Below are 288,358 nucleotides of genomic sequence, written 5' to 3'. Positions count from 1 at the left end.
TCCCGTCCATGAAGTTTGCACCACGCTTCATTGGTCCTTACCCTGTCGAAAGAGTCATCAACCCAGTGGCCTATAAATTAAAGTTACCATCTTCCCTTCGTATACCTAACGCTTTTCATATTTCTCTCCTTAGACCTCTAGTCCTAAACCGCTTTCAGAATACTCTTCCAGTAGGTCCCAAGGTTGGAACTCAGCGGGGCGTGGAATTCGAGATCAACAAAATTCTGGACTCCCGTTGCCGGTATGGACGTCTCCAGTACCTGGTCGATTGGTCCGGTTATGGCCCAGAGGAGAGAAGTTGGGTGAATTCGTCCGATGTCCATGCTCCTAGGTTGGTCCGTGTCTTCCACAGCACTCATCCCTCCAAGCCACGTGGGTGTTCGGTGTCCACCCCTAAAGGAGGGGGTACTGTCAGGAATCGACTTACCAGGCTGACATCCGTCCGCCGCTGCGGACTCCGTCCTGGCTCCCTGCGGTCACCTGTCACCTATGCCCCTGCCATGGGACATCATCAAGGGCCTGGGAACACTCCTGAGACAGCGGGCATGTAGCGCGCCGCGTCCCTGCTAGGCCGCAGCGTGGGCGCCGCCATGACAGTCTGTAACCAGCCAGTATACTGCGGCCAATCCGGTGCTTGGCCGCACCCACTTTCCTTCACTCATCCAATCCCTGTGCACCATGGGGTATATAAGAGACTGCAGGATCAGTCTGCAGGCATCCTGGACTTTGTGTCTCTCCAGCGACCCATGTGAAAGGATCTGTTCCTGTTCCTCCTGTGTTCCTGGTTCTCTGCTTAAGAACTTGTACTCCTGGTTACTCTGCACAGCTCCGTGGAACTTCAAGGCCCAGCAATACCTGCAACCTGCAAATAAGGCTTCACACTCATCACCACCTTGGGTGCTTCAGCCTGCAGTTGAAGACTGACTCCAGGTGTGTTTCATTCCTCCACCTGTGATACAGCTTGCTGCTGCCAGTGCCTCATCACCTGCACTGTGAAGTCAGACTCCTGCCTCTGCTCAGGTTTGCCATTCTACACCTTGCTGCCTAAGTTTCCTGTTTTAAAACCTGCACTGGTTTCCAAACCAGAACCATTTCACAAACACTTGTTCTTCTGTTTATATATTACCGGATATTATTTTCTCAAGTCATCTGTCATCCATTGCCATAGACTTTCAGTTATCATACTGAGTGATTGACTTTATTCATCTGTTATTATTGTTTCTGCTACCATTCTGTGTTATATCATCTGCTAAATAAAATACCATTGCGCTCATGCGCAGGAACGTTATCCAGCCTCCTCGTTTTCTCCCATCTACCTCCACTGACCCACTAGCGCCCCCTCCGGGGACACAGCCCAAACATAATCTGACAAAGGGATTCCACTCAACCAACTTTCGTGGTGTAAACTATCTCTGTAAATATAACTGTTACAATCTGTGGGCTTTCGATAGTTTTTTGAATGTATAACTCCATTTTTTATATATATACATAGGCAGGGCCGGCGCCACCACTAGGCAGCTTTAGGCATCTGCCTATGGGCGGCAGCGCTGGAAGGGCGGCACTGACTGTAACTATAGAAAAAAAAAAAAAAAAAAAAGTGACCGCGTTCCTCCTCACTCCCCCCCAGGCCCGGCGCTACCCGCTCAGCTGACCTGGGGAGGCGCTCTCCCTGCTCTGCTGTGGTACATTACTGCTGCCGCTGCATCTGTGATACTGACAGTGTGATACTGGCAACGGCGCCGGCAGCATAACTAAGACGCAGGTCCTCCTCGGCACTGACTAGGGAGGCGGGAGGGCCGCCCACTGATGTTTCCAGCCAATAGTAGCAGGGGGCAGCGGCTGTAGAAACATTGACACTGTGCAGTTTAAGCAGAGCCTACAGAGGGAACACACTGCCCAGACACCACTCTCACAGAGACCCCGGTCCGTGCTGCAGCTGTGTCATTCAGGCTGTGCTTACAGTCAGTGTCCCGATGTCAGTCACACTGTCTGTTTTACCGAGGCCACGCCCCTTCTCCAGCGAGACTCCGCCCCTTCCCAGCGAGGCTCCACCCCTTCCCTCCGTTAACCTATCGCTAGCCTCCTCTCCTGGAGGCTCCACTCCCTCCATGTCACTATCACTGATCCCTCTCCTCCCCAAGTCCCTTCCTCCTCCTCTCCTCCACCCATGGGCTGCTTCCAAGTTCCATCCTTCTGAGAGTGCAGACTCAGAAACCAAAGAGCCTTCTTCTTCCAGCTGAGCAAGTATATGGTGTGTGTGTGTGTGTGTGTATGGTGTGTGTGTGTGTGTGTGTGTATGGTATGTGTGTGTGTGGGGGGGGGGTTGTCTATTAATACAACTTGTAGTTGGATATGATGTGTACATTAAATTTTGGGTTTTTAGGTTTTAGGGTGTATTTGGAGCCAACACTACCCACTCAGCAGAGTATACAAAGCGCGGAGGCGCATGGCTGGATATGCGCTCTACCCACTCTGCTATGTCAAACTGTATGATTGCAGTGGCACCGGCAGTGTGAAACAGCTCTTCTAGCGTCAGCTCCCTCCTCTCTCCTCCCCCCTCCTTCCCACTACCTGCACCTGAATAATGGCAGCCACGCCGGCAGCATGTAGCGTCAGCTATTCCCTCCCTCCTCTCTCCTCCAACCCCTCCCTGCACCTGTATGATGGCAGCCGCACCGGAAGCGTGTAGCGTCGGCTCCCTTCCTCCCTCCTCTCTCCTCCCACTCCTCCCCGCTGCCTGCACCTGTATGATGGCAGCCGCACCGGAAGCGTGTAGCGTCGGCTCCCTTCCTCCCTCCTCTCTCCTCCCACTCCTCCCCGCTGCCTGCACCTGTATGATGGCAGCCGCACCGGAAGCGTGTAGCGTCGGCTCCCTTCCTCCCTCCTCTCTCCTCCCACTCCTCCCCGCTGCCTGCACCTGTATGATGGCAGCCGCACCGGAAGCGTGAAGCAGCAGCTACCTCACTCCCTCCTCTCTCCTCCCACTCCTCCCCGCTGCCTGCACCTGTATGATGGCAGCCGCACCGGAAGCGTGTAGCGTCGGCTCCCTTCCTCCCTCCTCTCTCCTCCCACTCCTCCCCGCTGCCTGCACCTGTATGATGGCAGCCGCACCGGAAGCGTGTAGCGTCGGCTCCCTTCCTCTCTCCTCCCACTCCTCCCCACTCCCTGCACCTGTATGATGGCAGCCGCACCGGAAGCGTGTAGCGTCGGCTCCCTTCCTCCCTCCTCTCTCCTCCCACTCCTCCCCACTCCCTGCACCTGTATGATGGCAGCCGCACCGGAAGCGTGAAGCAGCAGCTACCTCACTCCCTCCTCTCTCCTCCCACTCCTCCCCGCTGCCTGCACCTGTATGATGGCAGCCGCACCGGAAGCGTGTAGCGTCGGCTCCCTTCCTCCCTCCTCTCTCCTCCCACTCCTCCCCGCTGCCTGTACCTGTATGATGGCAGCCGCATTGGCAGCGTGAAGCAGCTCTTCAGTCACCAGACTACCCGACACTGCTCTCCCGTGTAATGCTGGGCATACACGCTAGAATTATTAGATAATTGCAACCAAAAATATTGATCGGTCAAGCATGCTGGATCATCCAGCATGTCCCTCTGATGCAATATTTTCTAAGTGTCTGATCGGCCGAATTGGCAGTGTATGCCCTACTGTGGCCGACCGATGGATATTTCCCCTGTTCATTCACATGGGAAATGTATCCTTGCTGGGGGATAGATCACAGATATCACATGACATCCACTGTGAGAGATCTCACAGTGTATGTGCCAGATATCAGCAGGGTCAGATAAAATGCCTGACAATCATTTTATCTGCCCGTGTATGCCCAGCATAAGGACCACACTCCCCCCTCTCTCTCCTCCCCTCCCCTCCTGTGGACATATATGTAAGGGGCACTACTGCTGTGGACATTATGTGGGGCAATACTACTGTGAGCGTTATGTGTAAGGGACACTACTACTATGGGCATTATGTATGACACTACTACTGTGTGACTTATGTGTAAGGGGCACTACTTTTGTGGGCATTGTGTATAAGGGGCACTACTGTGTTGCGTGACATGTACAAGGGGTACTGCTAAAGGACATTACTGTGACATAACGTGAATATGGGGCACTACTGTGCGTCGTAACATGAATAAGGGACATTACTATGTGGTGTAATATGAATCAGGAGCACTATGTGCAGTGTAATGTGAATAAGATTGTCTAAATGTGTGGCGTAATTTGACTTGGGGGTTCTGTTGTGTGGCCACGTCTCCCTTCCTTGTGAGTTCACACTCCTTTTCTGTGGCGCGAGCCTTTGGCGTGCACGGTCCCTTTATTATGTATGGGTGGGAGGGCGCAAATTTATTGCTTGCAGTGGGGTACCGAACACCCTTACACCGGCCCTGCCCCCCCTCCGTCCTATCCCGATGACCACGTAAAAGACCTGCTTTCTCCAAAGGGTCCTGAAACCGTTCAAAGAGGCCACGGAGCTGCTGCAGCCAGAGGAGGAGAACGGACCTTCACCCGGGGGCCGGGGCGAAGATATATGTCACCAACTACACGCGGATCCATTGCTTGAGCTGCTTCCCGCACCGGCACACCCCCTTCCATGCGCATGTCCCCGCCTCGGATGTCAGCCCGGCGGAGAACGGTGAGTAGCAGCGCAATGCAGCCAGGGAGCTGCGGGCAGTGGCGGCGGGTTACATGCTGGTATCACCGCACAATCATTCCCTGGCAAAGTCCGGCGTCTGCTCTCCCTGTCCCTGTGCAGCCAGGAGTGTGAGCAGCGACCGGCGTGTGGACCTGCCTTAATGTCACACAGCATCACTCTACCCTGTGTTTTATATATATATATATATATATATATATACACACACATATACAGTGGTCGAAGTGGGGTGGTATACGGCGGTATAGTATACCGCCACTTCTTCCACTGACCCGGAAATGAGGAACTGAAAGTGCAGCAGGAGGCAAGGGAAGTGCTCCCCGTCCCTGCGTGTCGGCCAGCGGCTGTGTAGAGCGCTGTACTAGCTCGCAGCCGGCCACCGCTCACCGCTGCCAGCCGCCCGCCGCCGCCAGCAGCTCACCGCTGACGGCCACCAGCAACAAATGAGGTAATGCTCCCCTGCTGTCACCTCTCTCCCTGTCGTTACCGTCCCTGTCCCTACTGTCACTCTCTCTCTCCCTGCTGTCACTGTCGTTACACTCTCCCTGTCGTCTCTCCCTGTCGTCTCTGGCTGTCCCTGTCGTCACTCTGGCTGTCCCTGCTGTCACAATTTCATCTCACTCAGAGGGGTCGATTCTATTCGGCAACTAAAGAATAGCGCCGGGAATTAGCTCCCGACGCTATTCAATTCTGCTACTAGTTGCCCGCAATTGTCGGGAATTCTTCTCTCATCCCCGGGGGATGAGAGAAGAAACCCGACAAAAGTGCTGCCTCGCGGCCGGCGCGAGGCTGATTCTGTCGGGAATCAGCCTCGCGCCGGGTAGTTAAGTCGGAGAATGCCCGTTCTCCCGACAAAACTACCTGTTAAGTCGGCGAGAACGGGACATCGCCGACTTAACTTTAGCTGATTTGAATAGCGTCGGGAGCTAATTCCCGGCGCTATTCATAAGTTGCCGAATTGAATCGACCCCAATGTGCTATAATGTGAATTTCGGCTCATTCCTTTTGCTACAATGTGAGTTTTGGCTCATTCAGTGTGCTATAATATGAATTTCGGCTCATTTAGTGTGCTATAATGTGAATTTCGGATCATTCAGTGTGCTATAATGTGAATTTCGGCTCATTCAGTGTGCTACAATGTGAATTTCGGCTCACTCAGTGTGCTACAATGTGAATTTCGGCTCATCCAGTGTGCTACAATGTGAATTTCGGTTCATTCAGTGGGCTATAATGTGAATTTCGGCTCATTCAGTGTGCTATAATGTGAATTTTGGCTCGTACCGTGTGCATTAATGTGAATTTCGGCTCATTTAGTGTCCTATAATGTGAATTTTGGCTCATCCAGTGTGCTATAATGTGAATTTCGGCTCATTCAGTGTGCTATAATGTGAATGTCTGCTCATTCAGTGTGCTACAATGTGAATTTTGGCTCATCCAGTGTGCTATAATGTGAATTTCGGGTCATTCAGTGTGCTATAATGTGAATGTCGGCTCATTCAGTGTGCTACAATGTGAATTTCGGCTCATTCAGTGTGCTATAATGTGAATTTCGGCTCATTGAGTGTGCTACAATGTGAATTTCCCACTGGGGAGGGTTAAGATTAGGAAGGGGAGGGGGGGGGGGGGGAGTGGTGGAAGATTAGGGATCAGGGTTAGATTACATAATTAGCAAGTGTTGGAATTTTAATCTTCGGGATGCCACTGACCGTATTCTGACAGCCGGCATCCCGAGCGCCAGGATGTAATATATTTTATATAGTTATATATATATATATATATATATATATATATATATATATGCACCTCTCCCTAATAAAAACACCTAACCTTAACCCACACTGATAAATCAACCCTTATTTCCTATTCCTAATACCGTAACCCCAATATCCAAACCAAAACCAATAGATTATGAGGTGGTTACCTGGGGGGGGGGCTGCTGACTGTTTGCCTAGGGTGCAGAGAAACCTTGCACCGGCCCTGTACATAGGTCAAGAAAAATGATATTACTTTTACTCTTTTGGAAAGTAAGGGATATATTAAAGTCATTTATATTCAATGACTCACAAAAAGTAGTCAATTCCTCATCTGAACCCCTCCAAATAAATAGAATATCATCTATAAACCTTTGCCAGGATACCAGGCCTGCCCCCAGCTGCCCATCGGGCCATATAAAATGCTCCTCCCAATATGACATAAAAAGGTTGGCATAACTGGGGGCAAACCTGGTACCCATGGCAGTTCCTACAGATTGGACATAATAGACCCCGTCAAAGAAAAAATAATTATTTTTTAAAATAAAGTCTATTCCTCTCAAGATAAAATCTCTACTGTTCATATCAAGATTACTTTTATTTAAAAAGAAAGAAACAGCTTCTAAACCCTTGTCAGCATCAATAATTGTATAAAGTGTACTGACATCAGCACTACAAAGGGTATAATTTACTCCCCACTCCATATCATCAATTCTATTTAAAACATCCTTAGTGTCCCTCAAGTAGGCCCTTGTTTGTTTTACCAAAGGTTGTAAAAACCCATCAATTACAGCTGATAAATTGCTAGTGATACTATTTGTACCGGAGATTATCGGTCTCCCGGGGGGGTGTATAGGGTCTTTATGAAGTTTCGGCAGGACATAAATAGTTGGTATCGATGGGGTTTTTATATTTATGAAGTCCGACTCGCTTTGAGTGATAACTCCTTTTTCCACAGCCTCTGCAGTGAATTCTAAGAGGGCTTTCATAATTTTATCTGTAGGGTCCCCCTTCAGTTTTTTATATGTGTTCCCAGTTTTTAGTTGTTTAAAGATCTCTGCCATATAGACCTCTCTATCTAAAAGAACTATACTCCCCCCTTTATCCGCCGGTTTTATCACCAGGTTTTTATCTTCACGAAGGCTCTTTAATGCAGCATATTCACTTCTTGTTAAATTGCATTTTGACAATTTCTTTGGATTTGCTAAAACCTCCTCTATTTCCTCTCCGACAATTTTGCCGAAGCAATCTATAAAACTCCCCTTACAATAAGTGGGGTAAAAAGAAGATTTATTCTTATATTGGGGTCTAGGTTGGGATTCAACCTCTTTTATAACGCCTCCACTATCCTGATTTTTATTCAGAAAGAACCTTTTCACTGTTAATTTTCGAATGAACTTTTGTAGATCTATATAAGTATCGAAGGGATCTGCTTTAGTACTTGGGGCATATTTAAGCCCCTTCATTAGTACCTTTTCTTCCTCGGTGGATAATGATCTTGTACTTAAATTGAAGATTTTCATCTTATCCTGTTTATCATTATCCAACACTACTTTAGATATTCCTTTCTTTTTAATTTTAACACAGCCCCCTCTTTTTCCTCTACGTGTTTTAGGTTTGGTTATTCTTTCCTTCAAAACCTCCGTCTGAACCTGTTGTCCTGCTCTAAAAAAGGAGATGTATTCCCTGAGCCATTCCAATCCTCCCTTAATGGTGAGAATCTGTTTGTATTGGACCTGAAATTCCTTTTGAATGAACTATAAATTGGTCTATTATCACTGTACTGTTTCCTTGGCCATCTTGCTTTTGGATAGTCAGAATAGCCCTCCTCATCTCGTACTACATCTTGACTAAAATTACGTTGATTTCTAAAATTAAATCTACGTCTAGGTCCCTGATTTACCTTATAGTTTACTTCACTATTTAAACCATTGTTCCTATTTGAAGGGAGACTCTTCTCCTCTCCCCTATAGTGCTTTTTTATAGGTGGATTAGGTCATAGAGACATGGTTTTTTTTTCTCACAAACAGCAGAAATGAATCCCAGAAGAAAAAGTCCTGGAAGTCCACACCGATGTTAAGAGTCCCAAGTGAACCCCTCCGAGATGTCCACAGTCATAGGCACCTTGCTTAACGCGTTTCGGACCTCCAACGATTCGGGTCCTTCCTCAGAAGCATGGTGCACCTTATGTCCCACTGGATATTTATACCCAACATACAAACAGATAACTCCTCCCGGTTCCTGTGTTTCTGAGCGCCTTAACATCGGTGTGGACTTCCAGGACTTTTTCTTCTGGGATTCATTTCTGCTGTTTGTGAGAAAAAAAACCCTTGTCTCTATATGCTGATATTTTTTATGTGCAATGTGAGTGTGTTTTTTAAAGATTAAAACTGTTTTTAAGAAATATCTCACAGTGTTGCACTAATGATATTTCTCCCGAGGTATTGACCTAAAGGAATACGGGAAAGACGCACGATCTTGGCTGCACTGTGGAATTCTATTACATGCGATGATAAAAGTCCCTTCATGTGAGTGGGACTTAATAAAAAATTGGGATTCCTTTTGTTATTAAACGGTGTTGCACTATCAATTATTTTCTCTTTTGAGGTCAATATCGAGAATGGATATATTCACTAACAAAACAACATTGGCATTCCCAAATGAGCTAATCAGGTTGTGATTGTTGATATTATTTTGCATGTTCCTTCTGTCTGCGCCACTGGTTTTATTCAGTCTATATCTTTGCACTTGTTTCTTTGGGTTTTGGTGAAATCCCTTTTGTGTAAAACTGGGCTGCACTCAGAGTGTTTATTGCGCAAAAAATTGGTTATTTCTATTCTACAGTATTTGTTTTTCACCATTTAACCTTATTTTGCTGCAAACATGTTTTCGTTCAGAGATAATAGAAATGAGAATGTGAAAGATGTTTTTCTCACCACCCCCAGAGAGGATAATTTTGGTGATGAGGATCTGTTTAGCATCTGTAAAAAATTAGAAACCGTGATGCTACGAGAGAATAGAATCTGGTGGGAGATAATCACGCTAGATAAATACCAATCAGAGAATTTAATACCCAAAGGGTTACAGATCCAAAAACCACCATCTTTTAATACTGATGATGGGATTTTCTGTGATGAATGGCAAGGGATTTTAGATCATTGTTCACATAAACTTATTGATCTCATTCTGAAAGAGAGGAAAAAAGCATTAAAAACCCTGAATGATGAGATCAATAATTTATTAACTATGATCAACCCTTTTAAAGAGTTAGAGGATTTTAAATCAGCGGAAGAAGAGATTATGAGAAAAATAAATAAAGAAACAAGGGAGTTAAGGGAAAGAAAAACTAGAAAGTTTTATAGGGATCTTAAAAATGTTAAAGAGGATAGCAATAAGAATATATCTCAGGAAAGACCTAATCCACCTATAAAAAAGCACTATAGGGGAGAGGAGAAGAGTCTCCCTTCAAATAGGAACAATGGTTTAAATAGTGAAGTAAACTATAAGGTAAATCAGGGACCTAGACGTAGATTTAATTTTAGAAATCAACGTAATTTTAGTCAAGATGTAGTACGAGATGAGGAGGGCTATTCTGACTATCCAAAAGCAAGATGGCCAAGGAAACAGTACAGTGATAATAGACCAATTTATAGTTCATTCAAAAGGAATTTCAGGTCCAATACAAATAGATTCTCACCATTAAGGGAGGATTGGAATGGCTCAGGGAATACATCTCCTTTTTTAGAGCAGGACAACAGGTTCAGACGGAGGTTTTGAAGGAAAGAATAACCAAACCTAAAACACGTAGAGGAAAAAGAGGGGGCTGTGTTAAAATTAAAAAGAAAGGAATATCTAAAGTAGTGTTGGATAATGATAAACAGGATAAGATGAAAATCTTCAATTTAAGTACAAGATCATTATCCACCGAGGAAGAAAAGGTACTAATGAAGGGGCTTAAATATGCCCCAAGTACTAAAGCAGATCCCTTCGATACTTATATAGATCTACAAAAGTTCATTCGAAAATTAACAGTGAAAAGGTTCTTTCTGAATAAAAATCAGGATAGTGGAGGCGTTATAAAAGAGGTTGAATCCCAACCTAGACCCCAATATAAGAATAAATCTTCTTTTTACCCCACTTATTGTAAGGGGAGTTTTATAGATTGCTTCGGCAAAATTGTCGGAGAGGAAATAGAGGAGGTTTTAGCAAATCCAAAGAAATTGTCAAAATGCAATTTAACAAGAAGTGAATATGCTGCATTAAAGAGCCTTCGTGAAGATAAAAACCTGGTGATAAAACCGGCGGATAAAGGGGGGAGTATAGTTCTTTTAGATAGAGAGGTCTATATGGCAGAGATCTTTAAACAACTAAAAACTGGGAACACATATAAAAAACTGAAGGGGGACCCTACAGATAAAATTATGAAAGCCCTCTTAGAATTCACTGCAGAGGCTGTGGAAAAAGGAGTTATCACTCAAAGCGAGTCGGACTTCATAAATATAAAAACCCCATCGATACCAACTATTTATGTCCTGCCGAAACTTCATAAAGACCCTATACACCCCCCCGGGAGACCGATAATCTCCGGTACAAATAGTATCACTAGCAATTTATCAGCTGTAATTGATGGGTTTTTACAACCTTTGGTAAAACAAACAAGGGCCTACTTGAGGGACACTAAGGATGTTTTAAATAGAATTGATGATATGGAGTGGGGAGTAAATTATACCCTTTGTAGTGCTGATGTCAGTACACTTTATACAATTATTGATGCTGACAAGGGTTTAGAAGCTGTTTCTTTCTTTTTAAATAAAAGTAATCTTGATATGAACAGTAGAGATTTTATCTTGAGAGGAATAGACTTTATTTTAAAAAATAATTATTTTTTCTTTGACGGGGTCTATTATGTCCAATCTGTAGGAACTGCCATGGGTACCAGGTTTGCCCCCAGTTATGCCAACCTTTTTATGTCATATTGGGAGGAGCATTTTATATGGCCCGATGGGCAGCTGGGGGCAGGCCTGGTATCCTGGCAAAGGTTTATAGATGATATTCTATTTATTTGGAGGGGTTCAGATGAGGAATTGACTACTTTTTGTGAGTCATTGAATATAAATGACTTTAATATATCCCTTACTTTCCAAAAGAGTAAAAGTAATATCATTTTTCTTGACCTATGTATATATATAAAAAATGGAGTTATACATTCAAAAAACTATCGAAAGCCCACAGATTGTAACAGTTATATTTACAGAGATAGTTTACACCACGAAAGTTGGTTGAGTGGAATCCCTTTTGGACAATATAGTAGAATAAAAAGAAATTGTTCAGAACCGGAAATATGTCAAGAACAAATAGAAGAAACACGATTGAGATTTCTGGAAAAAGGATATAAGAAAGATTCCTTAGAAAGGGCAGAGAAGAGATTAGAGGAAGTAGATAGGTTGTCTCTTTTACAGAAAAATACTGATAAAGGGACAAATAAGGATGAGAAATATAATTGGTCCTTTATTAGTAGATTTAGCTCCAATTCTAGGGAGATTGAAAACTGTATAAGAAGGAATTGGCCATTACTTAAAAGGGATCCGTTGATCGGTAAAGAGTTACCTGAAAAACCCTCCTTTATATATCGCAGGGCACAGAATATTAAGAATAAAGTAGTACGTAGTTCGGTGGAAGATGAAAAACGTACAAGTCTGAGGATCCAAGGTTTCCATCGTTGTGGCCTATGTGCGATGTGTAGACTAACAACAGAAAATAATCCATCTAAAATTAAAGAGTTCACTGCCAATGGGAAAATATATCCAATCAGGGATTTTATCACCTGCAATTCTAAGTATGTGATATATGCAGTAAAATGTTCCTGTGATCTATTATATATTGGTAAAACGACCAGGACCCTGAAAACCAGGATGGCTGAACACATCTATAATGTAAAAAAAGGCCTTGAGTCACACACTTTTTCTGCTCACTTTAAGGAGAAACACAAATCAAAGGAATGCTTCATTAAATCTTTTTGGGGAATACAACAAGTAAAAGCCACCTGGAGGAGTAGAGATATAGATCTGAGACTCTCTAAAGCTGAAATGCGGTGGATATTTCAATTAAAAACACTAGTTCCCCAAGGTCTCAATGGAGACTTTGAGTTGAAGCATTTCTTATGATTATGGTTTCTTCTAATAAATTCACCCCGTTTTAGCTTTATTTATCTATTTGTATTGAATCTTTTTCTCCCTTGTTTCTTTTAATTATAATCACTTAATTATGATGTTTTAATATTTTTTTGAGGACCACCGGTTCCTGTGAGGCTGTTTGGTGCCTAATTAATTAGGACGAGCAATGTGTAATGAACCCTCAGTACCCAATATCCAGAAAGGAGCAATTCTCGGGTAAACTACGGGATTTGCACACTGGTGGAACGCATGCGGAGGAAACAGATGACTTTAGCCGCGACCGGAAGTAGGTCGGTGGAACGCATGTGGATCTAATACGTCACTTCCGTCGCCGCCGGAAGTAAGGAGCGGAACATCCGGGAGTGACGTAGGAGAGGGACCACGTCTCGTTTTCGGTTTTTGGCGCTCAGAAACACAGGAACCGGGAGGAGTTATCTGTTTGTATGTTGGGTATAAATATCCAGTGGGACATAAGGTGCACCATGCTTCTGAGGAAGGACCCGAATCGTTGGAGGTCCAAAACGCGTTAAGCAAGGTGCCTGTGACTGTGGACATCTCGGAGGGGTTCACTTGGGACTCTTAACATCGGTGTGGACTTCCAGGACTTTTACTTCTGGGATTCATTTCTGCTGTTTGTGAGAAAAAAAACCCATGTCTCTATATGCTGATATTTTTTATGTGCAATGTGAGTGTGTTTTTTAAAGATTAAAACTGTTTTTAAGAAATATCTCACAGTGTTGCACTAATGATATTTCTCCCGAGGTATTGACCTAAAGGAATACGGGAAAGACGCACGATCTTGGCTGCACTGTGGAATTCTATTACATGCGATGATAAAAGTCCCTTCATGTGAGTGGGACTTAATAAAAAATTGGGATTCCTTTTGTTATTAAACGGTGTTGCACTATCAATTATTTTCTCTTTTGAGGTCAATATCGAGAATGGATATATTCACTAACAAAACAACATTGGCATTCCCAAATGAGCTAATCAGGTTGTGATTGTTGATATTATTTTGCATGTTCCTTCTGTCTGCGCCACTGGTTTTATTCAGTCTATATCTTTGCACTTGTTTCTTTGGGTTTTGGTGAAATCCCTTTTGTGTAAAACTGGGCTGCACTCAGAGTGTTTATTGCGCAAAAAATTGGTTATTTCTATTCTACAGCTTTACCATCTGAGAAAATAAAGAGCCTAATCCACAACTACCACAAAAGACTTCAAGCTGTCATTGATGTTAAAGGGGGGCAATACACGGTATTAAGAACTGGGGTATGTAAAACTTTTGATCATGGTCATTTGGGTAGTTTCTGTTATCATTATGATTTAAAAAGAGTAAACACAGTTGTTTGACAATAAATGGCTTCACCCAACCACTAACCATGAGTGAAAGAAAAGTTTGTGAGTTATCATTCATATTCTCTGACAAATGTCCAGAAAATAAATTCTGCTAGGGTATGTAAACTTATGAGCACAACTGTAAGTGAGGTGGAGCCAAGGACAGTTCTATATAGAGCAGAGAGTAAAGCAAGGACTGATATCTGAGTTGTGCACATAGGGTAAAGCGAGACCCAGATTTCAGACAGTTCTATAGAAGCTAAAGCAAGGTCTGAGAGACAGACAATTCAGGGTGTACATTGGGGCTGATTCAGAGGTGGACGCTAATGGCACCGCCGCTGCATAACATTGTACACATCAGCTGTGCATCTTTATGTGGCTGTGCGAAAATACGCAAAAGCCGCAGGTGTATATCAGAGTAATCTTCAAACAAAATGATCCTGCCGAGGCCACTTTCTTTGGCTCACCTATGCGCCCCTGTTTTTCTGCCACCGCCAATCATACTATGGCTTTCTGGGCACTGCATCAGACAGGACCAGATCTGAACATGCAGATATAAAACAATTGGATAATTGCGAGATAACTGAAATAGCTACCACCTCTGAATCAGCTCCATTGATACTAAATAAATAAATGGAATTAGAAAATTCCCTAACCCTGCAACCACACAACCAGTCAGCTATAACAATATCATCATTTTCAGGCTTACCTTGTGCAGTGCTAGAGAGATTGCAGCAGCCATTTTGCCTCCATAAGATTCAGAGAATATGTAAAATGGGATTCTCTGGGGGAGAAATCACACAAATGTCCTCATCAGGTTATAATAACAATCTCCTCATGCGTCTGATACGCAGTTATACAACAGAAAAATATTCTCCCACAATCAAACCAACCCAAAAATATACCATGCAGAAACACTGTGCAATGGATTTAGCCTTTCTTCCTGTCTGCATGAAAAGTTGTAACGTTAATGAGAACCCCACTCCTAACGAGAATGATTAATGGCTGCCGATAGTACAATGGTAGCCACAATATGTTGATGTTCCAGGTGGTACGCTTCTAAATTAAATGCATTATATTGAACAGATGTCTACTTCTGCTAAAAGACACACTATTCTTAATCACACTTGCAGCTATCTGCACACCGTACACACATTTACACTTTCATTTGATTTCTCTGCATCAGAATTATTAATATTGACAACATTTTTTTCTTCTGTCTTTATTCATCACACCAAAACTCTATTTAAATTAATTACGATCACACACACATCAGACATTCTACATGACAGTCACCTATTCCTTGTTTTTTTGTGCCACATTTTGCATTCAACAGTTTCTAGTGAAGGTGGTATTGGAAACCCCACTACTGATCTGGCTACAAAGGGAACACATTGCAGCAACAAAATCTTTCTCTAATGGGCAAAACCATGTGCACTGCAGGGGGGGCAGATATAACATATGCAGAGAGAGTTAGATTTGGGTGGGTTATATTGTTTCTGTGCAGGGTAAATACTGGCTGCTTCATTTTTACACTGCGAATTGGATCTCAGTTTGAACACACCCCATCCAAATCTAACTCTCTCTGCACATGTTATATCTTCACCACCTGCACTGCACATGGGTCCTAATTCAGACTGGATCGCTGCAGCGGCAGCGATCGCAGTCTGAATCCCTATGTGGAGTGTGCTCGCGCACCCCGGGAGCCCAGTGAAATGCTAACAGCATCTCTGGGCTGCGACCGCCTCTGCCTGTCAAACCTGTCGCGGGGCGGGAGGGGTCATGCCAACGGCGTTAGAATGCCACTGGCGGAGCATGGACTGGACAACGCAGGTAGCTCCCTGCCAGCGTGCAGAACCTGCGCTGGCAGGGAGCTACTCACCAGGTGCAAAAGCATTGCCACCGTGCGATGCTTTTGGACCCTTGCGGGTGGTAGGGTCTGGCATGCGGGGCGGACTAGGCGTCCCCCCGCATGTCAGCGATCAGATCAGAATTACCTCCATGGTTTTGCCCATTATAGAAAAAGTTTGCTGCTGTGATCAGGTCTGCATTAGGCCCTAAGTGCACATTACCCCACCCCTTCTGTAGTGATTCCTAATGAGCAGGAAAAAAAAGTGAAACTACACAATGATTAAAAATAAGATTTTACTCACCGGTAAATCTATTTCTCGTAGTCCGTAGTGGATGCTGGGGACTCCGTAAGGACCATGGGGAATAGACGGGCTCCGCAGGACACTGGGCACTCTAAGAAAGATTTAGTACTACTGGTGTGCACTGGCTCCTCCCTCTATGCCCCTCCTCCAGACCTCAGTTAAGGAAACTGTGCCCGGAAGAGCTGACATTACAAGGAAAGGATTTTGGAACCCAGGGTAAGACTCATACCAGCCACACCAATCACACCGTATAACTTGTGATAAACTTACCCAGTTAACAGTATGAACAACAAACAAGCATCACTTAACTGATGCCACATAACATAACCCTTTAGTAAGCAATAACTATATACACGTATTGCAGAAAGTCCGCACTTGGGACGGCCGCCCAGCATCCACTATGGACTACGAGAAACAGATTTACCGGTGAGTAAAATCTTATTTTCTCTAACATCCTAGTGGATGCTGGGGACTCCGTAAGGACCATGGGGATTATACCAAAGCTCCCAAACGGGCGGGAGAGAGTGCGGATGACTCTGCAGCACCGAATGGGCAAACTCAAGGTCCTCCTCAGCCAGGGTATCAAACTTGTAGAACTTTGCAAATGTGTTTGAACCCGACCAAGTAGCAGCTCGGCAAAGCTGTAATGCCGAGACCCCTCGGGCAGCCGCCCAAGAAGAGCCCACCTTCCTTGTGGAATGGGCTTTCACTGATTTTGGATGCGGCAATCCAGCCGCAGAATGAGCCTGCTGAATCGTGTTACAGATCCAGCGAGCAATAGTGTGCTTTGAAGCAGGCGCACCCAGCTTGTTGGATGCATACAGGATAAACAGCGAGTCAGTCTTCCTGACTCCAGCCGTTCTGGTTACCTAAATCTTCAAAGCCTGGACTACGTCAAACAGCTTGGAATCCTCCAAGTCACAAGAAGCCGCAGGCACCACAATAGGTTGGTTCAAATGAAAAGATGACACCACCTTTGGCAGAAATTGCGGACGAGTCCGCAATTCTGCCCTGTTCATATGGAAAACCAGATAGGGGCTTTTACATGACAAAGCCGCCAATTCTGACACACGCCTAGCCGAAGCTAAGGCCAACAGCATGACCACTTTCAACGTGAGATACTTTAGCTCCACAGTCTTAAGTGGCTCAAACCAGTGGGATTTCAGGAAACCCAACACCACGTTAAGATCCCAAGGTGCCACCGGTGGCACAAAAGGGGGCTGAATATGCAGCACTCCCTTAACAAACGTCTGAACCTCAGGCAGTGAAGCCAGTTCTTTTTGAAAGAAAATGGATAGGGCCGAAATCTGGACCTTTATGGACCCTAATTTTAGGCCCATAGTCACTCCTGACTGTAGGAAGTGCAGGAATCGACCCAGCTGGACTTCCTCTGTAGGGGCCTTCCTGGCCTCACACCAAGCAACATATTTTCGCCATATACGGTGGTAATGCTTTGCTGTCACGTCCTTCCTAGCCTTTATCAGCGTAGGAATAACTTCATCCGGAATGCCTTTTTCCGCTAGGATCCGGCGTTCAACCGCCATGCCGTCAAACGCAGCCGCGGTAAGTCTTGAAACAGACAGGGCCCTTGTTGCAACAGGTCCTGTCTGAGAGGCAGAGGCCATGGGTCCTCTGTGAGCAGTTCTTGCAGTTCCGGGTACCAAGTCCTTCTGGGCCAATCCGGAACAATGAGTATTGTTCTCACTCCTCTTTTTCTTACAATTCTCAGCACCTTTGGTATGAGAGGAAGAGGAGGAAACACATAGACCGACTGGAACACCCACGGTGTTACTAGTGCGTCCACAGCTATCGCCTGAGGGTCCCTTGACCTGGCGCAATACCTTTTTAGCTTTTTGTTGAGGCGGGACGCCATCATGTCCACCTGTGGCAGTTCCCATCGATTTGCAATCTGCGTGAAGACTTCCTGATGAAGTCCCCACTCTCCCGGGTGGAGGTCGTGCCTGCTGAGGAAGTCTGCTTCCCAGTTGTCCACTCCCGGAATGAACACTGCTGACAGTGCGCTTACGTGATTCTCCGCCCAGCTAAGAATTCTGGTGGCTTCTACCATCGCCACCCTGCTCCTTGTGCCGCCTTGGCGGTTTACATGAGCCACTGCGGTCTGACTGGATCAGAACCGGTTGGTCGCGAAGCAGGGTCTCCTCTTGACTTAGGGCGTTGTATATGGCCCTTAGTTCCAGGATATTGATGTGAAGGCAAGTCTCCTGCCTTGACCACAGCCCTTGGAAATTTCTTACCTGTGTGACTGCCCCCCACCCTCGGAGGCTTGCATCCGTGGTCACCAGGACCCAGTCCTGAATGCCGAATCTGCGACCTTCGAGAAGGTGAGCACTCTGCAGTCACCACAGGAGAGACACCCTGGCTCTGGGGGATAGGGTGATTAACCGATGCATCCGAAGATGTGATCCGGACCACTTGTCCAGTAAGTCCCTATGGACCCTGCCGAAGGGAATAGCCTCGAATGATGCCACCATCCTTCCCAGGACTCGAGTGCAGTGATGCACTGACACCTGTTTTGGTTTTAATAGATTCCTGACCAGTGTCACGAGCTTCTGAGCTCTCTCTACCGGGAGATAAACCCTTTTCTGGTCTGTGTCTAGGATCATGCCTAGGAGAGGCAGATGAGCTGTAAGAACCAACTGCGACTTTGGAATATATAGAATCCAGCCGTGTTGCCGTTTCACTTCCAGAATAAGTGATACGCTGTTCAGCAACTGCTCTCTTGATCTCGCTTTTATGAGGAGATCGTCCAAGTACGTGATAATAGTGACACCTTGCTTCCGCAGGAGCACCATCATTTCCGCCATTACCTTGGTGAATATTCTCAAGGCCGTGGAGAGACCAAACGGCAACGTCTGAAATTGGTAATGACCATCCCGTATCGCAATTCTGAGGTACGCCTGATGAGGTGGATAAATGGGGACATGAAGGTATGCATCCTTTATGTCCCGAGTCACCATAAAATCTCCCCCTTTCAGGCTTGCAATAACCGCTCTTAGCGATTCCATCTTGAACTTGAACCCTTTCAGGTATATGTTCAGGGATTTTAAATTCAATATGGGTCCGACCAAACCGTCTGGTTTCGGGACTACAACAAGGTCGAATAATAACCCCCTCCTTGTTGAAGGAGGGGAACCTTGACCACCACCTGTTGAAGATACAATTTATGAATTGCAGTTAACACTGTTTCCCTCTCGTGGGGGGAAGCCGGCAGGGCCGTCGGTGAGGGGGCATCTTCTCAAAGTCCAGCTTGTATCCCTGAGACATAATATCTATTTCCCAGGGATCTAACAGGGAGTGAACCCACTTGTGGCTGAACTGACGAAGGCGTGCCCCCACCGGGCCTAGCTCCGCCTTGCGGTGGATTTTTGTAGAGGCCGGGGAGGACTTCTGTTCCTGGGAACTAGCTGTGTTGTGCAGCTTCTTTCCTGTGCCCCCGCCTCTGGCAAGAAAGGACGCACCTCGGACTTTCTTGTTTCTTTATTCGAAAGGCTGCATTTGATAATGTCGTGCTTTCCTAGGCTGTGCAGGAATATAAGGCAAAATATCAGAATTACCAGCTATAGCTGTGTAGACCAGGTCCGAGAACCCTTCTCCACACAATCCTCAGCCTTCCACATGCCTCTTAAGTCGGCATCATCTGTCCATTGCATATTCTACAGGACACGTCAAGCAGAAATCGACATAGCTTTGACTCTAGGCCCCAGTATACTCATGTCTCTTTGGGCATGTTATATATATATATATATATATATATATATATATATATATATATATACACAGACTTGGAGATGCGGCACTCTGGTTCACTTAAGTGGCAATAACGGGTGTGGAGTCCCTTGTTTTAAATCAACGTTTCAATATTTTATTTATATTGTCATCAGGATACAGTATATATATATATATATATATATATATATATATATATATATATATATATATATATATAATAAGAATTTACTTACCGATAATTCTATTTCTCGGAGTCCGTAGTGGATGCTGGGGTTCCTGAAAGGACCATGGGGAATAGCGGCTCCGCAGGAGACAGGGCACAAAAAGTAAAGCTTTAGGATCAGGTGGTGTGCACTGGCTCCTCCCCCTATGACCCTCCTCCAAGCCTCAGTTAGGATACTGTGCCCGGACGAGCGTACACAATAAGGAAGGATTTTGAATCCCGGGTAAGACTCATACCAGCCACACCAATCACACTGTACAACCTGTGATCTGAACCCAGTTAACAGTATGATAACAGCGGAGCCTCTGAAAAGATGGCTCACAACAATAATAACCCGATTTTTGTAACTATGTACAAGTATTGCAGATAATCCGCACTTGGGATGGGCGCCCAGCATCCACTACGGACTCCGAGAAATAGAATTATCGGTAAGTAAATTCTTATTTTCTCTATCGTCCTAGTGGATGCTGGGGTTCCTGAAAGGACCATGGGGATAATACCAAAGCTCCCAAACGGGCGGGAGAGTGCGGATGACTCTGCAGCACCGAATGAGAGAACTCCAGGTCCTCCTTAGCCAGGGTATCAAATTTGTAGGATTTTACCAACGTGTTTGCCCCTGACTAAATAGCCGCTCGGCAAAGTTGTAAAGCCGAGACCCCTCGGGCAGCCGCCCAAGATAAGCCCACCTTCCTTGTGGAATGGGCATTTACATATTTTGGCTGTGGCAGGCCTGCGTCAGAATGTGCAAGCTGAATTGTATTACACATCCAACTAGCAATAGTCTGCTTAGAAGCAAGAGCACCCAGTTTGTTGGGTGCATACAGGATAACAGCAAGTCAGTTTTCCTGACTCCAGCCGTCCTGGAACCTATATTTACAGGGCCCTGACAACATCTAGCAACCTGGAGTCCTCCAAGTCCCTAGTAGGCGCAAGGCACCAAAATAAGCTGGTTCAGGTGAAACACTGACACCACCTTAGGGAGAGAACTGGGGACGAGTCCGCAGCTCTGCCCTGTCCAAATGGACAACCAGATATGGGCTTTTTTGAGAAAAAAACCACCAATCTGACACTCGCCTGGTCCAGGCCAGGGCCAAGAGCATGGTCACTTTTCATGTGAGATGCTTCAAATCCACAGATTTGACTGGTTTTAAACCAATGTGATTTGAGGAATCCCAGAACTACGTTGAGATCCCACAGTGCCACTGGAGGCACAAAAGGGGGTTGTATATGCAATACTCCCTTGACAAACTTCTGGACTTCAGGAACTGAAGCCACTTCTTTCTGGAAGAAAATCGACAGGGCCGAAATTTGAACCTTAATGGACCCCAATTTGAGGCCCATAGACACTCCTGTTTGCAGGAAATGCAGGAATCGACCGAGTTGAAATTTCTTCGTGGGGCCTTTCTGGCCTCACACCACGCAACATATTTTTGCCACATGTGATGATAATGTTGTGCGGTCACCTCCTTTCTGGCTTTGACCAGGGTAGGAATGACCTCTTCCGGAATGCCTTTTTCCCTTAGGATCCGGCGTTCCACCGCCATGCCGTCAAACGCAGCTGCGGTAAGTCTTGGAACAGACATGGTACTTGCTGAAACAAGTCCCTTCTTAGCGGCAGAGGCCATAAGTCCTCTGTGAGCATCTCTTGAAGTTCCGGGTACCAAGTCCTTCTTGGCCAATCCGGAGCCATGAGTATAGTTCTTACTCCTCTACGTCTTATAAGTCTCAGTACCTTAGGTATGAGAAGCAGAGGATGGAACACATACACCGACTGGTACATCCATGGTGTTACCAGAACGTCCACAGCTATTGCCTGAGGGTCTCTTAACCTGGCGCAATACCTGTCCCGTTTTTTGTTCAGACGGGACGCCATCATGTCCACCTTTGGTATTTCCCAACGGTTTACAATCATGTGGAAAACTTCCCGATGAAGTTTCCACTCTGCCGGGTGGAGGTCGTGCCTGCTGAGGAAGTCTGCTTCCCAGTTTCCATTCCCGGAATGAAACACTGCTGACAGTGCTATCACATGATTTTCCGCCCAGCGAAAAGTCCTTGCAGTTTTTGCCATTGCCCTCCTGCTTCTTGTGCCGCCCTGTCTATTTACGTGGGCGACTGCCGTGATGTTTTTCCCACTGGATCAATACCGGCTGACCTTGAAGCAGAGGTCTTGCTAAGCTTAGAGTATTATAAATTTACCCTTAGCTCCAGTATATTTATGTGGAGAAAAGTCTCCAGACTTGATCACACTCCCTGGAAATTTTTTCCTTGTGTGACTGCTCCCCAGCCTCTCGGGCTGGCCTCCGTGGTCACCAGCATCCAATCCTGAATGCCGAATCTGCGGCCCTCTAGAAGATGAGCACTCTGTAACCACCACAGGAGAGACACCCTTGTCCTTGGATATAGGGTTATCCGCTGATGCATCTGAAGATGCGATCCGGACCATTTGTCCAGCAGATCCCACTGAAAAATTCTTGCGTGAAATCTGCCGAATGGAATTGCTTCGTAGGAAGTCACCATCTTTACCAGGACCCTTGTGCAATGATGCACTGATTTTAGGAGGTTCCTGACTAGCTCGGATAACTCCCTGGCTTTCTCTTCCGGGAGAAACACCTTTTTCTGGACTGTGTCCAGAATCATCCCTAGGCACAGCAGACTTGTCGTCGGGATCAGCTGCGATTTTGGAATATTTAGAATCCACCCGTGCTGTTGTAGCAGTATCCGAGATAGTGCTACTCCGACCTCCAACTGTTCCCTGGACTTTGCCCTTATCAGGAGATCGTCCAAGTAAGGGATAATTAAGACGCCTTTTCTTCGAAGAAGAGTCATCATTTCGGCCATTACCTTGGTAAAGACCCGGGGTGCCGTGGACAATCCAAACGGCAGCGTCTGAAACTGATAGTGACAGTTCTGTACCACGAACCTGAGGTACCCTTAGTGAGAAGGGCAAATTTTGGACATGGAGGTAAGCATCCCTGATGTCTCGGGACACTATATAGTCCCCTTCTTCCTGGTTCGTTATCACTGCTCTGAGTGACTCCATCTTGATTTGAACCTTTGTAAGTGTTCAAATTTTTTTAGATTTAGAATAGGTCTCACCTAGCCTTCTGGCTTCAGTACCACAATATAATGTGGAATAATACCCCTTTTCTTGTTGTAGGAGGGGTAATTTGATTATCACCTGCTGGGAGTACAGCTTGTGAATTGTTTCCCATACTGCCTCCTTGTCGGAGGGAGACCTTGGTAAACCAGACTTCAGGAGCCTGCGAAGGGGAAACGTCTCGACATTCCAATCTGTACCCCTGGGATACTACATGTAGGATCCAGGGGTCCTGTATGGTCCCAGCGTCATGCTGAGAGCTTGGCAGAAGCGGTGGAACGCTTCTGTTCCTGGGAATGGGCTGCCTGCTGCAGTCTTCTTCCCTTTCCTCTATCCCTGGGCAGATATGACTCTTATAGGGACGAAAGGACTGAGGCTGAAAAGACGGTGTCTTTTTCTGCAGAGATGTGACTTAGGGTAAAAACGGTGGATTTTCCAGCAGTTGCCGTGGCCACCAGGTCCGATGGACCGACCCCAAATAACTCCTCTTCCTTTATACGGCAATACACCTTTGTGCCGTTTGGAATCTGCATCACCTGACCACTGTCGTGTCCATAAACATCTTCTGGCAGATATGGACATCGCACTTACTCTTGATGCCAGAGTGCAAATATCCCTCTGTGCATCTCGCATATATAGAAAATGCATCCTTTAAATGCTCTATAGTCAATAAAATACTGTCCCTGTCAAGGGTATCAATATTTTTAGTCAGGGAATCCGACCAAGCCACCCCAGCTCTGCACATCCAGGCTGAGGCGATCGCTGGTCGCAGTATAACACTAGTATGTGTGTATATACTTTTTATGATATTTTCCAGCCTCCTGTCAGCTGGCTCCTTGAGGACGGCCCTATCTATAGACGGTACCGCCACTTGTTTTGATAAGCGTGTGAGCGCCTTATCCACCCTAAGGGGTGTTTCCCAACGCGCCCTAACTTCTGGCGGGAAAGGGTATACCGCCCATAATTTTCTATCGGGGGGAACCCACGCATCATCACACACTTCATTTAATTTATCTGATTCAGGAAAAACTACGGTAGTTTTTTCACATCCCACATAATACCCTCTTTTGTGGTACTTGTAGTATCAGAAATATGTAACACCTCCTTCATTGCCCTTAACGTGTGGCCCTAATAAAGGAATACGTTTGTTTATTCACCGTCGACACTGGATTCAGTGTCCGTGTCTGTGTCGACCGACTAAAGTAAACGGGCGTTTTAAAACCCCTGACGGTGTTTCTGAGCCGTCTGGACCGGTACTAATTGTTTGTCGGCCGTCTCATGTCGTCAACCGACCTTGCAGCGTGTTGACATTATCACGTAATTCCCTAAATAAGCCATCCATTCCGGTGTCGACTCCCTAGAGAGTGACATCACCATTACAGGCAATTGCTCCGCCTCCTCACCAACATCGTCCTCATACATGTCGACACACACGTACCGACACACAGCACACACACAGGGAATGCTCTGATAGAGGACAGGACCCACTAGCCCTTTGGAGAGACAGAGGGAGAGTTTGCCAGCACACACCAAAAACGCTATAATTATATAGGGACAACCTTATATAAGTGTTTTCCCTTATAGCATCTTTTATATATTTCTAACGCCAAAATAGTGCCCCCCCTCTCTGTTTTAACCCTGTTTCTGTAGTGCAGTGCAGGGGAGAGCCTGGGAGCCTTCCCTCCAGCCTTTCTGTGAGGGAAAATGGCGCTGTGTGCTGAGGAGATAGGCCCCGCCCCTTTTTCGGCGGGCTCGTCTCCCGCTCTTTAATGGATTCTGGCAGGGGTTAAATATCTCCATATAGCCCCCGGAGGCTATATGTGAGGTATTTTTAGCCAAAAAAGGTTTTCATTTGCCTCCCAGGGCGCCCCCCTCCCAGCGCCCTGCACCCTCAGTGACTGCCGTGTGAAGTGTGCTGAGAGGAAATGGCGCACAGCTGCAGTGCTGTGCGCTACCTTAAGAAGACTGAGGAGTCTTCTGCCGCCGATTCTGGACCTCTTCTCGTTTCAGCATCTGCAAGGGGGCCGGCGGCGAGGCTCCGGTGACCATCCAGGCTGTACCTGTGATCGTCCCTCTGGAGCTAATGTCCAGTAGCCAAAGAAGCCAATCCATCCTGCACGCAGGTGAGTTCACTTCTTCTCCCCTAAGTCCCTCGTTGCAGTGATCCTGTTGCCAGCAGGACTCACTGTAAAATAAAAAACCTAAGCTAAACTTTTCTAAGCAGCTCTTTAGGAGAGCCACCTAGATTGCACCCTTCTCGGCCGGGCACAAAAATCTAACTGAGGCTTGGAGGAGGGTCATAGGGGGAGGAGCCAGTGCACACCACCTGATCCTAAAGCTTTACTTTTTGTGCCCTGTCTCCTGCGGAGCCGCTATTCCCCATGGTCCTTTCAGGAACCCCAGCATCCACTAGGACGATAGAGAAATATATATATATATATCTATCTATCACTGAAGACAGCATCTTTAATATATATATATATATATATATATCTCTCTCTATATATACATATATATATATATATATATATATCTATATGCATACTAGGGTCTCAATCTCTGCTGATAAGGTACCTGTCCACGCTGCCACAGCGCTATAAACCCATGCCGACACAATCGCCGGTCTGAGTCGTATACTAGAATGTGCACGCTATCTGCAGGATCCCTGAGAATAGCTAGTGCTACCTTCTGTGCAAACAGGACACCCTAGGGGAAGATTCCCAACACATCCTGGCCCTAGTGGGGAAAGGATACTGCCTGAGAATTTTTTGTGGGGAGCTGCAGTCTCTTGTCTGGAGATTCCCACTCTTTTTCCTCATGAGAGGAGGGAAATTTACCTCAGCTTTCTTCCCCTTAACATGTGTACCCTTGTGTCAGGGACAAATGAGTCATCAGTGATATGAAAATCATCTTTTATTACAATAATCATATATTGAATACCTTTCAGCCATCTTGGCTGTAACTTTGCATTATCGTAGTCGACACTGGAGTCAAACTCCGTGTCGATATCAGTGTTTATTATTTTGGATAGTGAGCATTGTGAGACTCTGAAGGTCTCTGTGACACAGGGACAGACATGGGTAGATTTCCTGTCTGTTCTCTAATCTTTTGTGCAATAAATTCACCTCAGCACTTACACATATCCAAACAGGTGTCGGCGCTGTCGACGGAGACACCCTCTCACACACATATTTGCTCTATCTCCTCCTTAGGGGAGCCTTTTACCTCAGACATGTCGACACACACGTACAGACACACCACACACACAGGGGATGCTCTATTTGAAGACAGTTCCCCCACAAGGCCCTTTGGAGAGACAGAGAGAGAGTATGCCAGCACACACCCCAGCGCTATATGACCCAGGAATCACACAGTAACTTAGTGTTTACCCAGTAGCTGCTGTATTATGATTAATGCGCCTAAATTTATGTGCCCCCCCTCTCTTTTTTACCCTTCTACCGTGATTCTGCAAGGGAGAGCCTGGGGAGCTTCCTCTCAGCGGAGCTGTGGAAGGAAAATGGTGCTGGTGAGTGCTGAGGAAGAAGGCCCCGCCCCCTCAGCGCGGGCTTCTCCCACGATTTTGTGTAAAATTAATGGCGGGGGCTCATGCATATAACAGTGTCCAACTGTATATATGCTGCTTTTGCCAGGAGGTACTTAATTGCTGCCCAGGGCGCCCCCCCCCTGCACCCTGCACCCTACAGTGACCGGAGTGTGTGGGTTAGTGTGGGAGCAATGGCGCACAGCTGCAGTGCTGTGCGCTACCTTATGTGAAGACAGGAGTCTTCTGCCGCCGATTTCGATGTCTTCTTGCTTCTGCCGGCTTCTGTCTTCTGGCTCTGCGAGGGGGACGGCGGCACGGCTCCGGGAACGGACGACCAAGGTTAAGATCCTGTGTTCGAACCCTCTGGAGCTAATGGTGTCCAGTAGCCTAAGAAGTGCAACCTAGCCGCAGTTAGTAGGTTTGCTTCTCTCCCCTCAGTCCCTCGTAGCAGAGAGTCTGTTGCCAGCAGAAGCTCTCTGAAAATAAAAAACCTAACTTAAATACTTTCTTATTAGCAAGCTCAGGAGAGCCTACTAAAAGCACCCAGCTCTGGCCGGGCACAGATTCTAACTGAGGTCTGGAGGAGGGGCATAGAGGGAGGAGCCAGTACACACCAGTAGTACTAAATCTTTCTTAGAGTGCCCAGTCTCCTGCGGAGCCCGTCTATTCCCCATGGTCCTTACGGAGTCCCCAGCATCCACTAGGACGTTAGAGAAATGAATTTTACAGTGACATAATGTCACTGCTGGAGAATAATTTCTTTTCATATGTAAATCTAATAGTTAAACCTCATATATAAACAGTGTCGGACTCGGGCATGAAGGGCCCACCGAGGGAATGCAGTGGTAGGGGCCCATATTTAACGGTGTAGCCAGTCTCCAGAGGGGGTGTGGCCAGCTGCTATAGAGGTTTGGCTAACCATTAGGGAGTGCATTGCCTGGGACGCTTGATAAATATATACAGTAAATACTGCTAGTGCATGCATAATAATGTACACTATAGTCTTCTGCAGTATAAGTAAATATATGTATAATTCAAGTGCACAGTCTGGAACCTGATCCCTAGAGGAGGAGGAGGTGGGGCCCACCGGGGCTTTCCCATGTACTCCTGTGGACCAGTCTGACCCTGGATATAGATATTATATATAGATGTACTTAACATAGGTTTGCATTATGTATGGGAAGATTATGCGTAAACCACGCTGGTTGCTCACCTGGAATTCTGATTTGGCTTCAAAGAATTCTTTGAGAAGAACCAACATATCAGCAGCAACAGTATTAACATCCTTGGCAAACGCTCCAGGAGCTGTGGTGTAGCTGTATCCAGTCCCCACAGGATTGTCCACAAAAAGCAGACTAGCGGCTTGGATCTGTAGGACACAATAGGAGATAAGAGAACTCAGGAACAACACTGAGGCAGACCACGCACAAAGTAGGTTTCTCAAAGCTTGGGGTTGTAGAACAGAATTATAATTCCCGTGTTGAGCTGGAACATTCACAACATAAAGTATCCTATTAATAAGAGGTGCCAAAAAAGAAATGTTTACACATTAATATTCTAAATCAATGAACAGTTTAAATAAAAAAATAATAAAAAGAATTCTAAATCAATGAAAATTTAAAAATTGGTATCCCAGTTATCAGTTACCTTTACATCACTGTTCTAGAACAAGGCCTACAGCACCTCCCTTTATGTATTACCACACGGCCACGGTCATATGGAGCAGTGGCCCTAATGTCTTCTAGGAGGCTGCCTGACATTTTATCTTGCAGATGAACTGTAGTACTGAAGTATTAATAAGCTACATACCCAGCTGGATTCTCTATGAGTCAGTTTAGTGGTGAGGGGACCAATTTCTTCAAAGTTACCAAACCCACAACTAGAACCTCCAGGTCCACCCTGGAAAAACAAATTAGACAATTAAAAAATTACAGGTGGCTAAAAAGAGGATTTTGGCAATTACCGATAAATTCATTTTTCTGAATCCTCTAGGGGACACTGGAGCATTCTTAGACAGTAGGGGTGTGAAGCCTGCAACTAGAGGTGTGGCACAATCTAAAATTAGCATTGTCTGCACAGCCGGCTCCTCCCCCTTCACATCCCTCCTCCCCATACTTGCCTACCTGACCCTCTCCATGAGGGAGAAAATGCTCTGTTCCTGGACTTTCCTGGTAATGTATGATTGCCATCACCTGTGGTGAAACACCTTTCTTATCAATTAACTAGCTCACCACAGGTGACGGCAATCATACATTACCAGGAAAGTCCAGGAACAGAGCATTTTCTCCCTCATGGAGAGGGTCAGGTAGGCAAGTATGCTCCTCCCTCAGTTTGGAAAATTTGACTGAGAGAATAGGACAAGATACTATAGCACATGGCGAGGAACCGAACCGTACAACATATCAAACAGCATCCAAGAACCTCTTAACCGAAAAACGAACACCGTTTGTACGAACTGTTAGAACAAGAACTCAGAACACAGCAGGTTGACAGCACCGAGGCGGGCGTCCAGTGTCCCCTAGAGGATTCAGAGAAATGGATTTTTCGGTAAGTACCAAAATCCTCTTTTCTCTTTCATCCACTAGGGGACAGTGGAGCATTCTTAGACAGTAGGGGACGTCCCAAAGTTATGCCCCAGGGAGGGAGTGCTGTAGGTGGCCTGCAAAACGGAACGACCGAACTTAAAATCTTCGGACGCAAAGGTATCAAACTTGTAAAATTTCGCGAACATGTGGGCTGAGGACCACATCGCCGCTCTGCAAAGCTGAGTAGTGGAGACACCTCTGGCAGCCGCCCAGGAGGCACCCACCGATCGGGTTGTATGAGCACCCGTATGAACCGGAATCTGTCTGCCACAGGAAACATAAACCTGCTGAATGGCAAGTCTAATCCATCGAGACAGAGACTGCTTAGAAGCCGGTCAACCCTTCTTTGGCCCATCATAAAGAACAAACAAATGGTCCGACTTCCTGAAGGATGACGTAACTTGTACGTACACCCGTAAAGCTCGGACAACATCCAAGGATACGTCTACATCTGCGAGACCCTGGAAAGATGGGACCACAATTGGCTGGTTTACGTGAAACCCCGAAACAACCTTAGGAAGGAAATCCGCTCTTATACGGAGTTCTGCCCGATCCTCATGAAAAATCAAAAAAGGACTCTTACACGATAAGGCTCCCAACTCAGAAACCCGCCTAGCCGAAGCCAAGGCCAGCAATAACGTTACCTTCCAAGAGAGATATTTCAGGTCTGTTCTCGCTAACGGCTCAAAGAGTGGCGATTTTAAAAATTTCAACACCAAATTTAAATCCCAAGACGCAGTGGGAGGACGAAAAGGGGGCTGTATCCTCAGAACCCCCTGTAAAAAGGTTTGAACCTCTGGCAAGGATGCCAACCGTTGTTGAAACAGGATGGAGAGAGCCGAAACCCGAACCTTCAGAGAGCCCAGCTGCAGACCTAACTCTAGGCCGGCCTGAAGAAAAAGTAAAAGTCTGGATAAGTGGAAGGTCGTCGAATTCTACCCACGTTCCTGACACCAATCCATGTACTTCTTCCAAATTCTGTAGTAATGCATGGCTGTGACCAGCTTCCTAGCGGCAATCATCGTAGGAATGGCCGTACTAGGTATCCCTCTGCTTCTTAAGATCCGTGTCTCAATAGCCACGCCGTTAAACGCAGCCTGTTCAGGTCTGGGTGGTGAAACGGTCCCTGAGATAGCAGGTCCTCTCTCTGAGGTAACCACCAAGGATTGTCCGCTAATAACCCTCGTTGGTTCTGAGTACCAACTCCTGCGGGGCCAATCTGGTGTGATTAGAATCGCCCACACTCGTTCTCGTTTCAACCTCTTCAGAACCCTGGGTATGAGTGGGAACGGTGGAAAAATGTAAACCTTCTTGTAACACCAAGGAAGTGTTAATGCGTCCACTCCTTTTGGTGCTGGATCCCTTGTCCTGGACACATATCTGAGCAGCTGGTGGTTTTGCCGAGACGCCATTAGGTCGACTTGAGGTAGACCCCCATCTCCTCACCACCATGTTGAAAATCCGTGGATGCAGGCACCACTCTCCTGGATGCATGTCCTGGCGACTGAGATAATCTGCTTCCCAGTTCTCCACACAGGGAATGAACACTGCCGAGAGGATGATGTGTCGCCTTTCCGCCCACAACCAGATCTTTGTGGCTTCTTTTAATGCCATCCTGCTCTTTGTACCTCCTTGACGGTTTATGTAAGCAGTCGTTGTGACATTGTCCGACTGTATCCTTACGTATTGACCCATGACCAGGTCTTCGGCTAGGAGAAGCGCATTGTAAACTGCTCTTAGTTCGAGAATCTTTATGGGTAATCTGCTCTCCTGTAACGTCCATCATCCCAGAAACTGACGGTCCTCTAAAACCGCACCCCAACCTCTGAGACTGGCGTCCATTGTCAAGATCCTCCAATCCCAAATGCTGAATCTCTTTCCTGCTGCAAGATTTTTGTGTAACGACCACCAAATCAAGGAGACTCGCACCTGCGGTTGAAGTCAGATTCTCCGATGAAGAAGCCAGTGCGAGCCTGCTCCCTGAGCAATGAGGTTCATCTGGAATGGTCGGGAATGAAGTCTGCCGTACTGGAGAGCTTCGAATGACGCCACCATTTTCCCGAGAAGTTGCACACAGAGGTGCAGAGACACCGTCAGTGTCCTTAGTACCTGAGCCACTAACTGCTGTATGACCTGGATCTTGGATTCCGGCAGGAAAATTCTCAATTACACCGTGTCCAGGATGAGACCGAGGAACTGAATCCGTTAAGTTGGAATGAGGTTGGATTTCTGGAAGTTCACAATCCACCCATGTTGAATGAGAAATCGGTGAGATGTCTGAGCATCCTTTATCAGCTTCTCTGGAGAGGATCGTCTAGATAAGGTATTATCGTGACTCCTAATAGCCTCAAGCCTGCAACCATGATTGCCATGATCTTCGTGAAGATCCTCGGAGCTGATGATAGACCGAATGGTAGGGCTCTGAATTGGTAATGATCCTTCACCAGTCCAAACCTTAGGTAAGCTTGGTGGGGAGACCAAACAGGGATATGCAGGTATGCATCCTTTATGTCCATGGACACCATGAACTCGCCCTGTTCCAATCCTGCAATGACCGACTGGATTGATTCCATTTTTAATTTGTAGATCTTTAGAAACTGGTTTAAAACTTTTAAATTGAGTATTGGCCTGACCGTCCCGTCTGGCTTTGGCACGACAAAAAGACTGGAATAGAAACCCGTACCTCCCTGAGAGGCGGGAACTGGAGTAATGACCTCTGACCGTAGTAATTTTTGAATTGCTGTCAGTAGTGCTTTTGCCTTCTGAGGGCACCGAGGCAAACCCGTTGTAAAAAACTGACTGTGAGAGGTCTGTTGAAAATCCAGTTTGTACCCCTGGGAGATTTTGTCGTTTATCCAAAGATCTGGTGAGGTGTTGGTCCAGATGTCCCGAAAACCTTCCAGACGTGCGCCCACCAAGGGGGATTCCAGGTGGGCCGGGAGATCGTCATGCCACGGTCTTGTCAGCAGGTTTATCCTGCTTTCTGGTTGCTGCCTGTGAGCGGCCTCTACCTCTGCCTCCACGTACTTGTGTACCAAAACCTCTTCCTCTGGCTCGAAAGCACTGCGATCTAAATGAATTAAACACCGGTCCCGAATAATCTCTCCTAACCTGCGGAGCGGCTCTCGTACAAGGAGTAGGCAGAAAGGTGGATTTCCCTGCTGTAGCCTGCGAAATCCACTTGTCCAACTCTGAACCGAAAAGCATCTCACCCCCGAAAGGGGATGGCTTCTACCGCCTTCTTGGTGTCAGAGTCGCCTTGCCATTCTCTGAGCCATAAAATCCGTCTAGCCGAAATGGCCGATGCAGAGATACGCGATGCTATTCTGGTAAGATCCTTAGAGGCTTGACACGTATGAAGCCGATTCCCGAATGTGTTCTGCCAATTGGGTAATTTATTCCAAGCTATTTTCCTCCTCAATAGCCTGTACAATACGTCCAAACCATGCTCCCATGGCCTTGTTGACCCAAGCACATACGATCGCAGGTCTCTGTGCTGCACCTGCTGCTACGAAAATTGACTTTAAAGCTCTGTCAACCTTACGATCGGAAGCATCCTTTAAAGTCGTTACATTAGGTATTGGTAAGATTGTCTTCTTCGACAACCTCCCTAGGGAAGCATCCACTACTGGTGGAGTCTCCCACTTATCAATTACACCCTTAGGTAGGGGATAAGTCGCTTGAAACCTCTTCGGAAATTGAAAGCGTTTGTCCGGCTGTTTCCAAGCCTCCTCCGAGATTGGAGGGATTTAGGAATGGGAAACACTGCTGAACGCGGCTTTTGGGATTCGAATAAATAGAATTCTTCTGGCTCCTTTACGTCTTCTGCCTTAAAGTTTAGGATCTCCTTTACCGCTTCAATTAAAGACTCAATACCCGAGATTGCCGTGTCCTTCTTCTGGAAAATAGGCGTCTAGGGTAGATTCAATTAACTCACCTTCCTCTGTATCAATGAGAAGACCCTCTTCCTCCTCTGATTCCGGTATAATAGGAAGAGGTCTTTTAACTGCCTTGCGCACATTCGTGTCTGCATGTGCGGGTGGCGTTAACTTGATGAGAAATTCCTCCATTGTCTTAGAGAATCCCGCAGCCCATTCCGATTGCTGCTTGCGTGATTCTGCCATCTCCTTGGAGAGTCTATTTGCAAGATTGTCTTCCCATGACCTTGTCGGAGCACTGCTCCCAGGTGGGGCGTCCTTGTCAAAGCAGGAGTCGCACAACCCGGAGCTGCCAACCCGCGTGCTTTTCTTGTTACATTTCGTACAAACATAACACGTCTTGGAAGTCTTGGTTGGTGCTTTAGATATGTTATTTAAACCCCTTACCAGGGTATGACGCAGCTCTTTCACCCTTTAAACTAGGAAGAGAAAGACTGAGAGATGACGGAAGTGAAGGTATCTGATCCGGCTGGACAAACTTTTCCTTTCTATATGTAGAAAGGGCAGAGGGCAAAAATAAATAATTAAATAAATAAAATAAAAAATTAACACCAGCCGGTTTGCAACCCTCACAGACCCAATTGTAAATCAGTTACGATGGTAGGGTTGTCCACGTGCTTCCCAGTATTTTCTTCAGGATCTTTGTATAGAATTCCCTTGAAAATATAAATAATAATGGTAGAATTATTGGGGGTAATTCCAAGTTGATCGCAGCAGGAATTTTTTTAGCAGTTGGTCATAACCATGGGGGTAATTCCAAGTTGATCGCAGCAGGACATTTTTTAGCAGTTGGGCAAAACCATGTGCAGTGCAGGGGTGGGGGGGGGGGGGGCAGATATAACATTTGCAGAGAGAATTAAATTTGGGTGGGTTACTTTCTTTCTGCGCAGGGTAAATACTGGCTGCTTTATTTTTACACTGCAATTTAGATTGCAGATTGAACTCACCACACCCAAATCTATCTCTCTCTGCACATGTTATATCTGCCCCCCCTGCAGTGCACATGTTTTTGCCCAACTGCTAAAAAATTATGTTCAGGAGATCCTCATCATCTTTCAAAATATATGTTTTTACCAGCAGAGGGAGCTATTGCTACACTAAACATGCCTTTTGTGTCTATACGAGGGGGAGGGCTTATACCTTCCCCTTAGAATGGCGCCAGTCATAGAAAATTAAAATGGCAGACATTAAAACTTTTCTGCCACTGCATGTACGTAATTTACTAGCCAGTGCTTTCTACTGCTACTTATGTACATATTACGGGGAGGCGCGCTGATAAGCCTACCTTCTGAGCATCCCTTTCCCCTCACGCGGCTGAAAGTTCACCTCAGCCCGCGGTAACAAATCCAGTACTAGCCAGCGCTTTCTCTGGCGCGCGCTCCGGGACTGCTGCTCAGTGAGTCCCATAGCAGCGCCAAACCGAGTCTCTCTCCTGCGGCTGAAAAATCATTCCTGTCACCCGGTGTGCGCGCTACGGGACCGCTCTCACTAAGTCCCGTAGCGGCGCTTGTCAGCAGTGTGTGTGGACTGTTCCCCCCGGCGCGCCCTTCAGCCCCGCGCTAAATCCTAGTGACCGCTAGTTGTGGCGACCTCATGTTAAAAGACATTAAGCTAACGGGGTAAATAATGAAAATAAACAAACCTAACATGTCTCTCGTTGTAAAAACCAGTACTCACTCTGCCCTTGGTCAGTAGAGGATCTCTCTGTTGAGAGATACAGGTCCCTTTATAAAAGGGATCTTTGTCTCTCCAATATAATTTAGCCTTGTCTCCCTTTACAGTAGGTTGACGCGGCTACAGTATCGATTCAGTTTAGTCAGGAGCTCAGAGCACCATGTGCTGTACCTCCAGCACAATTTGGGATGTGACGGGGGAGGAGCCGGCTGTGCAGACAATGCTAATTTTAGATTGGGCCACACCTCCGGTTGCAAGCTTCACACCCCTACTGTCTAAGATTGCTCCAGTGTCCCCTAGTGGATGAAAGAGAAACAATGTCAAAATAAATTAGGGTAGAAAACAAAAAGCATAAGGAAAAAGACAGTAAGAAGACAGGTAGGCGTGCCATCAGAGTGTCAAGTGGTGTCTGTAGAGCAATAAGGAGGAGTGGATGCCAGCAGAGAGAAAATAAGGAGGAGTCAGCAGCAGGATAAGGAGGATGAGGACTGGCAGAAGAGATGACAAAGTGAAGAAAAACAGGAGGCTTAGTACTGGTGTTAACTATGACAAGTAAAAGGACAACTGATAGAGCTGTTTGTAGGCAATAACTGAAAGAGTATGTAATGGATAGAACAAGGTGAATTTGTAGAAATGTCTGTAAGCAATAAGTAGGAGGAGGAAGATTGGTAGTGGTATCTGTAGCAGATGAAGAGGATGATTGGTAGTGGCATCTGTTGAAGATAAGAAGGACGTGCATTGATAGTGGTGTCTGTCGGTGATAAGGAGGTGGATTGGTAGTGGTTTATGTTGGCGATAAAGAAGAGGTGGACTGGTAGTGGTGTAGTGTTCATTCTAGCACCCTGCATCTAATCAGTGAGGAGGGCATATTTTAATTTTGAAGGGCAAAAAATTGAACGGCTGCTGTAGCAAAGCGATACATCATGTATAATATTTTGCCCATTAAAATAAGAATTTACTTACCGATAATTCTATTTCTCGGAGTCCGTAGTGGATGCTGGGGTTCCTGAAAGGACCATGGGGAATAGCGGCTCCGCAGGAGACAGGGCACAAAAAAGTAAAGCTTTACTAGGTCAGGTGGTGTGCACTGGCTCCTCCCCCTATGACCCTCCTCCAGACTCCAGTTAGGTACTGTGCCCGGACGAGCATACACAATAAGGGAGGCATTTTGAATCCCGGGTAAGACTCATACCAGCCACACCAATCACACCGTACAACTTGTGATCTAAACCCAGTTAACAGTATGACAACAGAAAGGGCCTCTTAAAGATGGCTCCTTAACAATAACCCGAATTAGTTAACAATAACTATGTACAAGTATTGCAGATAATCCGCACTTGGGATGGGCGCCCAGCATCCACTACGGACTCCGAGAAATAGAATTATCGGTAAGTAAATTCTTATTTTCTCTATCGTCCTAAGTGGATGCTGGGGTTCCTGAAAGGACCATGGGGATTATACCAAAGCTCCCAAACGGGCGGGAGAGTGCGGATGACTCTGCAGCACCGAATGAGAGAACTCCAGGTCCTCCTTTGCCAGGGTATCAAATTTGTAAAATTTTACAAACGTGTTCTCCCCCGACCACGTAGCTGCTCGGCAGAGTTGTAATGCCGAGACCCCTCGGGCAGCCGCCCAAGATGAGCCCACCTTCCTTGTGGAGTGGGCTTTTACAGTTTTAGGCTGTGGCAGGCCTGCCACAGAATGTGCAAGTTGAATTGTGTTACAAATCCAACGAGCAATCGACTGCTTAGAAGCAGGTGCGCCCAACTTGTTGGGTGCATACAATATAAACAGCGAGTCAGATTTTCTGACTCCAGCCGTCCTTGCAATGTATATTTTTAAGGCTCTGACAACGTCCAACAACTTGGAGTCCTCCAAGTCGCTAGTGGCCGCAGGCACCACAATAGGTTGGTTCAGATGAAATGCTGATACCACTTTAGGGAGAAAATGCGGACGAGTCCGCAGTTCTGCCCTATCCGAATGGAAGATTAGATAAGGACTTTTATAAGATAAAGCCGCCAATTCAGATACTCTCCTGGCAGAGGCCAGGGCTAGTAACATAGTCACTTTCAATGTGAGATATTTCAAATCCACCTTTTTCAATGGTTCAAACCAATGGGATTTGAGGAAATCTAAAACTACATTTAGATCCCACGGTGCCACCGGAGGCACCACAGGAGGCTGTATATGCAGTACTCCCTTGACAAAAGTCTGGACCTCAGGGACAGAGGCCAATTCTTTTTGGAAGAATATTGACAGGGCCGAAATTTGAACCTTAATGGATCCCAATTTGAGACCCATAGATAATCCTGATTGCAGGAAATGTAGGAAACGACCCAGTTGGAATTCCTCCGTCGGAACCCTCCGATCCTCGCACCACGCTACATATTTTCGCCAAATGCGGTGATAATGTTTCACGGTGACTTCCTTCCGTGCCTTAATCAAGGTAGGAATGACTTCTTCTGGAATGCCTTTCCCTTTTAGGATCTGGCGTTCAACCGCCATGCCGTCAAACGCAGCCGCGGTAAGTCTTGAAAAAGACAGGGACCCTGCTGTAGCAGGTCCCTTCTCAGAGGTAGAGGCCACGGTTCGTCCGTGAGCATCTCTTGAAGTTCCGGATACCAAGTCCTTCTCGGCCAATCCGGAACCACTAGTATTGTTCTTACTCTTCTTTGCCGTATGATCTTCAATACCTTTGGTATGAGCGGCAGAGGAGGAAACACATACACTGACTGGTACACCCAAGGAGTTACCAGTGCGTCCACAGCTATTGCCTGTGGATCTCTTGACCTGGCGCAATATTTGTCCAGTTTCTTGTTGAGGCGAGACGCCATCATGTCTACAATTGGTCTTTCCCAACGGTCTATTAACATGTTGAAGACTTCTGGATGTAGACCCCACTCTCCCGGATGAAGATCGTGTCTGCTGAGGAAGTCTGCTTCCCAGTTGTCCACGCCCGGGATGAACACTGCTGACAGTGCTATCACGTGATTCTCCGCCCAGCGAAGAATCTTGGCAGCTTCTGCCATTGCACTCCTGCTTCTTGTGCCGCCCTGCCTGTTTACATGGGCGACCGCCGTGATGTTGTCCGACTGAATCAACACCGGCTTTCCTTGCAGGAGAAGTTCCGCCTGGCTTAGAGCATTGTAGATTGCTCTTAGTTCCAGAATGTTTATGTGAAGAGACTTTTCCAGACTCGTCCATACTCCCTGGAAGTTTCTTCCTTGTGTGACTGCTCCCCAGCCTCTCAGGCTGGCGTCCGTGGTCACCAGGATCCAATCCTGAATGCCGAATCTGCGGCCTTCTAATAGGTGAGCCTTCTGCAACCACCACCGAAGTGACACCCTTGTCTTTGGTGACAGGGTTATTCGCAGGTGCATCTGCAGATGCGACCCTGACCATTTGTCCAACAGATCCCTTTGGAATATTCTTGCATGGAATCTGCCGAATGGAATTGCTTCGTAAGAAGCCACCATTTTTCCCAGGACTCTTGTGCATTGATGTACTGACACTTTTCCTGGTTTTAGGAGGTTCCTGACCAGATCGGATAACTCCTTGGCTTTTTCCTCTGGAAGGAAAACCTTTTTCTGAACCGTGTCCAGAATCATTCCTAGGAACAGCAGACGAGTTGTCGGGATTAAATGGGATTTTGGAATATTCAGAATCCACCCGTGTTGTCTTAGCACCTCTTGAGATAGTGCTAAAGCTGTCTCCAGCTGTTCTCTGGACCTTGCCCTTATTAGGAGATCGTCCAAGTATGGGATAACTAATACGCCTTTTCTTCGAAGAAGAATCATCATCTCGGCCATTACCTTGGTAAAGACCCGAGGCGCCGTGGACAATCCGAACGGCAGCGTCTGAAACTGATAGTGACAGTTTTGAACAATGAACCTGAGGTACCCCTGGTGTGCGGGGTAAATCGGAACGTGTAGATACGCATCCTTGATGTCCAAGGATACCATAAAGTCCCCTTCTTCCAGGTTCGCTATCACTGCTCTGAGTGACTCCATCTTGAACTTGAACTTTTTTATGTAGAGGTTCAAGGACTTCAGATTTAGAATAGGCCTTACCGAGCCATCCGGCTTCGGTACCACAAATAGAGTGGAATAATACCCCTTTCCTTGTTGTAATAGGGGTACTTTGACTATCACCTGCTGAGCGTACAGCTTGTGAATGGCTTCCAACACCCTCTCCCTTTCGGAAGAGACGGTTGGTAAGGCAGACTTCAGGAAACGATGAGGAGGATCCGTCTCTAATTCCAACCTGTACCCCTGAGATATTATCTGCAGGATCCAGGGGTCTACCTGCGAGTGAGCCCACTGCGCGCTGTAATTTTTGAGACGGCCCCCCACTGTCCCCGAGTCCGCTTGAGAGGCCCCAGCGTCATGCTGAGGTTTTTGCAGGAGCCGGGGAGGGCTTCTGTTCCTGGGAAGGAGCTGCCTGTTGGTGTCTCTTCCCTCTTCCTCTGCCTCGTGGCAGGTACGACAAGCCCTTTGCTCTCTTATTTTTGTAGGAGCGAAAAGGCTGCGGTTGAAAGGTCGGTGCCTTTCTCTGTTGGGGAGTGACTTGAGGTAAAAAAGTGGATTTCCCGGCAGTAGCCGTGGCCACCAAGTCTGATAGACCAACTCCAAATAACTCCTTCCCTTTATACGGCAAAACCTCCATGTGACGTTTTGAATCCGCATCGCCTGTCCACTGTCGTGTCCATAAGGCTCTTCTGGCTGAAATGGACATAGCACTCATCCGAGATGCCAGTGTGCAAATATCCCTCTGTGCATCACGCATATAGATAAATGCATCCTTTATTTGTTCTAACGACAGTAAAACATTGTCCCTATCTAGGGTATCAATATTTTCAATCAGGGATTCTGACCAAACTACTCCAGCACTGCACATCCAGGCAGTTGCTATAGCTGGTCGTAGTATAACACCTGCATGTGTGTATATATTCTTTTGAATAACTTCCATCTTTCTATCTGATGGATCCTTAAGTGCGGCCGTCTCAGGAGAGGGTAACGCCACTTGTTTGGATAAGCGTGTGAGCGCCTTGTCCACCTTAGGGGGTGTTTTCCAGCGCGCCCTAACCTCTGGCGGGAAAGGGTATAATGCCAATAACTTTTTTGAAATTATCAACTTTTTATCAGGAGCAACCCACGCTTCATCACACACGTCATTTAATTCTTCTGATTCAGGAAAAACTGTTTGTAGTTTTTTCACACCATACATAATACCCTGTTTTACGGTATCTGTAGTATCAGCTAAATGTAACGTCTCCTTCATTGCCAAAATCATATAACGTGTGGGCCTACTGGAAAATACGTTTGAATTTCTACCGTCGTCACTGGAATCAGTGCCCGTGTCTGGGTCTGTGTCGACCGACTGAGGCAAAGGGCGTTTTACAGCCCCTGACGGTGTTTGAGGCGCCTGGACAGGCATTAATTGATTGTCCGGCCGCCTCATGTCCTCAACTGACTGTTTAAGGGAAGATAAACCATCACGTAATTCCACAAATAAAGGCATCCATTCTGGTGTCGACCCCCTGGGGGGTGACATCTGCATATTTGGCAATTGCTCCGCCTCCACACCAATATCGTCCTCATACATGTCGACACCACGTACCGACACACACCGCAAACTCACAGGGAATGCTCTAATGAAGACAGGACCCACTAGCCCTTTTGGGGAGACAGAGGGAGAGTCTGCCAGCACACACCACAAAGCGCTATATATACAAGGGATATCCTTATATTAAGTGCTCCCTTATAGCTGCTTTAATATATATATATATATAGCCATTAATGTGCCCCCCCTCTCTGTTTTACCCTGTTTCTGTAGTGCAGTGCAGGGGAGAGACCTGGGAGCCGTTCTGACCAGCGGAGCTGTGACAGAAAATGGCGCCGTGTGCTGAGGAGATAGGCCCCGCCCCTTTTTCGGCGGGTTCTTCTCCCGCTATTTTTCCAGTCAGGCAGGGGTTAAATATCTCCATATAGCCCCTATGGGCTATATGTGAGGTATTTTTAGCCTTGTATAAGGTTTATATTTGCCTCTCAGAGCGCCCCCCCCCAGCGCTCTGCACCCTCAGTGACTGCCCAGTGAAGTGTGCTGAGAGGAAAATGGCGCACAGCTGCAGTGCTGTGCGCTACCTTATGAAGACTGAGGAGTCTTCAGCCGCCGGTTTCCGGACCTCTTCACGCTTCAGCATCTGCAAGGGGGTCGGCGGCGCGGCTCCGGGACCGGACTCCACGGCTGGGCCTGTGTTCGATCCCTCTGGAGCTAATGGTGTCCAGTAGCCAAGCAGCAAATCCACTCTGCATGCAGGTGAGTTTACTACTTTCCCCCTAAGTCCCACGTTGCAGTGATCCTGTTGCCAGCAGGACTCACTGTAAAGAAAAAAACCTAAACTAAACTTTCTCTAAGCAGCTCTTTAGGAGAGCCACCTAGATTGCACCCTTCTCGTTCGGGCACAAAATCTAACTGGAGTCTGGAGGAGGGTCATAGGGGGAGGAGCCAGTGCACACCACCTGACCTAGTAAAGCTTTACTTTTTTGTGCCCTGTCTCCTGCGGAGCCGCTATTCCCCATGGTCCTTTCAGGAACCCCAGCATCCACTTAGGACGATAGAGAAATTTAAAATATGCCCTCTTCACTGATTAGATGCAGGTGCTAGAATGAACACTAGTGGTGTCTGTTGGCAATAGATGGATTGGTAGTGGTATCTGTTGGAGAAAAGGAGGATGGATTGGTAGTTGTGTCTGTTGGTGATATGAAGGAAGTGAATTGGTAGTGGTGTCTGTTGCCAATGAATAAGAGGTGGATTGGTAGCGGTGTTTGTTGTAGATATGAAGGAGATGGATTGGTAGTGGTGTCTGTTGGCAATAAAGAGGTGGACTGGTAGTGGCGTCTGTTGGCGATATGAAGGAAGTGGCTTGGTAGTGATGGATCTTGACTATATGAAGGAGGTATGTGGATAGTGATGTCTCTTAGCGATAAGAAGAAGGAGGTGGACTGGTAGTGGTGTCTGTTGGTGATTAAGAAGAGGTAGATTGGTAGTGGTGTTTGTTGGTGATAAGTAGGTGTACTGGTAGTGGTGTATTTGGGCAGTATGAAGGAGGTGGATTGGTAGTAGTGGCTGCTGGCAATAACGAAGAGGTGGATTGGTAGTGGTATCTGGTGGCGATAAGAATAGGGTGGACTGGTAGTGGTGTCTGTTGGCAATATGAAGGAGGTGTATTGGTACTGGTAGCTCGTGGCAATATGGAAGTGGATTGGTAGCTCTTGGCAATACGAAAGAGGTGGATTGGTAATGGTGTCTGCTGGCATTATGAAGGCGGTGGATTGGTAGTGGTGGCTCTTGGCAATATAAAAGAGGTGAATTGGAAATGGTGTCTGCTGGCAATATGAAAGAGGTGGATTGGTAATGGTGTCTTCTGGCATTATGAAGGAGGTGGATTGGTAGTGGGAGCTCTTGGCAATATAAAAGAGGTGGATTGGTAATGGTGTCTGCTGGCAATATGAAAGAGGTGGATTGGTAGCGGTGGCTCCTTGTGACATGAAGGCGGTGGATTGGTAGCAGTGTCTATTAGTGATAATGAGGTGGATTGGTTGTGGTGTCTCTTGGCGACATGAAGGAGATGGATTAGTATTGGTTGTCTATAGGAGAGGAGGATGATTAGTAGAGGTGAGAGGCAACAAGAAGGAAGATGGACAGATGTGAACAGAGTGATAAGAATTAAGACTGATCAAGTATTTGTGAGAAGAACAGATACAGGTATAAACTTAAATAGGTGTAGCATCAATCAGATCAAGAGGTATTAATCTGTATTCAGTAGTGCACCAAACCATTATAAGCCTGCGATGCCTTCATACCTGAAGCCACAAAACCAGCGGCACCTCTGTATAGTTTTTGGTGGGATGATCGGCATAGTAGAGCCACCAGAACATAAAAGCATCGCTCCTTACTTTCACATAGTTCCAGTCTTCCTTTGCCTCTGGCTTATTTATTACCCAACCTAATACATAAAAGCAGACCATTGATAGAATTATTAAGAAGTAGCATTTAAGCAATACTAATAATGGGCCAGTACCAACAAGCAAAATAAATTCTTACATTTACACGAAACTGTAAAACAGACTTCCTCATCCTGTACCTGTAATAATTACCGGAAAGAAGCAGTCATGTTACCTGCTAATCATACTAATTTCTTGCATGTAAATTAGAGGATAGTAGAGAGGAAAAACAAGGGGTCTATTTACCAAGCCTTGGATGGAGATAAAGTGGACAGCTCCTAACTACCATGTCATAGGCTGAGTTTGAAAAATGACAGGGGCTGGTTGGTTGGGACTTTGGGGGTAATTCAGACCTGATCGCTGCTGTGCGTTTGCGCACAGCAGGTGATCAGACACAAACTGCGCGTACATGCACCGCAATGCGCAGGCGCGTCACACGGGTACAAAGCGGATCGCCACTCAGCGATGGGTGTGCGAAGGATCCATTGATAGGAAGAGGGTGTTTATGGGTGTCAACTGGGCGTCAGAGAGTGTTTGGAAAAACGCAGGCGTGTCCATGCGTTTGCAGGGAGGGATCCTGACGTCAATTCCAGTCCCGAACAGGCTGATGTGATCGCAGCAGCTGAGTAAGTCCTGGGCTGTGCAGAGACTGCACAAAATCTGTTTGTACAGCTCTGCTACACATGCGTTCGCACACTTGCACAGCTAAAATACACTCCCCCTGTAGGCGGTGACTATCTGATCGCAGCAGTGCAAAAATTGCCTGCTAGCGATCAGGTCTGAATTACCCCCTTTATCTCCATCCAAGGCTTAGTAAATAGACCCCGGAATTCTAATACATTCAAGTGGACTGTGCACTACAAGGCACTGGATCAGTGACACTGAGTGGAGTAATATTACCCCGACCTGGGAACAAAATGGAAACAGGTGATCATTTACAGAATATAACGAAGTGCTTATTTGGTGAGGAACATTGTGCCATCCTCCTAGTTAATAAAAAAAAAAATACCACATAGATCGAGGACAGGAATAGAATGAAGGGAGCCATAAGGGTGTGTACACACGGTGAGATTTTTTCTTCAGATTCTGACTATATAGTCAAAATCGGAAGAAAAGTTAGTGCAGATCGCAAGGTGACAGCGGTCCCGCGCGGTCGGCATTGAAAGAAAAGATAGACTGTGCAGGCAAGTCAATTTTGACTATCTCTATAGAAGAGATAGTCAAAATTGACACTTAGCCAAAATCGCACATAGCTAGTATCGCAAGCACACTCATTATGTGCTTGCGATATTGACTATGTGCCGACCCGGCCCCTGTCGCATAGTGAGAATCGGGAATAGCCCGAATCTCACCATATGTACACACCCTAACACCCTATGGGCTGAAACACACACGCCGGCTTTTGGTGGCCGGGAAAAAGCCGGATGGCTTTTTCCCGTACCGGTATTGTAGTAAACAGTGTGAGGGGTAGGAGCCTTTCACACTGCAGGGCCCCGGCCCGGCCGCCGGGTTGCAGCCGGAAATATCCACTGGAAGGTCCGGCTGCCGTGCCGGGGCCGTGCTGACTTTGTAGGCAGTGACCGTGTGTGAAGGGGAGCTTTCACAAACAATGTTTTTTTCCCAAGCCGTGTCTAATGCTGCGCATGCGCACAGCATTACACAAAGCTCAAAGGCGTTGTGTGTGAAAGACCCTCCCGGATGGAAATAGCCGGACAAAGTTTGTCCGGCTTTTTGCCATCTGGGAGAAACCGGCGCGTTTGTTACAGCCCTATGGGTACGAGGACAGGATGAGACTATCACTGAAGCATACCTCCCAACATGACCCTTTCCATGATGGACAAAATGCTCTGTTCCTGGATTTACCTCTTAATTTATGTTTGCCATCACCTGTGTAGAACTAGTTAATTGAGGCGAAAGGTGAGGGCAATCTTAAATTAAGAGGGAAGTCCAGGAGCAGATAATTCTGTCCCTCCTGCAGAGGGTCATGTTGGGAGGTATGCTGGAGGGAATAGTGACACCCCCGGGGGCCAAGGGCAGGAGATAGAAGGAAGTAGCAGTGCGCACAACCTGGGATGGGAACGGAAGCTAGGTGGATGGTGCAGTAACATTCACCCTGGGCCAGGGACAGGAGGGAAGTAGAGGGGGCTAGACGGAGTTAGTAATGACATTCACCCCGGGTCAGGGACCGGTGGAGGGGGCATTAGCACTCACCCTGTGCCGGGGACAGGAGAAGGCTGCAGGGAGTAATAATACTCAGAAGCACCAAACTCAGGGTCTCCATCTCTTCTCATAGATCATATGACTCAGTCACATGACACACCAGGGCCGCTGGTCAGCTGACACAGAAGCATTTGCGACCTGCCGTCGGTGTGGTTGTTTTTCAGCCCATGACGTAATCACAACGCGCCCTCGTCTTTGGGTAACATGGCAGCGGGCAGCCGCGGAGATGTACGGGTCCGGCTGATGTTTGAGTACCCACCGCCCGCTATCCCTGAGAGCTGCATGTTCTGGATCCTACTGGACACTCAACGCTGCCGGGTGGTGACTGATCTGACCAGCATCATCCGCCAGCGCTTCTTCTACAGCCAGCGTGGGGCGCTCTCTCTCTATGTGGATGATTGCCTACTGCCCCCCGGGGAGAACATCCGGGTCATCCGGGACAACGACTCCATCAGGTATCTTGTTGGGGAAGGGGGAGATGTATCAAAACTTGGAGAGAGACGAAGTGCCAGCCAATCAGCTCCTAAATTCGCCTACACATCAGAACCATGTGGAGAGGAACTTTCCCATAATGCACTGGATCAACGCCACAAACTATTTGGAATAGTATCCTGTGGCGAGCGAAGCAGAGCGAGACACCCGGCCGAAGCGCGGCGATAATAAGAATTTACTTACCGATAATTCTATTTCTCGTAGTCCGTAGTGGATGCTGGGGACTCCGTAAGGACCATGGGGAATAGCGGCTCCGCAGGAGACCGGGCACATCTAAAGAAAGCTTTAGGACTATCTGGTGTGCACTGGCTCCTCCCCCTATGACCCTCCTCCAAGCCTCAGTTAGGATACTGTGCCCGGACGAGCGTACACAATAAGGAAGGATTTTGAATCCCGGGTAAGACTCATACCAGCCACACCAATCACACTGTACAACTTGTGATCTGAACCCAGTTAACAGCATGATAACAGAGGAGCCTCTAGAAAAGATGGCTCACTACAGCAATAACCCGATTTTTTGGTAACAATAACTATGTACCAGTATTGCAGACAATCCGCACTTGGGATGGGCGCCCAGCATCCACTACGGACTACGAGAAATAGAATTATCGGTAAGTAAATTCTTATTTTCTCTAACGTCCTAAGTGGATGCTGGGGACTCCGTAAGGACCATGGGGATTATACCAAAGCTCCCAAACGGGCGGGAGAGTGCGGATGACTCTGCAGCACCAATTGAGAGAACTCCAGGTCCTCCTCAGCCAGGGTATCAAATTTGTAGAATTTTACAAACGTATTTGCTCCTGACCAAGTAGCTGCTCGGCAAAGTTGTAAAGCCGAGACCCCTCGGGCAGCCGCCCAAGATGAGCCCACCTTCCTTGTGGAGTGGGCATTTACAGATTTTTGGCTGTGGCAGGCCTGCCACAGAATGTGCAAGCTGAATTGTACTACAAATCCAACGAACAATAGTCTGCTTAGAAGCAGGAGCACCCAGCTTGTTGGGTGCATACAGGATAAACAGCGAGTCAGATTTTCTGACTCCAGCCGTCCTGGAAACATATATTTTCAGGGCCCTGACAACGTCTAGCAACTTGGAGTCCTCCAAGTCCCTAGTAGCCGCAGGCACCACAATAGGTTGGTTCAGGTGAAACGCTGAAACCACCTTAGGGAGAAACTGAGGACGAGTCCTCAATTCCGCCCTGTCCGAATGGAAAATCAGATAAGGGCTTTTACAGGATAAAGCCGCCAATTCTGACACGCGCCTGGCCCAGGCCAGGGCCAACAGCATGACCACTTTCCATGTGAGATATTTTAACTCCACAGATTTAAGTGGTTCAAACCAATGTGACTTTTGGAACCCAAAAAACTACATTGAGATCCCAAAGTGCCACTGGAGGCACAAAAGGAGGCTGTATATGCAGTACCCCTTTTACAAACGTCTGAACTTCAGGGACTGAAGCTAGTTCTTTTTGGAAGAAAATTGACAGGGCCGAAATTTGAACCTTAATGGACCCCAATTTCAGGCCCATAGACACTCCTGTTTGCAGGAAATGTAGGAATCGACCCAGTTGAATTTCCTCCGTCGGGCCTTACTGGCCTCGCACCACGCAACATATTTTCGCCAAATGCGGTGATAATGCTTTGCGGTTACATCCTTCCTGGCTTTGATCAGGATAGGGATGACTTCATCCGGAATGCCTTTTTTCCTTCAGGATCCGGCGTTCAACCGCCATGCCGTCAAACGCAGCCGCGGTAAGTCTTGGAACAGACAGGGTCCTTGTTGGAGCAGGTCCATTCTTAGAGGTAGAGGCCACGGATCCTCCGTGAGCATCTCTTGAAGTTCCGGTTACCAAGTCCTTCTTGGCCAATCCGGAGCCACGAATATAGTGCTTACTCCTCTCCATCTTATCAATCTCAGTACCTTGGGTATGAGAGGCAGAGGAGGGAACACATACACTGACTGGTACACCCACGGTGTTACCAGAGCGTCTACAGCTATTGCCTGAGGGTCCCTTGACCTGGCGCAATACCTGTCGAGTTTTTCCCAACGGTTTATAATCATGTGGAAGACTTCTGGGTGAAGTCCCCACTCTCCCGGGTGGAGGTCGTGCTGAGGAAGTCTGCTTCCCAGTTGTCCACTCCCGGAATGAATACTGCTGACAGTGCTATCACATGATTTTCCGCCCAGCGAAGAATCCTTGCAGCTTCTGCCATTGCCCTCCTGCTTCTTGTGCCACCCTGTCTGTTTACGTGGGTGACTGCCGTGATGTTGTCCGACTGGATCAACACCGGCTGACCTTGAAGCAGAGGTCTTGCTAAGCTTAGAGCATTGTAAATGGCCCTTAGCTTCAGGATATTTATGTGAAGTGATGTCTCCAGGCTTGACCATAAGCCCTGGATATTCCTTCCCTGTGTGACTGCTCCCCAGCCTCGCAGGCTGGCATCCGTGGTCACCAGGACCCAGTCCTGAATGCCGAATCTGCGGCCCTCTAGAAGATGAGCACTCTGCAACCACCACAGGAGGGACACCCTTGTCCTTGGTGACAGGGTTATCCGCTGATGCATCTGAAGATGCGACCCGGACCATTTGTCCAGCAGGTCCCACTGGAAAGTTCTTGCGTGGAATCTGCCGAATGGGATTGCTTCGTAGGAAGCCACCATTTTACCCAGAACCCTTGTGCATTGATGCACTGAGACTTGGCTCGGTTTTAGGAGGTTCCTGACTAGCTCGGATAACTCCCTGTCTTTCCCCTCCGGGAGAAACACCTTTTTCTGGACTGTGTCCAGGATCATCCCTAGGAACCGAAGACAAGTCGTCGGAACCAGCTGCGATTTTGGAATATTGAGAATCCAATCGTGCTGCCGCAACACTACCTGAGATAGTGCTACACCGACCTCCAACTGTTCCCTGGATCTTACCCTTATCAGGGAATCGTCCAATTAAGGGATAACTAAAATTCCCTTCCTTCGAAGGAATATCATCATTTCGGCCATTACCTTGGTAAAGACCCGGGGTGCCGTGGACCATCCAACCGGCAGCGTCTGAACTGATAGTGACAGATCTGTACCATAAACCTGAGGTACCCTTGGTGAGAAGGGTAAATTTTGACATGAAGGTAAGCATCCTTGATGTCCCGAGACATCATGTAGTCCCCTTCTTCCAGGTTCGCAATCACTGCTCTGAGTGACTCAATCTTGAATTTGAACCTCTGTATGTAAGTGTTCAAAGATTTTAGATTTAGAATCGGTCTCACCGAGCCGTCCGGCTTCGGTACCACAACAGTGTGGAATAATACCCCGTTCCCTGTTGCAGGAGGGGTACCTTGATTATCACCTGCTGGGAATACAGCTTGTGAATGGCTTCCAAAACTGTCTCCCTGTCAGAAGGAGACATCGGTAAAGCCGACTTTAGGAAAACGGCGAGGGGGAGACGTCTCAAATTCTAATTTGTACCCCTGAGATATCACCTGAAGGATCCAGGGGTCTACTTGCGAGTGAGCCCACTGCGCGCTGAAATTCATTGAGACGGGCCCCCCACCGTGCCTGATTCTGCTTGTAAAGCCCCAGCGTCATACTGAGGGCTTGGCAGAGGCGGGAGAGGGTTTCTGTTCCTTGGAACTGGCTGATTTCTGCAGCCTTTTTCCTCTCCCTCTGTCACGGGGCAGAAATGAGGAACATTTTGCCCGCTTGTCCACGAAAAGACTGCGCCTGATAATACGGCGTCTTCTCATGTTGAGAGGCGACCTGGGGTACAAACGTGGATTTCCCAGCTGTTGCCGTGGCCACCAGGTCTGAAAGACCGACCCCAAATAACTCCTCCCCTTATTAAGGCAATACTTCCAAATGCCGTTTGGAATACGCATCACCTGACCACTGACGTGTCCATAACCCTCTACTGGTAGAAATGGACAACGCACTTAGACTTGATGCCAGTCGGCAAATATTCCGCTGTGCATCACGCATATATAGAAATGCATCTTTTAAATGCTCTATAGGCAAAAATATACTGTCCCTATCTAGGGTATCAATATTTTCAGTCAGGGAATCCGACCACGCCAACCCAGCACTGCACATCCAGGCTGAGGCGATTGCTGGTCGCAGTATAACACCAGTATGTGTGTAAATACATTTTAGGATACCCTCCTGCTTTCTATCAGCAGGATCCTTAAGGGCGGCCATCTCAGGAGAGGGTAGAGCCCTTACAAGCGTGTGAGCGCTTTATCCACCCTAGGGGGTGTTTCCCAACGCACCCTAACCTCTGGCGGGAAAGGATATAATGCCAATAACATTTTAGAAATTATCAGTTGTTATCGGGGGAAAACCACGCATCATCACACACCTCATTTAATTTCTCAGATTCAGGAAAACTACAGGTAGTTTTTCCTCACCGAACATAATACCCCTTTTTGGTGGTACTCGTATTATCAGAAATGTGTAAAACATTTTTCATTGCCTCAATCATGTAACGTGTGGCCCTACTGGAAGTCACATTTGTCTCTTCACCGTCGACACTGGAGTCAGTATCCGTGTCGGCGTCTATATCTGCCATCTGAGGTAACGGGCGCTTTAGAGCCCCTGACGGCCTATGAGACGTCTGGACAGGCACAAGCTGAGTAGCCGGCTGTCTCATGTCAACCACTGTCTTTTATACAGAGCTGACACTGTCACGTAATTCCTTCCAACAGTTCATCCACTCAGGTGTCGACCCCCTAGGGGGTGACATCACTATTACAGGCAATCTGCTCCGTCTCCACATCATTTTTCTCCTCATACATGTCGACACAAACGTACCGACATACAGCACACACACAGGGAATGCTCTGATAGAGGACAGGACCCCACTAGCCCTTTGGGGAGACAGAGGGAGAGTTTGCCAGCACACACCAAAGCGCTATATATATATACAGGGATAACCTTATATAAGTGTTTTTCCCCTTATAGCTGCTGTATTGTTAATACTGCGCCTAATTAGTGCCCCCCTCTCTTTTTTAACCCTTTCTGTAGTGTAGTGACTGCAGGGGAGAGCCAGGGGAGCTTCCCTCCAACTGAGCTGTGAGGGAAAATGGCGCCAGTGTGCTGAGGAGATAGGCTCCGCCCCTTTTTCGTGGACTTTTCTCCTGCTTTTTTATGGATTCTGGCAGGGGTTAAAATTCATCCATATAGCCCTGGGGGCTATTTGTGATGTATTTTTGCCAGCCAAGGTGTTTTTATTGCTGCTCAGGGCGCCCCCCCCTAGCGCCCTGCACCCTCAGTGACCGAAGTGTGAAGTGTGCTGAGGAGCAATGGCGCACAGCTGCAGTGCTGTGCGCTACCTTGGTGAAGACAGGATGTCTTCTGCCGCCGATTTTCCGGACCTCTTCTGTCTTCTGGCTCTGTAAGGGGGCCGGCGGCGCGGCTCTGGGACCCATCCATGGCTGGGCCTGTGATCGTCCCTCTGGAGCTAATGTCCAGTAGCCTAATAAGCCCAATCCACTCTGCACGCAGGTGAGTTCGCTTCTTCTCCCCTTAGTCCCTCGATGCAGTGAGCCTGTTGCCAGCAGGTCTCACTGAAAATAAAAAACCTAAACTAAAACTTTCACTAAGAAGCTCAGGAGAGCCCCTAGTGTGCACCCTTCTCGTTCGGGCACAGAGATCTAACTGAGGCTTGGAGGAGGGTCATAGGGGGAGGAGCCAGTGCACACCAGATAGTCCTAAAGCTTTCTTTAGATGTGCCCGGTCTCCTGCGGAGCCGCTATTCCCCATGGTCCTTACGGAGTCCCCAGCATCCACTTAGGACGTTAGAGAAAATACAATGCAGTATAAATAAAACAAAACACAGTACAACAAACATGAACATGCTGTAAGAGCAGAAGAGAATTTCTGCCCTCACTTGATGTCACAACCGAGTCCTGAACACAAAGGGAAAGTAGACTCCACTGAAAGATGTTTAGCTTGTCGATGGACCCTGCATCGGCATGTGTCACACACTTATACGATGCAGGGGCGACGGTACGATCTAACATTCCAGGCAGTATTCAGCATGACATTGTTAGTGATATCTTCTGGTTGACCCTGCAGCATACTTGCCTACCTGACCCTCTCCATGAGGGAGAAAATGCTCTGTTCCTGGACTTTCCTGGTAATATATGATTGCCATCACCTGTGGTGAAACACCTTTCTTATCAATTAACTAGCTTACCACAGGTGATGGCAATCATACATTACCAGTAAAGTCCAGGAACAGAGCATTTTCTCCCTCATGGAGAGGGTCAGGTAGGCAAGTATGCCCTGCAGCAGGGCCGGCCATAAAATGTCACCTGTGACCCCGGGAGCTTGCAATTCGGGCATAGACACAATGATATGCATGATTTGTCATTTCCAGGCATGATATGTTGTATCAATTTGCCCAGAAACCACAAAATCGGGCTGATAACATACTAGTGTGTACCCACTGTCTTTTTCTCAAACAGCCTGTAACATGGCAGTTAGCTGCTTGCCAGGTACGTTGGGGTATATTTACTAAACCTTGGAGAGAGATAAAGCACCAACCAATCAATCGGCTCCTAACTGCCATGTTACAAGCTGTGTTTTAAAAATAACAGGAGCTGCCTTGTACTTTCCACAAATATACCACTCTGTCTCACCTTTGATAAATCCCCCCCCTACAGATGGCAATCACAGGACAAGAGCCCCTCCCCTGAGGGGTGGGATCACACATACACAGAGTGAGGATATTAGGGTAACTTTAGTAGCTCTCCCAGGGCAGCAGCCTCTGTGGCGCACAAGTGGAACCAGGAGACAGCACATACCCCTGTGCTGTGAGCATAAGGATAATGGGGATGTCTCTGGAATCTGGCAATTTTTAAAACCAAATGGTTCTAGCGTAATGTTAATGGAGCACTAAACCAAAGCTCAGTACACAAATACAGTGTAAAGAAATTGAGAGAGCCTGCACATCTCAAAAACAAAGTTTATTAAATAAAATACCAAATGCTCTCATTAACCACTACATTAAACGGACATAGGGGATCATTCCGAGTTGATCGCTCGCTTTAGTTTTTGCAGCGCAGGGAACAGGTTACTATTGCGCATGCGTATGCACCGCAATGCACAGGCGCGTCGTACGGGTACAGAGCGGATCGTTGCTGGGCAATGAATTTAACAAAGAATCCATTTGCACAGCTGATCGCAAGGAGATTGACAGGAAGAGGGCGTTTGTAGGTGTCAACTGACCGTTTTCAGGAAGTGTTTGGAAAAACGCAGGCGTGTCCAAGTGTTTGCAGGGCGGGTGTCTTGACGTCAATTCCGGGACCAAAAAGACTGAAGTGATCGCAAGGGCTGAGTAAGTCCAGACCTACTCAGAAACTGCACGAAAATGTTTTCGTCCCGCTCGGCTGCACACGCGTTCGCACACTTACAAAGTGAAAATACACTCCCCCGTGGGTGGCGACTATGCATTTAAAAGTAGTGCTAAAAGTAGCTAGCTAGCGATCAACTCGGAATGACCCCTATAATCCACTGGGAATTCCTGCAAATGTTCTATCCAGTGGGTAGTATCCTTGAATTTAATTTTACGGGAAAGAAAGAGTAAAGAAATTACACATTTTTCTATGTGGAGCCCTACTACCACAGAATGGGAATACATGTACTGAGACTCCCTTTAGCCAATCACCAGCGGTTTGCCTACTCTCGCTGCAATGTGATTGGATAGCTGTTAGTACCCTGGGACTCTGCTTTGTTTACACATAATTTGAGATTAGTTCCAGTGAAACTGTTGGGCATGGTAGGAAAAATACAGCACAACACTTGATAAAATGCTTAGTTATACGCCTAGTGGGTATGCACGCAATGGGCCTGATTCAGAGGTGGATGCAGAAGCAGCTGCATCTGTTGGCTGACGTCTGTGACTTAATGAAAATGTCAATACAAAGTACTTCCTTTCTGTACATCCGTGCATCCGGTAGTGCAAGGACTGAGATGCCCACTCCCAGCGTCCGTTCACACAGTAATACTGATTAGTGCATCCTTAGACATCATCATCGGTTGCATCATTGAATCTTGCTGTAGCCCTATCGGTGCGGTTTCTCCGTCTGAGTATGGCCTCCTATATGAGCGGTTGAGCAATTGTGTACACAGCAATTTTCACTGATGTTCCTGTGGCACTCCCATAACATGCCCATAAGACAGTCCATCTCCATGCATGTGCTAAGACATCCCTGTCACCGCCCAGGAATGCCCACTGCATTGTCAATACACTTCTAGCTGTGTGCGCCAGAAATCACAACTGTGACTTTGTACAGACACAGTCTGGACGCATGCACAGTGCCACTCGGATGTATGCAACACCCACTACACGTGACATTCACAATGCATAGATCTCTGAACATGAAGCGGTTAAAATACTGCTAGTTGGGATCCCGGCGTTCACACCCGCTGCCAGAATACAGACTAGTGGTGAAATCCCACCGCCGGTATACTGGCGCCACAGTCTATTCTCCCTTTGTTGGTGTCCACGACACCCATAGAGGGAGACTATGGTGGTAATTCTGAGTTGATCGCAGCAGCAAGTTTGTTAGCAGTTGGGCAAAACCATGGCCCTCATTCCGAGTTGATCGGTCGCAAGGCGAATTTAGCAGAGTTACACACGCTAAGCCGCCGCCTACTGGGAGTGAATCTTAGCTTCTTAAAATTGCGACCGATGTATTCGCAATATTGCGATTACTAACTACTTAGCAGTTTCAGAGTAGCTTCAGACTTACTCTGCCTGTGCGATCAGTTCAGTGCTTGTCGTTCCTGTTTGACGTCACAAACACACCCAGCGTTCGCCCAGGCACTCCCACCGTTTCACCGGCCACTCCTGCGTTTTTTCCGGAAACGGTAGCGTTTTCAGCCACACGCCCCTGAAACGCCGTGTTTCCGCCCAGTAACACCCATTTCCTGTCGATCACATTACGATCGCTGGAGCGATGAAAAAGCCGTGAGTAAAATTACTTTCTACATAGCAAAGTTACTTGGCGCAGTCGCAGTGCGAACATTGCGCATGCGTACTAAGCGGATTTTCATTGCGATGCGATGAAAAATACCGAGCGAACAACTCGGAATGAGGGCCCATGTACACTGCAGGGGGAGGAGATATAACATTTGCAGAGAGAGTTAGATTTGGTGGGTTATTTTGTTTCTGTGCAGGGTAAATACTGGCTGCTTTATTTTTACACTGCAACTTAGATTTCAGTTTGAATACACCCCACCCAAATCTAACTCTCTGCACATGTTATATCTGCCCCACCTGCAGTGCACATGGTTTTACCCAACTGCTAACAAATTTGCTGCTGCGATCAACTCAGAATTAGGCCCTATAACTTGTAGTGAGCCCGCAAGGGGATTTCTAGGGTTCGCCCCACTGCTGGCATACCGGTGGCCGGGATGCCGCTGTCTGTATACTGAACCGGCTGCCGGTAATTCATACTGAACCCCTCTGTATTAGGCCCAGTGTTATCCAATAGACTTGGCTGAACTGGAACAACTAGCTCCCAAAAAGCTGCATGCATATGCAAATGAAAATATGTACGGCTGCATTAAATTGAATGGGATCTGTTTCAGCATGTGATAACAAGTCAGACACTGCATTTAAATGGCAATCTGTAACGGGCTTTACCCACTTAACTGGCATGGTCAGATTTCATGCGACTGCGCCGTCCCACCCTGTCACCCCTTTTTTGATGAGGAGATCCATTCTGCAGATGTGCATAATATAATGTTTAAATATTTAGAAAAATACTTTTTAAACTTTATTAAATAAATAAAAAATAATGTTAACAGTTTTGAAGGGAAAAATCGTCCGTTAAGTGGTTTTAATGTGGGTTGGGTTTGTGTCCGCTGGTCACCATACTGATGGCGGGATCCCAGCTGTTAATTGGCCGGTGGGGGGAACGAGTGCATCGAAGCACCTTGCAGGGGCCACATCCTATCCCAGCATATTGACCACACATCAGGCGATGCACCCGCCCAGTGCACATAGCGATTCATGCTGGCAGTTCATCATTCCTGTAGTGGTTGGGTAGGCACTTGTTCTAACACACTGAAGGAAGTGTTGGTGGTAGTATGTTGCAATTTGATGGAATGTTTATGGTGCTTGTACCAACATGTACCAATAGAGCAATTTAAAAAGTATAAAACGGAGGCTAGGGGAAGACTAGTATACAGTTATGTCCTCATACATCTAGCCTCAATATGTCATGCTTGCGGAGATGCCTGGCGCGCATGAGCTGACAGGTCCTGTGTTGAGTGTCTTTTTATTTTTTTTATTTTTTTAGTTAATGCATCTTAGTCGGTATGTGACGCAACTAAGACGCACAAGGAGACTGCTTATTTAATTTGATATATGACACTTGTGTATTGTATGTGACTGAGTCTGTATACGGAGCACAACGGAACTTGGCGTGGAAAAAAGCCATGAACGCTGCCTTGTAGCACTTCATATGTAGATTCAAAGACTCAATCGCACACAGATATACAAGTGTTGCATACCAAATGAATTAGAACAATCTCCTGTTGTGTCCTAGTTGCATGGCGTTGCGACTAAGACATATTTTCAGTGAAAAACACACACAAGAAAAACGCCCAATGTTAGAGACTCACAGGACCTGGTGTGCCAAGAGATGAGGTGTATGACGACACATCTGTAGTTAGGGAGAATGCTATATTAAATTATAGTGAAAGGTTCATGTAGCCTTTAGACTGCAGTCAATGACAGCTGTGAATACGTGAGTGAACTTACGTGTTTTCTCCGCTCTCTCCCAGAGTAAAGTTTGATGAATGTTATCCAGAAGAAGACACTTCTAATAGCCCCAGCAGAGCTCATCCCCCTAAGAAGTTAAAAAAAAGACACAGACAGAAATCTGAAGATGACGGTGAAGAGTATACGGTCTCAAAGCACAAAAAACAAAAATGTTTGCAGAGCCTGATCTTGGACAGCGACAGTGTGGAGAAAGCTAGGAAGGAAAAGAAGAAGAAAAAAAAAACAGTTCTTCCAGATAAGGAAGCTGATCAGTCTGAGCAGCTCTCAGAAAGTCCCAGAAAAAGTTCAGCTAAAAAGAAAACAGAGAAACACAATGAACAATCTCCTGTTACAAAAGCCAAGAAATTTCTTCCACCACCTAAACCAAACTGTGAACCTAAAAACAAGGGATTGCGGCAGAGCTCCAGCAGTGACTCCTCTATGTCATCATCTGATAATCAGCATGAATCAGCCACAGTGCAAAAAAAGCCTCCAAAGAGACCAGGTACATCTTCTGCCAACGTTTCTGTGACAAAGGCGTCGGTCAATTCTTCTGGGAAGGTCAAAAGGAGGGAGAGATCCTCTTCCAGTTCTGATTCAGACTCCAGAGAAAAAGACAATACACAAAGCAGCATAAAGGAGGCAGCTGTGATTGCGCCATCCTTGGATGTTGCATCTGAGAAACCAGAGAAGAAAAAGGTGTCGTCTAGCTCTGACAGCTCTGACTCTGATAGTTTTGTTATCAAAAAGGCAGTGGTGGTGCCACCTGTGTCAGGCTCTGTCTCACCTTGTCTCCCTAATGGACATGTTGCAGATCAACAGGGAGCATTGGGCCGTGGTATAGGAAGGGGACGTGGGACTGATGGCTTTCCTTGGAGAGGACAGAGGGGGCGTGGTTTTAGAGGCAGAGGAGACTCTAGAAACCAGGGAAGAGGCAGAGGGGAAAGCAAACCGTTTTTTTATAACTATGACACAAAACAGCAGCAGCTAAATGAGCCAGCAACCAACACCTCTATTTTAATCCAGGTGAGTTCTGTATAATGCAATTGGTATTCAAATTCTGTTCCTGGTGAGTCTTACAATGACATAAGAGTTCATATGTAGAGAACGTGAGATGTGGGTATAACGAGGCACACAATTACCCGCAATATATTAGAATCCCTCCGGTATGAAATTAGTGACAGACTGACAGGTTGGAGGTGTGGCAGTGGTTCGCCTGCTGAGATTGTCGGTGCAATAGTAAATGTTTACGTTTTATTTTGCCAGTTTGTGTGTCCAGTTCAGGTTTGTTTGTGTGAATAACTTATTGTGGTTTGTGGATTAAATACATCAAAGGCATGGAGTGGGTGATGTATGGGCCTAGGAGGCTGTGTCTAGCTCCACCACTTTCCACTCAATGTGATATCACCTTCAAGAATAGGAAGAATAGGATATTCTGTATGACACCAGCAAACACATAGGAGCAGATAAAATTAGCTCTGGCTAATTGTCAGCCTGGAACTATTCAATTAGGTCTTGCATTCTCGTGGATTAAGCCCCAGTCGGTGCACTTGCATTTTCTGCTGTAAATGCACCCACTGGGGTTCTAGCACTTGGGACCTGATTCGGTGGAGGTGCATTTGTTGCTGATTACACCCACTGGGGTGTAAACAGTAGCAAATGCAACCCACAGTTCACCCACTGGGGTTCACCCAATGCACCCACTGGGGTTCTAGAACTTGGTACCTGATTCGGTGGAGGGTGGAGGTGCATTTGCTGCTGCTTACATGGAAGCTGCAGCAATGTACTAGTATGGTAAAGCAGCAGGTGGCATCTGAAATAAGAAGATGCCTCCTGCTTGCATTAGTGATGTGTGCTGTGTCCTAGGACACAGCATGGATCACCTATGACACCATTAGCCGACTGTGTGACCCATGGGGTTGTGCAAGGAGGCCACTACAATTCCTACAAGGAGGCCAGGAAATCTCTCCATCACTGTTTTGGGAACCGGCGGCGAAATGGCAGCAGTCTGTCAATCACTGACATTCTGCCGCTGTAGTGTGTCCAACGACACAGGACCTGTACTACACATGCGAAGTACCAAACATGGGTATTTTATAGCATGAGCTGCACTACAGCCGGGACCTGAAACAGGCCCTTAATGCGGGATCTCTGGGTTATCACCGGTTTACAGTGTGGTGAAAATGCAGAAAAATTGAATAGCTCCAAGCGTTAACGGCGGAGCTTTACCTGAGCAGAAAACACAGCGGATAGTTGAATGTGCTACATAGACAGATACAGATAAGACACATACACAGAGTGTATTACGACAAGCGTGTTCTTTGTACCTTGTTGGCCCACCTTTTTGCCCTTAATACAGTTTGAATTCTTGTAGGAATGGATTCTTCTAGTGGTTGGTATGTTTTTTAAGTATTATTAGCCCAAATGTGATGAACTGCATCTTCCAGTTCCTGATTTTTTTGATGTCAGCAGATCCATTTGTTGGATCCTACTTTCCATGCTTTCGGGCCACTGTCTTCATTTATCACCTTACTATCTGCATGATGCAATGGAAAATGGGATTTGTCAGACCACGTGACCTTTTTACCAATCATTTACTGTGCAATGCCTGTGTTCCTGAGCAAACAGGAGGTGTTTCACACTGTTTGCTGCAGATAGCAATGGCAAACGTAGAGGCCCATCCAATATAGGGGGTCATTCCGAGTTGATCGCTCGCTATGGAGTTTCTTATCGATTATGGCAGAATGGGGCTAATCTGCGTATGCACCGCAATGTGCAGGCGCGTCGTACAAGTACAAAGAGCTTTGTGGTTTTGCACAGGTTCTAGCGACGCTTCCAGTCGCACTGGTGGACGCAAGGAGATTGACAGGAAGTGGGAGTTTCAACTGACCGTTTTCTGGGAGTGTTTGGAAAAACGCAGGCGTGTCCGAGCGTTTGCTGGGCAGGTATCTGACGTCAATTCCCGGGACTTTCGTCGCAGCAATCATCGCACAGAATAAGTAACTACAGGGCTGGTCTTGTTCTGCACAAAATGTGTTTGCTGTCGCTTGGCTGCACAGGTGTTCGCACTCCTGCAAAGCGAAAATACACTCCCTGTGGGCGGCGACTATGCGTTTGCACGGCTGCTAAAAGTAGCGAGCGATCGACTCGGAATGAGGGCCATAATGTATGGAGGCCATTTCAATTGGTCTCTGATTAAAATTATGTGTAATTTGATGCACTGTTGACTGTCTATGGGACAGAAAATGTGCGCCCATTGTCTATTCCGTAACCACAGGTCTAGCACTCAGTTTTTTGTTTACTGGTTTGCTCTGTGCACGCTTTAACAACTGCTGCCCGTATACAATTCACCAGTGTAGACATTTTGTTAATGCCCGCACCACTGCTTTGAGCACCAACAATCATTCCATGTTCAAAGACCATCAAATTGCTTAGCAGAAATGGCACTCAGGAACCTTGTATGTAGAGTAGTAAAAAATGAACTTCAAAGAGGTTCCAACATTTCGGTTTTAATAACAAATGTCTTCAGGGATACAAATGCTATAAATGTAGTGCTTACCTTATAAACCCTCACCCTAAACACCTCTAGGTGCTCATAGCAATCACTGGCCATGCTTTCCATGCTGTTCCCCTCTCAGTCTGGGCACACAGCGGAGCCTCCCAATTCCGTCGTCGGGGTAGAAACGCCCAGTCACCAGTGCTCAGTGGTACATCATAAAGACACTCCCCTGACAACAGTAACTAAACAGGGTGCAGCAGCACACCTCAAATATGTACTGACAGACCCCAGTGAGAGTGCTCAGCGGTATATCACAATACGGCCAGTGGCTTTAGACATCAACTAAGCCTGTTTGAAATGCTCAGTCCTATAACAGTAAATATATAGATGTAAGTTACTGCAGTTACCCCCCGGCAATAGTAACCATCCAGGGCGGGACAATAAGGTGCTTCACTGAAATGTCCTAAGCACTTTTTTTTTTCTGGCAACTATAAGTAAGTGGTGAGTAGCAGTTCACATCAGAGACCCCTTAGAGAGCAATCAGTGGTGCATCACTGTAAATATAGCAGCAATATACAGCAGGCGGCACATCACTAAACTCTAAAAATACGGGTCACCAGCTAAGTGACTGTATGTATTGGCTGTCTCAGTTTTCCTGCCATGTGTGATACATGTTATATTTATAATATACAAATGCCTATATTGTACTAGTGACTGGCAATCGTCAGATGGTATAACTCTAGTATTCAAAAAAGTGTGTGTGTGTATATACATATATATATATATATATATATATATATATATATATATATATGTATGTGTGTGTATATGTATGTATGTGTATATATGTGTATGTATGTGTGTGTGTGTGTGTATATGTATATATATATATATATATATATATATATATATATATATATATTATACGTCCTAGAGGATGCTGGGGACTCCAAAAGGACCATGGGGTATGGACGGATCCGCAGGAGCTTGGGCACACTATAAAGACTTAAACAGGGTGTGAACTGGCTCCTCCCTCTATGCCCCTCCTCCAGACCTCAGTTAGACTTTGTGCCCCGGAGTGATGGGTCACACACTAGGGGAGCTCTCCTGAGTTTCTCTGGAAGACTTTGTTAGGTTTTTTATTTTCAGGCAGACCTGCTGGCTACAGGCTCCCTGCAGCGTGGGAGTGAGGGGAGAGAAGCAGGACCTACTTCTTCTTAGTTTAAAGGCTCTGCTTCTCGGCTACTGGACACCATTCGCTCCAGAGGGTTCGATCACTTGGTACGCCTAGCTGCTTGTTCCCGGAGCCACGCCGTCACCCCCCTCACAGAAGCCAGAAGAAAGACAGAAGACTTCAGTGACGGCAGAAGACTTCAGTAACGGAGGTAACAGATTGTGCTACACTCCATGCTCCCACACACCAACGCACTCACAGGGTGCAGGGGGCTGGGGGAGAGCCCTGGGCAGCAGGTTACTGTTTTCTTTTAAGGCTGGCATTAAAGCAGATTGGTGCTGGGGCACTGTCTCTCCTACCCCCGCCAGCATATAACAGCGAGCTGCGTGCCATTCCTCCCCGCACCCAACTCCCACGGGTGCAGGGTGCTGGGGGGGGGGGGGGGGAGCGCCCTGGGCAGCATTTTAGAATCTGATGGGTTGTTTATGATCAGTCTCGCAGTGCCGAGACTCCGTGTCCCGGACCCCGGCAGCACATTGTAGCGCACTACGCGCCGTTTCCTCCCCGCCGCCGGCTCTCTCGGGCGCTGGGCGGGGGGGGAGGGGGAGCGCCCTGGGCATCATATTAAGGACAGTGTGTGAGGTTAACTGGCGGTGACGAGGCTCTGTGCCCCGGACCCCGCCAGCGTGTTCCAGCGCGTTACGCACCATTTCTCCCCCGATGCCAGCTCCATGGGTGCAGGGCGCTGGGAGGGAGGGGGGCGCCCTGGGCTGCATTGTTTATTCATATATATTGGTCCCCGGCGCCACACGCGATACCGCCCGGCATAAGGGTGGTCGTGCGCCGCGTCGGTGCTCACACACACCAACGGTTTACTTGTGTCCAGGATGCACGGGGGGCGCCCTGAACGGCAGTGTTTGATATATATATATATATATATATATATATATATATATATATATATATATATTATAGTGGATTTACACTATATAAGGGCCCAGACTATATTTATCTCACTTAAGGGGCGAGAAAGCGCTGGGAGGAGGCGGAGCTTAGTCCTAAGAACGGAGTCAGCGCCATTTTCCTCACATCCCCGCCAGTACTTACTGTATTGTAAGATGGAGGGGGGGGGGGCACAGTGTTTTTACTGCTATATGGTTGTCATATAGCATTATGTTGGATAAGGGATGCATAATCCTTGTTGTAATATATACATTCACTGTTTCCCTGTTAGTTTACCCACTATTGGTTGTCGACATGTGTCGATGGGTGTGGGGGCTTAATTACGAGCGGTTGTGGGGATATCTGGTGGCTGCGCCGACACATGGCGGTACTTGATTCGGAAAAATAAGAATTTACTTACCGATAATTCTATTTCTCGTAGTCCGTAGTGGATGCTGGGGACTCCGTCAGGACCATGGGGAATAGCGGCTCCGCAGGAGACAGGGCACAAAAGCAAGCTTTTAGGATCACATGGTGTGTACTGGCTCCTCCCCCTATGACCCTCCTCCAAGCCTCAGTTAGGTACTGTGCCCGGACGAGCGTACACAATAAGGAAGGATCTTGAATCCCGGGTAAGACTCATACCAGCCACACCAATCACACCGTACAACTTGTGATCTGAACCCAGTTAACAGTATGATAACAAAGAAGTAGCCTCTTAAAAAAGATGGCTCACAACAATAATAACCCGATTTTTGTAACAATAACTATGTACAAGTAATGCAGACAATCCGCACTTGGGATGGGCGCCCAGCATCCACTACGGACTACGAGAAATAGAATTATCGGTAAGTAAATTCTTATTTTCTCTAACGTCCTAAGTGGATGCTGGGGACTCCGTCAGGACCATGGGGATTATACCAAAGCTCCCAAACGGGCGGGAGAGTGCGGATGACTCTGCAGCACCGAATGAGAGAACTCCAAGTCCTCTTTAGCCAGAGTATCAAATTTGTAAAATTTTACAAACGTGTTCTCCCCTGACCACGTAGCTGCTCGGCAAAGTTGTAATGCCAAGACCCCTCGGGCAGCCGCCCAAGATGAGCCCACCTTCCTTGTGGAGTGGGCTTTTACAGTTTTAGGCTGTGGCAGGCCTGCCACAGAATGTGCAAGTTGAATTGTGCTACAGATCCAACGAGCAATCGTCTGCTTAGACGCAGGAGCACCCATCTTGTTGGGTGCATACAAGATAAACAACGAGTCAGATTTTCTGACTCCAGCTGTCCTTGAAATATATATTTTCAATGCTCTGACAACGTCCAGTAACTTGGAGTCCTCCAAGTCGCTAGTAGCCGCAGGCACCACAATAGGCTGGTTCAAGTGAAAAGCCGAAACCACCTTAGGGAGAAAATGGGGACGTGTCCGCAGTTCTGCCCTGTCCGAATGGAAAATCAGATATGGGCTTTTGTACGATAAAGCCGCCAACTCTGAAACTCTCCTGGCTGAAGCCAGGGCCAATAGCATGGTTACTTTCCATGTAAGATACTTCAAATCTACCGATTTGAGAGGCTCAAACCAATGAGATTTGAGAAATTCCAAAACTACGTTTAGATCCCACGGTGCCACTGGAGGCACAATTGGGGGTTGTATATGTAGTACACCCTTAACAAAAGTTTGTACTTCAGGCACTGAAGCCAATTCTTTCTGGAAGAAGATTGATAAGGCCGAAATTTGAACTTTAATAGACCCCAATTTGAGGCCCATAGACAATCCTGCCTGCAGGAAATGTAGGAATCGACCCAATTGAAATTCTTCCGTTGGGGCCTTCTTGGCCTCACACCACGCAACATATTTTCTCCAAATGCGGTGATAATGTTGTGCGGTCACTTCCTTCCTAGCTTTAATCAAGGTAGGAATAACTTCCTCTGGAATGCCCTTTTCTTTTAGAATCCGGCGTTCAACCGCCATGCCGTCAAACGCAGTCGCGGTAAGTCTTGGAACATACAAGGTCCCTGCTGAAGCAGATCCCTTCTTAGAGGTAGAGGCCACGGATCTTCCGTGAGCATCTCTTGAAGTTCCGGATACCAAGTTCTTCTTGGCCAATCCGGAGCCACTAGTATTGTTCTTACTCCCCTTTTCCGTATAATTCTCAGTACCTTTGGTATGAGAGGCAGAGGAGGAAACACATACACTGACTGGTACACCCACGGTGTTACCAGAGCGTCCACAGCTATTGCCTGAGGGTCTCTTGACCTGGCGCAATATCTGTCCAGTTTTTTGTTGAGGCGAGACGCCATCATGTCCACCTTTTGGTTTTTCCCAATGGTTCACAATCATGTGGAAAACTTCCGGATGAAGTCCCCACTCTCCCGGGTGAAGGTCGTGTCTGCTGAGGAAGTCTGCTTCCCAGTTGTCCACTCCCGGGATGAACACTGCTGACAGTGCTATGACATGATTTTCCGCCCAGCGAAGAATCCTTGCAGCTTCTGTCATTGCTCTTCTGCTTCTCGTGCCGCCTTGTCTGTTTACGTGGGCGACTGCCGTGATGTTGTCCGACTGGATCAACACCGGCTGACCCTGAAGCAGCGGTTTCGCCAAGCTTAGAGCATTGTAGATCGCTCTTAGCTCTAGTATATTTATGTGAAGAGACGTCTCCAGGTTTGACCATACACCCTGGAAGTTTCTTCCCTGTGTGACTGCTCCCCAGCCCCGTAGGCTGGCATCAGTAGTCACCAGGACCCAGTCCTGTATGCCGAACCTGCGGCCCTCTAACAGATGGGCACTCTGCAACCACCACAGGAGAGACAACCTTGTCCTTGGTGACAGTGTTATCCGCTGATGCATGTGCAGATGCGATCCGGACCATTTGTCCAGCAGATCCCACTGAAATATTCGTGCATGGAATCTGCCGAATGGAATTGCTTCGTAAGAAGCCACCATCTTTCCCAGGACTCTTGTGCATTGATGTACTGACACATTTCCTGGTTTTAGGAGGTTCCTGACAAGTTCGGATAACTCCCTTGCTTTCTCCTCCGGGAGAAACACCTTTTTCTGAACCGTGTCCAGAATCATTCCCAGGAACAGCAGACGTGTTGTCGGGGACAATTGAGATTTTGGAAGATTCAGAATCCACCCGTGTTGTTGAAGCACTACTTGGGTTAGTGCTACACCGACTTCCAGCTGTTCTCTGGACTTTGCCCTTATCAGGAGATCGTCCAAGTAAGGGATAATTAATACGCCTTTTCTTCGTAGAAGAACCATCATTTCGGTCATTACCTTGGTAAAGACCCGAGGTGCCGTGGACAAACCAAACGGCAGCGTTTGAAACTGATAATGACAGTCTTGTATCACGAACCTGAGATACCCTTGGTGTGAGGGGTAAATTGGGACATGCAGATAAGCATCTTTTATGTCCAGGGACACCATGAAGTCCCCTTCTTCCAGATTCGCTATCACTGCTCTTAGTGACTCCATCTTGAACTTGAATTTCTGTATGTACAGGTTCAAGGATTTCAGATTTAGAATAGGTCTTACCGAACCGTCCGGCTTCGGTACCACAAATAGTGTGGAATAATACCCCTTTCCCTGTTGTAGGAGGGGTACCTTGACTATCACCTGCTGAGAATACAGCTTGTGAATGGCTTCCAATACCGTCGCCCTTTCTGAGGGAGACGTTGGTAAAGCAGACTTTAGGAAACGGCGAGGGGGAGATCTTTCGAATTCCAACATGTAACCCTGAGATACTATCTGCAGGATCCACGGGTTCACCTGTGAGGGAGCCCACTGATTGCTGAAAATCTTTAGTCGACCCCCCACCGCTCCTGAGTCCGCTTGTAAAGCCCCAGCGTCATGCTGATGGCTTTGTAGAACCCGGGGCGGGCTTCTGGTCCTGGGCAGGGGCTGCTTGCTGCCCTCTCTTACCCTTTCCTCTGCCTCGTGGCAGATAAGACTGTCCTTTTGCCCGCTTGTTTTTATAGGAGCGAAAGGACTGCGGCTGAAAAGACGGTGTCTTTTTCTGTTGGGAGGGGGTCTGAGGTAAAAAAGTGGATTTGCCGGCAGTTGCCGTGGCCACCAGATCCGATAGACCAACCCCAAATAATTCCTCTCCTTTATATGGCAATACTTCCATATGCCTTTTGGAATCCGCATCACCTGACCACTGTCGCGTCCATAAACTTCTTCTGGCAGATATGGACATCGCACTTACTCTCGATGCCAGAGTGCAAACATCCCTCTGAGCATCTCGCATATAAAGAAACGCATCCTTTAATTGCTCTAGAGTCAATAAAATACTGTCCCTATCAGGGTATCAATATTTTCAGTCAGGGAATCCAACCACACTACCCCAGCACTGCACATCCAGGCTGAGGCTATTGCTGGTCGGAGTATAACACCAGTATGCGTGTATATACTCTTCAGGGTAGTTTCCAGCCTCCTATCTGCTGGATCCTTGAGGGCGGCCGTATCTGGAGACGGCAACGCCACTTGTTTTGATAAACGTGTGAGCGCTTTATCCACCCTAGGGGGTGTTTCCCAGCGCGCCCTAACCTCTGGTGGGAAAGGGTATAATGCCAATAACTTCTTAGAAATTAGCAGTTTTCTATCTGGGTTAACCCACGCTTCATCACACACGTCATTCAATTCCTCTGATTCTGGAAAAGCTACAGGTAGTTTTTTCACCCCCCACATAATACCCCTTTTTGAGGTACCTGCAGTATCAGAGATCTGCAAAGCCTCCTTCATTGCCGTGATCATATAACGTGTGGCCCTATTGGAAAATACGTTTGTTTCTTCACCGTCGACACTAGATTCATCTGTGTCGGTACCTGTGTCGACTGACTGAGGTAAGGGACGTTTTACAGCCCCTGACGGTGTCTGAGACGCCTGAGCAGGTACTAACTGGTTTTCCGGCCGTCTCATTTCGTCAACTGACTTTTGTAATGTACTAACATTATCACGTAATTCCATAATTAAAGCCATCCATTCCGGTGTCGACTCCCTAGGGGGTGACATCACCATTACCGGCAATTGCTCCGCCTCCACACCAACATCGTCCTCATACATGTCGACACACACGTACCGACACACAGCAGACACACAGGGAATGCTCTTATCGAAGACAGGACCCCACTAGCCCTTTGGGGAGACAGAGGGAGAGTTTGCCAGCACACACCAAAAGCGCTATAAAATGTATATAAACAACCCTAAAAGGTGTTGTTTTTGTTATATGCGCTTTAAATATATAAATATCGCCAAAATATGCCCCCCTTCTCTTTGTTACCCTGTTTCTGTAGTGCAGTGCAGGGGAGAGTCCTGGGAGCCTTCCTCACAGCGGAGCTGAGCAGGAAAATGGCGCTGTGTGCTGAGGAGAATAAGCCCCGCCCCCTTTTCGGCGGGCTTTTCTCCCGGGTTTTGAGATATCTGGCCTGGGTTAAATACATACATATAGCCTCAATGGCTATATGTGATGTATTCTTTGCCATCAAAGGTATTAAATATTGCTGCCCAGGGCGCCCCCAGCAGCGCCCTGCACCCTCCGTGACCGTTCAGTGTGAAGTGTGTAGCAACAATGGCGCACAGCTGCAGTGCTGTGCGCTACCTTCATGAAGGCTGAAGAGCCTTCTGCCGCCTGTTTCCGGACCCTCGATCTTCAGCATCTGTAAGGGGGATCGGCGGCGCGGCTCCGGGACGAACCCCAGGGTGACCTGTGTTCCGACTCCCTCTGAAGCTATGTCCAGTAGCCTAAGACTCCAATCCATCCTGCACGCAGGTGAGTTGAAAATCTCTCCCCTAAGTCCCTCGATGCAGTGAGCCTGTTGCCAGCAGGACTCACTGAAAATAATAAACCTAAAAACTTTTTCTAAGCAGCTCTTTAGGAGAGCCACCTAGATTGCACCCTGCTCGGACGGGCACAAAAACCTAACTGAGGCTTGGAGGAGGGTCATAGGGGGAGGAGCCAGTACACACCATGTGATCCTAAAAGCTTGCTTTTGTGCCCTGTCTCCTGCGGAGCCGCTATTCCCCATGGTCCTGACGGAGTCCCCAGCATCCACTTAGGACGTTAGAGAAATTAAGTATTACCAAGTTGTTTTTGGTGTGCTTAAAACAGTTAACACATTCGGGAAGTCACAATGGTTTGTGAATGCCCTGTCGTCATCAACAGTATTTCCTGGGTAAAAAATTGTCAGGCAGTTATTGCCTTGTACATATATATAATATAATATATATATATATATATATATAATATATATATATATATATATATATATATATATATATATATATATATATATATATATATATATATATATATATATATATATATATATATTCAGGTGTTTGTGGGGGGAGTCTTATCAAAATTGTATTTGTATGCTTCCCTCAGACCTCTCGGGGTTCCCAGTTATTATTTTTTGCCCGATTACTAGCCCTTGCTGTCGACATTTACTAAAGTTTTCTGTCGACCATAACGTTCCAGGTAGATCCACACCGGGAGCATGTCCGTACATGGTCATACACATTCACAACACATTACGGTCTCTAGGGACCTGGCTGGTCGGGACAATCCACTTACATATAGGTTATGTCTATATGTTTATATATGTAGATATGGGTTTATATATGCATGAGTTGGATATATGTGTTTTATTGTGTGTTGCAGGATGTTTATCAATGAATGCTGAAATAATGGTATTCTTAACATGTGCTGGTCGCTCTGTTGATTAAGCTCTAGATTGGCCGTGACGAGTTGGTTTCGATCCTCTCAAGGAGTCCGAATATTATTCTCTTCACAACGTGGAGAGAAAATTATGATAGTCAACTCCTGGTCGACGCAGAGCCCGGTCGCAAAGGATCAGACACAGGCAGCTAAGTGAAAGGTGAAAAGGTAAGTGGTCTGCGGTCTTGTTAGGTTCGCAGAAGTGGATGTCGTTTCTGTTTCCACTACATCCACCACTTGTCGCGGAGTCTATCTGGCGGGTTCCCACTCCGGTGACCACTTGTCTGATAAGTTTCTGTTAGTCCAGGAATAGACTAGGACCTGTGAGTTATTCATAGAATCTAAAGGGGGACATTCTGAGTTCCGGTTGTCTCCCCTTACTGTTTTTCTAATAGTCCTTGCCGTTCCCTTCTGGAAGGGGAGATAGTGTATGCGATACCATACAGAAGTGCGTCAGGTTCGGGACAGTCTCTGGCTGTTCCTGTATTAAGGTACAAATCGTTGTTTCTCTCTGACTGTTTTTAGACACAGGGATTGGCTGCTGTTCCCAACGACGCAGACGTCGAAAGTGGGTTTCAGACTAGATGCGGACCGGTTATTGTTCGGTGTTTTTCCTGTGGAATGAGGTCTGAGGATCCATAGTTGGATCGGGTTTGAGGTGACACCTCATCAATATGTTCCGTTTATAAAACAGATGGCTGCGGCCTAAGGGGCCTTTTTCGGTGAGCAGGTCTATTACCAGAGTGGTTTATGGGACCAGTTGGTAATCTGGTCTGGGTCTCACCTGCGCATGCACCGGAATATAATCCAAACGGCCGGGACATCGCTCCGGTGGTGTCTGTTCGGTTCTCTCCTTCTAGAGGAATGTAGGTTCGGGATCCAGGTTAGATCCTGGTGTACGTGCATACAGATCTCCGATGCTGGGGAGCAGTCTTTTACAAGGGATGTATTTCCAGAGGATATAGTCAAGTTAAAAAACTTGTCTACTGTAAGCTTTCTGGAATTAAGAGCTATTTTCGGCGAACGTATTCTTCGTGTTCTGCCCGTGTTAGTTCTGCCGGACGACTTGTCAGCAGTGGCGTAGGTAGGCCGCTATGGCGGAACATGGAGCAACCGGCATTGGCAGACGTTGCACAGGTTGCAGTTGAAGGGGAGGTCTGGAAAACACTATATTAGCAGTCTTTGTTCCGGAGGTAAACGACGGGGGAATAGATTTCCTCTGCTGACGCGATATCCAGCTGGAGAAAATTCGGTCATCATCGAGAAGCTTTACCAGACGTGACAAGTCTTTGAGGAGTGTCGCAATTGGACATTTTGGCGTCTCGCCTCAATGAGAGGCCTCAAGGAGATTATTCCAGGTCAAGGGACACTCAAGATATAGTAGTGGACTTCCTCGTGACACCGTGGGTGTCTTTAGTCGGTCTATGTGGCCTCTCCGCTTTCACTTTTCTCGCGGTGGGGAGCGGAAGTTGTTAGAACGTTCCGGTGATCCTCTTGAATCTGGGCTAGCCAACGAGGGTTGGCTATCCAGTTTTTCATGATTTACTCGTAGAAGATTACGGCCCTCTTCCTCTACGTGAGATAATGTTACAACAAGATCAGGGCGTGTAGCATGACTTGCTGCGTCTGATGGCGAGGCGGTTGAATGCCATATCCTAAGCCGAACGGGTGTTCCCGGTGAAGTCATTTCCTCAGTTCTTCAGGCTAGGAAAGAACTAACGACAAAGAGTTACCACTGTAGTTGGAGTACTTATATGTCTCGGTGTGTATCCACGAAGACTCCTATGGAAGTCTTTCAGCTAGGTCATGCTTATCCAAACTTTACAAGCCGGTGGGGAGGCAAGCCTAATAAGTTTCTTTACAAAATTTCTCTCTCGGAAGGTGGTCATGCTATTGGCTTTAACATCCGCAAGGCGGGGGTCGGAAGTGGTGTGTTTTGTCTCACAAGACCCTTGCTTGATTTTTCAGGTGGATAGAGAGGAATTGGGTACTAGGTTGGTAGTTCTACCTAGAGTGGTTTCTGGGCTTAACAGAAATCGGCCTATTTTGTTGCTGGTAGTTACTTAGGCATTAACTGTTTCAAATTTCCTCGATCTAGCCGGGGATTTGAGTATGTAATTCGCCAATTTGGCTCAGTGTGGAGTAACAGGAGCTCTATTTGTCTGGCATGTTTCCAGCGTAGTTTGGGAGATTCCGTTATGCAGTCTGTTACACCCTGATTCTGTGATGCGGTTTGGCATGTTCATTCTATGGCTGGATTGCCGTCGCCGAGGTAGGTGGAGGTCCATTCTTCTGGGAAGATGGGCTTATCTTGGGCAGATGCCCGGGGAGTCTCGGCGCGTCAATTTTGCCGAGCGGATTCTTGGTCGGGATCAAACGCTTTTGCTATACTCTACAAGTTTGATATCTGGTTTGTTGGGGACCTTTTTCGTTTGCTCATTCGGCGCTGCAGAGTCGTTCGCACTCTCCCGCCCGTTTTGGAGCTTTGGTATAATCCCCATTGTCCTTTTGGAGTCCCCAGCATCCTCTAGGACGTATGAGAAAATAGGACTTTGGTACCTACCGGTAAATCCTTTTCTCCTAGTCCGTAGAGGATGCTGGGCACCCGTCCCAGTGCGTACTGTGTCTGCAGTTATTGCTTGTGGTTACACCCTGGTGATGTGTTTTCTCTGTCAGGCGGTGGATACCGTTGTTCATGCCATGGCATGCGGGGTCTTATTTTTGCTTATGTGGACACACGGTTAGTGTTACATATTCTCTCAGCATGGGGCTGTAGTTTGTGCATGCCGTTGGCTGGTATTCTACTGAATGCCACGTTCTACGGTGTGTTTGAGGTGTGAGCTGGTTTGACACTCACTGTGTTATAACATTAAATTATTTCCTCGAAATGTCCATCTCTCCTGGGCACAGTTTTCTAACTGAGGTCTGGAGGAGGGGCATAGAGGGAGGAGCCAGTTCACACCCAGTTTAAGTCTTTATAGTGTGCCCAAGCTCCTGCGGATCCGTCTATACCCCATGGTCCTTTTGGAGTCCCCAGCATCCTCTACGGACTAGGAGAAAAGGATTTACCGGTAGGTACCAAAATCCTAATATATATATATATATATATATATATATATATATACACACACACACACACACACACACACACACACACACACACACACACACACACACACACACACACGTTGAGTATCCCATATCCAAATATTCCGAAATACGGAATATTCCGAAATACAGACTTTTTTGAGTGAGTGAGATAGTGAAACCTTTGTTTTTTAATGGCTCAATGTATACAAACTTTGTTTAATACACAAAGTTATTAAAAATATTGTATTAAATGACCTTCAGGCTGTGTGTATAAGGTATATATGAAACATAAATGAATTGTGTGAATGTAGACACACTTTGTTTAATGCACAAAGTTATAAAAAATATTGGCTAAAATTACCTTCAGGCTGTGTATATAAGGTGTATATGAAACATAAATGCATTCTGTGCTTAGATTTAGGTCCCATCACCATGATATCCCATTATGGTATGCAATTATTCCAAAATACGGAAAAATCCGATATCCAAAATACCTCTGGTCCCAAGCATTTTGGATAAGGGATACTCAACCTATGTATGTATGTATGTATTATAAATTTAGACTGACCTCGGTAAATGTAAGTTTGGCATGTGTTTTGCAGAATCCACCTGCAGCTACCAAAAAGGATTACAGCACGCTCCCACTCCTTGCTGCTCCCCCACAAACTGGAAAGATCATCGCCTTCAAAGTAAGAAGTGATATCACAACTGAGTTCTGTTTTTCCATGTGTCAGCGCACACTGTCTATACACCGATCAGCCATAACATTAAAACCTACTGACTTATATTGTGTAGGTCAGTGGTTCCCAAACTTTTTTAAATCGCGGCACCCTGGAATATCAGAAATGTTTTTTTCACGCCACCCCTAGTTCAAAAGTTTCTAATTGAGAAATAGTAAGAAATATTGAATTAAGTAAATTGTGTTTATATGTCATCCATAGGTTCAGTTGTGTGGTGAGAGACAGGATTCGCTTCTGTTTGTCCACATATGTTATGATTGCCAGCCACAAGCACTGTTTTTTCCTATTACATTGACTACAAATAATTTTAATTGGTCCTGGACCACCAATCCAAGGCACCCCTGCAAGTGTCTTGAGGCACTCCAGGGTGCCACAGCACACCGTTTGAGAACCTCTAGGGTAGGTCCTCCTCGTGTTGCCAAACAGCTATGACCCGTCGGTGCATAGACTCCACAAGACATTGCAGTTGTCCTGTGCTATCTGGCACCAAGACGTTAGCAGTAGATACTTTAAGTCCTGTAAGTTGAGTGGTGGCTAGACTTGTTTTTCCATCACATTCCACATGCTCAATTGGATTGAGATCTGGGGAATTTTTTCAGCAACTTGTGCTAAAGTAGCTATTTTGTGGGATAGGACCAGCCTTCACCCCTCACGCGCATCAGTGAGCCTTGGGTGCCCATGACCCTGTCACCGGTTGTCCTTCTATGACCACTTTTTGTAGGTACTAACCATTGTATATCGCGAACAGCATACAACACCTGCTGTTTTGGAGAAGCTCTGACCCAGTTGTCTAGCCATCACAGTTTACACCTTGTCAAAGTTGCTAAGATCCTTATGCTTGCCCCTTTTTTCCTGCTTTTTACACATCAACTTCAAGAACTGTTGAAGTGTTCACTTGCTGCTTAATATATCCCACACCTTGACAGGTGCCAATGTAACAAGATAATCAATGTTATTCAGTTCACTTTTCACTGGTTGTGGTGTTATGGAAGACATGAGGACTAGAATTTATGAAGCCAGATTAATAACCCCCATAATGTTCTCCACTAACTATAGCTAGCTCCAGAAACCTTTTCTTGTAAGAAGGGCACCCATTCCTTTTTTCTCTAACGTCCTAGTGGATGCTGGGGACTCCGAAAGGACCATGGGGAATAGCGGCTCCGCAGGAGACTGGGCACAAAGTAAAAGCTTTAGGACTAGCTGGTGTGCACTGGCTCCTCCCCCTATGACCCTCCTTTAAGCCTCAGTTAAGATTTTGTGCCCGAACGAGAAGGGTGCAATCTAGGTGGCTCTCCTGAGCTGCTTAGAGTAAAAGTTTAAATAGGTTTTTTATTTTCAGTGAGACCTGCTGGCAACAGGCTCACTGCATCGAGGGACTAAGGGGAGAAGAAGCGAACTCACCTGCGTGCAGAGTGGATTGGGCTTCTTAGGCTACTGGACATTAGCTCCAGAGGGACGATCACAGGCCCAGCCATGGATGGGTCCCGGAGCCGCGCCGCCGGCCCCCTTACAGATGCTGAAGCAAGAAGAGGTCCATAAATCGGCGGCAGAAGACTTTCCTGTCTTCATAAGGTAGCGCACAGCACTGCAGCTGTGCCCCATTGCTCTCAGCACACTTCACACTTCGGTCACTGAGGGTGCAGGGCGCTGGGGGGGGGGGCGCCCTGGGAAGCAATGAATTTACCTTATTTGGCAAAAAATACATCACATATAGCTCCTGGGCTATATGGATGTATTTAACCCCTGCCAGTTTTCCAGTAAAAAGCGGGAGAAGAGCCCGCCGTGAAGGGGGCGGGGCCTATCTCCTCAGCACACAGCGCCATTTTTCCCACACAGCTCCGCTGGTAGGAAGGCTCCCAGAATCTCCCCTGCATCCTGCAACTACAGAAACAGGGTAAAAAAGAGAGGGGGGCACTTATTTGGCAAAATAACAGATATAAGCAGCTATAAGGGATCACTTATTGTAAGGTTGTCCCTATACATATATAGCGCTCTGGTGTGTGCTGGCAAACTCTCCCTCTGTCTCCCCAAGGGGCTAAGTGGGTCCTGTCCTCTATCAGAGCATTCCCTGTGTGTGTGCTGGGTGTCGGTACGTGTGTGTCGACATGTATGAGGAGGAAAATGATGTGGAGGCGGAGCAATTGCCTATAATGGTGATGTCACCCCCTAGGGAGTCGACACCTGAATGGATGGCCGTGATTAAGGAATTACGTGACAGTGTCGGCACGTTACAGAAAACTGTTGACGACGTGAGACAGCCGGCAGCTCAGTTAGTGCCTGTCCAGGCGTCTCAAACACCGTCAGGGGCTATTAAACGCCCGTTACCTCAGTGGGTCGACACGGACCCAGACACAGACACTGACTCCAGTGTCGACGGTGAAGAAACAAACGTATTTTCCAGTAGGGCCACACGTTACATGATCACGGCAATGAAGGAGGTTTTGCACATCTCTGATACTGCAAGTACCACAAAAAGGGGTATTATGTGGGGTGTGAAAAAACTACCCGTAGTTTTTCCTGAATCAGATGAATTGAATGAAGTGTGTGATGAAGCGTGGGTTACCCCCGACAAAAAACTGCTAATTTCTAAAAAATTATTGGCACTATATCCCTTCCCACCAGAGGTTAGGGCTCGTTGGGAAACACCCCCTAGGGTGGATAAGGCGCTCACACGCTTATCAAAACAAGTGGCGTTACCGTCTCCAGAAACGGCCGCCCTTAAGGAGCCAGCAGATAGGAGGCTGGAAAATATCCTTAAAAGTATATACACACATACTGGTGTTATACTGCGACCAGCAATCGCCTCAGCCTGGATGTGCAGTGCTGGGGTGGCTTGGTCGGATTCCCTGACTGAAAATATTGATACCCTGGACAGGGACAATATATTATTGACTATAGAGCATTTAAAGGATGCATTCCTATATATGCGAGATGCACAGAGAGACATTTGCAATCTGGCATCAAGAGTAAGTGCGATGTCCATTTCTGCCAGAAGAGGATTATGGACGCGACAGTGGTCAGGGGATGCGGATTCCAAACGGCATGTGGAAGTATTGCCGTATAAAGGGGAGGAGTTATTTGGGGGCGGTCTATCGGACCTGGTGGCCACGGCAACGGCTGGGAAATCCACCTTTCTACCCCAAGTCACCTCGCAGCAGAAAAAGATACCGTCTTTTCAGGCTCAGTCCTTTCGTCCCCATAAGGGCAAGCGGGCAAAAGGCCACTCATATCTGGCCCGGGGCAGAGGAAGGGGAAAAAGACTGCAACAGACAGCTTCTTCCCACGAACAGAAGCCTTCCCCCGCTTCTGCCAAGTCCTCAGCATGACGCTGGGGCCTTACAAGCGGACTCAGGCACGGTGGGGGCCCGTCTCAAGAATTTCAGCGCGCAGTGGGCTCACTCGCAAGTGGACCCCTGGATCCTGCAGGTAGTATCTCAGGGGTACAAATTGGAATTCGAGACGTCTCCCCCTCGCCGGTTCCTGAAGTCTGCTTTACCAACGTCTACCCCCGACAGGGAGGCGGTATTGGAAGCCATTCACAAGCTGTATTCCCAGCAAGTGATAATCAAGGTACCCCTCCTACAACAGGGAAAGGGGTATTACTCCACGCTGTTTGTGGTACCGAAGCCGGACGGCTCGGTGAGACCCATTTTAAATCTGAAAGCCTTGAACACTTACATAAAAAGGTTCAAGTTCAAGATGGAGTCACTCAGAGCAGTGATAGCGAACCTGGAAGAAGGGGACTACATGGTGTCTCTGGACATCAAGGATGCTTACCTCCATGTCCCAATTTGCCCTTCTCACCAAGGGTACCTCAGGTTTGTGGTACAGAACTGTCACTATGAGTTTCAGACGCTGCCGTTTGGATTGTCCACGGCACCCCGGGTCTTTACCAAGGTAATGGCCGAAATGATGATTCTTCTTCGAAGAAAAGGCGTCTTAATTATCCCTTACTTGGACGATCTCCTGATAAGGGCACGGTCCAGAGAACAGTTAGAGGTCGGAGTAGCACTATCTCAAATAGTACTACGACAGCACGGATGGATTCTAAATATTCCAAAATCGCAGCTGATTCCGACGACACGTCTGCTGTTCCTAGGGATGATTCTGGACACAGTACAGAAAAAGGTGTTTCTCCCGGAAGAGAAAGCCAGGGAGTTATCCGACCTAGTCAGGAAACTCCTAAGACCAGGCCAGGTGTCAGTGCATCAGTGCACAAGGGTCCTGGGAAAGATGGTGGCTTCTTACGAAGCGATTCCATTCGGCAGATTCCACGCAAGAACTTTTCAGTTGGATCTGCTAGACAAATGGTCCGGATCGCATCTTCAAATGCATCAGCGGATAACCCTGTCTCCAAGGACAAGGGTGTCTCTCCTGTGGTGGTTACAGAGTGCTCATCTCCTAGAGGGCCGCAGATTCGGCATTCAGGATTGGGTCCTGGTGACCACGGATGCCAGCCTGAGAGGCTGGGGAGCAGTCACACAGGGAAAACATTTCCAGGGCTTGTGGTCAAGCATGGAAACGTCACTTCACATAAATATCCTGGAACTAAGGGCCATTTACAATGCCCTAAGTCAGGCAAGGCCTCTGCTTCAGGGTCAGCCTGTATTGATCCAGTCGGACAACATCACGGCAGTCGCCCACGTAAACAGACAGGGCGGCACAAGAAGCAGGAGGGCAATGACGGAAGTGGCAAGGATTCTTCGCTGGGCGGAAAATCATGTGATAGCACTGTCAGCAGTGTTCATTCCGGGAGTGGACAACTGGGAAGCAGACTTCCTCAGCAGACACGATCTTCACCCGGGGGAGTGGGGACTTCACCCAGAAGTCTTCCACATGATTGTAAACCGTTGGGAAAAACCAAAGGTGGACATGATGGCGTCTCGCCTCAACAAAAAACTGGACAGATATTGCTCCAGGTCAAGGGACCCTCAGGCAATAGCTGTGGACGCTCTGGTAACACCGTGGGTGTACCGGTCAGTGTATGTGTTCCCTCCTCTTCCTCTCATACCAAAAGTACTGAGAATCATAAGAAGGAGAGGAGTAAAGACTAGAAGTCATCCCTACCCTGATCAAAGCCAGGAAGGATGTAACCGTACAACATTATCACCGTATTTGGCGTAAATATGTTGCGTGGTGCGAGGCCAGGAAGGCCCCTACGGAGGAATTTCAACTGGGTCGATTCCTGCATTTCCTGCAAACAGGACTGTCTATGGGCCTCAAATTAGGGTCCATTAAGGTTCAAATTTCGGCCCTGTCGATATTCTTCCAAAAAGAACTAGCTTCTGTTCCTGAAGTTCAGACGTTTGTCAAGGGAGTACTGCATATACAGCCTCCTTTTGTGCCTCCAGTGGCACCTTGGGATCTCAATGTAGTGTTGGGATTCCTAAAATCACATTGGTTTGAACCACTCACCACTGTGGACTTGAAATATCTCACATGGAAAGTGGTAATGCTGTTAGCCCTGGCTTCAGCCAGGCGTGTATCAGAATTGGCGGCTTTATCCTATAAAAGCCCTTACCTAATTTTTCATACGGACAGGGCAGAATTGAGGACTCGTCCTCAATTTCTCCCTAAGGTGGTTTCAGCATTTCACTTAAACCAACCTATTGTGGTGCCTGCGGCTACTAGGGACTTGGAGGATTCCAAGTTGCTGGACGTAGTCAGGGCCCTGAAAATATATGTTTCCAGGACGGCTGGAGTCAGAAAATCTGACTCGCTGTTTATCCTGTATGCACCCAACAAGCTGGGTGCTCCTGCTTCTAAGCAGACGATTGCTCGTTGGATTTGTAGTACAATTCAGCTTGCACATTCTGTGGCAGGCCTGCCACAGCCAAAATCTGTAAAAGCCCATTCCACACGGAAAGTGGGCTCATCTTGGGCGGCTGCCCGAGGGGTCTCGGCTTTACAACTTTGCCGAGCAGCTACTTGGTCAGGGGCAAACACGTTTGCTAAATTCTACAAATTTGATACCCTGGCTGAGGAGGACCTGGAGTTCTCTCATTCGGTGCTGCAGAGTCATCCGCACTCTCCCGCCCGTTTGGGAGCTTTGGTATAATCCCCATGGTCCTTTCGGAGTCCCCAGCATCCACTAGGACGTTAGAGAAAATAAGAATTTACTTACCGATAATTCTATTTCTCGGAGTCCGTAGTGGATGCTGGGGTTCCTGAAAGGACCATGGGGAATAGCGGCTCCGCAGGAGACAGGGCACAAAAGTAAAGCTTTCCGATCAGGTGGTGTGCACTGGCTCCTCCCCCTATGACCCTCCTCCAAGCCAGTTAGGTACTGTGCCCGGACGAGCGTACACAATAAGGGAGGAATTTTGAATCCCGGGTAAGACTCATACCAGCCACACCAATCACACCGTACAACTTGTGATCTAAACCCAGTTAACAGTATGATAACAGCGGAGCCTCTGAAAAGATGGCTCACAACAATAATAACCCGATTTTTGTAACTATGTACAAGTATTGCAGATAATCCGCACTTGTGATGGGCGCCCAGCATCCACTACGGACTCCGAGAAATAGAATTATCGGTAAGTAAATTCTTATTTTCTCTATCGTCCTAGTGGATGCTGGGGTTCCTGAAAGGACCATGGGGATTATACCAAAGCTCCCAAACGGGCGGGAGAGTGCGGATGACTCTGCAGCACCGAATGAGAGAACTCCAGGTCCTCCTTAGCCAGGGTATCAAATTTGTAGGATTTTACAAACGTGTTTGCCCCTGACTAAATAACCGCTCGGCAAAGTTGTAAAGCCGAGACCCCTCGGGCAGCCGCCCAAGATGAGCCCACCTTCCTTGTGGAATGGGCATTTACATATTTTGGCTGTGGCAGGCCTGCCACAGAATGTGCAAGCTGAATTGTACTACACATCCAACTAGCAATAGTCTGCTTAAAAGCAAGAGCACCCAGTTTGTTGGGTGCATACAGGATAACAGCAAGTCAGTTTTCCTGACTCCAGCCGTCCTGGAACCTATATTTTCAGGGCCCTGACAACATCTAGCAACTTGGAGTCCTCCAAGTCCCTAGTAGGTGCAAGGCACCACAATAAGCTGGTTCAGGTGAAACACTGACACCACCTTAGGGAGAGAACTGGGGACGAGTCCGCAGCTCTGCCCTGTCCGAATGGACAAACAAATATGGGCTTTTTTGAGAAAAAAAAAAAACCCACCAATTTGACACTCGCCTGGTCCAGGCCAGGGCCAAGAACATGGTCACTTTTCATGTGAGATGCTTCAAATCCACAGATTTGACTGGTTTTAAACCAATGTGATTTGAAGAATCCCAGAACTACGTTGAGATCCCACAGTGCCACTGGAGGCACAAAAGAGGGTTGTATATGCAATACTCCCTTGACAAAGTTCTGGACTTCAGGAACTGAAGCCAATTCTTTCTGGAAGAAAATTGACAGGGCCGAAATTTGAACCTTAATGGACCCCAATTTGAGGCCCATAGACACTCCTGTTTGCAGGAAATGCAGGAATCGACCGAGTTGAAATTTCTTTGTGGGGCCTTCCTGGCCTCACACCACGCAACATATTTTCGCCACATGTGGTGATAATGTTGTGCGTTCACCTCCTTTCTGGCTTTGACCAGGGTAGGAATGACCTCTTCCGGAATGCCTTTTTCCCTTAGGATCCGGCGTTCCACCGCCATGCCAACAAACGCAGCTGCGGTAAGTCTTGGAACAGACATGGTACTTGCTGAAGCAAGTCCCTTCTTAGCGGCAGAGGCCATAAGACCTCTGTAAACATCTCTTGAAGTTCCGGGTACCAAGTCCTTCTTGGCCAATCCGGAGCCATGAGTATAGTTCTTACTCCTCTACGTCTTATAATTCTCAGCACCTTAGGTATGAGAAGCAGAGGAGGGAACACATACACCGACTGGTACACCCACGGTGTTACCAGAACGTCCACAGCTATTGCCTGAGGGTCTCTTGACCTGGCGCAATACCTGTCCCGTTTTTTGTTCAGACGGGACGCCATCATGTCCACCTTTGGTATTTCCCAACGGTTTACAATCATGTGGAAAAAACTTCCCGATGAAGTTTCCACTCTCCCGGGTGGAGGTCGTGCCTGCTGAGGAAGTCTGCTTCCCAGTTTCCATTCCCGGGATGAAACACTGCTGACAGTGCTATCACATGATTTTCCGCCCAGCGAAAAGTCCTTGCAGTTTTTGCCATTGCCCTCCTGCTTCTTGTGTCGCCCTGTCTGTTTACGTGGGCGACTGCCGTGATGTTTTTCCCACTGGATCAATACCGGCTGACCTTGAAGCAGAGGTCTTGCTAAGCTTAGAGCATTATAAATTTACCCTTAGCTCCAGTATATTTATGTGGAGAAAAGTCTCCAGACTTGATCACACTCCCTGGAAATTTTTTCCTTGTGTGACTGCTCCCCAGCCTCTCGGGCTGGGCTCCGTGGTCACCAGCATCCAATCCTGAATGCCGAATCTGCGGCCCTCTAGAAGATGAGCACTCTATAACCACCACAGGAGAGACACCCTTGTCCTTGGATATAGGGTTATCCGCTGATGCATCTGAAGATGCGATCCGGACCATTTGTCCAGCAGATCCCACTGAAAAGTTCTTGCGTGAAATCTGCCGAATGGAATTGCTTCGTAGGAAGCCACCATTTTCTACCAGGACCCTTGTGCAATGATGCACTGTTTTTAGGAGGTTCCTGACTAGCTCGGATAACTCCCTGGCTTTCTCTTTCGGGAGAAACACCTTTTTCTGGACTGTGTCCAGAATCATGAGAAGGGCAAATTTGGGACATAGAGGTAAGCATCCCTGATGTCCCGGGACACTATATAGTCCCCTTCTTCCTGTTCGTTATCACTGCTCTGAGTGACTCCATCTTGATTTGAACCTTTGTAAGTGTTCAAAAAATGTTTAGATTTAGAATAAGTCTCACCTAGCCTTCTGGCTTCAGTACCACAATATAGTGTGGAATAATACCCCTTTTCTTGTAGTAGGAGGGGTAATTTAATTATCACCTGCTGGGAATACAGCTAGTGAATTTTTTCCCATACTGCCTCCTTGTCGGAGGGAGACCTTGGTAAAGCAGACTTCAGGAGCCTGCGAAGGGGAAACGTCTCGACATTCCAATCTGTACCCCTGGGATACTACTTGTAGGATCCAGGGGTCCTGTACGGTCTCAGCGCCATGCTGAGAACTTGTCAGAAGCGGTGGAACGCTTCTGTTCCTGGGAATGGGCTGCCTGCTGCAGTCTTCTTCCCTTTCCTCTATCCCTGGGCAGATATGATCTTATAGGGACGAAAGGACTGAGGCTGAAAGGACGGTGTCTTTTTCTGCAGAGATGTGACTTAGGGTAAAAACGGTGGATTTTCCAGCAGTTGCCGTGGCCACCAGGTCCGATGGACCGACCCCAAATAACTCCTCTTCCTTTATACGGCAATACACCTTTGTGCCGTTTGGAATCTGCATCACCTGACCCCTGTCGTGTCCATAACATCTTCTGGCAGTTATGGACATCGCATTTACTCTTGATGCCAGAGTGCAAATATCCCTCTGTGCATCTCGCATATATAGAAATGCATCCTTTAAATGCTCTATAGTCAATAAAATACTGTCCCTGTCAAGGGTATCAATATTTTTAGTCAGGGAATCCGACCAAGCCACCCCAGCTCTGCACATCCAGGCTGTAGCGATCGCTGGTCGCAGTATAACACCAGTATGTGTGTATATACTTTTTATGATATTTTCCAGCCTCCTGTCAGGGCCGTCCTCAAGGACCAGCTATCTATAGACGGTACCGCCACTTGTTTTGATAAGCGTGTGAGCGCCTTATCCACCCTAAGGGGTGTTTCCCAACGCGCCCTAACTTCTGGCGGGAAAGGGTATACCGCCCATAATTTTCTATCGGGGGGAACCCACGCATCATCACACACTTTATTTAATTTATCTGATTCAGGAAAAACTATGGTAGTTTTTTCACATCCCACATAATACCCTCTTTTGTGGTACTTGTAGTATCAGAAATATGTAACACCTCCTTCATTGCCTTTAACGTGTGGCCCTAATAAGGAATACGTTTGTTTATTCACCGTCGACACTGGATTCAGTGTCCCTGTCTGTGTCTGTGTCGACCGACTAAAGTAAACGGGCGTTTTAAAACCCCTGACGGTGTTTTTGAGACGTCTGGACCGGTACTAATTGTTTGTCGGCCGTCTCATGTCGTCAACCGACCTTGCAGCGTGTTGACATTATCACGTAATTCCCTAAATAAGCCATCCATTCCGGTGTCGACTCCCTAGAGAGTGACATCAGCATTACAGGCAATTGCTCCGCCTCCTCACCAACATCGTCCTCCTACATGTCGACACACACGTACCGACACACAGCACACACACAGGGAATGCTCTGATAGAGGACAGGACCCACTAGCCCTTTGGAGAGACAGAGGGAGAGTTTGCCAGCACACACCAAAAACGCTATAATTATATAGGGACAACCTTATATAAGTGTTTTCCCTTATAGCATCTTTTTTATATATTTCTAACGCCAAATTAGTGCCCCCCCTCTCTGTTTTAACCCTGTTTCTGTAGTGCAGTGCAGGGGAGAGCCTGGGAGCCTTCCCTCCAGCCTTTCTGTGAGGGAAAATGGCGCTGTGTGCTGAGGAGATAGGCCCCGCCCCTTTTTCGGCGGCCTCGTCTCCCGCTCTTAACGGATTCTGGCAGGGGTTAAATATCTCCATATAGCCTCCGGAGGCTATATGTGAGGTATTTTTAGCCAAAATAGGTTTTCATTTGCCTCCCAGGGCGCCCCCCTCCCAGCGCCCTGCACCCTCAGTGACTGCCGTGTGAAGTGTGCTGAGAGGAAAATGGCGCACAGCTGCAGTGCTGTGCGCTACCTTTAGAAGACTGAGGAGTCTTCTGCCGCCGATTCTGGACCTCTTCTTATTTCAGCATCTGCAAGGGGGCCGGCGGCAAGGCTCCGGTGACCATCCAGGCTGTACCTGTGATCGTCCCTCTGGAGCTGATGTCCAGTAGCCAAGAAGCCAATCCATCCTGCACGCAGGTGAGTTCACTTCTTCTCCCCTAAGTCCCTCGTTGCAGTGATCCTGTTGCCAGCAGGACTCACTGTAAAATAAAAAACCTAAGCTAAACTTTTCTAAGCAGCTCTTTAGGAGAGCCACCTAGATTGCACCCTTCTCGGCCGGGCACAAAAATCTAACTGGCTTGGAGGAGGGTCATAGGGGGAGGAGCCAGTGCACACCACCTGATCGGAAAGCTTTACTTTTGTGCCCTGTCTCCTGCGGAGCCGCTATTCCCCATGGTCCTTTCAGGAACCCCAGCATCCACTAGGACGATAGAGAAAATAAGAATTTACTTACCGATAATTCTATTTCTCATAGTCCGTAGTGGATGCTGGGCGCCCATCCCAAGTGCGGATTGTCTGCATTACTTGTACATAGTTATTGTTACAAAGATCGGGTTATTGTTGTTGTGAGCCATCTTTTCAGAGGCTCCTTCTGTTATCATGCTGTTAACTGGGTTCAGATCACAAGTTGTACGGTGTGATTGGTGTGGCTGGTATGAATCTTACCCGGGATTCAAAATCCTTCCTTATTGTGTACGCTCGTCCGGGCACAGTATCCTAACTGAGGCTTGGAGGAGGGTCATAGGGGGAGGAGCCAGTGCACACCAGCTAGTCCTAAAGCTTTTACTTTGTGCCCAGTCTCCTGCAGAGCCGCTATTCCCCATGGTCCTTTCGGAGTCCCCAGCATCCACTGCGGACTATGAGAAATAGAATTATCGGTAAGTAAATTCTTATTTTCCACATCTGCTGAGTAGTTCCGCAGCATAGTCGAACGGTAAAGAACTCCGTCTTCTGCTCATTGTTGGCAGCATAGTCTATCTAGTGACTTATACAATATAATATTACGTTTGCCCCACATGAATGTATTCCTTTTTATTTCTTCATCCCAGGATTCTGTTCACCTTTGTAGCCACTGCCTGGCACTAAGTACTGTTGCTCTGCGTTCTGTTTGCTAGTACAGGTTGAGTATCCCATATCCAAATATTCCGAAATACGGACTTTTTTGAGTGAGAGTGAGATAGTGAAACCTTTTGTTTTTTGATGGCTCAATGTACACAAACTTTGTTTAATACACAAAGTTATTAAAAATATTGTATTAAATGACCTTCAGGCTGTGTGTGTAAGGTGTATATGAAACATAAATGAATTGTGTGAATGTAGACACACTTTGTTTAACGCACAAAGTTATAAAAAAATATTGGCTAAAATTACCTTCAGGCTGTGTGTATAAGGTGTATATGAAACATAAATGCATTCTGTGCTTAGACTTAAGTCCCATCACCATGATATATCATTATGGTATGCAATTATTCCAAAATACAGAAAAATCCCATATCCAAAATACCTCTGGTCCCAAGCATTTTGGATAAGGGATACTCAACCTGTATTCCCGTTTTCCCCACTTGTAGTTCCTCTAATGTGTAATTAGCACCATTATTACCACAACCTAGTTGCATTCATCTACATCACATTTCTTATGCCATGTTGTGGCCCACTTTACCATTTAGTTTGCTTTTCCCTATAGCAAATTTTGGCCCTGCTGTGTTAGTAGCCCTGCATAGCTTCGTACAGTCTGCAAATATGGATACCTTACTATCTTGGTAATCTTTACGGACATTGCTAAAAAGATAGTACCCTATACTGATCCCTAATTTCACAGTTCTACAATGTATTATATTAATGAGCTTTCATCTTTTATACAGCTGCTTGAATTAGCTGAGAACTACACGCCTGAGGTCTCTGATTACAAGGTAATGATTTCTGTGTACATCTTTTCCCTCCACTCCACCCACCATTGTAATTACTTAGGGGGTCATTCCAAGTTGATCGCACGCTGCAACTTTTTGCAGCCTGTGCGATCAACTAGACGCCGCCTATTGGGAAGTGTATTTATCCATAGGAAGGCTGCAAGACCAGGGTAAGAGTTACTTACCCTGTGCGATTAATCCAGCGTTGCAGGTCTCGGAATTGACGTTAGACATCCGCCCTCCAAACACCTGGACACGCCTGCATTCGCCGCACTACTCCCAGAAAACGGTCAGTTGACGCCACGGGGCGCCTTCCTCCTGTCAGTCTTCTTGCGATCACGGCAGCGATCACTTTCTTCGTTCTTCTGGTCTTTGCCCAGCGACGGCTGTTGCTGAGCAACGACGCGCCTGTGCATTGCGGCCGCCGCGCATTCGCAGAACCGACCCGTTCGCACTGCTGCGAAAAACAGCAGCATGTAAACGGGTCGGAATGACCCCCTCAGTCAGAGACACATTTAGTTAAAGGAACAGTCTGATCATGTATGTTGCACCCTCATCTCGCTGCTCTCTGGTCTGATCACGTATGTTGTACCCCTCTTTCCGTGCTCTTCTGTCTGATCATTGGGTTGACTAGAGATCAGCTGTACATCTGATTGCTGTGTTAATGAGTGATGGTCTGTACCTCTCTCTTCTCTTATCTATGTGACAATAAAGAGACCACAGCTTACATTTCTATATCGCTTGTAAAGTTGGGGAAGATTTGTGAATTTCCCAGTTGAGGGTAAATCATATTGTACATGGGGGAAGAGAGGGTTCTCCGATCTTAAATAGCAAATATTTAGTATTTTTGTTGTGTTCACACAGGAGGGACGGATTCTGAGTTACGATCCTGTGTCTCAGCAGCTGGAGGTAGAAATTCTGTCATCTCTAAAAAGTGGGTACCATAAACACATAACTTGGTACAATGTACTAAACCAAAAACAAAGAGTTGAAACAGAATGTGTTTTTTTGTGTTTGTAACAGAGAAGGAGCCGGGAAAATTTGACCTTGTCTATGAGTGTGCGGACGGGACAGATATTGTAGAGTATGCGGTACCCCAGGAGTGTAAGGTAGAGGACACTTTATACCGTTTATATAAGATACAGATATATATCTATAGATAGATATAGATGCAAGTATAAAAGAAGCACACATTGATTATAAAAACTTATGGGCTTATTTATCAATGATCAAACTCCTTGCGTATGATAAATGGTGCTCTGGCCAATCGTCTCGTGTCATGTTTGAAAAATGACAGTTGGGAGCTGATTGGTTGGAGCACCATTTATCATAACTAGGATCATTCACAACGAGATTTATCACTTGTTGATAAATGGGCCCCTTAATTAGTTGTTAGCACTGGGTGATATTCATGTGACCGGCGATCGGGAGACCAACTGTCACATAACCTCCACCAACATCCCGCCCCCTCACTATCCCGATGGTCGGCATGCCGACCAACAGGGACTATTTCCACTCGTGGGTGTCCACGACACCCAAAGAGTGGGAATAGAGCCCGTGGCGACCACAGGTCGCCACCAAGCCCGCAAGGCGTTTGCTTCACTCGCCCCTCCCCGCCGGGATCCTGGCGTCAGTATGCTGACCGCCGGTCAACCATACTACACCCGCTAGCACCATATGTGAATCATTGACCTGAAATCTAATTTCTGAAATATTGCATTATTACTAAGACATTCTGCTTATGTAGTTATTATTGCATTATGCCATTAGGGTTAGTGCCTATTTGATCATGTCTGTGACAGAAATTGGTATACTAGGACTTTTACAACCCCCATGATCTTAAAAAAGAAAAATAAAGTGGTGAGTCTGGGGACCTCCGTGCATGTTTTACTGAATTTCTATGTTAAGAAAGAAAATAAAAAAGAGAATGTGACATATGCAAGTGTTTTGGGGTAGGCCCTGAAATTCCACAGTTGAATAAATTACACTGCTGATCTACTCACTCCAGGATACTGTACATGTAAGGCCTGAGAGTGGATCGTTGTATAAATGTATATATCCAATGAATAAACTGATACAAGAAAAACAAAATCATTAGAAGACATAACAACAGCTAAACAATCTATGAGAGTATATATCGATGTAGTATATAGTGACAACTGATATTACAATATTTCTATTATCATAATCTGGTTGGCCAGTATTATTAATCTGTAATAATTTTTTGTTTAACAAAATGTTTTAAAGATTATGTTGAGAGTATATTAACCAGCTGGTGAGCAGTGGACACTCCCCTTTGTAGTCGCATTGAAGGGTCTGTAACAGTTTTGAATAAAGTACAGTCTGCGAGGGTGGCAGAACAATCTTCTTTTTCATACTCCGAGTATGGATAAGAACCCAACACTCATTCAGGATTTGACAAACGGGACGGACTATTTTTAATTTAAGTGCGTTAAATCATATTGCTCTTATTATCGGTATTGTTTTATTATGCGAATATTGACAAGAACACAGATCAGAGCTGAGTGAAAATAGTGTTTTGGCATAGACAGTATTGTCCATATAGAAGAAAGTAAGATTTTTTTTTTTCAGCAATACAACGATTCAAAACGGGAATTTACAGGAAGTAAAGATTTTATAATATAATAAAACTCTATGGAGAAACCTCACACATAAGGTGCATACACACTGGGCGTTTTTGACCAGTGTGCATCAATATGCCAAAAGTAAGCTACTTTGAGCTCAAAATCGCCCAGTGTTTACGAGCTTATACAAAAAAATTCTAGCTCCCTCCTAGTTCGGAAAGTGAACAATGAAAGGAAGAAGAGAGAGAGATGCCTAGCTGTCTATCAGAAAGGTTTGGAAACTGTGATTTCTGCCAATTTAAGTCCAAGGCAGCGGTGCTTAGTATGTGGCCCTCCAGCTGTGGTGGAACTACACAACCCAGCATGTCCTGCCATAGTTTTCCTATTAGAGAATTCTAAAACTGTGGCAGGGCATGCTGTGATGTGTAGTTTTACAACAGCCAAAGTGTCACATGTTGCTTTTACACATGCCAAATACACGTTGTGTTTTTGTTTTTTTACTTTTATTAAATCCAGCAAATAAGCAGTGTCAGATTTACGCCTGTGTCCTGCATGGTTAATAGAGATTCAGTGAAACCTCCAATTGGAGCAGGGTCATACAACTGTATATGTAGTGTATGTGTAAAATATAGTATGCTGCGCTCAGGCTATAATAATGGGTGTGTATGTATAACTCTCTATAGATAACTCAAGCCTGGAACTCGCTGATTGAACCTAGATTGGTTATGGAAAATGGATCAGAAGAAAGAACTTTGCCACAACCTGAAACAGTGGCATATCTCTGATTACCACGACTGATGACGGTCACATAACTCTGCCTGTGGGCGTAAAATATTACTAAACATGGGTGACATTTGTTTTAGCCTCTCCCAATGGGAGATCCTTTTTTTTTCTTTTTGATGCATCTTTTCTATGAATTCATAAGACCTGTTGTGTTTTTTACTAGGTATACTCCCAGTATGGGAATTCCTATGTTTTTATGTTACGGAATTTAATAAAAATATGTATTCTGACATTATGTGTAAATAAATGACAATACTAATTTTTTATGTGTGTCTTGTTAGTCACTGGCACATAGTAGTGTAGTGACACCGGGATCACAATACCGACATCGGCATCCCGATGTTGACTATCCCAACAGGGGAGAGGTAAGTATTCTCTCCCCCCACCCCCCTAACCCTCTGGTACATTAGCCTCACCCAAACCTCCAATCTTCCCCTTAGTGCCTAAATCTAACCCTCCCTCCTAAATGCCTAAACCTAACCCCCCCCCCCCCCTCCCCTTCCCCTCCATTCAACTAAACCCTAATCCCCCCAGCTATACTTACCTTCGGGATCCTGGCTGTCTGGATTCTGGGGTTTATTTTCCGGAGGGTATCAGGATGTCGACAGGCAGTATCTTGAACGGATACCATGACGCCTTCACTCCACAGCTAGTGGAGGATTCTGTAAGTTGTAGATTAGTAAGAGCTGCAGTTTATACATTTTATATATTAATGAAGTAATTGAATACAAAATGAGATATAAACATTGTAATATTTATCACTGCTGCCTAGAATTCTACAAAAGGTGCCACATGATCATATAAACAGCAAATCGTAAACCAATGGTAGGCAATGTTCTTTTTGAATGCCAAAAGTTGAACATTATAAGCCAAAACAGTATCTACAGTGCCACCACCATTATAATATACATTATACATTATGACAAAATGAATATATAGATGCTACAAATATTTGTGCTTTCCTTCTTCCTTTTTTTTTTTTTTTTTTTGAAGCTTCTTTGCTAATTTGTAGTCTGGAGATGTAGACATGTTTTGTTGTGTTGTACTGTTATTTGACTCTTGCAAGGCTAATTATTGTGGCAGCATCCCCTTACCCAGAGGTTCAGGTTTCCATGGGTATGTAGTCCATGATTGGTAAAAAAGTCTCCTCTGTGAGGGAATGAGGTGGAGGAGGACTGATCCCAAAGGTGCCACTAAAAACATCCTCCAGTGGCACTAGCCTATGTCGTTTTATAAATAATTATAGCTGATTACTGGGTTTTGGGTTCTCACCACAAACAGAACATACCTGTGCATAACATAACCTTTTTTTTCTTCAAAAACAATCCATAAACTACTTTTGGTGTATTTTCTATATCATTATTTTTTCTTCAGTGTTAATTAAAAAAAACATATATTGGGGTAAATCTATGAAACCAAAATAAATCCAAGCAGGAAGTTATGTATACAGAGACTACAGAAAGAGGATATTGTAGGACAAAGGCATCACAGTTGTCTATATAGGTAGTATGCTTACTTAACTTGATGAAAAGAAATAGCTTCTAAGATCGTGTTTGTTGCTTCATTACTCCATAATATAAATTAATATAGTTTTCGCTTACGTCCTAGAGGATACTAGGGTTCCATTTAGTACTATGGGGTATAGACGGGTCCTCTAGGAGCCATGGGCACTTTAAGAATTTGATAGTTTGGGCTGGCTCCTCCCTCTATGCCCCTCCTACCAGACTCAGTTTAGAAAATGAGCCCGGAGGATGGCGACTTAGGGGGGAAAACGGGCCAACCTCTTGAAGGGTTAATGGTCCCGTTCCCCGCTGACAGAACACTAGCTCCTGAGGGAACTATTCGCAATCCCCACCACGGCGAGCGTACATTCCCGCAGCACACCGCCACCCCTAATAGAGCCAGAAGAATGAAGAGTGGTGAGTATTAAGCTGGCGTTACGGTTAGCACGTCGCCGGCCATTATGGCGGCATGAAGGTACAGAGATGCACGGCTTCTAACCGTGACGGAATGCGTCTCCAGACTCAATACACAACTGCGTCTCAGTACAGTGTACACAGTACCCACACTGGCAAAAACAGCCTTAAAATGGATCTCACTCCATTTTAAGCACTAGATTACCTCAGCCAGTATTAAAAAGCAGGAAGGCCGCATGCCATTGAAGGGGCGGGGCTTCACTATGAGCAGATCCAGCAGCGCACCAGTGCCATTTTCCCTCTACAGTGGACACAGACGCTGACTGACAGGGACGCGCAGCTCCTCTGGAGTAACTCCAGTTTACCTCAGAGGTACCAGGGGGTCATAGCAGGGGGGGAGTGATTACTAGTGTACCAAGTCCCCAATCTGGGTACTTAGTCTGCGACTCGGCTAAGCTTGGCATTAGCGATAAGGGCGCTGTGTGCTGGCTCCACTATACCTCTGTGTCTCCCTAGAAGGGCTCTTTGTGGGTTAATTGTGCTTTTAACCTTTCCTGTGTGTGTGTATACTGTCAAATGTACAAATGTCAGGCAAAGAGTGTGTTTCGTGTACGGCAGGGTGTTCCTCTTCCCAAGGGAGCTCACTACTATGTACTCAGATCAGTGAACCTTCCCAGGTTAGCGGGGCTGAACCAGTATGGCTGGAATACATTAAAGGAATGCTTTCCAATATTTATAATATATTGTCCCGTAATGAGAGAGAGATGCAGAGACAGTCTGTGGATGAGTTTATGACACAGACCCAAACCAGCGTCTCAGTCCCCTACCATTTGTCCACGAAAGCGAACTCTGGCCCATGTCCTGCAGTCTGACTGTGACACTGAAGGTTCAGACATGGAGGAGAAGGAGGTGGATACAGAAGGGGGGGGATGCTGCTCTGTCACAGGGAATACCAACTCTTATAGAAACTATCAGAGACGTCCTGCAAATTCCTGATAAGATGACAGAGGAGTGTGAGGAATCTTATTTTAATGTAAAAAAGAAGACCTCAGTCACTTTTCCTGTGTCAAAGGAATTGAATGCCCTTGAGTTAATCCTGATAGGAAATTTAAAATCCCTAAAAGGTTGCTCTCATCTTTTCCTCCTGAGTATAGGAAAAAATGGGAACATCCACCGATAGTGGATGCATCAGTGTCCAGGCTGTCACGGAAAATAGTATTGCCTGTCCTTGGTGCAGCCTCCATAAAAGTCACGGCTGATCGTAAAATTGAGACTACACTCAAATCTTTGTACACAGCTGCTGGGGTGGCCCAGAGACCCACTATTGCATGTGCATGGATTACAAAAGCCATTGCTAAATGGTCAGGTAACCTAATTGAGGGGTTAGATTCCTTACCTAGGGGGGAGATTGTTTTACTCCTGCAATATATATAGGACTCTGCGAACTTCATGGTGGAAGCCATAAAAGAATTAGGCTTGCTTAATGCACGCACCACTGCTATGGCAGTGTCAGCATGCCGGGGCTTGTGGCTACGCCAGTGGACTGCTGATGCGGACTCCAGGAAAGGCGTGGAAGGTCTACCATTCACAGGAGAGGCCTTAGTTGGAGACGAACTAGACAAATAGATCTCTAAAGCTACTGCGGGTAAGTCTACATATCTTCCTGCCGCAGCTCCCCCAGCCAGGAAAGCTTACTCAGCTTAAAATTTACAGTCCTTTCGGACGGCCAAGATTAAGGGCACATCCAGAGGTGCTTCTACAGCCACCAGAGGCGCAAAGGTAAACCACGCAAACCAGCAACTGCCGGTCTCAGGAACAGAGCTCAGGCTCTGCTTCCTCAAAGCCTTCAGCATGACTGTGGACCGCGATGCCTGGAAGACTAGCAGGTGGGAGCCCGGCTAAAATTCTTAGTTTATGCCAGGATCCCTGGGTCGTAGATCTTATTTCCCAGGGCTACAGACTGGGGTACCAAAAGCTCCCACCTCACAGATTCTTCAAATCAGGCTTACCAGTTTCACATGAGGCAAGTATAACTTTACAGGACGCTATTCAAGAACTGGTACTGACTCAGGTCATTGTCCCAGTTCCACCTCATCAGCAAAACAAGGGGTACTATTCCAACTTGTTTGTAGTACTGAAACCGGACGGTTCGGTAAGGCAGATTCTGAACCTCAAGTCATGGAACCCGTACTTAAGAGTGTTCAAATTCAAGATGGAGTCTCTAAGAGCGATGATCTCTGGTCTGGAGGAGGCGGAATTCCTAGTGTCTCTGGATATCAAGGATGCGTACCTTCACATTCCGATTTGGCCGCCTTATCAGGATTATCTACGGTTTGCACTGCAGGACTGTCACTACCAGTTCCAGGCCCTGCCATTTGGTCTCTCCACGGCACCGAGGGTGTTTACCAAGGTGATGGCAGAGATGATGTTTCTACTCCGCAAACAGGGAGTGAAAATAATTCCGTACCTGGACGATCTTCTGATAAAGGTGCCGTCCAGGGAGAGGTTGCTGGACAGCATTGGTCTTTCAACCAGACTTCTCCAGGATCACTGGTGGATTCTGAACCTTTAGAAATCTCACCTAGAGCCGACACTGAGGCTTCCATTCCTGGGGATGATACTGGACATGGAGTCGCAGAAGGTGTTCCTTCCGTTGGAAAAGGCATTAGTAATCTAGTCAATGGTTCGGGATGTCCTGAAGCCCACCCAGATATCGGTGCATCTATGCATTCACCTTCTGGGGAAAATGGTGGCCTCTTACGAGGCGCTTCAATACGGAAGGTTTCCCGCAAGACCCTTCCAGCTCGATCTGTTGGACAAATGGTCTGGACAGCATCTTCACATGCACCAGAGGATCCGTCTGTCGCCAAAAGCAAGGATCTCCCTTCTGTGGTGGCTACCGACTTCTCACCTCGTTGAGGGTCGGAGGTTCGGTATTCAGATTTGGATTCTGTTAACCACAGACGAAAGCAGAGGTTGGGGAGCAGTCACCCAGGGGGTGCCGTTTCTAGGAAGATGGTCAAGTCAGGAAGTCATCCTTCCAATCAACATTCTGGAACTCAGGGCCATATACAACGCCCTTCTGCAGGCCTCCTATCTTATTCAAGATCAGGCCATTCAGGTCCAGTCGGACAATGTGACGGCAGTAATGTACATAAACCGACAGGGCGGAACGTAAAGCAGAGCAGCAATGTCAGAGGTGTCAATAATTATCCTCTGGGCAGAAAAACACGCTGTTGCGTTGTCGGCGGTCTTCATTCCGGAAGAAGACAACTGGGAAGCAGACTTCCTCAGCAGACATGACCTGCACCCGGGGGAGTGGGGCCTTCACCCGGAGGTGTTCAGATGCTTGACACGTCGATGAGGATATCCACAAATCAACATGATGGCCTCTCGTCTCCACAAGAAGCTCAAGCGGTATTGTTCCAGGTCGAGAGACCCACAGGCAGTGGTGGTAGACGCTCTGACGACTCCATGGGTCTATCATATGGTGTACGTGTTTCCTCCACTTCCTCTGATCCCAAGAATTCTCAAAAGAATAAAAAGGGAGAAGGTTCAAGCAATACTGATTGCTCCGGACTGGCCAAGAATGGCCTGGTATGGGGACCTTCTGGATGTGCTTCTTGAAGATCCTTGGCATCTACCTCTTCGCGAGGATTTTCTGCGACAGGGCCCGTTCGTCTGTCAAGACTTACCGCGGCTACGTTTGACGGCATGGAAGTTGAACGGATGATTCTAGCCAGGAGAGGGGTCCCTGACAAGGTTATTCTGACTATGAGCCAAGCCAGGAAGGAGGTAACGTCTAAACATTACCACCGTATTTGGAAGAAATACGTCTCTTGGTGTGTGAGCAGAAATTATTCTGCGGTGGAATTTCATCCGGGACATTTCCAGCTTTTCTGCAGGCAGGTGTGGATGTGGGCCTCCATAAAAGTCCAGATTTCAGTCTTATCCATTTTCTTTCAGAAACAAATTGCTTCTCTCCCTGAGGTCCAGACATTCTTGAAAGGTGTTCTGCACATCCAACCTCCCTTTGTGCCTCCCACGGCACCTTGGGATCTCAATTTGGTGCTGCAGTTCCTCCAATCGGACTGGTTTGGACCGTTACTGAAGGTAGACCTAAAATATTTTACGTGGAAGACCGTCACACTGTTGGCTTTGGCGAGGCGTGTGTCGGAGCTGGGGGCGTTGTCTCACAAGAGCCCCTATTTAATTTTCCATGAGGATAGAGCTGAACTCGTCAGCAATTTCTTCCTAAAGTGGTGTCGGCGTTTCACATCAACCAACCTATTGTGGTTACCGACACCTCTGCTACTTCAGTCTTTGGATGTGGTGAGGGCTTTGAAGGTGTATGTGAAGAGAACAGCTCGTCACAGAAAATCGGACGCACTGTTTGTTCTTTATGATCCCAATAAGATTGGGTGTCCTGCTTCTAAGCAGTCAATTGCACGCTGGATCAGGCGTGGTCTCAAAAAGAAAGTGGCGTGGTCACACGATAGTAATAATACACACAGTAGTAGCACCCCTAATACACATAATGCACACAGTAGTAGCACCCTGTAATACACAATGCCCACAGCAGTAGCACCCCGTAATACACAATGCCCACAGCAGTAGCGCCCCTTCTACAATGCCCACAGTAGTAGTGCTCCTTATGCAATGTCCACTGTACTGGTAGTGCCCCTTATATAGAGCCCATAGTAGTGGTGCCGTTTATGCAATGCCCCCAGTAGTAGTGCCCCTTATGAACTGCCCCCTTTACATTGCCCTCATTAGTAGTGCCCTGAATGGTAATGCCCCTGTGCAGTATTGCTCCCAGTAGTAATGTCACCTGTAGTAATGCCCCCTGTCATTTAGCCCCCTGTAGTTTAGCCCCAGTAGTAATGCTCCCAGTGGTAATGCCCTTGCAGTTATGATCCCAGTAGTTTACCCCCCTTTCTCTATCGTCCTAGTGGATGCTGGGGTTCCTGAAAGGACCATGGGGAATAGCGGCTCCGCAGGAGACAGGGCACAAAAAGTAAAGCTTTAGGATCAGGTGGTGTGCACTGGCTCCTCCCCCCATGACCCTCCTCCAAGCCCCAGTTAGATTTTTGTGCCCGGCCGAGAAGGGTGCAATCTAGGTGGCTCTCCTAAAGAGCTGCTTAGAAAAGTTTAGCTTAGGTTTTTTATTTTACAGTGAGTCCTGCTGGCAACAGGATCACTGCAACGAGGGACTTAGGGGAGAAGAAGTGAACTCACCTGCGTGCAGGATGGATTGGCTTCTTTGGCTACTGGACATTAGCTCCAGAGGGACGATCACAGGTACAGCCTGGATGGTCACCGGAGCCTCGCCGCCGGCCCCCTTGCAGATGCTGAAACAAGAAGAAGGTCCAGAATCGGCGGCATGAAGACTCCTCAGTCTTCTTAAGGTAGCGCACAGCACTGCAGCTGTGCGCCATTTCCTCTCAGCACACTTCACACGGCAGTCACTGAGGGTGCAGGGCGCTGGAAGGGGGGCGCCCTGGGAGGCAATGAAAACCTATTTTTGGCTAAAAATACCTCACATATAGCCTCCGGGGGCTATATGGAGATATTTAACCCCTGCCAGAATCCGTTAAGAGCGGGAGACGAGGCCGCCGAAAAAGGGGCGGGCCTATCTCCTCAGCACACAGCGCCATTTTTCCTCACAGAAAGGCTGGAGGGAAGGCTCCCAGGCTCTCCCCTGCACTGCACTACAGAAACAGGGTTAAAACAGAGAGGGGGGCACTAATTTGGCGTTAGAAATATATAAAAAAGATGCTATAAGGGAAAACACTTATATAAGGTTGTCCCTATATAATTATAGCGTTTTTGGTGTGTGCTGGCAAACTCTCCCTCTGTCTCTCCAAAGGGCTAGTAGGTCCTGTCCTCTATCAGAGCATTCCCTGTGTGTGTGCTGTGTCGGTACGTGTGTGTCGACATGTATGAGGACGATGTTGGTGAGGAGGCGGAGCAATTGCCTGTAATGGTGATGTCACTCTCTAGGGAGTCGACACCGGAATGGATGGCTTATTTAGGGAATTACGTGATAATGTCAACACGCGGCAAGGTCGGTTGACGACATGAGACGGCCGACAAACAATTAGTACCGGTCCAGACGTCTCAAAAACACCGTCAGGGGTTTTAAAACGCCCGTTTACTTTAGTCGGTCGACACAGACACAGACAGGGACACTGAATCCAGTGTCGACGGTGAATAAACAAACGTATTCCTTATTAGGGCCACACGTTAAGGGCAATGAAGGAGGTGTTACATATTTCTGATACTACAAGTACCACAAAAGAGGGTATTATGTGGGATGTGAAAAAACTACCGTAGTTTTTCCTGAATCAGATAAATTAAATGAAGTGTGTGATGATGCGTGGGTTCCCCCCGATAGAAAATATGGGCGGTATACCCTTTCCCGCCAGAAGTTAGGGCGCGTTGGGAAACACCCCTTAGGGTGGATAAGGCGCTCACACGCTTATCAGAACAAGTGGCGGTACCGTCTATAGATAGGGCCGTCCTCAAGGAGCCAGCTGACAGGAGGCTGGAAAATATCATAAAAAGTATATACACACATACTGGTGTTATACTGCGACCAGCGATCGCTACAGCCTGGATGTGCAGAGCTGGGGTGGCTTGGTCGGATTCCCTGACTAAAAATATTGATACCCTTGACAGGGACAGTATTTTATTGACTATAGAGCATTTAAAGGATGCATTTCTATATATGCGAGATGCACAGAGGGATATTTGCACTCTGGCATCAAGAGTAATTGCGATGTCCATATCTGCCAGAAGATGTTTATGGACACGACAGTGGTCAGGTGATGCAGATTCCAAACGGCACAAAGGTGTATTGCCGTATAAAGGAAGAGGAGTTATTTGGGGTCGGTCCATCGGACCTGGTGGCCATGGCAACTGCTGGAAAATCCACCGTTTTTTACCCTAAGTCACATCTCTGCAGAAAAAGACACCGTCTTTTCAGCTTCAGTCCTTTCGTCCCTATAAGAGTCATATCTGCCCAGGGATAGAGGAAAGGGAAGAAGACTGCAACAGGCAGCCCATTCCCAGGAACAGAAGCGTTCCACCGCTTCTGACAAGCTCTCAGCATGACGCTGAGACCGTACAGGACCCCTGGATCCTACAAGTAGTATCCCAGGGGTACAGATTGGAATGTCGAGACGTTTCCCCTGCGCAGGCTCCTGAAGTCTGCTTTACCAAGGTCTCCCTCCGACAAGGAGGCAGTATGGGAAAAAATTCACGAGCTGTATTCCCAGCAGGTGATAATTAAATTACCCCTCCTACAACAAGAAAAGGGGTATTATTCCACACTATATTGTGGTACTGAAGCCAGAAGGCTAGGTGAGACCTATTCTAAATATAAAAAAATTTGAACACTTACAAAGGTTCAAATCAAGATGGAGTCACTCAGAGCAGTGATAACGAACCGGGAAGAAGGGGACTATATGGTGTCCCGAGACATCAGGGATGCTTACCTCCATGTCCCAAATTTGCCCTTATCACTAAGGGTACCTCAGGTTCGTGGTACAGAACTGTCATTATCAGTTTCAGACGCTGCCGTTTGGATTGTCCACGGCACCCCGGGTCTTTACCAAGGTAATGGCCGAAATGATGGTTCTTCTTCGAAGAAAAGGCGTCTTAATTATCCCTTACTTGGACGATCTCCTGATAAGGGCAAAGTCCAGGGAACAGTTGGAGGTCGGAGTAGCACTATCTCGGATACTGTTACAACAGCAGGGGTGGATTCTAAATATTCCAAAATCGCAGCTGATCCCGACAACAAGTCTCCTGTGCTTAGGGATGATTCTGGACACAGTCCAGAAAAAGGTGTTTCTCCCGGAAGAGAAAGCCAGGGAGTTATCCGAGCTAGTCAGGAACCTCCTAAAATCAGTGCATCATTGCACAAGGGCCATGGTAAAAAAATGGTGACTTCCTTCGAAGCAATTCCAGTCGGCAGATTTCATGCAAGAACTTTTCAGTGGGATCTGCTGGACAAATGGTCCGGATCGCATCTTCAGATGCATCAGCGGATAACCCTATATCCAAGGACAAGGGTGTCTCTCCTGTGGTGGTTACAGAGTGCTCATCTTCTAGAGGGCCGCAGATTCGGCATTCAGTTTTGGATGTTGGTGACCACGGAGGCCAGCCCGAGAGGCTGGGGAGCAGTCACACAAGGAAAAAATTTCCAGGGAGTGTGATCAAGTCTGGAGACTTTTCTCCACATAAATATAGCTAAGGGTAAATTTATAATGCTCTAAGCTTAGCAAGACCTCTGCTTCAAGGTCAGCCGGTATTGATCCAGTGGGATAAAACATCACGGCAGTCGCCCACGTAAATAGACAGGGCGGCACAAGAAGCAGGAGGGCAGTGGCAAAAACTGCAAGGACTTTTCGCTGGGCGGAAAATCATGTGATAGCACTGTCAGCAGTGTTTCATTCCGGGAATGGAAACTGGGAAGCAGACTTCCTCAGTAGGCACGACCTCCACCCGGCAGAGTGGGAACTTCATGGGGAAGTTTTCCACATGATTGTAAACCGTTGGGAATTACCAAAGGTGGACATGATGGCGTCCCGTCTGAACAAAAAACGGGACAGGTATTGCGCCAGGTTAAGAGACCCTCAGGCAATAGCTGTGGACGTTCTGGTAACACCGTGGGTGTACCAGTCGGTGTATGTGTTCCATCCTCTGCTTTTCATACCTAAGGTACTGAGAATTATAAGACGTAGAGGAGTAAGAACTATACTCATGGCTCCGGATTGGCCAAGAAGGACTTGGTACCCGGAACTTCAAGAGATGCTCACAGAGGACTTATGGCCTCTGCCGCTAAGAAGGGACTTGTTTCAGCAAGTACCATGTCTGTTCCAAGACTTACCGCAGCTGCGTTTGACGGCATGGCGGTGGAACGCCGGATCCTAAGGGAAAAGGCATTCAGGAAGAGGTCATTCCTACCCTGGTCAAAGCCAGAAAGGAGGTGACCGCACAACATTATCACCACATGTGGCGAAAATATGTTGCGTGGTGTGAGGCCAGGAAGGCCCCACGAAGAAATTTCAACTCGGTCGATTCCTGCATTTCCTGCAAACAGGAGTGTCTATGGGCCTCAAATTGGGGTCCATTAAGGTTCAAATTTCGGCCCTGTCGATTTTTCTTCCAGAAAGAATTGGCTTCAGTTCCTGAAGTCCAGAAGTTTGTCAAGGGAGTATTGCATATACAACCCCCTTTTGTGCCTCCAGTGGCACTGTGGGATCTCAACGTAGTTCTGGGATTCCTCAAAACACATTGGTTTAAAACCAGTCAAATCTGTGGATTTGAAGCATCTCACATGAAAAGTGAACATGCTCTTGGACCTGGCCTGGACCAGGCGAGTGTCAAATTGGTGGTTTTTTTCTCAAAAAAGCCCATATCTGTTTGTCCATTCGGACAGGGCAGAGCTGCGGACTCGTCCCCAGTTCTCTCCCTAAGGTGGTGTCAGTGTTTCACCTGAACCAGCTTATTGTGGTGTCTTGCGCCTACTAGGGACTTGGAGGACTCCAAGTTGCTAGATGTGGTCAGGGCCCTGAAAATATAGGTTCCAGGACGGCTGGAGTCAGGAAAACTGACTTGCTGTTATCCTGTATGCACCCAACAAACTGGGTGCTCTTGCTTCTAAGCAGACTTTTGCTAGTTGGATGTGTAATACAATTCAGCTTGCACATTCTGTGGCAGGCCTGCCACAGCCAAAATATGTAAATGCCCATTCCACAAGGAAGGTGGGCTCATCTTGGGCGGCTGCCCGAGGGGTCTCGGCTTTACAACTTTGCCGAGCGGCTATTTAGTCAGGGGCAAACACGTTTGTAAAATCCTACAAATTTGATAACCTGGCTAAGGAGGACCTGGAGTTCTCTCATTCGGTGCTGCAGAGTCATCCGCACTCTCCCGCCCGTTTGGGAGCTTTGGTATAATCCCCATGGTCCTTTCAGGAACCCCAGCATCCACTAGGACGATAGAGAAAATAAGAATTTACTTACCGATAATTCTATTTCTCGGAGTCCGTAGTGGATGCTGGGCGCCCATCCCAAGTGCGGATTATCTGCAATACTTGTACATAGTTACAAAAATCGGGTTATTATTGTTGTGAGCCATCTTTCAGAGGCTCCGCTGTTATCATACTGTTAACTGGGTTCAGATCACAGGTTGTACAGTGTGATTGGTGTGGCTGGTATGAGTCTTACCCGGGATTCATAAATCCTTCCTTATTGTGTACGCTCGTCCGGGCACAGTATCCTAACTGAGGCTTGGAGGAGGGTCATGGGGGGAGGAGCCAGTGCACACCACCTGATCCTAAAGCTTTACTTTTTGTGCCCTGTCTCCTGCGGAGCCGCTATTCCCCATGGTCCTTTCAGGAACCCCAGCATCCACTACGGACTCCGAGAAATAGAATTATCGGTAAGTAAATTCTTATTTTTAGTTTAGCCTCCCAGTGGTAATGCCCCCAGTAGTTTATCCCCTGTAGTTTAGTCCTCATGTAGTTTTCTCCATGTAGTTTAGCCCCCAGTGGTAATGCCCCCTGTAGTTTAGCCCCTGCAGTTATGCCCCCAGCAGTTTAGCCCCATGTAGTTTACCCCCAAGTAGTTATGCCCCTGTAGTTATGCTCCCCTGTAGTAATGCCCACAGTAATATTGCCCCCCTGTAGTAATGCCCCCAGCAGTTTAACCCCTGTAGTTATGCCCCCTGTAGGAATGCCCCCAGTAGTAATGTCCCCCTGTAGGAATTCCCCAGTAGTTTAACCCCTGTAGTTATGCCCCCAGTAATAATGCCCCCAGCAGTTTGTCCCCTGTAGTTATGCCCCCAGTAATAATGCCCCCAGCAGTTTAACCCCTGTAGTTATGCTCCCAGCAGTAATGCCCCCAGCAGTAATGTGCCCCATTAGTAATGTGCCCCAGTAGCTTGCCCCCTTGTAGTTAGCCCCCCAGTCGCTTGCCCCCAGTAGATACACACACACAAAAAAAAATGCGTTCCGTCTCCAAGTGGAACTGACGAAACGCAGTTCCATACCGGCTCACTTTAACCCCTGATGGTACTAAATGGAACCCCAGTATCCTCTAGGACGTAAAACAAAAATACGATTTTACTCACCGGTAAATCTATTTCTCGTAGTCCGTAGTGGATGCTGGGGACTCCGTAAGGACCATGGGGAATAGACGGGCTCCGCAGGAGACTGGGCACTCGAAGAAAGAATTAGTACTACTGGTGTACACTGGCTCCTCCCTCTATGCCCCTCCTCCAGACCTCAGTTAAGGAAACTGTGCCCGGAAGAGCTGACATTACAAGGAAAGGATTTTGGAATCCAGGGTAAGACTCATACTCATGGCATCTGATCATGTTTGCCCTAATTTCATTGGAGTAGTTAATCACTATCCGTATATAGCATTTTTGGGGAATAATTGTATAAGTGCTCACTCTCAGGCTATCATGTATACCAATATGCCTGGCTATAGAGATTTCTTTTAAATTATGAAATAAAAGTTAAATTTTATTAATTTATAATCATTTCAAAAGAGTGCGCCACACACTAAGCTCTTTTTTTGGTGCAGTACCCACTAGTGGTCTACACTAATAACCTTTAGAAAAATATACTATAACCTTAGCTTAGTGGCGCACCTCCAACCCATTATAATTTAGTTTTTTTCGAAAAAGAAAGTACCATTAATTTCTCTTATTGGTTGGTTTTCTCTCAATTATATTGATAATTGTGTTGTGACCTGTGCATTGTCCCCTAGACTTATTGTCTTTCCCTTAAGACTCATACCAGCCACACCAATCACACCGTATAACTCGTGATAACATACCCAGTTAACAGCATGAACAAACAACAGAGCATCAACAAACGGATGCCAACATAACATAACCCTTTATGTAAGCAATAACTATATACACGTATTGCAGAAAATCCGTACTTGGGACGGGCGCCCAGCATCCACTACGGACTACGAGAAATAGATTTACCGGTGAGTAAAATCTTATTTTCTCTAACGTCCTAGTGGATGCTGGGGACTCCGTAAGGACCATGGGGATTATACCGAAGATCCCAAACGGGCGGGAGAGTGCGGATGACTCTGCAGCACCGAATGGGCAAACACAAGGTCCTCCTCAGCCAGGGTATCAAACTTGTAGAATTTTGCAAAAGTGTTTGAACCCGACCAAGTAGCTGCTCGGCAAAGCTGTAATGCCGAGACCCCTCGGGCAGCCGCCCAAGAAGAGCCCACTTTCCTTGTGGAATGGGCTTTTACTGATTTCGGATGCGGCAATCCAGCCGCAGAATGAGCTTGCTGAATCGTGTTACAGATTCAGCGAACAATAGTTTACTTTGAAGCAGGAGCACCCAGCTTGTTAGATGCATACAGGATAAACAGCGAGTCAGTTTTCCTGACTCCAGCTGTTCTGGCTACATAAATCTTCAAAGCCCTGACTACATCAAGTAACTTGGAATCCTCCAAGTCACGAGTAGCCACAGGCACCACAATAGGTTGGTTCAAATGAAAAGATGACACCACCTTCGGCAGAAATTGTGGACGAGTCCGTAATTCTGCCCTGTCCATATGGAAAACCAGATAGGGGCTTTTACATGACAAAGCCGCCAATTCTGACACACGCCTAGCCGAAGCTAAGGCCAATAGCATGACCACTTTCCATGTGAGATACTTTAGCTCCACGGTCTTAAGTGGCTCAAACCAGTGAGATTTCAGGAAACTCAACACCACGTTAAGATCCCAAGGTGCCACTGGTGGCACAAAAGGGGGCTGAATATGCAGCACTCCCTTTACAAACGTCTGAACCTCAGGAAGTGAAGCCAGTTCCTTTTGAAAGAAAATGGATAGGGACGAAATCTGGACCTTAATAGATCCTAATTTTAAGCCCATAGTCACTCCTGACTGTAGGAAGTGTAGGAACCGTCCTAGCTGGAATTCCTCTGTAGGGGCCTTCTTGGCCTCACACCAAGCAACATATTTTCGCCATATACGGTGATAATGTTTTGCTGTCACGTCCTTCCTAGCCTTTATCAGCGTAGGAATAACTTTATCCGGAATGCCTTTTTCCGCTAGGATCCGGCGTTCAACCGCCATGCCGTCAAACGCAGCCGCGGTAAGTCTTGGAACAGACAGGGTCCTTGTTGCAACAGGTCTTGTCTGAGAGGCAGAGGCCATGGGTCCTCTGTGAGCATCTCTTGCAGTTCCGGGTACCAAATCCTTCTTGGCCAATCCAGAACAATGAGTATTGTTCTCACTCCTCTTTTTCTTACAATTCTCAGCACCTTGGGTATGAGAGGAAGAGGAGGAAACACATAGACCGACTGGAACACCCACGGTGTCACTAGCGCGTCCACAGCTATCGCCTGAGGGTCCCTTGACCTGGCGCAATACCTTTTTAGCTTTTTGTTGAGGCGGGACACCATCATGTCCACCTGTGGCAGTTCCCATCGATTTGCAATCTGCGTGAAGACTTCTTGATTAAGTCCTCACTCTCCCGGGTGGAGGTCGTGCCTGCTGAGGAAGTCTGCTTCCCAGTTGTCCACTCCCGGAATGAACACTGCTGACAGTGCTTGCACGTGATTCTCCGCCCAACGAAGAATCCTGGCGGCTTCTGCCATCGCCACCCTGCTTCTTGTGCCGCCCTGGCGGTTTACATGATCCACTGCAGTGATGTTGTCTGACTGAATCAGCACCGGTTGGTTGCGAAGCAGAGGCTCCGCTTGACTCAGGGCGTTGTATTGACTCAGGGCCCTTAGTTCCAGGATATTGATGTGCAGACAAGCCTCCTGACTTGTCCACAGCCCTTGGAAGTTTCTTCCCTGAGTGACTGCCCCCCATCCTCGGAGGCTTGCATCCGTGGTCACCAGGACCCAGTCCTGTATGCCGAACCTGCGGCCCTTGAGAAGGTGAGCACTCTGCAGCCACCACAGAAGAGACACCCTGGCCCTGGGGGATAGGGTGATCAGCCGATGCATCTGAAGATGCGATCCGGACCATTTGGCCAACAGATCCCACTGAAAGATCCTCGCATGGAACCTGCCGAAGGGAATGGCTTCGTATGACGCCACCATCTTTCCCAGGACTCGCGTGCAGTGATGCACCGACACCTGTTTTGGTTTTAGGAGGTCTCTGACCAGAGTCACGAGCTCCTGAGCCTTCTCCGCCGGGAGAAACACCTTCTTCTGGTCTGTGTCCAGAATCATGCCCAGGAAGGGCAGACGCGTCGTAGGAATCAGCTGCGACTTTGGAATATTCAGAATCCAGCCGTGCTGTTGCAACACTTCCTGAGAGTGTGCTACGCTGATCAGCAACTGCTCTCTGGACCTCGCCTTTATGAGGAGATCGTCCAAGTATGGGATAATTGTAACTCCTTGCTTTCGAAGGAGCACCATCATTTCCGCCATTACCTTGGTAAATATTCTCGGTGCCGTGGAGAGACCAAACGGCAACGTCTGGAATTGGTAATGACAGTCCTGTACCACAAATCTGAGGTACTCCTGATGAGGTGGATAAATGGGGACATGCAAGTAAGCATCCTTGATGTCCAGAGACACCATAAAATCCCCCTCTTCCAGGCTTGCAATGACCGCTCTGAGCGATTCCATTTTGAACTTGAATCTTTTCAGATAAATGTTCAGGGACTTTAAATTCAATATGGGTCTGACCAAACCGTCCGGTTTCGGTACCACAAACATTGTGGAATAGTAACCCTTTCCCTGTTGAAGGGGGGGAACCTTTACCACCACCTGCTGGAGATATAACTTGTAAATTGCCGCTAACACTATCTCCCTTTCCATGGGGGAAGCTGGCAGGGCCGATTTGAGGTAACGGTGAGGGGGCATCACTTCGAATTCCAGCTTGTATCCCTTAGACACAATCTGTATAGCCCAGGGATCCACCTGTGAGCGAACCCACTGGTGGCTGAAATTTCGGAGACGCGCCCCCACCGCTCCCGGCTCCACCTGTGGAGCCCCAGATCATGCGGTGGATTTAGTGGAAGTCGGGGAGGACTTCTGTTCCTTGGAACTAGCTGTAAGGTGCAGCTTCTTTCCTCTAACCCTGCCTCTGGCAAGAAAGGATGCACCTCTGACTTTCTTGCTTTTTTGTGAACGATAGGACTGCATTTGGTAATACGGTGCTTTCTTAGGCTGTGAGGGAATATATGGCAAAAAATTTGACTTCCCAGCCGTAGCTGTGGAAACTAGGTCCGAGAGACCGTCCCCAAACAATTCCTCACCCTTATAAGGTAAAACCTCCATGTGTTTTTTTAGAGTCGGCATCACCTGTCCATTGCCGAGTCCACAGGACCCTTCTGGCAGAAATTGACATTGCATTTACTCTAGAACCCAGTAGGTAAATGTCCCTCTGGGCATCCCTCATATATAGGACAGAGTCTTTTATATGCCCCAGGGTTAGTAAAATAGTATCCTTGTCCAAGGTATCCAGTTCCTCAGACAGAGTATCTGTCCATGCTGCTACAGCACTACACATCCAGGCCGATGCAATTGCCGGCCTCAGCAGAGTACCTGAATGTGTATAAACAGACTTCAGGATACCTTCCTGCTTCCTATCCGCAGGATCCTTTAGGGAGGCCGTATCCTGTGACGGCAGGGCCACCTTCTTAGATAAGCGTGTCAAAGCTTTGTCTACCCTAGGGGAGGATTCCCAGCGTAACCTGTCCGTTGGCGGGAAAGGGTACGCCATAAGTAACCTTTTGGAAATTAGCACTTTCCTATCAGGAGAATCCCACGCTTTTTCACATAACTCATTTAACTCATGTGAAGGGGGAAAAGTCACCTCTTGCTTTTTCTCCCCAAACATATAAACCCTCTTGTCAGGGACAGGGTTTACCTCAGATATGTGCAATACATCCTTCATTGCTATAAGCATGTAGCGGATCGCTTTAGCCATTTTAGGCTGCAATTTTGCATCATCGTCATCGACACTGGAGTCAGAATCCGTCTCGATATCTGTGTCAACCATTTTTGGATAGTGGGCGCTTCTGAGACCCTGACGGCCTCTGCGCTGTAGGATCAGGCATGGGCTGAGACCCCGACTGTCCCAAGGCATCAGCTTTATCCAACCTTTTATGCAAAGAGTTTACATTATAATTTAACACCTTCCACATATCCATCCAATCAGGTGTCGGCGCCGTCGGCAGAGACACATCATTCATCTGTACTTGCTCTGCCTCCACATAGCCCTCCTCGTCAAACATGTCGACACACGCGTACCGACACACCACACACAGGGGATGCTCTATATGAGGACAGGACCCCCACAAGGCCTTTTGGAGAGACAGAGAGAGAGTATGCCAGCACACACCCCAGCGCTATATGACCCAGGAATCACACAGTAACTTAGTGTTTAACCAGTAGCTGCTGTATATATGATTAATGCGCTAAATTTATGTGTGTCCCCCTCTCTTTTTACCCTCTTTCTACCGTGAGTCTGCAGGGGAGAGCCTGGGGAGCTTCCTCTCAGCGGAGCTGTGGAGAGAAAATGGCGCTGGTGAGTGCTGAGGAAGAAGGCCCCGCCCCCTCAGCGGCGGGCTTCTGTCCCGCGATTTTGTGTAAAATTAATGGCGGGGGCTCATGCATATTACAGTGCCCAGCTGTATATATGCTGCTTTTGCCATGAGGTAATCAATTGCTGCCCAGGGTGCCCCCCCCTGCGCCCTGCACCCTACAGTGACCGGAGTGTGTGGGTTAGTGTGGGCGCAATGGCGCACAGCTGCAGTGCTGTGCGCTACCTCAGTGAAGACAGGAGTCTTCTGCCGCCGATTTTGACGTCTTCTTGCTTCAACCCGCCGGCTTCTGTCTTCTGGCTCTGCGAGGGGGACGGCGGCGCGGCTCCGGGAACGGACGATCAAGGTTAGGTTCCTGTGTTCGATCCCTCTGGAGCTAATGGTGTCCAGTAGCCTAAGAAGCGCAACCTAGCCGCAGTTAGTAGGTTTGCTTCTCTCCCCTCAGTCCCACGTAGCAGAGAGTCTGTTGCCAGCAGAAGCTCTCTGAAAATAAAAAACCTAACTAAAATACTTTCTTATTAGCAAGCTCAGGAGAGCTCACTAAAATGCACCCAGCTCTGTCCGGGCACAGATTCTAACTGAGGTCTGGAGGAGGGGCATAGAGGGAGGAGCCAGTGCACACCAGTAGTACTAAATATTTCTTAGAGTGCCCAGTCTCCTGCGGAGCCCGTCTATTCCCCATGGTCCTTACGGAGTCCCCAGCATCCACTAGGACGTTAGAGAAATAGGATTTTAATTACCTACCGGTAAATCCCTTTCTTGTAGTCCGTAGAGGATACTGGGCGCCCGCCCAGTGCTTTGTTCTTCCTGCACTGTTACTTGGTTAAGTATTGTTGGTTTAGCTGTTGCTGTTCCTGTTTCCAGTTTGGTTAGCGTAGCTGTCCTCTTGTTTGTGTGTGCTGGTTCAGAATCTCACCACTATCCTTTTAAATCCGTCTCCTCGGGCACAGTTTCCTAGATTGAGTCTGGTAGGAGGGGCACAGAAGGAGGAGCCAGCCCACACTACCAAATTTTTAAGGTGCCCATGGCTCCTAGTAGACCCGTCTATACCCCATGGTACTAAATGGAACCCCAGTATCCTCCACAGACTACGAGAAAATAAGATTTTACTTACCGATAAATCTATTTCTCGTAGTCCGTAGTGGATGCTGGGACTCCGTAAGGACCATGGGGAATAGCGGCTCCGCAGGAGACAGGGCACAAAATAAAAGCTTAAGGATCAGGTGGTGTGCACTGGCTCCTCCCCCTATGACCCTCCTCCAAGCCTCAGTTAGGATACTGTGCCCGGACGAGCGTACATAATAAGGAAGGATATTGAATCCCGGGTAAGACTCATACCAGCCACACCAATCACACCGTACAACTTGTGATCTGAACCCAGTTAACAGTATGATAAACGCAAAGGAGCCTCTGAAAAGATGGCTCACAACAATAATAACCCGAATTTTTGTAACAATAATTATATACAAGTATTGCAGACAATCCGCACTAGGGATGGGCGCCCAGCATCCACTACGGACTACGAGAAATAGATTTATCGGTAAGTAAAATCTTATTTTCTCTGACGTCCTAGTGGATGCTGGGACTCCGTAAGGACCATGGGGATTATACCAAAGCTCCCAAACGGGCGGGAGAGTGCGGATGACTCTGCAGCACCGAATGAGAGAACTCCAGGTCCTCCTCAGCCAGGGTATCAAATTTGTAGAATTTAGCAAACGTGTTTGCCCCTGACCAAGTAGCTGCTCGGCAAAGTTGTAAAGCCGAGACCCCTCGGGCAGCCGCCCAAGATGAGCCCACTTTCCTTGTGGAATGGGCTTTTACTGATTTTGGCTGTGGCAATCCTGCCACAGAATGTGCAAGCTGAATTGTACTACAAATCCAACGAGCAATCGTCTGCTTAGAAGCAGGAGCACCCAGCTTGTTGGGTGCATACAGGATAAACAGCGAGTCAGATTTTCTGACTCCAGCCGTCCTGGAAACATATATTTTCAAGGCCCTGACAACGTCAAGCAACTTAGAGTCCTCTAAGTCCCTGGTAGCCGCAGGTACCACAATAGGTTGGTTCATGTGAAATGCAGAAACCACCTTAGGTAGAAATTGAGGACGAGTCCTCAATTCCGCCCTGTCAGAATGAAAAATTAAGTAAGGGCTTTTATATGATAAAGCCGCCAATTCTGACACACGCCTGGCTGAAGCCAAGGCTAACAGCATCGACACCTTCCATGTGAGATATTTTAAGTCCACAGTGGAAAGTGGTTCAAACCAATGTGACTTTAGAAAACTCAACACCACATTGAGATCCCAAGGTGCCACTGGAGGCACAAAAGGAGGCTGTATGTGCAGCACCCCTTTTACAAATGTCTGAACTTCAGGTACTGAAGCCAGTTCTTTCTGGAAGAAAATCGACAGGGCCGAAATTTGAACCTTAATGGACCCTAATTTTAGGCCCATAGACAGTCCTGTTTGCAGGAAATGAAGGAAACGACCCAGTTGAAATTCCTCTGTAGGGGCCTTCTTGGCCTCACACCACGCAACATATTTTCGCCAAATGCGGTGATAATGTTTTGCGGTTACGTCCTTCCTGGCTTTGACCAGAGTAGGGATGACTTCTTCTGGAATGCCTTTTTCCCTCAGGATCCGGCGTTCAACCGCCATGCCGTCAAACGCAGCCGCGGTAAGTCCTGGAACAGACAAGGCCCCTGCAGTAGCAGGTCCTTTCTTAGAGGTAGAGGCCACGGTTCGTCCGTGAGCATCTCTTGAAGTTCCGGGTACCAAGTCCATCTTGGCCAATCCGGAACCACGAGTATAGTTCTTACTCCTCTCCTTCTTATGATTCTCAGTACTTTTGGTATGAGAGGCAGAGGAGGGAACACATACACTGACTGGTACACCCACGGCGTTACCAGAGCGTCCACTGCTATTGCCTGAGGGTCCCTTGACCTGGCGCAATATCTGTCCAGTTTTTTGTTTAGACGTGACGCCATCATGTCCACCTTTGGTTTTTCCCAACGGTTTACAATCAGGTGGAAGACTTCTGGGTGAAGTCCCCACTCTCCCGGGTGAAGGTCGTGTCTGCTGAGGAAGTCTGCTTCCCAGTTGTCCACTCCCGGAATGAATACTGCTGACAGTGCTATCACATGATTTTCCGCCCAGCGAAGAATCCTTGCAGCTTCTGCCATTGCCCTCCTGCTTCTCGTGCCGCCCTGTCTGTTTACGTGGGCGACTGACGTGATGTTGTCCGATTGGATCAACACCGCCTGACCCTGAAGCAGAGGTTTTGCTTGACTTAGGGCATTGTAAATGGCCCTTAGTTCCAGAATGTTTATATGAAGAGACGTTTCCAAGCTTGACCACAGGCCCTGGAAATTCCTTCCCTGTGTGACTGCTCCCCAGCCTCTCAGGCTGGCATCCGTGGTTACCAGGATCCAATCCTGAATGCCAAATCTGCGGCCCTCTAGTAGATGAGCACTCTGCAGCCACCACAGGAGAGACACCCTTGTCCTTGGCGACAGGGTTATCCGCTGATGCATCTGCAGATGCGATCCGGACCATTTGTCCAGTAGATCCCACTGAAATGTTCTTGCATGGAATCTTCCGAATGGAATCGCTTCGTAAGAAGCCACCATTTTCCCCAGGACCCTCGTGCACTGATGCACTGAGACCTGTCCTGGTTTTAGGAGGTTCCTGACTAGCTCGGATAACTCCCTGGCCTTCTCCTCCGGGAGAAACACCTTCTTCTGGACTGTGTCCAGAATCATTCCTAGGAACAGTAGACGTGTCGTTGGAATCAGCTGCGATTTTGGAATATTTAGAATCCACCCGTGCTGACGTAACACTACCTGAGATAGTGCTACTCCGACTTCTAACTGTTCCCTGGATCTTGCCCTTATCAGGAGATCGTCCAAGTAAGGGATAATTAAAATGCCTTTTCTTCGTAGAAGAATCATCATTTCGGCCATTACCTTGGTAAAGACCCGAGGTGCCGTGGACAAACCAAACGGCAGCGTCTGAAACTGATAATGACAGTTTTGTACTACAAACCTGAGGTACCCTTGGTGAGAAGGGTATATCGGGACGTGGAGATATGCATCTTTGATGTCCAGAGACACCATATAGTCCCCTTCTTCCAGGTTTGCTATCACTGCTCTGAGTGACTCCATCTTGAATTTGAACCTTTTTATGTAAGTGTTCAAGGATTTCAGATTTAAAATTGGTCTCACCGAGCCGTCCGGCTTCGGTACCACAAACAGCGTGGAATAATACCCCTTTCCTTGTTGCAGGAGGGGTACCTTGATTATCACCTGCTGGGAATACAGCTTGTGAATGGCTTCCAAAACTGCCTCCCTGTCGGAGGGAGACTTTGGTAAAGCAGACTTCAGGAAACGACGAGGGGGAAACGCCTCGAATTCCAGTTTGTACCCCTGCGATACTACTTGTAGAATCCAGGGATCCACTTGCGAGTGAGCCCACTGCGCGTTGAAATTCTTGAGACGGGCCCCCACCATATCTGAGTCTGCTTGTAAAGCCCCAGCGTCATGCTGAAGACTTGGCAGAAGCAGGGGAGGGCTTCTGCTCCTGTGAAGCGGCTGCATGGTGCAGTCTTTTTCCTCTTCCTCTGCCCCGGGGCAGAAAAGAATGGCCTTTTGCTCGCTTGTACTTATGGGAACGAAAGGACTGAGTTTGAAAAGACGGTGTCTTTTTCTGCTGATGTGGAGTGACCTGGGGTAAAAAGGTGGATTTTCCAGCCGTTGCCGTGGCCACCAGGTCCGATAGACCAGCCCCAAATAACTCCTCCCCTTTATACGGCAATACTTCCATGTGCCGTTTGGAATCCGCATCCCCTGACCACTGTCGCGTCCATAACGCTCTTCTGGCAGAGATGGACATAGCACTTACTCTTGATGCCAGGGTGCAAATATCCCTCTGTGCATCACGCATATATAGTAATGCATCCTTTAAATGTTCTATAGTTAACAAAATATTGTCCCTATCCAGGGTATCAATATTCTCGGTCAGGGAATCCGACCATGCGACTCCAGCACTGCACATCCAGGCTGAGGCGATTGCTGGTTGCAGTATAACACCAGTATGTGTGTATATACTTTTTAGGATATTTTCCAGCCTTCTATCAGCTGGTTCTTTGAGGGTAGCCGTATCAGGAGACGGTAACGCTACTTGTTTTGATAAACGTGTGAGCGCCTTATCTACCCTAGGGGGTGTTTCCCAACGCGCCCTAACCTCTGGCGGGAAAGGATATAATGCTAATAATTTTTTAGAAATTAGCTGTTTTTTATCGGGGGAAACCCACGCTTTTTCACACACCTCATTTATTTCCTCTGACTCAGGAAAAAATATTGGTCCGTGATCATGTAACATGTGGCCCTACTGGACATTACGTTTGTCTCGTCACCGTCGACACTAGACTCAGTATCTGTGTCAGGGTCTGTGTCGACCCACTGAGGTAACGGGCGTTTTAGCGCCCCTGACGGTGGCTGAGACGCCTGGACAGGCACTAATTGATTTGCCGGCTGTCTCATGTCGTCAACAGTTTTTTGCAAATTGCTGACATTATCACTTAATTGTTTAAATACAATCATCCAGTCAGGTGTCGACTCCCTAGGGGGTGACATCACCAACACAGGCAACTGCTCCGCCTCCACATAATTTTCCTCCTCATACATGTCGACACACGCGTACCGACACACAGCACACACACCGGGAATGCTCTGATAGAGGACAGGACCCCACTTAGCCCTTTGGAGAGACAGAGGGAGAGTCTGCCAGCACACACCCAGCGCTATATATATATACAGGGATAACCTTATATAAGTGTTACTCCCTTATAGCTGCTGTTAATATATTTATTTGCTGCCAAACGTGCCCCCCCTTCTCTTTTTTACCCTGATTCTGAAGCAGGACTGCAGGGGAGAGTCAGGGAGCCGTCCTTCCAGCGGAGCTGTGAGGGAAAATGGCGCTTGTGTGCTGAGGAGATAGGCTCCGCCCCTTCACGACGTCCTTATCTCCCGCTTTTGTGTGTAAAATGGCAGGGGATTAAAATACATCCATATAGCCCAGGAGCTATATGTGATGTATTCTGTTTTGCCACCTAAGGTATTCTGTTATATTGCGTCTCAGGGCGCTCCCCCCCCAGCGCCCTGCACCCTCAGTGACCGGAGTGTGAAGTGTGCTGAGAGCAATGGCGCACAGCTGCGGTGCTGTGCGCTACCTTAGTCTGAAGACAGGATGTCTTCTGCCGCCGATTTCACCGGACCTCTTCGTCTCTTCTGGCTCTGTAAGGGGGACGGCGGCGCGGCTCCGGTGACCCATCCAGGCTGAACCTGTGATCGTCCCTCTGGAGCTAGTGTCCAGTAGCCTAAGAAACCCGATCCACTCTGCACTCAGGTGAGTCCGTTTCTTCTCCCCTTAGTCCCACGATGCAGTGAGCCTGTTGCCAGCAGGACTCACTGAAAATAAAAAAACCTAACTAAACTTTTATTCTAAGCAGCTCAGGAGAGCCACCTAGATTGCACCCTTCTCGGCCGGGCACAAAAATCTAACTGAGGCTTGGAGGAGGGTCATAGGGGGAGGAGCCAGTGCACACCACCTGATCCTTAAGCTTTTATTTTGTGCCCTGTCTCCTGCGGAGCCGCTATTCCCCATGGTCCTTACGGAGTCCCAGCATCCACTAGGACGTCAGAGAAAAGGATTTACCGGTAGGTAATTTAAATCCTATTTTAAATACCTGCTTGTGAAACTCCCTAATTAAATGCATGACTGAAAGGAGGAAAAAAAATGAAGATATTGCTAAATACTTTCATTTTCTTTAAAAGTCTTTTATTGAGACTTTGCAAAGTAAAATAACAATTTGCAGTACACAGCGAACATTTTAACACATGCAGACATGAGCGACAAGTATACTATACAGTTTAATAGTTACAAATGTAGTCACCTATAGAGTACTGGGTGCAGACAAAACAAAATGTGTCACATTGGTATAAAGTTGCAGTGTGGACAAACATTGGGGTACAGAGGGAGAGTTTTATTATACCCGCATGTATCATGTATTATACTTGCACGTATCATGCGGGTCTACCGCTTCCTGCTTCGCCTCTTTACCGAGGTGAACCAGGAGGCCCTATCACCGAGATGTATGATCATCTTGGATGCCAAAGTGTGGAAGTGAAAACTCTCCCTTCCGGAGATCCCTGCTGTAGCTGCACAGTGCATCAGCCTAGTAGTGCTGATGCGATGTATCTCACCCCCAGCTGGCTCATTGGGCATGCGTGAGATCTCGCTATTATCAAGAGATCTCACAGATCAGTGCTGTCCCTGCTGTGGTGTATGGGCAATGCCACCTGTAGCTGTCAATATTGATAGCTGCAGGTGTCGGAACGGCCAGTTGCCCTGCATATCGGTGTGCTATCTTTTAGATGGCAGTATCGATATAGACATAGCGCCCCTGTCACTCAGCGTGCGCTGCCGCTGTAATACATGGGGGAGAAGCACATAACGTGTGCTGATACCACTTCTCCCCCATATTGATGGTTCTTACATTTACCCCATAGTGTTTACAGATGGATCTGATAATAGTTCAACTATATAACTGACAGAAGCTAAATACGGTCTAAAATTAACAGAATATATACAAATGAGTTCTCCCTTGCGCGAAGGGGTGCAGCAGTAAATTTATCAAGCCTGTAACTAATACCTAAATCTGTTAAAACAATTAAATACGTGCTCCAAACATTAAGAAACCGTAAAAATGCTTAACTGTGATAGTCCATGAGCTTAAAACTCCAATAACGGCATAGAGGCTCAATTAATCCCCATCCATATATTGGGGAATGGTTTGATTGATAGGTCACCCTGTGTTATTATGATCAATGTAGATGCTCACATGAATGCTTATGTGGGGGGTGGTTGTTACACATATAGTATGAAGGTATCTTTAACTCCTCTCGCAGTGTACAGATATTGACCTAGCGCCTCATGTTAAGGGCTTGATACAATGCTTATATGAATGCTTAAATCTGCTAACGTCTCCTTAAATTGATGCTGTGCCACCCTAAATGTCCTGCATTTTCTGCGCAGATACAGGCGCAGCACTGCGAAACTAGGGGCTACAATCACTCCAGTCCCTAACCTCCCCAGGAGTGCTGGATCCTAGTCCCACAGCCTAACACGAAAGGCCCATAAACACTAGATGAGAAAGTAAAAGATATCGCTCAGAAGGACCATTTTGAGCGAGATCTTTTACAATCTCGTCCAGTGTGTACACTCATTGTCATTAACGATGCGTGCTCCTGCACATCGTTAACGACCCCCTCCCTCGTCTGAACATGTACAGACTAGGGAGGTCCTCGTTAACGACAGTGGGCTCGTTCACCCCGCCGTTGCTCCCTTCACTGCTGGCATCGGCAGTTGTGTATGCACTTGCGCCGGGTCCCCGCCGCTGCCAATATCGGCATTGGTGAGGGCTCGTTTAGTGAGTATGGGCCTTAACTCATACCTCCCAAATTTCTAAAGTTGGAAGGTGGGACGCAGAATTCTTAGGGGGTGTGGCTTCACAGGAAGGGTTGTGCTCTTTGGCCACGCCCCCCATTTCCCCCAATGTGGGGGCATGACCAGCGCTCTGTGAGGTGCTGCCATACCCCTAGACCCTCTCTCACGGTGAATAGACATGCACACAGCGTCTATTCACTGCTGCAGAGCAGCGGGTGAGAGAGGTCTCCCAACTGCCCTCCCCACCACGGGACACTGTTAGCCACTTGTGGGAGAGCGGAACAGTCCCAGAAACCTGAAACTGTCCTGCCAAAATCGGGAGTTAGTAGGTTATGCTAATCTGTCCCCAGTGCCTAACCCTAACCTCCCCGGGAGCGCTAGATCCACCCACTCATAAGGAGGCGGGTCTCATGGAGATCCTTTAGGCCAGAGGTTCTCAAACTCGGTCCTCATTACCCCACACAGTGCATGTTTTGCAGGTAACCCAGCAGGTGCACAGGTGTATTAATTACTCACTGACACATTTTAAAAGGTCCACAGGTGGAGCTAATTATTTCACTTGCGATTCTGTGAGGAGACCTGCAAAACATGCACTGTATGGGCCCCCGAGGACTGAGTTTGAGAACCTCTGCTTTAGGCCACTTGGATTTAGCATCTACCCTCTGACCGTGGTCGTGTCTAGATTGTCTTTGTGGAGAGCACCTGTCCCATAATGCAGAGCTGTAACTAGGTGTGTGCCGATGGTGCCTTGCCCACAGCGCAAATGCACTGAGTGCGCACCATCGGGCATCACACCTGCTAGCTCCGAGCCCAGACTGCTGAAGGCGGCACCGTCTGTGTCCTGCTTATGGTGGCGCCACCCGCCCGTGTCCCTCTAAAGCCGCCGCCCGCCTGGACACAACCATGTCCCGCTGAAGCCGCCGCCACCCGCCCACCTGTGTTCCGCAACTTCCTCTGAACTTGAAGCCACCACCGCCCGCCAGCCTGTGTCCATTTGAAGCCGGTGGCTTCAGCTGGACACAGGCGGGCGGGCGGTGGCGGCTTTAAGTTCAGAGGAAGTTTTCAAGCTGCTGTGGGGTCTGTGTGACAGGCAGGCTTCTCAATGGCCCAGCGGCAGCCCGGCCCCCCTCCCCTGCAATTCGGAAGCCGCTGCCGCCCACAAGACTTCTGCTGCTGAATCCGCCACCAGCCCGCCCGCCCGTGTCCCGGTGAAGCCACCGCCGCCCGTCCGCAACAGAACGTAAGTGACTACACTACACTACACCACAGTACACTTCACTACACTACACTACACCCTAAGGGTAGGAGGGGGGGGGTGTAAGGGGGAAACTGCCTGCCGTACTGTGTTAAAGGGGGACTCTGCCTGCCATAATGTGTAAAAGCGGGACTCTGCTGTAATGTGTAAAAGGGGACGCTGTCTGCCGTATAGTGTAAAAGGTGGATGCTCTCTGCCGTAATGTGTAAAAAAGGGGACGTTCTCTGCCGTAATGTGTTAAAAAGGGGACGCTCTCTGCCGTAATGTGTAAAAAAGGAGACGCTGTCTGCCGTAATGTGTAAAAAGGGGATGCTGTCTGCCGTAATGTGTAAAAAAGGAGGACGCTGTCTGCCGTAATGTGTAAAAAAATGGGACTCTGCCATAATGTGTAAAAAAGGGGACACTGTCTGCCATAATGTGTAAAAAAACGGGGACGCTGTCTGCCGTAATGTGTAAAAAGGGCACGCTGTCTGCCGTAATGTGTAAAAAAGGGGACTCTGTCTGCCGTAATGTGTAAAAAAGGGGACGCTGTCTGACGTAATGTGTAAAAAGAGGACGCTGTCTGCCGTAATGTGTAAGGGGACTCTGTCTGCTGTAAGGTGTAAAAAGGGCTCTATCTGGTGTAGTGGCGCTACTGTGCGGCGTAATTTGAATAATGGAGACTACTGTGCACCATTATATGAATTGGTATTATTTTGTGGCCACACATCCTTCCCGTGAAGCCACACCCCTATATTTTTGGCGCGCACTGCCGCCGGTTTGCGTTAAGGGGGGGCAACGATGCCGTTTCTTGCACACAGCGCTAAAATGTCTAGTTACGGCGGCACTGCCATAATGCACTGGGTAAATGTCACCAACTATTTGGAATAGTAACCTGTGGCAGGCGAAGTGGAGCGAGATTCTGGACCAGCATAAATGAAATAGCCCACAACAAATGGAGATTGGAGAAAACATAAACATGCTGTAAGGGCAGAAGAGAACTTCCACCCTCACCTGATGTCACATCCCGGTCCTTTACATGAAGAGAGAATAGATTCTTGCCACAGCTGCAGGAGCAGGGACTTTGGCCCCCATTTATGAAGGAACAGTTTGTGAAGTGGTAAATACCGTTTTCACTCGCCGTGCTATAGTGGCATCGCGCTCTTCTATTTAAGAAGAGCCTATGCCACGGCGAGAGAATATGGTATTTGCCGCGTCAGCCCTGTTTATCTTACATCAGCGCTGACGAATGAACCGTGTCCCCGGACTGGCTAATTTCCGACACATGCGTGGTAGTGATTTCCGGACGCGGTGGCCATTTTGGTTATCCGGTCTTTATAGCAACCCGGCAGGGCATGCCGGGATTGCTGCGGGAGGAGTGAGCTGGAGCGCAGGACGGACACCCATAACGTCTGCCCGTAGCAGACAAAGGTGGTCATTCCGAGTTGTTCGCTCGTTGCCGTTTTTCGCAACGCAGCGATTAGGTGGAAAATGTGCATGCGCTTAGTAATTTAACACAAAACTTTGGAGATTTGCACAAGCTCGAGCGACGTTTTTTAAACGCTCGAGTGATCGTAGTGTGATTGACAGGAAGTGTGCTAAAAAACGCAGGCGTGCCAGGTAAAAACGCAATAGTGGCTGGAGAAACGGGAGAGTGGCTGGCCGAACGCAGGGCGTGTTTGTGACGTCAAACCAGGAACTAAACGGACTGAGGTGATCGCAATCTAGGAGTAGGTCTGGAGCTACTCAGAAACTGCAAGGAATTATTTAGTAGCAGTTCTGCTAACCTTTCGTTCGCAATTTTGCTAAGCTAAGATACACTCCCAGAGGGCGGCGGCCTAGCATTTGCAATGCTGCTAAAAGCAGCTAGCGAGCGAACGCGGAATGACCACCAAAAGGCATTTTAGGTAAGCGAGTGCTATTTCAGAAATAGCGCTCGTTGTTAAATACATTTCAGTGTGCAGCAGTACAGGGAAAATGAAAGGCTAATAGCGCTGCTAGTTAACAGCGCAATAAGCCTTGTTAAATAGAAATTGGTCCCATTTACCACCTAAAACGAGTTTCTAGCAAGGAAACTCGTTGATAAACGGTGGCCTTTGAGCGCTACGTGGCCGCCATTAATATCACATCCCTCCTGACACGCTCAGTCATCCCAGCCCCACCTCTTCCATCGCTGAGAGGAAACGAAACTACTACAAATAACTCCTGTACACCCAGAGCTCTGAGCGCAGTATCTCGGATAGCCGGACACTGAGCGGCTGCGCAACACTGGCACTAGTGGTTGCCGGACAGTGGTAGTCACAGCAGGCAGACGCTGAGTGTCCCGCCGGCCTCATCATGGCACAGACCCTGGAGGATATGGCGGAGGAGCTGACTTGCTCCATCTGTCTGGGTCTCTTCTCCGTCCCAGTCACCATCCCGTGTGGACACAACTTCTGCTATAACTGCTTGGACCTCACCTGGAAGGACGCTATTGTGTCGGTGTACAGCTGTCCCCAGTGCAGGTGCAGCTTCCTGGACAAGCCGGAGCTGAGGAAGAACACGCTGCTCAGCAATCTGGTCAGCCAGGTAGCGTTGGCCCGGGACAAGGAGGAGAAGGAGGCTGAGCTGGAAGAAGAAAGTGAGCAGCAGGAGCGCCCGGCGCCCGTGATGTGTGACAGCTGCAGGAAGACTGCGGCTTCCAAGACATGTCTCACCTGCATGGCCTCCTTCTGCCAGGAGCACCTTCTTCCTCACCTGGAGAGCCCAGCCTTCCTGGACCACACGCTCAGCCAGCCTCTGGGAGACCTGCGGGAGAGGAAGTGCGGGGAACACAACAAGTTAATAGATCATTACTGCCAGAGCCACAGCAAATGCATCTGCTGCTACTGTGTCCTTTCCCACAAGCAGTGTCAGACTTATACCCTACAGGAGGGCAAAAAGCAGAAGGAGGTGAGGCACTGAGTAGCATAATACATACATCACATAGCCGTGTAATGTATGAAAAATTATCACTTATTTACTTTGTCTTCTGCTTTTTCCTACATTTTGTGTGATGGGTTTCAAAATGAGATCCTATGTGTACATGTATGATGTGTAAATAACCATGGGGGCAGATGTATTAGGCCTGGAGACGGCATAAGGAAGTGATAAACCAGTGATAAGTGCAAGGTGATAAACACACTAGTCAATCAGCTCCTAACTGTATATTTACATATTGGAGCTGATTGGCTGGTGCGTTTATCACCTTGCACTTATCACTGGTTTATCACTTCCTTATGCCTTCTCCAGGTTAATACATGTAACATGTGCCATACACAATATATATAAGAATGAAACAGAAAATAGCGCTTGGTGGGCCTAGAGGCAGCCTGGGTGTATTCTGGTGACTCCCAATCACCCAAACAACTGAAAAACACTAGGTAATGTTGAGTACACCGTTGGCGCTCCCACCCTTTTACACAGAGAAAGAACCAGAGGGTCACGTGATAATGTTAGTGAAATAGTTCCACAAAAATCCAAAATAAGTCCTGTATCACACTTGTAATTTTCTTTCTTCTAAATGAAGGATTCTTCTCCAATTTCAGATCAAATTCAGAATTTTTTCTTGTACGTAAATTATATGAAAAGAAAGAAATGCCATATATAGTGTAGTATTTTAGGCAAAAATGAATTTATTTAATTAAAATTTCATTAAACACTTATATCCAATAAAAAGTGATACATTCACTCTATGGTAAAATTGGAACCGTACCGTGTCTGGCTCCCAGCATGGAGCAATGAAAAGAGTAAATATTGGAAGGTTCCGGAATTCCTCCCTCCTCCTTTCACGCAAAACACTGGACTGCTGGACCTGGCAGGGTTCTCCTGTTGTTGTCACAGAATGCAGGTTGAATGGATCATTAGATGCCGCCAACGCGTTTCGAGTTGTCTGTAACTCTTCCTCAGGGCAGAATGATCCATACCTGCACATGTCCACCTTTTTATGCTACATCTAACCCGGAAGTAGAAACCTACTTCCTGTTAGTTTCTATTTAAATAATTATAAAAATATGCTTTCATTGACATTTCTCATTCCTTTATACCCATAACAATTTAAAATTAATGTTCATATTATATAATATTGTAAAATACACTTGTCAATCACATTAAATTTCAGAACTACTTCCTGTATAATACAATCGATCACATGATTTTTCTAAAAACTCTGTTAAAAATATAGGAGTCATTATATCCATCACTTATTGGCTTGTGTATTCACATACTGAGTGTTATAAGATGGAGTAAAACGTTGGTTTACAAGAAGAACCTGAAAAAACTCTAAGTTACTTTGTCTGGAACGCATTTGCGTTCCATTTACGGCCGCGACCGGAAGTAACGTGCGTTCCACCGCCGGAAACACACGCGCACTTCCGGGAGCGGTGTCGCCTGTTATACTTGTTTGCGTTTCACCTCTATGCGTTCCAGAGGTGTAGGGCAGATATTTTAGACTTCCTGGTACGGCTGACATGTCTGAGACAATGTGAATACATGTACACAAATGTAAAAATACACTAAAAATTAGCGGATATGTGTGTTATTTCTTCTTGTGAATTATAATAACTACCTGGTATATGCACATACTGCAGATTGATAAAAATGACCGTGAAGCAGGATAATTATCCAAAGACAATTTCATAACTTTTTGTAGATTATAGTAATTTCCTGGTTTAGCGGTCATAATTTACAGTCTAAAAGGGATAAATATACAGATAACCATGAAATGTGATATGTGACCAGCAATTTCACAAGATAAAAATCATATTTAATGATTTACCTAAAATCCTAGAGGAACCATTTTATTTCAAATTCCTTATTGAGTCCCTCAGGGGAAATGGTATTTAAATTAAAAATCCATCTCATTTCTGCCTTTGCCAATAGGCTCTCAGAATCTCTTTCTTTCCAATTAATCTTGACATGTTGGATTCCTATAAATTGTTTAATTGAGTCCACTTTACATTGATGTTTAGATTTAAAATGATTAGATAAATTGTGTGTTTCTAACCCCTTTGTGATGTTCCTCACATGCTCTCCCATGCGAGTTTTTAGTGCTCGGGATGTGCGGCCTACATAAAATAATCCACATTCGCACTCAATGAGATAAATAACATTATTTGTGTGACAAGTGATAAAATTCTTGATTTTATATTCTTTGTTATTCACTTTAAAACTTGATATCTTTAATTTATTAGCTTTAACTGCCTTATAAATTAAAGATATCAAGTTTTAAAGTGAATAACAAAGAATATAAAATCAAGAATTTTATCACTTGTCACACAAATAATGTTATTTATCTCATTGAGTGCGAATGTGGATTATTTTATGTAGGCCGCACATCCCGAGCACTAAAAACTCGCATGGGAGAGCATGTGAGGAACATCACAAAGGGGTTAGAAACACACAATTTATCTAATCATTTTAAATCTAAACATCAATGTAAAGTGGACTCAATTAAACAATTTATAGGAATCCAACATGTCAAGATTAATTGGAAAGAAAGAGATTCTGAGAGCCTATTGGCAAAGGCAGAAATGAGATGGATTTTTAATTTAAATACCATTTCCCCTGAGGGACTCAATAAGGAATTTGAAATAAAATGGTTCCTCTAGGATTTTAGGTAAATCATTAAATATGATTTTTATCTTGTGAAATTGCTGGTCACATATCACATTTCATGGTTATCTGTATATTTATCCCTTTTAGACTGTAAATTATGACCGCTAAACCAGGAAATTACTATAATCTACAAAAAGTTATGAAATTGTCTTTGGATAATTATCCTGCTTCACGGTCATTTTTATCAATCTGCAGTATGTGCATATACCAGGTAGTTATTATAATTCACAAGAAGAAATAACACGCATATCCGCTAATTTTTAGTGTATTTTTACATTTGTGTACATGTATTCACATTGTCTCAGACATGTCAGCCGTACCAGGAAGTCTAAAATATCTGCCCTACACCTCTGGAATGCATAGAGGTGAAACGCAAACAAGTATAACAGGCGACACCGTTCCCGGAAGTGCGCGTGTGTTTCCGGCGGTGGAACGCACGTTACTTCCGGTCGCGGCCGTAAATGGAACGCAAATGCGTTCCAGACAAAGTAACTTAGAGTTTTTTCAGGTTCTTCTTGTAAACCAACGTTTTACTCCATCTTATAACACTCAGTATGTGAATACACAAGCCAATAAGTAATGGATATAATGACTCCTATATTTTTAACAGAGTTTTTAGAAAAATCATGTGATCGATTGTATTATACAGGAAGTAGTTCTGAAATTTAATGTGATTGACAAGTGTATTTTACAATATTATATAATATGAACATTAATTTTAAATTGTTATGGGTATAAAGGAATGAGAAATGTCAATGAAAGCATATTTTTATAATTATTTAAATAGAAACTAACAGGAAGTAGGTTTCTACTTCCGGGTTAGATGTAGCATAAAAAGGTGGACATGTGCAGGTATGGATCATTCTGCCCTGAGGAAGAGTTACAGACAACTCGAAACGCGTTGGCGGCATCTAATGATCCATTCAACCTGCATTCTGTGACAACAGGAGAACCCTGCCAGGTCCAGCAGTCCAGTGTTTTGCGTGAAAGGAGGAGGGAGGAATTCCGGAACCTTCCAATATTTACTCTTTTCATTGCTCCATGCTGGGAGCCAGACACGGTACGGTTCCAATTTTACCATAGAGTGAATGTATCACTTTTTATTGGATATAAGTGTTTAATGAAATTTTAATTAAATAAATCCATTTTTGCCTAAAATACTACACTATATATGGCATTTCTTTCTTTTCATATAATTTACGTACAAGAAAAAATTCTGAATTTGATCTGAAATTGGAGAAGAATCCTTCATTTAGAAGAAAGAAAATTACAAGTGTGATACAGGACTTATTTTGGATTTTTGTGGAACTATTTCACTAACATTATCACGTGACCCTCTGGTTCTTTCTCTGTGTAAAAGGGTGGGAGCGCCAACGGTGTACTCAACATTACCTAGTGTTTTTCATGTGCCATACACAGCTTTATAATATACGGACTACACTGTAAAATATCCTGAACCATATATTATGTACATTTTGCTGGGGACATTTCATTTAGTCTGACAGTGGTGGGCATTTAATATTACTTACCCCACCTGCATGGTCCTGCGGTGTTCCCGCCATCCGACGAGTCCTCTGCTATATTGCTGACAACATGTTGCTGCCAGCGAAGGGCCAACGAGCAGTGTGATGGCTCTCTGTTCATGTGCATTGCACTACCTGGAAGGGACTCAGCAAAGTGTGGAATGCTTCGCTGATCCCGAAAAGCTTTTGCTGGGTCCACACTTCCAGCAATGGAGACCGTACCGCTATTGCGGTCTATATAGATGGTGTAAGCAGTGGAATAACAAACAGCGGTAAGTTAAGTTACTTTTGTTTGATAAATACAGGATAGAGTTCATAACTCCATTAGCGAGTGCTAAAGAGGCTATGGGGCCCATTTATCAATGAGTGATAAAACTCGTTGCATATAATGGGGCAGATTCAAATGTTTGAAAAGTTGGTTGGGTGTTTTTTTCCTGTCTATTAGATAGGAAAAATCAGACACCCAACCGACTTTTCAAGCGTTTGAATCTCCCCTAATAAATGATGCTTCAGCCAAATCCGCTCCCAACTGTCATTTTTCAAACACATGACATGGCGCACCATTTATCATATGCAACGAGTTTTATCAGTCATTGATAAATGAGCCCCTATGTGATGTTCTTAAATGGGTCCCAGCAATATAGAGTGCTCACACCACAACTCAAATAATACAGTGTATGCAATACATGGAGCTACTAACATGTCAGTGTCTTATGAACAAAAAAATGCATGTCCTATAATGGCCCAGTCAGTGCCTTTATCTCAATCTAATTGAGAATCCCTGGCACTATGTAAACTTAAGGGAGGTACTCACGGAGCGATCGCTGCTTAAAATCTAAGCAATCTGACTAGATTGCTTAGATTTTAAGCAGCGATCACTCCGTATGTAGCCCCCTCAGCGATAGCGATGCGCAGCCCCGCGCATCGGTATCGCTGGTGCTAGATTGGCCTGCATGCAGGCAATCTAGCAGGTTGCTCACTTCACCCGCTGGGTGAAATGAGCGCGGCCCCCCCCGTCTCCCCCCACACACTCAGCACACATCGCGCTGTGCTGAGCGCCAGGAGAGATGTGTGCTGAGCGGTTCGCTCAGCACACATCTCTCCCTAGATCTGCCCGTGAATACGGGCCTTTAGGGTAACTGAAACAATGTCACAATAAGTGAACCATTTTATTGTGTCAGTTCTTTGAAAAATTTTTTTTTTTAGTATATATACTTTGTTCAGAAAATTGAGATTTCTCTGACGTCCTAGTGGATGCTGGGTACTCCGTAAGGACCATGGGGAATAGACGGGCTCCGCAGGAGACTGGGCACTCTAAAGAAAAGATTAGGTACTATATCTGGTGTGCACTGGCTCCTCCCTCTATGCCCCTCCTCCAGACCTCAGTTAGAATCTGTGCCCGGCCAGAGCTGGATGCACTCTAGGGGCTCTCCTGAGCTTCCTAGAAAGAAAAGTATTTGTTAGGTTTTTTATTTCAGTGAGATCTGCTGGCAACAGACTCACTGCTACGTGGGACTTAGGGGAGAGAAGCAAACCTACCTGCTTGCAGCTAGCTTGTGCTTCTAGGCTACTGGACACCATTAGCTCCAGAGGGATCGAACACAGGGCCCGACCTCGATCGTCCGTTCCCGGAGCCGCGCCGCCGTCCCCCTTGCAGAGCCAGAAGACGGAAGAAACCGGAGGAAATCGGCGGCTGAAGACTCCGGTCTTCAATAAGGTAGCGTACAGCACTGCAGCTGTGCGCCATTGCTCCCTATGCACACCACACACTCCGGTCACTGATGGGTGCAGGGCGCTGGGGGGGGCGCCCTGGGCAGCAATTAGAGTACCTTACATGGCTAATTGACACATAATACAGCTTTTAAGCTGTATATGTGCATAATCCCCCGCCATTATACAGATAAAAAAGCGGGAGAAGCCCGCCGAGAAGGGGGCGGGGCTATCTTCCTCAGCACACCGGCGACATTTTCTCTTCACAGCTCCGCTGGAAGACAGCTCCCCAGGCTCTCCCCTGCAGTTTCCAGACATCAAGGGTAAAAAAGAGAGGGGGGGCACTAAATTTAGGCGCAAAACTATATATATAAAAGCAGCTATAGGGAAAATCGCTTTTGTTAGTGTAAATCCCTGATTATATAGCGCTGTGGTGTGTGCTGGCATACTCTCTCTTTGTCTCCCCAAAGGACTTTGTGGGGTCCTGTCCTCAGTCAGAGCATTCCCTGTGTGTGTGTGTGTGCGGTGTGTCGGTACGGCTGTGTCGACATGTTTGATGAGGACGCTTACGTGGAGGCGGAGCAGGTGCCGATAAGTGTGATGTCGCCCCCTGCGGGGCCGACACCTGAGTCGATGGATATGTGGAAGGTATTAACCGACAGTGTCAACTCCTTACATAAAAGGTTCGATGACGCAGCTTTGGGACAGCCGGCATCTCAGCCCGCGCCTGCCCAGGCATCTCAGAGGCCGTCAGGGGCTCAAAAACGCCCGCTACCTCAGATGGCAGACACAGATGTCGACACGGAGTCTGACTCCAGTGTCGACGAGGATGAGACAAATATACAATCCACTAGGGCCATCCGATGCATGATTACGGCAATGAAAAATGTGTTGCACATTTCTGACATTAACCCGGTTACCATAAAAAAGGGTATTATGTTTGGGGAGAAAAAGCAGCCAGTGACTTTTCCCCCATCTGATGAGTTAAATGAATTGTGTGAAGAAGCGTGGGGTTCCCCAGATAAGAAACTAGTAATTTCTAAGCGGTTACTAATGGCGTACCCTTTCCCGCCAACGGATAGGTTACGCTGGGAGACATCCCCTAAGGTGGACAAGGCGCTCACACGCTTATCAAAAAAGGTGGCACTGCCTTCTCAGGATACGGCCGCCTTAAAGGAGCCTGCAGATAGAAAGCAGGAGGCTATCCTGAAGTCTGTGTATACACACTCAGGTACTATACTGAGACCTGCTATTGCTTCAGCATGGATGTGTAGTGCTGCAGCAGCGTGGTCTGATTCCCTGTCTGATAACATTGATTCCCTGGACAGGGACACTATATTGCCAACCATAGAGCATATTAAAGACGTAGTCTTATACATGAGAGATGCACAGAGGGACATTTGCCAGCTGGCATCTAGAATTAATGCAATGTCTATTTCTGCCAGGAGAGTATTATGGACTCGGCAGTGGACAGGTGATGCTGATTCTAAAAGGCACACGGAAATTTTGCCTTATAAGGGTGAGGAATTGTTTGGGGATGGTCTTTCGGACCTCGTATCCACAGCAACAGCTGGGAAGTCGGCTTTTTTACCTCAGGTTCCCTCACAACCTAAGAAAGCACCGTATTATCAAGTACAGTCCTTTCGGCCTCAGAAAGGCAAGCGGGTTAGAGGCGCGTCCTTTCTGCCCAGAGGCAGGGGTAGAGGGAAAAAGCTGCACCATACAGCCAGTTCCCAAGAACAAAAACCCTCCCCTGCTTCCACTGAGTCCACCGCATGACGCTGGGGCTCCACATGTGGAGCCAGGTGCGGTGGGGGCCCGTCTCCGGAACTTCAGCGACCAGTGGGTTCGCTCACAGGTGGATCTCTGGGTTCTACAAGTGGTATCTCAGGGATACAAGCTGGAGTTCGAGACGTCTCCCCCTCGCCGTTACCTCAAATCAGCCTTGCCAGCTACTCCCCAGGACAGGGAGGTAGTACTGGCGGCAATTCACAAGCTGTACCTCCAGCAGGTGATAATCAAAGTTCCCCTCCTTCAACAGGGACGGGGTTACTATTCCACAATGTTTGTGGTACCGAAACCAGACGGTTCGGTGAGACCCATTCTAAATTTGAAATCCTTGAACACTTATATAAAGAAGTTCAAGTTCAAAATGGAATCGCTCAGGGCGGTTATTGCAAGCCTGGAAGAGGGGGATTACATGGTATCACTGGACATCAAGGATGCTTACCTACATGTCTCCATTTACCCACCTCACCAGGTGTACCTCCGTTTTGTGGTACAGGACTGCCATTACCAATTCCAGACGTTGCCGTTTGGTCTGTCCACGGCACCGAGGGTATTTACCAAAGTAATGGCCGAAATGATGATACTCCTTCGGAAGAAGGGAGTTATAATTATCCCATACTTGGACGATCTCCTTATAAAGGCGAGGTCCAGGGAGCAGTTGTTGGTCGGAGTAGCACTATCTCAGGAAGTGCTACAACAGCACGGCTGGATTCTGAATATCCCAAAGTCGCAGCTGGTTCCTACGACGCGTCTGCTGTTCCTGGGTATGATTCTGGACACAGAACAGAAGAAGGTGTTTCTCCCGGAGGAGAAGGCCAAGGAGTTGTCCTCTCTGGTCAGAGACCTCCTAAAACCACAACAGGTGTCGGTGCATCACTGCACGCGAGTCCTGGGAAAGATGGTAGCTTCTTACGAGGCAATTCCATTCGGCAGGTTCCATTCAAGGATCTTTCAGTGGGATCTGTTAGACAAGTGGTCCGGATCGCATCTTCAGATGCATCGGCTGATCACCCTGTCCCCGAGGGCCAGGGTGTCTCTGCTGTGGTGGCTGCAGAGTGCTCATCTTCTCGAAGGCCGCAGATTCGGCATACAGGACTGGGTCCTGGTGACTACGGATGCAAGCCTCCGAGGTTGGGGGGCAGTCACTCAGGGAAGAAACTTCCAGGGACTATGGTCGAGTCAGGAGGCTTCCCTACACATAAATATTCTGGAACTAAGGGCCATTTACAATGCCCTAAGTCAGGCAAAACCCCTGCTTCAAAACCAGCCGGTGCTGATTCAGTCAGACAACATCACGGCGGTCGCCCATGTAAACCGACAGGGCGGCACAAGAAGCAGGATGGCGATGGCAGAAGCCACAAGGATGGGCGGAAAATCACGTGATAGCACTGCCAGCAGTGTTCATTCCGGGAGTGGACAACTGGGAAGCAGACTTCCTCAGCAGGCACGACCTCCACCCGGGAGAGTGGGGACTTCATCCAGAAGTCTTCCAGCTGATTGTAAATCGTTGGGAAAGGCCACAGGTGGACATGATGGCGTCCCGCCTCAACAAAAAGCTAAAAAGATATTGCGCCAGGTCAAGGGACCCTCAGGCGATAGCTGTGGACGCTCTAGTGACACCGTGGGTGTACCAGTCGGTTTATGTGTTCCCTCCTCTTCCTCTCATACCAAAGTTACTGAGGATAATAAGAAAGAGAGGAGTAAGAACTATACTCCTCGTTCCGGATTGGCCAAGAAGGACTTGGTACCCGGAACTACAAGAAATGATCTCAGAGGACCCTTGGCCTCTGCCTCTCAGACAGGACCTGTTACTGCAGGGGCCCTGTCTGTTCCAAGACTTACCGCGGCTGCGTTTGACGGCATGGCGGTTGAACGCCGAATACTGATGGAAAAGGTCATTCCGGTTGAAGTCATTCCTACGCTGATAAAAGCTAGGAAGGACTATTGGCCTTAGCTTCGGCTAGGCGTGTGTCAGAATTGGCGGTTTTGTCATGTAAAAGCCTCTATCTGATCTTCCATATGGACAGGGCAGAATTGAGGACTTGTCCCCAATTTCTCCCTAAGGTGGTATCAGCGTTTCATTTGAATCAACCTATTGTGGTGCCTGCGGCTACTCAGGACTTGGAGGATTCCAAGTTGCTGGACGTAGTCCGGGCCCTGAAAATCTATGTTTCCAGGACGGCTAGGGTCAGAAAAACTGACTCACTGTTTATCCTGCATGCACCCAACAAGCTGGGTGCTCCTGCTTCTAAGCAGACTATTGCTCGCTGGATCTGTAGCACGATTCAGCAGGCTCATTCTGCGGCTGGACTGCCGCATCCTAAATCAGTAAAAGCCCATTCCACGAGGAAGGTGGGCTCTTCTTGGGCGGCTGCCCGAGGGGTCTCGGCTTTACAACTTTGCCGAGCTGCTACCTGGTCGGGATCAAACACGTTTGCAAAATTCTACAAGTTTGATACCCTGGCTGAGGAGGACCTTGAGTTTGCTCATTCGGTGCTGCAGAGTCATCCGCACTCTCCCGCCCGTTTGGGAGCTTTGGTATAATCCCCATGGTCCTTACGGAGTACCCAGCATCCACTAGGACGTCAGAGAAAATAAGATTTTACTCACCGGTAAATCTATTTCTCGTAGTCCGTAGTGGATGCTGGGAGCCCGTCCCAAGTGCGGAATTCTGCAATACTTGTATATAGTTATTGCTTAACTATAGGGTTTTTTTGTTCTGAGCCATCAGTTTAATGAGGCTCAGTTGTTGTTCATACTGTTAACTGGGTATAGTTATCACAAGTTGTACGGTGTGATTGGTGTGGCTGGTATGAGTCTTACCCTGGATTCCAAATCCTTTCCTAGTAATGTCAGCTCTTCCGGGCACAGTTTCCCTAACTGAGGTCTGGAGGAGGGGCATAGAGGGAGGAGCCAGTGCACACCAGATATAGTACCTAATCTTTTCTTTAGAGTGCCCAGTCTCCTGCGGAGCCCGTCTATTCCCCATGGTCCTTACGGAGTACCCAGCATCCACTACGGACTACGAGAAATAGATTTGCCGGTGAGTAAAATCTTATTTTGATCAAGAGTGGATGCTTCTGCAGATTGCATTATATTATAATGCACAGTGGATTGGGACTTTGATCCATAAACAGTAGAATAATATATTTTATGCGCTGTACACACAGCCACATACTGTGTAACACGCAGTGATGGTACAGACTCGTATGTTATATGTTATATGTTATGTTAGATTCATAATACAAATATAATGAAGATTTACTCAAATTTTTGTGAATACAGTGTTAAAAAGATCAGTTTTTACAATGTAATGAAATAATTAGCAATATTTTTACATTTAGTTTTGAGTTACTAATATGGAATTTGCAACACTTGTGGTGTTTGTAAATTTGGTTAAAACCTAAAGACTATATCATGTTTTTGTTAGTGTAAATGATATTTGAAAACAATTTCCATTTTTTTTATTTTATTTTGTTTCTACCTGTATAAAGCCTCATTAATATGAAGAAAACATGCAGAACAGCAAATTGTGGCCATCTCAGTTACCATGAGTAATTGGTTTTATTTTGGTGCTGAATTTAGAATTGAATGTAAATTCCAGATTCTTAAAGCTAAGAATAAAATGGAGTGGTGCCAGCTAAAAAAACAACGTGTCAGATGGTTGGCTGCACTTTGATACTTGGCTTGCACAGTATATTTTCAGTGAATCCTTTTCATAAGAAGTGTAAACATCAGCAGATGACTACAATTAGTTTCCGATAAAACAAGCTGTGACACATTCCAGAATCTATTATGTTGTGTACATGTTTGGAGAAAATATTTCAACGTAATAATTCAGCATTCCATGTCACCTATGCACAGCTATTTTGTAGCCTTGATTAATATCTTGTCAGTTTACTAGGACGTACTGACATCACTGAGGCAAAAGGGTGGCACATTGACTCACCCCTCCTATAATAGTTTTTTTTAGCTTTATCTTGATGCAAGCTTGGTTTTGAGAAGTCCCTGGGGCAGATGTATTAACCTGGAGAAGTGATAAAGTAGTGATAAGCGCAAGGTGATAACAACACACCAGCCAATCATTATGGATTTGAAAAATGACAGTTAGGAGCTGACTGGCTGGTGCGTTATCACCTTGCGCTTTTCACTGCTTTGTCACTTCTTTATCCCTTCAAGAATATGAGAAGTTGTAATGTACAGTTGGTGAATAGTGATAACCTGAGACTGTTCCTTGATGACCGTTTGTGTTTATGCATTCCGGGACCTATAATTCTATTGTATGTCAAAATATAAGTTTGCTAGTGTCCTCTTCTGGTACAGTATGCATTCTTTATTATAGAGGTTGTGCCTTTTAAATGTTGGTGGGACAGACATATTAAGCCTTGATAAAGTACCAGCCAATCAGCTCCTACTGCCATGTTACAGGCTATGCTTAAGAAAAGAAAAAAAATTACAGCTAGGAGCGGATTGGTTGGTACTTCTCCAATGCTTAGTACATCTGCGACAGTGTCAAATGTACGTAAATAAAAACCTTTATAAAGCTCAATGAAAGTGTAATCTTTTGATACATGTGCTAACCATAAACCTGCACTTTATACTGACTGACATCAGTTCTATTATATCAGGGGTGTAAAACATTTATTTTTCTTAGTGTCATATTAAGAAACTGACTTAGAACGGAGGGCCACAAAAAAATGTTTTACACAGTTTGCCTCCCAATAATTAGGTAAATATATATAGTAAATGGGGAAGGGGGGTTCAGGAAAAATGTGGCGCTTCAATTGAAGACAGAAACTGCATTTTCCCAAACACCTGTGGATCTATCCCCAGATCCAAAAATATAAGTAAAGAAGGTGGATGGTGTGGAAAAATGGCACTACTGTAATGGGACGTAATATTGGATCTTCTACAAGATAAGTTTATCCTAATTGGTCAATTAATGGAGGAGGCGAATATGGGCTCAAGTTTCAGACATCATAATTCCAGTGTTCAAATTATTTTGTAGGTACATGCAAAAAATAAAGTTGATAATACCAATGTGTAGTGTGTCCAAAAAATCCTCCAGCCAATTTCGAAGAACTCTCGTACCTTACTTACACTCTTAAGGTGTTGTATACAGATATAAAGGTATCTTTAACCATAAATATTCATTCTCTCAATGGTTTTCTTTTGAATAATTAAAATGCAGGATTTGTACCTTACTTACACTATCAAATTGTAGAACACACATATATAAAGGTAATTTTGTTAAGAGATGGCAGGGATGCATACCAGTACTCACAGTGGATGCAGTTGGTAGACTCCCATCAAGGTTTCTTTTGGATGCACAATGACATTCCATAGAATCTTCTTATATGTAAAATATTTAATGAAAACACTGGTACATTTTAAAACAAACAATCAAGATAAAATGAATATTGTCAGGCGGGTGGCAGTGCCTCTGCTCAGAGACCAGGCAATGACACCAAATTAGAGCAACAAATGGCCGTAGGACCGGTTCCTAATGGGTCAGATGTAAAAAAATAGCAATGAGGGTCATACCTTCCTTTGTGCAGCAGGCCCAGAATACCAGCTTCCAATATTCCCTCCTGGCAAACTTGTTTCGAAAGCAACCTCTCTTTATCAAGGCATTGGCCCATTAGAAACCGGTCCTACGGCAATTTGTCCACACCACCCACCTTCTTTAATTAGGTAACTATGACTCTCACTAATGCCCCCAACTGGTAATATGCCGCACAGTTAATCCCTTTTATATGCTCAGACTCCCGCCATTCATGCTGCTCTAAAGTTTGTTTCTAGGAAAGGAAAAATGAAAACGACAAATGTGAAAAAAAAACCCCACCTGACTCTGTTGCAGAGTATTGCATAAATGGGTCCGCCTATCTGCGATCACCCAGAGCCTTGCAGGAAATAATGTAGAATGTAGCAGCTGTAGTCCTCTCTTAACTATAGTAAACTGTGCGACTCTTCAACTTCCAAGCAAAGTCCTCAAACACTGACAACATTATTCTCAACTTAAGTGAACATTATTCTCAAACTTTAGTGGACCCTTAAGTTAGGCCAACAGAGGATGGCATATGAAACTTGCAGTGAGCAATTTTTTGTGTATTTTCCTGAGTCACAGGTATCCAAACTTTCTAAGGAACAGGCAGGAAAAGTAGCCTTCACCTTTCTTTGCAGAATTAATTAATTATTTTTTTTTAATAAGATTTTGTTCTTTTAAATAAAAAAAATAAAAAAATTCTGCCCCCATGTTAGGGCTACTGCACAGATGTGTGCCTGTGTTTGAGCTCCACTACATTTGCTCATATCTCATGTAGTAACAACCCTGTAATGGGATTTATTGATCTGTTACACAGCCAGCCTTTACAACCCTTAAGGGGGGTACTCACGGAGCGATCGCTGCTTAAAATCTAAGCAATCTGACTAGATTGCTTAGATTTTAAGCAGTGATCTCTCCATGTGTACCCCTCACAGCGATAGCGATGCGCAGCCCCACGCATCGCTATCGCTGGTGCTAGATTGGCCTGCATGCAGGCCAATCTACCGGGTCGCTCACTTCACCCGCTGGGTGAAATGAGCGGCCCCCCCGGTCTCCTCCCGCACGCTCAGCACACATCGCGCTCAGCACACATCTCTCCCCACATCTGCCAGTGAGTACTGGCCTTTACTGAACGGAAGAAATGGCCAGTCTGGATTCATGCTGCATACTGGATTACGTTTTCCAGTTCTTTCCTGTCCATCAAGAGATCATGACAAGGCCATTTATGAGTAGGAGTTTAGCCAAGCAGCTAAATATATGCAGGCTAAAGGCCAGTACTCACTGGCCGATGTGGGAGAGATGTGTGCTGAGCGAACCGCTCAGCACACATCTCTTCTGCCGCTCAGCACAGCGCGATGTGTGCTGAGCGTGCGGGGGGAGACGGGGGAGGGGCGCTCCATTTCACCCAGCAGGTGAAATGAGCAACCTGCTAGATTGACCTGCACAGCAGGCCAATATAGCGATGCGCATCGCTATCGCTGTGGGGCCTACACACGGAGCGATCCTGCTTAAAATCTAAGCAATCTAGTCAGATTGCTTAGATTTTAAGCAGCCATCGCTCCGTGAGTACCCCCTTATGAGTTATATCAACATTCATACATAAAAAATATTGTTAACTCCTGTACATCTGCAATCTAATATTCTCTTGTATTTACAGATGCACTATGTCAATCTGCTGAGATCTCTGAATCAGAAATTAGAAAAAGCCACAAGCACAATAGAGGAGGTCCGATGTGAACAGAGAAAAGTGTTGGTGAGTTCCCTAATCATAGAAAAGTGTTGCTGAATTTACGGTTTTATTGTTTATGATTTTCATTCTGAAAAGTGTTGGTATGTTTACTTATAACGAATACAGAATTTTTCTCCGGCAGGGTCTACAGGTTATCCACAGCATAACATTGGGATATGATGAAGCGACAGCGGATTTGCACCAATCTGTCAAAGCTTTTCGGCCTCCCAGCATGCAACGGGCCCGTCCATATATCCCCGCCTCCTGGCTCAGGCAAATCAGTTTTTTGTTTGGTGCTGCAGGAGCCGGACCATGGTCAGAGGGCTGCTGGTTTTTAGCAGCCCTAAGCTTTCTTATTTTATTTTTATAGTCTTACTATTTTTTCTTGTGTGATCTTTCTAAAAAGCGTCTTATACGTACCTTAGAAAGTGTCGCTCCAACAACTCTCCGCTGGGTCGCAACAACACTTACCCACGAATACAGTGCTGTTTCGGCGGGCGTCTGTGTCTGATATACTAGCAGGTCCAGCAGACGTTATCAGGCTGTGGCCGGAGCACGGGGAGAAAGTAAGGCACACAGCCGCACTGTTTTGGGAGGAGACTACCAAACAGTCGCTGATGTGGCTGCCACCTCGGGTGCACCAGCGCTAGGCCTTAGGGATCATAGGCTTCAGGAATAGTATGAGGCCTCGATCCCTAGGGTTGATGTCAGCAGAGGGGAGTCAGACTCTCTCCTGGTTGCCCCCCCCCCCCCCCCCCCCCCCCGGTTCATGACCAGTTTCCTCCGAGTCTCCTGCCACGAACAGTTTTCCTGCTTCCGTCTAAGACGCTGTATACTAAGGTGACCCAGTTTCAACATAGGCGGCTGTGTGACTGGTGCGTCTGTGTTCACTGAGCGTCTGTGTACACTATAGGTTCATGGAGCGGCAGTGTACACTAGTAGCGTCTGGATCCACTTGGCGTTCGCAAACGCATTGATCGGTCCGGGAAGCAGGGTGAGTCTCCCTGTATCCCACTCTACTGAGTACGGGTAATACAGCAATAAGTCTCCATTTACCTTTTGAGTATGAATAGTTAGATAAGTGCCTATTGCATATGAGTCTGTATACTATTACTGTTGGTTTCTTATGCTATGCGTCTGAATACGGTATATCTGTTTAAACACGATTCAGTAATATGTTCTCCTACATACTTGAAATGTATTTGTAGTTGACTATGTGTTCATATTGCTTATTGTACTAATGTATAGCATGTGACTGACTGTTAGTGTGATTGCTGACTTTATATAATCTGTCAGGTTTTTTTTCTATTCCGATCCTCAATGCTGGTACATAGGGTAGGGTCGGATTGTATGTCACTTTAACAAGCTTAAAGTGATGACAGTCACTAATTGTGTAGTACACTGTGTGTTGATTATTTATCATGTCTAAGAGCGGCAAAGGTGAGGAAGATACACTCACAGCAACACCAACACTTGTATCATGTTTGTCTTGCAAAGCTGGGTTAACCTCTCAGGATCTGGTTCTGGATGGTTTGTGTGCAAATTGTTTGTTTTAGTTTTTCACTAGCGTCTCTTGAAAAAGCAAGGAAAGGGGCAATGAAAGCCATTCTATCCTTGGAAGAATCAACAGAGCCTGTGTTAAAAACCAAGGCACCTGTGTTTAAACGTCCCAAAACAGTTAAGACTGAGTTTCCATGGTCAGATCAGCTGACGGAAATCATGGAAGAGGCTTGGGCTACACCCAGTGAGAAGTTTAGAATTCCTAGGAAATGGAATTCCAATTATCCTCTTCCAGCTGGGGATTGTTTAAAGCGGGAGGTGGCCCCCAAAGTTAATATGCATGTGATTCGATTACTGCGAAAATCTACATTACCTCTGCCTTCAACATCATTAAATTATGTCACAGATGGGAGAGTGGATGGCTTTTTTAAAAACCATTTTTTCCCTCTCTGGGGCAGTCATAAGACCTGTCATGGCTTCAGCTTGGATGGCAAAGGCAGTGGCTACCTGGGCTGATGCATTGGAAGGGGATCTTTCAATGGCATCTAGAGAGCAAAAATCCCATATATCACCTATAAAACAGGCTGCAATGTTCTCGGAAGAAGCAGCATTGGATATGGGTACTATTGCCTCCAGGGCATCGTCTTCAACAATAGATGCTCGCAGAGCAGTTTGGTTACGTACGTGGAAAGCTGATTCAGAATCTAAGAAGGTTTTGGAATCTTTACCCTTTTCTGGAGACATTCTTTTTGGTAAAGAATTGACAGATATTTTGGAGTCAGAAGCAGCCTCCAAGAAAGTAAAGTTTCCTTCCACATACAAATTCAAACCTAAAGTTCCAACTTTTCGGTCTCAAGGAAAAGCTAAAGAAAAAAGTGATGGCAAACAGCCCCAATACAACAAGTCTGGTAAGACTAAAAAGCATTGGGCTACCAGAGGACCGGTTGGTAAAACAGAAAATAAGCCATGAGCCTGATTGTGCCGGCCTCCACCTGGGGGACCCCAGGGTGGGGGTCCGCCTTCTTTAGTTTGCACAGATCTGGCAGCAGTCTACAACAGATGCCTGGGTGCAGGAGCGATAGCTCTAGGTTATGCTTTTGCCTTCAAGAAGCACCCTACTCAAAAGTGTGTTTTTTTTTTTTTTTTTTTTCTTACCAGCCCGTCTCGGGTAGAGACGAAGGCCAGGGCATTGCAAGAGGCAGTTCAGAAATTGCTTGTCAGGAGTAGTCATTCCAGTTCCTCCTGTACAACGAGGACGGGGGTTTTACTCCAACCTGTTTCTAGTTAAGAAACCAAATGGGTCATTCCGGCCCATTCTCAATCTCAAGGTGCTGAACAAATAAATTTCGGTTTCATATGGAGACTTGCGTTCCATCATTTTGGCCATGGAGCCAGGGGATTATATGGTATCCCTGGATATCCAGGATGCTTACCTACATGTTCCTATAGCTCTGTCCCATCAGTATTATCTCAGGTTCATTATCCTCCAACAGCATTTTCAGTTCCAGGCTCTACCTTTTTGGGTTAGTCACAGCCCCCAGAGTATTTACCAAAATTATGGTGGTAATGGCAGTTTATCTCTGCCAGCAGGGGATAAGAATTTTTCCATACCTCAACGATCTTTTAATCCTGGCACAGTCTGAGGAATTGCTCCTGTGTCATCTACAACAGACAAAGTGTCTGCAGAAGCACGGGTGGCTCATAAATTGGGCGAAATAGTCTCTGGTTCTGTCACAGCGGATAACTCACTTGGGGGCTCTACTGGATTCAAGCCTTCAAAGAGTAATTTTACCTCTGAACAAGATATCCAAAGTAAAGTCAAGAATTCAGGAGCTGCTACACAGTCAAAGGGTATCCATTCACGCAGCAATGCGTGTGATGGGATTGATGGTGTCAACATTCGACATGAAGTATGCTCAGTTCCACTCGAGGCCTCTGCAGCATCTGATCCTTTTCAAATGGAATGGGTTTCATCAGATGATAAAAACGCAGACTTTGGTCCTTACGGTGGAAGTAAGGAGGTCGTTAGCCTGGTGGCTACAGACATCCCATCTGGACAAAGGGAGACCCTTTTGGATATCAGATTGGCAACTGTTGTCAGAATTTCCCAGTCTCCAAGGCTGGCGAGCAGTGTCAGGAAGATGTTTCCAGGGGCAATGGACCAAGGAACAAGGTTGCCTGCCAATAAATATATTGGAGCTTCTGGCCATATACATGGCACTGATTCAGGCAATGGACATCCTTCGGGGAAAACCAGTTCAGATTTTGCTCGGACAATGCGACGGTAGTAGCGTACCTCAACCATCAAAGAGGAACTCTCAGCCAAAAAGCTATGAAGGAGGTAAGTCACACACTAAAGTGGGCAGAACTTCATCATTCAGCCTTGTCCGCAGTGTTCGTTCCGGGAGTCCTAAACTGGAAAGCGTACTTTCTCAGTTGACACGCCATTCAGGCAAGTGAATGGGCTCTACACCCGGAGGTCTTCTAGATCCTAGTCGACAAGTGGGGATTGCCAGAGAGAGATCTCATGGCGTCCCGTCAGAACAACTAAGTTCTCGCATACAAGTCAAGAACAAAGGATCCCAGAGCAATCTTTGTGGATGCCCTGTTGGTGAAATGGGACTTCCATCTGGCCTATGTGTATCCTCCAATCACCCTATTACCCAGGGTGGTGGGAAAGATAAAGCAAGGAAAGGGTGCCGTGATACTAATAGCTCCGGCTTGGCCCAGAAGACATTGGTACACAGATCTGCAGAGAATGTTGATGGATGCTCCATTCCTGCTCCCTCAACGTCCAGATCTACTGACAGGGTCCTTGTTATCACAGACATCTAGATCGTCTGTCATTGACGGCGTGGCTCTTGAGACCTCTATCCTGAAGTCAAGAGGATTCTCAGAACAGGTCATTCAAACAATGCTCAGAGCAAGAAAACTTTCCTCAGCTGATTATGGCAAACCTATATTCATTGGTTTAGTGAACGGAAAATGGACCCTAGGTCTTTCAGAGTTTCCAGGGTCTTAACATTCCTTGAGGCAGGAATAGATAAAGGTTTGAAGGTGGCTTCCTTGAGAGTGCAAGTGTCAGCATTGACTGTACTGTATGTTTCCAAAAGAAAATTGTGAACTTACAGGATGTGCATATTTTTTTTTTTTTTCCAGGGAATGCTGCTCATTCAACCTCCTTGTGTTCCTCCTACAGTGCCTTGGGACTTAAGTTTAGTCCTAAAGGCACTTCAAGTTGCCCCATTTGAACCACTTAATAAAGTGGATCTTAAATGGTTGACAGCTAAAGTTCTGTTTCTACTGGCTAAGGCGTCAGCCAGGAGAGTGTCCGATTTAGGGGCATTGTTATGTTGTCCTCCATTTCTGATCTTTTATCCAGATAGAGCGGTTCTCAGAACTAAATCTGGGTATCTTCCCAAGGTGCTGTCTAAATTTCACCTTTAAAGAAATTGTAGTCCCGGCTTTCCAGGTACATGGCCTTTCTGCGGGAGATGCATTGCTGGACGTGGTCCGTGCCTTAAGGATCTACGTGGATCGTACCAGTGCCATCAGTAAGACAGATTCTCTCTTCATTCTCTACGGATTTCACAAGAGAGGATGACCTGCTGATAAGCAGACACTGGCGAGGTGGCTTCGGATGACTACTTCAGAAGCATATCTTCACGCTGATCTCCCTGTTCCGATTAATGTCTTTGCTCACTCTACTCGTAAGGTAGGTCCATCATAGGCAGCACAACGTGGCGTTTCAGCAGAACTGATATGTAAGGCAGCCACATGGTCTTCCATTAACACATTCATTAGGCATTATGCTGTGGATACCTTTGCCTCTCAAGACACTGAATTTGGACGAAGGATTCTCCTGTCCAATTAGGAGCGTCCCCACCACTAAATTGCTTTGGAAATCCCAATGTTATCCTATGGATAACCCATGGACCCTGCCGGAGAAATATATGTTATGGTAATAACTTACCGTTGATAATGGTATTTCTCCTAAGTCCACAGGGATCCCACCCTGATGCACCTGATTTGAGGATCTTTTTTATTCACTAACCTCTTCCTTCTAAGGAAGGTTGTGCATGTGTGTTCTCGCCTGATTAGGGCTCTACATGATGCTCCTGCCTTGAGCTTTGGAAAACAACTGATTTGCCTGAGCCAGGAGGTGGGGATATATGGACGGTCCCGTTGCATGCTGGGAGTCCGAAAAGCTTTGACCGATTGTTGCAAATCCGCTGTCGCTTCATCATATCCCAATGTTATCCTGTGGACTTAGGAGAAATACCGTTATCAATGGTAAGTTCTTACCATAATGTATATTTTTTGATTGACCCTATCAGTAAAGCTGATTTCTTAGTTTTATTGTTTTTTTTTTTTTTTGTAACTTTTATTTTTCTTTTTACTTGGGTTTCTGTGCATTGCTTCTACAGACTTGGTTAGGGTGCATGGAGACACTGTCATCTAAGTTACTTGATCTGTACGCCAGCACTCATCAGTCTGACTTCCAATCATCCACTGCAGGGACTATCTAGTTGGGTTTGGAGGCCGGATTGCGGCTTTGTTCTTTGAAAGTGCAGATTTCAGCCTGTCCATTTATTTCCAGCAGCGTCTGGCCCTTCTTTAGTGTTTAACCACTGTTTCCTCAGCCGGTAGGTCTATGGGATCTTAATTTGGTTCTCTTGGCTCTCAAATAGACTCCCTTTGAGCCTTTGGATTCAGTGGACTTTAAGTTCATTACTTGATAGCTGGTCTTTCTTATCGCAATTGTCTCAGCTTGGCAAGTTTCCATATTGGGTGCTTTGTGTGGCAGGTCACTGTTTCTCGTATTCCATAACGATAGGGCGGTACTCCATATGGTTCTTTATTCCAGCTGAAGGATGTTTTTATTTTTATTTCTCCTTCATCCACTAGGGGTCACTGGAGGCTCATGACAGTGGGGTATAGATGGGTGGATAAGTAGAGTCTGCACTTTAAATATATAAATGTGACTGGCGGAAGTGAGGTGATCTCCACACAAGTCATCCCTGCCAATCAACATTCTGCAGTGCCGGGGTGGTATACAATGCCCTTTGTCTGTCTTTTTTTATTTCCTCTATTCAGAGGTCAGGCAATTCGAGTCCAGTCAGGCAATGCTACGGTGGTGGCATACATAAACAGACAGGGTAGAACTCGAAGCAGAGAAGCCATGTAAGTAAAGAAGTAAGTCACATTCTCCTCTGGGCCGAAAAGTATGCCACAGCGTTTTCAGCAATCTACATCCCCGGATTAGACATTTGGGAAATGGATTGCCTAAATCATCAGGATCTTCATCCGGGAGAATGGCCGTTACATTCACAGGTCACAAAATCATCAGCTCACTCGGTACTGCTCTAGAACTCGGGACCCAGAAGCCGAGGCGGTGGACGCCTTAATGACTCCTTGGAAGTTTCCGCTCCTCTACCTATACCCGCCGTTTCCTCTGCTACCTTGAATCCTACAGGGCATAAAGCGCAAACATTCCACAATCCTCTTCATAGTTCCAGACTGGCCTCGCAGAGCATGGTACTCAGACTTGCGGTTTCTTCTAATAGATGACCCTTGGCCAGTGCCTCTGTGAGGACCTTCTCCAACAGTGTTTGTCTATCCAGACTTACAGCGTCTGCGATTGACAGCGTAGCTGTTAAAACCGCATTTCTGAGAAAGAGGGGTATTCCCAGGTCTGTGATTCAGACTATGCTTCGGGCTCGAAATCATGTGACTTCAGTGCACTATTTTTTTTTAAATCTTATGTGGTGTGAAAGTGAGCAGTTTCTTACCATGTTCCGGTTGTCCCAACTCCTGCTTTTTCTTCAGGCAGGGTTCTCTGTTGGGGAGGCAGTCAATTGACCTCCTGTCGGAATCCTGACACCAGCTGAAATACTGGCGGTTGGAGTCCTGACCGCCGGCTGGTTACCCCTCTTGGGTGGTGGTCCACGCCACCACCTGGAGGGGAATAGAAACCGGCCCGAAGCGTGGCGAGCGGACACGCTGCGCCTGCCGCAGGGATCCCGTCCGTCTGTCTCCTGACCGCTGGGATCTCGTACTGAATCCCCTCTGTTGGATTACGACTAGGGTATTTGAAAGTGCAGATTTTTGTTCTCTATCCACGCCCTGGAGAAAAGTCTGTGCTTCCTGATTTAAGGCCTAGCCTTAAATCAGGAAGTACAGACTTTTCTCCAGGGCGTGGTTAGACTTCTTCACTTTGGTCCAACCATTGCACTTAGGGACCTAAACCTGGTACTTCCTCCTCCCAGTCATCCCTTTTTTTCGATCCTTTGGACACTGCTGACTTAGTTTCTCTCCTGGTAGACGGTGGTCGTGTCGTGACGGTGGTGCATTGTCGTGTCGCTCTACTTATCTAGTCTTCCATGACGATAGAGAGGAACTTCACACACAACAGGATTTTCTGTCCAAAGTGATTTGTTCTTTCCACATTAACCAGCCTATTGTGGTCCCTGGTTGGTGTGTTGGGGGGTGTGTGTGTGTGTGTGTGTGTGTGTGTGTGTGTGGTTTTTTTGTTTTGTTTGTTTTTTCACAGGATTCTCCATCCTCTCACTTTTTGGATGTGGTAAGAGCCTTGCACATCTATATGAGCAGTACTCCTCAACTGAGGAAATCAGATGCTCTCTTCATCCTCTATGATCCAGCTAAGCCAGGATCACCTGCATCAAAGCAAACGTTTGCTCGCTGGATTCGTCTCACTATTCGACAAGCCTATCTGGCTTCTTTTCGAACTCCACCCGCATCCATTTCTGCGCACTCCACACGTTCAGTGGGACCCCCATGGATGGCTGCCTAAGGGTTTCAGCCACACAACTGTGTTGTGCAGCTACCTCGGCTGGACAAATACTTTTTGTCAGATTTTACAGATTTGATACTTGTGCGAACCCTAAATCTCAATTTGGTCGCTCTGTGTTGCAGGTGTCTCAGCACTCTCCCGCCTGTGTAGGGTGCGCTGGGACGTCCCCACTGTCATGAGCCTCCAGTGTCCCCTTGTGGATGAAGGCAAAAATAGTATTTCTCTGACGTCCTAGTGGATGCTGGGAACTCCGTAAGGACCATGGGGAATAGCGGCTCCGCAGGAGACTGGGCACAAAAGTAAAGCTTTAGGACTACCTGGTGTGCACTGGCTCCTCCCCCTATGACCCTCCTCCAAGCCTCAGTTAGATTTTTGTGCCTGGCCGAGAAGGGTGCACACTAGGGGCTCTCCTGAGCTTCTTAGTGAAAGTTTAGTTTAGGTTTTTTATTTTCAGTGAGACCTGCTGGCAACAGGCTCACTGCATCGAGGGACTAAGGGGAGAAGAAGCGAACCTGCCTGCTTGCAGCCAGCTTGGGCTTCTTAGGCTACTGGACACCATTAGCTCCAGAGGGACCAAACACAGGCCCAGCCTCGGAGCTCGGTCCCAGAGCCGCGCCGCCGGCCCCCTTACAGAGCCAGAAGCAAGAAGAGGTCCGGAAAATCGGCGGCAGAAGACATCAGTCTTCACCAAGGTAGCGCACAGCACTGCAGCTGTGCGCCATTGCTCCTCATACACACCTCACACTGCAGTCACTGAGGGTGCTGGGCGCTGGGGGGGGGCGCCCTGAGCAGCAATAAAAACACCTTGGCTGGCAAACATACATCACATATAACCCCCAGGGCTATATGGATGTATTTTAACCCCTGCCAGAATCCATAAAAATGCAGGAGAAAAGTCTGCGAAAAAGGGGCGGAGCCTATCTCCTCAGCACACTGGCGCCATTTTCTCTCACAGCTCCGTTGGAGGGAAGCTCCCTGGCTCTCCCCTGCAGTTACTACACTACAGAAAGGGGTTAAAAAAGAGAGGGGGCCACTAATTAGGCGCAGTATTAATAAAACAGCAGCTATAAGGGGAAAAACACTTCTATAAGGTTATCCCTGTATATATATAGCGCTCTGGTGTGTGCTGGCATACTCTCCCTCTGTCTCCCCAAAGGGCTAGTGGGGTCCTGTACTCTATCAGAGCATTCCCTGTGTGTGTGCTGTGTGTCGGTACGATTGTGTCGACATGTATGAGGAGGAAAATGGTGTGGAGGCGGAGCAATTGCCTGTAATGGAGATGTCACCCCCTAGGGAGTCGACACCTGAGTGGCTGAGTTTATGGAAGGAATTACGTGACAGTGTCAGCTCTTTACAAAAGATTGATGACATGAGACAGCCGGCTACTCAGCCTGTGCCTGTCAAGGTGTCTCAAAAGCCATCAGGGGCTCTAAAACGCCCGTTACCTCAGATGGCAGATACAGACGCCGACACGGATACTGACTCCAGTGTCGACGATTAAGAGACGAATGTGACTTCCAGTAGGGCCACACGTTACATGATTGAGGCTATGGAAAATGTTTTACATATTTCTCTAACGTCCTAGTGGATGCTGGGACTCCGTCAGGACCATGGGGAATAGCGGGCTCCGCAGGAGACAGGGCACATCTAAAAAAAGCTTTTAGGTCACATGGTGCGTACTGGCTCCTCCCCCTATGACCCTCCTCCAAGCCTCAGTTAGGTTTTTGTGCCCGTCCGAGAGGGTGCAATCTAGGTGGCTCTCCTAAAGAGCTGTTTAGAAAAGTTTTTTTTTAGGTTTCAATCTCAGTGATTCCTGCTGGCAACAGGATCACTGCATCGAGGGACTTAGGGGAGAGATTTCCAACTCACCTGCGTGCAGGATGGATTGGAGTCTTAGGCTACTGGACACTTAGCTCCAGAGGGAGTCGGAACACAGGTCAGCCTGGGGTTCGTCCCGGAGCCGCGCCGCCGATCCCCCTTACAGACGCTGAAGAGACGGCAGAACGGAGGTCCGGAAAGCAGGCGGCAGAAGACTCCTCAGTCTTCTTGAAGGTAGCGCACAGCACGGCAGCTGTGCGCCATTGTTGTCACACGGCTCACTGACTCAGTCACGGAGGGTGCAGGGCGCTGCTGGGGGCGCCCTGGGCAGCAATATAATTACCTTTAGTGGCAAAATAAATACATCACATATAGCCATTAAGGCTATATGTATGTATTTTAACCCAGGCCAGTTTCTTAAAAACCGGGGAAAAGCCAGCCGAAAAAGGGGCGGAGCTTATTCTCCTCAGCGCCATTTTCCTGCTCAGCTCCGCTGGTGAGGAAGGCTCCCAGGTCTCTCCCCTGCACTGCACTACAGAAACAGGGTAACAAAGAGAAGGGGGGCATAAATTGGCGATATTTATATATTAAGAGCGCATATATAGTAAACAACACCTTCTAGGGTTGTTTATATACATTTATAGCGCTTTTGGTGTGTGCTGGCAAACTCTCCCTCTGTCTCCCCAAAGGGCTAGGGGGTCCTGTCTTCGATTAGAGCATTCCCTGTGTGGCTGCTGTGTGTCGGTACGTGTGTGTCGACATGTATGAGGACGATGTTGGTGTGGAGGCAGAGCAATTGCCGATGATGGTAATGTCACCCCCTAGGGAGTAGACACCGGAATGGATGGCTTTAGTTATGGAATTATGTGATAATGTCAGCACATTACAAAAGTCAGTTGACGAAATAAGACGCCCGGCAAACCAGTTAGTACCGGTTCAGGCGTCTCAGACACCGTCAGGGGCTGTAAAACGTCCTTTACCTCAGTCAGTCGACACGGGTACCGACACAGATGAATCTAGTGTCGACGGTGAAGAAACAAACGTATTTTCCAATAGGGCCACACGTTATATGATCACGGCAATGAAGGAGGCTTTGCAGATCTCTGATACTGCTGGTACCTCAAAAAGGGGTATTATGTGGGGGGTGAAAAAACTACCTGTATTTTTTCCAGAATCAGAGGAATTGAATGACGTGTGTGATGAAGCGTGGGTTAACCCCGATAGAAAACTGCTAATTTCCAAGAAGTTATTGGCATTATACCCTTTCCCACCAGAGGTTAGGGCGCGCTGGGAAACACCCCCTAGGGTGGATAAGGCGCTCACACGTTTATCAAAGCAAGTGGCGTTGCCGTCTCCTGATACGGCCGCCCTCAAGGATCCAGCAGATAGGAGGCTGGAAACTACACTGAAGAGTATATACACACATACCGGTGTTATACTGCGACCGGCAATAGCCTCAGCCTGGATGTGCAGTGCTGGGGTAGTGTGGTTGGATTCTCTGACTGAAAATATTGATACCCTGGATAGGGACAGTATTTTATTGACTCTAGAGCAATTAAAGGATGCTTTCCTTTATATGCGAGATGCTCAGAGGGATGTTTGTACTCTAGCATCAAGAGTAAGCGCGATGTCCATATCTGCCAGAAGAAGTTTATGGACGCGACAGTGGTCAGGTGATGCGGATTCCAAGAGGCATATGGAAGTATTGCCATATAAAGGAGAGGAATTGTTTGGGGTCGGTCTTTCGGACCTGGTGGCCACGGCAACTGCCGGCAAATCCACTTTTTTACCTCAGACCCCCTCCCAACAGAAAAAGACACCGTCTTTTCAGCCGCAGTCCTTTCGCTCCTATAAAAAGCGACCAAAAGGACAGTCTTATCTGCCGCGAGGCAGAGGAAAGGGTAAGAAAGGGCAGCAAGCAGCCCCTGCCCAGGAACAGAAGCCCGCCCCGGCTTCTACAAAGCCATCAGCATGACGCTGGGGCTTTACAAGCGGACTCAGGAACGGTGGGGGGTCGACTCAAGATTTTCAGCAATCAATGGGTTCACTCACAAGTGGACCCGTGGGTCCTGCAGATAGTATCTCAGGGTTACATGCTGGAGTTCGAAAGGTCTCCCCCTCGCCGGTTCCTAAAGTCTGCTTTACCAACGTCTCCCTCAGAAAGGACGTCGGTTTTGGAAGCCATTCACAAGCTGTATTCTCAGCAGGTGATAGTCAAGGTACCCCTCCTACAACAGGGAAAGGGGTATTATTCCACACTATTTGTGGTACCGAAACCGGACGGTTCGGTAAGGCCTATTCTAAATCTGAAATCCTTGAACCTGTACATAAAGAAATTCAAGTTCAAGATGGAGTCACTCAGAGCAGTGATAGCGAATCTGGAAGAAGGAGACTTCATGGTGTCCTTGGACATAAAAGATGCTTATCTACATGTCCCGATTTACCCCTCACACCAAGGGTATCTCAGGTTCGTGATACAAGACTGTCATTATCAGTTTCAAACGCTGCCGTTTGGGTTGTCCACGGCCCCTCGGGTCTTTACCAAGGTAATGACCGAAATGATGGTTCTTCTACGAAGAAAAGGCGTATTAATTATCCCTTACTTGGACGATCTCCTGATAAGGGCAAAGTCCAGAGAACAGCTGGAAGTCGGTGTAGCGCTAACACAAGTAGTGCTTCAGCAACACGGGTGGATTCTAAATCTTCCAAAATCTCAATTGACCCCGACAACACATCTGCTGTTCCTGGGCATGATTCTGGACACGGTTCAGAAAAAGGTATTTCTCCCGGAAGAGAAAGCAAGGGAGTTATCCGAACTTGTCAAGAACCTCCTAAAACCAGGAACTGTGTCAGTACATCAATGCACAAGAGTCCTGGGAAAGATGGTGGCTTCGTACGAAGCGATTCCATTCGGCAGATTCCATGCACGAACATTTCAGTGGGATCTGCTGGACAAATGGTCCGGATCGCATCTGCACATGCATCAGCGGATAACACTGTCACCGAGAACAAGGTTGTCTCTCCTGTGGTGGTTGCAGACTGCCCATCTGTTAGTGGGCCGCAGATTCGGCATACAGGACTGGGTCCTGGTGACTACGGATGCCAGCCTACGAGGTTGGGGAGCAGTCACAAAGGGAAGAAACTTCCAGGGCGTGTGGTCAAACCTGGAGACGTCTCTTCACATAAATATACTGGAGCTAAGAGCGATCTACAATGCTCTAAGCCTGGCAAAATCGCTGCTTCAGGGTCAGCCGGTGTTGATCCAGTCCGACAACATCACGGCAGTCGCCCACGTAAACCGACAAGGCGGCACGAGAAGCAGGAGTGCAATGGCAGAAGCTGCAAGGATTCTGCGCTGGGCGGAGAATCATGTCGTAGCACTGTCAGCAGTGTTCATCCCGGGAGTGGACAACTGGGAAGCAGATTTCCTCAGCAGACACGACCTTCACCCGGGAGAGTGGGGACTTCATCCAGAAGTTTTCCACATGATTGTGAACCGTTGGGAAAAACCAAAGGTGGACATGATGGCGTCTCGCCTCAACAAAAAATTGGACAGGTATTGCGCCAGGTCAAGAGACCCTCAGGCAATAGCTGTGGACGCTCTGGTAACACCGTGGGTGTACCAGTCAGTGTATGTGTTCCCTCCTCTGCCTCTCATACCAAAGGTACTGAGAATTATACGGAAAAGAGGAGTAAGAACAATACTGGTAGCTCCGGACTGGCCAAGAAGAACTTGGTATCCGGAACTTCAAGAGATGCTCACGGAGGATCCGTGGCCTCTACCTCTAAGAAGGGATCTGCTTCAGCAGGGACCTTGTATGTTCCAAGACTTACCGCGGCTGCGTTTGACTGCATGGCGGTTGAACGCCGGATTCTAAAAGAGAAGGGCATTCCTGAGGAAGTTATTCCTACTTTAATTAAAGCCAGGAAAGAAGTGACCGCACAACATTATCACCGCATTTGGAGAAAATATGTTGCGTGGTGTGAGGCCAAGAAGGCTCCAACGGAAGAATTTCAATTGGGTCGATTCTTACATTTCCTGCAAGCAGGATTGTCTATGGGCCTCAAATTGGGGTCCATTAAAGTTCAAATTTCGGCCTTATCAATTTTCTTCCAGAAGGAATTGGCGTCAGTGCCTGAAGTACAAACTTTTGTCAAAGGTGTACTACATATACAACCCCCAATAGTGCCTCCAGTGGCACCGTGGGATTTGAACGTGGTTCTAAATTTTCTCAAATCTCATTGGTTTGAGCCTTTAAAATCGGTAGATTTAAAATACCTTACATGGAAGGTAACCATGCTGTTGGCCCTGGCTTCAGCCAGGAGAGTTTCGGAGTTGGCAGCTTTGTCATACAAAAGCCCATATCTGATATTCCATTCGGACAGGGCAGAATTGAGGACACGTCCTCAATTTCTCCCTAAGGTGGTTTCGGCATTTCACTTGAACCAGCCTATTGTGGTGCCTGCGGCTACTAGCGACTTGGAGGACTCCAAGTTACTGGACGTTGTCAGAGCATTAAAAATATATATTTCAAGGACAGCTGGAGTCAGAAAATCTGACTCGTTGTTTACATTGTATGCACCCAACAAGTTGGGTGCTCCTGCGTCTAAACAGACGATTGCACGTTGGATATGTAGTACAATCCAACTTGCACATTCTGTGGCAGGCCTGCCACAGCCTAAATCTGTAAAGGCCCATTCCACAAGGAAAGTGGGCTCATCCTGGGCGGCTGCCCGAGGAGTCTCGGCATTACAACTTTGCCGAGCAGCTACGTGGTCAGGGGAGAACACGTTTGTAAAATTTTACAAATTTGATACTCTGGCTAAAGAGGACCTGGAGTTCTCTCATTCGGTGCTGCAGAGTCATCCGCACTCTCCCGCCCGTTTGGGAGCTTTGGTATAATCCCCATGGTCCTGACGGAGTCCCAGCATCCACTAGGACGTTAGAGAAAATAAGAATTTACTTACCGATAATTCTATTTCTCATAGTCCGTAGTGGATGCTGGGCGCCCATCCCAAGTGCGGATTGTCTGCAATGCTTGTACATAGTTATTGTTACAAAAATCGGGTTATTACTGTTGTTGTGAGCCATCTGTTCAGAGGCTACTTCGTTTGTGTTATCATACTGTTAACTGGGTTCAGATCACAAGTTGTACGGTGTGATTGGTGTGGCTGGTATGAGTCTTACCCGGGATTCAAGATCCTTCCTTATTGTGTACGCTCGTCCGGGCACAGTACCTAACTGAGGCTTGGAGGAGGGTCATAGGGGGAGGAGCCAGTACGCACCATGTGACCTAAAAGCTTTTTTTAGATGTGCCCTGTCTCCTGCGGAGCCCGCTATTCCCCATGGTCCTGACGGAGTCCCAGCATCCACTACGGACTATGAGAAATAGAATTATCGGTAAGTAAATTCTTATTTTCTGATAATACCAGTACCACTAAAAAGGGTATTATGTTGGGTGAGAAAAAACTGGCTGTAGTTTTTCCTGCATCTGAGGAATTAAATGAAGTGTGTGATGATGCGTGGGTTTCCCCCGATAAAAACTGTTAATTCCTAAAAAGTTATTAGCATCATACCCCTTCCCGCCAGAGGATAGGGCACGTTGGGAAACACCCCTTAGGGTGGATAAAGCGCTCGCACGCTTGTCTAAACAGGTGGCACTACTGTCCCCGGATACGGCCGCCCTTAAGGAACCTGCTGACAGAAAGCAGGAAAATATCCTAAAATGTATATACACTCACACGGGTGTGATACTGCGACCAGCAATCGCCTCAGCCTGATTGTGCAGTGCTGGGGTGGCTTGGTCGGATTCCCTGACTGACAATATTGATACCCTAGATAGGGACAGTATATTACTGACTATAGAGCATTTAAAAGATGCATTTCTATATATGCGTGATGCACAGAGGGATATTTGCCGACTGGCATCAAGAGTAAGTGCGCTGTCCATTTCTGCCAGAAAAGGCATATGGAAGTATCGCCTTATAAAAGGGAGGAGTTATTTGAGGTAGGTCTAACAGACCTGGTGGCCACGGCAACGGCTGGGAAATCCACATTTTTACCCCAGGTAGCCTCTCAACATAAGTCCTTTCGGCCCCATAAGGGCAAGCGGGCAAAAGGCTCCTCATTTCTGCCCCGTGGCAGAGGGAAAGGAAAAAGGCTGCAGCAAACAGCCAATTCCCAGGAACAGAAGCCCTCTCCCGTTTCTGCCAAGTCCTTAGCATGACGCTGGGGCTTTACAAGCGGACTCAGGCACGGTGGGGGCCCGTCTCCAAAATTTCAGCGTGCAGTGGGCTCACTCACAGGTGGACCCCTGGATCCTTCAGGTGGTATCTCAGGGGTACAAATTGGAATTCGAGACGTCTCCCCTTCGCCGTTTCCTAAAGTCTGCTTTACCGACGTCTCCCTCCGACAGGGAGGCGGTATTGGAAGCCATTCACAAGCTGTATTCCCAGCAGGTGATAATCAAGGTACCCCTCCTACAACAGGGAAAGGGGTATTATTCCACGCTATTTGTGGTACCGAAGCCGGACGGCTCGGTGAGACCTATTTAAAATCTAAAATCCTTGAACACTTACATACAGAGGTTCAAATTCAAGATGGAGTCACTCAGAGCAGTGATTGCAAACCTGGAAGAAGGGGATTATATGGTGTCTCTGGACATCAAGGATGCTTACCTACATGTCCCAATTTACCCTTCACACCAAGGGTACCTCAGGTTTGTGGTACAGAACTGTCACTATCAGTTTCAGACGCTGCCGTTTGGTTTGTCCACGGCACCCCGGGTCTTTACCAAAGTAATGGCCGAAATGATGATACTCCTTCGAAGGAAGGGAGTTTTAGTTATCCCTTACTTGGACGATCTCCTGATAAGGGCAAGATCCAGGGAACAGTTGGTAGTCGGGGTAGCACTATCTCAAGTAGTGTTGCGGCAGCACGGTTGGATTCTCATTATTCCAAAATTGCAGCTGATCCCGACGACACGTCTTCTATTCCTAGGGATGATCCTGGACACAGTCCAGAAAAAGGGGTTTCTCCCGGAGGAGAAAGCCAGGGAGTTATCCGAACTAGTCAGAAACCTCCTAAAACCAGGCCAAGTGTCAGTGCATCAGTGCACAAGGGTCCTGGGAAAAATGGTGGCTTCCTACGAAGCAATTCCATTTGGCAGATTCCACGCAAGAACTTTCCAGTGGGACCTGCTGGACAAATGGTCCGGATCGCATCTTCAGATGCATCAGCGGATAACCCTGTCACCAAAGACAAGGGTGTCTCTCCTGTGGTGGTTGCAGAGTGCTCATCTTCTAGAGGGCCGCAGATTCGGCATTCAGGACTGGGTCCTGGTGACCACGGATGCCAGCCTGCGAGGCTAAGGAGCAATCACACAGGGAAGAAATTTCCAGGGCTTGTGGTCAAGCCTGGAGACATCACTTCACATAAATGGAGCTAAGGGCCATTTACAATGCCCTAAGCCAAGCAAGACCTCTGCTTCAAGGTCAGCCGGTGCTGATCCAGTCGGACAACATCACGGCAGTCGCCCACGTAAACAGATAGGGCGGCACAAGAAGCAGGAGGGCAATGGCAGAAGCTGCAAGGATTTTTCGCTGGGCGGAAAATCATGTGATAGCATTGTCAGCAGTGTTCATTCCGGGAGTGGACAACTGGGAAGCAGACTTCCTCAGCAGGCACGACCTCCACCCGGGAGAGTGGGGACTTCACCCAGAAGTCTTCCACATGATTGTAAACCGTTGGGAAAAACCAAAGTTGGACATGATGGCGTCCCGCCTAAACAAAAAATTGGACAGGTATTGCGCAAGGTCAAGGGACCTTCAGGCAATAGCTGTGGACGCTCTGGTAACACCGTGGGTGTACCAGTCAGTGTATGTGTTCCCTCCTCTTCCTCTCATACCAAAAGTACTGAGAATTATAAGACGGAGGGGAGTAAGAACTATACTCGTGGCTCCGGATTGGCCAAGAAGGACTTGGTACCCGGAATTTCAAGAGATGCTCACGGAGGACCCGTGGCCTCTACCTCTAAGAAGGGACCTGCTCCAGTAAGGACCCTGTCTATTCCAAGACTTACCGCGGCTGCGTTTGACGGCAGGGCGGTTGAACGCCGGATCCTGAAGGAAAAAGGCATTCCGGATGAAGTTATCCCTACCCTGATCAAAGCCAGGAAGGATGTAACCGCAAAGCATTATCACCGCATTTGGCGAAAATATGTTGCGCGGTGCGAGGCCAGTAAGGCCCCAATGGAGGAAGTTCAACTAGGTCGATTCCTGCATTTCCTGCAAACAGGAGTGTCTATGGGCCTAAAATTGGGGTCCATTAAGGTTCAAATTTCGGCCCTGTCCATTTTCTTCCAGAAAGAACTAGCTTCAGTTCCTGAAGTTCAGACGTTTGTAAAAGGGGTACTGCATATACAGCCTCCTTTTGTGCCTCCAGTGGCACCTTGGGATCTCAATGTAGTTTTGGGGTTCCTAAAGTCACATTGGTTTGAACCACTTGAATCTGTGGAGTTAAAATATCTCACATGGAAAGTGGTCATGCTGTTGGCCCTGGCCTCGGCCAGGCGCGTGTCAGAATTGGCGGCTTTATCCTGTAAAAGCCCTTATCTGATCTTCCATTCAGACAGGGCGGAATTGAGGACTCGTCCTCATTTTCTCCCTAAGGTGGGTTCAGCATTTCATCTGAACCAACCTATTGTGGTACCTGCGGCTACTAGGGACTTGGAGGACTCCAAGTTGTTGGACGTAGTCAGGGCCCTGAAAATATATGTTTCCAGGACGGCTGGAGTCAGAAAATCTGACTCGCTGTTTATCCTGTATGCACCCAACAAGCTGGGTGCTCCTGCTTCTAAGCAGACTATTGCTCGTTGGATTTGTAATATAATTCAGCTTGCACATTCTGTGGCAGGCCTGCCACAGCCAAAATCTGTAAAAGCCCATTCCACAAGGAAGGTGGGCTCATCTTGGGCGGCTGCCCGAGGGGTCTCGGCTTTACAACTTTGCCGAGCAGCTACTTGGTCAGGGGCAAACACGTTTGCTAAATTCTACAAATTTGATACCCTGGCTGAGGAGGACCTGGAGTTCTCTCATTCGGTGCTGCAGAGTCATCCGCACTCTCCCGCCCGTTTGGGAGCTTTGGTATAATCCCCATGGTCCTTACGGAGTTCCCAGCATCCACTAGGACGTCAGAGAAAATAAGAATTTACTTACCGATAATTCTATTTCTCGTAGTCCGTAGTGGATGCTGGGCGCCCATCCCAAGTGCGGATTGTCTGCAATACTTGTACATAGTTATTGTTAACTAAATCGGGTTATTGTTGTTGTGAGACATTTTTCCAGAGGCTCCTCTGTTATCATGCTGTTAACTGGGTTCAGATCACAGGTTGTACGGTGTGATTGGTGTGGCTGGTATGAGTCTTACCCGGGATTCAAAATCCTTCCTTATTGTGTACGCTCGTCCGGGCACAGTATCCTAACTGAGGCTTGGAGGAGGGTCATAGGGGGAGGAGCCAGTGCACACCAGGTAGTCCTAAAGCTTTACTTTTGTGCCCAGTCTCCTGCGGAGCCGCTATTCCCCATGGTCCTTACGGAGTTCCCAGCATCCACTACGGACTACGAGAAATAGAATTATCTGTAAGTAAATTCTTATTTTTGGTACTAACCGGTAAATACATTTCTCAGATTCCACAGGAGACACTGGATTCCAGCCCTGCACTATGTTTTCCTACCGTTTTATGTTTGGTTGTGACTGCATCCATTGTGCAAATCCAACTAGTTTGGAGGGGGGGCGGGGTGCATAGTGGGGGAGAAGCCAGTCACACTTATAAAGTTAAAGTGCTGGCTCAATTTATCCACCGGTCTATACCCCACTGTCATAAACCTCCAGTGTACCCTGTGGAGTGGGAGAAATAGATTTACTGGTAAATACCAAAATCATGTTTTTTGTGTGTGTGTGGGGGGGGGGGTTTTCTTCTTGAACCAGGAATTTATTTTCCAGTTTTATCTCTATCGGCATTGGTAGATGTCGTACGAGCCTTGCTGATCTACTTGGACAAAACTTCATCTGTACGACACACATTGTCTGCTTGTTCTATGTGGCGCGCAGAAATGTAGATGGCTGGCTTCACAGCAGACCATTGTTCACTGGATCCACTCTGTCATATCGCAAATCTATTCTAGTGTGGGGTGACTGGCACCTGACCAGGTGTCGACGCATTTCAGTAGGGCGCATGAGACTTATACTATCTTGTGTACCTCTGTAAGCAATGGGTGAAGGTGCTGTTATACAGATGACATCACTTAATCTGTGAAAATGATGTTATGCTAAATAGATTATCAATGCAGATCTTGAATTTATATAACTGATAAATAATGTGTGGAAATGCCTTTATATACAGGACATCACTAAGAAGAAGAAGGATCTGGTGGAGGAGGAGTTTGAGGAGATAAAAGGTCTAATTGATGAGGAACGTAAAAAAGCTATGGCGAAAGTCCAGGAGGAGGAGAAGAAAGTGACCCAAAAATTTAGTTACACACAGAGTGTCCTGAATAAAAAGAAACAAGAATATCAGGATCTGAAGAGTAAAGTTCAGTCTATTCTGGAAGAGCAGGATGATCTCCAGTTTCTAAAGGCGAGTTTCTGTCACTCTTTCCATTATGCCTGCTGTACACCTGCCTGCCATTCTGTTACACCTACCATATCCCTGCCTGTCCACTTACTTTTCTCCCCTTCCTCCTATAAACTACTTCCACAAACAATCATCCTGTTCTTAACTTGTGTCTTTCCTCACCCATTGTCCGTCACCCTCATTGCCGCTGTCCTGCCCTATATAATAATTCTCCTATCTGATGCTATCCGTTCCTTAAACTTTCCCTGATCATGTCCAAGGGGCAGGCATCCTGTGGTGCTCCAGCTGCTATATAACAAACCTTCCCAGCATGCTCTTCCACAGTTTCAGCATACTATAACGGCAAATCTGAGGCAGTGCTTACTGGAGCAAGGGTCGTTGCCGTACCTCCACAGCAGGGACAGCGCTTTCCGTGGCTGTGGCAGCTGCCGGCTCTTAGCTGCACAGGAGAATCGTGTGTGAGTAGTCGGATCTCGCGCATTCCCAGAGGAGCCAGCCAGGCAGGGAGACGCAGCGTATTGGCAGTAAGCTGTGTCTACTCAGGCGGGGATCGCCGTAGAGGGGAGTTTTCACTTTCCTCTCCAAAATACCTCCATCCATTCTGTAACATTTCTTTGTCAGTGTTCTTGATGTCTAGCACATGTTCCTGCTGTCTTTCTCTTGTGTGGTTTTAATTAAATAAATGTAGTATACTGTAGTCAGATATTCTAAAGAGGAAAGGTACTTTAATTACTGTTATGTAGATGTGCTTAATTGCGCTATATATAGAATATCGTATACACTGTACTTTGTGGTACTAGAATCGGCCCCAGTGACGACATACACAAACTGTAAATGAGGAGCTTTGCAAGCAAAACAACTAGCATATCCTAGGAGGTAGGTCGTATAGCATTTTTGCACGCTGGAATCCAGGACCTCGTTACCAGGTCCACTGTTGTCACTTTGCAGCCCTACAGATCTCCATTGTCCACCTGCGGACTCTCCAAAATCTTTAGGCACTTGTTAGTTATTTTGACTGACGTTCCCCTCCCAGTGGTTCCCGCCGTTCTGAACCATGGGCATTGCCATCTTGGATTGGATCACAGGACCTGCTTTGCCTACCAGAATCCAGCAACTTCAGTCACCATGTTCTGTCCACCCTGTCAGTGCCTGATGCACCCCATTTAAGCCAGAAACTGCTAACAGCACATTGCTGTACAACATCTCTCTCCAGGATCAGTACCCTGGCTCCTGATTCAGTAGCTGTTCCAGTTTTGTCTTCACAGCATTCTGCCTCAGTGTGTTCCAGCAAGCCTGCTTCAGTATTTGCTTCCCAGCATTCTGCCTCGGTGAGTTCCAGCAAGCCTGCTTCAGTATTTGCTTTACAGCATTCGGGTGGAGGTGGGGGTGGGGGGGATAATTCATTTAAGTTGCATTTTTTCGAGTGGTCGAACAAACGGCACTAATATAACACATGGGGGTATATTTACAAAGATTCGTGTTTTGGCCATTTTGAAGGGTGTTTGAACTCGAATGGTATCGGGTGCATTTTACTGCAACTTTTTGAATCCTGATACGGTCATTCACTAAGCTGCCGACTTTTCACAATTCGTATTTTCCGATGTCGATGTGATTCGTAATATCAGGCAGTGTTTTACGGGAGTGATGAGTAAAACACTGCCTGACAAAACACAAGGAATCCCGTCCGGATCTGTGAGATCCGTGCAGGGCTTCATTGTGTACCTTTAAAAAGGTTTTTAAAGTGTTTAAGAATCTGGAAAAAATTGCGTGGGGTCCCCCCTCCTAAGCATAACCAGCCTCGGGCTCTTTGAGCCGGTCCTGGTTGAAAAAATATGGGGGGGAAATTGACAGGGGTTCCCCCATATTTGATCAACCAGCACCGGGCTCTGCGCCTGGTCCTGGTGCAAAAAATACGGGGGACAAAAAGCGTAGGGGTCCCCCGTATTTTTTGAACCAGCACCGGGCTCCACTAGTCAGAGAGATAATGCCACAGCCGGGGGACACTTTTATATAGGTCCCTGCGGCCCTGGCATTAAATCACTAACCAGTCACCCCTGGCCGGGGTACCCTGGAGGAGTGGGGACCCCTTAAATCAAGGGGTCCCCCCCCCCCCCCTCCAGCCACCCAAGGGTGAAGCCCGAGGCTGACCCCCCCCCCCAATCCATGGGCTGCGGATGGGGGGCTGATAGCCAAGTGTAAAATAAAAGAATATTGTTTTTTGCACAAGAACTACAAGTCCCTGCAAGCCTCCCCCGCAAGCTGGTACTTGGAGAACCACAAGTACCAGCATGCGGGGGTTAAAGGGCCCGCTGGTACCTATAGTTCTTCTACAAAAAAAATACCCCAAAAAAACAAATAAAAACAGGACACACACACCTTGAAAGTACTCTCCTGATTGGCTGTGTGCTCCTGTAGTGTCTTTGAGGCAGCACACGGCAGAGATACAATGTAGCGCCTATGGTAGGAACTTTGCGGTCAGCGGTGAGGTTACTTTCGGTCAACCGCTGACCGCAAAGTTCCCACCATTGGCTACAATGGAGCGCATAGGCGCTACATTGTATCTCTGCCGTGTGCTGCCTCACAGACACTACAGGAGCACACAGCCAATCGGGAGAGTGCCACGACGTGGCGCTCCCTGATTGGCTGAAGGGACCCTCTTTGACAGGAGTCAGGGGGGGTCCTGGCAGTCGGGGAAAGGGGTCCCATGTGTAAACATGGGACCCCTTTCAGTGCGTGGTCGGGTTTCCGTTTTTTTGTATTGCCAAGTACGTGGATTATTACAATAGGACACGACACACAGGATTTAGGTGAGTATAATTTTATTTTCAGGTACCCTGGAATCGCCGTCGAGACGTGGGCCGAGTCGGAATGTGAACATAGGTAAGTATGTGTGTCGAAATGTATGTAATAAAGTTTTACTTTCAAGGTGTGTGTGTCCTGTTTTTATTTGGGTATTTTTTTTGCAGAAGAACTATAGGTACCAGCGGGCCCGTTTAACCCCCGCATGCTGGTACTTGTGGTTCTCCAAGTACCAGCTTGCGGGGGAGGCTTGCAGGGACTTGTAGTTCTTGTGCAAAAAACAATATTCTTTTATTTCTCTAACGTCCTAGTGGATGCTGGGAACTCCGTAAGGACCATGGGGAATAGCGGGCTCCGAAGGAGGCTGGGCACTCTAGAAAGATCTTAGACTACCTGGTGTGCACTAGCTCCTCCCACTATGACCCTCCTCCAAGCCTCAGTTAGATTTCGTGCCCGGCCGAGGTTGGATGCACACTAGGGGCTCTCCTGAGCTCTTAGAAAGTTATAGACTTAGAATTTGTTATTTTCAGTGAGACCTGCTGGCAACAGGCTCACTGCAGCGAGGGACTAAGGGGAGAAGAAGCGAACTCGCCTGCTTGCAGCCGGATTGGGCTTCTTAGGCTACTGGACACCATTAGCTCCAGAGGGATCGACCGCAGGCCCAGCCTTGATGTTCGGTCCCGGAGCCGCGCCGCCGTCCCCCTTACAGAGCCAGAAGCAAGAAGATGGTCCGGAAAATCGGCGGCATGAAGACTCAGTCTTCACCAAGGTAGCGCACAGCACTGCAGCTGTGCGCCATTGCTCCTCTCACACACTTCATACTTCGGTCACTGAGGGTGCAGGGCGCTGGGGGGGGGCGCCCTGAGGCAGCAATAAAAACACCTTGGCTGGCAAAAATACCTCAATATATAGCCCCAGGGGCTATATATGAGGTAAATACCCCTGCCAGAAGTCCATAAAAAACGGGAGAATAGGCCGCGAAAAAGGGGCGGAGCCTATCTCCTCAGCACACTGGCGCCATTTTCCCTCACAGCTCCGTTGGAGGGAAGCTCCCTGGCTCTCCCCTGCAGTCTACAAGGGTTAAAAAAAAGAGAGGGGGGGCACTAAATTTAGGCGCAGTATACATTATATATATATATATATATATATATATATATAAAGCTATAGGGGACATAACTCAGTTAGTCCCTGCAGTATATAGCGCTCTGGTGTGTGCTGGCATACTCTCACTCTGTCCCCCCAAAGGGCTTTTGTGGGTCCTGTCCTCGTTTAGAGCATTCCTTGTGTGTCTGCGGTGTGTCGGTACGGCTGTGTCGACATGTTGAATGAGGAGGCTTATATGGTGACGGAACAGAGGCCGATATATGTGATGTCGCCCCCTGTGGGGCCGACATCAGAGTGGATGGATAGGTAAAAGGTATTAACCGACAGTGTCAACTCCTTACATAAAAGGGTGGATGACGTAACAGCTGTGGGACAGCCGGCTTCTCAGCCCGCGCCTGCCCAGGCGTCTCAAAGGCCATCAGGGGCTCAAACACGCCCGCTCTCTCAGATGACAGACACAGATGTCGACATGGAGTTTGACTCCAGTGTCGACAAGGTTGAGACATATACAAAATCCACTAGGAACAGCCGTGACTTGGTCCCGGCAATAAAAAATGTGTTATATATTTTTGACATTAACCCAAGCACCTCTGAAAATGGGTTTTTAGGTTTGGGGAGAAAAAACAGGCAGTGTTTTGTTCCCCCATCAGATGAATAAATGAAGTGTGTGAAAAGCGTGGGTTCCCCCGTTAAGAAACTGGTAATTTATAAAAAGTTACTGATGGCGTACCCTTTCCCGCCAGGAGGATAAATTACGCTGGGAGGTATCCCCTAGGGTGGATAAGGCGCTCACACGGTTGTCAAAAAAAGGGTGGCACTGCCGTTTTAGGAACGGCCACTTTGAAGGTACCTGTTGATAAAAAGCAGGAGGCTATCCTGAAGTCTGTATTTACACACTCAGGTACTAGACTGAAAACTGCAGATTGTGCTGCTGCAGCGTGGTCGGTGACCCTGTTAAGCATACTAGTTTGCTAATATGAGAACATATTAAAGACGTCGTCTTATATATGAGGGATGCACAGAGGGATATTTTGCCGGCTGGCATCCAAAATGAATGTAATGTCCATTCTGTCAGGAGGGTATTAGAGACCTGTCACTGGACAGGTGATGCTGACTTAAAAAGCGCATACAGATTCTGCCTTATAAGGGTGAGGAATTATTTGGGGGTGGTCTCTGGGACCTCGTATCCACAGCAATGTGCTGGGAAGAAATATTTTTACCTCAGGTTTCCTCACAGAAAAAGGTACAGTCCTGTCGGCTTCAGAAAAGCAAGCGGGTCAAATGGCGCTTCCTTTCTGTACAGAGACAAGGGAAGAGGGAAAAAGCTGCACCAGCAGCCTGTTCCCAGAATCAAAATTCTTCCCCCGCTTCCTGTGAGTCCACAGCATGACGCGGGTGCTCCACAGGTGTAGCCAGGTATGGTGGGGGGCCGTCTCAAAAAATTTCAGCAATTAGTGGGCTCGCTCACAGGTGATCCCTGTTTCTTTCAAGTAGTATTTCAGGGGTATAAGCTGGAATTAGAGATGTCTCCCCCCAGCCGTTTCCTTAAATATGCCTTGCTGACAACTCCCTCAGGCAGGGAGGCTGTGCTAGAGGCAATTAATAGGCGGTATTCCCAGCAGGTAATACTCAAGGTGCCCCTACTTCAACAAGGACGGGGTTACTATTCCACACGGTTTGGGGTACCGAAACCGCATAGTTCGGTGTGACCCTTCTTATATTTAAAATCCTTGAACACATACATAAAAAAATTCAAGTTCAAGATGGAATCGCTCAGGGCGGTTATTGCAAGCCTGGACGAGGGGGATTACATGGTATCCCGGGGCATCAAGGATGCTTACCTGCATGTCCCCATTTACTATCCTCGCCAGGAGTACCTCAGATTTGTGGTACAGGATTACCATTACCAAATCCAGACACTGCCGTTTAGACTGTACATGACACCGAGGGTGTTTTTATCAAGGTAATGGCCGAAATGATGATACTCCTTCGAAAAAAGGGAGTTTTAATTATCCCGCACTTGGACAATCTCTTTATAAGGGCGAGGTCCAAGGAGCAGTTGGTAGTAGGGGTAGCACTATTTTGGAAAGTGCTACAACAGCACGGTTGGATTCTAAACAGTCCAAAGTCACAGCTGGTTCCTATGACACGTCTACTGTTCCTGGGGATGGTTCTGGACATAAACCAGAAATAGTTGTCTCCGGGAGGAGAAAGCCAAGGAGTTGTCATCTCGAGTCAGAGACCTCCTGAAGCCATAACAGGTAGCGGTGCATCATGGCACGCGAGTCCTGGGAAAAATGGTAGCTTCCTACGAAGCAATCTCATTAGGCAGGTTCCATACAAGAACTTTTCAGAGGGACCTGTTGGACAAGTGGTCCGGACCGCATCTTCCGATGCATAGGCTGATAACCCTGTCTCCAAGGACCAGGGTATCTCTACTGTGGTGGCTGCAGAGTGCCCATCTTCAAGAGGGCCGCAGGTTCGGCATACAGGACTAGGTCCTAGTGACCATGAATGCCAGCCTTTGAGGCTGGGGGGGCAGTCACACAGGGAAGAAACTTCCAGGGACTTTGGTCAAGTCAGGTGGATTTCCCTACACATAAACATTCTGGACCTGAGGGCCATTTACAATGCCCTGAGGCCGGCAAGGCCTCTGCTTCAAAACCAGCCGGTACTGATCCAATCAGACAACATCACGGCAGTCGCCCATGTAAACCAACAGGGCGGCACAAGAAGCAGGATGGCGATGGCAGAAGCCACAAGGATTCTCCGATAGGCGGAAAATCATGTGTTAGCACTGTCAGCAGTGTTCATTCCCGGAGTGGACAACTGGGAAGCAGATCTTCTCAACAGACACGACCTCCACCCGGGAGAGTGGGGACTTCCTCCAGAAGTCTTCCAAAGGATTGTACACCATTGGGAAAGGCCACAGGTGGACATGATGGCGTCCCGCCTCAACAAAAGCTATAAAAGATATTGCGCCAGGTCAAGGGACCCTCAGGCGATAGCTGTGGACGCTCTGGTAACACCGTGGGTGTACCAGTCGGTTTATGTGTTCTCCCCTCTGCCTCTCATACCAAAGGTACTGAGAATAATAAGAAGGCGAGGAGTAAGAACGATACTCGTGGTTCCGGGCTGGCCAAGAAGAGATTGGTACCCAGAACTTCAAGAAATTATATCAGAGGACCCATGGCCTCTGCCACTCAGACAGGACCTGCGGCAGCAGGGGCCCTGTCTGTTCCAAGACTTACTGCGGCTGCGTTGGACGGCATAGCGGTTGAACGCCGGATCCTGAAGGAAAAGGGCATTCCGGAGGAAGTCATTCCTACGCTTACTAAAGCCAGGAAAGAGGTTACAGCAAATCATTATCACCGCATATGGCGGAAATATGTTGCATGGTGTGAGGCCGAAAGGGCCCCAACAGAGGAATTTCAACTAGGTCGATTTCTGCATTTCCTGCAAGCAGGAGTGACTATGGGCCTTAAATTAGGTTCCATTAAGGTACAGATCTCGGCTCTGTCGATTTTCTTTCAAAAAGAACTAGCTTCAGTACATGAAGTTCAGACATGCATGTATAAAAGGAGTGCTGCATATTCAGCCCCCGTTTGTGCCTCCTGTGGCACCTTGGGACCACTAAAGACCGTGGATCTGTAATATCTCACTTGGAAAGTGGTCATGTTATTGGCCTTGTTTTCGGCCAGGCGAGTATCAGAATTGGCGGCTTTATCATGTAAAAGCCCTTATCTGATTTTCCATATGGATAGGGCAGAATTGAGGACTCGTCCCCAGTTTCTCCCTAAGGTGGTGTCAGCGTTTCACCTGAACCAGCCTATTGTGGTGCCTGCGGCTACTAGGGACTTGGAGGACTCCAAGTTGTTAGACGTGGTCAGGGCCCTGAAAATATATGTTTCCAGAACGGCTGGAGTCAGAAAATCTGACTCGCTGTTTATCATATATGCACCCAACAAGCTGGGTGCTCCTGCTTCTGCGCAGACTATTGCTCGTTGGATTTGTAGTACAATTCAGCTTGCACATTCTGTGGCAGGCCTGCCACAGCCAAAATCTGTCAATGCCCATTCCACAAGGAAGGTGGGCTCATCTTGGGCGGCTGCCCGAGGGGTCTCGGCTTCACAACTTGCCGAGCTGCTACTTGGTCAGGGGCAAACACGTTTGCAAAATTCTATAAATTTGATACCCTGGCTAAGGAGGACCTGGAGTTCTCTCATTCGGTGTTGCAGAGTCATCCGCACTCTCCCGCCCGTTTGGGAGCTTTGGTATAATCCCCATGGTCCTTACGGAGTTCCCAGCATCCACTAGGACGTTAGAGAAAATAAGAATTTACTCACCGGTAATTCTATTTCTCGTAGTCCGTAGTGGATGCTGGGCGCCCATCCCAAGTGCGGTTTATCTGCAATACTTGTACATAGTTATTGTTAACTAAATCGGGTTGTTGTTGAGCCATCTGTTGAGAGGCTCTATTGTTTCATACTGTTAACTGTGTTTCATATCACGAGTTGTACGGTGTGATTGGTGTGGCTGGTATGAGTCTTACCCGGGATTCAAAATCCTTCCTTATTGTGTACGCTCGTCCGGGCACAGTACCTAACTGAGGCTTGGAGGAGGGTCATAGTGGGAGGAGCTAGTGCACACCAGGTAGTCTAAGATCTTTCTAGAGTGCCCAGCCTCCTTCGGAGCCCGCTATTCCCCATGGTCCTTACGGAGTTCCCAGCATCCACTACGGACTACGAGAAATAGAATTACCGGTGAGTAAATTCTTATTTTTACACTTGGCTATCAGCCCCCCATCCGCAGCCCATGGATGGGGGTGGGGACAGCCTCGGGCTTCACCCCTGGCCCTTGGGTGGCTGGAGGGGGGGACCCCTTGATTTAAGGGGTCCCCACTCCTCCAGGGTACCCCGGCCAGGGGTGACTAGTTAGTGATTTAATGCCAGGGCCGCAGGGACCTATATAAAAGTGTCCCCCGGCTGTGGCATTATCTCTCTGACTAGTGGAGCCCGGTGCTGGTTCAAAAAATACGGGGGACCCCTACGCTTTTTGTCCCCCGTATTTTTTGCACCAGGACCAGGCGCAGAGCCCGGTGCTGGTTGATCAAATATGGGGGAACCCCGGTCAATTTCCCCCCCATATTTTTTCAACCAGGACCGGCTCAAAGAGCCCGAGGCTGGTTATGCTTAGGAGGGGGGACCCCACACAATTTTTTTTTCCTGTTTTTACACTAAACAGACCCTTTCCCATAGATAGCCATGCACAGATCTCACTGATCCGTGCATGGTTATCCAAACTCGACTGGAAAAAGCAGGTCTATTTTTTTTGCTGCTTTTTTTTAACGAATCGAAAAAAAATAGACCCGCACTTGAGCACTCAGAGACTAACACCCAAATACGAATGAATAGTGAATGCCCGTATTGTATGAAATAAAAGCCGCGTTTGACCGATGGTCTATTCATTCGTATTTCAGAACTTTGCCAATCAAACCATTACGAATAGACCAGACACTGACGAGTTTTCTGCTTGGTGAATTCCCGGATTGGGACATAGAAAAAAAAACACAAATCGGCCAAACTCGGATTTTTAGTAAATACTGGCCATGGTATTCAATTGACAGCATTTTTTGCCCGTATTTTAATCCACTTTCGCACATGCAGTTTCATTTTTTTTTTTTTTTTTTTTGTCGATTCGGCACGGGTTAAAACTGCACAAAAAATGATGACCACACCAGCGAATTCGCCAAAACACGTGACTTTCGCCAGTGCCAGTCAAAAAAACAGCACGGGCATTGAATAGGTCGAATGTAAATTCTACCTAAAAATGGACTGGTCGAAAAAACTGCACTAATTGAATACCCCCCTCAGTGTGTACCAGCAAACCTGCTTCAGTATTTGCTTCACAGCATTTCACTCATTATAATCAAACAAACCTGAACCAGAGGTTTCTGGTTTCGGCTGCCATTAGGATAGCCACATGTTAGTGGTGTTCCTCCGGGACCACGGCTTACTATTTATGGGTACCTGGTCACCGCTGCCCCGAGCTCGGCCAACTGCAGAGATGGTGCTTCACCCCAAGACCCCCCCCCCCCCCCCCCCTGTACTACTGGCTGGAAATGCGGCGGTGAGAGGGCGGATTGCGGTGCAGACATCACTCGCGGTCTCACATTTGGGGAAAGACCGCAGCCACAATTGCCAGCGGGCATCCAGGAGACCCCGCACACTGACATCCCTCTTAATGCACCATGCAGGTTAGACTCCACAATCTAAGATAAAGGTCTTACGTTCTGCAGCCTGACGCCACTATGTAATAAAGTCTCATACACTTATAGTCCCCAGGACTTGCTTATATTAGCTGGTCAGCCATTGTGTGAGAATACTTGGGATGATTAAAGGAGAAAAAGAAATTCACCTTGATGTACCCAGCTTGACTGCGATAGCTCATTTAAAGACTTTGTCTCCTTAGATGCTACAGCATTTCTAGAGGAAGCGGGATAAGATGACCCAGATAACCAGACGCAGTCTGGTTCGACTTGTTTGAAAGCTCTACCTATCCCTATTTGGATTTTTTGCGTATTTGTAATTTTATGCTGATGTGTTGATTTTTTGGTAGCCTAGCAAAATGGGGGTTGTTTTAGGAACCGCACTGGACCCTATCTGTGCTGTCGCTTATGACTGAAACCAACGTTAGGGCTATCATCACTTTGTGATCACTAATCGCACTTGGTTGGCGGTGCTCCCAGATAATTAGTCAGTAAAGACTATATAGAAGAGGGAGTTTTAAAAAGATGTAAAACAGAAAAAGAAGACTGGTTTTTCTGGGGCACACTTAGTGAATAGATATGTATATATGAAAAGTAACTAATTTTATTGAACAAGTTTAAAAATGCTAGACTTATCACAGAGTATCATAACACATCCGGTTGAGAGAGCCAATAAGTAAGCGAAAAATATATAGTGAATATCAATGTCTAACAGGTCCTTTCCCATCAATTAGTCTATAAATAGAACCTATTGGGAGGTCCGGTCGCTCTGTTCGCCACCACTCGCAAAAACACACAAAAAAAGTGTGTATGTATATATGTGTGTATATATGTGTATGTATGTATGTATGTATATATATATATATATATATATATATATATATATATATATATATACACACACACAAATGTTGGAGGTTATACACTCTCCCTTTTATTGATCTGACATTCAAATTCAATAGGTTAGATAATTTAGGTGACTCCTCACAATTTAACCATGCGAGACAATCTTGGCACATACCACAATGCTGGTTCAATCACGTGTGTTCGTTACACGCTCTATACCTCAATTGAAAATGACAAATAAATATATATATCCACATCAGATGTCTATATCCTGGGTTATATCCTGGATGGTGCGAAGTTCTAACTTTGGGCTAATTGTTGTTTTCTATCGCAGACTATGTTGTATCACTTGATCATCACCATTTGGCATACATAAATGTCTCAAATGTACTGTATCAAATGAAAATCATTAGTTGACATAAATTGGATAGCCACATCAAATGCAAATCACTGGTTTAACAAAAATCAGATGTCTACATCCAGTTATAAGCAAGAGACATCTGCATGGGTAAATTGAATGCTAATGAGATGGTATGGTTTACTTGTCAACAGTTTTCCTCATTGGTATACAACCCTGAGAAGAGGAACATAAAAATATTTTCGTTTCAATCAATTTAACCTGTAATGAACAGGTCCCATACATAAACTTGCCATATATACAAAGTCCATAAATGGCAATCTGTGCATATTTCCAAATGTGAATTCTGTGATTGTGGGGATATCCCCTCTGTTGAGAAATATAATGCAGTTGTCTCAATACTGATTATATATGCATACAGTGTGCAATATGGTGGATAATGCCTGTTATCCCCCTGGGTAATATCAGTTATCACAGCCTATCAGAACAAACGATAATATAATTGCCCAAATGAACATTTACACATTGTATCAATTGCTGGAAACAGTGTATTAGCACCATGTGTGTGGAGACAATAGGGATCAGGGAACTTGGGAGAGAAGGGTCTTCTGCTGTCCTGTATCTGTTGCCACATCGAATACAGGATAAGAGAGACACCTAAACTCCCTCCCTGATCTGAAAATGCAGAGAGAAGCTTGCTTCTGCTGTTTCTTTATGCTGCACAGAGAACCCTGATGCCGTGATGAGAGTTGGCGGCGCAGGGTGTCTCGGCTGCTGAAATGAGAGAGCCTGCTCCTATGGAAGAAAGGTGTGTAGAGTGCAGATAGACTTTACATGTTTCTCGGTGTATCAGCATGCGGTGAGGCCACAATGTCCCCTTTAAATAGGGATACAGCTGCGAAGAGAGCGTCCGCCGGCGTCCGCATTCCTGTTGACCGGAAGTTGGGCCCGGCCCGGGGCGGAAGTGACGTACGTTTCGCTACGGTGACCTTGTTCACGTTAAAAAATTCAACGGTCAACGTTCATGTTCAAGAATGTTATAAAAGATGGGGTCCGTTTATTGCGTATTTACCTTCACAGGAACGGACACATACCTCATATTTTAAGTGTTCGACCAAACAACCTGGTATTTGTATCGTCAACTCACCTAAAGTTTGGGAAGCGATCTAGTTAGTCTGGATGCTCAAGTTTATGTCCTCTGCTCTCTTATGTAATATAATAAATGGGACTTTCCTTGGGATTTTGAACACTGGCCTTTCTCCTTTTTTCTTTTCTTTATCTCTGCTTTTCTTTTCTATATTTTATTTCTCTATCGTCCTAGTGGATGCTGGGGTTCCTGAAAGGACCATGGGGAATAGCGGCTCCGCAGGAGACAGGGCACAAAAGTAAAGCTTTCCGATCAGGTGGTGTGCACTGGCTCCTCCCCCTATGACCCTCCTCCAAGCCAGTTAGATTTTTGTGCCCGGCCGAGAAGGGTGCAATCTAGGTGGCTCTCCTAAAGAGCTGCTTAGAGAAAGTTTAGCTTAGGTTTTTTATTTTACAGTGAGTCCTGCTGGCAACAGGATCACTGCAACGAGGGACTTAGGGGAGAAGAAGTGAACTCACCTGCGTGCAGGATGGATTGGCTTCTTGGCTACTGGACATCAGCTCCAGAGGGACGATCACAGGTACAGCCTGGATGGTCACCGGAGCCTCGCCGCCGGCCCCCTTGCAGATGCTGAAACATGAAGAGGTCCAGAATCGGCGGCAGAAGACTCCTCAGTCTTCTAAAGGTAGCGCACAGCACTGCAGCTGTGCGCCATTTTCCTCTCAGCACACTTCACACGGCAGTCACTGAGGGTGCAGGGCGCTGGGAGGGGAGCGCCCTGGGAGGCAAATGAAAACCTATTTGGCTAAAAAATACCTCACATATAGCCTCCGGGGCTATATGGAGATATTTAACCCCTGCCAGAATACACTAAAGAGCGGGAGACGAGCCCGCCGGAAAAGGGGCGGGGCCTATCTCCTCAGCACACAGCGCCATTTTCCTTACACAGCTCCGCTGGTCAGGACGGCTCCCAGATCTCTCCCCTGCACTGCACTACAGAAACAGGGTAAAACAAGAGAGGGGGGGCAAAATAGTGGCAAAAATTATATTATAAAAGCAGCTATACAGGGAGCACTTATTATAAGGCTATCCCTGTCATATATAGCGCTTTTGGTGTGTGCTGGCAAACTCTCCCTCTGTCTCCCCAAAGGGCTAGTGGGGTCCTGTCTTCGTTAAGAGCATTCCCTGTGTGTCTGCTGTGTGTCGGTACGTGTGTGTCGACATGTATGAGGACGATATTGGTGTGGAGGCGGAGCAATTGCCAAATATGGGGATGTCACCTCCTAGGGGGTCGACACCAGAATGGATGCCTTTATTTATGGAATTACGGGATAGTGTCAACACGCTAAAGCAGTCGTTTGTCGACATGAGACGGCCGGACAATCAGTTAGTGCCTGTCCAGGCGCCTCAAACACCGTCAGGGGCTGTAAAACGCCCTTTGCCTCAGTCGGTCGACACAGACCCAGACACAGGCACTGATTCCAGTGGCGACGGTGACGAATCAACCGTATTTTCCAGTAGGGCCACACGTTATATGATTTTGGCAATGAAGGAGGCGTTACATTTAGCTGATACTACTGGTACCACTAAACAGGGTATTATGTGGGGTGTGAAAAAACTACCTATAGTTTTTCCTGAATCAGAAGAACTAAATGATGTATGTGATGAAGCGTGGGTTGCCCCCGATAAAAAGATGCTAATTTCAAAGAAGTTATTAGCTTTATACCCTTTCCCGTCAGAGGTTAGGGCGCGCTGGGAAACACCTCCTAGGGTGGATAAGGCGCTCACACGCTTATCTAAACAAGTGGCGTTACCCTCTCCTGAGACGGCCGCACTTAAAGATCCAACAGATAGGAGGATGGAAAATATCCAAAAAAGTATATACACACATACAGGTGTTATACTACGACCAGCTATAGCGTCAGCCTGGATGTGCAGTGCTGGAGTAGTTTGGTCAGAGTCCCTGATTGAAAATATTGATACCCTGGATAGGGACAATGTTTTACTGTCTTTAGAGCAAATAAAGGATGCATTTCTTTATATGCGTGATGCACAGAGGGATATCTGCACACTGGCATCACGGGTAAGTGCTATGTCCATTTCGGCCAGAAGAAGTTTATGGACGCGACAGTGGTCAGGCGATGCGGACTCAAAACGGCATATGGAAGTTTTGCCGTATAAAGGGGAGGAGTTATTTGGAGTCGGTCTATCAGATTTGGTGGCCACGGCTACAGCCGGGAAATCCACCTTTTTACCTCAAGCTACTCCCCAACAGAAAAAGACACCGACTTTTCAACCGCAGTCCTTTTGTTCCTTTAAAAACAAGAGAGCAAAGGGATATTCATTTCTGCCACGAGGCAGAGGAAGGGGGAAGAGACACCAACAGGCAGCTCCTTCCCAGGAACAGAAGCCCTCCCCCGCTTCTACAAAAGCCTCAGCATGACGCTGGGGCTTCTCAAGCGGACTCGGGGGCGGTGGGCGGTCGTCTCAAGCATTTCAGCGCGCAGTGGGCTCACTCGCAGGTAGATCCCTGGATCCTGCAGATAATATCTCAGGGGTACAGGTTGGAACTAGAGACAGATCCGCCTCGCCGTTTCCTGAAGTCTGCTTTACCAACGTCCCCCTCCGAAAGGGAGACGGTTTTGGAAGCCATTCACAAGCTGTACTCTCAGCAGGTGATAGTCAAGGTACCTCTTCTACAACTGGGAAAGGGGTATTATTCCACTCTATTTGTGGTACCGAAGCCGGACGGCTCGGTAAGACCTATTCTAAATCTGAAGTCCTTGAACCTGTACATAAAGAAGTTCAAGTTCAAAATGGAGTCACTCAGAGCAGTGATAGCGAACCTGGAAGAAGGGGACTTTATGGTGTCCTTGGACATCAAGGATGCGTACCTCCACGTTCCAATTTACCCCTCACACCAGGGGTACCTCAGGTTCGTTGTACAAAACTGTCACTATCAGTTTCAGACGCTGCCGTTCGGATTGTCCACGGCACCTCGGGTCTTTACAAAGGTAATGGCCGAGATGATGATTCTTCTTCGAAGAAAAGGCGTATTAATTATCCCATACTTGGACGATCTCCTAATAAGGGCAAGGTCCAGAGAACAGCTAGAGAGGGGATTAGCACTGTCTCAAGAAGTGCTAAAACAACACGGCTGGATTCTGAATATTCCAAAATCCCAGTTAATGCCGACAACTCGTCTGCTGTTCCTAGGGATGATTCTGGACACTGTTCAGAAAAAGGTTTTTCTCCCGGAGGAAAAAGCCAAGGAGTTGTCCGAGCTTGTCAGGAACCTCCTAAAACCAGGAAAGGTGTCTGTACATCAATGCACAAGAGTCCTGGGAAAAATGGTGGCTTCTTACGAAGCAATTCCATTCGGCAGATTCCATGCACGAATTTTCCAGAGGGATCTGTTAGACAAATGGTCAGGGTCGCATCTTCAGATGCACCAGCGGATAACCCTGTCTCCAAGGACAAGGGTATCTCTTCTGTGGTGGTTGCAGAGTGCTCATCTATTGGAGGGCCGCAGATTCGGCATACAGGATTGGATCCTGGTGACCACGGACGCCAGCCTGAGAGGCTGGGGAGCAGTCACACAAGGAAGAAACTTCCAGGGAGTGTGGACGAGCCTGGAAACGTCTCTTCACATAAACATTCTGGAACTAAGAGCAATCTACAATGCTCTAAGCCAGGCAGAACCTCTGCTTCAAGGAAAACCGGTGTTGATCCAGTCGGACAACATCACGGCAGTCGCCCATGTGAACAGACAGGGCGGCACAAGAAGCAGGAGTGCAATGGCAGAAGCTGCAAGGATTCTTCGCTGGGCAGAGAATCATGTGATAGCACTGTCAGCAGTGTTCATCCCGGGAGTGGACAACTGGGAAGCAGACTTCCTCAGCAGACACGACCTTCACCCGGGAGAGTGGGGACTTCATCCGGAAGTCTTCCACATGCTGGTAACCCGTTGGAAAAGACCAATGGTGGACATGATGGCGTCTCGCCTCAACAAAAAACTGGACAGGTATTGCGCCAGGTCAAGAGATCCGCAGGCAATAGCTGTGGACGCGCTGGTAACGCCTTGGGTGTACCAGTCGGTGTATGTGTTTCCTCCTCTGCCTCTCATACCAAAAGTATTGAGAATTATACGGCAAAGAGGCGTAAGAACGATACTAGTGGTTCCGGATTGGCCAAGAAGGACTTGGTACCCGGAACTTCAAGAGATGATCACGGAAGATCCGTGGCCTCTACCTCTAAGGAGGGACTTGCTTCAGCAGGGTCCCTGTCTGTTTCAAGACTTACCGCGGCTGCGTTTGACGGCATGGCGGTTGAACGCCGGATCCTAAAGGAAAAAGGCATGCCGGAAGAAGTCATTCCTACTTTGATTAAAGCAAGGAAGGAAGTAACCGTGCAACACTATCACCGCATTTGGCGAAGATATGTTGCGTGGTGCGAGGATCGGAGTGCTCCGACGGAGGAATTTCAACTGGGTCGATTCCTACATTTCCTGCAATCAGGATTGTCTATGGGTCTCAAATTGGGATCTATTAAGGTTCAAATTTCGGCCCTGTCGATTTTCTTTCAAAAAGAATTGGCTTCAGTTCCTGAAGTCCAGACTTTTGTTAAGGGAGTGCTGCATATACAGCCTCCTGTGGTGCCTCCAGTGGCACCGTGGGATCTCAATGTGGTTTTGGAATTTCTAAAATCTCATTGGTTTGAACCACTAAAAAAGGTGGATTTAAAATATCTCACATGGAAAGTGACCATGTTACTAGCCCTGGCTTCGGCCAGGAGAGTGTCAGAACTGACAGCTTTATCTTACAAAAGCCCATATCTGATTTTCCATTCGGACAGGGCAGAACTGCGGACTCGTCCGCATTTTCTCCCTAAGGTGGTGTCACAAGGACAGCTGGAGTCAGAAAATCTGACTCGTTGTTTATATTGTATGCACCCAACAAGATGGGTGCTCCTGCGTCTAAGCAGACGATTGCTCGTTGGATCTGTAGCACAATCCAACTTGCACATTCTGTGGCAGGCCTGCCACAGCCTAAATCTGTAAAGGCCCACTCCACAAGGAAGGTGGGCTCATCTTGGGCGGCTGCCCGAGGGGTCTCGGCATTACAACTTTGCCGAGCAGCTACGTGGTCAGGGGAGAACACGTTTGTAAAATTTTACAAATTTGATACTCTGGCTAAGGAGGACCTGGAGTTCTCTCATTCGGTGCTGCAGAGTCATCCGCACTCTCCCGCCCGTTTGGGAGCTTTGGTATAATCCCCATGGTCCTTTCAGGAACCCCAGCATCCACTAGGACGATAGAGAAAATAAGAATTTACTTACCGATAATTCTATTTCTCGGAGTCCGTAGTGGATGCTGGGCGCCCATCCCAAGTGCGGATTATCTGCAATAATTGTACATAGTTATTGTTAACTAATTCGGGTTATTGTTAAGAAGCCATCTTTCAGAGGCTCCTCTGTTATCATACTGTTAACTGGTTTTGATCACAAGTTGTACGGTGTGATTGGTGTGGCTGGTATGAGTCTTACCCGGGATTCAAAATTCCTCCCTTATTGTGTACGCTCGTCCGGGCACAGTACCTAACTGGCTTGGAGGAGGGTCATAGGGGGAGGAGCCAGTGCACACCACCTGATCGGAAAGCTTTACTTTTGTGCCCTGTCTCCTGCGGAGCCGCTATTCCCCATGGTCCTTTCAGGAACCCCAGCATCCACTACGGACTCCGAGAAATAGAATTATCGGTAAGTAAATTCTTATTTTTCATTTTCTTCCCCTCTCTGTGCCATGTTGGATAGAGTTGAGGGGAGGGGGGTATGGGGTTAGCCATGTTGGTAATCTAGATTTCTCAGACGTCCTAGAGGATGCTGGGGACTCCGTAAGGACCATGGGGTATAGACGGGATCCGCAGGAGGTGGGTATCAGAGTAGATACTGAACGGTTGAGGTTCTGTGTGTTCCTGTGGAAAGAGTCCTGAGGATCCGGAGTCGGATCAGATTTGCAGTGACAATCCATCAATATGTTCCGTTGATGAAGAAGATCGGTGCGGCCTAAGAGGCCTTTTCGGTGAGCAGGTCAAATGCCAGAGTGGTTTTCACGGGGCCAGTTGGAAATGTGGTCCGGGTCTCACCTGCACATGTGCCGGAATATAATCCTAATGGCCAGGATATCGCTCCTGTGGTGTCTGCTCAGTTCTCACCTCCTAGAGGGACGAAGGTTCATAATCCAGGATGAGATCCTGGTGTCCATGCATGCAGATCTCCGAGACTGGGGAGCAGTCCTTGCAAGGGAAGTATTTCCAGAGGAAAAGGTCAAGCTGGGAAGCTTGTCTGCAATAAGTTTTCTTGAATTAAGAGCTATTTTCAATGAACATATGCTTCGTGATCTGCCCGTGTTAATTCTGTCGGACGACTTGACAGCAGTGGTGTAAGTAAGCCGCTAGTGCGGAACAAGGAGCAAAGCGGCAATGGCAGAAGCCGAAAAAGTTTTCCGCTGGGTGGAAAGACTGGTAAACGCTATATTAGCAGTCTTCGTTCCGGATGTGAACGACGGAGAAATAGATTCCTCTGCAGACGCGATCTCCATCTGGGAGAAATACAGTAGTCCTCGAGAGACCTCAGGGATATTGTTCCAGGTCAGGGGACACTCAAGCTATGGCAGTGGACGTACTCGGGGCACCTGGGGTGTTTTCAGTCGGTCTATGTGTCCCCTCCGTTTTCACTCTTCTGAAGGTGATAAACGTAAGAAGAACAAAGGTTCAGGCAATCCCCATTGTTCCGGTCTAACCAAGGAGGGCTTGGTATCCAGTTCTTCAAGATTTACTCATAGAAGATCCCTGGCCTCTTCCTCTACGTGAGGAACTGTTACAGCAAGATCCGGACGTGTATTAAGACTTACCGCGGCTGCGTTTGACGGCGTGGCGGTTGAACGCCATATCCTAGCCAGAAAGGGTATTCCCAGTGAAGTCATTGCCACGCTTCTTCAGGCTAGAAAAGAAGTAACGGCAAAGCCTTACCACCGTGTTGGAGAAAATGTGTCTTGGTGTGAATCCAAGAAGGCTACTACGGAAGACTTTTCAGCTGGGTCGTTCTTCTCCATTCTTTGCAAGCAGGTGTAGGTGCAGGCCTAAAGTTGGGCTCCATTTCAGTGCGGTTTTGGCCTTATAAATTTTCTTTCAAGTAAAGAATTGGCAACCTTTCCGGAAGTTCGGACCTTCGTGGAAGGATTTCTGCACATCCAACCTCCAATTGTGCCCCATTGGCACCCTGGGACCTTGCCTTTTTCTTGTGTCTAAATGTTTGGAACCTTTATGAAAGGTTGTGTTAAAATTTCTCTCTTGGAGAGTGGTCATGCTTTTGGCTTTGGCGTCCGCAAGGCGGGTGTCGGAAGTAGCGGCTGGGTCTTACAAGAGCCCCTGTTTGATCTTCCAGGTGGATAGAGCGGAATTGAGAACTTGGATAATAGTTCTGCCAAAAGTGGTTTCGGTGTTTCGCAGAAACTTGCCTATTTGATGCCTGTGATTGCTTAAGCATTGGCTGATTCAAGGTCTCTCGATGTAGTCAGGGCTTTGAATATTTATGTCGCCAATTTGGATCAGAGTGGGGAAACAGAGGCTCTGTTTGTCCGGTATACCCCAGCGTGATTGGGGCGCCTGTGTCTCTGCAATCTGTTACACGCTAGATCTGTGATACGATTCGGCGTGCTCGTTCTACGGCTGGATTGCCGATACCAAAGTCGGTGGTGACCCATCCTACTAGGTAGATGGGCTCTTCTTGAGCGGATGCCCGAGGAGTTTCGCCGGTTCAACTGTGCCGAGCGGATACTTGGTCGGGTTCAAACACTTTGGCTAAGCCATAAAAGTTTGATACCCTGGCTGATGGGGACCTCATGTTTGCTCAATCGGTGCTGCAGAGTCGTCAGCACTCTCCCGCCCAGTTTGGAGCTTTGATATAAACCCCATGGTCCTTACGGAGTCCCCAGCATCCTCTAGGACGTCTGAGAAAATAGGATTTTAGTACCTACCGGTAAATCCTTTTCTTAGTCCGTAGAGGATGCTGGGCGCCCGTCCCAGTGCGTACTGTATCTGCAGTTATTGGTTATGGTTACGCTCCTGTGTTTCTTTTCTGTCAGGCTGTTGCTGACGTTGTGCATGCCATAGCGGTGTCTTATTATTGGTTGTGTTACATATTCTCTCAGCATGTGGCTGTGTATTGTTCATGTCGTTGGCTGGTATTCTATTGAGCTGGTATGACACTCACCGTGTTTAAACAATAAATTCTTTCCTCGAAATGTCCGTCTCCCTGGGAGGTTTTCTAACTAAGGTCTGGAGGAGGGGCATAGAGGGAGGAGCCAGTTCACACCCATTCAAAGTCTTATAGTGTGCCCATGTCTCCTGCGGATCCCGTCTATACCCCATGGTCCTTACGGAGTCCCCAGCATCCTCTACGGACTAAGAGAAAAGGATTTACCGGTAGGTATTAAAATCCTATTTTATCCTGATTGAGCATATGATCAGCTGGCTTATTTATTATGTCACTATTCTTAAATAGACCAATTATAAGGTTTTTTATTTATTGTATGCCCTCTCTCTAAAGGGGATCAGTACGAGATCCCAGCGGTCAGGAGACGCATCATGTCCCCTTGCAGGCTCGGCACGCTTCGGGCCCGGTAGCGACCTTCAGTTGCCACAGGTTTCTATTCCCCTCCGGGTGGTGGTGTGGACCACCACCCAAGAGGGGTAATCAGCTGGCAGTCAGGACTCCAACCACCGGTATTTCAGCTGGTGTTGGGATTCCGGTGTCTGTATCCTGACCGCCCGGATCCCGACAGGCGGTCAATTGACTGCCCCCCCTCTAAAGTTGTGTATTTTTTTGCATACTGATAGTCCGTTATCTACCTTTTAACATTAGCTATATACTAATACCGTGTAGCCGTAATGGCCGCTAAACCACGTGCTACGCCCTCCGTACGCTATTTGCGTATGAAGGCCTCGCACGTGGTACGCAAATTACGTACACACGCTACGCTGGGATACACACAGCGAGCGTACACACAGACAGTACTTTTATAAACTTTAAACACAGAGCCTGATTATACTGTAAGTATTGAGGTACTGCAATGATATACCACTGGTTAACCTGGATATTTAAGCAAGCTGTTTGAGTGATTGAGATACATTGAAACCCTTTGTACTAGCTAGAGAAACACAGACACCCTGCTGAGGTTCCAAAACCTTTACTAACGAGATTTAGTTATGTAAAAAAGGAAAAATACAGTTAACATCTTATACACTACAGACTAACATCAATACCTAAACATGATAACTACACATATACAATATACAACAGTTTAACAATAACAGAGAGAGAGAGTATGGCAAATACAAACAGAGAACAAGTTGGTTACAGAGAAAAACTTACACACTGGGGAATGATCGCTGCGCAGTCCTGGTCACCAGCTCCATAGTTAGTCAGTGATGAAAACCTTTTGTGGAGAGTAGACAAAGCTGGCCCAAACTGGCTGTTCCTTATATACACTGCATACAGTATACTACAAAGGGACCTATATCTCATTGTTCATTGGACACAGGAATCTGTCTTCACATTACAACAAAAGGTCATAGGTTTGTTTGAACAGGTGGGCTGTGACTATTCCAGACTGCTCAGGTGGGAGGGAATCTCAGGATTCCTACCACATGGACAATGAACCGCAAATACAGTAAATGTCCAGAAACTATTTATAGACATAACTATACGCAGGAGCAATTAATCTCTACCTAACCAGCACCGGATTGTTTCTAATAAAATACTCTTCGGTTAGGTACCAAACACCATCGCTCAGACCCTATGTGACCCTTCGTATCATGCAAAGAGGAATTCCTTTGTTCATGAACCAGTTATACTAAACAAACTTACAGTTATTATTAAGGGGACCATTACCTATAAAACATACTATTCGGATTAACTATGTAACGATCGAGTCGCCCACCAGATGCACACAAACTCTACCGTAAGTGCGCATACCACGCGCTCATGCGCACGGCCGTAGAAGCTCCATTACGCAACTGCGAATATGCGCACGCACGGGAGAGACTGTGCACGTACAGCGGGCAAGCGCATGGGGTTAACATATGGCAACGTGAAGCATGATATTTTTCGACTTTGACAGTCCACCCTTTGGCAGTCATCAATAACTGCCACTTCCTAAAACAGTTCAAACAGAAAAATATATGTCATCATGTAAATACCTTTTTATGATTGGGTAAAGGGAGGAGAGGAGAAGGTGGGAAAAGTATGACCTAGTGAGATAGTAAAAGCATGTGTGTATGAGATCCATGTTTGAGGGGTCATGTATCATCGTGCCGTACGTGTTTTAAATCAAGCTTCGAGGTATTGCGAAGTATACATTTGAATCCTTATCCCGTATCAAGGGTCTGTGGATGGACTGTCAAACTCTACCGAGCTCTTTTCGGCTTTTGGTTGCAACAAATGGGGGAGCACATTTAGTTGATGATACATGAAGGGGGGGAACATGTGAATGCTAATATGTGAGAATCACCTGTCGACTATGTGAGATACTACCTGGAGGTTGTAGAGATGAAGATAAGAAACAATCGTTATAAATGCAGTAGTAAACTATGTGAGTTTAAATAAACAGTCGCCGATTGAGGTCTTGTCTGATGTCTTGTCTTGATGTACATGTTGTCTGATGTCTCTCGGTGCTTTTGTTGTAAATAGCGAGCAAAAGCTGTTCCATTGTCCATAAAATTACAGTCTCTAAAGTATTGGGCTTTCGTAAAAGTTAAAGTCACTAGGGATATTGGGGGTTTGTGGCATAGTTCATCAATGGTCTGTATAAAAGAGGTTGTCAAATTCTTCTTCCAAGCGGATGTCTTTGTACCTTGGAGGAAAACAAAGGAGAAACGGGTGAAAGAAACGGACCGTGGAATCACATTTTCATCACAACATTGTCTCTATCGTTGGGTCATAAATCAGATTTGTTGTTGTTATTACAGTGTCCTCGCTCCTCAGACTCATCACTCTGGTATTACCTTTACACTTCGTTAAAATCCGAACGCATCTAAATATCAGGCCAACCAATATGACGACTCCCAGAATACACAAGAGAAATTTCCCTACATCCATAATAATACCTTGGGCCCATTCTCCTAAACCAGAGAACCAATTTTGTGGGTTCAACCATGACACCCAACCGGTCAGCTCATTACTCACAGCAGCGAGAGTGAGATTATGTCTCCTTCGGAACTCCCACTTTAATTGTAAAATGTCATCCATCTTTTGGTCTATGACCTCGGCTGGGTCCTTCGTGCTGTTTGTAATGTACGTGCAGCACTTTATTCCATATTGAGTTGCTAGGGTAACACAATACCCGCCTGTCACAGCTGTGAGGTAATTGAGAATCATCCTATGCTGAACCAGTTCTGTTTTGTAGGCTTGTAACTCTCTCCCAGTATACCTGAATGTGTCGTCATACATTTCGGTGATATTGTCTAACAAATTTGCTAGCGCAGATATATATCTATAGTTTAACACTCCTCTGGCGGTACGAGTGATATCTAACGCGAGTAGGACTTGAATCCCGGTGGATTCATGGATCAGGTCAGAGGCCGGATGCTCTGTTCTTTCTATCAGGTGCCGTTTAACGACGTGCTCGTAATGAGTGTGAGTATAAGGAGCTTGGGCACTGCGGTGAATGTCTTTCATTTTTATATGGGATACAGTCATTACTTCAGGCAGTACTTTTCCAATGTAACACAATCCCTCTGAGTTTGGGGCAAGCCACTTATACGCCTTCCTCCCGCATATGAAATATGCATCATCGGGGAGAACATATGGGACGGAGTGTGACATTACCATGTTACAAATTTTCCATGTGAAATCTCCCAACCCTAACTCTCCCATCTGTCTAGTACACGTATCAGGTTGTACGATATGTGCACAGTATCCTGGTGATACTTCTCCAACTCGCATGGTCCTACTTTCTAGAGTGTACCTATACCGGAAATATTTTCCACTGTCGGCTATCTGGCGTATAAGCTCTGTGTCTATGGGCATTCTATCGGCTCTATATGAAAATGTCATGGTTTGATTACTCCATGACACTTCCCAATTTCCCGGCTTTCGGGGATTGGAAATGTTAAAGCATACTAAGGACTTATCCACATGATATTGGTGGAGCTTCAAACTAGGAGGACTAGAGATATTAAACCTCTTGTCCACCGGCCTCCCACCACTTAACTCAAGTACCTCTCCTACAGTTAAAGGGAATGGTACTAGTCCTGATTTGCTATGACCTTGAGGTACTTGAGAGCATACCCAACACTCTGTCTGATTTAACACTTTACCCACTAAGGAGTGATAGTCACTCAATGGATGTCGGTCCATGTGGACATTAAAACTGGACTGACATTTCTTGATGCACCCATCCTCAACTATATTGTCACAATGCCTACAGATGCAGTTCTCTTCAGCTAACAATCCTTCACAATTCCTTCTATTGTCAATGCTACCAGATCGTTTACTGATACTCGCCTTTACTCGGTGATTGTGCTGCTCTTGGAAAACTACGCCTCCATCCTGGTCATCAGAACCCATTCCCGATCCTTTCTCGACCTCCATGGTACTCTCACCGAAACAGACTGCTCTGGTCAACAACATGGTCAACAGGAAAATCCGGATCACAGTCTCTTGGGGCAAGTCCATCTTACAGGAGGAGAAGGAGAAATTTGTAATGGGGGTACAAAAAATAATTTGAGGGGAAAGAAAAATGTTACGATGCTTTTGTCTTGTTGTTCTTCTTGCTCTGTCGTCATCTCAAAGGTGCTGTCTCTGTCTTCTAAACGAACATTCTAGTGATACAATATTCCTTCCAAATCTGCGATCTTTCTGTAAGGAGCAAAAATCTTGCATTACCATTTGTCTAACTGATGTGTGACATACCATCTGTAAAGCATGAAAACATGAGAAAAAAAAACAAAAGAGAGAGAACAATTCATATATATGTTACATAAAACAACAACAAACAAAAACATTGTCAGATCTTCCGTTCACCATCAGGCTGTCACACCAACACATCCATTGGTATCTTTGCGCAGTCTCCCCCACCAGTATTTCCACACTCCACCCTTTTGTGCCTGACCAGGACACACCGATGTCGGTAGGTCACACTGGGGTTAGGTAGACTTCTGCAAAGACCAAGTAGTTATGTGATGTTTGAGTTCTGCCGATGAACGTCAGAGATGGGGAAAAAGAAACATTTACAGATAAATTACAAAGTTTACCCGGCCGTCCCTGTATCTTCAAGGAACTGACCTCCCAATATCATTAACTGTAACCTCAGGTTTACTGTCACGACTAATGATTAACTTTACTGATTGCAACTTATGGGTGTAGCTCAAAATTCTTCCTATATGATCCCTGATTACAATTTCGTGTGTCATAACTCTGCTCGTGTTCTTGTCTAGGGGGTCTGACTTTATGTGGGCTGTTACAGTTGCTGGCATAATGCCCTCCTCTTTTACAAAGATAACAAACCCTTGGCTTCCTCCATGTGCCAGGGGCCTGGGGTTTTGGTCGATTTGATGCCTCCTCTAGTGCTTGGATGCTCATCACCATCAACCGCTCTCCCTGTGCTTCCCTGGTTCTTTGGATATTACGGTCATGTTCGATAGCGGATTCTCTTAATGCAGCCACCGAGATACCTCTCCAGTGAGGTAGAGAGGTTTGTACCCTGATTCTTAGTGTGTCTTTTAAGCCGTCCATTAATACGGACACAGCTACCTCCCTATGATGTACATTTGTTTTGATGTCCATGATCCCAGTGTATCTAGATATTTCCTGCAGTGCTCGATGGAAATATTCCGCTGCCATTTCACCTTCTTTTTGTCTAATGGAGAAAACTTGGTTCCACTCGACAATAGTTGGGAAATATACTCCTAATTGCAGATTGATTCTTTTTACATTATCTTGGTTGTACGCATCCGTAAGGGGTACCTCTTCGTCTAATTTACAGTCAGCGATGAATTTCACTGAGTCGACATTGGAGGGTAAACATGCCCTCAGCAATGTCCGCCAATCTTTGTGGGTTCTGCGGCGTTACCTAATTCTTTAATAAACCTCTGACATGCGGCTAGATCTCTCCTGGGATCAGGAAATTCAGACATAATTGTCCTCAATTCCATCCGGGACCAGGGACAATGCATAGCAATGTCTCTGACGGGAGTGACTCCCTGAGCGTCAGTCTGTCCATATGGGACTGTGATCACCCTGACAGGGTTAAGTTCAACTACATCATCTTGTGTTGGCTCTACAATATGAGGTACATTTGTTTGTGCGTGATATATAACACCGTACGTACCTGTGGACACGACCTCACCTGACCCTCCGTTAGGGGGTTCGACTACTGCCTTTACCGATTGGGTTGCGTCCACCTGGATGTCTTGTATGATGGCTGCTGGAAAAGGTGCCGACATCGTACTGGACTCACTTTCTTGCTTGTAATCCTGAGGGAAGTTTAACATGGGGTGCAACTTGCACGGGTTAACAGTTGTACATTTAACAGTTTTACTTTTATCATTGTTACATTTGTTACAATTATTCTTATCAATAATACAGTTGCTAAGTGCATGTTTATCATACCCCAGTGTGCCATTCTCTGTAACCACTCTCTCTCTTGTTGCCATATTTTTCTTACCAAAGTGAGAGTCAGTTGTGTAAGCTAATTCCCTTTGTATCTCAGCTTCCTGTTGCCATATTTGTAAACAATCATAATGTTTAAATCGTTGCTTCCCGGATTTTATGAGACAGATCCTTCGCCTTAAATTATGCAATACCTCTGAGTCAAAACTACCTATCCCAGGAAATGGTGCTTTATCCCCCACAGTCATTCGTGTCCATTCATCACAAAAGGTCTCAGTGTGGGGACCATACTTCCCCCACATTACTAACCGAGCAGACCCTCGGGGTCTGCAAGCCTCTTCAGTCTGAACCCTGACTGCTAAACGTCCCTGTGTTGTGCACTTGGCTTCCATTGTGGACCTTTTTAACACAGAAAAAAACTTCCTAAAATGCACCAAACACAGAAGTCTACGGTGGAAGTTTTCCAAGCTCTTCCACCAGCTTCTTCTGCTCCGAGTACAACGAATCCGCCCCTTTTAGCAGACCCACGTAATCGTTGCAGGTCCTACCAGCGAAAATTTCTTACCTTTATATTTTACACAAATCACGCTTGCATGTGCTACCTACAACACGCATGAGGGCAATTTAAATATACGACCTCATATCACGTTGCGTTATTGGTCACACATACAACCGTGCGGTCCAATCGTACCACTTATAGACACTTGTTGCCTATAAATGGTAGGATCATTGGAGTCTCCCTACTGTGCTCCAAAACAGCCGGAGCGTAATACCACGAAAACTTTATCACACTTCGTCGCACTTGTTCACCAAGACCGTGCACGCACGTTTTTACCTAGACCGTTCTCCTCACGTATTCACCTAGACCGTGATTCACCAAGACTTCACCAAGATTTACTTCACCAAGATTTCACCAAGACTTCACCAAGAGGAGTTCAATACACTCATACCGTTTTCAACCCACTATCATTCTATAGTTTTCTGATCAGAAAAAAAATAATCATTTCCCGTAATCTGATAGCTCTCCCCAGAGGCATTACAGTAAAGTAAGGTATTTAAACTAAATTTTGGAAACTGAAATCAATTTGTGCTATTATCGTGTTGCTTCCGTATCGCCTACTCAAACAATACTATCGTGTGATTTGTATTATGTGGGCGTACCCATACGCTCCGTTGCGTAATATACGCTACGTGTGTAAGCCCTTGCGTCGCGTACGCTTGTCCCGCCCTTTGTTAGGGACACGTGTACACAGGCCAGACACGTCCACAAAAATACAACTAACACGTTTATATCAATGTAAATGATCTTTAACTGTAATCATCTACCGAGCACCACACAGATCTTTCCTTGTATCTTTAGGCAAAGCCGTGTGCGTGTTTTACAAATTACTCCTTTACGTATTATTTTTACTTTTTAACTACCAATAGCAACAAATCTTTCTCAGCACGATATCAATGATAAATGGCAAACAGGAAAGTGAGATATGTGAAAATACACAGGTGAAAATGCAATTCTAAATTAATCTAATGACATACATTAATGTAAGCACGCACATATAGATATTACATCTATGAGACCCTATTCAGTGCTTCTAATTTGCATATGAATGTGCTTTTTAACCATCTGTGAAGGCGATTTCTTTCACTGCTGGGAGAGAAAACAAAACAAAACCCAGTTACACAGGTTCATTTGCATTTCAATGGCCCATCTCACAAGTAGCAGAGTTAAACAGGCTCTTGAAGGGAGGAAAAAAGAAAGAAAAAAAAAACCCACAACTTTGTTTTATTTGTGTATTTCCTAAATCAAATATTCATTTTACTATTAACTTATATTAAACTCTATCTGAACCACTTATGATTGACTATGATATGGATTAAATAAATGCATTAAAAACTCATTAAATGATGATTTCTTTTTGACAATGGATAGCTGATTATTTCCCGAGTCAACTGAAAATCAGCCATTCAGAAAAAAAAAATTTGACCTTCCCAAAATGGCTGCTGCTCCTCCACCTTCCACATCCATGAGGTTTACACAAAATGGAGGACAGACCATGCGGCTTCTTTTGTCACAAAGAAAATCATCATTCCAGCCCCTTAAATTATTCTAGGCCTGAGCTAAAAATAAAACTATCAAGCCATGCAGAGCGACCAAAAATACTTTTAAACCTATTTAAACAGACAAGCAATCCAATCTGCGTGTGCAGTTGGCACCAAATAGAAATAAAGACCAGATTTAAAAAGACAATAGCTTAATGTTCCTACCTTCTTCGGATTCCACCAGCATCCCTACAAACCAAAAGAATCAGACGCAGACTCTCATCTGATCAGCACTACAAGATACTACCTTTCCTCCCTTTGCTGATCGATAAAGTCTGCGCGTTTTCGCCTGACTGTGGATATGAGGTGGACCGGACTTAAGCCCCCAATTGATAGAGTCCGTTATCTACCTTTTAACATTAGCTATATACTAATACCGTGTAGCCGTAATGGCCGCTAAACCACGTGCACGTGCTACGCCCTCCGTACGCTATTTGCGTATGAAGGCCTCGCACGTGGCACGCAAATTACGTACACACGCTACGCTGGGTGTATGGAATACACACAGCGAGCGTACACACAGACAGTACTTTTATAAACTTTAAACACAGAGCCTGATTATACTGTAAGTATTGAGATACTGCAATGATATACCACTGGTTAACCTGGATATTTAAGCAAGCTGTTTGAGTGATTGAGATACATTGAAACCCTTTGTACTAGCTAGAGAAACACAGACACCCTGCTGAGGTTCCAAAACCTTTACTAACGAGATTTAGTTATGTAAAAAAGGAAAAATACAGTTAACATCTTATACACTACAGACTAACATCAATACCTAAACATGATAACTACACATATACAATATACAACAGTTTAACAATAACAGAGAGAGAGAGTATGGCAAATACAAACAGAGAACAAGTTGGTTACAGAGAAAAACTTACACACTGGGGAATGATCGCTGCGCAGTCCTGGTCACCAGCTCCATAGTTAGTCAGTGATGAAAACCTTTTGTGGAGAGTAGACTAAGCTGGCCCAAACTGGCTGTTCCTTATATACACTGCATACAGTATACTACAAAGGGACCTATATCTCATTGTTCATTGGACACAGGAATCTGTCTTCACATTACAACAAAAGGTCATAGGTTTGTTTGAACAGGTGGGCTGTGACTATTCCAGACTGCTCAGGTGGGAGGGAATCTCAGGATTCCTACCACATGGACAATGAACCGCAAATACAGTAAATGTCCAGAAACTATTTATAGACATAACTATACGCAGGAGCAATTAATCTCTACCTAACCAGCACCGGATTGTTTCTAATAAAATACTCTTCGGTTAGGTACCAAACACCATCGCTCAGACCCTATGTGACCCTTCGTATCATGCAAAGAGGAATTCCTTTGTTCATGAACCAGTTATACTAAACAAACTTACAGTTATTATTAAGGGGACCATTACCTATAAAACATACTATTCGGATTAACTATGTAACGATCGAGTCGCCCACCAGACGCACACAAACTCTACCGTAAGTGCGCATACCACGCGCCAATGCGCACGGCCGTAGAAGCTCCATTACGCAACTGCGAATATGCGCACGCACGGGAGAGAATGTGCACGTGCAGCGGGCAAGCGCATGGGGTTAACATATGGCAACGTGAGGCATGATATTTTACGACTTTGACAATACAGTTCTATGAAAAGAGAGTATCCTTTTAGTTTCATATTCCTACCTCTACAATTGTGATTAATGTTAAATGTAATAAAGAATAAAAAAAATAAAAAATAAAACCTGAACCTATATTGCTTAACAGCATATATTACTGCATCCTGCTTCATTAGGGCTCCAGCACCCAATTCCAGTGTTTCCTGCAGTCTACTTCAGTCAGTGAAGGGGTAAATTACCCCAAATGGGGTAAAAATGTAATTCCTGGGGGTAATGGACGGTCGCGCTGCCGAGACACAGCCCCGTCAAGCACTGGCCGGCTTGCGATGTGACGTGCTGACGTCACACCGCACTCCCTCCTGCCCGCCCTATGCTGTGCTCCTGGCTGCCCTGTGCTGTGTTCCTGGCCACGGTGTGACGTGCGGACGTCACACCGTGATCCCTCACGCCCGCCCTGCGCTGTCCTGTTCTCCCGCCAACCCACACATAGAACTTGACGTGTTCTGTGGCTGACTGCTGACGGAGTTCCGCAGGACACAATCTTTCTTACATTCATTCTGGTGTTTTGGAGAGACAGTGTTAATTAACCCATTCATTGCCAAAAAATAATTGCCAGAAATAATAATAATAAAACTTAAGTTGTGCTTCTAGCATGCAGTTCCAGTGTAATTGCAGTCTATTATGCTGATAGCCTGCACCTTTTTCTCAATACCTCTCCTACTCATTCTGCAGCCTCATACTGAGGTAAGAATAAAGCATAAAGGAGCAAATAACTGCACCTTGGCAACACCATGTGTAAATGCAGATGGAGCAAATCTCTATTATATATATTTATTTATATATATATATATATATTTATTTCTCTATCGTCCTAGTGGATGCTGGGGTTCCTGAAAGGACCATGGGGAATAGCGGCTCCGCAGGAGACAGGGCACAAAAGTAAAGCTTTCCGATCAGGTGGTGTGCACTGGCTCCTCCCCCTATGACCCTCCTCCAAGCCAGTTAGATTTTTGTGCCCGGCCGAGAAGGGTGCAATTCTAGGTGGCTCTCCTAAAGAGCTGCTTAGAGAAAGTTTAGCTTAGGTTTTTTACTTTACAGTGAGTCCTGCTGGCAACAGGATCACTGCAACGAGGGACAGAGGGGAGAAGAAGTGAACTCACCTGCGTGCAGGATGGATTGGCTTCTTGGCTACTGGACATCAGCTCCAGAGGGACGATCACAGGTACAGCCTGGATGGTCACCGGAGCCGCGCCGCCGGCCCCCTTGCAGATGCTGAAGTAAGAAGAGGTCCAGAATCGGCGGCAGAAGACTCCTCAGTCTTCTAAAGGTAGCGCACAGCACTGCAGCTGTGCGCCATTTTCCTCTCAGCACACTTCACACGGCAGTCACTGAGGGTGCAGGGCGCTGGGAGGGGGGCGCCCTGGGAGGCAAATGAATACCTATTTTGGCTAAAAATACCTCACATATAGCCTCCAGAGGCTATATGGAGATATTTAACCCCTGCCAGAATCCGTTAAGAGCGGGAGACGAGGCCGCCGAAAAAGGGGCGGGGCCTATCTCCTCAGCACACAGCGCCATTTTCCCTCACAGAAAGGCTGGAGGGAAGGCTCCCAGGCTCTCCCCTGCACTGCACTACAGAAACAGGGTTAAAACAGAGAGGGGGGGCACTAATTTGGCGATATGCTTATATATATTAAGATGCTATATGGGAAAACACTTATATAAGGTTGTCCCTATATAATTATAGCGTTTTTGGTGTGTGCTGGCAAACTCTCCCTCTGTCTCTCCAAAGGGCTAGTGGGTCCTGTCCTCTATCAGAGCATTCCCTGTGTGTGTGCTGTGTGTCGGTACGTGTGTGTCGACATGTAGGAGGACGATGTTGGTGAGGAGGCGGAGCAATTGCCTGTAATGGTGATGTCACTCTCTAGGGAGTCGACACCGGAATGGATGGCTTATTTAGGAAATTACGTGATAATGTCAACACGCTGCAAGGTCGGTTGACGACATGAGACGGCCGACAAACAATTAGTACCGGTCCAGACGTCTCAAAAACACCGTCAGGGGTTTTTAAAACGCCCGTTTACTTTAGTCGGTCGACACAGACAGGGACACTGAATCCAGTGTCGACGGTGAATAAACAAACGTATTCCTTATTAGGGCCACACGTTAAAGGCAATGAAGGAGGTGTTACATATTTCTGATACTACAAGTACCACAAAAGAGGGTATTATGTGGGATGTGAAAAAACTACCATAGTTTTTCCTGAATCAGATAAATTAAATAAAGTGTGTGATGATGCGTGGGTTCCCCCCGATAGAAAATTATGGGCGGTATACCCTTTCCCGCCAGACGCGTTGGGAAACACCCCTTAAGGTGGATAAGGCGCTCACACGCTTATCAAAACAAGTGGCGGTACCGTCTATAGATAGGGCCGTCCTCAAGGACCAGCTGACAGTAGGCTGGAAAAATATCATAAAAAGTATATACACACATACTGGTGTTATACTGCGACCAGCGATCGCCTCAGCCTGGATGTGCAGAGCTGGGGTGGCTTGGTCGGATTCCCTGACTAAAAATATTGATACCCTTGACAGGGACAGTATTTTATTGACTATAGAGCATTTAAAGGATGCATTTCTATATATGCGAGATGCACAGAGGGATATTTGCACTCTGGCATCATGAGTAAATGCGATGTCCATAACTGCCAAAAGATGTTATGGACACGACAGTGGTCAGGTGATGCAGATTCCAAACGGCACAAAGGGTCTCCCTCCGACAAGGAGGCAGTATGGGAAAAAATTCACAAGCTGTATTCCCAGCAGGTGATAACTAAATTACCCCTCCCACTACAAGAAAAGGGGTATTATTCCACACTATATTGTGGTACTGAAGCCAGAAGGCTAGGTGAGACTTATTCTAAAAAATTTTTTTTGAACACTTACAAAGGTTCAAATCAAGATGGAGTCACTCAGAGCAGTGATAACGAACCAGGAAGAAGAGGACTATATAGTGTCCCGGGACATCAGGGATGCTTACCTCTATGTCCCAAATTTGCCCTTCTCACTAAGGGTACCTCAGGTTCGTGGTGCAGAACTGTCACTATCAGTTTCAGACGCTGCCGTTTGGATTGTCCACGGCACCCCGGGTCTTTACCAAGGTAATGGCCGAAATGATGATTCTTCTTCGAAGAAAAGGCGTCTTAAGTATCCCTTACTTGGACGATCTCCTGATAAGGGCATAGTCCAGGGAACAGTTGGAGGTCGGAGTAGCACTATCTCGGATACTGCTACAACAGCACGGGTGGATTCTAAATATTCCAAAATCGCAGCTGATCCGACGACACGTCTGCTGTGCCTAGGGATGATTCTGGACACAGTCCAGAAAAAGGGTTTCTCCCGGAAGAGAAAGCCAGGGAGTTATCCGAGCTAGTCAGGAACCTCCTAAAAACAGTGCATCATTGCACAAGGGTCCTGGTAAAAATGGTGGCTTCCTACGAAGCAATTCCATTCGGCAGATTTCACGCAAGAACTTTTCAGTGGGATCTGCTGGACAAATGGCCCGGATCGCATCTTCAGATGCATCAGCGGATAACCCTATATCCAAGGACAAGGGTGTCTCTCCTGTGGTGGTTATAGAGTGCTCATCTTCTAGAGGGCCGCAGATTCGGCATTCAGGATTGGATGCTGGTGACCACGGAGCCCAGCCCGAGAGGCTGGGGAGCAGTCACACAAGGAATAAAAATTTCCAGGGAGTGTGATCAAGTCTGGAGACTTTTCTCCACATAAATATACTGGAGCTAAGGGTAAATTTATAATGCTCTAAGCTTAGCAAGACCTCTGCTTCAAGGTCAGCCGGTATTGATCCAGTGGGAAAAACATCACGGCAGTCGCCCACGTAAACAGACAGGGCGACACAAGAAGCAGGAGGGCAATGGCAAAAACTGCAAGGACTTTTCGCTGGGCGGAAAATCATGTGATAGCACTGTCAGCAGTGTTTCATCCCGGGAATGGAAACTGGGAAGCAGACTTCCTCAGCAGGCACGACCTCCACCCGGGAGAGTGGAAACTTCATCGGGAAGTTTTTTCCACATGATTGTAAACCGTTGGGAAATACCAAAGGTAGACATGATGGCGTCCCGTCTGAACAAAAAACGGGACAGGTATTGCGCCAGGTCAAGAGACCCTCAGGCAATAGCTGTGGACGTTCTGGTAACACCGTGGGTGTACCAGTCGGTGTATGTGTTCCCTCCTCTGCTTCTCATACCTAAGGTGCTGAGAATTATAAGACGTAGAGGAGTAAGAACTATACTCATGGCTCCGGATTGGCCAAGAAGGACTTGGTACCCGGAACTTCAAGTGATGCTTACAGAGGTCTTATGGCCTCTGCCGCTAAGAAGGGACTTGCTTCAGCAAGTACCATGTCTGTTCCAAGACTTACCGCAGCTGCGTTTGTCGGCATGGCGGTGGAAAGCCGGATCCTAAGGGAAAAAGGCATTCCGGATGAGATCATTCCTACCCTGGTCAAAGCCAGAAAGGAGGTGACCGCACAACATTATCACCACATGTGGCGAAAATATGTTGCGTGGTGTGAGGCCAGGAAGGCCCCACAAAGAAATTTCAACTCGGTCGTTCCTGCATTTCCTGCAAACAGGAGTGTCTATGGGCCTCAAATTGGGGTCCATTAAGGTTCAAATTTCGGCCCTGTCGATTTTCTTCCAGAAAGAATTGGCTTCAGTTCCTGAAGTCCAGAAGTTTGTCAAGGGAGTATTGCATATACAACCCCCTTTTGTGCCTCCAGTGGCACTGTGGGATCTCAACGTAGTTCTGGGATTCCTCAAATCACATTGTTTTAAAACCAGTCAAATCTGTGGATTTGAAGCATCTCACATGAACAGTGACCATGCTCTTGGCCCTGGCCTGGACCAGGCGAGTGTCAAATTGGTGGTTTTTTCTCAAAAAAAGCCCATATCTGTTTGTCCATTCGGACAGGGCAGAGCTGCGGACTCGTCCCCAGTTCTCTCCCTAAGGTGGTGTCAGTGTTTCACCTGAACCAGCTTATTGTGGTGCCTTGCACCTACTAGGGACTTGGAGGACTCCAAGTTGCTAGATGTTGTCAGGGCCCTGAAAATATGTTCCAGGACGGCTGGAGTCGGGAAAACTGACTTGCTGTTATCCTGTATGCACCCAATCAAACTGGGTGCTCTTGCTTCTAAGCAGACTATTGCTAGTTGGATGTGTAATACAATTCAGCTTGCACATTCTGTGGCAGGCCTGCCACAGCCAAAATATGTAAATGCCCATTCCACAAGGAAGGTGGGCTCATCTTGGGCGGCTGCCCGAGGGGTCTCGGCTTTACAACTTTGCCGAGCAGTTACTTGGTCAGGGGCAAACACGTTTGCTAAATTCTACAAATTTGATACCCTGGCTAAGGAGGACCTGGAGTTCTCTCATTCGGTGCTGCAGAGTCATCCGCACTCTCCCGCCCGTTTGGGAGCTTTGGTATAATCCCCATGGTCCTTTCAGGAACCCCAGCATCCACTAGGACGATAGAGAAAATAAGAATTTACTTACCGATAATTCTATTTCTCGGAGTCCGTAGTGGATGCTGGGCGCCCATCCCAAGTGCGGATTATCTGCAATACTTGTACATAGTTACAAAAATCGGGTTATTATTGTTGTGAGCCATCTTTTAAGAGGCTCCGCTGTTATCATACTGTTAACTGGGTTTAGATCACAAGTTGTACGGTGTGATTGGTGTGGCTGGTATGAGTCTTACCCGGGATTCAAAATTCCTCCCTTATTGTGTACGCTCGTCCGGGCACAGTACCTAACTGGCTTGGAGGAGGGTCATAGGGGGAGGAGCCAGTGCACACCACCTGATCGGAAAGCTTTACTTTTGTGCCCTGTCTCCTGCGGAGCCGCTATTCCCCATGGTCCTTTCAGGAACCCCAGCATCCACTACGGACTCCGAGAAATAGAATTATCGGTAAGTAAATTCTTATTATATATATATATATATATATATATATATAGGCAAGAAAAGGAGATTGACTCATCACAACATCTCTAAAACCACAAGGCCTACAATCTTGAAACTTGGCAGGTAGCTTCTCCCAGGTGCTTGCTAAGAACCGGTTTTACAAATGTCACTGTCCTTCCACGAAAAACGCAAAAAAAATTATGTATGTGTATATGTGTGTTCCAGCGTAACTCCGGAATGCCTGCAGCAATTTACACCAAACTTGGTGCAGAAATATGACTTACAATCTGGGAACATACACTGTGGGGGTAAAACAGCAGCATGGAGTATTTCAGGAGAGCATACCGCCGGAATGCCTGGACCAATTTACACCAAACTTGCTACACATATGACTTTTACAATCTGGGAACAAACACTGTGCGGGTAAGATACCCCTAGGGGTGAGGCATCAGCACAGAGTATTTCAGCAGACGGCATAACTTTGGAATGCATGGTGCAGTTTATACCAAACTTGGTCCACATATGATTTACAGTCTGGGAACAAACACTGTGGGGGGTAACGCACCCCTAGGTGTGGGCCAGCAGCACAGACTATATCAGGACATGCATGATATGTCTGTGATGACAGGGCTGCATGTGACAGTGGCATGATGTGAGGAGGGGAATGGTTGTAGCAGGAAGCCACACGCTGAGAGTTATATAGTGGAAGGAGCAGGGTCCCCAGCAGCACAGAGTATATTAGGGTAGGCCTGACCAACCTGTGAATCCCCAGCTGTTGTGAAACTACAAGTCCCAGAATGCCCTGCCACAGTTTTGCTACTAGGAAATGCTAAAACTGTGGCATGGCATTCTGGGACTTGTAGTTTCACAACAGCTGGAGAGCCACAGGTTGGCCAGGCCTCTATTATGGGATGCATGATATGTCAGGCAGGACAGGGCTGCATGTGACAGGGCCAGTGACATGATGTGAGGAGAGGAATGGAGGTAGCACGAACCCACACACTGAGAGTTATATAGTGGAAGTAGCAGGGTCCCCCAGCAGCACAGAGTATATCAGGAGATGCATAATGTGCTGCGCTATCTAAGAAACTGTAAATAAATCGATCATTTCACAGGGGCACTGACATGTGAGGAGAGGAATGGAGGCAGCAGGAAGCCACAGACTGAGAGTTGTATAGTGGGAAGAGCACGGTCCCTTGGGGGACCAAAAAGGGGTCTGGCCACTACACAAAGTGGGTCAGGGAGCGAGATACGCCTATATACCAGATCTCCAACCAACGTAAATGAACGAACAAAGATAATTCTAATTTACCATCCTCATCCCGTAGCGAAGTGTGTGTGTGTGTGTGTGTGTGTGTGTGTGTTTATATATATGTGTGTGTGTGTGTGTGTGTGTGTGTATATATATATATATATATATATATATATATATATATATATATTTATTATTATTATTATTATTATTATTATTTATTATTATTATTATATATTTTTCTTCTTTCACTTACCGATATATTAGGAAGCTGAAATGTAATATAGGTATTCTGCAGGTGGCAAATAGGGAAACTACGTAATCAGAATTTTAATAAACCTCCCCTAAGGGGATGAAAATGGGGTTGACCTAATGATGTCATTACCGATGCGTGGCTTGTGTTTTGTGAACGATAACTCCCAAATTGACAATTGGATCAAAATTTGGATTGCACCTCCAGTGTGTAGATTTTAATAAACCACAAAAATGCTCCTGTCACTTTTTACCGTATCTGCTATGGGTGCTCCTCGGGTAATGCCAAGAACCCTGGATTAATATTTACTTCCATTAAGGCGTCTCAAATTTGGGATCAGTATGTATTACTGACGGTCGAGATGCCGGCGGTCAGTATTCAGACTGCGGCATCCCAGCCATCAGGTTCGCTGCGCTCGCCACAGGTTCTATTCCTACTCTACGGGTGTCGTGGACACCCACATGTGGCAATAGCCCCTGTGGCGGCATTGTCAGCAGTCGTAATTCCGGCGTCTGTATCCTGACCACTGGGATCCCGACTACCGGCAATCTAATTGCATCCCCTCAAATATACATCTCTATATAACACATTTTTAACACTCATATGTACAACCGTGAAAATCAGAAACTCCAGGCGAAGAACGGGTGCAACAGCTAGTGTGTGTGTGTGTGTGTATATGTGTGTGTATATATGTATATATATATATATATATATATATATATATATATATATATATATATATATATATATAAAACCATGTGTATCGGCGCTCGAAAAAAGACACAAATACCTTGGTGATCCAGTCCTATCATGGGGTAGCCATGATTCAATAGTTCCAAACAGAGGGACGGCACTCATAGGATTTTGCAACAAGTATATTGTATTCCAATAAAAGAAAGTTCCAAAGATTACATCAACGTTTCGGTGTAGAACACAGTCATCAGGATTAACAGAAATCACATACAGGAAAAATGGTGAACATACATAAAACAGCAACTTACCACCCTTATAAAGACCAGTAAATGACAAAACCACTGACACCTGCGCCGCAGCACACGCCCGCCCGAGCAGCCGGACGCATGTGAAAGATGTCATCCACATGCACGTCTCCACTGCGTCCCACCGCCGTCATGACAACGATAGCGGCCACCATGGAAACCCGAGACGCAGCCGCGTCATCGAGCTCGACGGCCCGCACCACGTAGTCATCAAAGCAGGGGGCATGGCTAAGTCACGTCACGACACGTTCCTGGCAGCGGTCGTGGTTACCGTAACATCCCAAGATGTAACCGCATCCTTGAGTTATACAGCCCACGTCACCCGTTGTCTTTACAGTCCTGTTTCTATGATGGGATACATGATTCTCCGATTTTACACACTGGTGTTGTTTTTAATCCTTTTTTCTCTAACGTCCTAAGTGGATGCTGGGGACTCCGTCAGGACCATGGGGAATAGCGGCTCCGCAGGAGACAGGGCACAAAAATAAAGCTTTAGGATTAGGTGGTGTGTACTGGCTCCTCCCCCTATGACCCCCCTCCAAGCCTCAGTTAGGTTTTTGTGCCCGTCCGAGCAGGGTGCAATCTAGGTGGCTCTCCTAAAGAGCTGCTTAGAAGAAGTTTTTAGGTTTTTTATTTTCAGTGAGTCCTGCTGGCAACAGGCTCACTGCATCGAGGGACTTAGGGGAGAGAATTTCAACTCACCTGCGTGCAGGATGGATTGGATTCTTAGGCTACTGGACACCATTAGCTCCAGAGGGAGTCGGAACACAGGTCTCACCCTGGGGTTCGTCCCGGAGCCGCGCCGCCGACCCCCCTTACAGATGCTGAAGATTGAAGGTCCGGAAACAGGCGGCAGAAGGCTCTTCAGTCTTCATGAAGGTAGCGCACAGCACTGCAGCTGTGCGCCATTGTTGTCACACACTTCACACCAAGCGGTCACGGAGGGTGCAGGGCGCTGCTGGGGGCGCCCTGGGCAGCAATATTTAATACCTTTATGGCAAAAGAATACATCACATATAGCCATTGAGGCTATATGTATGTATTTAACCCATGCCAGTTATCTAAAACTACGGGAGAAAAACCCGCCGAAATAGGGGGCGGAGCTTATTCTCCTCAGCACACAGCGCCATTTTCCTGCTCAGCTCCGCTGTGAGGAAGGCTCCCAGGACTCTCCCCTGCACTGCACTACAGAAACAGGGTAAAACAGAGAGGGGGGGGGGGGCATTTTTTTGGCAATATTTTGATATATTTAAGCTGCTATAAAGAACAACACTTATATAAGGTTGTTCCCATATATATTATAGCGCTTGGGTGTGTGCTGGCAAACTCTCCCTCTGTCTCCCCAAAGGGCTAGTGGGGTCCTGTCTTCGATAAGAGCATTCCCTGTGTGTCTGCTGTGTGTCGGTACGTGTGTGTCGACATGTATGAGGACGATGTTGGTGTGGAGGCAGAGCAATTGACGATTATGGTGATGTCACCCCCCAGGGAGTCGACACCGGAATGGATGGCTTTGTTTATGGAATTACGTGATAATGTCAGCACATTACAAAAATCAGTTGACGACATGAGACGGCCGGCAAACCAGTTAGTACCTGCCCAGGCGTCTCAGACACCGTCAGGGGCTGTAAAGCGCCCTTTACCTCAGTCGGTCGACACAGACCCAGACACAGACACTGAATCTAGTGTCGACGGTGATGAAACAAACGTATTTTCAAGTAGGGCCACACGTTATATGATCACGGCAATGAAGGAGGCTTTGCATATCTCTGATACTGCAAGTACCACAAAAAGGGGTATTATGTGGGGGGTGAAAAAACTACCTGTAGTTTTTCCTGAATCAGAGGAATTAAATGATGTATGTGATGAAGCGTGGGTTAACCCAGATAGAAAAATGCTAATTTCAAAAAAGTTATTAGCATTATACCCTTTCCCGCCAGAGGTTAGGGCGCGCTGGGAAACACCCCCTAGGGTGGATAAGGCGCTCACACGCTTATCAAAACAAGTGGCGTTACCGTCTCCTGATACGGCCGCCCTCAGGGATCCAGCTGATAGGAGAATGGAAACTACCCTAAAAAGTATATACACACATACTGGTGTTATACTGCGACCAGCCATCGCCTCAGCCTGGATGTGCAGTACTGGGGTCGTCTGGTTGGATTCCCTGACTGAAAATATTGATACCCTGGATAGGGACAGTATTTTATTGACTATAGAGCAATTAAAGGATGCTTTCCTTTATATGCGAGATGCTCAGAGAGATATTTGCACTCTGGCATCGAGAGTAAATGCGATGTCCATATCTGCCAGAAGGAGTTTATGGACGCGACAGTGGTCAGGTGATGCGGATTCCAAACGACATATGGAAGTATTGCCGTATAAAGGGGAGGAATTATTTGGCGTTGGTCTATCGGATCTGGTGGCCACGGCAACTGCCGGAAAATCCACCTTTTTACCTCAGACCCCCTCCCAACAGAAAAAGACACCGTCTTTTCAGCCGCAGTCCTTTCGGTCCTATAAGAACAAGCGGACAAAAGGACAGTCATATCTGCCTCGGGGCAGAGGAAGGGGTAAGAGAGGGCAGCAAGCAGCCCCTGCCCAGGAACAGAAGCCCTCCCAGGGTTCTGCAAAGCCCTCAGCATGACGCTGGGGCATTACAAGCGGACTCAGGAGCGGTGGGGGGTCGACTCAAGAATTTCAGCGCACAGTGGGCTTGCTCACAGGTGGACCCCTGGATTCTGCAGGTAGTATCTCAGGGTTACAGGTTGGAATTCGAGAAGTCTCCCCCTCGCCGGTTCCTAAAGTCTGCTTTGCCAACGTCTCCCTCAGACAGGGCGACGGTATTGGAAGCCATTCACAAGCTGTTTTCTCAGCAGGTGATAGTCAAGGTACCCCTCCTACAACAGGGAAAGGGGTATTACTCCACGCTATTTGTGGTACCGAAGCCGGACGGCTCGGTAAGACCTATTCTAAATCTGAAATCTTTGAACCTGTACATACAAAAATTCAAGTTCAAGATGGAGTCACTCAGAGCAGTGATAGCGAATCTGGAAGAAGGGGACTTTATGGTGTCCCTGGACATAAAGGATGCTTACCTACATGTCCCAATTTGCCCTTCACATCAAGGGTACCTCAGGTTCGTGGTGCAAAACTGTCATTATCAGTTTCAGACGCTGCCGTTTGGATTGTCCACGGCACCTCGGGTCTTTACCAAGGTAATGGCCGAAATGATGATTCTTCTGCGAAGAAGAGGCGTATTAATTATCCCTTACTTGGACGATCTCCTGATAAGGGCAAGGTCCAGAGAACAGCTGGAGGACGGAGTAGCACTAACCCAACTAGTGCTGCAACAACACGGGTGGATTCTGAATTTTCCAAAATCTCAGTTGACCCCGACGACACGTCTGCTGTTCCTGGGAATGATTCTGGACACGGTTCAGAAAAAGGTGTTTCTTCCGGAGGAGAAAGCCAGGGAGTTATCCGAACTTGTCAGGAACCTCCTAAAACCAGGGAAAGTGTCTGTGCATCAATGCACAAGAGTCCTGGGAAAGATGGTGGCTTCTTACGAAGCGATTCCATTCGGCAGATTCCACGCACGAACTTTTCAGTGGGATCTGCTGGACAAATGGTCCGGATCGCATCTGCAGATGCATCAGCGGATAACCTTATCGCCACGGACAAGGGTGTCTCTTCTGTGGTGGTTGCAGAGTGCTCATCTGTTAGAGGGCCGCAGATTCGGCATACAGGACTGGGTCCTGGTGACCACGGATGCCAGTCTGAGAGGCTGGGGAGCGGTCACACAGGGAAGAAACTTCCAGGGAGTATGGTCAAGCCTGGAGATGTCTCTTCACATAAATATACTGGAGCTAAGAGCGATTTACAATGCTCTAAGTCTGGCAAAACCCCTGCTTCAGGGTCAGCCGGTGTTGATCCAGTCGGACAACATCACGGCAGTCGCCCACGTAAACAGACAGGGCGGCACAAGAAGCAGGACAGCAATGGCAGAAGCTGCAAGGATTCTTCGCTGGGCGGAAGATCATGTGATAGCACTGTCAGCAGTATTCATTCCGGGAGTGGACAACTGGGAAGCAGACTTCCTCAGCAGACACGATCTACACCCGGGAGAGTGGGGACTTCATCCAGAAGTCTTCCACATGATTGTGAACCGTTGGGAAAAACCAATGGTGGATATGATGGCGTCCCGCCTCAACAAAAAACTGGACAGGTATTGCGCCAGGTCAAGAGACCCTCAGGCAATAGCTGTGGACGCTCTGGTAACACCGTGGGTGTTCCAGTCAGTGTATGTGTTCCCTCCTCTGTCTCTCATACCAAAGGTACTGAGAATTATACGGCAAAAGGGAGTAAGAACGATACTAGTGGCTCCGGATTGGCCAAGAAGAACTTGGTTCCCGGAACTTCAAGAGATGCTCACGGAGGATCCGTGGCCTCTACCTCTAAGACCGGACCTGCTTCAGCAGGGACCGTGTCTATTCCAAGACTTACCGCGGCTGCGTTTGACGGCATGGCGGTTGAACGCCGAATTCTAAGGGAAAAAGGCATTCCGGAAGAGGTCATTCCTACACTGGTAAAAGCCAGGAAGGAGGTGACTGCACAACATTATCACCGCATTTGGAGAAAATATGTTGCGTGGTGTGAGGCCAGGAAGGCCCCCACGGAGGAATTTCAACTGGGTCGATTCCTACATTTCCTGCAAACAGGATTGTCTATGGGCCTCAAATTGGGGTCCATTAAGGTTCAAATTTCGGCCCGGTCGATTTTCTTCCAGAAAGAATTGGCTTCAGTTCCTGAAGTCCAGACTTTTGTAAAAGGAGTACTACATATACAGCCCCCGGTTGTGCCCCCAGTGGCACCGTGGGATCTTAATGTAGTCTTGGATTTTCTCAAATCCCATTGGTTTGAGCCGCTCAAATCGGTGGAGTTGAAGTATCTTACATGGAAAGTAACCATGCTACTGGCCCTGGCTTCAGCCAGGAGAGTATCAGAATTGGCGGCTTTATCATATAAGAGCCCATATCTGATTTTCCATACGGACAGGGCAGAACTGCGGACACGTCCTCATTTTCTGCCTAAGGTGGTGTTAGCGTTTCACCTGAACCAGCCTATTGTGGTGCCTGCGGCTACTAACGATTTGGAGGATTCCAAGTTGTTGGACGTGGTCCGGGCATTGAAAATATATATTTCAAGAACGGCGGGAGTCAGAAAGTCTGACTCACTGTTTATATTGTATGCACTCAACAAGATGGGTGCTCCTGCTTCTAAGCAGACGATTGCTCGTTGGATTAGTAGCACAATTCAACTTGCACATTCTGTGGCAGGCTTGCCACAACCTAAATCTGTCAAGGCCCATTCCACAAGGAAAGTGGGCTCATCCTGGGCGGTTGCCCGGGGGGTCTCGGCATTACAACTCTGCCGAGCTGCTACTTGGTCAGGGGCAAACACATTTGCAAAATTCTACAGATTTGATACCCTGGCTGAGGAGGACCTTGAGTTCTCTCATTCGGTGCTGCAGAGTCATCCGCACTCTCCCGCCCGTTTGGGAGCTTTGGTATAATCCCCATGGTCCTGACGGAGTCCCCAGCATCCACTTAGGACGTTAGAGAAAATAAGAATTTACTTACCGATAATTCTATTTCTCGTAGTCCGTAGTGGATGCTGGGCGCCCATCCCAAGTGCGGATTGTCTGCAATACTTGTACATAGTTATTGTTACAAACAAATTCGGGTTGTTATTGTTGTGAGCCGTCTGTTCAGAGGCTCCTACGTTTGTCATACTGTTAACTGGGTTCAGATCACAAGTTATACGGTGTGGCTGGTATGAGTCTTACCCGGGATTCAATATCCTTCCTTATTGTGTACGCTCGTCCGGGCACAGTATCCTAACTGAGGCTTGGAGGGGGTTCATAGGGGGAGGAGCCAGTACACACCACCTAATCCTAAAGCTTTATTTTTGTGCCCTGTCTCCTGCGGAGCCGCTATTCCCCATGGTCCTGACGGAGTCCCCAGCATCCACTACGGACTACGAGAAATAGAATTATCGGTAAGTAAATTCTTATTTTTTTGTTTATGTTTTTATGGGTGATGCACGGGGGCCACACCGATCGCTCTGACGACGGGTGACGTGGGCTGTATAACTCAAGGATGCGGTTACATCTTGGGATGTTACGGTAACCACGGCCGTTGCCAGGGACGCGTCGTGACGTGACTTAGCCATGCCCCCTGCTTTGATGATGCGGCTGCGTCTCGGGCTTCCATGGTGACCGCTATCGTTGTCATGACGGCGGCGGGACGCGGTGGAGACGTGCATGTGGATGACGTCTTTCACATGCGTCCGGCTGCTCGGGCGGGCGTGTGCTACGGCGCAGGTGTCAGTGGTTTTGTCATTTACTGGTCTTTATAAGGGTGGTAAGTTGCTGTTTTATGTATGTTCACCATTTTTCCTGTATGTGATTTCTGTACATCCTGATGACGGTGTTCTACACCGAAACGTTGATGTAATCTTTGGAACTTTCTTTTATTGGAATACAATATACTTGTTGAAAATCCTATGAGTGCCGTCCCTCTGTTTGGAACTATATATATATATATATATATATATATATATATATATATATATATATATATATATATATATATATATATATATATATAATATTTATATATGTGTCTCTCTCTCTCTCTCTCTCTCTCTCTCTCTCTCTCTCTCTCTCTCAGAATTTCTTTTGTTCGATTCAGCCTTAGTGTATAGATAGATAGATATCTGTGTCCCGCTCTCACATAAATCACTTGTATAACGATTAGGGTGCTCCCAATGGGCCCATATGGATGGTCCACTAGATATACACAGCTCTCTAATAATACTCATCAAATGTAGTTCACTTAAAGTGCCATCAGTTTAATCCAAGTAGCCTCAAATCATCTTGACGTTTCGAATGAAAGTGTGAATCTTTATCAGGAATGGCTAACCTAGTTCAAGAATGAAAATATGCTCAAACATAAAATGTTCAAATCAATTTCAATAGGGTATGTATATATCCATGTACTCCCACCAGGGGACTGTACTAGCATCGAGAAACAGGACTGCCAGCATGCATGGGTCACCTAGATATCAAGAAGTCGACATGATGCAGAAAGCATTAATGAGTCAAACCTATCCATTCAAAATAAGCTGGATCGCAACCACAGTTCTACTCCATGCTGGCAGTGACTCTGCGTGTGTGTGTGTGTGTGTGTGTGTGTGTGTGTGTGTTCCAAAGATAACCGGCACTCTGCCATAAGTGTATGATGAAATAAATACTGCCCCCCATTGCCTGCTCCAATGTGACACCAAATGGCGCCCCTATGTACAATGCTAACCAGATGAGAGCAGCATTCACACACAAACGTGGTAATAACTAGAGATGTGCGGCGGGCATTTTTCGTGTTTTGGTTCTAATTCCCCGCTCGTGTTTTGGCTTGTTTTTGCCAAAACCACCCTTTCGTTTTTTGGTTTTGGATCTGTATGATTTTTGAAAAAAAAACACAAAAACAGCTAAAATCACAGAATTTGGGGGTAAGTTTGCTCCTACGGTATTATTAACCTAGATAACATTCATTTCCACTCATTTCCAGTCTATTTTGAACACCTCACAATATTGTTTTTAGGCCAAAAGGTTGCACTGAGGTGGCTGTATGACTAAGCTAAGCGCCACAAACACCTGGCCCATCTAGGAGTGGAACTACAGTGGCAGGCAGGATGGCAGATTTAAAAAATAGTCCCCAAACAGCACATGATGGAAAGAAAAAGAGGTGCACTGAGGTAGCTGTATGACTAAGCTAAGCGACACAAGTGTGCGGCACAAACTCCTGGCCCATCTAGGAGTGGCACTGCAGTGGCAGACAGGATGACAGATTTTTTAAAAAATAGGCACCAAACAGCACATGATGCAAAGAAGAAAACAAAGTGTACCGAGGTTGCTGTATAAGCTAAGCGACACAACCACCTGGCCCATCTAGTAGTGGCATGCAGTGGCTGAATGTCGAAAGTGGCCCGCAAGTTTTCAGTCCACTGGTAGCATCTCCAGGACGCTTCTGTCATTTTTCAAAAATTCTGCAATTGGTGGACTTATACGGCAGTGTCAGACAGGATGGTACTTTAAAAACCATGCCCCAAATAGCACATGATGCAAAGATGAAAAAGAGGTGCACCAAGGTTGCTGTATGACTAAGCTTAGTGACACAAGTGTGCGTCACAAACACCTGACCAATCTAGGAGTGGCACTGCAGTGTCAGACAGGAGGGTAGATATATAAAAAAAAGCCCCAAACAGCACATCATGCCAAGAAGTAAAAGAGGGCAATGAGGTAGCTGTATGACTAAGCCTTGCGACAGAAGTGTGTGGCACAAACACCTGGCCCATGTAGGGTTGGCACTGCAGTCCCACTGCACTAAAGGCGGATACCGGACACACACACAGACACACCCCAGCAGTATCACTGGACTTATACCACTGTAATTATATGGCAGGATTACTGGATTTATACAGCAGCACTGGACATATGGCAGCAGAGGGCACAACCACTGTGACTGGACAGATGCAGCACAAGACACGGACACAGAGAACGGACATACGTCCTCTCTGTACACTCTCCAATGCCGGATTGAAAATGGCGGCAACGCGCAGGTCCTTATATGGAATCCACACCCCGCGAGAAACAGACAGCGGGATCATGGCGTTTTGCCTCGTTCTGGTTTCAGAGTCGGCCGGGAAAACCCGAGCCTGACTCGGATCAGGGCTTGTGACGTGAAGTCCGGTAGGGTTCGATTCTCTGAGAACCGAACCCGCTCATCTCTAGTAATAACCTTAGTCAATGTTTCAATTTAATTCTCATTTTCATAAACAAATAAAATTATGTTTGTGTGTGTGTGTATGTAATACAGCCAGTATTCATATATTTTATGTATTCTTCTAAAGCTTACCATACTATACCTTTAAACCAGTACACTCATGAATTAAACGAGTTCTGTAGCAGATTGAAAACGGGAAAAATACAGGCTTGAAGTCAGCTGGCCACAGAACCTGTGTAATTCATGAGTGTCTCAGTTTGAAGGGTTAGTATGGTAAACTTATTTATTCTTCAGTGTTTACATAAACAATTGAGGAAAATAAAAATGTATTATAATGCTGGGTACACCTACAGGTATATCTGCTGATCAATTGATCTGCAGATATATCTAAAGCCAGATCGGGCAGTGTACTGTGCATACACAGTACCCAATCCGTCGGGGACTGACGTTGCGCTCTATGCGGTCATTAATACACGCCGCCCAGTTCAGCTGTTAGTCAGCGCCGGCTGCTGCAGCTTGTTTACAGGCGGGCGAATGTGCAGCAGGGCCATCGCGATATGTCTGAACGACTGAGTTCAGACATATCGCTCGTACACACTGGCCTTCGCACCCACGATGTATCGGCCGTTCAAGGGAATGACTGATATATAAGCCAGTGTGTATGCACCTTTAGGGTTATTGATTACATAAATATGCAACAAATTGATATTAATATTAGCGCACACAGGGCCAGATTAAGGGCCACATGGGCCTGGAGCTGAAAATATTCAAGAGCCTACTGTGAGAAACGGGAGGTGTGATCAGTGCTGTGTGGGTGTGGCCAGAGCCATATGGGCGTATACAACCACTACACGATCAGCTCCAAAGTCTGCCTAAATATGTAAATATATTTTAACAAATTGCATAATTTTGTAAGAAAAATAGAAATGCAATCTTAATAGTTATGCATTATGGTTGACCATGTGGCCAGCTGGTGGCTAGTGATCATCATGCTGCCATGATGATGGGACCTATCTTTATGTGTAGTCCTGGAGCTTCATCTGCCCCATTGTTAATCTGGCCCTGAGTGCACATGCTGATTAACTGTTTTATTCTAATTCAATCCAGAAAGCCTCCAAAGTGAAAGACACAGTATCCAAAGAACCCTTTAAGCCATACACAGGGTTTGATGATAGATTAATGCAGAACATCTACAAAGAAGCTGTATCCCTCAAAGAGGCAATCAAATCAAAGCTCAGCCAACCAGGTAAGACAGCTGTTCATTTCCACTCTATACTGATGAATGTATGTTACTTGTATACCAATAACCAGTAGAGTACAGTAAAGGAAAAATGGTTTCATTGAGGCGGAATATTTTGTTTCCTTTAAAGCTTTGTGGTTGTAGGACATTATACTCATTTGATATGACAGGTAGATTGGTATGTGGTTAGGGGCTTTGCATTTGGACAGTGTAGATGAAGAAGATGCACATCTACTACCTGTATGCACCATAGATTTAGTAAATTCTAAATTTCTCTGACGTCCTAAGTGGATGCTGGGGACTCCGTCAGGACCATGGGGAACAGCGGCTCCGCAGGAGACAGGGCACAAAATTTAAAAGTCTGACCACTAGGTGGTGTGCACTGGCTCCTCCCCCCATGACCCTCCTCCAAGCCTCAGTTAGGTTTTTGTGCCCGTCCGAGCAGGGTGCAATCTAGGTGGCTCTCCTAAAGAGCTGCTTAGAAAAAGTTTTGTTAGGTTTTTTATTTTCAGTGAGTCCTGCTGGCAACAGGCTCACTGCAACGAGGGACTTAGGGGAGAAGAAGTGAACTCACCTGCGTGCAGGATGGATTGGCTTCTTAGGCTACTGGACACTAGCTCCAGAGGGACGATCACAGGTACAGCCTGGATGGGTCACCGGAGCCGCGCCGCCGACCCCCTTGCAGATGCCGAAAAGAGAAGAGGTCCAGAAACCGGCGGCTGAAGACTTCTCAGTCTTCATGAGGTAGCGCACAGCACTGCAGCTGTGCGCCATTGCTCTCGGCACACTTCACACCAACGGTCACTGAGGGTGCAGGGCGCTGGGGGGGCGCCCTGGGCAGCAATGAAAAGTACCTATTCTGGCTAAAATACATCACATATAGCCCCTGGGGCTATATGGATGTATTTAACCCCTGCCAGGTTTTCAGAAAAACCGGGAGAAGAAGCCCGCCGAAAAGGGGGCGGGGCCTATTCTCCTCAGCACACAGCGCCATTTTCCTACACAGCTCCGCTGCTAGGAAGGCTCCCAGGCTCTCCCCTGCACTGCACTACAGAAACAGGGTAAAAACAGAGAGGGGGGGCACTTATTTGGCGATATTAATAATATTTAAGCTGCTCTAAGGGGAACACACTTATTTAAGGTTGTCCCTATATATTTATAGCGCTTGGGTGTGTGCTGGCAAACTCTCCCTCTGTCTCCCCAAAGGGCTAGTGGGGTCCTGTCTTCTATCAGAGCATTCCCTGTGTGTCTGCTGTGTGTCGGTACGCGTGTGTCGACATGTATGAGGACGATGTTGGCGTGGAGGCGGAGCAATTGCCTGTAATGGTGATGTCACCCCCTAGGGAGTCGACACCGGAATGGATGGCTATGTTTATGGAATTACGTGATAGTGTCAGCACGCTGCAAAAGTCGGTTGACGACATGAGACGGCCGGCAAACCAGTTAGTACCTGTCCAGGCGTCTCAAACACCGTCAGGGGCTGTAAAACGCCCTTTACCTCAGTCGGTCGACACAGACACGGACACCGAATCCAGTGTCGACGGTGAAGAAACAAACGTATTTTCCAGTAGGGCCACACGTTATATGATCACGGCAATGAAGGAGGCTTTGCATATCTCTGATACTGCAAGTACCACAAAAAGGGGTATTATGTGGGGTGTGAAAAAACTACCTGTAGTTTCTCTATCGTCCTAGTGGATGCTGGGGTTCCTGAAAGGACCATGGGGAATAGCGGCTCCGCAGGAGACAGGGCACAAAAAGTAAAGCTTTTCCAGATCAGGTGGTGTGCACTGGCTCCTCCCCCTATGACCCTCCTCCAGACTCCAGTTAGATTTTTGTGCCCGGCCGAGAAGGGTGCAATTCTAGGTGGCTCTCATAAAGAGCTGCTTAGAGAAAGTTTAGCTTAGGTTTTTTATTTTACAGTGATTCCTGCTGGCAACAGGATCACTGCAACGAGGGACAGAGGGGAGAAGAAGTGAACTCACCTGCGTGCAGGATGGATTGGCTTCTTGGCTACTGGACATCAGCTCCAGAGGGACGATCACAGGTACAGCCTGGATGGTCACCGGAGCCGCGCCGCCGGCCCCCTTGCAGATGCTGAAGTAAGAAGAGGTCCAGAATCGGCGGCTGAAGACTCCTGCAGTCTTCTAAAGGTAGCGCACAGCACTGCAGCTGTGCGCCATTTTCCTCTCAGCACACTTCACACGCAGTCACTGAGGGTGCAGGGCGCTGGGGGGGGGGGGGCGCCCTGGGAGGCAAATGTAAACCTATATAAAGGCTAAAAATACCTCACATATAGCCCCCAGAGGCTATATGGAGATATTTAACCCCTGCCTGTATTCACAAAATAGCGGGAGACGAGCCCGCCGGAAAAGGGGCGGGGCCTATCTCCTCAGCACACGGCGCCATTTCCTCTCACAGCTCCGCTGGTCAGGACGGCTCCCAGGTCTCTCCCCTGCACTGCACTACAGAAACAGGGTAAAACAGAGAGGGGGGGCAAATTTAATGGCAATATCTTGATATATATAAAGCAGCTATAAGGGAGCACTTATTATAAGGCTATCCCTGTCATATATAGCGCTTTTTGGTGTGTGCTGGCAGACTCTCCCTCTGTCTCCCCAAAGGGCTAGTGGGTCCTGTCTTCGTTTAGAGCATTCCCTGTGTGTCTGCTGTGTGTCGGTACGTGTGTGTCGACATGTATGAGGACGATATTGGTGTGGAGGCGGCGCAATTGCCAAATATGGGGATGTCACCTCCTAGGGGGTCGACACCAGAATGGATGCCTTTATTTATGGAATTACGGGATAGTGTCAACACGCTAAAGCAGTCGTTTGACGACATGAGGCGGCCGGACAATCAATTAGTGCCTGTCCAGGCGCCTCAAACACCGTCAGGGGCTGTAAAACGCCCTTTGCCTCAGTCGGTCGACACAGACCCAGACACAGGCACTGATTCCAGTGGTGACGAATCAACCGTATTTTCCAGTAGGGCCACACGTTATATGATTTTGGCAATGAAGGAGGCGTTACATTTAGCTGATACTACAGGTACCACTAAACAGGGTATTATGTGGGGTGTAAAAAAACTACCTATAGTTTTTCCTGAATCAGAAGAATTAAATGACGTGTGTGATGAAGCGTGGGTTGCCCCTGATAAAAAGCTGATAATTTCAAAGAAATTATTGGCATTATACCCTTTCCCGCCAGAGGTTAGGGAGCGCTGGGAAACACCTCCTAGGGTGGACAAGGCGCTAACACGCTTATCAAAACAAGTGGCGTTACCTTCTCCTGAGACGGCCGCACTTAAAGATCCATCAGATAGGAGGATGGAAAATATCCAAAAAAGTATATACACACATGCAGGTGTTATACTACGACCAGCTATAGCGACTGCCTGGATGTGCAGTGCTGGGGTAGTTTGGTCAGAGTCCCTGATTGAAAATATTGATACCCTGGACAGGGACAATATTTTACTGTCGTTAGAACAAATAAAGGATGCATTTCTTTATATGCGTGATGCACAGAGGGATATCTGCACACTGGCATCACGGGTAAGTGCTATGTCCATTTCGGCCAGAAGAGCTTTATGGACGCGACAGTGGACAGGCGATGCGGATTCAAAACGGCATATGGAAGTTTTGCCGTATAAAGGGGAGGAGTTATTTGGAGTCGGTCTATCAGATTTGGTGGCCACGGCTACAGCCGGGAAATCCACCTTTCTACCTCAAGTCACTCCCCAACAGAAAAAGGCACCGACTTTTCAACCGCAGCCCTTTCGTTCCTTTAAAAATAAGAGAGCAAAGGGCTATTCATATCTGCCACGAGGCAGAGGTCGAGGGAAGAAACAGCAACAGGCAGCTCCTTCCCAGGAACAGAAGCCCTCCCCGGCTTCTACAAAAGCCTCAGCATGACGCTGGGGCTTCTCAAGCGGACTCGGGGACGGTGGGAGGTCGTCTCAAAAATTACAGCGCGCAGTGGGCTCACTCGCAGGTAGATCCCTGGATCCTGCAGATAATATCTCAGGGGTACAGGTTGGAATTAGAGACGGATCCACCTCGCCGTTTCCTGAAGTCTGCTTTACCAACGTCCCCTTCCGAAAGGGAGACGGTTTTGGAAGCCATTCACAAGCTGTACTCTCAGCAGGTGATAGTCAAGGTACCTCTTCTACAACAAGGGAAGGGGTATTATTCCACTCTATTTGTGGTACCGAAGCCGGATGGCTCGGTAAGGCCTATTCTAAATCTGAAGTCCTTGAACCTGTACATAAAGAAGTTCAAGTTCAAGATGGAGTCACTCAGAGCAGTGATAGCGAACCTGGAAGAAGGGGACTTTATGGTATCCTTGGACATCAAGGATGCGTATCTCCAAGTTCCAATTTACCCCTCACACCAGGGGTACCTCAGGTTCGTTGTACAAAACTGTCACTATCAGTTTCAGACGCTGCCGTTTGGTTTGTCCACGGCACCTCGGGTCTTTACAAAGGTAATGGCCGAGATGATGATTCTTCTTCGAAGAAAAGGCGTATTAATTATCCCATACTTGGACGATCTCCTAATAAGGGCAAGGTCCAGAGAACAGCTAGAGATGGGATTAGCAATATCTCAAGAGGTGCTAAAGCAGCACGGATGGATTCTGAATATTCCAAAATCCAAATTAATGCCGACAACTCGTCTGCTGTTCCTAGGGATGATTCTGGACACGGTTCAGGAAAAGGTTTTTCTTCCCGAGGAAAAAGCCAAGGAGTTATCCGACCTGGTCAGGAATCTCCTAAAACCAGGAAAGGTGTCTGTGCATCAATGCACGCATCTTCAGATGCACCTGCGGATAACCCTGTCTCCAAGGACAAGGGTATCTCTTCTGTGGTGGTTGCAGAGGGCTCATCTATTGGAGGGCCGCAGATTCGGCATACAGGATTGGATCCTGGTGACCACGGACGCCAGCCTGAGAGGCTGGAGAGCAGTCACACAAGGAAGAAACTTCCAGGGAGTGTGGTCGAGCCTGGAAAAGTCTCTTCACATAAACATTCTGGAACTAAGAGCAATCTACAATGCTCTAAGCCAGGCGGAACCTCTGCTTCAAGGAAGACCGGTGTTGATCCAGTCGGACAACATCACGGCAGTCGCCCATGTAAACAGACAGGGCGGCACAAGAAGCAGGAGTGCAATGGCAGAAGCTGCCAGGATCCTTCGCTGGGCGGAGAATCACGTGATAGCACTGTCAGCAGTGTTCATCCCGGGAGTGGACAACTGGGAAGCAGACTTCCTCAGCAGACACGATCTTCACCCGGGAGAGTGGGGACTTCATCCAGAAGTTTTCCACATGCTAATAAACCGTTGGGAAAGACCAATGGTGGACATGATGGCGTCTTGCCTCAACAAAAAACTGGACAGGTATTGCGCCAGGTCAAGAGATCCGCAGGCAATAGCTGTGGACGCGCTGGTAACACCTTGGGTGTACCAGTCGGTGTATGTGTTTCCTCCTCTGCCTCTCATACCAAAGGTATTGAGAATCATACGGCAAAGCGGAGTAAGAACGATACTAGTGGCTCCGGATTGGCCAAGAAGGTCTTGGTACCCGGAACTTCAAGAGATGGTCACGGACGATCCGTGGCCTCTACCTCTAAGACAGGACCTGCTTCAGCAGGGACCGTGTCTATTCCAAGACTTACCGCGGCTGCGTTTGACGGCATGGCGGTTGAACGCCAGATCCTAAAAGGAAAAGGCATTCCAGAAGAAGTCATTCCTACCTTGATTAAGGCAAGAAAGGAAGTCACCGCGAAGCATTATCACCGCATTTGGCGGAAATATGTTGCGTGGTGCGAGGATCGGAGTGCTCCGACGGAGGAATTTCAACTGGGTCGTTTCCTACATTTCCTGCAATCAGGATTGTCTATGGGTCTCAAATTGGGATCTATTAAGGTTCAAATTTCGGCCCTGTCAATATTCTTCCAAAAAGAATTGGCCTCAGTTCCTGAGGTCCAGACTTTTGTCAAAGGAGTACTGCATATACAGCCTCCTGTGGTGCCTCCGGTGGCACCGTGGGATCTAAATGTAGTTTTAGATTTCCTCAAATCCCATTGGTTTGAACCACTAAAAAATGTGGATTTGAAATATCTCACATGGAAAGTGACTATGTTACTGGCCCTGGCGTCCGCCAGGAGAGTATCTGAACTGGCGGCTTTATCTTATAAAAGCCCTTATTTAATTTTCCATTCGGATAGGGCAGAGCTGCGGACGCGTCCGCATTTTCTCCCTAAGGTGGTATCAGCGTTTCACCTGAACCAGCCTATTGTAGTGCCTGCGGCTACAAGCGACTTGGAGGACTCCAAGTTGTTGGACGTTGTCAGAGCTTTAAAAATATACATTTCAAGGACGGCTGGAGTCAGAAAATCTGACTCGCTGTTTATACTGTATGCACCCAACAAGTTGGGTGCGCCTGCTTCTAAGCAGTCGATTGCTCGTTGGATTTGTAACACAATTCAACTTGCACATTCTGTGGCAGGCCTGCCACAACCTAAATCTGTTAAGGCCCATTCCATAAGGAAGGTGGGCTCATCTTGGGCGGCTGCCCGAGGGGTCTCGGCATTACAACTCTGCCGAGCAGCTACGTGGTCAGGGGAGAACACGTTTGTAAAATTCTACAAATTTGATACCCTGGCAAAGGAGGACCTGGAGTTCTCTCATTCGGTGCTGCAGAGTCATCCGCACTCTCCCGCCCGTTTGGGAGCTTTGGTATAATCCCCATGGTCCTTTCAGGAACCCCAGCATCCACTAGGACGATAGAGAAAATAAGAATTTACTTACCGATAATTCTATTTCTCGGAGTCCGTAGTGGATGCTGGGCGCCCATCCCAAGTGCGGATTATCTGCAATACTTGTACATAGTTATTGTTAACTAATTCGGGTTATTGTTTAGGGAGCCATCTTTCAGAGGCTCTTCTGTTACCATACTGTTAACTGGGTTTAGATCACAAGTTGTACGGTGTGATTGGTGTGGCTGGTATGAGTCTTACCCGGGATTCAAAATCCTCCCTTATTGTGTACGCTCGTCCGGGCACAGTACCTAACTGGAGTCTGGAGGAGGGTCATAGGGGGAGGAGCCAGTGCACACCACCTGATCTGGAAAAGCTTTACTTTTTGTGCCCTGTCTCCTGCGGAGCCGCTATTCCCCATGGTCCTTTCAGGAACCCCAGCATCCACTACGGACTCCGAGAAATAGAATTATCGGTAAGTAAATTCTTATTTTTTCCTGAATCAGAGGAGTTGAATGAAGTGTGTGATGAAGCGTGGGTTACCCCCGATAGAAAACTGCTAATTTCAAAGAAGTTATTGGCATTATACCCTTTCCCGCCAGAGGTTAGGGCGCGCTGGGAAACACCCCCTAGGGTAGATAAGGCGCTCACACGCTTATCAAAACAAGTGGCGTTACCGTCTCCAGAGACGGCCGCCCTCAAGGATCCAGCTGATAGGAGGCTGGAGAATACACTAAAAAGTATATACACACATACGGGTGTTATACTGCGACCAGCAATCGCCTCAGCCTGGATGTGCAGTGCTGGGGTGGCTTGGTCGGAGTCACTGACTGAAAATATTGATACCCTGGATAGGGACAGTATTTTATTGACTATAGAGCATTTAAAGGATGCATTTCTTTATATGCGAGATGCACAGAGAGATATTTGCACTCTGGCATCAAGAGTAAGTGCGATGTCCATATCTGCCAGAAGAAGTTTATGGACGCGACAGTGGTCAGGTGATGCGGATTCCAAACGGCATATGGAAGTATTGCCGTATAAGGGGGAGGAATTATTTGGGGTCGGTCTATCGGATTTGGTGGCCACGGCAACAGCCGGGAAATCCACCTTTTTACCTCAGGTCACCTCCCAGCAGAAAAAGACAGTCTTTTCAGCCGCAGTCCTTTCGTTCCTATAAGAACAAGCGGGCAAAAGGACATTCATATTTGCCCCGAGGCAAAGGAAAGGGTAAGAGACTGCAGCAAGCAGCTCCTTCCCAGGACCAGAAGCCCTCCCCGGCTTCTGCAAAGGCCTCAGCATGACGCTGGGACCTTACAAGCGGACTCAGGGGCGGTGGGGGGTCGCCTCAAGAATTTCAGCGCACAGTGGGCTCACTCGAAGGTGGACCCCTGGATCCTGCAGGTAGTATCTCAGGGTTACAGGTTGGAATTCGAGAAGTCTCCCCCTCGCCGGTTCCTAAAGTCTGCTTTGCCAACGTCTCCCTCCGACAGGGCGACGGTATTGGAAGCCATTCACAAGCTGTATTCTCAGCAGGTGATAGTCAAGGTACCCCTTTTACAACAGGGAAAGGGGTATTACTCCACGCTATTTGTGGTACCGAAGCCGGACGGCTCGGTAAGACCTATTCTAAATCTGAAATCTCTGAACCTGTACATACAAAAATTCAAGTTCAAGATGGAGTCACTCAGAGCAGTGATAGCGAATCTGGAAGAAGGGGATTTTATGGTGTCCTTGGACATCAAGGATGCTTACCTTCATGTCCCAATTTGCCCTTCACACCAAGGGTACCTCAGGTTCGTGGTACAAAACTGTCATTATCAGTTTCAGACACTGCCGTTTGGATTGTCCACGGCACCCCGGGTCTTTACCAAGGTAATGGCCGAAATGATGATCCTTCTTCGAAGAAAAGGCGTATTAATTATCCCTTACTTGGACGATCTCCTGATAAGGGCAAGGTCCAGAGAACAGCTGGAGGTCGGAGTAGCACTAACCCAAGTAGTGCTCCAACAGCACGGGTGGATTCTGAATTTTCCAAAATCCCAACTGATCCCGACGACACGTCTGCTGTTCCTAGGGATGATTCTGGACACTGTTCAGAAAAAGGTATTTCTTCCGGAGGAGAAAGCCAGGGAGTTATCCGAACTCGTCAGGAACCTCCTAAAACCAGGGAAAGTGTCTGTGCATCAATGCACAAGAGTCCTGGGAAAAATGGTGGCTTCTTACGAAGCGATTCCATTCTGCAGATTCCATGCACGAATTTTTCAGTGGGATCTACTGGACAAATGGTCCGGATCGCATCTGCAGATGCATCAGCGGATAAATTTGTCGACAAGGACAAGGGTGTCTCTGCTATGGTGGTTGCAGAGTGCTCATCTGTTAGAGGGCCGCAGAACTGGGTCCTAGTGACCACGGATGCCAGCCTGAGAGGCTGGGGAGCGGTCACACAGGGAAGAAACTTCCAGGGCTTGTGGTCAAGCCTGGAAACGTCTCTTCACATAAATATACTGGAACTAAGAGCAATTTACAATGCTCTAAGCCTGGCAAAACCTCTGCTTCAGGGTCAGCCGGTGTTGATCCAGTCGGACAACATCACGGCAGTCGCCCACGTAAACAGACAGGGCGGCACAAGAAGCAGGAGGGCAATGGCAGAAGCTGCAAGGATTCTTCGCTGGGCAGAAAATCATGTGATAGCACTGTCAGCAGTGTTCATCCCGGGAGTGGACAACTGGGAAGCAGACTTCCTCAGCAGACACGATCTTCACCCGGGAGAGTGGGGACTTCATCCAGAAGTCTTCCACATGATTGTGGTCCATTGGGAAAGACCAATGGTGGACATGATGGCGTCCCGCCTCAACAAAAAACTGGACAGGTATTGCGCCAGGTCAAGAGACCCTCAGGCAATAGCTGTGGACGCTCTGGTAACAGCATGGGTGTACCAGTCAGTGTATGTGTTCCCTCCTCTGCCTCTCATACCCAAGGTACTGAGAATTATACGGCAAAGGGGAGTAAGAACGATACTCGTGGCTCCGGACTGGCCAAGAAGGACTTGGTACCCGGAACTTCAGGAGATGCTCACGGAAGATCCGTGGCCTCTACCTCTAAGAAGGGACCTGCTTCAGCAGGGACCGTGTCTATTCCAAGACTTACCGCGGCTGCGTTTGACGGCATGGCGGTTGAACGCCGGATCCTAAGGGAAAAAGGCATTCCGGAAGAGGTCATCCCTACCCTGGTCAAAGCCAGGAAGGAGGTGACTGCACAACATTATCACCGCATTTGGAGAAAATATGTTGCGTGGTGTGAGGCCAGGAGGGCCCCGACGGAGGAATTTCAACTGGGTCGATTCCTACATTTCCTGCAAACAGGATTGTCTATGGGCCTCAAATTGGGGTCCATTAAGGTTCAAATTTCGGCCCTGTCGATTTTCTTCCAGAAAGAATTGGCTTCAGTTCCTGAAGTCCAGACTTTTGTAAAAGGAGTACTACATATACAGCCCCCGATTGTGCCTCCAGTGGCACCGTGGGATCTCAATGTAGTTTTGAATTTTCTCAAATCCCATTGGTTTGAGCCACTCAAATCGGTGGATTTGAAATATCTTACATGGAAAGTAACCATGCTACTGGCCCTGGCTTCGGCCAGGAGAGTGTCAGAATTGGCGGCTTTATCGTACAAAAGCCCATATCTGATTTTCCATTCGGACAGGGCAGAACTGCGGACGCGTCCTCAGTTTCTCCCTAAGGTGGTATCAGCGTTTCACCTGAAGCAGCCTATTGTGGTGCCTGCGGCTACTAGCGATTTGGAGGACTCCAAGTTGCTGGACGTTGTCAGAGCATTAAAAATATATATTTCAAGGACGGCTGGAGTCAGGAAGTCTGACTCGCTGTTTATACTGTATGCACCCAACAAGCTGGGTGCTCCTGCGTCTAAGCAGACGATTGCTCGTTGGATTTGTAGCACAATTCAACTTGCACATTCTGTGGCAGGCCTGCCACAGCCTAAATCTGTCAATGCCCACTCCACAAGGAAGGTGGGCTCATCTTGGGCGGCTGCCCGAGGGGTCTCGGCATTACAACTCTGCCGAGCAGCTACGTGGTCAGGGGAGAACACGTTTGTAAAATTCTACAAATTTGATACCCTGGCTAAGGAGGACCTGGAGTTCTCTCATTCGGTGCTGCAGAGTCATCCGCACTCTCCCGCCCGTTTGGGAGCTTTGGTATAATCCCCATGGTCCTGACGGAGTCCCCAGCATCCACTTAGGACATCAGAGAAAATAAGAATTTACTCACCGGTAATTCTATTTCTCGTAGTCCGTAGTGGATGCTGGGCGCCCATCCCAAGTGCGGATTGTCTGCAATACTTGTACATAGTTATTGTTACAAAAATCGGGTTATTATTGTTGGGAGCCTTAGTTTAAGAGGCTCTTTTCGGTTATCATACTGTTAACTGGGTTCAGATCACAAGTTGTACAGTGTGATTGGTGTGGCTGGTATGAGTCTTACCCGGGATTCAATATCCTTCCTTATTGTGTACGCTCGTCCGGGCACAGTATCCTGACTGAGGCTTGGAGGAGGGTCATGGGGGGAGGAGCCAGTGCACACCACCTAGTGGTCAGACTTTTAAATTTTGTGCCCTGTCTCCTGCGGAGCCGCTGTTCCCCATGGTCCTGACGGAGTCCCCAGCATCCACTACGGACTACGAGAAATAGAATTACCGGTGAGTAAATTCTTATTTTCTCTGACGTCCTAGTGGATGCTGGGAACTCCGTAAGGACCATGGGGAATAGACGGCTCCGCAGGAGACTGGGCACATCTAAAGAAAGATTTAGGACTATCTGGTGTGCACTGGCTCCTCCCCCTATGACCCTCCTCCAAGCCTCAGTTAGATTTCTGTGCCCGGCTGAGCTGGATGCACACTAGGGGCTCTCCTGAGCTCCTAGGAAGAAAGTATATGTTAGGTTTTTTATTTTCAGTGAGACCTGCTGGCAACAGGCTCACTGCACCGAGGGACTAAGGGGAGAAGAAGCGAACCTACCTAAGTGGTGGTAGCTTGGGCTTCTTGGGCTACTGGACACCATTAGCTCCAGAGGGATCGAACACAGGACCCGACCTCGTCGTCCGTTCCCAGAGCCGCGCCGCCGCCCCCCTTACAGAGCCAGAAGCAAGAAGGTGGTCCGGAAAATCGGCGGCTGAAGACTTCTGTCTTCTCCAAGGTAGCGCACAGCACTGCAGCTGTGCGCCATTGCTCCTCATGCACACCACACACTGCGGTCACTGATGGGTGCAGGGCGCTGGGGGGGGGCGCCCTGAGCAGCAATATTAACACCTTGGCTGGCGAACTGACACCATATATAGCCCCAGGGGCTATATAGGTGTTTATTAACCCCTGCCAGAACTTTTACAATAGCGGGAGAAAGCCCGCCGAAAAAGGGGCGGAGCCATCTCCCTCAGCACACTGGCGCCATTTTCCCTCACAGCCCCGCTGGAGGGATCGCTCCCTGGCTCTCCCCTGCAGTCCTGCACTACAGAAAAGGGTTAAAAAGAGAGGGGGGGCACAAATTAGGCGCAGTATAAATATATTATGCAGCTATAAGGGAAAAACACTCTGTATAGTGATATCCCTGTCGTATATAGCGCTCTGGTGTGTGCTGGCATACTCTCCCTCTGTCTCCCCAAAGGGCTTTGTGGGGTCCTGTCCTCTGTCAGAGCATTCCCTGTGTGTGTGCTGTGTGTCTGTACTGCTGTGTCGACATGTATGATGAGGATAATGATGTGGAGGCGGAGCAAATGCCTGTGAATGGGATGTCACCCCCTTGCGGGGTCGACACCGGTGTGGATGGACTTATGGAAGGAATTACGTGACAGTGTCAACTCCTTACATAAAAGGTTTGACGACATAGGACAGCCGGCTGCTCAGCTTGTGCCTGTCCAAGCGTCTCAAATGTCATCAGGGGCTCTAAAACGCCCGCTACCTCAGATGGCAGACACAGATGTTGACACGGATACCGACTCCAGTGTCGACGACGATGAGACTAGTGTACCTTCCAATAGGGCCACCCGTTACATGATTGAGGCAATGAAAAATGTATTACACATTTCTGATAATACCCCAGGTACCACAAAAAAGGGTATTATGTTTGGTGACAGAAAACTACCAGTAGTTTTCCTGCATCTGAGGAATTGATATGAGGTGTGTGAGGAAGCGTGGACTTCCCCCGATAAGAAATTGATAATTTCTACGCAGCGTACCCTTTTCCGCCAGAGGATAGGTCACGTTGGGAAATACCCCCTAGGGTAGATAAAGCGGTTACACGCTTATTAAAAAAGGTGGCACTACCGTCTCCGGATACGGCCGCCCTGAAGTACCTGCTGATAGAAAGCAGAAAACTACCCTTAAAGCTATATACACACACACGGGCATTATATTGAGACCTGCTATTGCCTCGGCATGGATGTGCAGTGCGGCAGCTGCGTGGTCAGATTCCCTGTCGGATAATATTTATACTATAGATAGGGACAATATTTTGCTGAAAATAGAGCATATAAAAGACGCTGTCTTATACATGCGTGATGCACAGAGGGATATTTGCCGACTGGCATCACTAATAAGCGATATGTAAAACCATTGCCGCCAGACGGGGGTTATGGACTCGGCAATGGTCGGGCGATGCCGATTCAAAACGGCACATGGCAGTTTGCCCTATAAGGGGGTGGAACTGTTTGGGGATAGTCTTTCAGACCTCGTTTCCACAGCTACGGCTGGGAAATCAAAACTTTTGCCACAAGCTACCCCACAGCAAAAGTAAGCACTGTAGTATCAGGTACAGTCCCTTCGGCCCCAGAAAAGTAGAGGACTAGAGGCTCATCTTTTCTGCCAAGAGGAAAAGGTAGAGGGAAAAAGCTGCAGCACACAGCTAGTTCCCAAGAGCAGAAGTCCTCCCCTGCGTCCGGTAAGTCCACAGCATGACGCTGGGGCTGCTCAGGCGGACCCGGGTACGGTGGGGGCCCCTCTCAGAGATTCAGCGCACAGTGGGCTCTCTCACAGGTGGATCCCTGGGTTCTTCAAACAGTGTCTCAGGGGTACAGGCTGAAATTCGAGACGTCTCCCCCCCGCCGTTTCCTAAAATCTGCCTTACCGGCAACTCCCTCTGCCAGGGAGGCAGTGTTGGTGGCTATCCAAAAACGGTATTCACAGCAAGTGATTATCAAGGTACCCCTCCTTCAACAGGAAAAGGGTTACTTTTCCACAATGTTTGTGGTACCGAAACCGGACGGTTCGGTGAGACCCATCTTAAATTTAAAATCCTTGAACACATATAACAAAAGATTCGAGTTCAAGATGGAATCGCTCAGGGCGATTATTGCGAACCTGGACGAGGGGGATTACAGGGTCTCTCTGGACATCAAGGATACTTACCTGCATGTCCCCATTTGCCCTCCTCACCAGGAGTACCTCAAGGTTGTGGTACAGGACTGTCACTATCAGTTCCAGACGCTGCCGTTTGGATTATCCACGGCACCGAGGGTCTTTACCATGGTAATGACCGAAATGATGATACTCCATCTCTAGTCAGAAACCTCCTAAGACCGGGACAGGTGTCGGTACATCAATGCACACGAGTCCTGGGAAAAATGGTAGCTTCGTACGAAGCAATTCCATTAGGAAAGTTCCACGCAAGGAATTTCCAGTGGGACCTGTTGGACAAATGGTCCGGGTCCCATCTCCAGATACAGCAGCGGATAACCCGGTCGGCGAGAACCAGGGTGTCGCTGCGGTGGTGGCTGCAGAGGGCTCATCTACTAGAGAGCCGCAGATTCGGAATACAGGACTGGGTCCTGGTGACCACGGATGCCAGCCTTCGGGGCTGGGGTGCAGTCACACAGGGAGTGAAATTCCAAGGACTGTGGTCAAAACAGGAGATTTCACTTCACATAAATTTTCTGGAGCTAAGAGCCATTTACAAGGCCCTAACCCAAACAAGGCCCCTGCTTCAAAACCAGCCGTACTGATCCAATCAGACAACATCACGGTGCTAGCCCATGTAAACAGGCAGGGCGGCACAAGAAGCAGGAGGGCAATGGCAGAAGCCACAAGGATTCCCCGTTGGGCGGAAAATCATGGGGTAGCACTGGCAGCAGTGTTCATTCCGGGAGTGGACAACTGGGAAGCAGACTTCCGCAGCAGACTCCACCCGGGAGAATAGGGACTTCATCCAGAAGTCTTCCAAATGCTGGTAAACCGTTGGGAAAGACCACAGGTGGACATGATGGCGTCCCGCCTCAATAAAAAAAAAAAAAAAAAAAAAGATATTGCGCCAGGTCAAGAGAACCTCAGGCGATCGCTGTGGACGCTCTAGTGACACCACGGGTGTACCAGTCTGTTTATGTGTTCCCTCCTCTCCCTCTCATACCCAAGGTACTGAGGATAATAAGAAAAAGAGGAGTAAGAACTATACTCATTGTTCCGGATTGGCCAAGAAGGGCTTGGTACCAGGAACTTCAAGAGATGATCTCAGAGGACCCATGGCCTCTGCCACTCAGACAGGATCTGCTGCAGCAGGGGCCCTGTCTGTTAAAAGACTTACCGCGGCTGCGTTGACGGCATGGCGGTTGAACGCCGGATCCGGAGTGAAAAAGGTATTCCGGAGGAAGTCATTCTTATCCTGATCAAAGCCAGGAAGGATGTCAGCCTGAAGTTCAGACGTTGTAAGGGAGTGCTGCATATTCAGCCCCTTTTTTGTGCCCCAGTGGCACCTTGGGATCTCAATGTGGTTTTGGAGTTCCTGGAATCACATTGGTTTGAGCCACTTAAAACCGTGGATTTGAAATATCTCACATGAAAAGTGGTCATGTGTTGGCTCTGGCTTCGGCCAGGCATGTGTCAGAATTGGCGGCTTTGTCATGAAAAAGCCCTTACCTGACTTTCCATATGGATAGGGCAGAGTTGAGGACTCGTCCTCACTTTCTCCCGAAGGTGGTATCAGTCTTTCACTTGAACCAACCTATTGTGGTGCCTGCGGCTACTAGGGACTTGGAGGATTCCAAGTTACTGGACGTAGTCAGGGCCCTGAAAATTTATATTTCCAGGACGGCTGGAGTCAGGAAAACTGACTCGCTGTTTATCCTGGATGCACCCAACAAGCTGGGTGCTCCTGCTTCTAAGCAGACTATAGCGCGCTGGATTTGTAGCACTATTCAGCTTGCGCATTCTGCGGTGGACTACCGCAGCCTAAATCTGTAAAAGCCCATTCCACAAGGAAGGGGGCTCATCTTGGGCGGCTGACCGAGGGGTCTCGGCTTTACAACTTGGCCGAGCTGCTACTTGGTCGGGGGCAAACACGTTTGCAAAATTCTACAAAATTGATACCCTGGCTGTGGAGGACCTTGAGTTCTCTCATTCGGTGCTGCAGAGTCATCCGCACTCTCCCGCCCGTTTGGGAGCTTTGGTATAATCCCCATGGTCCTTACGGAGTTCTCAGCATCCACTAGGACGTCAGAGAAAATAAGATTTTACTCACCGGTAAATCTATTTCTCGTAGTCCGTAGTGGATGCTGGGCGCCCATCCCTAGTGCGGATTGTCTGCAATACTTGTACAAAGTTATTGTTACAAAAATCGGGTTGTTATGGCGAGCCATCTGTTCAGAGGCTCCATTTGTTATCATACTGTTAACCGGGGTTCCTATCACGAGTTATTTGGTGTGGCTGGTATGAGTCTTACCCGGGATTCAAAATCCTTCCTTATTGTGTCAGCTCTTCCGGGCACAGTGTCCTAACTGAGGCTTGGAGGAGGGTCATAGGGGGAGGAGCCAGTGCACACCAGATAGTCCTAAATCTTTCTTTAGATGTGCCCAGTCTCCTGCGGAGCCGTCTATTCCCCATGGTCCTTACGGAGTTCCCAGCATCCACTACGGACTACGAGAAATAGATTTACCGGTGAGTAAAATCTTATTATTTTCCTCTCATGCGCTGTTGAGTAGTTGCCTATAAAGCTTGCCGTGCATGTTAGAATTTGACCTCTGTGTGCTACAGTCACACCATGGGGGGTATCCGGGATCCGTTTAATTTGCCGACTGTTGGGATCCTGGCGGTCAGGATACCAGCGCTGGAATCCCGATAGCTGGCAATGCCGCCAGCCGGAATAACTGCATTACAGGACTATTCCCACTCGTGGGTGTCCACGACACCCTACGATTGGGAATAGATTCTGTGGTGAGCCACCGAGCTCGCACCACGGCAAAAGTAGCAAACCCGCAGTGGGACTCTTTGTGCTCGCCCTGCTGCTGGCGTACTGATGGCCGGGATGACGCCGTCGGTATATTGACAGCCGGCATCCCGGACCCTGGTAAATCATATTGAATCTGGGTATCCAATTACCCACGATCATTTATTGTATAGATTTATTGTATCGGTGGGGGCTATCCTATTGTCCCCGAAAAGCCGGCGCGAGCCACGGCTTATCTGGGATTTTGTTTCACCTGCCTCAGTCAGGTGAAATTAAATCCCCGATAAGCGTCGACTTTTTGGGGGCCCAAACGCAAAAACACGCGTTTCACTGAACCTGTGTGTTTTTGTTATAATTTTTTCTTTTTCTTTGGACAACCGACCTAATCGGATAGCCTGAAATGAAAAAAAAAATTGCGGAAGCCGGATGTTTTCTGCGGGCAATTTTTTTGCCCCAAATTAAATGGATTGTGTCTCCCCCCCCATGTGTTAACCAGGTGGATCTCTGTCTGCTACAGTTATGCATCTTCCAGGTGGGTCTTCTATATGCTACATTTCTCACATTGCATGTTTACGGAGCATCGTTCTAATATATGAATCATCATTCTTGATCGATTTTATATTTTAACTTCTAAACTATCGGATATAAAAATAGAAAATGAGAATGTATTATTTATTCATCAGAGAAACAGACACTATACAATGCAGTTGGTCTGTATATAGAGGTAGGGATATTTCCAGGAACAAAGCTCTAGAGAAGCTTGAATTGATCATTTTACATTAAGGACAGTTAGCAACTATGGTATCTGCTAGTACACCACTATTATACTTTTGCACTCCAGTATGCAACTTGTGGCTCTCCAGCTGCTGTGGGACTGCAAGTACAATATAGCTGGCCTCCTCTCCACTACCCTAAACATTTTCTGTCATCTAGCTACCTTTGCTCCAGTATATTAATTTGTGTTAACTAAATTATAGTTGTATTTAATTGTATCTGGCTTGTTTTGTAAAATAAGCTAGACATAAACAAATAATAAGAATTTACTTACCGATAATTCTATTTCTCGTAGTCCGTAGTGGATGCTGGGGACTCCGTCAGGACCATGGGGAATAGCGGGCTCCGCAGGAGACAGGGCACATCTAAAAAGCTTTTTAGGTCACATGGTGTGTACTGGCTCCTCCCCCTATGACCCTCCTCCAAGCCTCAGTTAGGTACTGTGCCCGGACGAGCGTACACAATAAGGAAGGATCTTGAATCCCGGGTAAGACTCATACCAGCCACACCAATCACACCGTACAACTTGTGATCTGAACCCAGTTAACAGTATGATAACAAAACGAAGTAGCCTCTGAAAAAATGGCTCACAACAATAGTAATAACCCGATTTTTGTAACAATAACTATGTACAAGCATTGCAGACAATCCGCACTTGGGATGGGCGCCCAGCATCCACTACGGACTACGAGAAATAGAATTATCGGTAAGTAAATTCTTATTTTCTCTAACGTCCTAGTGGATGCTGGGGACTCCGTCAGGACCATGGGGATTATACCAAAGCTCCCAAACGGGCGGGAGAGTGCGGATGACTCTGCAGCACCGAATGAGAGAACTCCAGGTCCTCTTTAGCCAGAGTATCAAATTTGTAAAATTTTACAAACGTGTTCTCCCCTGACCACGTAGCTGCTCGGCAAAGTTATAATGCCGAGACTCCTCGGGCAGCCGCCCAGGATGAGGCCACCTTCCTTGTGGAATGGGCATCTACATATTTCGGCTGTGGCAGGCCTGCCACAGAATGTGCAAGCTGAATTGTACTACAAATCTAGCGTGCAATAGACTGCTTAGAAGCAGGAGCACCCAGCTCGTTGGGTGCATACAATATAAACAGCAAGTCAGACTTTCTGACTCCAGCCGTCCTAACTATATATATATATATATATATATATATATATATATATATATATATATATATATATATATATATATATATATATATATATATATATTTAGGGCCCTGACAACGTCTAGTAACTTGGAGTCCTCCAAGTCCCCAGTAGCCGCAGGCACCACAATAGGTTGTTTCAGGTGACAACGCTGACACCCCCTTAGGAAGAAACTGGAGACGAGTCCCAGTTCTGCCCTGTTCAAATGGAAAAATTCTAATATGGGCTTTTGTAAAACAAAACCGCCCATTCTTTTTGACAATCGCCTGGCCGAGGCCAGGACTAACAACATGGTCACTTTCCATGTGAGATATTGGTCAACAGCATGGTCACTTTCCATGCGAGATATTTCAAATCCACAGATTTGAGCGGTTCAAACCAATATGATTTTAAGGAATCCCAACACTATGTTGAGATCTCACGGTGCCCCTAGAGGCACAAAAGAACTGTATATGGAATACACCCTTTACAATCTGGACTTCAGGAACTGAAGTCAATTTTTTCTGGAAGAAAATCTACAGGGCCGAAATTTAAATCTTAATGAACCCCAATTTGAGACTCAAAACACTCCTGTTTTCAGGAAGTGCAGAATCGACCTAGTTGAATTTCCTTCGTGGAGCCTTCCTGGCCTTACCCACGCAACATATTTTCACCACATGTGGTGATGACGTTGTGCGGTCACCTCCTTCCTGGCTTTGACCAAGGTAGGTATGACCTCTTATGGAATGCCTTTTTCCCTTCAGAATCCGGTATTCAACCGCCATGCCGTCAAACGCAGCCGCGGTAATTCTTGGAAAAGACATGGTACTTGCTGAAGCAAGTCCCTTCTTAGCTCCCCAGGCCCTTAGTCCTCTGTGAGCATCTCTTGAAGCTCCGGGTACCAAGTCCCTCTTGGCCCATCCGGAGCCACTAGTATAGTTCATACTCCTCTATGTCTTATAATTCTCAATACCTTGGTTATGAGAAACAGAGGAGGGAACCCATACACTGACTGGTACACCCACGGTGTTACCAGAACATCCACAGCTATCGCCTGAAGGTCTCATGACCTGGCGGAATACCTGTCCCGTTTTTCGGGCGGGACGCTATCATGTCCACCTTTGGTCTTTGCCAACGGTCCACAATCATGCTGAAAAACTTCCCTATGAAGTTTCCACTCTCCCGGGTGGAGGTCATGCCTGCTGAGGAAGTCTGCTTCCCAGTCGTCCACTCCCGGAAAGAACACTGCTGACAGTGCTATCACATGATTTTCCGCCTAGCGAAAAATCCTTGCAGTTTTGTCACTGCCCTCCTGCTTCTTGTGCCGCCCTTTCTGTTTACGTGGGCGACTGCCGTGATGTTATCCCACTGGATCAATACCGGCTGACCTTGAAGCAGAGGTCTTGCTAAGTTTAGAGCCTTATAAATTTGCTCTAAGCTTATTTATGCAGAGAGAATTCTCCAGACTTAATCACACTTCCCTGGAAATTTTTTCCCTGTGTGACTGTTCTCCAGCCTCTCAGGCTGGCCTCCGTGGTCACCGGCATCCAATCCTGAATGCCAAATCTGCTGCCCTCTAGAAGATGAGCACTCTGTAATCACCACAGGAGAGACACCCTTGTCCTTGGATATAGGGTTATCCGCTGATGCATCTGAGGATGCGATCCGGACCATTTGTCCAGCAGATCCCACCGAAGAGTTCTTGCGGGAAATCTGCCGAATGGAATTGCTTCGTAATAAGCCACCATTTTTACCAGGACTCTTGTGCAATGATGCACTGACACTTTTCCTGGTTTTAGGAGGATCCCGATTAGCTCGGAGAACTCCCTGGCTTTCTCCACTGGGAGAAACACGTTTTTCTGGACTGTGTCCAGAATCATCCCTATGAACAGTAGACGTGTCATCGGAAAAAGCTGCGATTTTGGAATATTTAGAATCCACTCGTGCTGACGTAGAACTACTTAAGATAGTGCTACTCCGACCTCCAACTGTTCTCTGGACCTTGCCCTTATCAGGAAAGCGTCCATGTTTCCTTTTAAGAAAAATCATCATTCCGGCCATTACCTTGGTAAGGACCCGGGGCGCCGTGGACAACCCAAACGGCAGCGTCTGAACTGATAGTGACAGTTCTGTACCAGGAACCTGAAGTACCCTTGGTGAGAAGGGCAAATTTGGACCTGTAGGTAAGCGTCCCTGATATCCAGTGACACCATATCGTCCCCTTCTTCCTGGTTCGCTATCACTGCTCTGAGTGACTCCATCTTGATTTGAACGCTTGTATGTAAGTGTTCAAATATTTCAGATCTCACCGAGCCGGTTGGCTTCAGTACCACAATATAGTGTGGGATACTACCCCCTTCCATGTTGTAAGAGGGGTACTTTGATTATCACCTGCTGGGAATACAGCCTGTGAATTGTGTGAGGGGGAGATGTCTCGAATTTCCAATGTACACCTGGGATACTACATGTAGGATCCCGGAGTTCCCTTGCGAGTGAGCCCCCTGCGTACTGAAACTCTTGAGATGACCCCCTACCGCACCTGAGTCCGCTTGTACGGCCCCAGCGTTATGCTGCGGACTTGGCAGAAGCTGTGAGGGGCTTCTGTTCCTGGGAATGGGCTGCTTGCTGCAGTCTTCTTCCCTTTCCTCTACCCCTGGGCAGATATGACTGGCCTTTGCCCGCCTGCCCCTATGGGGACGAAAGGACTGAGACTGAAAAGACTGTGTCCTTTTTTGCCGATATGTGATTCGGGGTAACAAAAAGTGGATTTTTCAGCTGTTGCCATGGCCACCAGGTCCGATGGACCGCCCCTTTATACGGCAATACTTCCACATGCCGTCTGGAATCTGCCTCACCTGACCACTGTCGTGTCTTCGTCTGGCAGATATGTAAATCACATTTACTCTTGATGCCAGAATGCAAATATCCCTCTGCGCATCACGCATATATAGAAATGCATCCTTAAAATGCTCTATAGTCAATAAAATCTTGTCCCTGTCAAGAGTATCAAAATTTTCAGTCAGGAAATCCGACCAAGCCCCCTCAGCGCTGCACATCCAGGCTGAGGCGATTGCTGGTCGTAGTATAACACCAGTATGTGTGTATATACTGTCATGATATTTTTCAGCTTCCTATCAGCTGGCTTCTTGAGGGCGGCCGTATCTAGAGACGGTAACGCCATGTTTTTATAAGCGTGTGAGCGCCTTATCCACCCTAAGGTGTGTTTCCCAACTCGCCCTTACTTCTGGCGGGAAAGGGTATACCGCCCATAACTTTCTATCGGAGGAACCCCACGTATCATCACACACTTCATTTAATTTATCTGATTCAGGCAAAACTACAAGTAGTTTATTCACACCCTACAAAATACCCTTATTTGTGGTACTTGTAGTATCAGAAATATGTAACAGCTCCTTCATTGCCCTTAACATGTAACTCGTGGCCCTAAAGGAAAATTACGTATGTTTCTTCACCGTCGACACTGGGGTCAGTGTCCATGTCTGTGTCTGTCGACCGACTGAGGTAAATGGGCGTTTGACATTATCACGTAATTCCATAAGTAGACCATCCATTCCGGTGTCGACTCCCTAGAGAGTGACATCAACATTACAGGCAATTTGCTCCGCCTCCTCACCAACATTTTCCTCATACATGTCGACACACACGTACCGACATACAGCACACACACAGGGAATGCTCTGATAGAGGACAGGACCCACTAGCCCTTTGGGGAGACAGAGGGAGAGTTTGCCAGCACACACCAAAAGCGCTATAATGTATATAACAACCCTAGAAGGTGTTGTTTCTATATATGCGCTCTTAATATATCATTATATCGCCAATTTATGCCCCCCTTCTCTTTTAACCCTGTTTCTGTAGTGCAGTGCAGGGGAGAGTGGGAGCCTTCCTCACCAGCGGAGCTGATCAGGAAAATGGCGCTGAGTGCTGAGGAGAATAAGCTCCGCCCCCTTTTCGGCGGGCTTTTCCTCCCGGTTTTTTAATAACTGGCCTGGGTTAAAATACATACATATAGCCTTAATGGCTATATGTGATGTATTTATTTGCCAAATAGGTATTTATATTGCTGCCCAGGGCGCCCCCAGCAGCGCCCTGCACCCTCCGTGACCGTGTCAGTGAGCCGTGTGACAACAATGGCGCACAGCTGCAGTGCTGTGCGCTACCTCTCTGAAGACTGTGAAGTCTTCTGCCGCCTGTTTCCGGACCTCCGTTCCGCCGTCTTTCTTCAGCGTCTGTAAGGGGGATCGGCGGCGCGGCTCCGGGACGAACCCCAGGCTGACCTGTGTTCCGACTCCCTCTGGAGCTCAGTGTCCAGTAGCCTAAGACTTCAATCCTCCTGCACGCAGGTGAGTTGCCAGTCTCTCCCCTAAGTCCCTCGTTGCAGTGATCCTGTCGCCAGCAGGAATCACTGATTAGAAACCTAAAAAAAAACTTTACTAAATAGCTCCTTAAGAGAGCCATCCAGTTTGCACCCTTCTCGGACGGGCACAAAAACCTAACTGAGGCTTGGAGGAGGGTCATAGGGGGAGGAGCCAGTACACACCATGTGACCTAAAAAGCTTTTTAGATGTGCCCTGTCTCCTGCGGAGCCCGCTATTCCCCATGGTCCTGACGGAGTCCCCAGCATCCACTAGGACGTTAGAGAAATTTCTTTTCAATATGTTGTTAGTATACAGAGGCTACTTTCTCCGTGTTTCTTGGATGTCAGGGAATATTCCTTCACAATTTTGCATATTGGATGCTGTCACCTTCCTGTGATAGCTTGTGTTGCTGAATAACTATTCTGACTACAGTGAATCAACGTTTTTCTCTGTTGTCCACAAAGAGAGGTAAACCTTTATTATCTGCCTTTTTTGTATAGTGGAAACACCAGAATCAAGACCCCAGGCTACTCCGACAAAGAAAATCCATGAAGCAGATCTAGCTGCGGCAACAGGTAGGAAAAAAATATAAAATATTGTCAAATTGGTGGCTAATTTTTCTCCAGATTGTAGCTAATGAATCCTCTGTCTAAGGGGTATATGCAATTGAGGTCGAATTCCTGTTGGAATTCGACCGTTTTTGAATTCGACACAATTCGTCAGTCGAAACCCTCCCGCCGGGACCCGAAATCGACATAATCAATAAATAACGGATTCGACAGTCCCGCTGTCGAAAAACGGACCAATTGACGAATAGTGGGCGGCCTGGATTCGACTTCATGGACGGCACAAAAGTGTTCAAAAAATCGTGAAAAAAATTGCGTGGGGTCCCCCCTCCTAAGCATAACCAGCCTCGGCTCTTTGAGCTGGTCCTGGTTGTAAAAATACGGGGGGGGGGGGGGTAAATGACAGGGGTACGTATGTATGTAGGTGTGCATGTATGTAATAAAGTTATACTGTCACGGTGTGTGTACGGTTTTTTTTTTGTTTTGTTTTTTTGTAGTAGGACTACAGGTACCAGCGGGCCCGTTCCCCCCCCCGTTCCCCCCCCCCCCCCGCATGCTGGTACTTGTGGTTCTCCAAGTACCAGCTTGCGGGGGAGGCTTGCTGGGACTTGTAGTTCTGCTACAAAGAACAATATTCTTTTTTTTTTACACATGGCTATCAGCCCCCCATCCGCCACCCTTGGATGGGGGGGACAGCCTCGGGCTTCACCCCTGGCCCTTGGGTGGCTGGAGGGGGGGACACCCCTTGATTTAAGGGGTCCCCACTTCTCCAGGTACCCCGGCCAGGGGTGACTAGTTGGGGATTTAATGCCACGGCCACAGGGACCTATATAAAAGTGGAGCCCGGTGCTGGTGTGAAAAATACGGGGGACCCCTACGTCTTTTGTCCCCCGTATTTTTTGTACCAGGACCGGACGCAGAGCCCGGTGCTGGTTGTTAAAATACGGGGGAAGCCCTGTCATTTTTCCCCCCCGTATTTTTACAACCAGGACCGGCTCAAAGAGCCCGAGGCTGGTTATACTTAGGAGGGGGGACCCCACGCATTTTTTTTCAGGCATTTTAACACTTTCACACCCCTTCCAACCTAAAAACATGCACTGATCTCTCCATATTATTGTAGTTAGTAAAAAAAAAAAAATATTCTTTTAAAAAATCGATTAAATAATACTTGTGGCTCCTAAGGACAAACCAAGTAGATAATCCCTTCTAATATAAATAGATATGCTATTAGCAATAAAAAAAAAAAAAAGCACAAAAAATTCATGTTTTTAAAAAAAATTATTAGATCACGACAGGAAAATGAGGCGGAATGAAATTGACGAAATGACTGCCGAAAAGCACTGTTGTCGAATCGACATTCTTCAATTGAATATCTTTTTGTCGAAAAGCCGCATTTTAACATTGCAGACATGTCGAATTTAAAAAAAGTCGAATTGCCAAAAGTCGAAAATGAAACTGCAGTTTTTTTGTCGAAAAGTACTGTATTGCATTGTCGAATCAAATTCGACAGGTTTTTTTGTGTCGAAAATGACCCGTTTTTTGACATTTTCGGCAATTCGACCGCAATTGCATGTACCTAAAACTCACATTGAGTTTGTCTTGCAGTCATGTAAAACAGAAACTATCCCTATTTCAAATCTGTCTTTTTACACATCCATTAAAAAACAATTATCTTGTTCTCACCCAGTCCTAATATGTGATCAACCTAATCTCGTGTAAACAAAAGTCATACATGAAGAACCTGTGGGTGAAAAAGAATGAGCAACACATGATTCAGCTCCTTGGACAGTGTTAACACAAACCTCAGTGCTCCAGACCAAAGTGCAAAGGTTCTGCTTGTATATGGAAGTGACAGTACTTTCTGATTATTTTTTAATTAATCTATAACGCCAGCATATTCCATAGCGCTTTAAGTTATGATGCTCATATAATTATAATATATATATATATATATATATATCTGTGACAGGACGGTTCCGTACGAAAGCACTCACCGCTTCCGCGTCCCATTCCCAGTGCACAGAATGGAAGGTTAGGTCACACAGGACCTGGCCACATAGGGGATTCCCGCTTACCGTCAGTAACCGCCTGTTACTGACTCCACCCACTGCGCTGTGGGCGGGTTTATGGTGCCACCACCAAACTCCTAACCTGCCGTGGCGTTTGGAACCACGGTTCTGCTCTGTATGCGCCAACACACTGCCTTACCACACCTGTGTGGTATTGACGAATACCCACTAGTCACCTGACTAGGCCGCTACCGGTAGCTGGCGGAACTTGGAGACGTTAGGTGCTTCCCTGGACAGCCGGAGGACGGGGCTATGTTTAGCATAACCCTGTAGGTCACAAGATGACGCGGTCTTCTTGAGGCAAATGGTATTCATTTGCAATAGTTCTAAAGAGAACTCTTCCCTATTGCTAGGGGAAACAGCATACAGCAAGATGTTCACAGCAGAAAGTAGTTGGTATAATACACTCTGGAGGCACGCAGGCCTCCTTTTTATGTCAATTTTCCACACAGTACAACAGGGGGGTCATGTCCTCCCTGAGCCCTTTCTATCCAATCAGGATATCTTTAGAAAATACAAGTAAATAAATTACATTTCAAAAGGAGAGAATTGCAATAAAACAATATCCTCCTTCCTGTGACACAGACAACGTTTGGTATCAGATTAACATTCACTATTGATAAATTTATCACATAGCTTCAAAATACAACTGTTTCTGTCTCATTCACATCTCCAGGCAAACCCAGTGTTTGGGATTACAATAGGAAAGGCTGCAACACATCAAACAGTCTTCCTTCCTGTATCTGCCATTCAGGGTTCGTATATCAATTAAATCATTACATGAAACAGGTTCCAAGCCCAGAACTACTTTACATATGGGATAAGGAGATCCCCCGTCAGTAACATCCCTCTCTAAGGAACTTACACATCAAAAGGTTTTGTCTTTCACACCTCTCTGCTAGGAGAGGGCCATTAGCATGCCACTTCCTACTGACAGGAGATGATTATTCAGACATCCGTAGTAAGTGCATTTTTCCTTTAAATATACAGGTGACCACATCTTAAATATGCACCTGCAATGGTGCACAGAGCACTACATATGACATGTTAAGACACATCATTAAACATATTTTTAAACAGTCTGCGCCCAGCGCCGTAAGCACATTTAACAGTGACGCCAAGCGCCTATTGTCCGCAACATGGCGCCGGGCACTAGGGGTTATCCCCTTCAGTGCTGCAGCGGCCATTGTCCACGTGGGCTGGGGTCTCTCCAGCCACACTCCTCCCCCCCCCCCCCCCCATTCAAGCGGGTCAACCAGGGACCCATGTCCCAACGATTTGGTCCCGCAGTCCTTAATGAGGTTACCGGGAGTTCTTTGGGGGTTCAGGCTCCTCCTGACATGACAGTCCATCCGCATTGCTATGAGCCTTGCCTTGCTTGTGGATAATATGAAAGTCATAAACCTGAAGAGCAAGGCTCCACCGCAACAGTGTGCCGTCTTCCCCCGTAGTGTGCTGGAGCCACCGTAATGGATTTTGGTCCGTTACCACCGTAAAATGGCGGCCATACAAATAGGGCTGAAGCTTCTTCACAGCCCAAACAATAGCCAAACACTCCTTTTCAATTGTGGCATAACCCACCTCCCGCGGTAGCAGCTTTCTGCTCAAATAGGCTACAGGGTGCTCCTGTGCATCCGGCCCCTCCTGGCTCAGTACTGCCCCGAGTCCGTACTGTGACGCATCAGTCTGTACAACAAAGTTTTTACTATAGTCCGGCGCCATCAGTAATGGGGCTTGTACTATAGCTGTTTTCAACGACTGGAATGCCAACTCACATGAGGTCGTCCAGTCAACTATCTTGGGGAGTTTCTTCTTAGTCAGATCAGTCAGGGGTTTGACCACGGAACTAAAGTCAGGGACAAAACGTCTGTAGTAGCCTGCGATCCCTAAGAAAGCCAGGACCTGTCTCTGGGTTGTGGGCCGGGGCCAGTCGCGGATTGCCTCCACCTTCGCTGGTTCAGGCTTCACCTTACCTCCCCCCACACTGTGACCCAGGTACTGTACCTCTGACATCCCCATTTGGCACTTGTCTGCCCTGATGGTCAGACCTGCCCACCGAATCCTCTCTAACACCAACCCCACGTGCCTCAGGTGCTCTTCCTAGGTTCGGCTGAAGACAGCAATGTCATCCAAGTATGCCTGGGCGAAATCTCTGAACCCCTTCAGCAGGTCATCGACCACACTCTGGAAGGTGGCTGGCGCATTCTTCATCCCAAATGGCATGGTTTTGAACTCAAACAAGCCAAAGGAGGTGATGAAGGCGGACCGTTCCTGAGCCTCGGGAGTCATTGGTATCTGCCAATACTCCTTGCTCAGGTCAAACGTAGAGATGTATTTCGCTCCAGCCAACTCGTCTAACAGTGCGTCAATGCGGGGTAGGGGATAGGCGTCGGATTGGTCACTTCGTTCAAGCGGCGGTAGTCTACGCAGAACCTGGTTGTCCGGTCCTTCTTGGGAACCAGTACAACGGAGGCTGCCCAGGGACTGTTGGAGCGCGTGATTACGCCTAGCGCTAACATCTCTTGCACCTCCTGATAGATACTCGCCTGCGCCTCTGGTGAGACCCGATACGCGGGTTGCCGAATCGGCCTATGCTCACCTGTGTCTACATGATGGGCACGTAGGGAAGTCAGGCCGGGCTTCCTGCTGAACTGGGCCTCAAAGGACTGCAGCACTGACTCCAGCTGCTCCCTCTTGGGGTTACCAAGCTCACTGCTCCAGCTAACTTCCTCTACACCACCCTCACCCTTGGCATCCGCGAGGAGGTCTGGAATGGGATCTTTTCCTGGTTCCTCCATCGGCAGGCAGCACACAGCGGCTACCGACTCCACACGCACGTGGTATGCCTTTAACATGTTTACATGGTAGGTACGCTGTCTCCTACCATCGCTGTCAAATGACACCACGTAGGTGATGTCGTTTAGGTGTTTTGCGACCGTGTACGGTCCCGCCCAGGCAGCCTGGAGCTTGTTCTGATGTGTGGGCACCAGAACCAGCACCTTCTGCCCTACTCCAAAGACCCGAGCACGCGCGACCTGGTCATACCAAGTCTTCTGCTTGGTCTGTGCTTCCGCAAGATTCGCTTGTGCTAGTCCCATGAGATTCTCTAACCGATCTCTGAGCTTCAACACATACTCCACCACGGACTCATCCTGGTGGATTAGCTCCCCCTCCCAAGACTCCCGGAACAGGTCGAGAGGTCCACGGACTCTGCGGCCATATAGTAACTCGAAGGGCGAGAATCCGGATGACTCCTGGGGCACTTCACGATATGCAAACAGGAGGTGCGGCAGGTATCGCTCCCAGTCTCCCCCCTCCGAAGTCACAAATCCCCGTTAGCATCTGCTTCAGAGTGCCATTAAATCTCTTGCAAAGTCCGTTAGTCTGGGGATGATAGGGGACAGTGCGGATTTGACGCACACTCCGCACCTTGCCCAGAGGCACTGGACCAGATCACTCATGAACTGCGTCCCTTGATCAGTTAGGATCTCACTGGGGAAACCTACTCTACTAAATATGCCTAGCAGAGCGTCCGCTACCTTTTCCGCAGTGATGGCGGACAGAGCCACAGCCTCTGGATACCGGGTAGCATAATCCACCACGGTGAGGATGTATCTCTTCCCCGATCTACTGGGAACAGGTAGGGGACCTACTATGTCCACGGCCACTCGTGGAAAGGTTCCCCGACTATTGGCAAAGACCTCAGGGGAGCCCGAGCACTGGGGCATCCAAGCCGTTGGCATACATCACAGGACTTACAGTAGGTCCAGACGTCATCCGACACTCCGGGCCAAAAAGTTCTGCGTCAGGCGCCTCAGTGTTCGGTCCCTCCCCTGGTGTCCCGCCAAAGGAATTTCGTGTGCAACTGACATCAGTTGCTCCCGAAAGCTCCTGGGAGCAACCAGTTGAACTTGCTCCCGCACCGGCCTATCCCCTTCTACCTTGGCTACCCGGTACAGTAACCCTTTCCACCAGGTCACACTCCCTGCCCCCAACCCAGCAAGGCCGCGGCCAGCTTGGCGCCTCATACCTTCCAGGGATGGGTCAGAGAGCTGAGCTTCCCTAAACTCCTGCCTGCGGCCCTCACTTTCTCCTAAGTCTGGACACTCTACAGGGAGAATATTGGGGTCAGTCAAGTTGGGGTCAGTCATGGTAGGGTCGGGGTGGTCGCTCATACTCACTGCCGGAGTTGGCAAGCCACTAGGGACAGGAGCATCACTGGGCACCCCCACAGGATTCAACAAACTGGAACCGACATCCTCTGCGTTGCTAGTGGACGTAGGCCCACCAGAGGCAAGGGGCGGATGTGCTGATCTGGCCGCTGTGGTCTTTTCCTCTGGGCTGGGATGCGCTGGCAGAGAAGATGAAGACTGCAGTCTGGCCGCTTGACTCCGGGTGATGGCGTTCGTAAAGGCAGTAACTATTCCTCCACCGAGATCATTCCCCAAGACGACATCAGTTGGGAGGCCATCTATTACGGCAACATCTCTTAGCTCTTGTCCAGCTCCCCAATCGAGGTAGACTCTGGCCATGGGCACTTCTCGCTCTAGCCCATCGGCCACTGTAACTTTTGCAGTGCAACCCTGCAGTACTACAGCAGGATCGACAAGATGGGAGCTCACAACAGTTATGGAGGCCCCAGAGTCTCTTAAGCCTTCGCCCGGCAGGGACCCCACTTGGACCGGCTGCAGGTGCCGCCACATATTTGGTGGGGGCTTCTTAGCCATGCAGGTGACTCTCTCCGCAGAGTCTACCTGTTCCTCGCCACACTCCATTGGACTGACAGGAGGGGGGGTACAGTCTCTGAAGGCTCACCTCCACGGGTTAAGCAAGCAATCCAGGCTCCAGCACTCAGATTTGGGGCCCGAGTCTGGGGTGCTTGGGATGCAGGACAGTTCATCCTCAGATGTCCGATTTTCCCACAGCCATAGCACTTTTTGTCCAGGCGTGGCTCCGATATCCTCTGATTACTGGCAGGGACACTGCGGGACGGTTGCTGGCCAAAAGCACCCGGGTTGGAAGATGCTTGCTTGGGGGGCGATGAGCTGAAGAGGGGTGTCCCCCTTATGGTACAGTCTTTTGGAGCTGGCTGCTGGCTGGGCGCTTCTGCCCCTGTGGCCGAATTGCCACATACTTGTCGGATAACTGGGCAGCCATCTTTAAGCTGGGTGGCTCCCGGTCTAGCACCCACTCCTTCACTTCTGGGGCGCACCTGCGGTAGAACTGCTCCCTGCAGATCAGGTCAATCAGTGCGTCCCATGTAGTGGCTTCAGAATCCTTCACCCACTTCACCACGTACTGCCGCAGCTGGGTGGCAAACTGCCCATGGGTGCTGCTTAGGGAGGCCAATCTCGGGATTCGGGATTGAAAAACGGTCAATCCCGGGATTGCAGTAGGGACCAGTGAAGGTTGTAGGGAGTAGCGCTGGAGGGAGGGTGTAGGTAGTGGTGCGGGAGGTAGGGAGGGTGTAGGTAGTGGTGCGGGAGGTAGGGAGGGTGTAGGTAGCGGTGCGGGAGGTAGGGAGGGGGTAGGTAGCAGTGCGGGAGGGTGGGTGTAGGTAGTGGTGCGGGAGGGAGGATGTAGGTAGCGGCGCGGAAGGGTTGGTAGCGGCGCGAGAGGGAGGGTGGGTGTAAGTAATGACACTTACTATTAGGCGGGTGGCAGCCATGGCCTCACTGAACGCGGGAGCATTTCAAATGAAGCGCCGGCCGCCAGCCAACCAGAGCTGGCGGACCGGCGGACAATCAGGGAAGCAGTCGCAGCAGTGGCTCCTGATTGGCTGCCGCTGCTGCGGCAGCTTCCCTGATTGGCTGCCGAGCCGCCAGCTCTGATTGGCTGGCGGCCGGCGCAACATTTGAAGTGCTCCCGCGTTCAGTGAGTCCATGGCGGCTGCCCGCCTAATAGTAAGTGTCATTACTTACACCCACCCTCCCGCACATGCGCACTGTAATCCCTTGAATCCCGGGATTGGAAGCTCCAATCCCGGGATTCAAATCCCGGCATTTTTGGGCCCAAATCCCGGGATCCGGCCGATCCCGGGATTGGCCTCCCTAGTGCTGCTAGGATTCTTGGGCAAGTCTCTGAACTTCTTCCGGTAAGACTCTGGAGTGATGAAGAATCGCTGGAGGAGGGCCTTCGCGACTTCGTCGTAATCCCCACAGTCCTCCGTGGCCACTCCTCGATAGGCCTCCAAGGCCTCCCCATGCAGAGTGGGCACAAGGTGTCTCACCCACTCCGACTTGGGTAGATCGTGTAGTTTACAAGTACTTTCAAAAACTTGTAAATGTCCATCAATGTCCCCATCACTGTCTGCAAACTTGGCAAACTGAATGCGTCCCGATCTGTGTACAACAGCTGACAACGGCTCCCGGGGTACCACGGCCTGTGGTGCCCGCTCATCACGCCACATCTGGATGATGATCAAGCGCTCTTGCTCCGTTGCCCTTTCCCCCAATTCTGCTTGCCGATCTGCTAGGCTATCCGTGCCCCCCCCTCCTGGGACGTTGGGATCCTGGCCCTGCTAGGGATTGCTGGGAAACATTGCTGCTGTGAGAGGGGGCGGGGCTTGTGGGTCTCACCGGTTCCTTACGAAGGTCCACTGTTAGGCTATCCTCTCCGATGCTGACGCCCTCAGCGCTTTCCACCTCCGCCCGGCGGGACTACTCCAAGCTCATGAGCGCCGCCCTCATGAAGCTCTTGGATGCGTTGGAAGGGATATCCACACCCTTCTCCTGGCACACGATCTCCAGATCGCCCTTAGACGTTCCACTGAAGTCTGCCATCTTGTGCGTTCTCCTACGCTGCAGTTACTCCTGTCTCCTGAGTAACTCGGCTTCTCCAATCGAGTGACCGAAAAGCCGCCTGGGATGATCCCACCGCTATGCCACCAATTTCTGTGACAGGACGGTTTCGTACGAAAACACTCACCGCTTCCGCGTCCCGTTCCCAGTGCACAGAATGGAAGGTTAGGTCACACAGGACCTGGCCACATAGGGGATTCCCGCTTACCGTCAGTAACCGCCTGTTACTGACTCCACCCACTGCGCTGTGGGCGGGTTTATGCTGCCGCCACCAAACTCCTAACCTGCCGTGGCGTTTGGAACCACGGTTTTGCTCTGTATGTGCCTTACCACACCTGTGTGGTATTGACGAATCCCCACTAGTCACCTGACTAGGCCGCTATCGGTAGCTGGCGGAAGGCGGAACTTGGAGACGTTAGGTGCTTCCCTGGACAGCCGGAGGATGGGGCTATGTTTGGCATAACCCTGTAGGTCACAAGATGACGCGGTCTTCTTGAGGCAAATGGTATTTATTTGCAATAGTTCTAAAGAGAACTCTTCCCTATTGCTAGGGGAAACAGCATACAGCAAGATGTTCACAGCAGAAAGTAGTTGGCATAATACACTCTGGAGGCACGCAGACCTCCTTTTTATGTCAATTTTCCACACAGTACAACAGGGGGGTCATGTCCTCCCTGAGCCCTTTCTATCCAATCAGGATATCTTTAGAAAATACAAGTAAATAAATTACATTTCAAAAGGAGAGAATTGCAATAAAACAATATCCTCCTTCCTGTGACACAGACAACGTTTGGTATCAGATTAACATTCACTATTGATAAATTTATCACATAACTTCAAAATACAAATGTTTCTGTCTCATTCACATCTCCAGGCAAACCCAGTGTTTGGGATTACAACAGGAAGGGCTGCAACACATCAAACAGTCTTCCTTCCTGCATTTGCCATTCAGGGTTCGTATATCAATTAAATCATTACATGAAACAGGTTCCAAGCCCAGAACTACTTTACATATGGGATAAGGAGATCCCCCGTCAGTAACATCCCTCTCTAAGGAACTTACACATCAAAAGGTTTTGTCTTTCACACCTCTCTGCTAGGACAGGGCCATTAGCATGCCACTTCCTACTGACAGGAGATGATTATTCAGACATCTATAGTAAGTGCATTTTTCCTTTAAATATACAGGTGACCACATCTTAAATTTAAATACATTTAAACATGCATTCCTGCAATGGTGCACAGAGCACTACATATGACATGTTAAGACACATCATTAAACATATTTTTAAACAGTCTGCGCCCAGCGCCGTAAGTACATTTAACAGTGACGCCAAGCACCTATTGTCCGCAACATGGCGCCGGGCACTAGGGGTTAACCCCTTCAGTGCTGCAGCGGCCATTGTCCACGTGGGCCTGGGGTCTCTCCGGCCACAATATATATTAATATAATACAGGTTGAGTCTCCCTTATCCAAAATGCTTGGGACCAGAGGTACTTTGGATATCGGATTTTTCCGTATTTTGGAATAATTGCATACCATAATGAGATATCATGGTGATGGGACCTAAATCTAAGCACAGAATGCATTTATGTTACATATACACCTTGTACACACAGCCTGAAGGTCATTTTAGCCAATATTTTTTTATAACTTTGTGCATTAAACAAAGTGTGTCTACATTCACACAATTCATTTATGTTTCATATACACCTTATACACACAGCCTGAAGGTCATTTAATACAATATTTTTAATAACTTTGTGTATTAAACAAAGTTTGTGTACATTGAGCCATCAGAAAACAAAGGTTTCACTATCTCACTCTCACTCAAAAAAGTCCGTATTTCGGAATATTCCGTATTTCGGAATATATGGATATGGGATACTCAACCTGTATAAATATATAATAATATAAATAAACATAATAAGTGCATTTAGCAGCATCTGGTTCAAATTACTTTTCTTAATTGTTTTGTGTAGAAAAAGAAGACAAACCAAAGGAGAGCAGTTAGGGTATAGATGTTTTTTTTTTAATTTTGAGTGAATGAATTACAGCAAAGTAATTTGTTATGTTTCACATATGCATAGATTCCTCATACTTTAGGATATGGTGAGGACTAGTTGTCCCTTTGTAGAAAAACACAAATTTAATTTGTGTTTGTGGGGTTTTTTTTTATATAGATCTTTAATAACTTTTTTAATTTTAGAATTGAAGCAGTACATAAATTAATAGGTAATGGGTGCGTATGCAGTGAAAATGGAAAGACACTGTAAAAACATAAGTCCTATAAATAATATACCCCTATATGTTACAATGTGAAATTCAGGCACAGGCACAATTCCGGTGAGTCTGCTCGTATGTTTTAAAGCAGCAGTCATATTTGCCTTTTCTCTTACGTCCTAGAGCAGGGGTGGCCAACCAGTCAGTAACAAAGAGCCAAAAAAACCTTGTTGGGTATGTCAAAGAGCCGACATTGAGCCGATGGCGCGCATGCAAAAATGGAATGTGGCCTTGTGCCTGCTAGACCACACCCCATGTATAAAATGCAATAAAAAAGCCTGAACGACATAAAATAAATTTTTTAAAGCCAGATCCATTGAAAAAGCCACTTTCACAAAAAATAATTGAAAAGGCCAGATTCACATAATAAACTTCAGCTCCCCATGTGTCACTCCAGCCAACACCCTCCTGTCACTCCAGCCAGCTCCCCCATGTGTCACTCCTGCTAGCACCCTCCTATGTCATTCCTGCCAGCTCTCCCATGTGTCCCTACTGCCAACACCCTGCTGTGTCACTCCAGCAAGGTCACCCATGTGTCACTACCGCCAAGACCCTGCTGTGTCACTCCAGCCAGCTCCCCCATGTGTCACTCCAGCCAACACCCTCCTGTCACTCCAGCCAGCTCCCCCGTGTCACTCCAGCCAGCTCTCCCATGTGTCCCTACTGCCAACACCCTGCTGTGTCACTCCAGCAAGGTCACCCATGTGTCACTACCGCCAAGACCCTGCTGTGTCACTCCAGCCAGGTCTCCCATGTGTCACTACTGCCAAGACCCTGCTGTGTCACTCCAGCCAGCTCCCTCATGTGTCACTCCAGCCAACACCCTCCTGTCACTCCAGCCAGCTTTTCCATGTGTCACTCCTGCTAGCACCCTCCTATGTCACTCCAGCCAGCTCCCCTGTGTCACTCCAGCCAGCTCCCCTGTGTCACTCCAGCCAGCTCTCCCATGTGTCACTACTGCCAAGACCCTGCTGTGTCACTCCAGCCAGGTCTCCCATGTGTCACTCCTGCCAGGACCCTCCTGTGTCTCTCCAGCCAGCTCTGCCATGTGTCACACTATATCCCACCCTCATGTATCACTACAGCCCCCCCCATCAACTCGTGCCATTGCAGCAGCCCCTAATGTGTCCTCTGTTTGCTGGTGGGTGGCTCACCTCTAGTATCTGACTCCTTCAGTTTTCAGTCCCTGTAGTGCTGCTGCGTGTCTGGCTGGAGTGCAGCGGTTTCCGTGTCTGTTGTGGTCACATGATTTAGAGTTTTGGGAGCCACATTTGAATAAAGAAAGAGCCACATGCGGCTCAAGAGCCACAGGTTGGCCACCGCTGTCCTAGAGGATGCTAGGGTCCACATTAGTACCATGGGGTATAGACGGGTCCACCAGGAGCCATTGGCACTTTAAGAGTTTTAGAGTGTGGGCTGGCTCCTCCCTCTATGCCCCTCCTACCAGACTCTGTTTAGAAAATGTGCCCAGAGGAGCCGGTCACAGCTTGGGGGAGCTCTCCAGAGTTTCCTTAGTAAAAGTTATTTTTTAGAGTTTATTGTTTTACAGGGAGGCTGCTGGCAACAGCCTCCCTGCAGCGAGGGACTGAGGGGGGGAGCAGTGTCCGCCCTGCGGGGTCTGAGCCACTGTCTCCGCTGACTGGACACTGAGCTCCAGAGGGGATAGATTGTTCCCCGCCACAGGGGATCGCTCACTCCAGCAGCATGCCGCCACCCCCTTGCAGAGCTGACGATTGTGGCGAGTGAGACACCAACCCCCCCTAGCAAGCGGGGGAGGGGGGGGGTAAAGATGGCGGCATCAGGGTAGGAGCGCAGTATTAACTGCGCTCCAGGAGGCTCAACGGTACACTGTGCGGCGCTGTGAGGGGTGCCCTGAGCCAGCGCCTACACCCTACCCTGGTCACACAGCCTGTCGGGCTCCCAGGATCTCAGCCAGCATCAAACCTCAGGCCAGTATAATCTTATGAAGAGCGGGAAGACAGCGCCATTATGGGGGTGGAGCTTTTCCTCAGAGCGGACCCAGCAGCATTCCGCGCCATCTTCCTGCCTGCACAGCGCTGTCCAGGAATAAGCAAGTCCCTCCACAACAACTCCAGCTATCTCTCACGGTACGAGTGGGTTGTAGAAGGGGGAGAGGCTGCAAAACGATTGCGTAACCTATTAAGGTGCACAGTCAGCGCTGATAGGGGGTCTCCCTTTGTGTTAAAAGTGCTGTGTGTGGGTTGGCTCCAATCTCTGTGTCTCTCTTGCCATTCTTGTGTGGGAAACTCTTGTCTGCCCTCCCCTGTGTGTGAGTGTGGTCTCCATTAAGCAATGTCCAGGTTCTCTGTGTCATATGCTGCAGAGGATATGTCCCCTCAGGATGATTCCATTCCATGTAATCAGGATAGCACTAGTTTAGCACAGATACCAACAAGGGAACCTGAGTTTTTTCCTCTATCGAATCATCTGTGATTTCTCAGACTTCTAATAGAGCTGCACAATCTGAATTTGCACCTCAGGCTTTACATGACTATGGCAGTCTGGCCCAGTTCTGTCACCTCAGGGCCCTCCTTTGTATGTTCCCAAACACGTATTCTTGCACAGATTAGGCAGGTTGACACGGGTACCGTTTCTGACACTGGGGACGGTGATGGGGATATGTTTGGGGGGACTGCATATCTTACACAAGTGCAGTTAATGATAGAGGCCATTACAGTTATGTTGAGTATTTCTGATACAATGCCTGAGCAGCTTGAGGAGGCTTCTTTCACTGATAAGGGAACCTCGCTAACCTTCCCTGCGTCAAAGGCTTTATATGCTATGTTTGAAACAGCATGGGTTAATCCTGTGAAAAATTCCAGATCCCTAAGAGGATCCAGGTGGTTTTTACTTTCCCTGTGGAGGATAAGACTGAGTGGGAAACCCAACCGGTATTGCAGCCGGCTGACCGTAAGATTGATAATACGCTCAGATCAGTGTGCACGGCTTCAGGGGCTATGTCAAGTCTCACTATTGCCAGTACATGCATTGCCAAGTCCTTAGTAAAGTGGTCAGGCAAGTTACTTGAGGATTTGGATAAAATGGACAAAAATGATGTTAAATTGTTTTGTGTAACATTCAGGGTTTGGCAGGTTTTCTGGCTGAATCCATGACGGACCTGGGTTCCATGTCTGCAGGAATTTCTTCCATGTCTGTCTCAGCTCATCGTGGACTGTGGCTACGTCAGTGGTCTGCCGACGCAGAATACAGGAGAAGTGTGGAGACCCTACCCTACACAGGTCAGGCTCTCTTTGGGGAAGAGCTAGATGCATGGATCTCCACGGCTACAGTGGGTAAGTCACCTTTTCTTCCCTCAGCTACGCCTGCTCCGAAGAAACCCTTTTCTTCATCTGCATCACAGCCCTGTGGGGCTGTCGAACCAGAGAAGCCAGGCCATCCAACACCTCCTTTCTGGGAGGTAGGCCCAAGAAAACCTGCTGCTGCAGGTTTCCGGGAACAGAAGACTGCTTCAGGTGCACTAAAGTCCCCCGCATGGCGGTGGACTGCACGGTGGGAGCGCAGCTCAGACGTTTCTGTCATGTCTGGGTGTCGTCAGGCCTGGATCCCTGGGTGCAGTATATTGTGTCCCAGGGATACAGGCTGGTATTTCATTTCTCTCCTCACCGATTTTCAATTCAGGCCTGCCAGCTCTGCTTGCAGACATGACTGTCCGGCAAGACGCCGTCCAGACGTTGGTGGAGGCACAGGTTCTTGTGCCAGTACCACCTCATATGCAAAACAAAGGTTTCTATTCGAACCTTTTCATATACCGAAACCGGATGGTTCGGTCAGACCCATTCTAAACCTAAAAAACCCTTTTCTGAGGGAGTGCAAATTCAAAATGGAGTCTCTAAGGGCGGTAATTTCAGGAGAAGGGGTTTTCCTGGTATCTCTGGATATCGAGGATGCATAACCCCATATTCCGTTTTGGCCGCCGTGTCAAGCAATTCTCCGATTCGCTCTGTTGAACTGTCATTTCCAGTTCCAGGACCTGCCATTCGGCCTCTCCACAGCACCGAAGGTATTCACCAAGGTGATGGCAAGGATGATGGTTCTCCTCCGCATACAAGGGGTGAACATGATTCCATATCTGGACATTCTGCTGATAAAGGCATCGTCCAAAGAGAAGCTGTTGCGGTCCATGGCTCTCACGACCCATATACTCAGAGTTCACGTTTGGATTCGGAACATTCCAAAATCACTTTTGAACCATCCAGGAGGTTGTCCTTTCTGGGATTGATCCTTGACACGGAAGTGTTGAGGGTGTTTCTTCCATGAGAAACAGCGTTGGTGATGCAAACATCGGTCTGGGATGTCCTGAAGACTGCCCGGGAGTCTGTTCGTCACTGCAATTGCCTTCTGGGGAAGATGGTGGCCTCTTACAAGGCCCTCCAGTACGGAAGGTTTCATGCTAGGTTTTTCCTGCTGGATCTCCTGGACAAGTGGTCAGGATCTCATCTGCATGCACCTGAGAATCCGTCTGTCTCTAAAAGCCAGGATTTCACTCCTCTGGTGGCTCCAATTAACTCGCCTTCTGGAGAGCCATAGGTTCGGGATTCAGGACTGGATCCTTCTAACCACGGATGCAAGCACAGTCACTCAAGGGGAGACCTTCCAAGGAAGGTGGTCAATTCTGGAGGTCGGCCTACCGATCAACATTCTGGAATTAAGAGCCGTTTACAACGGTCTTCAGGCGGCATATCTTCTAAAAAATAGGGCCATTTAAGTGCAGTCGGACAATGTAACAACAGTGGCTTACATAAACCGACAGGGCGGAATGAAGAGCAGAGCTGCAATGTTAGAGGTGGCAAGAATCCTCCTCTGGGCAGAAAACACGCGTTGGCGCTGTCACCAATCTTCATTCCGGGAGTGGACAACTGGGAAGCAGACTTCCTCAGCAGACACGATCTCCATCCAGGGGAGTGGGGTCTCCATCCGGAGGTGTTCAAGGAAATAACAGACCTTTGGGGATTACCCCAAATAGACATGATGGCCTCTCGTCTCAACAAGAAGCTTCAGCATTATTGTTCCAGGTCGAGGGACCCACAGACGGTGGCAGTGGACGCCCTGATGTCTACGTGGGTGTTCCAGCCAGTATACGTGTTTCCACCGCTCCCACTCATTCCAAGAATCCCAAAGCTCATAAGGGGAACAAGGGTTCAAGCGATCCTCATTGCTCCAGACTGGCCGAGGAGGGCTTGGTATGCGGACCTTCTGGATCTACTACGAGACATGCCGGGGCCTCTTCCTCTTTGAGAGAACCTGTTGCAGCAGGGGCCGTTCGCCTATCAGGACTTACCACGGCTACGTTTGACGGCATGGAGGTTGAATACCTGATACTAGCTCGGAAGGGCATTCTTTGTTCCTACCCTGATGCAAGCTAGGAAAGGAGTAACGTCTAAACATTACCATCTTATTTGGAAAAAATATGTGTCTTGGTGTGAGTCCAAGAAGTTTCCTACGGTGGAGTTTCAACTGGGACGATTTCTCATCTTCCTGCAAGCAGGTGTGAATATGGGCCTGAGGTTGGGATCCGTAAAGGTCCAGATTTCGTCCCTATCCATTTTCTTCCAGAAACAATTGGCTGCCCTCCCTGAGGTTCAGACCTTTTTGAGAGGAGTCTTGCACATCCAACCTCCCTTTGTACCGCCTACGGCGCCATAGGATCTTAACGTGGTGTTGCAGTTTCTCCAGTCTGACTGGTTTGAGCCTCTACAAGAGGTAGAGGTCACGTTTCTTACGTGGAAGGCTGTCCCTTTGTTGGCCTTAGCTTCTGCTAGACGTGTGTCGGAGTTGGGGGCTTTGTCATGTAAAAGCCCAAACTTGATCTTCCATGAAGATAGAGCTGAGCTTCGGACACGTCAGCAGTTTCTTCAGAAGGTTGTGTCGGCATTTCATATCAACCAACCTATCGTGGTGCCAGTGGCTACTGACTCCTCAATTTCTTCAAAGTCCTTGGATGTTGTAAAGGCTCTGAAGAGCTATGTGAAGAGGACTGCTCGTCACAGAAAATCGGATGCTCTGTTTGTCCTGTATGATCCCAAGAAAATTGGGTGTCCTGCTTCTAAGCAGACGATCTCTCGCTGGATCAGGTTCACTATCCAGCATGCTTATTCTACGGCTATATTGCCGTGTCCAAAATCTGTTAAGGCCCACTCTACTCGTAAGGTGGGTTCTTCCTGGGCGGCTGCCCGGAGTGTCTTGGCCTTACAGCTTTGCCGAGCAGCTACTTGGTCAGGGTCGAACAAGTTTGCTAAGTTCTACATGTTCGATACTCTGACCTCTGATGACCTCAAGTTTGGTCAAGCAGTTCTGCAGGAGCCTGCGTGCTCTCCCTCCCGTTCTGGGAGCTTTGGTACATCACCATGGTACTAATGTGGACCCCAGCATCCTCTAGGACGTAAGAGAAAATAGGATTTCAATTACCTACCGGTAAATCCTTTATCCTTTTCTCGTAGTCCGTAGAGGATGCTGGGCGCCCGCCCAGCGCTTCGTTTTCCTGCAGTTGTTATCTAGTTCAGTACAACTTTGTTGTTAGTTACGTACTGCGTTATTACTGGGTAAGTAATGTTTCAGCGGTTGCTGAGTTTTTCAAGCTAGTTAGCTTGATGTGCCTTGTATGTGTGAGCTGATATGAATCTCGCCGCGATCTGTGTGAAATCCTTCTCTCGAAGTTGTCCGTCTCCTCGTGCATAGTTTCTAGACTGAGTCTGGTAGGAGGGGCATAGAGGGAGGAGCCAGCCCACACCCTCAAACTCTTAAAGTGCCAATGGCTCCTAGTGGACCCGTCTATACCCCATGGTACTAATGTGGACCCCAGCATCCTCTACGGATTACGAGAAAAGGATTTACCGGTAGGTAATTAAATCCTATTTTAAATGATTGCCGCCTTAAAAATATGAGCGGACTCGCCAGAATCGAGCTGGTGCCTGCATCTCACAGGCAAGCCCTGTAGTATAGAAATACTTACATTGCAGCCTGTTAGAATGAACACAATTGTTGTTAGTGCTTCATAAGTATGAGTTTTCTCTCACCGTGCAGACGAGTCCAGCAAGTCGATACCACCTCCTCTTATGAAATCTTTTGAAGAAAAGCAACGCAAAAAAAGTAAGTTGAGGTCAAGCTGTATCTGTAGTCGTCATACTAGAGGTTCAATTAATATGCACACATTTGAAGTGTGGAGAATGTGCATGTCTATATTTCCAAATAGCATTTGGGATGTGCTGGGATGGAGGGGTGGTAACGTAGGGGAGTGTCTGAGGAGCTGTGTTTAAAGTTTAAATGTCATTTAAAAGGTTTGTTCAGTTAAGTTGCGTACGCACTGGCCAATATATCGCCCGTTCTCTTAAACGGACGATATATCGCGGGCCCGTCGGCGAGTGTGTACGAGCGATATGTCTGTGAACTTCGTCGTTCACAGACCTATCGCGTCGGCCCTGCTGCGCAGCCGGCAGCCAATATATTGTTAGATATATTGGCACGTCGGTATGTATGTACGGCCGGTCAGCCTACCGCCCGTACTCAGGCACAGCAGCCAGCAGTGACTGACAGCTGAATTGGGTGGCATTTATTTATTTTTCTCTATCGTCCTAGTGGATGCTGGGGTTCCTGAAAGGACCATGGGGAATAGCGGCTCCGCAGGAGACAGGGCACAAAAAGTAAAGCTTTTCCAGATCAGGTGGTGTGCACTGGCTCCTCCCCCTATGACCCTCCTCCAGACTCCAGTTAGATTTTTGTGCCCGGCCGAGAAGGGTGCAATCTAGGTGGCTCTCCTAAAGAGCTGCTTAGAAAAAGTTTAGCTAGGTTTTTTATTTTACAGTGATTCCTGCTGGCAACAGGATCACTGCAGCGAGGGACTGAGGGGAGAAGGAGTCAACTCACCTGCGTGCAGGATGGATTGGCTTCTTGGCTACTGGACATCAAGCTCCAGAGGGACGATCACAGGTACAGCCTGGATGGTCACCGGAGCCGCGCCGCCGGCCCCCTTGCAGATGCTGAAGTCAGAAGAGGTCCAGAATCGGCGGCTGAAGACTCCTGCAGTCTTCTAAAGGTAGCGCACAGCACTGCAGCTGTGCGCCATTTTCCTCTCAGCACACTTCACACGCGGTCACTGAGGGTGCAGGGCGCTGGGGGGGGGCGCCCTGGGAGGCAAATGTAAGCTATATAAAGGCTAAAAATACCTCACATATAGCCCCTAGAGGCTATATGGAGATATTTAACCCCTGCCTGATTTCTCTAAATAGCGGGAGACGAGCCCGCCAGAAAAGGGGCGGGGCCTATCTCCTCAGCACACGGCGCCATTTCCTCTCACAGCTCCGCTGGTCAGGACGGCTCCCAAGTCTCTCCCCTGCACTGCACTACAGAAACAGGGTAAAACAGAGAGGGGGGGGCAAATTTATGGCGATATTTTGATATAACAAAGCAGCTATAAGGGAGCACTTATTATAAGGCTATCCCTGATATATATATAGCGCTTTTGGTGTGTGCTGGCAAACTCTCCCTCTGTCTCCCCAAAGGGCTAGTGGGTCCTGTCTTCGTTAGGAGCATTCCCTGTGTGTCTGCTGTGTGTCGGTACGTGTGTGTCGACATGTATGAGGACGATATTGGTGTGGAGGCGGAGCAATTGCCAAATATGAGGATGTCACCCCCTAGGGAGTCGACACCAGAATGGATGCCTTTATTTATGGAACTACGGGATAGTGTCAACACACTAAAGCAGTCGTTTGACGACATGAGGCGGCCGGACAATCAATTAGTGCCTGTCCAGGCGACTCAAACACCGTCAGGGGCTGTGAAACGCCCTTTGCCTCAGTCGGTCGACACAGACCCAGACGCAGGCACTGACTCCAGTGGTGACGGTGACGAATCAACCGTATTTTCCAGTAGGGCCACACGTTATATGATTTTGGCAATGAAGGAGGCGTTACATTTAGCTGATACTACAGGTACCACTAAACAGGGTATTATGTGGGGTGTGAAAAAACTACCTATAGTTTTTCCTGAATCAGAAGAATTAAATGACGTGTGTAATGAAGCGTGGGTTGCCCCTGATAAAAAGCTGATAATTTCAAAGAAATTATTGGCATTATACCCTTTCCCGCCAGAGGTTAGGGAGCGCTGGGAAACACCTCCTAGGGTGGACAAGGCGCTAACACGCTTATCTAAACAAGTGGCGTTACCATCTCCTGAGACGGCCGCACTTAAAGATCCATCAGATAGGAGGATGGAAAATATCCAAAAAAGTATATACACACATGCAGGTGTTATACTACGACCAGCTGTAGCGACTGCCTGGATGGGCAGTGCTGGGGTAGTTTGGTCAGAGTCCCTGATTGAAAATATTGATACCCTGGACAGGGACAATATTTTACTGTCGTTAGAACAAATAAAGGATGCATTTCTTTATATGCGTGATGCACAGAGGGATATCTGCACACTGGCATCACGGGTAAGTGCTATGTCCATTTCGGCCAGAAGAGCTTTATGGACGCGACAGTGGACAGGCGATGCGGATTCAAAACGGCATATGGAAGTTTTGCCGTATAAAGGGGAGGAGTTATTTGGAGTCGGTCTATCAGATTTGGTGGCCACGGCTACAGCCGGGAAATCCACCTTTCTACCTCAAGTCACTCCCCAACAGAAAAAGGCACCGACTTTTCAACCGCAGCCCTTTCGTTCCTTTAAAAATAAGAGAGCAAAGGGCTATTCATATCTGCCACGAGGCAGAGGTCGAGGGAAGAGACAGCAACACGCAGCTCCTTCCCAGGAACAGAAGCCCTCCCCGGCTTCTACAAAAGCCTCAGCATGACGCTGGGGCTTCTCAAGCGGACTCGGGGACGGTGGGCGGTCGTCTCAAAAATTACAGCGCGCAGTGGGCTCACTCGCAGGTAGATCCCTGGATCCTGCAGATAATATCTCAAGGGTACAGGTTGGAATTAGAGACAGATCCACCTCGCCGTTTCCTGAAGTCTGCTTTACCAACGTCCCCCTCCGAAAGGGAGACGGTTTTGGAAGCCATTCACAAGCTGTACTCTCAGCAGGTGATAGTCAAGGTACCTCTTCTACAACAAGGGAAGGGGTATTATTCCACTCTTTTTGTGGTACCGAAGCCGGATGGCTCGGTAAGGCCTATTCTAAATCTGAAGTCCTTGAACCTGTACATAAAGAAGTTCAAGTTCAAGATGGAGTCACTCAGAGCAGTGATAGCGAACCTGGAAGAGGGGGACTTTATGGTATCCTTGGACATCAAGGATGCGTATCTCCACGTTCCAATTTACCCCTCACACCAGGGGTACCTCAGGTTCGTTGTACAAAACTGTCACTATCAGTTTCAGACGCTGCCGTTCGGATTGTCCACGGCACCTCGGATCTTTACAAAGGTAATGGCCGAGATGATGATTCTTCTTCGAAGAAAAGGCATATTAATTATCCCATACTTGGACGATCTCCTAATAAGGGCAAGGTCCAGAGAACAGCTAGAGATGGGATTAGCACTGTCTCAAGAAGTGCTAAAACAATTCCAAAATCCCAGTTAATGCCGACAACTCGTCTGCTGTTCCTAGGGATGATTCTGGACACGGTTCAGAAAAAGGTTTTTCTCCCGGAGGAAAAAGCCAAGGAGTTATCCGAGCTTGTCAGGAACCTCCTAAAACCAGGAAAGGTGTCTGTACATCAATGCACAAGAGTCCTGGGAAAAATGGTGGCTTCTTACGAAGCAATTCCATTCGGCAGATTCCACGCAAGAATTTTCCAAAGGGATCTGTTGGACAAATGGTCAGGGTCGCATCTTCAGATGCACCTACGGATAACCCTGTCTCCAAGGACAAGGGTGTCTCTTCTGTGGTGGTTGCAGAGTCCTCATCTATTGGAGGGCCGCAGATTCGGCATACAGGATTGGATCCTGGTGACCACGGACGCCAGCCTGAGAGGCTGGGGAGCAGTCACACAAGGAAGAAACTTCCAGGGAGTATGGACGAGTCTGGAAACGTCTCTTCACATAAACATTCTGGAACTAAGAGCAATATACAATGCTCTAAGCCAGGCAGAACCTCTGCTTCAGGGAAAACCGGTGTTGATCCAGTCGGACAACATCACGGCAGTCGCCCATGTGAACAGACAGGGCGGCACAAGAAGCAGGAGTGCAATGGCAGAAGCTGCAAGGATTCTTCGCTGGGCAGAGAATCATGTGATAGCACTGTCAGCAGTGTTCATCCCGGGAGTGGACAACTGGGAAGCAGACTTCCTCAGCAGACACGATCTTCACCCGGGAGAGTGGGGACTTCATCCGGAAGTCTTCCACATGCTGGTAACCCGTTGGGAAAGACCAATGGTGGACATGATGGCGTCTCGCCTCAACAAAAAACTGGACAGGTATTGCGCCAGGTCAAGAGATCCGCAGGCAATAGCTGTGGACGCGCTGGTAACGCCTTGGGTATACCAGTCGGTGTATGTGTTTCCTCCTCTGCCTCTCATACCAAAAGTATTGAGAATTATACGGCAAAGAGGCGTAAGAACGATACTAGTGGTTCCGGATTGGCCAAGAAGGACTTGGTACCCGGAACTTCAAGAGATGATCACGGAAGATCCGTGGCCTCTACCTCTAAGGAGGGACTTGCTTCAGCAGGGTCCCTGTCTGTTTCAAGACTTACCGCGGCTGCGTTTGACGGCATGGCGGTTGAACGCCGGATCCTAAAGGAAAAAGGCATGCCGGAAGAAGTCATTCCTACTTTGATTAAAGCAAGGAAGGAAGTAACCGTGCAACATTATCACCGAATTTGGCGAAAATATGTTGCGTTGTGCGAAGATCGGAGTGCTCCGACGGAGGAATTTCAACTGGGTCGATTCCTACATTTCCTGCAATCAGGATTGTCTATGGGTCTCAAATTGGGATCTATTAAGGTTCAAATTTCGGCCCTGTCGATTTTCTTTCAAAAAGAATTGGCTTCAGTCCCTGAAGTCCAGACCTTTGTTAAGGGAGTGCTGCATATACAGCCTCCTGTGGTGCCTCCAGTGGCACCGTGGGATCTCAATGTGGTTTTGGACTTTCTAAAATCTCATTGGTTTGAACAACTAAATAAGGTGGATTTGAAATATCTCACTTGGAAAGTGACCATGCTTCTAGCCCTGGCTTCTGCCAGGAGAGTATCAGAATTGGCAGCTTTATCTTACAAAAGCCCATATCTGATTTTCCATTCGGACAGGGCAGAACTGCGGACTCGTCCGCATTTTCTCCCTAAGGTGGTGTCAGCATTTCATCTGAACCAGCCTATTGTAGTGCCTGCGGCTACAAGTGACTTGGAGGACTCCAAGTTACTGGACGTTGTCAGAGCATTAAAAATATATATTGCAAGGACAGCTGGAGTCAGAAAATCTGACTCGTTGTTTATATTGTATGCACCCAACAAGATGGGTGCTCCTGCGTCTAAGCAGACGATTGCTCGTTGGATCTGTAGCACAATCCAACTTGCACATTCTGTGGCAGGCCTGCCACAGCCTAAATCTGTAAAGGCCCACTCCACAAGGAAGGTGGGCTCATCTTGGGCGGCTGCCCGAGGGGTCTCGGCATTACAACTTTGCCGAGCAGCTACGTGGTCAGGGGAGAACACGTTTGTAAAATTTTACAAATTTGATACTCTGGCTAAGGAGGACCTGGAGTTCTCTCATTCGGTGCTGCAGAGTCATCCGCACTCTCCCGCCCGTTTGGGAGCTTTGGTATAATCCCCATGGTCCTTTCAGGAACCCCAGCATCCACTAGGACGATAGAGAAAATAAGATTTTACTTACCGATAAATCTATTTCTCGGAGTCCGTAGTGGATGCTGGGCGCCCATCCCAAGTGCGGATTATCTGCATAAATTGTACTTAGTTATTGTTAACTAATTCGGGTTATTGTTGAAGGAAGCCATCTTTCAGAGGCTCCGCTGTTATCATACTGTTAACTGGGTTTAGATCACAGGTTGTACGGTGTGATTGGTGTGGCTGGTATGAGTCTTACCCGGGATTCAAAATCCTCCCTTATTGTGTACGCTCGTCCGGGCACAGTACCTAACTGGAGTCTGGAGGAGGGTCATAGGGGGAGGAGCCAGTGCACACCACCTGATCTGGAAAAGCTTTACTTTTTGTGCCCTGTCTCCTGCGGAGCCGCTATTCCCCATGGTCCTTTCAGGAACCCCAGCATCCACTACGGACTCCGAGAAATAGATTTATCGGTAAGTAAAATCTTATTATTTATTAAGTTTCTTATATAGGGCAGCATATTCCGTTGCGCTTTACAATTAGAACAACAGTAATAGAACAAAACTGGGCAAAAACAGACAGACAGACATAGTGGTAGGAAGGCCCTGCTCGCAAGCTTACAATCTATAGGGAAAATAAGATTTTACTCACCGGTAAATCTATTTCTCGTAGTCCGTAGTGGATGCTGGGACTCCGTAAGGACCATGGGGAATAGCGGCTCCGCAGGAGACTGGGCACAACTAAAGAAAGCTTTAGGACTACCTGGTGTGCACTGGCTCCTCCCCCTATGACCCTCCTCCAGACCTCAGTTAGGATACTGTGCCCGGAAGAGCTGACACAATAAGGAAGGATTTTGAATCCCGGGTAAGACTCATACCAGCCACACCAATCACACCGTATAACTCGTGATACTATACCCAGTTAACAGTATGAATAATAACTGAGCCTCTCAACAGATTGCTCAACAATAACCCTTTAGTTAAACAATAACTATATACAAGTATTGCAGACAATCCGCACTTGGGATGGGCGCCCAGCATCCACTACGGACTACGAGAAATAGATTTACCGGTGAGTAAAATCTTATTTTCTCTGACGTCCTAAGTGGATGCTGGGACTCCGTAAGGACCATGGGGATTATACCAAAGCTCCCAAACGGGCGGGAGAGTGCGGATGACTCTGCAGCACCGAATGGGCAAACTCTAGGTCCTCCTCAGCCAGGGTGTCAAACTTGTAGAATTTAGCAAATGTGTTTGACCCCGACCAAGTAGCTGCTCTGCAAAGTTGTAAAGCAGAGACCCCTCGGGCAGCCGCCCAAGAAGAGCCCACCTTCCTCGTGGAATGGGCTTTCACTGATTTAGGATGCGGCAGTCCAGCCGCAGAATGTGCAAGCTGAATCGTACTACAGATCCAGCGAGCAATAGTCTGCTTTGAAGCAGGAGCACCCAGCTTGTTGGGTGCATACAGGATAAATAGCGAGTCAGTTTTCCTGACACTAGCCATCCTGGAAACATAAATTTTCAGGGCCCTGACTACGCCCAACAACTTGGAAGCCTCCAAGTCTTTAGTAGCCGCAGGCACCACGATAGGTTGGTTCAAATGAAAGGCTGATACCACCTTGGGGAGAAACTGGGGACGAGTCCTCAATTCTGCCCTATCCATATGGAAAATCAGATAAGGGCTTTTACATGACAAAGCCGCCAATTCTGACACACGCCTGGCCGAAGCCAAGGCCAACAGCATGACCACTTTCCACGTGAGATATTTAAATTCCACGGTTTTAAGAGGCTCAAACCAATGTGACTTTAGGAAATCCAACACCACGTTGAGATCCCAAGGTGCCACTGGAGGCACAAAAGGGGGCTGAATATGCAGCACTCCCTTAACAAAAGTCTGAACTTCAGGTAGTGAAGCCAGTTCTCTCTGGAAGAAAATCGATAGAGCCGAAATCTGGACCTTAATGGAACCCAATTTTAGGCCCATAGTCACCCCTGACTGTAGGAAGTGCAGAAAACGGCCCAGCTGAAATTCCTCCGTTGGGGCCTTCCTGGCCTCACACCACGCAACATATTTTCGCCAAATGCGGTGATAATGGTTTGCGGTCACTTCTTTCCTAGCTTTAATCAGCGTAGGAATGACTTCCTCCGGAATGCCCTTTTCCTTCAGGATCCGGTGTTCAACCGCCATGCCGTCAAACGCAGCCGCGGTAAGTCTTGGAACAGACAGGGCCCCTGCTGCAGTAGGTCCTGTCTGAGCGGCAGAGGCCATGGGTCCTCTGAGATCATTTCTTGAAGTTCCGGGTACCAAGCTCTTCTTGGCCAATCCGGAACAATGAGTATAGTTCTTACTCCTCTTCTCCTTATTATCCTCAGTACCTTGGGTATGAGAGGAAGAGGAGGGAACACATAAACCGACCGGTACACCCACGGTGTCACTAGAGCGTCCACAGCTATCGCCTGAGGGTCTCTTGACCTGGCGCAATATCTTTCTAGCTTTTTGTTGAGGCGGGACGCCATCATGTCCACCTGTGGCCTTTCCCAACGGTTTACAATCAGTTGGAAGACTTCTGGATGAAGTCCCCACTCTCCCGGGTGGAGGTCGTGCCTGCTGAGGAAGTCTGCTTCCCAGTTGTCCACTCCCGGAATGAACACTGCTAACAGTGCTAACACGTGATTTTCCGCCCATCGGAGAATCCTTGTGGCTTCTGCCATCGCCGTCCTGCTTCTTGTGCCGCCCTGTCGGTTTACATGGGCGACTGCCGTGATGTTTTCTGACTGGATCAGTACCGGCTGGTTTTGAAGCAGGGGTTTTGCCTGACTTAGGGCATTGTAAATGGCCCTCAGTTCCAGAATATTTATGTGCAGGGAAGTCTCCTGACTCGACCATAGTCCTTGGAAGTTTCTTCCCTGTGTGACTGCCCCCCAGCCTCGAAGGCTGGCATCCGTGGTCACCAGGACCCAGTCCTGTATGCCGAATCTGCAGCCCTCTTGAAGATGAGCACTTTGCAGCCACCACAGCAGAGACACCCTGGTCCTTGGAGACAGGGTTATCAGCCGATGCATCTGAAGATGCGTTCCGGACCACTTGTCCAACAGGTCCCACTGAAAAGTCCTTGCATGGAACCTGCCGAATGGAATTGCTTCGTAGGAAGCTACCATTTTTCCCAGGACTCGCGTGCAGTGATGCACCGACACCTGTTTTGGTTTCAGGAGGCCTCTGACTAGAGATGACAGCTCCTTGGCTTTCTCCTCCGGGAGAAACACTTTTTTCTGTTCTGTGTCCAGAACCATCCCCAGGAACAGTAGACGTGTCGTAGGGACCAGCTGTGACTTTGGAATATTTAGAATCCAACCGTGCTGTTGTAGCACCTCCCAAGATAGTGCTACCCCGACCAACAACTGCTCCCTGGACCTCGCCTTTATCAGGAGATCGTCCAAGTACGGGATAATTAAAACTCCCTTTTTTCGAAGGAGTATCATCATTTCGGCCATTACCTTGGTAAATACCCTCGGTGCCGTGGACAGACCAAACGGCAAGGTCTGGAATTGCTAATGACAATCCTGTACCACAAATCTGAGGTACTCCTGGTGAGGATGGTAAATGGGGACATGCAGGTAAGCATCCTTGATGTCCAGTGATACCATGTAATCCCCCTCGTCCAGGCTTGAAATAACCGCCCTGAGCGATTCCATCTTGAACTTGAATTTTTTTATATAAGTGTTCAAGGATTTCAAATTTAAAATGGGTCTCACTGAACCGTCCGGTTTCGTTTTTTTCCCTCTACCTCTGCCTCTGGGCAGAAAGGACGCGCCTTTAACCCGCTTGCCTTTCTGGGGCCGAAAGGACTGTACCTGATAATACGGTGCTTTCTTTGGCTGTGAGGGAACATTGGGTAAAAATGCTGACTTCCCAGTTGTGGCTGTGGAAACGAGGTCCGAGAGACCATCCCCAAACAACTCCTCACCTTTATAAGGCAAAACTTCCATGTGCCTTTTAGAATCTGCATCACCTGTCCACTGCCGAGTCCATAATCCTCTCCTGGCAGAAATGGACATTGCACTTATTTTAGATGCCAGCCGGCAAATATCCCTCTGTGCATCTCTCATGTATAAGACTGCGTCTTTTATATGCTCTACGGTTAGCAATATAGTGTCCCTGTCTAGGGTATCAATATTTTCTGACAGGGAATCTGACCACGCAGCTGCAGCACTGCACATCCATGCTGAAGCAATAGCCGGTCTCAATATAATACCTGAGTGTGTATACACAGACTTCAGGATAGCCTCCTGCTTCCTATCAGCAGGCTCCTTTAGGGCGGCCGTATCCGGAGACGGTAGTGCCACCTTCTTTGACAGGCGTGTGAGCGCTTTATCCACCCTAGGGGATGTTTCCCAACGTGACCTATCCTCTGGCGGGAAAGGGTACGCCATTAGTAACCTTTTAGAAATTACCAGTTTCTTATCGGGGGAAGCCCACGATTCTTCACACACTTCATTTAATTCCTCAGATGGGGGAAAAACTACTGGTAGTTTTTTCTCCCCAAACATAATACCCTTTTTTGTGGTACCTGGGGTAACATCAGAAATGTGCAACACATTTTTCATTGCCTCAATCATGTAACGTGTGGCCCTATTGGAAGTTACATTAGTCTCATAGTCGTCGACACTGGATTCAGTATCCGTGTCGACATCTGTGTCTGCCATCTGAGGTAGCGGGCGTTTTAGAGTCCCTGATGGCTTTTGAGACAGTTGGGCAGGCACGAGCTGAGAAGCCGGCTGTCCCACATCTGCTATGTCGTCAAACCTTTTATGTAAGGAGTTGACACTTTCACGTAAGTCCTTCCACAAGTCCATCCACTCAGGTGTCGGCCCCGCAGGGGGTGACATCACATTTATCGGCAACTGCTCCGCCTCCACATAAGCCTCCTCATCAAACATGTCGACACAGCCGTACCGACACACCGCACACACACCGGAAATGCTCTGACTGAGGACAGGACCCCACAAAGCCCTTTGGGGAGACAGAGAGAGAGTATGCCAGCACACACCAGAGCGCTATATGACACCGGGATTAACACTGTAACTGAGTGATTTTCCCAATAGCTGCTTGTATACACAATATTGCGCCTAAATTTAGTGCCCCCCCTCTCTTTTTTACCCTATGTAGTCTGGAAACTGCAGGGGAGAGCCTAGGAGCGATCCTTCCAGCGGAGCTGTGAGGGAAAATGGCTCCAGTGTGCTGAGGGAGATAGCCCCGCCCCTTTTCCGGCGGACTTCTCCCGCTTTTTTGTAGGTATATCTGGCAGGGGATTTTACACATATATAGTCTCTATGACTATATTATGTGTAGTTTTGCCAGCCAAGGTACTTAATATTGCAGCCCAGGGCGCCCCCCCCCAGTGCCCTGCACCCATCAGTGACCGGAGTGTGAGGTGTGCATGGGAAGCAATGGCGCACAGCTGCAGTGCTGTGCGCTACCTTGATGAAGACCGAAGTCTTCTGCCGCCGATTTCCAGGACTGTCTTCTTGCTTCAGGCTCTGTAAGGGGGACGGCGGCGCGGCTCCGGGACCGGACGATCGAGGTCGGGCCCTGTGTTCGATCCCTCTGGAGCTAATGGTGTCCAGCAGCCTAGAAGCCCAAGCTAGCTGCAAGCAGGTAGGTTCGCTTCTCTCCCCTTAGTCCCTCGTAGCAGTGAGTCTGTTGCCAGCAGATCTCACTGAAAATAAAAAACCTAAAATAAACTTTCTTTTTCTAGGAGCTCAGGAGAGCCCCTAGTGTGCATCCAGCTCAGCTGGGCACAAGATTCTAACTGAGGTCTGGAGGAGGGTCATAGGGGGAGGAGCCAGTGCACACCAGGTAGTCCTAAAGCTTTCTTTAGTTGTGCCCAGTCTCCTGCGGAGCCGCTATTCCCCATGGTCCTTAGGGAGTCCCAGCATCCACTTAGGACGTCAGAGAAATAGGCATTGATACACAAGGATAGATGCTACCTATTGCATATGATCCACCAGATTGCTAGGTTCTTAATGGGTTGTATGATATGATCACCCAGCAATGTTGGAAGGCAATGTGCGGTTATGTGTACTGTACAGAGAGGATGTGATTAGAAAGAGAAGCATTGAAGGTTATGTGGTTGGGTCTGGAATTTGATAGACTTGTCTGAAGAGGTGAGTTTTTATTGAACGTTTAAAGGTTTGGAGACTAGAGGTGAGTCTCATTGTGCGTGGGAGGGCATTCCACAGAGTGTGTTAAGCACGGATAAAGTCTAGTAATTTTGAGTGGGAACAAGTAATACGTGTGGATGCGAGACGCAGATCTTGTGCAGAGCGGACAGGTCTGGTAGGGAGCTATTTTGAGATGAGTGAAGAGATGTATGTTGGTGCAGTTTGGTTAATAGCCTTGTATGTAAGTAAAAGTATTTTATATTGAATACGGTAGAATACCGGTAGCCAGTGGAAGGACTGACAGAGCGGATCTGCAGACAAAGAAATCTAGCAAGGAAGATTAGCCTCGCAGCCGCATTCAAGATTGATTGTAGTGGTGAGAGCATATGTTTGGGAAGACCAGAAAGGAGACTATTACAATAATCAATGCGGGAGATGATTAGAGTTTTTGCTGTGTCTTGTGTAAGATAAGGACGTACTTCGGATATGTTTTTTAGATGCAAATAACATAATGTGTGTAATGGCCTTCAGATCTAGCAGTGACCAGATCGTTTACTACTTTGGTCAGTGCCGTCTCTGAGGAGTGTTGGGCACCAAATCCTGACTGAAGTGGGTCTAGTAAGTTGTGGGAGTTAAAGTGTGTAAGGCAAGTGTAGGCAAGTCTCTCAAGTAGCCTGCCCAGTTCATGACATCACCCCCCGACGAGTCGGGCAGCGTGTATGCACAGCACACTGACCGATCCGGCTTTAGATATATTTGCAGATCAGTTGATCTGCAGATATATCTGTAAGAGTCTACCCAGCAAACTTCTCAACTATGTTTATACAGAATTATACCTATACTGCTGCTTCTAGTACAAGGAACAGGATTAGAGAGCTCACAGTTAAGGCTATATTTCCAGGTGCCAAAGGCATTGTCCGTGAATGCACCCTTAAGTCGTAGTTCTACAACCCACATACTCAACTTCTCCATTATATTTATTATGTAAAATAGGTGGTTCAAAAAGATCAGGTACTGGAAATGAAATGGTAAAACAACCTAAAATTATTTCTGTTCTCTTTGTAGAGAGATGCCATGATTTCATGACAAGTACTGTAATCAGGAACCATGTTTATGACACCTCCTAAGATTAGTCCTCCATACTAAATGGTCCACGCTTTTCTTCCTGTGATAGTATAACTTTAGGTTATAGTTATCCTAAGTACAATTCAAGGATTTGTTTGCTTATCAGTTCAGTTGTGAAATTGTGTTTCAGATAAAGCTAAAATGAATCAACCAGCGAATGATGCAGGTGTAGCTCCACCTCACGGTAATTGCATGATTTTTGTTGAAAGAGACTTTGTTGTGTGTTTACCTGTTTACGTGTTTATGTCCGCCATTATGTGGTATCCAGCATAATTGTTTGAGTGTAAGCTGGGCCGGGTGGTCTTCAGGTTGCCGGCGGCCGGGCTCCCAATGACCACCATACCAGCGCCGGCATACCGACATCTTTTCTCCCACTTGGGGGTCCACGACCCCCCTGGAGGGAGAATAGATTGCGTGGCACGCATAGAGCGCACCACCGTGCCCGCAGCATAGCGAGCCCGCAAGGGGCTCATTTGCGCTCACCCAGCTGTCGGTATGCCGGCGGTTGGGATTCCGGCGCCGGAATCCTGGCCGCCGGGAGCCCGACCGCCGGCATCACATACTACACCCAGCTGGGACACATGGGCAGATTCTGCCTGTCATCTTGAGTATCATTCGGCCGCGGTATCTCTGGCTTACTCTGGGGGCCTGCTGATGGGGTCAGAAGAGAATGACCTAGTGTAATTCGGATTGGATTTATAAATATGCCCAATAGTACAGTAGTAATCCTGTCAATTCCAATTAGACTACTGTTAGGCATCGCGCATGTGTAGGCGCCACATGGTACATTATCAGATCGGTAATGGAGTCCCTTCGAAAGGTTACTTGAGGATATCTTTGTCAAAAGCACATCAGGGTTTAAAGATCTAAATGGGTCATATCACAGTTTCCCCAGGTGTCTTATAGGTCCTCATGCAGAGATGATAAAAAAAATAGCACACAGTTGTATTTCCTGGACTGGACATAAAAATTCTGTTAAAATGAATATTCTACCCAGCCTGCATTTGTTTGGACACAGGAGAGCAAGTTTGGCTAAGTTGGCAGTCAGTGGTGGCCTATATCTTCCTATTTTCGAGCAATACTTCTATGCTACACACATTATGTCATGGCATACATTAGAGGGATGTATAAAATGGGTAATCCTTGAAAGCGATCTGGTTGGAAACCAGTTAATGAGTTTTGTTCCTTGGCTTCCCCCACACTTGAGACCAGCCTCGGTACATGAAGTCTCTTGCGTAGCAGCCATTTTGTGGATATGAGATAGATTTAAACAGGCAGATGGAATTGGCACCTTACCCATCCCCCTTAACTCCTCTTTGGAGGTGTCCCCACTTTTCATTCAGCTATGCGAGTTCATTTATGCACCCCTGGATAGCAGTTGGGATTACAGATACCTTCATATCTCAGGTGATTTTGCTCCACATAATTATGCAGCACAATGTGAACAATATGGTAAAAATACTACTTTGAATATCTACAAATTTCAAATTTCATACACTCTCAAAGCAAATCACTCTAACGTAGAAAACCAAACCCATTTGAGCGCTTCTGTATATATGACCCAGGTCATAGGAGAGCCATCTCCATCCTCTATTCTTTGTTGGCCGGTCAACTTGCTGAATTTAAAGAGCCATTTGAATAGACCTGGAAAACTGATCTGGGGATATGTCTAGATGATGAAGATTGGTCTATCATCCGGCAGTAGGTGGCTAAATCCTCTATAAACACTAATATTAAGGAAAACTATTATAAAATGTACACACGTTGGTATGTGTGGCCTGTAAGACTGCATTCTATATTCCTGTCATCCTCAGACCTCTGTTGGAGACATTGCGGACATAGGGGTTCTTATTTACACTTGTGGTGGGACTGTCCTTTGGTCTCCAAATTTTGGGATGATATCATTGTTTTAGTGGGTGGAATAATTAATTTTGTCCCTCCTAAGGACCCATTACATGTGCTACTTTTGTAAACCAATGAAAAAAGATACCTAAAGTCACATATATAATTCAGCTAAACTCCTTATAGCCACAAACTGGAAACAACCTAATGCCCTCTCTCTCTTTCTGCCTTAATAAAGTTTAGTATTCGTCCTCAATGGAGTGTATTACAGCCCTTCTCCACGACAAGGTAGACAAGTTTCACGTGACCTGTGGCTCCTGGTATTTTCATTTCTTTATCGTCCACTAGGGGGCACAGGAGAAGGCTTAATGCTGGGTATAGGCTGGCTGGGAGCAGGCTGGCACCAAAAGGGTTACTTTAAAGTACCTAGCAGGCCTTACCTCCCTGACCCCTATACCCCACCTCCGGGCCCGCCAACTCGTTTTTTTTGGTGCCCAGGCAGGAGCACAGCACCTCTCAGTAAGAGCGGTTTCCCAAAAACAGCTAGGTTACTTTTTTTTTTCATTAGATAGCGCTGCAGCCGCAGCATGCCCGCTTTAGCACCCGGAGTCTGCGGGCAGCAGCGCCAGTAACTGGGCTGGGATCTTCCGCCGCGGGACATCCAGGCAACCTTCTGAGCCTCCCCCCGCAGCCGCATCCGGAGGGTAAGTTGAATGGCTCCACGAGCGGCGAGCCCCTACCGATGAACAGAGACAGCGGGAGGGCAGATGAGTGGGGGCCGAAGTACACCACTAGACCAACAGGGCAAGGTCCCTGGTGTCTATCACCTGAGGAGGAGGAGGGTGCCCAGCCTGCAGCCCCTCACCCACCCCTGGGACTTACTAGTAGCCCTGGTCAGGGTCTGCCCCAGGGGTGTTCCTCTTCCCTCCTCTCTCAGTCCCTCCCACAAAACGCTGAGCAGCCATTTTAGCTCACATGCTGGCTGGGAGTTGCTGAGAGAAGGAGGTCTGGCCACATTCTCCCCTGTACCCTGCTCCAGTAGCTGGGTTCAGTCTATACCTCCTGCCTACTATATTACCATAGGACAGTTGGCTATCTTGGCCCTTTTCTTGTTTTATTTCAAGCATTGTGGGTGTGCTACTGCAGTACGTGTGGTTGGCTTCATGTCCCTTATACAGAGCCTAGGTCTGCAGGGGGTACCTCAGTTACCAGCCTGTGCTTACATACTACTGTTTCAGTATGTCATTAATCATCCAATTACCAGGTGGACACAAATTATTATTATTATTATTATTATTATTATAGTAACATACAGTGCCTTGCTAAAGTATTCACCCCCGTTTGCATTTTTCATATTTTGTTGCCTCACAACCTGTAAATAAAATGGATTGTTTGAAGATTGCATAATTTCATTCACAGAACATGGCTACAACTTTTTTGTTGTTTTTTTTGTTTTTTTTATTGTGAAGCAAACAACAAATAGGACAAAATAACCGTAAACTTCAGCGTGCATAACTATTCACCCCCCTAAGTCAGTACTTTGTAGAGCCACCTTTTGCGGCAATTACAGCTGCAAGTCGCTTTGGATAAGTCTCTATGAGCTTGCCACATCTTGCCACTGGGATTTTTGCCCATTCCTCAAGGCAAAACTGCTCCAGCTCCTTCGTGTTGGATGGTTTCCGCTTGTGAACAGCAATCTTCAAGTCTGACCACAGATTCTTAATTAGATTGCGATCTGGGCTTTGACTAGGCCATTCCAACACATTCAAATGTTTCCCCTTAAACCACTCGAGTGTTGCTTTAGCAGTATACTTCAGGTCATTGTCCTGCCGGAAGGTGAACCTCCGTCCCAGTCTCAAATCACAGGCAGACTGAAACAGGTTTTGCTCAAGAATATCTCTGTATTTAGCACCATCCATCTTTCCCTCGACTCAAAACAGTTTCCCAGTCCCTGCTGCTGAAAAACATCCCCACAGCATGATGCTGCCACCACCATGTTTCACTGTACGTATGGTGTTCTTGGGGTGATGGGATGTGTTGGGTTTGCGCCAGACATAGCGTTTTCCTTGGTGGCCGAAAAGTTCCATTTTAGTCTCCTCTGACCAGAGCACCTTCCTCCATACATTTGGGGAGTCGTCCACATGCCTTTTGGCCTGCTTATTTTTAACACTAAGTAACGGCTTTTTTATGGCCACTCTTCCATAATGCCCAGCTCTATGGAGTGTACGGCTTATTGTGGTCACATGCGCAGATGCACCAGTCTCTGCTGTGGAACTCTGCAGCTCCTTCAGGGTTACCTTTGGTCTCTGTGCTGTCTCTCTGATTTATGCCCTCCTTGCCTGGTTTGTGAGTTTTGGTGGCCGGCCCTCTCTTGGCAGGTTTGTTGTGGTACCATGTTCTTTCCATTTGAAGATGATGGATTTGATGGTGCTCCGGGGGATCATCCGAATCTTTGATATATATTTTTTTATAACCCAACCCTGACTTGTACTTCTCAACAACTTTGTCCCTGACTTGTTTGGAGAGCTCCTTGGTCTTCATGGAGTGATGCCTCTTGCAGCCTCTGGGGCCTTTCAGAAAAGGTGTGTTTATACTGACAGATCATGTGACACTTAGATTGCACACAGATGGACTTCATTTCACTAATTATGTGACTTCTGAAGGTAATTGGTTGCACCAGAACTTTTGAGGAGCTTCATCGCAAAGGAGGTGAATACATGCACATGCCAATTTTCAAATTTTTATTTATAAAAAAATTTTTATATGAATTTTTCTTATTTCACTTCACCAGACTATTTTGTGCATATCCATCACATAAAATTCAGATTAAAAAATAAATAAATTACAGGTTGTAATGTAACAAAATAGGTAAAAAGCCAAGCGGGGTGAATACTTTGTAATTGATGAGGTTGTAAAAAAGACAAAATGTCCATAGAGTTCAACCTCTATAGTCTCACTGTATACGTAGAAGGATCTCATTTGTTTTTAACATAGCAGGCAATCATTCCATACCAGTTTCAAAACACCTTCCTAGAACCCGCACAGGTTTTAGAAACATCTCTGTATATAGGGTCGCATCGCAATTTTTGAGAAAGGTGCGCTCTGTGCAGGTCCCGTCCTGTGCATGAAGAGCAGTTAATGTGATTAAATCGCATTCACTGCAAACGCCTCTGCTTGATTGACAGGCAGAGGCATTCGCGGGGCGGCGTCAGAACGCTTTCAAGACAGCGAGGAAACGGGGGCGTGTCGGTGGTGTCTTAGGGGTGGCTTCATGCCGTCACAAGCAGCCGCTCCGAGCGAGTAAATGGTGGCGGGACTTGTCCTGCAATGGGCAGCCCCCAGAATGAATTAGGCCCATAGTTCACAACACAAACAAGACATCATTCTGAATCCAAGCTATTTATCTAATTATCCCAAATGGCTCTCAAACAATCTGCATCACAGCAAGCATTAATTCTATGCCTATTTTAGTAGCAGCATTTGGATAACGCCACAGAGTGTGTTCGGATTCACTAAATTGGCTACATTTCTATTTAAAATTACTACTAAACAGCAAATAACAGTCCAAATACAGACAGACACAAAGTATCATATTACAATTGCCATATTGTTACAAGGATATAGTGCCGGAGTTTGCTCATTTTTAAAAGGTAAACTCTGCGTGCTAAAATAACACTTTACAGTGTCCTCTATTCCTCATAGTTCATGAAGTATTAAATATTTCTAACAGTATCGTAGGCATTAGAAAGAGTTGTCTTTAATATCGCTTAACCACCTCTGATAAACAGGGTGATCTCATAATTTTCATCTAGACCCTTTGGAATCATTGTATCCAATGCTGGAATCCAAAAGGTTTCTCTCTTTAGAAGTTGTTGTTCCAAATCACATCCATTTTTACCCACCGGCACATGTTCTGTTGCTTTAAATGTCAGTCCTGCGGGGTTACTTCCATGGACTTCCATGAAGTGTCGAAGTATGCTGTGATTGGTAACCTTGGGGCAGATGTATGAAAAATGTCCTACCGGACCTTATGGGTGGAATTAAGTCGGTTGAAAAGTCGGTTGGGTGTCTGTTTTTACTGTCTATTAGACGGGAAAAACAGACACCCAGCTGACTTTTCAAACAATTGAAAATCCCCCTATGTTTCTGCTCTCGTATCACCACATTATCATGGTTATGCGCACTGTCCCGCCGCCACAACGTATTATGCAGGCCTCTGCCGATGTGGGAGGGCGTTATGTCTCCTGTCCAGTGATATGCGTCCTCCCATAATGGCCAGACTGTTATTGGCGCCTGCTAGCTTTGTGTGCATGTGCCATTCAACCCTGCTCCCAGCGCGCCCTGCAGGCGGGATCCGGAGCATGCACGAATAGGCTGGGAGGACTAGTGATGTCCACAAATAATAAAGTTTTATTTTCAAAAAAGGCAAAATGAGGGTGCATAAGGGAATGCACAGATCGCCAAGCTGGGGGAAGCGTTCCAGTTCAGGAGTCGAACACTGCCACAGAGTACAATCATACAATGCCTCCCTCCATTGTCTGATATTTAGTCCACCTGTGAAGCGGTAAGCAGTGGGGGGCACGCTACGCGCTAAAGTGATCCAGTAAAAGCAGACTTTCTGTGCGCTGTGGCCAAGAGGAACCACACCACACTTTCATACATCTGCCACCTTGTTCCTTATATTTTTAGTATGCTCAAGAATTCTAATTTTCTGGGGTCTTTTAGTCTCCCTGTATATGAGAAAAATGACCAGCCGCTAACGAATTTAGAAAAATTAGAATATAAATACTAAGATATAAAGCCTCAGCAGCAAAAACTCTACATAAATGCTTGTGCACATATATTAAATACATTTGCAAGATAGCCAATGTATGGAAGAGACAAATAGGATAGAAGTTTTGCCCTAGTTCTTATCATAGAGTCTGATATGGAGGAAAAAAACACTTAGAAATATATGTATGCTATAAATGAATATTTATTCTTATAATTTAATTATATAGCATATATTTATCTAATGTTCAATATATATAACAATGTACATAAAAACCAGTGACACATCTGGCTATGTACAAATACATTTACACAAAACACTAAAAACACTCAATAATGATAATGGTGCCAATGAAGCAATACATAAAACATTGGGTGAATAATCTGTATAGGAGCTGAACGATCTGTTTGGTAAATATAAGTTACCATATGTGTGCAACTTGGAGTGTCTGGTAAATGTCCGATGGTATGTCCAATATACCCTTTACTTCTCCCAAACACAGTGATTACTATATATTAGGCTTGCTGTTGATGCAGTGGCGTAAATTTATCCCAGTTGCCCAGAGGCAAGAAAAATATTTCCCCCCCTCCCCTCCATATATCATCCGTAAACCAATAAGATGCCGTTTTGAGATCCGAGTAAAACCGAACCCACTCATTTCTAATTCTAACTATATGAAGCCACTACAAAACCGTTGCAACTAGGCAGATCTATGTAGGGGTCCAACCACACACTACATAGATCTGCTCAGTCACTCACAATGCAGATTATTTCTCTGACAATTAATTTGCAAGTGTCATATCCAGGATTAGAACCCACAACCTATTACACTGGAAGCAGGCACCTTACTGATGGAGATATCTGCTCTTGCATAGGAGGTATGAGAATTATTTCTAACTATATGTAGTTATGTGTAATTGTCAGAGAAATAACTTCATATAGTTAGAATTGTCATGCTTCCTTTATAGGAGCAAATAGCTTCATCAGTAAGGTGTCTGCTTCCGGTATATCTATAATAAAGAGGGTGTGATTTGTAAGGTGCAGTGACTAGTGGGGAAGTCGGCTACGGAAGAGAGACCGGCTGCTGTCAATTCACTTAATTGATTAATGTCACTGAACACACGGAACAGGAGGAGAGGTGCCCCCCTTCAAAGCAGGAGCCCGGCGGCAGCTGACTCCATTGCCTCCCAGAGTTCTGCCTCTGTGTTGATGAGTGTCTTTCCGGTGTCTGATGGTTATATGAAATTATGGATATAGTTTTACTATATAGTTCCATTTATAGTTTCAGTGAGATGTTTATTAACAATACTAAGGTTTCATGGTGATTTTTAGCTTAGAAACATCATCTATAATAAAACTGTGATGTTTATTGTATAATTATACATGATTGGCATCGGGTGGATCTAGAGCAGTGAAGCTTGTCAGACAGACCAGCCTCCTGAAGAGGTCGGTGATGAAACACATAGGGCGTGGCCTGCCTGATGTGATGTTCCTGGCTCGGCTCATAACTCTGGTAACTCTGGTACATGTGGAGCTGGTGTCCCTACGAACTGCGGCTGTTTCACAATAGCTGGCAGTGTGGCGTGTGGTCCCGGCACGATAGTACTGAGAAGTGTTCTGGGTTGCAGAGGAGCAGTGTTTTTGATAGCTCACCGCTGTGGGCTTACTACCACATGCCTCTATCTGGTATGGATTATTTTTTTGGCAAAGCAAAAAGAAGCACACAACTGAGCAAAACCATGTTGCACTGCTGGTGGGGCAGATGTAACGTGTAGAGAGATTTTAGATTTGGGTGGATTATATATTTTTTCTGTGCATGGTAAATACTGGCTTTTACACTGCAATTTAGATTTCGGTTTGCACACACCCCACCCATATCTAACGCTCTCTGCACATGTTACATCTGCCCCACCTGCAGTGCAGCATGGTTTTGCCCAGTTGTGTGCTTTTTTGCTTTGATAACAAACCTGAATCAGGCCCATTGTGCACTAATGGGAACTTCTAAGACTACCACCCAAAATGTACCCCCAATACTAGATTGCTTATCTACATCACATCACACTCTACTAGCAAATATTTCTTAAAGGTATAGTGTACTGGTCCATACCACCCATTCCTGCACCACTGCTACACCTGGTAGTTACGCCCCTGTATAGATCAATAGAGCGAGCCACAAGCAAATAAATCATATACCTAAAAATCATGCCGTAGTGCTCCATAAAGCTAAATAACGCAAAAGGAAAAATAACAATATACATGCTCATAACTGGGTACAGATGGTGGCGAGACTAAGCAGTAGCCATATATCGAGATGTCCGTAGAAAATCTCTTCAGTTTTGCCAGCGTTATGTTTGTAAAAAAGTCAGTGGTGATACAAAGGCTGCAGAGGAACTTGTGGGGTATACTTGACAGTACAATATGACATGGATGCCATTTACAATGCCACCTGTACATTCTTATCTTTCAGGTAAGCCACGCAAACCTCCACAAACTCCACAATCTGCTTCATCTGTTCCAGAGTCTAGAGATCAGCTGCTGAAGTGTAAGTTCTACAGGAAGTCACTGACTATATAAGGTTTTTCCCACATACATCAGGTGTTGCAGTCGCTTTTGTTCAGATTTATGTTGAGAGTGAGCTGCTAACAAAAAAGAACTTAACAGGAACTATGATAAAACAATAATACCCTGACCCAAGGAGTTAACGGTCTATTGGTTCACACATACAACCCTGCCCCAATAAGCTTACTTACAACATAACTAGTTACCAGCCCGTCAAAATGATGGAACAACATAACAATTGACTTGCGCCATCTAGTAAATTACTGCGGGTAATTTGATACCCTATATGTAGCATTATTGTATTTAGAGGAGATACCTGTATTACCGGTGTGTATGATGATTGTATTTAGAGAAGAAACCTGTATTAGCGGTACATTCGTGGCCAAAAGTATTTCATAAGTGTCAAAGGCTTTTATGACAATTACATTAAGTTTATGCAAAGAGCAACTTCTCCCAACCATCCAAGAACAGTTTGGTGTTGAATGATGGAGCACTTTCCCATAAGGCAAAAGTGATAACTAAGTGGCTTGGGGAACAAAACCTCAAAATGTTTGGTCCATGGCCAGAAAACTCCCCAGACCTAAATCCCATTGAGAACTTGTGGTCAATCCTCAAGAGGCGGGTGGACGAACAAAACCACAATGTCTGACAAACTCCCAAGATTAGGCAAGAATGGGCGGCCCTCAGTCAGTATGTGGCCCAGGAGTTGATTGACAGCATGCCAGGGAGAATTGCAGAGGTCTTGCAAAAGAAGGGTCAACACTGCAAATATTAACTCTGCATAAACTTTGACACTTATGAAATGCTTGTAAATTTACTTACCATAGAAACAGCTGACAAAAAGGTCTAAAAACACTGAAGCAGTAAACTCTGTGAAAACCAATACTTGTGTCCATTTTTGGAAAAAAGTTGGCCAACGTTAGCAGAGTTGCACGGGACCTGGTGTCTCACTCACAGTAGACATCTTGCGCTGCATGGCGTATTGAGGCTGGATATATGGGGTTACATCTGTAGATCTGTGTGTGATTTTTGTGTTCTTATTGGTGGTTTGGCAAAGTGTTGATAAATTTAGCACTTTCAAATCTTACCATGTGAAAAATTGGGAAGGTGATGTCTAATGTGGCACTTTGTGAAACTGCTAATTTACAATAATTTTGCTTTTTAGCAAATCTGGTGGTTTGAAACCTGCAAACTTTAGTACATTTTTCCCTAGAATTGAAACCTGTATTAGCAGTAAATTATTATATTAATGGGAATAACCTGTATTATCAGTAAAAGAGAATGATTGTATTTCGAGGGGAAAATGTATTAACCATAGAGAGGGATGGTTACATTCAGAGGAAAAACTTGTAATGGCAGTAAAGAAAATTGTTTGTTTCGAATTTGATATCCTTGTACATTCTTCTTCTTCAGATGCTGCAAAACTGACACTGAATCCAAACACTGCACACAAGAAGGTTGGCATGAGTGACGGTTTCACCAAGATGTTTGTCAGTGATTCATTTCTTAACTACCAAGATAGTCCTGTGCGGTTTGTCAGCTGCTCTCAGGTCCTCTGCTCTCAGGGCTTCTCAGAAGGTACTCACTACTGGGAAGTCAATAAAGAAGGTGGAAACTTCAGTGGAATCGGTGTTGCTTACCAGAGCATTCCTCGTTCAGGAACAGCGAGCCGCCTTGGCCGGAATAAAGTGTCCTGGTGTATTGAGTGGTGTAATGGCAAGCTACAGGCCTGGCATAATGATAAGGAGACTGACCTCACGGTCCCCAACACATCCAAATTTGGGGTGCTTCTCAGTTATGATCAAGGTCTTGTTTCATTCTTTTGTATTGGGAAAAAATTTAGCCAGATCTATAGATTTCGTGCCCAGTTTACAGAACCAGTGTACCCTGCTTTCTGGCTTTTTTCTAGTCCAACTCTCCTGGCTCTTACCCCAGCTTACTAAGTGGAGCACTGGGGCATTTTAATTATTGGAAGAGGAGAGCAGTGACAATTAAAATAATTGGGTGTTTGTAGGTAGACTTCTAATGATTACAATTAGATAGTAATTGGTTGGGGTAACACAGTGCTGTTGTAAACATCACTGGAGTATAGTGAAATAGTATTTCTCTATCGTCCTAAGTGGATGCTGGGGTTCCTGAAAGGACCATGGGGAATAGCGGCTCCGCAGGAGACAGGGCACAAAAAAGTAAAGCTTTACTAGGTCAGGTGGTGTGCACTGGCTCCTCCCCCTATGACCCTCCTCCAGACTCCAGTTAGATTTTGTGCCCGAACGAGAAGGGTGCAATCTAGGTGGCTCTCCTAAAGAGCTGCTTAGAGAAAGTTTAGTTTAGGTTTTTTTTTTCTTTACAGTGAGTCCTGCTGGCAACAGGATCACTGCAACGTGGGACTTAGGGGGAAAGTAGTAAACTCACCTGCATGCAGAGTGGATTTGCTGCTTGGCTACTGGACACCATTAGCTCCAGAGGGATCGAACACAGGCCCAGCCGTGGAGTCCGGTCCCGGAGCCGCGCCGCCGACCCCCTTGCAGATGCTGAAGCGTGAAGAGGTCCGGAAACCGGCGGCTGAAGACTCCTCAGTCTTCATAAGGTAGCGCACAGCACTGCAGCTGTGCGCCATTTTCCTCTCAGCACACTTCACTGGGCAGTCACTGAGGGTGCAGAGCGCTGGGGGGGGGCGCTCTGAGAGGCAAATATAAACCTTATACAAGGCTAAAAATACCTCACATATAGCCCATAGGGGCTATATGGAGATATTTAACCCCTGCCTGACTGGAAAAATAGCGGGAGAAGAACCCGCCGAAAAAGGGGCGGGGCCTATCTCCTCAGCACACGGCGCCATTTTCTGTCACAGCTCCGCTGGTCAGAACGGCTCCCAGGTCTCTCCCCTGCACTGCACTACAGAAACAGGGTAAAACAGAGAGGGGGGGCACATTAATGGCTATATATATATATATTAAAGCAGCTATAAGGGAGCACTTAATATAAGGATATCCCTTGTATATATAGCGCTTTGTGGTGTGTGCTGGCAGACTCTCCCTCTGTCTCCCCAAAAGGGCTAGTGGGTCCTGTCTTCATTAGAGCATTCCCTGTGAGTTTGCGGTGTGTGTCGGTACGTGGTGTCGACATGTATGAGGACGATATTGGTGTGGAGGCGGAGCAATTGCCAAATATGCAGATGTCACCCCCCAGGGGGTCGACACCAGAATGGATGCCTTTATTTGTGGAATTACGTGATGGTTTATCTTCCCTTAAACAGTCAGTTGAGGACATGAGGCGGCCGGACAATCAATTAATGCCTGTCCAGGCGCCTCAAACACCGTCAGGGGCTGTAAAACGCCCTTTGCCTCAGTCGGTCGACACAGACCCAGACACGGGCACTGATTCCAGTGACGACGGTAGAAATTCAAACGTATTTTCCAGTAGGGCCACACGTTATATGATTTTGGCAATGAAGGAGACGTTACATTTAGCTGATACTACAGATACCGTAAAACAGGGTATTATGTATGGTGTGAAAAAACTACAAACAGTTTTTCCTGAATCAGAAGAATTAAATGACGTGTGTGATGAAGCGTGGGTTGCTCCTGATAAAAAGTTGATAATTTCAAAAAAGTTATTGGCATTATACCCTTTCCCGCCAGAGGTTAGGGCGCGCTGGGAAACACCCCCTAAGGTGGACAAGGCGCTCACACGCTTATCCAAACAAGTGGCGTTACCCTCTCCTGAGACGGCCGCACTTAAGGATCCATCAGATAGAAAGATGGAAGTTATTCAAAAGAATATATACACACATGCAGGTGTTATACTACGACCAGCTATAGCAACTGCCTGGATGTGCAGTGCTGGAGTAGTTTGGTCAGAATCCCTGATTGAAAATATTGATACCCTAGATAGGGACAATGTTTTACTGTCGTTAGAACAAATAAAGGATGCATTTATCTATATGCGTGATGCACAGAGGGATATTTGCACACTGGCATCTCGGGTGAGTGCTATGTCCATTTCAGCCAGAAGAGCCTTATGGACACGACAGTGGACAGGCGATGCGGATTCAAAACGTCACATGGAGGTTTTGCCGTATAAAGGGGAGGAGTTATTTGGAGTTGGTCTATCAGACTTGGTGGCCACGGCTACTGCCGGGAAATCCACTTTTTTACCTCAAGTCACTCCCCAACAGAGAAAGGCACCGACCTTTCAACCGCAGCCTTTTCGCTCCTACAAAAATAAGAGAGCAAAGGGCTTGTCGTACCTGCCACGAGGCAGAGGAAGAGGGAAGAGACACCAACAGGCAGCTCCTTCCCAGGAACAGAAGCCCTCCCCGGCTCCTGCAAAAACCTCAGCATGACGCTGGGGCCTCTCAAGCGGACTCGGGGACAGTGGGGGGCCGTCTCAAAAATTACAGCGCGCAGTGGGCTCACTCGCAGGTAGACCCCTGGATCCTGCAGATAATATCTCAGGGGTACAGGTTGGAATTAGAGACGGATCCTCCTCATCGTTTCCTGAAGTCTGCCTTACCAACCGTCTCTTCCGAAAGGGAGAGGGTGTTGGAAGCCATTCACAAGCTGTACGCTCAGCAGGTGATAGTCAAAGTACCCCTATTACAACAAGGAAAGGGGTATTATTCCACTCTATTTGTGGTACCGAAGCCGGATGGCTCGGTAAGGCCTATTCTAAATCTGAAGTCCTTGAACCTCTACATAAAAAAGTTCAAGTTCAAGATGGAGTCACTCAGAGCAGTGATAGCGAACCTGGAAGAAGGGGACTTTATGGTATCCTTGGACATCAAGGATGCGTATCTACACGTTCCGATTTACCCCGCACACCAGGGGTACCTCAGGTTCATTGTTCAAAACTGTCACTATCAGTTTCAGACGCTGCCGTTCGGATTGTCCACGGCGCCTCGGGTCTTTACCAAGGTAATGGCCGAGATGATGATTCTTCTTCGAAGAAAAGGCGTATTAGTTATCCCATACTTGGACGATCTCCTAATAAGGGCAAGGTCCAGAGAACAGCTGGAGACAGCTTTAGCACTATCTCAAGAGGTGCTAAGACAACACGGGTGGATTCTGAATATTCCAAAATCCCATTTAATCCCGACAACTCGTCTGCTGTTCCTAGGAATGATTCTGGACACGGTTCAGAAAAAGGTTTTCCTTCCAGAGGAAAAAGCCAAGGAGTTATCCGATCTGGTCAGGAACCTCCTAAAACCAGGAAAAGTGTCAGTACATCAATGCACAAGAGTCCTGGGAAAAATGGTGGCTTCTTACGAAGCAATTCCATTCGGCAGATTCCATGCAAGAATATTCCAAAGGGATCTGTTGGACAAATGGTCAGGGTCGCATCTGCAGATGCACCTGCGAATAACCCTGTCACCAAAGACAAGGGTGTCACTTCTGTGGTGGTTGCAGAAGGCTCACCTATTAGAAGGCCGCAGATTCGGCATTCAGGATTGGATCCTGGTGACCACGGACGCCAGCCTGAGAGGCTGGGGAGCAGTCACACAAGGAAGAAACTTCCAGGGAGTATGGACGAGTCTGGAAAAGTCTCTTCACATAAACATTCTGGAACTAAGAGCAATCTACAATGCTCTAAGCCAGGCGGAACTTCTCCTGCAAGGAAAGCCGGTGTTGATTCAGTCGGACAACATCACGGCGGTCGCCCATGTAAACAGGCAGGGCGGCACAAGAAGCAGGAGTGCAATGGCAGAAGCTGCCAAGATTCTTCGCTGGGCGGAGAATCACGTGATAGCACTGTCAGCAGTGTTCATCCCGGGCGTGGACAACTGGGAAGCAGACTTCCTCAGCAGACACGATCTTCATCCGGGAGAGTGGGGTCTACATCCAGAAGTCTTCAACATGTTAATAGACCGTTGGGAAAGACCAATTGTAGACATGATGGCGTCTCGCCTCAACAAGAAACTGGACAAATATTGCGCCAGGTCAAGAGATCCACAGGCAATAGCTGTGGACGCACTGGTAACTCCTTGGGTGTACCAGTCAGTGTATGTGTTTCCTCCTCTGCCGCTCATACCAAAGGTATTGAAGATCATACGGCAAAGAAGAGTAAGAACAATACTAGTGGTTCCGGATTGGCCGAGAAGGACTTGGTATCCGGAACTTCAAGAGATGCTCACGGACGAACCGTGGCCTCTACCTCTGAGAAGGGACCTGCTACAACAGGGTCCCTGTCTTTTTCAAGACTTACCGCGGCTGCGTTTGACGGCATGGCGGTTGAACGCCAGATCCTAAAAGGGAAAGGCATTCCAGAAGAAGTCATTCCTACCTTGATTAAGGCACGGAAGGAAGTCACCGTGAAACATTATCACCGCATTTGGCGAAAATATGTAGCGTGGTGCGAGGATCGGAGGGTTCCGACGGAGGAATTCCAACTGGGTCGTTTCCTACATTTCCTGCAATCAGGATTATCTATGGGTCTCAAATTGGGATCCATTAAGGTTCAAATTTCGGCCCTGTCAATATTCTTCCAAAAAGAATTGGCCTCTGTCCCTGAGGTCCAGACTTTTGTCAAGGGAGTACTGCATATACAGCCTCCTGTGGTGCCTCCGGTGGCACCGTGGGATCTAAATGTAGTTTTAGATTTCCTCAAATCCCATTGGTTTGAACCATTGAAAAAGGTGGATTTGAAATATCTCACATTGAAAGTGACTATGTTACTAGCCCTGGCCTCTGCCAGGAGAGTATCTGAATTGGCGGCTTTATCTTATAAAAGTCCTTATCTAATCTTCCATTCGGATAGGGCAGAACTGCGGACTCGTCCGCATTTTCTCCCTAAAGTGGTATCAGCATTTCATCTGAACCAACCTATTGTGGTGCCTGCGGCCACTAGCGACTTGGAGGACTCCAAGTTGTTGGACGTTGTCAGAGCCTTAAAAATATACATTGCAAGGACGGCTGGAGTCAGAAAATCTGACTCGCTGTTTATATTGTATGCACCCAACAAGTTGGGCGCACCTGCTTCTAAGCAGTCGATTGCTCGTTGGATTTGTAACACAATTCAACTTGCACATTCTGTGGCAGGCCTGCCACAGCCTAAAACTGTAAAAGCCCACTCCACAAGGAAGGTGGGCTCATCTTGGGCGGCTGCCCGAGGGGTCTCGGCATTACAACTCTGCCGAGCAGCTACGTGGTCGGGGGAGAACACGTTTGTAAAATTTTACAAATTTGATACCCTGGCAAAGGAGGACCTGGAGTTCTCTCATTCGGTGCTGCAGAGTCATCCGCACTCTCCCGCCCGTTTGGGAGCTTTGGTATAATCCCCATGGTCCTTTCAGGAACCCCAGCATCCACTTAGGACGATAGAGAAAATAAGAATTTACTTACCGATAATTCTATTTCTCGGAGTCCGTAGTGGATGCTGGGCGCCCATCCCAAGTGCGGATTATCTGCAATACTTGTACATAGTTATTGTTAACTAATTCGGGTTATTGTTAAGGAGCCATCTTTAAGAGGCCCTTTCTGTTGTCATACTGTTAACTGGGTTTAGATCACAAGTTGTACGGTGTGATTGGTGTGGCTGGTATGAGTCTTACCCGGGATTCAAAATGCCTCCCTTATTGTGTATGCTCGTCCGGGCACAGTACCTAACTGGAGTCTGGAGGAGGGTCATAGGGGGAGGAGCCAGTGCACACCACCTGACCTAGTAAAGCTTTACTTTTTTGTGCCCTGTCTCCTGCGGAGCCGCTATTCCCCATGGTCCTTTCAGGAACCCCAGCATCCACTACGGACTCCGAGAAATAGAATTATCGGTAAGTAAATTCTTATTATATTCTGTATTTAAGTCCTCTTATAAGACTGAGTTTATGTACCATACAAGAGTATGATACTGTAGTGTGGCTGGAGGTTTGACGCACCTAAAACAGTAGAAAGCATGTAGACCTTAAGACAAATGTATACGATTGTTGACTGTCCAAGGATTTCTACTGACACTTGAGTAAGCCACTATTGGTATTAAATATTGATTGCGACAAGGATACAAGCAAGTAAGAAGTCTATAGCCTTATTATATCACACAGCTAATTTAGTGGGTTCACATTCTAGAGAAGAAAATTACCGGTGCTCCAACCAGGTGAGCGGCATTGGTTAACACATAGGAGTAAATGTAATAGCGTCCGAGTTGAAGGAGGTGCGGACTTCGAGCAAGAATGCCTGTATTTTCAAGGCGTCAATCATTTACAAGGCAAAACCAACCTGGTTTTGCCTTGTTAATGATTGCCGCTGTAAAATAAAATTCTTTACCAAAGTCTTTCACCTTCGGCAACTCGGACCCTATTACATTAAACCTCAAAGTGTGAGAAAACAGCAAATAACGGAGAGTTGCCCCCCCTCGACCGCCTCTGCCTGATTGACAGGCAGAGGCGATCATATTTTCTGCGCCCCCCGCAGAAAATGCGGGCGCATGTGCAGTAGGGCTTGCTGCGCATGCGCCCACGGCCCCTCAGCAAAAATTCCGTACGAATCTCTACTTGCGATTCATACTGAATTTGCCCCATAAATCTGTTTAAGTTAGTGCAAATGTAGTAAACTTATCTCTGAATGAATTGGTTTCTTCTCAAAAGGGGTAATACAAAGGGATCAAAAGAATAGTTATTTTGTGGTGCACTCTTGGAAATATATTACATGTTAAAATGTAACTTTTAATATTCATAACATACTAACTATGTAAATGTAATGCCTCATATCTGCATATTATGATTATAAGCACCATGTGTTAAGGTAATTGAGAGACCTTGTCTCTTCTCTGCATCATGTACATTATACAAGGATTTTACTAGACTGATAGTTTACTATCAGTGTTGCTAACTGCTATTGACACGATGTGTTACATTATTTACTGATGTTACTTACTGACTAATATTTCATGTGGCGTCCCTCTGCATATACACTAAGTAAACAAAAATGTTTGGACATTGACCGCAAATAAATCAACAAGATTTTTTTGACGTCAGTACTTTGTAGGTGCACCACGTGCAGTGATTACTGCAGACACCCTGCTTGGCAAACTGTTCACAAGTTTCTGGACAACAGCAGACGGTATGCTTTGCCATTCCGCCTTAAGTTCAGTGACACTGAAGAAGGTCGAGTTGGCCTAGAACACATCTGTTGCTCCAATTCGTCCCAGGTTCTCAGTGGCGTTAAAATCTGGACTCTGAGCTGGCTAGTCCTTCAGGGTTACTGAATTTTCTGTATAACAGTCCAGTGTCGCCCTGGAAATATAACAGGTGGCATTGTCGTCCTGATAAAACATTTGACGTTTTCGTAGAACTGCCACAATGTAGGCAGCACAGAGTTATCAAGAACATCTCTATACTTCTCAGAGTTAATGTGACCATGCATTACAACTAATGAACACATGCCAAACCAGGGGTGTCCATTCACTTTTGTCTAGTGTATTAAAAACTATTTGACTCTGAAAGTGGAATACTGTAAAATTCATTTTATCATTAAGAATATATCTTTGCCTATCAGTATAGTTCTATTAGAGCGGAACTAACATTGTGATAAATTGTTGATTGAATTACATTTTAAATATGTGATTTGTTGTACCCAATAGTTTTATGTTATAATTAATAAAGTTATGTTTTAACATAGTTTATATTTCAAGAGTGCACCACAAAATAACTATTCTTTTCATCCCTTTGGATCACCCATTTTGAGTAGATGACCATTCTTTTCTGCCTTAATTTACTACATTGGTTGCTTTTTGATGAGAGCTTCACTATAAATATGTCCTGTGTTGATTACATTTTATCTATAGTCTAATAGTTTCTTGTCTATTTTACCAGTGGATTTTTTTGTGTTTTCTGTTGAGAAAGCAAAGATGGAAAGCCATAAACAGATCCCATCACTTAGCTGATTGTCGCTCAAAGTGGCCACACACCTCAGCAAAACTGGCAGAGACATTGCAGCATGTTTGGGCACATTTTAAAACACAGTGGACTGAAAAATTTCAATGAGAAAAAACAAACTGACTCCCCCAGCACACTGCAAATAGGCAGTACAGAGATATACATACATTTACAAACATGTTAAAAGCCACCAGCCACAACAAGGCATCTCTACTCTAGTGGTCCTACACTGCATGATATTAGCACCACGGTTGGGTCATATATTTATGTATTTCTAATTTGATAGCTAACTTTTATCTGGAGGCACCCCAAGATCATCCAGTATGGCACTGCAAGGATCAGCATACCATCCAGCTACTGACCCCATCCATACCTCACAGAATAGTGATACACAGAATGAAAGTTGTTCAAATCAATTTGTTAGCCCACCACAGATGCATACTAGGGAGAAGTTAACCTAGACAAGAGAAAACCGATCCCCCCAGCACACTGCAAATAGGCCAGCAAGACACATACATCCTACATGATAATAGCAATACAGAGATCTCTGAAGCCACCAGCCACAGCAAGGCGTCTCTGCTCTGACGGTGCTACGCTACATGATAGCATACCCTACAGCTACTGATGAAAATTGTTTTAAAGCACATTAGATCTCCACGGTCATTCTGCAATGATATAATCACACAGACGCTAGGCATTAAATGAACAGATAAAACTATCAGAATATTATACTTTTGAAATGTTTTCCACAAAAACATCCCCTTTGGCTCTAACTTTACAAATTGTTGCTGACCTACATATAGTTACATCAATAGGAATTGCTGCAACACCATAGTTCAGGTTACCAACATAAATATCTTGCAGCGCACTGGCATTGAGTGAATGATGCCAGATGTAAGCCCCAGTATCAAACAACGTGAGCAGTTTGGTGGGGTGACATGGTTTTCTGTTCAGTCTGGTTAAAGTCCATGTTCCTATGTATCCCCTCCAGAATACATTAAAGTCCATCCATAGAGATGGAAGAGGTCCTTAATATTGTCTACAGTTTTTTACAGGAACATCCAGCAGAGATCTCCCACACATTCTGCACCAGTTGAACACTTTAATATTATCAGTTTGCACTCAATGTTTAAACAACAAAATAGTATCTTGTGATATATAATACCAAAGAAAGTTTGAGCTACGGTACCATAGCATAGTGCAGACACAAAGAAAGTTTTAGTCCCGAAATTACAAGAGTCACAACCCAGAAGATGTTGTTATATTGCATGGGAAGTAATTATGATGGAGCTTGGCAAAGTCTCTGGAAGACAAAAGCTAGGCATACACTAGACAATTATCTGGCAGATCAGGCTGGTTGGAATGAAAATCTGGTAATGGACGAGAGCAAATGACAATCGCTCCCAAACACTGGAAAACAGACACAAACTCGTTCAGACAAATTGGTTAAATCACAAATTTAACCAATTTGTATAAACGACAGGTTTTGTCCATTTTCCAGTGTTTGGGAGCAAACGGACAATTGTCATTTGCTCTCATCCATTACCAAATTTTCATTCCAACCAGCCTAATCTGCCAGATAATTGTATAGCGTATGCCCAGCTTGTCTCATTCAATTCATACCTTGGAGAGGTTACCTATAATTAAAGGAGATGTATCATTGATTTATTTTCACTCTAATTTTAGAGTTATAGTGGTCTGTTATCTGTACTGTGATCCTCAATTGGCTATGCTGCCACTTTGTTGTAAGATGATGCAATTGGGGTACATGGCAATAATACCTTGCAGCATTTTTCAGGCCTCGTTCACATTAGCGTTTACCCTGGATATGTTGCAATCTGCAGGGGACAAGATGTGCGAGAAGAGAGAGTGAAGAAAATACAGCTAGATCACCCATGGGTCTCCCAGCATGAGTTTCTTGATATCTATGTTTGGCACAGAAATTTGTGGAGAAGGACAATCTGGTACATGGTTGGGAGATAAATTGATTTTATTAGACATATTACTAGTAATATAAGTCTATACAAATGTGATTTGACAAAGTGATGCAATGTTAGGGAAAGTATTCTGTGTTTGTCATTCATTGGTACCAGGATCATTTCGGTGTCTATTTTATGGATCACTAGTAGACTGAACTGGAGTTGGATGTATTGACGATATACTATTGTCACTGCTCATTATACAGAAGTACTGGCTTCTCAGATTTGGTGCATGTGGAAATTTGTCCTCTCTCCAGTTATCATTTTCTTAATGACTGATGTGGAGAGAGCAGACTAAGAAGGGTGCTCCCAGGACATATGTATATTTTAATATCTGTTTCAGGGACCCTCCACTTTAGGACACTGGATTCATACTGTGTTCTCATGAGATGAAATGCAGTATGTGTATCGGTATCAGTACAATAGATCTCTCTATTCTCCTTTTCCCATTATCAATTGCAGTGATTTGTTGTTGTGCGCTTTCAAGCCATTGTGACATAAGAGGTACCAGGGACATCCCAAACCTTCTTTTGTCATTCTCTCATTAAATGTTCAATAGCATAACTCTTATCTGTCCTGCCAGATCACTGTCATGTAATAAAAAACAGCGTATATTAACCATGTTATATCATTATCCTTGTTGTGACTGGCAATGCAGAATAGTCACGATACAACATTAAACACTCAGAATTGTCATCTGACAAGTAGAGGATATTAAACTTGTCATATCATTGTCATATGACAAATAGCATTGATTAATCCTGTTTTATCATTGCCATATGACAGGCAGAGAAGTATGATCATAGAAAGTCACTGTCATTAAAGTCCATGTGAATTATCTTGTGTCACTGTCATGAGAGGAAGCATGGATTTACAATATAATTTCACTGTCGTGACATAAATGCCACGCTGTGATGACAATTATGTTGCGTTTATCAAACAATATAATTGCCAGTAAGTTTCAGCCTACAGTTTGCAGGAAAAACAGCAGACTATCCCTGATATATCATTGTCATGTGACAGGCAGCAAGGATGAATAATGTAACACCATTTTCATTGCAGCCAATATGAACTATTGCTGTCGTATCACCCTCATCAAAGAGGGGCTTCACATTGTTATATCATTGTCATGTGGCAGTAGGACTAGTCACATGATTGTCATGTGACCGACAGTATGGACTAACCATTCATATCATAGTCACATGGCATGTAGCAGGAAATCCAAATCTAATTGTCTTTACAGTATGAATTGACCCTGTCTTGCCACTTTCATGACAGGCAGGGGGGATTAACATTGTCATATAATTGTTATATGACAAAACAGCAGGGATTAACCATGTCATAGTATTGTCAGGTGACATATCATTGTCATGTGACAGACTGCAGGGATTAACCCTGACACTTTATTTTCATATGGCATACTGTGAGGATTAACTCATATCATTCACATGATAGGGAGCAGACATCAGTCATGCAACACCATCTTTGTTGTAGCCAAATGGAGTTACCATTGCCATGTAAAGCACAGGGGATTAACCCTGTCATATAATTGTTATATGACAGGAAGGATTAACCCTTCCATAGGTTTGTCATGTGAGAGACAGCAGAGATTAACAATGTCCTGTCTTTGCCATTTGACAGATAGCAGGGTTTAACTCTCATATTTTTCATGCGACAGATAGCTGGGATTAAATCTGACATAGCTTTGTTAAGTGATGGACAGTAATTATGTCTATCACTTGTTATGTCATTGCCTTGTTATAGTGGGGATTAACCTTGTCATATCTTTAACATGTGGCAATTGTCAAGTAACAGACCGCAGAGATTAACCGTGACTTGTCATTGTCATGTGACACAGTGGTAATTAACTGTGTCATATCATTGTCATGTGACAGACAGCAGGGATTAATCCTGACATCATTATCATGTGACATACTGTAAGGCTTTACTCTCAGATCATTGTCACATAGGCAGCAGAGATCAGTCATGGAATGTGGTGTTGCAGCCAATTTGAATTACTACCGTCATGAAAGGTATAGAGGATCCACTCTGTCATAATTTGTTATATGACAGCAGGTATGAACCCTCACATATCAGTGACATGTAGCGAACAGTGGGATCAACCCTGTCATATCTTTGGCATGTGAGAGACAGTGGTGATTAACACTGTCATATCTTTGCCAGCTGACAAATAGCAGGGACCCCCCTGTCATATCTTTTTCATATAACAGATTGCAGGGACTAACTCTGTCATATCTTTGTCAGTTGACATATAGCAGGGATTAACCCTGTCATACCTTTGCCACCTGACAGATAGCAGGGAATAGCCATGTCACATCTTTTTACTATGACAGAGAGCAGGGATTAACTCTTTTATTTTATTGCCGTGTGACAGTAAGGATTAACCTTGTCCTGATTTATTTAGATTAATACTTTCATTGTAAAGTGAGACAGCAAGAATTTTTTTGGCATGGCATGGTCATTTGACACGGTGATTATTTAACCCTGTCATATCATTATCATGTCAAAGACAGTGGATTAATCCTGTCATATCATTGTCATGTGACAGGCAGCAGTGAGTAATCACAAGACCTAATTGTTACAGACAGAATCCTACCACTGTCATGAAGTGCAATGGGGATTAAACCTGTCATTTCATTGTCATATGACAGGTGGCAAAAATGATGCCAACATATTGTCATGTGACAAACAGTGGGCATGAAACATATATAACTGTCTTGTGCGGACAGCAGGGAATAGACATTCAATAATCAAGCAAACATTGAAGTCATTATGAATTAATACTGTTTTACCATTGTAACAGGCAGCATGAATGTCCCTGCAACCAGCAGAAGGACTGGATCTTCTTGAGAACTTCAACTATAATAACCTATGTTCCCTTTAATCTCAGAGTAGTGATCATTTAACAGGTGATGGTTGGGAGAGTGGAATACATTGTAAATGCACAAAGTCTATGAATTGTAGGTTGTAATACCTATGTTTGGCCAGTGCCTACTGTTCAGCATTGTGTAGAAGTTACTTGTGGTGATTACATAGCAGGTACAATTAGGTAAATTATGGTAAAAGCAGTACCGTAAGGTAATGTCCAGCGATGTGGAAGGAAATTGTTCGGTCACACGACATTTCAGCATGATGGCAGACACCGTAGTTTGTAAGCGGCAGTCTGTGATAAAGTGCAGAAATGGGGAACTATAGTCTCTTCACGGAAGTGGTTCAAATGGCAGTAACACAAATGCTAAGGTCACAGGTATAAATCGGTACAGGAGGCAAATAGCATAATCCACCAGAACGGTTTACACCAACTTCGTGCCTTGCCTTATCTCACGGAAGGTTGATTCTGCTTGTAACCCATGGATCTGTGAGCAAACTGCAGCCCATAGAGTTGTAAGTAGACTCTTGTTCCTGTCCAACAACTGCCCTAACCTTGTGCATACAATGGTAAGCACAAGGTGAGCTGACGACCACCCCATGTCCGGGTGACTATAAATGAAAGTCATGGCCACATGTAGAGTTTTGGTCCAGGCAGTAATTTGCAGAGTTGGGATCACAAGTACAGATAGACACAAAGGCTGGAGTGCCAATGTGTAAACGCTATAATCGGCAAGATGTGTTGTACCTGCTGACTATTAAAGGTAGCTGTCATTAATGAGCACCAGAATGCCCTCACAAATAGCAGTTACCTAGAACGTTTACATGAAGAATTGCAACATGTACTATCCGTGACATGTCACACATCCTCCAGAGACCTCAAAACCAAGTCGTCAAATAGGTACTCTGTCTGTACATTTAGGAAGATGTTAGTGAAGAGTTTTCCTACTATCCCTTTCACTATTTCTTTCTATTCTTTGAAAGACTTCTTTTTATTGCAACCTCCCTGTATTCTATTAACATCTGAGCATAGACAAAAAGCACTACTGATCATTAAAAGCCACTGCACCACAAAAGTTCTTCCAAAAACAATGAGTAATAAAAATGCTGACCAATATATTATTACATACTCAACGTTTTGAATAAAAAAAAAAAAAAATGTACTCATCTCAAAATTATGTACACAGGTTTCTTTATAAGATAATAATTCTCCCAAAGAAAGCCGCCATTGCACACACATGGATGTCTCAGTGGGCCAAATGTATTAAGCCTCGAAAAGTGATAAGTGCAAGGTGATAACGCACCAGCCAAGCAGCTCCAATATGTAAATTTACAGTTGGGAGATGATTGGCCGGTGCGTTATCACCTTGCACTTATCACTGCTTTATCACTTCTCCAGGCTTAATACATCTGCCCCGTGTTAATGGGCACACACTGTCTGATGGTACAATGCAGCTGCATGATATAGAATAACCAGATCATCATCATGGGGGATAGGTGTAAGAATTAGCACCTTCGTAGCTCCAATACCCAGTATGTATTTGTCCCGCACACAAAAGCTGACTGAAAAGATGGGTCATCCGGCATCATGGCAAAATGTATATTTTTATGTTGACATACAAGCAAATTTGAAAACATTTACAAAAATAAATGAAAAAATTAAATTTTTCCAGTATCCTGTGCAAAACAAAAACAGTTTTATGTGGTTTTCTGAGGTTTAAGTCCCTGTTCCCAGGGCAGAGAGATGAACTAGCCTCCTGATCTTGTGGGGAGTGAATGCCTACATATGCAAAATACACTTTCCACCCACCTTTCCCTCAACCTGGGATTTCTGCATATGTGAGAGGAAACAACCCAGGACTTATTCCCAAATCCACGACCCTGCTCCCAACCAGGGTCACGTTGCTGAGATTCCCAGGTCACATGTCTGAAAGTGGTATTAGCTGACTAATGTTGTAGGGAATGTTTTCAATGGAAATCTATCTGAAGGACTTCTTTGCAACTGCACTTTTTTTCAGTTTCCGTTTTTAGCATAATTGTTTCCAAATCACTCAATTTAAATGGAATTGTGCCTCAGTGACCAGCTTATTCAACAGATATGTTGTAGCACTTATTGTAATAAAATAGTTGTATGTTTGTATAGTAGGAAAGATCAGTAAACATTGGACCTCATTGGTTTAATTCTGTTCTGTTTGTTAAAAATTTGTCTGTGGTGGTAATTTATATAGTCAACAATCCCGTGACAAAGCAAATTATTAATCTAATTCCTGTTGTGTATGTAATAAAGGAATACCTAGTCAATTCAATTTTTGTGCAGTTTTTATCCTCAAAATTAATCCATATCAAAAGGTATTTGTTTGAAATAAAATAATTTATTGAAAACAATGGGCACACATGGGACATAAGAGTACTGTATGTGACACATGCCTGGTGGAAATCAGGCACACATACTACGGTAGTAATGGAGGAAAGAAAAGTACTCTCTTGCCACCAGCACAAACCCACTATTAAGTATAAAACTTAGCTTTTAATAAATCTCAAATAAGAAAGGGGGTATAATTTCCCTACAAAACAGACAGACAAATACAAAGTACACACAAAAGTGCATAGACATAATAAATATAGTAAAATGGTGTTGCACACAGATGTTTATCAAGAGAATTAAACAGAAGGTTGAAAAAATACTCTCCTGGATATGAGTGCACACACCAAGTGCAAAATAGAGGGCCCCTGGCCACAGTGATACAACTGCAAATATGGGGGGTAATTCTGAGTTGATCGCAGCAGCAAGTTTGTTAGCAGTTGGGCAAAACCATGGCCCTCATTCCGAGTTGATCGCTCGCAAGGCGAATTTAGCAGAGTTACACACGCTAAGCCGCCGCCTACTGGGAGTGTATCTTAGCTTTTTAAAAGTGCGACCGATGTATTCGCAATATTGCGATCACAAACCTCGTAGCAGTTTTAGAGTAGCTCCACACTTACTCTGCCTGTGCGATCAGTTCAGTGCTTGTCGTTCCTGGTTGACGTCACAAACACACCCAGCGTTCGGCCAGGCACTCCCACCGTTTCTCCGGCCACTCCTGCGTTTTTTCCGGAAACGGTAGCGTTTTCATCCACACGCCCATAAAACGCCGTGTTTCCGCCCAGTAACACCCATTTCCTGTCAATCACATTACGATCGCCGGAGCGAAGAAAAAGCCGTGAGTAAAAATACTTTCTTCATAGCAAAGTTACTTGGCGCAGTCGCGGTGCGAACTTTGCGCATGCGTACTAAGCGGATTTTCACTGCGATGCGATGAAAAAGAACGAGCGAACAACTCGGAATGAGGGCCCATGTGCACTGCAGGAGGGGCAGATCAGGGCCGAAACTAGGATTTTGGCACCCGGGGCAAGGTTGTAATTTGGCGCCCCCTCCAAAACATAAATGAATAAATTACACCACAAAATAGTGCAACCTTATTCACATTGTGCCACACAAAAGTGCCCCTTATTCCGCTACACCACACAGTAGTACCCCTTATACATATTATACCTCACAATAGAGCCCCTTATTCACAATATGCCACACAGTGGTAATGTCCTTTATAGCACATTATGACACACAGTCGTATCCCTTATAAATGTTATGCCACACAGCAGTAATGTACCTTATACACATAATGCCAAACAATAGTAGTGCCCTTTGGGTCAAGCGTGGCGGCGAAAACAAGGATGTTCTGAAGCAGTTTAGTTAACACACCATCAATAGAGACAGTACAGTAAATATATACACAGCCCCTTAATATACACATACCACCACAATAAACATATATACATGCTCCTGTATATACACATACCCCCCAATATACTGTGATTACATACACCCGTCCAAGTACCCAACCTGGGTACCAAATGTTACACCACACTGCTCCTACACACACACACACACAATGGGTTACACTGAACGGCTCCAGCACACACACGCACACAATGGGTTACACTGAACGGCTCCAACACACACACACACACATACTGGCTGGGTTACACTGCACTGCTCCAGCACATACACACACTAATATATATATTTATTTATTACCAACACATGCCTCTCACATGTGTACCTTTCTTTACAATGTATTTTGTAAAATAGCATAGGTGTATTGCCAATATGAAACACACACATAGACTGCCCCCCCCCCCCCCACTTTACACACACACACACACACACACACACACACACACACACAGTCAGACTGTAGATTACACAAACCGACTGCCCCCCTCACACTCCCACTGAGACTTTAAATTACACAGAATGCCCTCCCCTCCCTCTCTATACACACCCACTCAGACTGTAGACAGATTACACACACAAACACACACACACAGCCTCACACTGTCCACTCCCCTCCCCCGCACACACTGGACTGCAGATTAACACA

The 288,358-nt window shown here is 47.0% G+C and overlaps 3 protein-coding genes across 5 annotated transcripts in view; 2 read left to right on the top strand and 1 right to left on the bottom strand.

Moving 5' to 3' along the window:
• Positions 1-45,187, bottom strand: part of SCPEP1 (serine carboxypeptidase 1) — a 69,909-nt gene extending 24,722 nt beyond the window's left edge. Inside the window, exons 1-5 of the mRNA XM_063960857.1 lie at positions 45,097-45,187; positions 42,745-42,887; positions 28,492-28,581; positions 27,896-28,051; positions 14,625-14,699 (exon numbers count right to left, since the gene is read on the bottom strand). Of these exons, the coding sequence (XP_063816927.1) occupies positions 14,625-14,699; positions 27,896-28,051; positions 28,492-28,581; positions 42,745-42,887; positions 45,097-45,166 (534 nt within the window). The 5' untranslated portion in view covers positions 45,167-45,187. The remainder of the gene's footprint in view (positions 1-14,624; positions 14,700-27,895; positions 28,052-28,491; positions 28,582-42,744; positions 42,888-45,096) is intronic.
• Positions 45,188-45,194: 7 nt separating this feature from the next.
• Positions 45,195-88,952, top strand: COIL (coilin). Its single transcript, XM_063960856.1, has 7 exons — positions 45,195-45,560; positions 56,374-57,376; positions 72,373-72,459; positions 85,278-85,325; positions 86,187-86,256; positions 86,346-86,431; positions 88,591-88,952. The coding sequence occupies exons 1-7, from the start codon at positions 45,310-45,312 to the stop codon at positions 88,690-88,692; spliced, it is 1,647 nt and encodes a 548-aa protein (XP_063816926.1). The 5' UTR covers positions 45,195-45,309; the 3' UTR covers positions 88,693-88,952.
• A 30,124-nt stretch (positions 88,953-119,076) lies between these two features.
• On the top strand, positions 119,077-271,353 carry LOC135056097 (E3 ubiquitin/ISG15 ligase TRIM25-like). 3 transcript variants are annotated; one of them, XM_063960848.1, is made up of 9 exons: positions 119,078-119,833; positions 134,760-134,855; positions 155,367-155,600; positions 204,873-205,011; positions 228,773-228,847; positions 247,054-247,119; positions 260,163-260,216; positions 269,113-269,187; positions 270,618-271,353. In XM_063960848.1, exons 1-9 carry the CDS (start codon positions 119,240-119,242, stop codon positions 271,145-271,147), a joined length of 1,863 nt encoding a protein of 620 aa, XP_063816918.1. In that variant the 5' UTR covers positions 119,078-119,239; the 3' UTR covers positions 271,148-271,353. The 3 variants fall into 3 exon arrangements, with proteins under 3 accessions (XP_063816920.1, XP_063816918.1, XP_063816919.1); XM_063960849.1 differs by lacking the exon at positions 260,163-260,216; XM_063960850.1 differs by lacking the exons at positions 247,054-247,119; positions 260,163-260,216 and having other exon boundaries at positions 119,077-119,833.
• Positions 271,354-288,358: the final 17,005 nt, after the last annotated feature.

Source organism: Pseudophryne corroboree, chromosome 3, assembly GCF_028390025.1.
Source record: "Pseudophryne corroboree isolate aPseCor3 chromosome 3, aPseCor3.hap2, whole genome shotgun sequence".
In the NCBI taxonomy this organism is placed as follows: domain Eukaryota; kingdom Metazoa; phylum Chordata; class Amphibia; order Anura; family Myobatrachidae; genus Pseudophryne; species Pseudophryne corroboree.
The sequence above is the reverse complement of the archived record's forward strand: the minus strand, read 5'-3'. Positions and strand labels throughout refer to the sequence as shown.

Excerpts from the sequence above, each read along its gene's own strand:
- COIL (XM_063960856.1), top strand. The coding sequence starts at position 45,310 with ATGGCAGCGGGCAGCCGCGGAGATGTACGGGTCCGGCTGATGTTTGAG. Across the intron at positions 45,561-56,373 it reads CGGGACAACGACTCCATCAG|AGTAAAGTTTGATGAATGTT; the intron begins GTATCTTGTTGG and ends GCTCTCTCCCAG. Across the intron at positions 86,432-88,590 it reads CGGTACCCCAGGAGTGTAAG|ATAACTCAAGCCTGGAACTC; the intron begins GTAGAGGACACT and ends AACTCTCTATAG.
- LOC135056097 (XM_063960848.1), top strand. The coding sequence starts at position 119,240 with ATGGCACAGACCCTGGAGGATATGGCGGAGGAGCTGACTTGCTCCATC. Across the intron at positions 134,856-155,366 it reads GTGAACAGAGAAAAGTGTTG|GACATCACTAAGAAGAAGAA; the intron begins GTGAGTTCCCTA and ends CTTTATATACAG. Across the intron at positions 260,217-269,112 it reads AGGTGTAGCTCCACCTCACG|GTAAGCCACGCAAACCTCCA; the intron begins GTAATTGCATGA and ends CTTATCTTTCAG.